Source organism: Coccinella septempunctata, chromosome 3 (genome assembly GCF_907165205.1).
Source record: "Coccinella septempunctata chromosome 3, icCocSept1.1, whole genome shotgun sequence".
Classification (NCBI taxonomy): domain Eukaryota; kingdom Metazoa; phylum Arthropoda; class Insecta; order Coleoptera; family Coccinellidae; genus Coccinella; species Coccinella septempunctata.
In genome coordinates this window covers 40485837-40708500 of record NC_058191.1, presented here as the reverse complement: position 1 = coordinate 40708500, position 222664 = coordinate 40485837, and the positions used below count along the sequence as shown (strand labels likewise).

Sequence of the window (222664 nt, the reverse complement as noted above, 5' to 3'; positions counted from 1 at the left end):
CTTGTGAGAGGGCTGTAATGCCTTCAATTATTTTGAGTTTAAAATAATTTGACAAACACTACGAATATATTAGTTTTCTTGAACCCCTGCACTAATTGGAAGCACTAGTAGACGTATCATAAAAAATCTGGGTACAAAAAATGGGTCCAGAATAGTGTAGGACTTTTCAAAACAACCCTTAGTTAATCTGAAGAATCTGAGAATATAGGGAAACAACGAGTCAACAGTTGAATACATTATAATACCCATTTCAGGAGTTATGTGGAAAAAAAATATAGTTAAGCCCTTTTAAGGGTTGTGACACCCTTAATAAGTGCATTATACCAAAGAAAACTCATTTTTTGGTGTTCTGTCATCTCTAGAAAGATTGCTCGATATTTTCGATTCCCCTTGTATAAAGATATAGGTAGATTGATGATGATAGAGTGCGTCGAGAATTTTAAAATGCTGCAATTGAACTTGATCAAATTCTATCGTCAATTTTTAGGCCAGCTCTCTTTTTGCAAAATGGCGAAGGGACTGGTTACCTTGTGAATCCCCTCGGTTGACTAGTAATTCGAAAATTGCTCATCCTAATGATCATTTTCAGTCAAATTTCATTGATTCTTGATCCTCGAAAGGACCATGGACCCAGGATCCCATTCAGTCAAAAGGAATTATCGAAACGGTTGATTCATTGAGAAGTTCGAAATATTTTATTTGCCCAGAAGAGCGGGGCTAAAAATAGCTGACCTATATACTCCTGAAACCATGACTGGAGTATGACGTCACCGCCGTTGCCAGGACGACTATTTAATGGCAAAGTTAAAGCGCCGGATTGACACCTTTTGCTCCTGCCTGATGGGATAATGTAATGTTTAATGAGAATTATTTGGAAATTCCGACGGGGTCCAATATTCTACGCTCGATATGATACAAATGGAATGGCTATATTAAGAGACGGCCCTTTAAATCTAATAAGCAGCTTCTGAATATGAAGAACTTTTTAGGTTGGGTAGAATTCATATCGATCAATTTCCGAAATGCTGGTATAGTTGAACATTGACGCTTAGATGAGGTTAATGGATATAACTGAACTCAATGTCGTCAGTCATGAATGTATGTGCGACTCAAGGTTCAGTATTAGGACTCTAGGATTAAAAGTTTCTTACCTAGAGGGTTTCACGCAACTTTGATTGCCCGATCAAAGATTTGACAATCAGTCAATTTCCAATACAAAATCACTGAAAGCTTTTCACTTCTGAATATATTGAAGAAGGAGCAATCGAGAATCATTGAATGGACGTATACAGGATGATCTTCGAGTCGTATAGATATTTCAACTGTAGATTAACTTGAGGTGAAAAGAAATACTTTTTCCTTTGCCATTTCTTTCGAATCGATTCATTTTAAAAGATACAGGCTGTTGAAAAACCATAAAAAAATTTTATTTTTAGTTCAATCTCACAACGTGTTTCATTGAATGAAATGAATTTTGGAATATAGTGTTTCATTTATTCGACGAATCTTCCACAAACACAGGATATCACCCACGTCTTCCAGTTTTCTCATTTTGACCATTACGTACCATAAAAATACCAACAATTCAAGGAACCCGACTCTTGAAACTAAGTTGGATGCTATTCAACGAATATTTGAACGTTTTGTAAAATAACAGTCTTCTTTCTGAGAATTCTTTCATCATTTTCAGCATCAGTTGCATTCGATTGATAGTAGGTGCAAGAATCGTCCATCTAAATGAGATGGCTCAGCTTCCTCACAACTCTACGGCTGCTCTTGATGTCAAATCCGAGCTTGAATCTACACTGCGCAAAAAAATTAACGCACATTCTGAAAATCTCAATTTTAATGAAAGTTAACTCTACATTGACTTTATAACTTATTTTTTATGTTCTCTCGGGAAGGTTTTGAACGGAACAAGACACATTAAATGGAAGAAAAATTCAGGATTTACCGAATCTTATGTGGAAGAAGAGAAATGAACAATTGTCAAAATACTGAAATGCTGATAAGTGATTTAATACTTGGTATTTCCACCCCTTGCGTTAATTACAGCTCGGCAACGGCGGTTCGTACTCAAAATGAGTGATCTTAAAATGTTCTGATCTAATCCTTCCCAGATTTCTCCGAGTTGGATTCCTAAGTCATTAAGAGTAGCTGGATGATTTTCTGAACTTCTCAGCCTTCTATTGAGGTTGTCTCAAACCTGCTCAATCGGATTGAGATCTGGACTTCTTGCTGGCCATTCCATTCGAGAGACTTCAACCTCTTCAAGGTACTCCTGAACGATGCGCGCACGATGGGGTCTGGCATTATCGACCATAAAAATGAAATTTTCACCAATGTATGGGGCAAATGGCACTACATGCTCTTCAAGAATGTTCGTTATATACTTATCAGCATTCATATCTCCATTATCAACGACCACTAGGTCTGTGCGAGCAGTCAAAGATATTCCACCCCATACCATAATCGATCCTCCCCCGAAACCAGTAGCATTCAGGAAATTGCGCTGAGCATATCTTTCATTTGGACGTCTGTATACAAGGGAACGTCGATCACAATGGTAGAGGCAGATTCTAGACTCATCTGTGAAGAGAACTCTTTCCCAATCGGCCTCTTCCCAATGGATATGCTCTCTCGCAAAATCCAAACCCGCCCTTCGATGGGCTGAGGTAAGAGCTGGGCCTCTTGCAGCGACACGAGGTCCTAAATCATATTCTCTGAGGCAATTTTTTATTGTCTGAGTGCTAATTTGCACCTCATGAGTTTGCTCAAGCTGAATTTGAAGGAGGCGAGCGGTTGCAAACCGTTGTCTCAACGAAGAAACTCTCAAGTAACGTTCTTGAATGGCAGTTGTTACCCGTGGTCTACCCTGTCCTGGTCTTCGGACATTCATAGCTTTCTCCCTGAATCGCTGCAACATTCTGGACACACTTATATGGGAAACTCCAAACCTTTCTGCAATTCTTGTGTATGTCCACCCTTCTTCTCGCAAAACTACCGCTTGGGCACATTCCTCTTGGGTAAAATTGCGTGTTTCGCGTTGCATAGCGATCGAGTGTAGAAAATCAAACGAAAGAAAAACTATTGATCACAAGAATTGATCGAGAACAACTGATTTTAGAATGGAGCCAATACATTCAAAATCTGATAATATCATCTTTTTTTATTCCTGCTGGGAAAAAACATCTGTATTGAAGAAAACCGTTGAAAGTGGATAACATATGCATGCATAATTCTGATAAAAATAATCATCATTGAGAACACCTCCAGTTGTAGAATAAATTTGAGATTTCCATAATGTGCGTTAATTTTTTTGCGCAGTGTATTATTAGTTGTTCTCTGCATCTGTGGCTCAATAATAATCTTTATCATGCGATAATGACAAAACTTTCGATTAGCTTTCATTTTCCTACAATAAACTCCTCGCAAATGTCTTAACTTCAATGTTTTCATGAACATTTTGTAGTGCTTCAGGTTGCAAGAACTGTCTTCACAACCAAATTCTTTAAGAGGTCTCAATCTCATCAGATATTGACAAGTACGGAAGTAAATGAGGAACAATTTCATCGTCAGTATAATCTTGTCAGGAGCAGCCTATGTTCAAAGAACCACCATACAATGATGCTGACAAGATCGATCACCCAACGCCCAAAATAGCCCGATTCATAAAAACAAGGTTGAGTCGTCCCGAACAAAAATAGACCGAAACTCAGCAGGAACGGGGGGTTGGAAATACAAGGAAGCTATACGCGGAATTAGGACCAGATTTCCGTTCTAAACCTAGAATGAATTCTGTGCAACGTCCTCGAACCCATTATCCGGGGCATCGCACCCTGTTTGGCCCAGTTTTCCACCTCCCCTGGCCGAACAGTGACGTCCGACTGACGTCATTCAGTATTTGGGACAATTTCATTCTGAATATCGGCACGGAGAGGCCGCTTAGCCAGCAATTAATCCGCATTGTTACATTTACATTTCAGGCATGAATTGGTGTCTATTATTGGACTGTTTTGCATTTTCTGAGCTGCAGGAAAACGCTGCAGTCCGGACTTTCAATTTCCGGCTATTGGTTCCGTGGGTACAGGAAACGGCGGGTTGTTACAGGAAGGTTCGTGAATGGGCAATGTTGCCCCAAAGAGGAAAGTGTATTTTTGGATCAAATAGATATATAAGGTGTGTCGGTAAGGTACCACCCTTAAATCAGAAAAAAATGCAGAAAAAGGTAAACTTTGGTTCATAGGGGAACATTTTATAAGGTTGATTTCGATCAATTTATCGAAGGTTTGATTGTTGATCCTTCAAAAAAAGTTCCTGGATTTGATCTCCCTAGATAATATATCGGTTCCATGCAAAATCAGAAAAAATGCAGAGATAGGTAAACTTTGATTCATAGGGGAACATTTTATAAGGTTGATTTCGATCAATTCATCGAAGGTTTGGTTGTTGATCCTTCAAAAAAAGTTCTTGGATTTGATCTCCCTAGATAATATCTCGGTTCCATGCAAAATCAGAAAGAATGCAGAGATAGGTAAACTTTGATTGATAGAGGAACATTTTATAAGGTTGGTTTCGATCAATTTATCGAAGGTTTGATTATTGATCCTTCAAAAAAAGTTCCTGGATTTGATCTCCCTAGATAATATCTCGGTTCCATGCAAAATCAGAAAGAATGCAGAGATAGGTAAACTTTGATTCATAGGGGAATATTTTATAAGGTTGGTTTCGATCAAAATATCGAAGGTTTGATTGTTGATCCTTCAAAAAAAGTTCTTGGATTTGATCTCCCTAGATAATATCTCGGTTCCATGCAAAATCAGAAAAAATGCAGAGATAGGTAAACTTTGATTCATAGGGGAACATTTTATACGGTTGGATTTGATCTATTACCTAGAAAATTTTGATGTAAGCTGAATCGACTCAGGACTGGCCATGATCGGTGTAATAGCATGCTCTTCAGGTGGAATGCTGTTGAAAGTCCTAGACGTGAGTGTGACTAAGAAGGATAAATAATAGACCACGTCTTGATAAACGGTTGCTTAAGATATAAATTTCAGGGTGGTTTCGGAGAAAGTCATTTGGAGACCGATTATTTCTTGAGATGGTTTACAAATGTCAAAATTATTCAATGAGAAATATAAGATTCAATAGATTTTTTTCTTTTTTTTTTTTTGTTTTCATTTCATTTCATTATCATTACACTTATACGGACAGATAAAGAGTTTTTTCTGAGATTTTTACCTCTGTTTTCATGTACCATACGCAGATATGTATGGTAATCCGTTGACATTTTTTCTCTGCTCACCCTTAGATCTGGAACGAGTAACAGGTTTTAGGATCTGTCTCTTGTCGACATTTATTTACACTCGCTTCATTGTTTTAAGATTGTAAAAGTTTGTATTAGGTACTTTCTCTTCAGTATATTCAGTACTTCTCTCACTTTTTTTCTATAGCATTTTTTCCCACTCGGCCTTGATAAAAAGATAAATAACCATTTTAAATTTTCATAATGAGATGTGCCATCCCTGGAATTTCCCTCAGAATAACTAGCTAAATCTGTGACATTGCACATCTGTGTATCTTTTAAAAAGAGTTGTTTTCAGCCAAAGCTCCCAATTTTTCAAAATTCACAGATACTTTTTAATTTTTGAACAATTACTCAAAAACGGCGCATTATACGAGAAAATATGAAGATTACTTTTATTTTACAAAACGATCAAATATTCATTAGATAGAGTCCAACTTAGTTTCAAAAGTTGGTTTCTTTGAATTTTTGGTATTTTTATGGTACACAGTGGTCATATTGAGAAAACTGGAAGACGTGAGCGATATCTTGTGTTCGAAAAAGATTCATCAAATGAATCAAAAACTGTATTCCGAAAATAACATTTTTATGGTTTTTCAACAGCTTGTATCTTTTGAATCTAACCGATTGGGAAAAAAGAAAAAAGTGATTCTTTTCACCTCAAGAATCTACTGTTGAAATATTTGTACGAGTCAAAGACTCATCCTGTATATATACATCAACCCTGTGAGCGTGATGACGGCAACCCCTAAAATCTTAAATGGCAGAGGGGGTTAAGTGACGAACGTTCAAACATTTGACTTTTTGTTAGCACCTCCTTCGGAAAAATAAAAATGAAGTAGGACTGTTACGATAGATTTACATTGAAACATGAAAATAATAAAAAAAATTTGACTTTCCACTTTGGAAGATTTTCAAAATGCTATCCATTATGTTGTACACACAAATTTATAACAAATTCGGACCACGTTTCGGCATACTTTGACTTTAATTTCTTGGCATGTCGTGCTTATTCTTATTTTCAATCCCCCTCAACTCTGGGCTGTGTTTCATACACACCAAATGAAAGAACCTACTTGACTTCATTGTACTGATTTTGGAACTCTTCATCCCTTGTTTTCAGGAAAATCTGCACAAGAAATTAATTCTATTTCCCTGTATCATCTCAGAGCTTTCGCCAATTTGCAACTATTTTCATTCAACTTCATAGGTATCAAAGTTTTCCACATTTATGTGAGAAAAATCTTATTTTCATCGAAAACCTTCCTTGTGTGGATGTAAAACATCCCCCAGTCTTGAATCCATCCGGGTTAAACCACTTCTTTATTTCAAGCAGGACGACTGCAGCAGAATAGCAAATTCCAACGAAACTGCATATCCTCTATGACTCCATTAAGAATAGCCGTTCCCGTTCAACCCTCTGACGTCATTCCGCGGATATGGGTGGGGGTATGTACGTCAATACTTGTTGCAAAGTATGTCAAAGTGTGGGTAACTAGGGCAGCGAAGGAGTCCTCAGCTAGGTCTATGACCCGCGGTTCAATACACTTCTGGGTACACGTCAATCTGGCACTTCGGACCTCCTATTTGATATTTCGATATTAATAACGCGCCACAGGACAAATTATCGGAGGGTACTGGGGGATTTTTTCTGTTAGAACTTTGGAATATGTTGATCTGTGTTTTTTTTGTGGATTCGATGGTTCATATATATGAACCATCGAAGTATACTGCACTGATAGAATTCCTCATGAATCACTTCTTTTTCATGCTGTTTTTGATATAATATGGAGAGTGATTTTGAACCGACCGTTTACCCACTGTCAGAAAAGGACTAAAGTTGACAAGGAGTTGAAAACTTACTAACAAAATATGTCTAAATTGTTAAGTTTTCACCACTGCCTTCTCTTTGCAGGAAAAAGATGTTTCTTTTGACCTCAAGAAACTTCTCTTAAGATATATGTGCAGAGTGTCCCAAATTAGATGTCCAGTGAGGAGTTCTCGGAAACAAGAATAGCTAGAGCAAAACTGATAACACATTTCCGAGCTCTTTTTCAGAGAAACATAGAATGTTGAAAATTGATTCTTTGTTTGTCTTTGAAGATCTGAAACTTCTATGGGCCCATTTTTACGTAGAATCTACTGACGAGCTCCAAAAAGTTGTTTCTGGGTTTCGAATTATGAAGCATACTACTATTGAATTTGTTATTTTTGAATTGGATAAAAAAATCGTTTCTCAGTAGATTCTACGTATAAAAGTTCAAGTTTCAGATCTGTAACTTTAAGGACAAAAAGTTATGAGAACTTTTCGAAATCATCAATATAAATATTCGAATATTTACTCAATTTTGATGCAATCATTGTATCTTATGCTACTTATAAACCTAAATACTCTTTCGTCCATTTACCAGGTGGAACAAACTGTCATTGTAGTTAACAGAGAAAAAGATGTTTTCCATGAAAATTTTAGTTTCAGTATCTCAAATATATCTGGAAGTTGATGGAAATATCATGGAACTGGTGTCTTAGGGAACTATAATCCAATCTAGTCGTTATGTTCTGAGTCAAATCTTTTGATATTCTCAGGATATGATTTTTCACATCAACATTCACCCATTAGACTAATTCAGACGAAATCTGGACTCAACCGATCTTGATCGACGGTTGTAGCTCTTGCTCTTCTTGTCCCATGAGTATATCCAGTACTTTCTCAAGTACGATAGCGTTTTAGCGCTTTACTAAGTACAATTTGTGAAAACCGTAGAAGGTTGGTAACATTTTGTTGAGTTAAACCTTCCTTTAACCAGCACACTGATTGTTCAAGTTGGAGAGCTTTTAAACGCATATTAAACCCTTGACAATTGATCCACAATTGATACCGCACCATACCAGATGAGTTGAAACAGCACAAGCGGATCAAAAAAATGAGTGTCATGAGGACCATATTTTGTGTGTGTGTAATATCTCTGAGTATTCAATAATTTGTCATTAAATTAGCCGAAATCTCATGAGATCTCGGGAATGAAGACCCATCAGTTGTTCCATGAATTTCAGCATCCCAATGTATCATTCCTTTTGAGTCCCTCGTCACACATCAGCACGAAGATATCACCCCTGTCCCCTATTCATAAAAATATCCCGTTCATGAGACGTTATCAAGCAGGAACGAAAGGTGGGATAGCTATACCAGCCCGTCCTGTTCCTGCAAATATGCATTATCCTGCGGACCCACCGACACGTGAGTTTTGACAATCAATGTAGTGACGTCAGCGGTTTCCCGACCAATGGGAGGCCGGATCCATTCACTGCTACCCATCGAGCCCGTAACAGATTCATCTGTTTCAGTAACTCGTCTAGAGCGAGGGAGGCTGGATGCAAGCCTTCCTCAATAACAGCCAGACTTTCGCGCGATAACATCGTCCTTCAGCTTGTGCACTTTGGGAAACTGCAGTTGCATCCAGAGTCTCCCACACGCAACTTACATCCGAAGAAGTATGTAAGTCCTGATAGAAATAGTTTAAATACTACATAAAATCATCTTCTATGGACGAAAAAGTTATTTATCTCCTGAATTTTTCGTATTAAAAGTCATTGAATAAGACTTTATCTAAGTATCCTGTATGAAGAACCAAAATACAAATGTAAATCGCGAATAGATTGATCGTTTTTAAATTTTTTTTTGGTTACAAACTGCCGGATGCGCCAGTTGTCTTAATTTTGACACTTAATCTTAGCCACATTGAGAACATTCCTGCCATTATTTTTGTCTGATCAGTTTGATTACACTCTATTTCTTTATTTAAACCAATAGGTGAAGGGTATTCATGTCATTTATCAATTAATTTATCCCTAAAACTTATGTGCACATTATCATTCCAATTGAAAATCAATTCGTTGGATCAAAATTCGAATTTATCGGTCTATTTCAAACGGTGATAAGGTCATAGCCTTAGAAGACTATAAGTATACATACCTGACCTATACCAACCAGTTCTTCCCTGACCTAATTCAACATAACCTACGTCAATGTGGATGCACCAATAGGAGTGCATGTGATACAATTGAAAGCATTCATATATCCACTTCAAAAGGAACATTTATCACATATTTATACAGATTTTAATTATTTTTAGTAATTTTTTATAGTAGTTCGGTTTTTTGTGCATGCACTTTGTCATGGTTGAACGGTATCTATTTTATGGATTCAATTTCCAAGATACAACATCTCATCTTCGATCTTCATCATTTCGTAAAGTTCACATTCAATAGTTGGATGAAACCTTTTCCGTAAACAGAGTATTCTCAATTCAACATAATATATGATATCTGAAATATCATTAAGGGTAAAGTGAATGATAGTTTTTTCTTTTATATTGAGAAAGAACATTCCAAAACAGGTATCATGTCTTAGATAGGATACACATTCTAAGTTGAATAATCTCCAATGATTATTGGTCAGAAGTAGTGTGGGTCTTTCGTATTTTTTGAGCTCCCTAAATATGGCTGAAATATGACACTGAAAAGCGAATTTTTTTCCCTAGAAGCCAGACAACTGGCAGAAATAAAGTTGAGCAGAGATTCTATAGAAGCGACGTTCCCCTACAAATGCAAGGTGTAGAAAAAGCTACCCCTAAAATTCGTGACTTTCTTCTTTATACAATCAGTTTTCTGATTTCTCAAGAAAAGAATTGCTCTTCAAGTATTATATACAGGGAGCTGTATCTAAGCATTATAATGATGAAAGACCCTAACTAATTTTTGACTAGGAATCACCCCTTGAACCTTTGCACCCTGTATATACGTGATCGATGGGCATCATTATCGTCAGATCAAGTCGGCGGACAAACCCTTCACCTACAAATGTCAAAGCTGTTTGAGTAAAGGTGCTACATCGGCAATTTCTGATGGCACAACACTGTGTGTCGAGATGTATAATATCTGGGACAGCAATGACGTCATGGTGTTGTGCGCAGGTCTTCGGCCCCCGCAAAAACGGTGATGCTAAAAATAGACTGGATCTAGTCTAATAATAGCACCATCGAGACTACGTGATCGAGGAAGATGGAGAGTGGGGGCATTACCCTGCTTCATCAGGATCTGGGATGGCTGACAGAAGCAGTGATCTACATACAGGTCTGTTCTGGATTCATATTTCTTTCCGAAAGGTCCAATATTCGATTTTGGGGGTCTTAAATTGGCACAGGATGTTCCTCAGTAGTACATACAGGGTCTCTATAAATGCTTGAAATATATTTCTCGTACAAATATTTCAAAAGTAGATCCTTCATATCAAAAGAAACACTTTTTTCCTATATCATTTTTTCCGATTCGGCCCTGATAAAAAGATTTAGCCATTTGGTTTTCATAATGAGCTGTGCCATCCCTGGCTAGAATAACTAGCTAAATATGTGACACTACACATCTGGGATCTTTTAAAAAGAATTGCATTCAGTCAAAGTACCCAATTTTTACATTTCACAGATATAGAATACACCATCAAACCAATCAAACCTAAATTCTAAATTTGGCCCAACAGTCCAACATAAGACCCTCCGTTCCTAAGTACCTTCTACAAAGAATACTACGAAACCGATGGTTCACTTCTCAATTTTTCTCACGTAAAACCCTACACGGCAATTTACGGAATTCTTAGGTTGCAAAATGGCGAAAGAACTTGTAATACGAGTGCATTTTATTTTGGGTCAGATGTTCCCACTGCATAATTTTTCCCTAATTTATTTTCTGGAACTGAGGTCGTCTAGCATAGAAATATATCAAAATTCATTCCAATCATTGTCAAATTTCGGGGAATCATAGAGAATTTCGATCTTTACTCTCTACTAAAACACAGCTACCTACAAACTATTATTTGTTTACTTTCTATGCCTTTGTTTGGTAGTTTTTCTTCAGCACATTTGGATTATTCTAAAAAAATACTACCAAACTGGTTCTTTTTGATTTTGCTCAAGTGAACCACAGTGGTACATGGTAATTTACGGAATTGTTCAGTTGCAAAATGGCGAAGGAGCTAGTGTTTCGAGTACATCTATGTATTTGTACTTTCAAGAGTGAGATATTCCAACTGAGAAATATTTCGCAAATATATTTTTTTGTACAGATATTGTCCTGTTTCTATGCTTCGAAATCCCCTGTAAAATTTCGGAAAACGTAAAGAATTTCAATCTTCTTGAAAATTTCCTTTTTGTTCATGTTTTCTGTGATCGTAAAGTGAATAAATCAGTATGAAATAGGTATTTTCTTAATTTATGAGTGTTTATATGGTTAATAAGCTTTGAATAATTTTATAATCATTATGAAATCAACGGAAAAGAGTCATTTGTGGAATTATTTTCATGCAAATGTAAAATTTCTTTCAGTTATCGTGGTTAGGTATTATTTTGCACCCTGAATTGAACGTTTATAAATCATTATTTAATGAATTGTGACAGTTTCTTTCGTTTTTGGAAGCTCGAGAAATAATAACATACGTTCCTTTCTATTTGGGGAAAGCAGGAATGGGGTGAATCTTGCCAAACCTACAGCTTTGTTTATACAGCACGAAAGTGATGGCAAGTAGGTCAAATCATCCCCTAGCAGCCTTGGAACTGAATGGGTCATTCAATAACTTGCCATACCGCCAGCGACGTTCATCCACATATAACGCTGAAGCTCAATGGCGTAGTATCAGGGGTTTTTTCGGGACTAGTTTATCATTGTAAAAAAAAAGCTTTCTGGAGACAAGATATCTTTGTCGATCAGCTTTTTGATACATAAAATGTATATCAGGCATTTCTTGATTAGAATATGGCACAATTTTCGTCAATTTTGATTATTTTCGAGAGCCAGGAATGTACAAAATGCCCACGCTGTAAGTGGTGCAGTTAGAATGCATCACAAAATAACTTTTTCTCTCCCATTTCAAGCTTTTCAATCTGACTTGGGATGATCTTCAGGAGAAACACAATAAATAAGATTGGAAAACCATGCTCATTCATTTTAATTGGCAATTAATTTTACTCCCACTTTTACAATACATCTCCCACATCTTCCATCAGAAGAAGCTGAAAGAAGTATGCCAATCATGAATAGAAGAACGGCTGTGGGTATTTCCAATGCCTGAAATTATGGAATTTTTCTTCCGAAACGCAATGATGTGAACTATAGTCCCACTCGTATTGAGAGCCCTTTCAGAATAAAATACACATGGTTTCTTTTATAGATGAGGCTTTTTCAACAGAAGTTAGAACTGGTCAAAATAAAGCGTTTTATCAAAATTACCTTCACGGGACTTTCATGTGACAAAGTTGAAAAAAAATTGAAATTGTCACATAAATAAATCCTAATACGATCCTAAAATGTTCATGGGACCGATGAGATATTATAAGGGTGGTGCACCTTTTAAAATTAACACACTACAGGGTAGTTAAACAAACTTTTTTGAAAGGAAAGAACTTAGTGACTAGTTATTAAACGGATGGAGGTCCTTCATTAGGACACCCTGTGCCTTTCGCAATTCGCAGTGTGGTACATTGTAATTAACTCCACAAAACATAGAAATATCACGATGAACGTAGGGGTGGAAATAATGAATGAAAGGTCCGTTCAACCGACACAAAAAAAACAACTACGATCCGATTCAATGATCCCTTTCATTTCCGCAAAATAATGAGCCAAAATAAATTGGAAGCCCCTTCAATATTTCCAGATATCGCTGAATGAATGAAACGAAACCGGTTATTTTCCGCCGCCTATAGTCTGAGAATGAAAACACCCACGCAATATTCTAGGAAGCTTCGTCGACTCCATCGACAAAAAGAAATCGATTAATTGTGTAGGTGGTACTTTGATAAGGTGATATTGTTGATGAGAAGTATCAGATGCACATCGGGAAAAAATTGTAAAAGTCCCTGTTCAGTTTTCATCCCTCACTCCCTCGGATTGGGAGGACTCCTTCCCTTTCGCATACACAGATGGCGTAGCCTGATAACAGGGTGAAAATTCAATCCAGTGTAAGATATTTTCGTTTGTGAAAAAGAACGACGATATACAGGGGGAATCTTTGACTCGTACAAATATTTCAACAGTAGATTCTTGAGATCAAAAGAAACACTTTTTGCCCATACCATTTTTTCCTAGTCGGCCCTGATAAAAAGATGCAGCCATTTCAAGTTTTCATAATAAGCTTTGCCACCCTTAGAAAAACAAGATTACCTTCAGAATAACTAGCTAAATCTGTGACAAAATCTTTCGAAAAGTGTTGCATTTGGTCAAAGTTAACAATTTTTCGAATTTCACAGATACTTTTTAATTTTTGAACATCAAATTACTCGAAAATGGTGCATTACATTAGAAAATGTGTGTTGGAAAAAGATTCATCAAATAAATGAAAAACTATATTTCGAAATTCATTTCATTCGATAAAACCGATTGTGTTAATCTGTTAAACATTGTTTGGGGTTTTTCAACAGCCTGTATCTTTTAAACCGAGCCGATTCCGAAAAAAAGGTAGAAGAAAAAAGTGTTTATTTTGACCTCAAGAATCTACTGTTAAAATATTTGTACAAGCCAAACACTCACTCTGTATATTACTGCCATACGATAATACGATGCCACTGGGATAAAAAAGAAAATGAGAAATGTAGTACCTATACGTAGATTGTCTTAAAATGCAAAAAAATATGATTATTTTGTCCCTCAATTGCACCCCTATTTCTGGACTACTTGTACTTTCAGACCTACTTTTCAAATGTTATCTTAAGAGAGCTGTATCTAAGCAGTTGCAGGTAAAAAAAAACCCTAAATAATTTTCGAAAAAATTTGGTTGCAACAGTTCATTTACATTTAATAGATTGAAAGATGTAAATTTAAGGTAAGTATTTGGGAAGTGAAATATTTATTTCTCTTTATATCACATTTTGTGCAGTGTGTAACGTTGAGTAGTATGATACATTAGGGTAGAACCCCTAGCAGTGCACTGCCAAGGTACTTTTCTTACACATTATATTAATTAACCTTCGCAATTATCTCATTAGACATCGGACCTGCTGATTCCAGTGGCGTACGACGATTTGGCCTTAGGGTGAGCTCAGCCACAGGTAGGAATTGTGTTTTCTAACTAATTTCTGCCTGTGACGGGTTCGCATTCTTTGGTCAAAAATCATCATGAAATGGACGGTGATTTTGTCTATGTATTGCCTGTTTTGATGGATCTTCTATATTATATTTTTGTCTCGATGTTTGCGAGTATCAAATGAAGATTTTTATTTTTGTTGTCTGCTGGAAACTGAAAATATCCCTTGCAATGAAAATATCTTTGAAACAATTCGAAAAGTCACGAACTGAAATATACAGGGCGAAATTCAGAGGGCTGTTACTCCGAAAGAGGTTTAGACACACTGTATAATGCTGTTATATGATAAATGAATAAACGGAAAATGAATGAACAATAAAGCGAGTTATGACTAAATAAATGTATAAAGAATGATAGAGAAGAGAATAATTTAAAGATTAAATATTGAATAAAGTAATAATTCCTTTCTACTAATTTTGTGAATGAAATTGTAAGAACCTGGAGGTTTTGATAAATGATCAAAAAAATTAAGCAACCTTAAATACAGGGTGAGTTTTTGACTCGTACAAATATTTGAACGGTAGATTCTTGAGGTCAAAAGAAACACTTTTTTCCTATACTATTTTTTCCGTATTAAGCCCTGATAAAAAGATATAGCTATTTTAAGTTTTCATAATGAGCTGTGCTACTCTGGAAAAACAAAATTATCTTCAGAATAACCAGCTAAATCTGTGATACTCCACATCTGTGGATCTCTTCAAAAGAGTTGCATTCGGACAGAGTATCCAATTTTTCGAATTTCACAGATATTTTTTTATTTTCGAACTTATTACTCGAAAACAGTGCATTAAACGAGAAAATATGAAGAATACTTTCATCTTACAAAACGTTAAAATATCGTTAAATAGCATCCACCTTAGTTTCCAGAGTTGGGTTCGTTGAATTTTTGGTACTTTTATGGTACGTAATGGTCATAATGAGAAAACTGGAAGACATGGGTGATATCTTGTGTTGAAAAAAAGAGTAATCAAATAAATGAAGAACTATATTACTGAATTCATTTCATTCTATAAAACCGTTTGTAAGATACAGCCTGTATATTTTAAACCGAGCCAATTCGGAAAAAATGGTGAAGGAAGAAGTGCTTCTTTTGACCTCAAGAACCTACTGTTAGAATACCAAAGACTCACCCTGTATAGGAAAATAATTTTTTGTATATTAGTCTGAATATACTGTGAGAAATTGGAAATAAAATCATTCGCTGATACTAATAGAGTCATAACACTGACACAGTTGATATCACTTTATAAGGAAAAAATTGTACTATAGGTGAAGAACTGCTATAGGTATTGCAGGTTATTTTCTTAGGAAAAATCTTTGGAAATTGATATCATACTGAAGAAATCATTATTTTCCAGTGAATGATACATGATTGTTGGAAATTCTATGTACAAAATTTGTATGGAACTCTGATCTGTTTCGATGAAATCTTCAATGAGCAGAGATCTCTTTATAATATTGTCACAATTGTTTCTTCGCTAATATTTTAATATATTGAATTGAAAATAGTGGCTGAATTACTACAAATAATAATTCAGAAAAATCCACTCAAGAATTCCCCTGAAAACATTCTTCTCACTCGAAAACCGTTGAATTAATTCTAAAGAAACAGCTTTACTTGAAGCATAAACAAGAAATAACTGTTATCCTTGTTCCAACCCACGCACAAATGAAAAAATTCTCAATCGTCACAAGTAATTCATTCGATTTTTACCTACAACAGGTATATGGTTATTACTGACTGGATGCATGCCTGATAAGGCGAAAACCAGCTAAAAAAAATGGAACAGCATATCATTCAGCACAAATTGGAATTGAAAAAAAGAAAAAATTGCTCGACGAGCAATCCTCAACATTTCACATAAATGGTCTATTTTTTCGAACACCCTGTATAGGGCTAGACGCATTTCGTGTCTTTCCGCATTCCGACAATCCTCTGCTGCCGTCAGTATGCGTAATCAGGAATAGTGTCTATGACGTTTTGAAGGGTTTCCCTAAAAGCTCCTAACACTATAAGAATCTAGTTTCACGTCAATATGTGGGGTTTCGAAGAACGGAAGGAAATGAAACCTATGGATTTCCGTAAATTTTATGTTCGAGCTCGCCCGGATTCTACAACCGGAAGAATCTTGATTTATCCAATTGGTTTTTCGAATGGGGATGGATGTCATACTCGGGAAGGTGTCAATACAGGTGTATTTAATTGAATAGGGGTTGTTTCTCAAGTGATGCGGAAGAATTCGAATTTGATTCATAGGCCCTTTACTTTCACCTTCGAATAAATTTTATTCACTGTCAATAAGTATCCGTCAAATAATTTCCTATCTGAAGGATACCTTATTTCGGTGCTTTCAGATGAAATTATTTGACGAATAACAATTCTATGAAAACACGGTATACTACTTTTCAATGATTAATGTAAAATAAGAGACCGCATTGTAGAAATTGTCATAATTCCAACTAAAGAGCAAATATTTCGTGAAAACCACACAAAGAATAACCATACATCAAAAATCTAAAAAATTCAACCAATAATGACGTACCGACATTCGATCTATGACAAATAAAATCTTACTAACGAATTTCAATGACAGATTTATTCGATGAATAACGCTATCTGAAACTGAAAAGACTGCATTTTTACTTATCCTGAGAATGAGACTTATCTATCGATTTATTTAAGGATAAAGAATATCTCTTGATATGAAGTAAAAGAACACTAAATTTTGGCAATTATATGATGTATGTGAAGGAGCAAGAAGCTTTATGGGCCTTTTTCTATTTAAATTATTTGATAAGATGGTGAAAAGAACACCTTACACTTTTGCACCATTTTTCTTTTTCCTGTTAATTCAACTAAATGACTTTAAAAGAGGAATTCATTATGGGATTTTAACTTTTTCATGAAATTGTTCACATTGATCACAAAAAATTTAATAACCCTCAAACCCTTATCACATAAATTCGTAGAAGGGTTATTATTCTTTAAAAATATCATAATTATATCGACTACTTCTGTTTTTGCTCGGAATTTTTCTTTGAAATTATAATATTCAAAGGTATTAATGCTTACTTTAACTGGTATAGAAATTATCGAAATGACTTTATTTGAAGCCAGTCATCTGATTATTTTTCTGTGATCTTACAAGTAATTTTATGATAAAATGAAAAAAGTTCTTGAGGTCAAAAGAAACACTTTTTTCTTTACAATTTTTTCCGAATCGGCTCGGTTTGAAAGATACAGGCTGTTGAATAACCATACAAAAAATTTTTTTTTGTTCTATTTCACAAACAGTTTTATCGAATGAAATGAATTTCGGATTATAGTTTTTCATTTATTTGATTAATCTTTTACTCGTTATGGCCATTCCATACCATAAAAATAACAAAAATTCAAACTCTTGAAACTAAGTTCGGCGTTGTCTAATGAATATTGGAACGTTTCGTAAAATAAAAGTATTCTTCTATTTTCTCGTATAATGCGCTGTTTTCGAGTAATTTGATGTTCAAAAATAATATATATCTTTGAAATTTTAAAAATTGAGTACTTCGGCTGAATACTCTGTTTGAAAGATCCACAGATGTGTAGTGTCACAGATTTAGCTAGTTATTCTGAAGGTAATTTTGAGTTTCCAAGGGTGGCACAGCTCATTATGAGAACTTGAAATTGCTGTATCTTTTTATCAGGTCCTAATCGAAAAAAATGGTATATAAAAAAGTGTTTCTTTTGACCTCAAGGATCTACTGTTAAAATATGTGTACGAGTCAAAGACTGACTCTGTATAATAATTATGAATATTCAACAGAAACATTGCTAAGAAGGCTATTGACTTTTGAATATTATCCATAGTTCTTTGAATTGTGGTATTTTTCCTAAATACAATTTCATGAAGAAGTCTCTTTTTCTCCGTCATCAAGCAATCAGCAGAATCCGCCCTTTTTGACGTTTATAGGGACTTGACCTGTGACATTTCTAGCGATGCATTGGCGCCCACAGTTTTACCAAAAATATCCATGGGTAGGTGTATATTTGATCATTTTCCTGATCAATCATCTAGAAATCGTTGCTTCATCACATTAATCAACACAGAATCTTCGAAACATCAGAAGTTTCCGATTATTTTCGTATAGTGGTAACTGGAAACTACAGGGTTCGTCCATTTTGAAGAACGAAGTGAACAAGAAGTGAAAAAACATCGTTACTAAAACCCCAGTTAAAAAATAGGATCTATTTTGACTTTTGAAGAAGTAACATAAATTATTAGAAGTGATATAACAATCTGAATATCACTAATAAGAGGAAAAAGGTGAGTTCAAAATGTCAGCGTAATTTGAATTCTCATTCACTATAACGAACTTCAACAACAATCCTATAATTTGAAAAGCTTTTTGACCTTTTTTGATGTGACAACATTTTTTGTTCGACTGCTCTACTCGATTATTTCTTTGAATAACAAATGGACTTCAATTTTTTACTGAGAACTAGTGCATCCTAGAACAAAGACGCTTTTTCGTTCTGAATCGAAAAAAAAATGGTAGAAATGAATTTAATTTTGGAAAAAAGTACTGGCGTTCTATTTTTTCCAAAAAATATTTGGGTTTATGCCATTACGCTCCTCAGGGTGATTGCTGAAGACGAGAAATTTCATGTAAAATAATGAAGTTAATGGGGTATCCATTCTTACCAAATATCGTTGGAATATTTTAAGCCATTTCGAAAATATCGAGCAATTCGTCATTTATTTGGAATACATTCAACACCCTGCCCTGTAGATACCTTGCAAACGAAGCATTTCCAAATAACTCAGGAAACAATACCTACAAAATTGAGGACAACACTATCCCCTTCGAATTTGCTTACTGAAATGACATAAGTTGGTATCTAGCAGAATTTTTTCTCAAATGATCTTGAATATGTGACCTCTGTTTTATTCCTGCCACCCTATATTCAATTTTGAGCATAATTCCATTGCAAAATGGATTGTCAACCTAGGAGTATGCAAGAAGTTTTTTTCTGTTGACGATTCTAAAAAATTTCCATTTTATCAAAGACTCGTATCTCGTTTTTTTTTTTGAGTTGACAATATTATTTTGGCTAGTGTGAATATAAGGTTATTCAATATTTTGTAGATCACTCCTGTGAAACTTCCATTTAAAAATCCTTTTCTCAAAAGATTATGAGATTACTTATAAAATCCTAAAATTGTTTTTCAAACAAAATTTCATCGACCTTTGGTGCAACCGTTTGGTCTTGACTAATTTTTAAGAATCTCCATATTTAACTTTCAACACACGCATCTCCCAGAAAAATCTTATAAGAAAGTATAAAAGTGATACATATTCTAAATGTGATCAAATGAAAATAAAAAATGCATGGTACAATCCCAAAATAGTTGAAGGCTATTTTAATATCCCCAAGTTTTCTGTTCAAATTAATCGTGTCTCTTTTTAAAAAGTTTCAGGCTAAACTACCATTCATGCAATCTAGATATGTCTCACTACTCGACCATCTAGTTCGTGAAAAATCAAAAAAGCGGAAACCTTCCACTAAGCTTACGACAATTCTATTAACTAATACCTATTTCTTGCGTGCATTACAGAATTATACCTTTTTACGGATTCAAGAATTCAAGTGGGGGTGAATGGTATAAAGGGATGAAACCCTAGCAAGTGATTCAGTTTACCGATAGTTGATAGTGATGTTTGTCGTTGGTGGCAGCCAGTTGAAAAAATGTCGTTTTCAGATAAAGCAGGTGAATACACCGCACATTTTTTTTCAATCGTTAACAGTTTTGTCAATGTTCTTCACAAATTCGACCTATTTCAATGGAAATGAATAATGAAGTCTCAATAAAACTTCATACCTAATCAATTATTAATAAAGGTGAAATAGGACTAGATGATCGTCATCGAAATCCGAATAATACCGAAGAAACTTTCATTTATCGATGAAAATAACGATAGGTAGCTATTTATTTGACTTATTACTGGATGTATAGTTTTATTGACCAAATAATAGTAGTATAGCACTATTTTATTCACACTATAGGCTGTAAACTATGAAGCGACGTAAGAAATTTCGTGAGAAAACTGTCCAGAATTTTGTCTTTACAATATTTAGCAACTAAATTCCTAAAACCTCGAAACTTTTGCCGCATGTTTACCAAACATCCTGTTTACGCATAATTTTACAAGTTGAAGCTGTATGATTATAAAAATATTCTTCAGCAATAAATTCTGGTCTGATAATCAACAACCAAATTATTTGAAGAATGAGTTTTTTGCAGACATGCATGTTCAAAATTTGTCACCCCAATTTTTTTACCACCCTTGTATAGACTCCCACATTTCTGATGCCGATGCTGACAACATCATTCTGAAGGCAACTGTTGTGGGGTGCTGTTCGGTCATGTTTAAAAATTGAATATTTCGTATTTTTTCCCTACACTTCGAATATATGCAATTGAGGAAATGTTAGGGAAGCAGCTTCTTCATTTTATTCTCGAAGTTTAACGTGAGTATTCCACCAATCTAACCTCAATGTCACTCAAAAATGTTATCCTACATACAGAAATCAACACTGATATAAAAAAATATCAAGTCTCCAATAGTTATCGTTTTGTAGAGTTTACAAGAATTTACTCTTCTTTCGTTTAATTTTCATAGCTCTGCAATAATTCGCATCCAATATAGTAAGCGACGCTAAAGTGCTAGGCTAAAAATAAGAAGGCTACCAAAAAGGATTAAAAGATAGTCTGTTAATCATGTACTCACTTTCTTTAATCGAAAAATATCGAACCTACTGACAGCACTAGCAAATCTTCAGAAAATTCCCAAATAAAAATTCAAGGCTCATAATTCCTCAATGTTGTCTTTGAAAACAGAAAATTGAAATGGAATCGAGAAGGACATCAAAAAAAAAATGGTGGTGTACCCCTACAAGGAGATACATGATATCCTACTAGTAGGTAAATTTAAGTTGGAAGATAATTCCACTCTATATACGAATCACGCTAACTTTACTGTTGATAAATTATTTTCATTCTCAACAAGAATTTACAGATGGCCTTATTTGTTCAAAATGAAAAAAAGATATCAGAAACTATTTTTTTTATATGAATAAAGAAAAATGTTCTTGCGAACCAAATTTTATAGGTGTAGCTTTTCAGGTGCTGTATCAAGCTGCCTAAAAAAACATATGAAAGACGCACACTAGTTTTTTACTAGGAATCACCCCTTAAATTTTTTCTTTCATACCCTGCATAGGCTGAGATCGAAGAATCCCTGATGTGATTTGTGGGACAATTCGCTTGGCAAGCATATCTAAATGGCAAAAATGTATGAAAATGATATATCTTCTTGACTTCTACCGATTCCCTTTAATTTCAAACTTTTTTAGCTCTTCTTAATTGAAAAACTATGAGAAGCTTCATAATCAAAGACACTGCTCAATTAATAATGATCTGGTCTTAAATATTCTTCGAAGTACTCATGAGGTTTTTACATCCCCCTCCTTTTTCTCTTGGTTAAATCAGTATACTAAAAACACATTTCGACTAGCATGAAAAAACACGGTATTTGTACCTGTTTTTGCATTTCTTGCAATTCATCTATTTTCAACTTACCAGAAAGTTATTTTCATTGTTCCATATCTCAAAAAAATTTAAGGTTTAACTTCTCTAATTCATCGTTTATACAAAAAATCCAACAGTATCAGAAGAGTTGCTTTTTCATAATATGTATGTATCACATTTAAGTCTATACGATAATTTCCCTGAAAGATACTCTCGAAATTTGACCTTCGAAAAATTCCCAAAAAGTTGGGTTCAGTTAAAACTTTCTCAAGACCGAACGGTTGTTCCGGGATGAATGAAATCCTCAGATTTATTACTAGAAGAGTTGCTTTTTCAGAATATATGTCACATTTAGATCTATGAAAATTTTCCTGAAAGAAAAACTACTCGAAAGCTGACCTTCGAAAAATTCCCAAAAAGTTGGGTTCAGTTAAAACTTTCTCAAGACCGAATGGTTGCGCTGAGATGGGTGAACTTCTCAGATTTATCACTAGAAGAATTGCTCTATCAGAATATGTATCACATTTAGATCTACGATACTTATCCTGGAAAAAAAACTACTCGAAAGCTGACCTTCGAAAAATTCCCAAAAAGTTGGGTTCAGTTGAAACTTTCTCAAGACCGAATGGTTGCGCCGAGATGGCTGAACTTCTCAGATTAATTACTAGAAGAATTGCTCTATCAGAATATGTATCACATTTAGATCTACGATACTTATCCTGGAAAAAAACTACTCGAAAGCTGACCTTCGAAAAATTCCCAAAAAGTTGGGTTCAGTTAAAACTTTCTCAAGACCGAATGGTTGCGCTGAGATGGGTGAACTTCTCAGATTAATTACTAGAAGAATTGCTCTATCAGAATATGTATCACATTTAGATCTACGATACTTATCCTGGAAAAAAAAACTACTCGAAAGCTGACCTTCGAAAAATTACCAAAAAGTTGGGTTCAGTTAAAACTTTCTCAAGACCGAATGGTTGCGCTGAGATGGGTGAACTTCTCAGATTAATTACTAGAAGAATTGCTCTATCAGAATATGTATCACATTTAGATATACGATACTTATCCTGGAAAAAAAAACTACTCGAATGCTGACCTTCGAAAAATTACCAAAAAGTTGGGTTCAGTGACAACTCCTATTCCTGAAGACCGAACGGTTGTGCCAAGATGAATGAAATTCTCATATTTATCACTAGAAGCAGTACCTACTTTCCCTCACATTGTCAAATTTATGTAGTTTATGTAATTCGATGATTGATATTATTTGGTATCGAGTGTTATTTCAAACAATAACATACATTCCCATCTGAACCAATTATGTGACCGACCAATACAGAATAAATTTTTTTGCTATTGATGTAAATAAATGAGGATCACTAATAATGGATGAAATAACTCTTCAAAATAACTTTCGTTGCCGTCCTAGATAGGGAAAGATTCAGTATGAACCTTCAGGAATTAATAATTCAGGAACATCTGTTATTCCCCACAACACGTATTAATTTTATCCACGAAAATGATGGTACAGTTTGAACTGGCCCTCACTGTTAGTTATCCAACTGAATATTGTCGTTGGAAAGAAATGAATGATGAAAATAGACCGACGCTTATTTAAGCTGGAGATGTACAGGGTGTTTCCAAAGTGAGAACACTAAGTAACAATAAATATCCATTTAACCCCGATAATAATAATCTTTCATCTTGGTGACAATTTTCAGGTTTACCTTGAGGACCAAGCATCAAAACCTCTTCGAATCTGTCGGAAAAGCGAAACTTCTTCGAGAATTCCACTGCAGCTGCTGGACGCTGCACAAGATTTGATATATTAGAACTCTTGTGCGTGTGACAGCGGCTTTTGTGGTTATTCTAATTCCACACACTGGAAGATATTCAACAAACAGAGGATGATGAAATTCCATATGTATTTCTCTGCAATTTTTTGGTTAGAATGTTATAATGAAATATTATATGAATGTTTTGGTGTGGCAAGAATTTCAGAATCTTTTTTATTTTCATGTTTGACATTGGCATCGGAGATTTTTATAGAATTGGAAAAGGCTCTACCTGTACAGTTTCTTTTATATCACCTAACACCTTACATAATTTCAAATACAATGCGCAAAAAAATTAACGCACATTCTGAAAATCTCAATTTTGATGAAAGTTAACTCTACATTGACTTTATAACTTATTTTTTATGTTCTCTCGGGAAGGTTTTGAACGAAACAAGACACATTAAATGGAAGAAAAATTCAGGATTTCACCGAATCTTATGTGAAAGAAGAGAAATTAACAATTTTCAAAATACTGAAATGCTGATAAGTGATTTAATACTTGGTATTTCCACCCCTTGCGTTGATTACAGCTCGGCAACGACGGTTCATACTCAAAATGAGTGATCTTGAAATGTTCTGATCTAATCCTTCCCAGATTTCTCCGAGTTGGATTCTTAAGTCATTAAGAGTAGCTGGATGATTTTCTGAACTTCTCAGCCTTCTATTGAGGTTGTCCCAAACCTGCTCAATCGGATTGAGATCTGGACTTCTTGCTGGCCATTCCATTCGAGCCATTCCCCATCAAAATAAGAATAAGTTTCAAAGCAGTTATCTTAAAAACATATTTTTAGCTTATATTGAAATTATAAAGATATACCTATTTTATATCAATAAACGCCTCACAAAATTTCAAATATAAAATTATGCCCTTCCAAAATTTCCCTAGAACCGCCACTGCCTACGTATAAGGTACACTGCATCTTAACTGGCGCCAGTTTCTTTACTTTTAGGCAACCAAAAATACACAGGTCGGCTAGTATTATGTATGCTGTGTTGCCTGCAGGTTCACTCTCTATGTTTTTCTGAAAATATACATCTACTGACACGGTAATATGATACGAATGCTAGGAAATAATTTTGAAGAGCAGATTATAGATTTGTCTGTCCAAAACTCATGCAGAAAGTCCACCAAATTTAAAAATTCAACTTCATTTGTTTTCGTACACTTTTCAGAAAAGAAAAATTAACTGAAATGAACCTCAAAAAAAGTTGCAAGCTTTTAAATACAAATGACACAATGGAAATATAGCTGGGCAACGGTGAATACATGAACTCGTATTATGTGTTGCCTGATACAAACAACGGATCCGATGTGGACAACCAAGAATACACAAACTTGTATCAAGTGTTGCCTCTCTACGTACTTTTGTCGGTCAAATGAGAATTATTTCTGGATAGGAAAACTTGTAATATAATTATTATTGATCATCTTACTATTTTATCGGAAATAAAATCGATTGAAATATCGATCCGGATAACTACATAATGTTTGAACCATTATTGACTCTGGAGATCCCAAAATTTTGAAATTTTAGTTTGTGGTGAATTATTTTGGAAATAATGATTTTATGTACTTACTAACTGAATAACGTTAATAAGAGCACTTTTTATATTTATTGTTCGAATTTTGAAACAACAATTATTAAACTGTTTGAAATATTATTATAAATACTTCTTCTGAAATACAAGCACATCTATTTCACTAGAAGTATATGAATGTTATTGATAATTAATGATATTTGAATAATTTTTCACTTCGATTTCACAAAATTTTCATTGCAATTAGAATAGATACATATTGAAGAATATTGATTAATAGCTACATAATAGCTGCATCTGCTTGAGTTATACTTTCAAGTTATATATATTTATTTTTATTCGTAGAGAAATATATCTAAATAATACGTTACGCTCTAGTCTATACCTACATACATTTACAAATGACATGAATTGTGTGTAAATTGCAAATGAATTGTCAAAGTCAGCGATTGCACTGCTGTTATGATCACTCGATGGATTCAAATGAAATTATGCATCTTTTTGAAAATACTATAGTACTATAGTGCCTGATCAAAGTATTCTTTCATTTTCAAAAATTTCTATTGGATTTTTACAAACAATTAAATGAATTGTTGCATTTTTCTTTGAGAATCTGAAACCAAATTATCAGAGGACATCTTTTGTCTTTTTTCAGAACGAAATTCAGTATGGTCCGGAAAATTGTTTCATTAATTCAACAGAAATAAGTATATTCCTAGGGTTGCCTAATTTCAAGATTATATAAAAACTTCATTGCTTCTGAATATTTTTCATCCATTAGAATATCTCCTGTACTTATCCTAATTGTTTTTGAGCATGAAATAACTCTGTCTCAGCTTTTCAAATAGTGCTAATTTTAGTTCCAGTTCTAGTACCACAAAAAAAAAACTAAATGTTTAACGAATCATACTATGAGATCAAATTGAAATAAGAACTGCGATTTTTCACGAATAAGTTATACACATAAACCAATCGTTCATCCTAACATGACTATATTAAAATGTAACTACCTACTGTCTGTCTTACATGATTAAAATATTCCAACCTTAACTGGGTGTTCTTATTTTATCATTTCATTTTCACTTGATAACAAACAGTTCATCAGTATCTACATGTGAGAGAAGGAGATATATTTTCTAAGGGGTGTAACGGAGCCACGTGACTCTTTTTCAGATTTTTATTGTTGAAGACATTCATTAAAAAACTGAAATATGGGAGGGAGCAGCATTGAACTCTAAAAGAACTTTATCTTTTAGAGTTCACTGTGGAGCAGGAAGGCTTCGTAGAAAAAAAAATAAGCATTCCTGACTCGTCTTTATCTATGTACTTTATTCACACTTGAGAAAGAGTGAATATCCCTGTATAGAACATAGGCGGAAATAGGGGAGGGCCAGGGGGGGCCGTGCCCCCCCAATATGCCCAAGGTGCCCCCCCCAGAAAAGAAGAGAAATAGGAAAACAACAGTAAGAAGCAGTTATTCTAGAGCTTTTTCGTTTTTTTTAGCCATTTTTAGAATTTTTGCACATCTTCTCCACCCAACATCTTTACCTCGGGGGCGGTCACCTCAGACCTCCCTAAGGAGTGCCCCCCCCACAAAAAATGTTTATTTCCGCCTATGGTATAGAATATTTCCAAGCTGAATAATGTTTGAAAATACATATATTAATTTCAAAATTATCAACTAAGGTATTGAAGTTGATAAGTAGGACATTTTATGAACACTCGAAATCTCCGATAAATTTGAAATTATAGTTTGGCACATCGTTAGTCCCATCCCTTATTTTCAACCTTCATAGATATTCATAGGGGCGGATCATACCAGACCGGTCTTCCTTCCGCGCAAGGCGTTTTTGGAAGAACAACCCTCTCGGCCATTTTAAGGATTATCCAAAATGGTGGATCGGTTTTAGAAAAAAATTTGGTCCACCATTCGAAGAACCCCATGAGTTTCAGATGAAAAAACTGGTGTGCCATTTTTCAGAAAATAATTTCTGGTTATCAAAGAAAAAGTTGGAAGAAGTTGAAGCCATATTTGTTAAATTTATTGGCATTTTATTTTTATCATACGCAGTCCCATTGGAATATGAAATTATGAACTTTACCAAAGTTATATCTTACCTAGTTCTCGTGAGGGAAAAAACCTGATGAGAGCTTCGAAACTCTTGGAATCTGCTAGAGCTGATATTACAAAATTTGAAAGAAATTGGAGATATCTTCATTGATTCTTGTGATCTAGCTCGTAGTTGGCGATATATGGCAATTTAAGTAATCCGAGCGATTGAGCGTTCCAGATGTGATATTATGATATTACAATTGAAACATCACAATGGATACAACAGTGGAAAGCTTCCAAGGAATTTCTCGATCGACTCTATAAAATTGCTGATGTATTATTAAGCTAGTTGGTCTGGGTCCTTGACTTTTAATTATATCTTTGTTTAATGTTTTTTCTCTATGATTAAAACCTAGAATTTCTAATGGTTTTCATGACAAATTATCAGGAAACTTTATTTTTCTCTGGAAAAAATGTACATATACCTACTGATATCAGTCAATTATCCCTCTATGAATTATTGAGCGGAGTATTATTCTTCTCACCTTGCAGACACTCTCTTCCAAGGAGTACATTTTTTTTGGCACACATTAATCGATCTAATTGATCCATAGATTTCCGTCTATGACTTGGCAATGATATGCGATGAAATCATTCAAAGCTCATTCAAAAAAATTGGCTAGCTCGGGTCATACTCAGTTATGAAATTGATTAGAAGTATTTGAAGAATAAGACATTTGAATGTTTGGCAATTTTGTCCATTGGAAATACAGCAGCAGAAACTGGCAGAAACGAAATTGAACGGACCTTCTATGGTTGAGAGGAGGCAAACAGAAGACGTTGTGTTGTTGCTCCCACCAAGGGGTAGAAAAATAAGCCAATCTTAAAATTCGTCTTGCAAGAAACTTTTTTCTTTCCTTATTCATATTAAGTATTCCATTAAAAATTTAATTTTGTTAGTTTGATTCATTCAAAAAATAAGTCTCTTGGTATTTCTTTCAAAAGGTAGCTGTTTTCAGAAAAAAAAATTATCGATGTGCGTGATTCGTATAGGCTGGAAATATTTTCGAATTTAAATTTACCGGATATCATGCTGACATTATAGGGTGTTAGGAGAACACTCCATCTCCTTGCTCAATTTAATTTCATACAAGGAGTATGATATATTGATGTGTTGCCTGAATTTGCATATTCAAGGCGTTCTTTTGTTACCACATGATTTTTTCAAGGACTAATAAAGGATCATTTTTATGAATTTTATCCTGATGTATAGTCTTGGTTCATTTAAGATCATATGAAAAATCCAAAGTCTTGATATTGAAGTGCCGAACAAGTTTCCTGAATATTTCTAGGTCGTTTATTTCAAATCCGGGGTTTTTTATCGAGAAATTATTTTTACTGATAAAACTTACTTTCATTTCATTAAGTTTATCGCCACCTAGTGGGCGAAGTCTACACATATTGACGCGGAATACAGTATTCTTTATCAAATATGTTTGGTAGAAATCTTATGCATAGAAATCTACCTACGGTTACTCTCATGAAAGCATAGTTTCGAAAACTGACCGATAGATGGATTCTAATACGAAAATATGAAACTTTTTCAGTTCTTCAAAGATATTTTCAGAAATATTGATCATTTATCATTTATATGAATAATTGCTTTCAATCTACTTATTGAGAAACAAAATTGTTCCATACTTCCCTTATTTACTGAGTTCATTGTGTTAAAATACGAAATATAAGTCCGTGATCTTGTAGATTAAAATTGGACCAAAATAAATATTCACAGATACTGAGCACAAGCCACAATATGGAATTAATGACGTCTGGTAACAAATTCATATCTTGCTATGTAAGAATTTGGGAGGATATCTATATCTAAGTACAAAATATCAAAAAAAAGTTTTCTTTTAACCCCATAAATGACTGAACCATTCATGCAAATTTTGAAATTTGGTGGATGCGACATGATTCCTTCTCAATTACTGTTGGCACTTCCACCAGTTTGACGCGATCACCGATAAAATAAAAAAAAATTCGGGCAGCCTCGTAGAAAAATGATTTATTTTTAATGTGAATAAAAATGAGCAATGAGAATTATTCCCATTCTTACCGAGAAGAAATATCGGTCGCATAAATAAATATATCCGGATCCGAGAAGACCCGGATAAAGATCGAACTGATCCGGTTATATAATCGTATGTGGATCGAAAAGATCCGATTACATAACCATAGATATCCGTCAAAATAAATAAAAAAACTTCAATAAGGACAGAGCAGAGCATAGATAAACTAATTATTTGTCTGTGGAATCTAAACTTTCCAGGATAATTACCAAAGATTATTCTACCACTTGATTACCCTTTTTTTGAACCTCTGTTGGGTTGCGTGCAAGGAATAAAAAACGCTTAGCAAATGAAGATAAATTTTTACTGTTAATCTCATTCAGTATATATATATATATTAGCTCAGAAACACTTCAGAATAGTCAAAACTGCATTCAAAACTACATATTGAGGATTCTTGCGGCTTTGCATGCCGCTGGTACGCTGGAACATGGCAATATGGCCAATTCTGTGAAAACTGCCGTTACTAAATCTGAAGGTGTGACATCAAACAAGAGATTGAAGGCAATTGGTTTGTTTTTCTCCTCTTTTTCCAAAGGGCTTATCGCGTTCGTATTTTCAAAGAGTAAATTTGGGTTACCTATAACAAATCCATTATTAATCAAACAATAGAGAGATATGGAAGAAGCGTATAACCCGAACGTACGTTAATAACGTCATGCGGTAATGGAATAACGTCTTGCGCTATCTGGCTCAGATTTTAGTCGTATGGAAGATACGAATTTACGTTATTAGCGTAAGCAACAGATGATCGGTAAATGTCAAAGTTTGTTGTCGATAGGTTATTAGGTTATGCATTTTGGGTTGATTTTATGCTGTTTTTGTGAATAACGTGCATTTATATGGATGTATATCTACAGGAATTTTTGTTTGTGGGGGTGGATTAAACTGTATTGAAAAATACCTGTTCACAGTGATGCTTTCATGATTTTAAAATATGATGAACCTTTAAGTGGCCACTATAGTTACTAAGAAAAAATTGGAATATCATCTGGAGGATATGTAGAGATAACGTAGAATTATTTGTGTACTGCTTTGCTGCCATTAACCTATAAGCCATATATCCAATCTAGATGTTTCTACTTTTATGAGTCTTAATAAAAAAATCTCGAATTGAACCCTTTTATTTCCTATTGAAAACAAGTTACATAGTTCATAATCAACAATATGGGATTGAAATAGGTACTCAGAATTAAACACTAGGATGAAAATTTCTATTTTCATTCGACTCTTCCTTTCATGTGACCCATTAATTGAAGATATACACTTTTACCTTTGGTTATTAGATTATTCTTGAGGAACTCAGTCTCTTCTGTTCTTATAAAAAATTCGATTCAATGTCGATTAAGAGGCCCCTTTTTCATAACATAACCTACTTCTGTCAAAACAAACGGAAAAATAGTAATGCGCAAGGCAAGAAAACAACGTAAATTACGATAACGTTCAACGTTATCCACCCGTAAATTACGGCATGCGGTAACGTTAATACCGCCCGCTATTCTGAAAATGGAAATACGCATGCGTCGTAACGTTATTAGCGCTTGACGTTATTACCGCATGACGTTAAGGATGCTTCCATATCTCTCTAATTACATCGACAGCTGTCAAAAAATATTTAACCTCAATTCTTCAAGGTCACAACTCAACTTACCAAGCTCATTGCATACCATACCATCAGTTTGTTCTTTTTCTGTGAACTTATATGTTTCGCAACATACAAGGACAGGTTTACTGTAGAATTGTGCCATCCTTGCAATTTGAGCCGTACCAGCTTTTGACACAAGATATCCATTAGTCATCAGAGCATCAGCTTCTAGTAATACTGTGGTTACAGAGGGCATTACATGACTCAAGGCATGAATCATGACATATTGATGTTTGATACCAACAGCAGCAATTTTTTTGAGCATCTCTTCCCCTCCAAAGGATGGTCTGCTATCAACTATTATAACAGAAAAGTCCTTTTTCTGCTCTTTAAATGTGTCGACCAAAATATTGAATATTGTATGTGACCTATAATTTGAAACTTAGTTTATTCACACTACAATCTTCATTAGAAATAAAAAAGTAAGACAAAGAAATTTACCAATACAACTCATCCCAACAAGTTAAAAGAAAACAAATTTCAACTTACCAACCAAAAACCAGTATTTCATCATTGTTGAAAATTTTTTCTTTTATTTTCAAGCTTATAGCCATTCCCGCCTTTATTATTTGATCTTGAATGAAGGTATCAATGAAATCAGTAAGCTTCTCTTTTTTCTCTTCATCAGGTAGATTCTTATCTAATTGCATCAAGAACGTTTTGAATGCTTTGAAAGCATTCATCATAAAAAATGTAACATGCTTTCGCTGCTGCAAAAAATCTACAGACCTGTCTAAAGCCGTTTCTATATACCTACAAAATTCTTGACCAGGTGGAACTTTCACAGTTAGAACTAAACTCTCAATAGCTGATAAAAACTTGACTGTTTTCTCATTAGAACCTGGCAAACTACCAGTACAATATAGTATTCCAAATTTTATGAAAGCTGGATGAACATCAGGTACAACTGGAGGGTACACTTCTTCAATTGGTTTAAAACTATTAGATGCTAGAAGATGGTTGAAAAAATTTACATTTTTACATTCTTCAACTTTAGGTGCTGAACAAGGTTTTGAAATTGCCTTTTCTTCTATTTTTGTATCAGATATTTTGGTATCTGTTGTTTTAACATTATTCTTATTCTTCTCCGTTTCCTGTTTCATTTTTGCCAATCTTTGAGCCTCTTGAATTTCTCTCCTTCTAGCCTTAAGTTCAGCTTTACTTAAAACTTCCTTTGAATCAGTCTTATCCGTCAGTTTAGCTTGCTCTGCTTGTTTCTTCTCCCATTCTAACTTTCTTTTCTGTTTTTCACTCATATTATCTTTTTTTTCTGAACAATTCGACAGTACTTCTCCTGCTGGCTGAATATTTTCTTCAACTTTGACTTCTGCAGCGGTCTCTTTATTTTTCTGATTAATCTTCAATTCGGCTTTATTATCATCTGTTTGTTTAGCTTGTACTTTCAAAGCTCTTCGTTCTTTTTTTGTTAGACCATCTGAACCTATTTTTTCTTCTGAAATAATGAAATGTGTTAAATAAGCAATGGTTTATCAAATATCAAAAAAATGCTATCCTCTAAGAACAGATGGATATATTTTGCATAACAGCAGTTACCTTTGTTAGGTTTCTTTTTATCCATTTTGACAGAAGTTCAGTTATCAATATTAATTAATCCTGTCTCTGGGGATATGATGAATATTATTAATAGGAATATAAAAATCGAAAAAATGTTGAGTTCATAAATCACATCACATTTATATTTTTGAATAGAGGTTGAGTAGTCAATGACGTTTCGACATTTCTATGGTTTGTGAGTTTTTTTTGTAATTTTTTGTAATCATACTACTACTACTATTTTGCAAATCAAATATATACTGTTCATTTCTATTCGATCATTTATTACAAAATCATCCTTAAAGAATTCACAATACATCCATAGATGCAAATTACGGACTGTACGATTCGGTTCTTTTCTATCCGGATATACAATATCCGATTCGAATAATAATTTTCTTTGCTGATTACCGATTCCGATTTCATGCTTCAATCAATCTAAAATCTAAACGAAAAACGAAAATCTTAAAAGTATGGCTTCGATATTAAGGTCTTCAAAATTTGCCAGATATGTTGTAGGGTTCGCTAGAAATGTTGTTGTGAACACACCAAGAGAATTTGATGGAAATTTCGTTAATGCTTCCCAATGTTTGTGTGGAGCCGTAACTACGTAAGTCACGTTTCAGAACCTTCAATAACCGGCAAGACCATTACGCAATTTCATAACTATTACGTTTTTTCAGACCATTTTCATCTCAAGCAACATTGCATCATGAACAGAATTTGGAAAAAAGCTTAAAAAGAATAGATCAAGATGTTAGAAAATCAGGTAGAATATCTAAACGAGACATTGAGGATGTCTTGGAAGAAATCAGATCAAATCGTTCAGCAACAACTTCACAGTCCCTGCTTGTTATCAGATGTTGCGGTAACTTAGTGCCCGAAGAATTACCAGAAGTCCGAACAAAACTAGTCAAAGAAATATGGAATACTTTACACAAACTAAATGTACCAATGGATGTATCTCATTACAATGCTCTGTTACGAGTGTATATAGAGAATGAATATGAGTTTTCTCCTGTAGATTTTCTGTCTGAAATGAAAGAAAAGAATATCGAACCTAACCGAGTGACGTACCAGCGTTTGATCATGCAATATTGCTTAAAAGGTGATATAGAAGGAGCAACAAATATATTAGAACATATGAAGCAACAACAATTACCAGTGAATGAAAATGTATTCAATGCACTTATTGTTGGACACTCAAACCTAAAGTAAGAATTGAAGATTTCTAATGATTTTATTGAAGCATTTGAAGTTTCGGTAAAAGTTTTACTTTTATGTTGTTGTGTTTGTTTTACGGTTTTCTGAATTCTGAGGGATTTTATCGCATTTTTGGGATCTTGTTCTTAAAAGTCTTATATTAGATCAGGTAATATTACTTGCATGCACTTGAACTTGAAATTTGTTTCAGTGATATGGAATCGGCACAGGATGTGTTGAATTTGATGGTGCAGGCTGGACTGGAGCCGAGTGCGGACACTTACACATCGTTACTCTGCGGATATGCCAAGCAGGGTGATATAGAAACAATGAAAAAGATCCTTGAAGAATGTGAAGCTAAAGATATATTTTTACTCGATAAAGATTTCTTAGAAATTGCATCTGCTCTTGCCATAAACGGTCACGACGAACATTTGCCAGTAATTTTAGGAAAAATGCGCAAGGCTGTGGGTTATAATCAGGATGCAGTTAATACAGTTTTGAATTTGGTGAATAAAGCGAGAGAGAAACCTGCCTATGAAATTCTCAAAACGATGAACAGGAATTATAACAAAGATGGCTCACCTGTGAACAGTGGTGTCTTTTTCATAAAACAACTGATAAAAATGAGAAGACCCGTTAAAAGCATCATAGAATTGTGTGACAAAATGGATCTTGACGGATTAATGAGCAAACCCCTCCTTTTTGCCCTTGAAACGGCAATAGAAAAGGGTAACGAACAAATCGCGTATCCGCTTATGGAAGAATTGAGAAAACGTGGACAAGAGATAAGGCCGCACTTTTTTTGGCCTCTGATTCGAATCAGATCCAAAGATGACGGAAATGAGGGGGTTCTTCAGGTGTTGAGTAAAATGAAGAGTATGGGGGTGCCACTCAGTAACGAAACTATAAAAGACTTTGTCATTCCCAGTTTAAAAGGTAGCTTTAGTGATATAATAAAAATTTTAACCCAGTCTGATATATCGGTTGGAAGCAGCGCTTTGAACATAGCAATTTCGCTTCTGAGACAAGACAGAATACAGGAGGTTTCCTGGCTAATGACTCGAGTCCCAGCTTATTACAATCCCGAAGCGATGGCTCGTTGCCTGTCTCAGGCTTTCTACAAAACGAAGGATCTAGACTCCTACATGACGATCATAAGGGAAATTTACGAGAATTTAGATAGACGTGTCAACTTTGTGAGGGGAGAACACGAGAAGTTTCTGAGTAAAGCCGAAGTCGTCGGTAATTTGGTAGCGGATTTGATGTTCAGCAAGACCAACTTTCCCCTGGTGATCGAAGACGTGCTGACCAGGCTGAAAGAGCAAGGTTTGAGTATATCGACCAGCGCTGCCGAAAAAATTCAAGAATCGTTAGGGGACAAGGTGAACGATCAAATTTCAGCCCTATTGGGAACGTTGACGTCTGGGGAACTGACACCCACTTCTCTCTCTCGTAAACCCCCGGTATACATCCCTTCGCATCAGATGAACATGGCTCAGTTGGAAAAACTGATCGAAAATTGTTCGACCAAAAATATGGATGTGAGAGGGCTGAAACGACAACTATTCTCCCTTTACTATCGAGCTAGGGAGTTGGAAAAGACTGAAACTCTCATGGAAGATCTGAAAAAAACCCCGGACTTCTTCTACTCCCCTGGCATCTACGCCCAACTGATGGATCTTTACGCCTATCATGACAAGTTCGAAAAGGCCACCGAGTACTTGGAGAAACTGAAAGAAATGGAGAAAGACGTCTGCCTGAGCGACACCAAAATTCTGCGTTACGCTTTCCTCCTGTACAAAAATGACAGGTTCGAAGAGGCCCTGAAATTCATGGAGGAAACGAACAGGGACCGAACCTCGGGCGAGGAAGAGAAAAATTTCGTTTACATATCGTTAGCCTGGCGATTCATGAATTCTGTGGCGGAGAAGGGTCGCGTGGAAGATTTAGAAAAACTGTTCAATCTGTTGGTGTCGAAGGAGTACGTTGCTGTGAATAACGTTTTACTCGGACCCTTGATAAAGGTGCACCTTGTTAACAATGATCTAGATAAGGCGCTGGCGAAATTCGAGGAGATGGTCAATCTGTACAAGGCGACTCCGTGGAAGAACGAACTGGCTTGTAGATTGATCCAAGCTGAAGATGCTGAAAAGCTCCAAAAATTGACGGATTTGAGCACAATGGTCCACGGTGAAATCAACAGTTTGTACGATTTGGTGTTCTCGTTCATAGAGTGCGGAAGGATCAGACAGGCCAGGAGGATATTGGAAACTCCAGGACTTCAAAACAGACCGCATAGGTTGAACACAGCGTGCGAACGTTACAGGCAAGAAGGCATGGTTAAACCGTTGGAACACCTGAAGGATGCCACGAAAGATCTGAATCACATCGATAGATCCGAAATTTACTACCAGTTATTGCTGAGTTACATCAAAGAAGACGACACTGATAAAGCTATGGGTTTATGGACGCAGATGCAAGAAGAGAACTTACCACCTTCCGATCAGTTCCTAATCACCCTATCCAAGCATCTACAAGAAAAAGGTATGGAAGTGCCGTTCATCGTTCCGGAAGAAAAAAAAGTGATGATAGTAAAACCCGAAGAACCCCCCAAAAAAACCCCCATACACATTTTCAGGAGCTTCTTGAAATCCGACAAGTACCTGGAGGCTTTCGAGTACAGGAGAAACGTGAATAACCAGTGGAACAACATGGAATCGGCGGAACTCTTGGAGAAGCTGGTCCAGAATAACGAACTGGATAAAGCTTTCACCCTCACCATGGAACTGATCAATAAGAACAATCCACCGATAAGCAGGGTTTTCAAGTTTGCCATGAACAGGCTGGCGTTGGCGGGTAAAGTTGATGAAATTCGGGCTATCGGAGCTAAGATCGATATGGATATGAAGAAGGTTTTGTCTTACGATAATAGGTTATGTCATGCGACTGTCGTTGCTGGCAAGGCGATCGAATATCTGGAGCATCTCGATAGGGAAATAGACTCTGCAAATACGGATGAGGAATTGAAGTATGTGAGTGAGAAATTTCCACGAGGAGGGGCATATGGCATTTTAGAACATCATCCTGAGCTATTGGAACAATGTGAGTAATATTACATTACCTTAGTGCAATCATGGCAAATATAAAAAACAACGAAGAAAAGTTGAAACTTAAATCCTTAGAACATAAATACATGGAATGGACATTGACGTGCTATGAATGTATTTGTTGTGGTAAAACATTTTATGCTTCGCTGTCTAGCGCGACACTAAGGCAGTGGCGTAAAATAAATAAATTTATATATCTCCTACCTTTTTTACGGAAAATTGACGTGACAATGATGTCATATTCAACTATCTCAATTGTGATTGGCGACACTAAGCAACTATCTCACTCCAGTCTTTGGACATTGGACAACAACAAATGTTTATTTTCCATTCCAAGTATCTATGTTCCAAGCTTAAATCACGGAGTAACATCAGAGCAAAGAGTACTCTCTTCGCAGTAGGTCAGAAGATGAGTAGATTCAATACACTGGTATCGATCATTGAACTCTATGGGTTCCCATAGAGTTCAATGATATCGATCCAGAGAATTAACCGTTGACGTGAAGTTAATTCTATGGTTTCTTGTGGAGTTTCGAATATTGGTCATTTTCGGAAATTTTTCAAAAATAATTTTATTCATTATCACACGGCCAAGATATATGCTAAAAGTGAAACTACTTTATGCCGACGAAAATTCCCTACAACTTATATTACCCGTTTTGTAGATCAGGAATAGGATGAATATCACCACTAAAACGAGATCACTTTCTGTTACTTTTCTAAGATAATTTCTCTTTCCAGATGAAAGCGTAACGAAAAAATATGCTGCTAAAGGAATTTTGGCTCCTGTTAACATCCTGTGGACTCATTACTTCACCAAAGGCAACTACGAGAAAGCTAAAGAGTTGTGGGATAATTACCTGACAGGCGCATCAAGAATAATGTTCCAAAGGGTCGTTCAAGTCGCGAGAAACACACACAATGAGGAGGTAGTCAGGAATTTGATTGTTCATCTGAAGACTAGTAACATCACAGAGGGGGCGTTGGGCAATGTGTACAGTTGTTTATTAGACATTAAATATGCAAAAGGCCCAGCCAATGAAGTAGTAGAAACCTTTGAGGAAGCACTCAAAGACGTCAGTGTGGATAGCATGAACAGAACGGCGATTCTTAGGGTTAAAAGTTGCTACGATGAAATAGGGAAACCTTTCAACCATAAAGTCCCCCCAAAGAATAAGAACCAAAACACGAGCAGTAGTAGTTCTAGTAGTGAAGTCGAAACTAAATAGGTTTAAGATTCGTTATAATGTAATTAATTGTTTTATAATAAAACTTCCCAACACAAGTGGTTCGTTTCAATCTCGAATTTCTGAATACGAGTACCATACTCGTATATATATATAATAAGTCACGTAGTGCTGAAACATCCTGTATTGATTGGTTCAGTATACAGGGTCGGCAGAATGTCTTTTGCGGTACTTACGGGTACTACCAAAAGATTATTGGCGTCTCTCGGCTCGGTTGGCATGGTTAAACCTATTCTAACGAACTGAAACCATCGATTCTTGAGGTCAAAAGAAACACTTTTTTTCGATTCGGCCTGATAAAAAGATATAGCCATTTTAAGTTTTCCTAATGAGCTATGCCAGCCCTGGAGAAACAAAGTTACCTTCAGAACTTTGAGTATAGAATAATAACAATTTTATATTCTATGCTTCAGAATAACTAGCTGGATCTATGACACTACACATCTGCATTGAACTTCTTTAGTTCAATGCACATCTGTGGATCTTTTAAAAAGGGTTTTTCGAATTTCTCAGATATTTTTTTATTTTTGAACATCAAATTATTCGAAAACTGAGTATTATATGAGAAAATATGAAAAATACTTTTATTTTACAAAACGTTCAAATATTCATTGGATACCGTCCGACTTAGATTCAAGAGTTGTTTTTTTGAATTTTTAGTATTTTTATGGTACGTATTGGTCATAATGAGAAAAAGTCGGAGATTCATTAAAAGAATAAAGAACTATATTCCGAAATTTATTTCATTCGTTAAAACCGTTTGAGAACTAAAATTGATATTTTTTTATGGTTTTTCAACAGACTGTATCTTTTAAACCATACCGATTCGGAAAAAAATGGTAAAGGAGAAAAGTGTTTCTTTTGACCTCAAGAATGTACTGCAAAAATAGTTGTGCGAGTCAGCCTCACCCTGTGATGCTACATTTTCAGAGAAGATTTTTGGAGAATTTTCTTCTGATTATCTAGTCCAGGCGTTTTGTAAATATTCTGATAATATTTATTTATGAGAAATTGTGAAATTATGTTGGAAATGTATGTACAAATTGTTTCTGAACTTCTAGACTAAGATTAGGTAGGTGAAAACGTTGAAAGGAGTCCTGGGTTCGACTTTCGTGAAAATTCAACTATTCGAAACCATTTCAACTGTCCTGGAGCAAGATTGGAAATAAAACGCAAAAGGAAACAAATCGGAAGGCTTTTAAAGGTGGTGGAACTACGGAAAAAGTCGACCTTCTGTCATTTTGAAAGTTTTTTATAGGTTATTCTTGGTGAAAGGCTTTATTTTGACCTGTTCTATCTTCTGTTAAGAAAAGCCGCACTTTTAACTACATTCTGTATGCTACCTTCTTCAGTGTGAGAATTAGGGAAGTGAATTCGAGTCAGTCTTCAATTCCTACCAGATGTTACTAGATTGTACCCCTTCATCCTACCCGCTACTGACTTCGAAGAATGGGACCGTCAATTCACTCCATTTTCGTCGAGGTATGAGTTGGGTTTCTCTAACGAGATGGCAATATAATCAGCATCTACGCTTCCTTCAAGGGGTGGTATTTCTTTTAATACTTCGAGTGATGGGGGATTGTTAGTTCAATTAATGGCGAGTTTATGCCGAGTAACTAAGAACTATGTAATGCCTAAAAAACGGACTAATCTCATGGCCAACTGCAAATTAGATTGGTCCCTTTCATTTTTATCAGTAACTCTGCATAAACTCACCATTAGATCGTGAGATTTTAGACTGGAAATGCTTTTACTTTGAGGATCATTACCTTCTTCGGAAGGATTGTGCTTGTTTTAACTTATTTTAATACTCTGACCAATTTGTAACATGTTGGAGGAATATAAAAGAAAAAATCGATTATAATAAAGAATAATTTTTATTCATCAAATATTAATTACTCCAGTAGAGATTGACTATTGAATATCAACATCATGAATTGAATTTCATTAATTTAAAATATACAATCAATAAATTTAGCTTCGCTGATCTGAACTGAATCCGGTACTGCTTTTACATGGTCAAAACGAAATTGAAAAAAAATAAGGAAAACAAAATAAAACCCTTATTAATAAAAATAAAAATTTTATGTATAATCGCAGAGAGAAGGTAATATATTTGTTGAATTATGTTTATTTCTCTTTTTTATATAATACTTAACACTAGTTAATCTACACGAATTATGATCAATAATAAATTAGGAGGGAGTGTAGTGTAAGTATTGCACTGGCAGGGTCAAGATTGTCAGGGTGCCAGCACCACTCCACACTGGCGTGGAATGTAAAACACACGAAAACAAGACGATATATAAATTATAAATATATATATATTATATATAAAAACAAACGGGAACCAACCGGCCCCATCACAATAGCTACCGACACGACACCAACAGTCTCTCGGTAAAAATAGCTATACACTAACCGTGGTCACCTCGCGGTACCATTGATGTGTAAAAAAAAAAAAACAATTCAAAGTCAACAGCAGCACGCTCATAGCTCAACCCCTAGTCGTCCGCCTCCCTTGAGTAGGTAACAATCCATTAAGTTAAGAGCACAGCCTCAAAAAGCCAATACTTTTGGGTATTTTTCATCATAACCTAAATTAGGTAAACATATCGCTAATTTTATATTTTCATAATTATGTATAAGGTATTTATAATGTATGTATATAATATACAAATGTGCTATTATTAAACATATTTACACTTTGATAATAAAAATTTCTCCAGTCTTTTGTATTCTACATAATCTATGTACAATTACACTTTGTTTTTTACTTTTGTCATTAAAAGGTTCTTCAACTTAGGCGAAGCTATACAGCGGGCTGCTCCATCCATGTCCAATTCAGTCATCATCATCATCATCATTCGTCCAAAGTCAAATTCGGTGGTACCATTTAATGCAACAAAAATCTCACTAACGTCTCATCTCAGGATCTTCTCACCCGAGCCATAACTCACCACTAAAGCTGTTCCACAAACTTGCTTAGCTGATCCTGAGGAGTCATCGTCGAGGAATCTCCGACCTCTTGACTAGAACCGACCGGCGAGGGGTGCGGATGCAGACCACTACCTGCGTGGTTCTGGCCCAGAAGCATTTCGGATGCGGCTAAATCGTGGGGCGACTGTTGGGGTCCACGCGGGCTTGGTATCGCCTGATTCCTGGGACTGGGCATCGGTCTGGACGACGGGCTGGGCGTCGGGCTCCGGATGGGCGGCGGACTCCTCACGCTCTGCATCAACTGCTGCTGCTGCTGTTGTAGGGAGGATATAGGCGGTGGACCCATCACGCCCTGGGGGCTTTGTACAGGGGGCGGGGTGGGTTTCAGGCCTTGCATCGAGGAATACGACTGGTCCGCGAAGGAATTGTTGTATCCCATGTGCGGCTGTCGTATGGCTGGAAGTCTCTGTTGATACGATGGTGGCGCGGACGGTTGTTGGAACGTCTGCTGCAGCTGTTGACCCTGATGCTGCTGCTGCTGCTGCTGTTGCGTCCTCTGTTGCATCGCGAGCATCTGCTTGTGTTGTAGCCAGTGTTGTTGGCTTGGCAGTGATTGGCCCTGCGGACCCTGGTTCAGATTCGGGTTTGGTCCTTGGTTCAGCATGCCGCCCTGGAGCTGCAGCCTGTTCTGGTGCTGCTGGGCGGCCGGGTTCTGCTGGCTGAGTATGTGTTGTAGTTGCTGGGGCGCCGCGCCGCCCACAGCGCCTCCCGCCTGTTGCTGCAACTGCGCCTGCTACGAAAAAAAAAATTCGTTAATACTTTCTCGATTCAATACCGACAATGTTTACTTACTTGCTGTCTTTGTTTTATGAAGGCCGCCATCAGGGGAGGGTTCGACTTGAGTATTTGAAGTATCTGCGCTTGTTGCTCGTTCGACTGCGGCGATCTGAGGGTCAGCATGAGCTGTTGCAAGGCCTGCTTCTGCATCATGGCGTTCGGATTTTGGGGTCCGGCGCCGGTGGGCCTCACTCCGCCCTGTTGACCTTGCATCGCCTGCTGACCTATCGCGTTCTGCGACTGCATTATCTGCGGCCCTTGTTGTCTGATGCCCTGGCCTACGCTGCCCGGGTAGCGTTGCCATTGATCCATAGATAGCAAGTGGTTGCCGCCTGAAATGGATCAAGGTGGTGAGAAACTTTCATATTCTGCTACTCGGGTTTTTGTTGTCGAAGAAAATCAATGGAATTCACAAAAACAACCAATTTCAAACTGAAACGACTAATTGCAGACATAATAAAGATGAAAAGGCGTCTTGACAACTTTTTTGTAGAGTCAATTGACCTATCAGAAGGATATGCGAGGCAAGCTTGAGCTGAATTGTCAGAACTAGATGAGATAGTCACTTGCGTTAATAACTAATCCTGTCATATAGTCGTTGTTTGATCGTTGCTATGAAATCTAAGAGCCAATTTCACCAAATGCTGCTTTGATAGTTTTGACATTATTTGGTATTTTCTGGTTTTGTCCTTACATTTATGGTTTCACCACAGAACACCTCAACTACTCGACTGTGATAGTTTCAAAACTTTACCAACGAAGTTTTGATGTTTTTGACACTTTGGTAGTTGTTGACGAAACCTTAAAAAATATGATCCAAACACACAAAAAATTCCGACTCGACTTGTGTCAAAAAACCTACTTTGAAATATAAATTTTTTATCGTATCACTTTGAATTGATAACCAAAGGTTATAAGAAAATTGAGGCAACCGGAAAGAACAAATAGAATTAAAAAAAAAAAAATAGTTTTCAATGCGAATTTAATCTCGAGAATTTACAAATTAGGCAGGCGTTTCAAGTAAGCCCACAGATTCACCTTTCCGGGTATATCCGACATTAAAGTTATAAAAATAAAATCGTATTTACCGAGGCTAAAATGCTCTCTCGTAAAAACCACAATCGGCGTTTTCGCCTAGTCATACTAATTTTTTAAAACGACTATCAAATCCAAGAAATGATAATGAAAATTCATATTGTATTTTCCAGTTTTAGCATTATCTAGTAGCAGTTTTCTGTGATTTTGTTCTTACAGTTATGGTCTCGCGAGTATCTAAAACGTTGACAAGCGTTTCTGAACCAGTTCATTTCAATAAATGTCAGAAGTGACGTCTATAATGTCATGTCAATTTGACACCGATCACAGAACGTGGTGAGTTACATCGATTCGAATCATAGAGTGAAGAATATTGTTTTTGGCCTCGGTATCCATGTTTTTTTTTCTTTCTACGCCGCTGTGACGAAAATGCGGGTCAATAAACGAGTAGCCGAGTATGCTTTCATTATCCTGAATCTCTTTCTATACAGGGTCATCGAAAATAATTTTTGTAACATCGTAGTGGGCGTCTATTTCGAAGATCTATGATATTCCTTAAAAAAATCATCTCGGCACTTACCTTGGGCGGGTCCGACGTGTCCGAGCGACCTGATCTGCGGCGGCGGCATGTTCTGGCCCTGAAGGCCGCCGCCCGGGTTCACCTTGCCGAAGCCGACGTGCGGCGCCTGCTGTCTGGCCGCCTCCTCCTGCACCTGCTTAACCACCTGCATCACGTTGGCGGGCGGCGTCTGCGTGCCCGGCTTCAGGCCGACGCCCGGCTGATGGGGCGGCGCCTGCAGACCGAGGCCGGTCGCGTTCCCCAGGCCCATCACGTTTATCGAGTTGGCCGGGCTGACGGCGCCCGGCACCACCGACTGCACGCCCCCGCCCACCGGGCTCATGCCGACGCTGTTCGCGGCGCCCGGCAGCGAGGCCGCCGTCACGCCCTGCGGCATCGTCCGCGTGTTCATGACGGCCATGCGCCGCCTGAGCAGCTGCGCCTGTTGCAGCCGCTGCTGCAGCTGCTGCTGCTTGAGCTTGTGCTTTATGTTCGAGCAGAACGGCACCGGACATTTCGTTTCCGTGCAATGTTTGGCGTGATAGCAGCACAGCGCGATGAGCTGCTTGCATATGGGACATCCGCCGTTCGTTTTCCGCTTGCACATCTGGAAAAAAGAAACATATACATTAAATAAACGTTTATGGAACTTTCGTGGAGGAAATGTTGGTTTGGTTCTTCGAACAAGATGGCTTTTTTTCAACAGAAGGTAGAATAAGTCGAAATAAACCGCCAACAAAAAAACATCAATGAAAAGATGCTAATCCGCCCTTGATCTCGTGTGATCTTATCGAGCGATGAACTAGTAGTAGTTCAGAATATCCACCTTCACAGGCCGATTTGCTTTGAAAAACGATAATGATATAAATTTCATGAACACTGCTCTTCGCTCTGTGAACCGAATCGATATTACCCACCCCTATCTGTGATCGGTGCTAACCACACTTGCGTCTCTATGTCTATGCTTGCGTCGAACTGACATAAACCTACTCTGTGGTCTATCGGTCGAATCAGTACTACCCACCCCTGTGAAGAAACGTCAGGCGAGAGTTGATTCTGTGATCCCGTTTCGCAAACGTCACAAATCTCGAATTTCTTAATTCTTTTCCTCAAGATGCACCGATTTTTTGCGATTAGTACAGGCATGTTTTAACAAATTCACCAAAGTCCACTTTCGAGAAGTGTTTTTACTATCCGACGCATTGAACTACTAACGAAACAGCAATAACAAACTGCCTGCGACTTTCGGAAACCACAGGAAGAACCTAAATTTCGGTGTTTCGACTAATAATTAAGACATTTCATGAAATGTCAAAAATATTCATCGAAAGACAATCAAGCAGTTCGAAATTCCTGTTTTCCCTTATTCAAAGTTATTTTTTCACGTTGAGCCGACTGAAATATGAAAAATGTTGGAGAAATTTTAAAATCTCGACTTTCGATGAATTAGATTTCTCCGAATCGATGATTTTTCCAAAAGCATCCTGTTCATTTTCCGTCCAAATAGCAAAGAGTTTTATAACACGAAAATAATCGCAGAACTGAAAATTGTGAAGATTTTTTCGCAAAAAAAAGGTCCCCAGCGAAAATATTTGAAAAAGTATTACTACCCTTTTTCATCATTTTTTTTTTCCATAAGAAAATCAAAAACTCATAAGCCTTCACTTTTTACCCCAGGAATCGAATATTTAACCATTTAATGAGCTATCTAACGAAGCAAAGATATACAGGGTGTGCCATAAAAAGCAAAATGCATCTCCGTTAATTCTCTATAAACGTCTAGTAGGCCAACCACCTAGAGACACCCTATATACAAAACAACAGCCGTATATATCTCACCTTTGTATGAGTAACGACCCGTTTCATCTTCAAGCAACTTGTCAACCGGCAATTGGCGTCCCTGCACTGACAGGCGTGCACCAGAGAATGGATACACCTCTGTATCGACAATTTCCTCGCCTCGTTGGGATTGGCAAGTTTCGAATCGCTCGGAGAAGAACCGTCGTCCAGATCGAAGCCGAGCTTCTCCATCTTGTGGGGATGGCCATCCTTCTCGTAGCACTGGAGACATAGATCGAAGTCGTCGCAAACCTTGCAGTGGTATCTGGTCTCCACGTGGGCCTAGAAAGAAACACATATACGTAGTAAAAGTTATAAAAAACATCGTTCGAATGATAGAAAAGACGCTCACCTTGCAATTATTACAGGTATAAACAAATTTATCTTGACTTTGGTTGTGTAATTCGTAAAGCATGGACATAGTGCTGTATTTAGCTCTCCTCAGCGAAGAAAATTCGTAATGTTTCTCCCTCGCCAAAGTTAGGAAGGCATCTCTGCCATCCATGAGATCACATTGAATGAAAGGATCCGGATCTTGGATTTTCTGCAAGAAAAAAATCGTTAATCACTGAATATTTCAATGAAAAACGCGAAACTTACTGATAGACTAGCGGCGGACTGTACAGAATGAAGCCTTATCACAAAGAACACCTCTTTGTGCTTCTCCATTGTTGCGAATATCTTCGCAGATAGATCGTTTCCCGTCTGTGGAGTATTTGATTTCTTACTATTTTTTCTTTGATTCGCTTTGGATTTATTGCTCTTTTTGGCCTTCTTTTGACCCTTCTTTTTACCGTCGGGTCCGGTTTCACTGTCTTCCGACAGCGAGAATATCTGAAAGTGATCAAACGGATATTTAGACATACGAGTCAGGGTAAAACGAACAGCATTATGGGTATGAGGTGTGAGGTTTGAACTTACTGCATTTGCGGCAGCCTCAGCGGCTTCTGCCTGTTTCCTCTTCTCTTCCTCTTCTTGGTTCAATTCTTTTATGCTTTCTTCAAGGACATTAGGCCAGAAATCGCCCTCGAAGTAAGGGAGATCGGCAGCTGACCTCAGGTTTTCCTCCATTGCTTGTTTGAGTATATCCTGAAAAACGATTAATTTAATCGAGGTTATAGGGGAAAAACGAAGGTTCACAATGCTAATCTACAACGTCGAAATATTTATCGGAAAATACACTGCGCAAAAAAATTAACGCACATTATGGAAATCTTGAATTTATTCTACAACTGAAGGTGTTCTCAATGATAATTATTTTTATCAGAATTACTTTCAACGGTTTTCTTCAATACTGATGTTTTTTCCCAGCAGGAATAAAAAAATATGATATTATCAGATTTTGAATGTATTGGCTCCATTCTAAAATCAGTTGTTCTCGATCAATTCTAGTGATCAATAGTTTTTCTTTCGTTTGATTTTCTAAACTCGATCGCTATGCCACGCGAAACACGCAATTTGACCCAAGGGGAATGTGCCCAAGCGGTAGTTTTGCGAGAAGAAGGGTGGACATACACAAGAATTGCAGAAAGGTTTGGAGTTTCCCATACAAGTGTGTCCAGAATGTTGCAGCGATTCAGGGACAGGGTAGACCACGGGTAACAACTGCCATTCAAGAACGTTACTTGAGAGTTTCTTCGTTGAGACAACGGTTTGTAACCGCTCGCCTCCTTCAAATTCAGCAAACTCATGAGGTGCAAATTAGCACTCAGACACAATAAGAAATAGCCTCAGAGAATATGATTTAAGGCCTCGTGCCGCGGCAAGAGGCCCAGCTCTTACCCAAGCCCATCGAAGGGCGCGTTTGGATTTTGCGAGAGAGCATATCCATTGGGAAGAGGCCGATTGGGAAAGAGTTCTCTTCACAGATGAGTCTAGATTCTGCCTCTACCATTGTGATCGACGTTCCCTTGTATACAGACGTCCACATGAAAGATATGCTCAGTGCAATTTCCTGAATACTACTGGTTTCGGGGGAGGATCGATTATGGTATGGGGTGGAATATCTTTGATTGCTCGCACAGACTTAGTGGTCGTTGATAATGGAGCTATGAATGCTGATAAGTATATAAGGAACATGTAGTGCCATTTGCCCCCATACATTAGTGAAAATTTAATTTTTATGGATGATAATGCTAGACCCCATCGTGCACGCATCGTTCAGGAGTACCTTGAAGAGGTTGAAGTCTCTCGAATGGAATGGCCAGCAAGAAGTCCAGATCTCAATCCGATTGAGCAGATTTGGGACAACCTCAATAGAAGGCTGAGAAGTTCAGAAAATCATCCAGCTACTCTTAATGACTTAGGAATCCAACTCGGAGAAATCTGGGAAGGATTAGATCAGAACATTTTAAGATCACTCATTTTGAGTATGAATCGTCGTTGCCGAGCTGTAATTAACGCAAGGGGTGGAAATACCAAGTATTAAATCACTTATCAACATTTCAGTATTTTGAAAATTGTTCATTTCTCTTCTTTCCCATAAGATTAGGTGAAATCCTGAATTTTTCTTCCATTTAATGTGTCTTGTTTCGTTCAAAACCTTCCCGAGAGAACGGAAAAAAATAAGTTATAAAGTCAATGTAGAGTTAACTTTCATTAAAACTGAGATTTCCAGAATGTGCGTTAATTTTTTTGCGCAGTGTTTTCGATGTCCTTTTTCCAGAAACTTCCTGTAACTCGAGAACGAATCAATGAATCTATGATCTGCTTTCTGATATCTAATTATTTCGAAAAAATAGATCGGGGGATTTTTTGTCCAAGTCTCCCACTTCTCGAGATGTGTTTGAAATACGTCAAAGGAAGTATTCCCAATTCTGCCAACTTAGCAACACGAAGGAACATCGAAAAATCTCTAGGGCATTATAAACCTGAAACATCGACTCACCTTGTAATCGAAAACAATTCGTTCGATGATGCCCTTGTCGAGCATCTTCTTGTACCAGTCTTGCAGTCTCTTCGGCTTCGGTATCTTCTGGTCGGGCGGATGACAGTGGAATATGTAATCGTCGCCCTCGGAGGGCGGACACGCCCATATGTGCGCCATCGTGTAACCCAGCTGCTTGACGTAGTCCATGTAACCGAGCAGTATCTCGTGATAGACGGCCGTCCTGAACTGTCGCGGCTTGAAGAAATGGACCGAATCGAGGTAGGCGATGTAGACGCGGCGCGTGTTCGGATGCGGACACTCAGAGCCGTACTCCTGCACGTGCATGCCGAAGAAGCAGACGTCGACGCCGTCCACCTCCTCGAACGCGAAGAGCGCCTTGGCGCGGTACGGGAACTCGCCGCTCAGCTCGCCGCTCTCGACGAACTTGCCGCGCATGCCCGGCTTCACCTCGACCACCTTGTCCGAGCTCGACACGACCCGTATGTGAACCTCGCCCGCGCCCGCCTCCTTCTTCTTCAGGTAGTTGTTGACGCGCGTCTCGATGTACACGCCCAGCTTGGTCGTCTGCAGCTTCTTCGCGTTGAACTTGTTCTCCTTGCGCTTCTGGCCCTTCTTCTTCAGGCACTCGTCGCAGGTGAAGCCCTGCGGCCAGATGTTCTCGTTGTGCAGCACGCATATCTGGTGCAGCTTGCGGCCGCAGTCGGTGCAGTGGACGAAAGCCTCCATCTCGAGGTGGTCGTTCTTCATCTCCTTGAATTGGTCTTTCTTTATGGCACTGTTAAGGGAACAAGAACGTTATTATTTGGGATATCGTGACAATGTTCAGGAGTTCAATATAGTTGGGGAGCCCAAGAGGATAATTGGGGATTTACTCGAGCGTGTCAGATTTATATAAAGATACCTTGGACCCTACTAAAAATTAGACCTGTATATAGGGGGAATTGTCTAGGACAGCCTCTCAAAATAGTTAAAAAAAACGATCATTCTACATACTCTAGCGTGTAATGTTGAAAAGTATATATTCTCTTCATCTGACAATTTAAGCGTGACGAAAATGTGTGGGAGGGCGCCAAACGTCACGTGTACAGGGTGGGCAAAATTCGTTGTCTACTGAGGGGATCTCGAGAACTATAAGAGCTAGAAGAAAAAGGATAAGACATTCTCGAGCTCTTTTTTCGTGACTAATCCAAATCTGAAAATAGAATCGGCCTATCATTTTTAGATTTCGAGTTATAAACAAAAATTGAGATTTTGACGAAAAGTTCTCATAACTTTAAAGTAACAGATTTGAAACTTGAACCTTCTTAGGCACTCTCATACGTAGAATCTACTGACAAAAGATTTTTTTTATAATTCAAAAATATCAAATTCAATAAAAGTTTGCATTTGAAAAAATTAACGTTCACCTAATGATTCGAAATGAAAAAATATTTTGAGCTCATCCAGTGGATTCTACGCAAAAATGTGCCTGTGGAAGGTTCAAGTTTCAGATTTGTAACCTCAAGGACAAAAAGTTATGAGAACTTTACGAAATTGTCAAACTCAAAACCGAAATATCGTAGGAGGCTGCGGTTTTCACCATTCTCTGTTTCTCCGAAAATGGGCTCGGAAATGTGTCTTCCGTTTTCTTCTGGCTGCTTTAGTTCTCGAGATCTTCTCAGTAGACAACCAATTTTGCCCACCCTGTACATTCTCGAGTTCGATGGCTTTTTTTTCCCCATTGTGAAGCTAATGATTCAAGAATAACAGAAAAAATATATTCCGACACTTTCAGCAAGCCGAAACAATAAAAATTGGCCATAAAGGTCGCAAAAATCGCATTTTTTGAATTATCTCAACTCCTGGGCTTCAAATTGTTTTCCCATACAATATAAAAGTTGTATAGCATAACATTTTCTATAAATTTTGTCCGAAGCAATTTTTCCTACGTTCGAACGTTTTCGAGATATATAGCGATGAATGTACATTCGACTGGACTTTTACATTGACCTTGGCCTTTCGCATGTGTGGCTAAGCTCCTTGTCCTTATCGCCGTCTAACTCTCAAACGGTTAAGAGTATGTAAAATTGCTTCAGACAAAAGTTGTGTAAAATTTTATTATCCACAACTTTCATTATGAGTACAGAAACGATTGGAAGTACAGGAAGGGAGATATTTCAAAAAAATTCCTTTTTATCATCTTCAAACTGTCAGATTGAGAAAACCCCTCCTGATTAGTGTCAAATTAATGGGTCAACACGTCTGCAACACCGAGATTAACCATCTGTATGACACGCTCGAGTATGTTCCAGTAACGTTTTTGTTTCGGATTTTCAAAGGACCGCTGTGAGCTTGCGTTACGTCCGAATTGTCAGTCCCTCGAAAATTAGCTTCCTTTGGGTCCAATTAACATATCCTCCAAAAATCTGCCACGCTCCAAGACTTTTTTACCATTTTCAACTCTTCCGCCAGCCCCACCACGCAAACTGTCAGATTAACATGAATTTAATATCAGAGACACGTAGGGCATATACAGTATCTTAATCTGACACGCTCGAGTATGTACACCTGACGATTTTTTTTAAATCTTTGAAAACCTACAGACGCTTTCCCCACCGCTGAAAGTGCATACATCATAGACCCTTTTTTTTTTTCTACAATCTAATTTTCAGAATCCACTAGGTCTCCCACGACGCTAGAGTAAATCCCGATTCAGCATCGTCGGCTCCCCAACTAATATAGGGACAAGGGAAAATATTCACATCATCCTGACAATGACAGATCGTAAAACTGAAAATTCACCTTTTAAAACAATATTTTTCTATTGCCGTCAACCGAACACCATAACGAAACGAAAATTCTTCAATTGGGTTACGAAGTTTAACACTTGACCTTTCATATTAGAATTTAAAACGTCAACTGTCAAAGTTCTATTACAGCACTTTTACTCAAGGTTTTTTTTTTGTTCAAGTTGTGTAAACAAGAAACTTTCTTTCGTAATTAAGAATAAAATAGGCGTTTGACTACTTACGTTTGAGCTTGGCTAGGGTCATCACCAATAGTAACAGTATCTCCCTGTATGTCGTTGAAACATTTTTGGCAATACGTATACTTATCCGATCCTAATCCTAAAGCGTTCAAGCTGTGAAAAAAAAGATAAAGCATGAGTAATACGATAAAAGGGAGGTTAAAACCGAAACACCTACCCATTTTGATAACAATAATATTTAGCATCTTTGGGAATTGTACAGAGTTGTTTGCCGAAGCAACACAACACTTGTGGATTGAAGGTGTACTTTCGGCCGCAGCAATACCCCATCGACTGCATTACTGGATCGATTTCTTGTTCAAACACCTCCGATAACTGTGAAAAACAAAAATCATCAGCATCCGCGAATACTGATATCGAAATGATAATTTACCTTGGTGCAATATCTGTACACCCTACTCGTCTTCCTGTTATACAACCAAGCGTTATCGAACATCAACCATACATCGTCTACATATTCCCAAGGGTCCGTGTACTGATTCATGTCGAGCTTCTTCTTGATCGTGGACAAATCCATGGGTTTCTTGATGATCTCTAAATAGTCGGGTATGCCCAGGGTTTGAGGGTCAACGGGCACACGGAAGGGCATGCTCTCCGGGTCTAACCTGTAGAGCTTCTCCAAGGTCGGCATCAATTTCTGCCTGAGCTCGTCTGGTTGGAAAACTGAAGGGGGGTACGTGGACATTTGTAGTTATATTCGTACGAAACTTCGCTCGTTTTCGATACGCGATAGTTCCAACGAGGAAAAAAAGTGTTTTCTCAAAGTTAGAATGAGTCTTCGGACTTGGATAAATATTTTAACAGTAGATTCTTGAATCGAGAGAATTAATTAGCCTGGAAAAAAACCATTTTGATGGCGATAATAAAGAATTCAGCTTGTAACTACCCATATTAGCTCCGATATTCATCTCTAATATGTAATCATCCACTATCGTTGTTCATTTCATTTCGTACAAAAGTATATTTTCTCTGAACGTTTCAACGTTGCCAAGCTGACGAACACAGAACTCTATAATGACAACAAAATTCCCGGCAGCAGAATAACTAGCTAAATCTAGGTTACTACTCATCTGTAACGTGTTATGTTTAGAGGTTATTCTGCGTTTTTTTTTTAATAGAGTTGCATTCAGCCAAAGTACCTAATTCTTCGAATTCACAAATATTTTTCATCATTTTCTAACATCAAATTATACGAAAAAGGAGCAGACATCGAGAAAACATTGAGAAATACTTTAATTTTTTCAAAATTGTCAAATATTTATGAGTGAGCGTTAAACTTATGTTCAAAAGTTGGTTTCTTTGAATTGCTGATGGTTGTAATGAAGAAAATGTATATCAATGATGTACTATATTCCGAAAATCACTGCATTTGACAAAATGTTTTGCGATAAATAACTGAAATTTACATTTTTTTATTATGGATTTTCAACATTCTGTCAACCGAGAAGACTTGGAAATACTAGTGAACGGAATTTTTTTTTCTCCTGTTGAAATATTTGTACAAGCCAAAGAGCCGCCCTGTATAGCCCATAAGTTAGGAGCATCTATTGTTAATATCCAATGTAACCTACTCATGAAGATAGTTAATATTGCCAGGAGGTGGCTTGAAGATTAACTTAAACTTAATTTTTTTTTGCACAGCTTACAAGCTCCGCGGCCGCTAACCAATCTAACCTAATCATTGCGTTTGTGAATATCGCCTCTAGGTGACTTGAGGATGAACTCAAATCGCATAAAATACTCTACAACTTCATGATTCACAGAAACCTATTGGAAGTTTCAAGATTTGTCACTGTCAGTGTAACACCTCGATGACACGTAACCACAGAACTGAATCTAAGTCCTCTGAACATGATTTCCCGATAATTTTTTTTTTTTCGAAAAACATATAGCCTTAGAGCATCGCAGCAGCTTACGCTTGTTAAAAACCAATCTAACCTCATCATTGCGTTTGTAAATAACACCACCAGGTGGCATGAAGATGAGCTTGAATGGCCTGAAATACTCTCAAATGAATACAACTTCATGATTCACAGAAACCTATTGGAAGTCTCAAGATTTGTCACTGTCAGTGTAACACCTCGATGACACGTAACCACAGAACTGAATCTAAGTCCTCTGAACATGATTTCCCGATAATTTTTTTTTTTTTCGAAAAACATTTAGCCTTTGAGCTCCGCAACAACTGACGCTTGTTAAAAACCAATCTAACCTTATCATTGCGTTTGTAAAAAACACCACCAGGTGGCATGGAGATGAACTTGAATGGCCTGAAATACTCTCAAATGAATACAACTTCATGATTCACAGAAACCTATTGGAAGTTTCAAGATTTGTCACTGTCAGTGTAACACCTCGATGACACGTAACCACAGAACTGAATCTAAGTCCTCTGAACATGATTTCCCGATAATTTTTTTTTTTTTCGAAAAACATAGCCTTAGAGCTCCGTAGCAGCTTACGCTTGTTAAAAACCAATCTAACCTCATCATTGCGTTTGTAAATAACACCACCAGGTGGCATGAAGATGAACTTGAATGGCCTGAAATACTCTCAAATGAATACAACTTCATGACAGGTTCACAGAAACCCATGGGAAGTTTCATCAACTGTCAACGTCAGTGTGACATATCAATGACACAAAACCACAGAACTTACACAAATTAGATGCATCTGTCAACAAGTATTGGACGCGATTTTAAGTTTCAATAACGAAACGACTCTTGTGAACACTTTTTTCTTCCCCATTCGAACCTCGCAAAACCTACTATGAATAAAAAATCACCACTTACTGCATTTCCTCGGCTTCCCGTCGGCCGCGTTCGCTATCGGCACCAGCGGTATATCGTTGACGTTCGGTTTGACGTCTCCCGAACCCTCGCCCTGCTCCTCCTTGACCGCGATCTCCATCTTGACGTCGCCCGCCTCGCCCTGGCCGTTCGCGTCCGCGCCCATCTCGGTCTTGAACTCCGTCTTGAAGTCGGACGCGCCCGAGTAGTCGTTGTTCTTCATGTTCTTGCCGCCGCCCGAGCAGCCGGCGCCGTCCTGGCTGGCGTCCGCGTCGTCCGCCGGCTCCTGCTTCACCTCGACCATCGAGTCCTCGTGCTTCACCTGGTCGAGCTTGCCGCCGCGGCCGTTCGAGGGGGAGGGCGAGTCCTCGTCGCGGTCGTGCGCCGCCATTATGGCCGCCAGCTGGGAGGAGGCGGAGGATTGACGGGGGGCGTTCATGGCCGCCCGTTCCGCGCTGCTCATGCCTTTGCCTGCAACGGAAGAAAAACGACGTTAAGCATAAAGGTAACGACAAAAAGTGCATTTCTACAAGATATTTACGCTACACACAAAATATTTAGCAACGTCAAGTGATATTGTGACCTTTATTCGATGATCCAAAAGACTGTTTTAAAACTGAACAAGAAAATATACAGATAAAAATCGATTTCAAGTGAATAACCCGTAATAACCCCGGTTATTGCTGGTTATGCCTTTGGTTATGGCCCTTCACAACTTCTAACCTCACTTCAATAACCAGAAGTTTAACCCCCAGTTCTCGAGTATGGTTATCTCCGGTCCAAAATGATGACGTTGAGGGGCCAATTCATGACGTCACGATATTATAACCAATAATGACCAAAAGGGCTCGAATGCAGTTGGTTATTGTTGGTAATTACCAATGATGACCAGGTTATTCACTTGAAATCGATTGAAGGTTAAATTGAGGTAGGTTAGACAGGTTTGGTTTAGTTAGGTTAGGTGTGCTCAAGTTGAGCGAGGTTTGGCAGAGTTAGGTTAGGATAGGTGAGGCATGGTTAGGTTGGATGGTGATGAGGTTAGGTAGGGTTTGGTTCGGAGTAGCCATAAGCTTTCCCCTTCTTCAAGGAAAAAAAAGTTTGGTTGAGTTGGGTTAGGTGTGCTTAAGTTGAGCGAATTTAGCCAGTCAGGTTAGATGAGGCAGGGTTAGGTTGGATGGTGATGAGGTTAGGTAGGGTTTGGTGCGGAGAAGGCATAAGCTTCCCCCTTCTAGAAAAAAAAGTTTGGTTGAGTTCGAATCGGTTATGGAGGGTTCATGTAGAGTTCTCAAGAAGTAACAATCTAATTGGCAGATAGGGTCCATTTGTCAACGTCTGCCAATTAAATTGGTTCATTTCTTAGGAACTCTTCATGAACTCACCGTTAGATTATGTATGATAAGTTTGGGTTAGGTTTGGTGGGATTTGGTTGAATTAGGTATGCTTAAGTTAGGCAGGGTGAAGTTATGTAGGGTAAAAATACGTGTGGTGGGGTTAGGTAGGTCTAGATCTGTGATTCTTAACCTGTGAGGCAACACTTGACTAAATTTCTGCCGTGACCACAAACTGTTTGGTTAAGTGAATGTAATTTAATGAAGGATTTTTCAAACTATCAATTTTGATCATACCAATGTTCAAAGCAAACAGTACAAGTTCAACTAACTATACAAAAAAAAGTATTATAAGTTATAGCATAGTTGTCACTCATCAGGTGTGATCCTCTATCTGTTCTGTAAGGTTTTTTCGAAAGCGAGTAATTTTTTTTTCAACAGAAGGTAGAACTATTAAGAAATCACCTACATATACAAAAAACCTTCAAGATGACTATGCTGAAAGGATCATAGATAAACAAATCCAAATAAGACCCTTGATCGTGTACGATTTGCATTGTCGGTGTTTGACTCGAAATGAAACATGAGGCAAAATCGGAAAAATACTAGGGACAACAGCGTAAAATGAGCTGGAAATGGGTTCAAAAACTATATATACAGTGTGTATTCAAAGGTGAAGCTTTTTTTAATAGAAGATAAAACTGGTCGAAATAAAGCGTTTCACCAAAAAATCACCTATACAAAAACATTCGAAATGACAAAGTTGAAAAAAATTGAAAACGATTACTGAAATAGATACTACGACCCTTGATCATTTGTAATCTGAATTATCGCAAAGCAATGGGAAATACTTATCTTATGATGACTGACTCAACCCTATGATTTCGTTTAAGATATAGGCCCGTTCGATTTTTACATGGAAATGAAAACTTAGGATTGCCGAACTTTTCTCATTATTCAGTAACTTACACGATTTCATGAAATGGCTCATTTCGATACCAACTGAGAGAAAAATACTGAGGACCAAGTGTAAAAAAAAAATAGAATATTAGTTCAAAATCTCACCAATAAAATTCGTCTAAATTATTCACAATGGGCATCACAATCTTCTTCTTGTTCGAACCCTATAACAATCGTCGTAAAAATGGGAAGAAAAAGGGAAAGAATAACAGCACTTTGTCAACATGAGCACTCTCAATGAATTGTCTCAATATTCTCCAGCCTAAATCGCACGATACAACAAATTTTTCAAGTAATCTGAAGCAACTTATCAGATAGATCTGGATGTACTGAACCATTCATTGATCAGCCATATGTTTATGTTCATCTTTCCACAGTCCCGTACTTAATGAAATTTTGTCGAACTTATTTTGACGACTTCTACTTTCTGACAAAATATCTTTGACTGCTCGCACACACCTAGTGGTCGTTGATAATGGAGCTATGAATGCTGATAAGTATATAAGGAACATTCTTGAAGAGCATGTAGTGCCATTTGCCCCATACATTGGTGAAAATTCAATTTTTATGGATGATAATGCCAGACCCAATCGTGCGCGCATCGTTCAGGAGTACCTTGAAGAGGTTGAAATCTCTCGAATGGAATGGCCAGCAAGAAGTCCAAATCTCAATCCGATTGAGCAGGTTTGGGACAACCCCAATAGAAGGCTGAGAAGTTCAGAAAATCATCCAGCTACTCTTAATGACTTAGGAATCCAACTCGGAGAAATCTGGGAAGGATTAGATCAGAACATTTTAAGATCACTCATTTTGAGTATGAACCGTCGTTGCCGAGCTGTAATTAACGCAAGGGGTGGAAATACCAAGTATTAAATCACTTATCAGCATTTCAGTATTTTGAAAAATGTTCATTTCTCTTCTTTCACATAAGATTCGGTGAAATCCTGAATTTTCTTCCATTTAACGTGTATTGTTTCGTTCAAAACCTTCCCGAGAGAACATAAAAAATAAGTTATAAAGTCAATGTACAGTTAACATTCATTAAAATTGAGATTTTCAGAATGTGCGTTAATTTTTTGAGCTAAAATGACTTCCGACTCACCCATACTAGACGCCGTCGCCGGTGACGACTGTATCGGCGTCGCGGGCGCCGGCGAAGGTCCCCTGGACGAATTGACAGATTTCGGACCCGTACTCGGAGGATGAGGCGTCGGTACTGGCGTGGTCTCCATCCTCGGCGGCATCGCCTGACCGTTGTTACTGTTGGCGTTGCCCACTTGGTTCTGAGGTTGCTGATTCGACGAAGACATGTTCTGTTGTTGTTGCTGCTGCTGTTGTTGCATAGACATCGGGGAAGGCGACGGGGCCAGTCTGTTCTTCAGCGAATCGCCGAACTGGTTCTGTTGCGCGTTGCCGTTGGAACCAACGGGCGACGCGAGCGGCAGGCTGGCAGGACCGTTGCTGACCGTCTGTTGGAACTGGTTGTTGTTGGGCGTGGGCACGCTGCCCGGCGCCTGGGACATGGAGGAGGGCATGGCGTACGGCGACAGTCCCGCCATCCCCGAGGCGTTGGAAGAGGTAGGACTGGGCCCCGGCAGGCTGACCACGTTCTGCTGTTGCTGGTTGGCCTGCTGGGCCTGTTGCTGCTGCGCCTGGTTCGCCTGTTGCTGTTGAAGGGGATAGAGCAGCCGGTTGCCCTGCTGCTGGTTGGGAAGCTGACCCAGGCGGTTGGTACCGCTGGGCGAGCAACTTCTCAGGTTTGATTGTTGGGCCATACCGGCCGGTATTCCCGATACGCCTGTGAAAATACGATTATTGAAGTCAGATCACCAAAATGGAATTACCTATGTACAGGGTTTGCAAAATTAGTTGTCTACTGAAAGGATCTCGATAACTTTGAGAGCTAGAAGAAAACCGAAGACACATTTCCTAGCTCTTCTTCAGAGAAACAAAGAATGGTGAAAACCGCAGCCTCCTACGATCCTTCGTTTTTGAGTTATTATCAAAAAGTGAGATTTAGGCCCGTTTGCACCTATCCCCCTTAAAATGAGTACTTAACTAAGCGTAGCTTAAAATTAATGGACGCTTAATTTTATTGTCAGTTGCAAGACTGCGGCTTAACAGAATCTTAAGTAAGGGGCCCTTAAATTTTGATATCTAGTGATATTTCAGTTTTTTATTATGGTGCAACTTAATTCTAGTCCAATAAAGCCTTTTCATTGGTTGGCCGGTTGAAGATGATCGTTGTCATTTCATTAACCTAACTTTATTGTCCTGTCAGTCAGTGTCAATTAAACTATTATATTATTATCAAAGGGTGACAACTTTTTGTTGCTGAATTAGCATTATTATTGATAATGAAATGGATTGTCAAATAAAAGGTACTTGACGTTATTAGAAAAACCGCAGCAGTTCTGCAGCCAGTTTATGAGTTCTACAAATTATTTTAGGTTAGAATCCCGCCCTTAAATACCTAAGTGGTCATTACCAGAGCGTTTAAATGTAAGGCTAGCTTTAGCCATTTAAATGTCACTCTACAGTTGGTGCAACGTAATTTGAGTTAAGGGTTCATTTTAAGGGACACCTAACATTAAGTGCGTTGGTGCAAAAGGGTCTTAGACGATTTCGAAAAGTTCTCATAACTTTTTTGTCTTTGAAGTTACAGATCTGAAACTTAAACCTTCTTAGACACTTTCATACGTAGAATCTACTGACAAACGATCTGTTTCCAATTCATGAATAACAAAAGTGCCTGTAGAAAGTTCATATTCAGATCTGTAACTTCCAATACAAAAAAGTTATGAGATCTCTTCGGAATCGTCAAAATCTCACTTTTTGCTAATAACTCAAAAAGGAAAAATCGTAGGAGGCTAGAGTTTTCACCATTCTTTGTTTCTCTGAAAAAGAGCTCGGAAATGGGTCATCCGTTTTCTGCTAGCTCTCATAGTTCTCGAGATCCCCTCAGTAGACAACGAATTTTGCCCACCCTGTACACTGTTCAGAGATTATCTCTGAGAACTAAAGCACCTAGAAGAAAACGAATGACACATTTCCGAGGTCTTTTTCGGTGAAACAAAGAATGGTGAAAACCGCAGCCTCCTACGTTACTTCGTCTTTGGGTTGACAATTTCGTAAAGTTCTCATAACTTTTTTGTCTTTGAAGTTATAAATCTGAAACTTGAACCCACTTTTATACGTAGAATCCACTGACGAGCTCGAAACATTTTTTGATTTCGAATCATTCGGTGAACTTTAATTTTTTTTAATGCAAAGTTTTATTGAATCTGTTATTTTGGAATTGGAAAACAAATCTTTTGTCAGTAGATTCTACGAATGAAAATACCTAAGAAGGTTCGAGTTTCAGATCTGTAACTTCAAAGACAAAAAAGTTATGAGAACTTTTCGAAATAATCAAAATCTCAATTTTTTTTATAATTCGAAATCTAAAAATGACGGGCAGATTCTGTTTTCCGATTTGGATTAGTCATGAAAAAAAAAAAAAAAACTAGAGAATGTGCCATCCATTTTCTTCTAGCTGCTACCCCTGTACAATATCTTGATCTCTGACACGTTCCGAGTATGTATAGCTGACGATTTTTTTTAATCTTTGAAAACCTGCAGACGCTTTCCCCACAATGAAAGTGCATACCACACTGAAAGTGTATACATCATAGAACCTTTTTTTTTTTCCTACGATCTTATCTTCAAAATCCAGTGTCCAGGACGCTCGAGTAAATGCCACATCGTGGACTCCCCAACTATTTAAGAATATCAAGTTGTTACTTAGCAAATTAGTCAGAAATCTGGTTAAAAAATTTGTTGTTTCTTGTGAAACTCCGGTTTATTTGTTAATTGATGCGATGAAAAGTTTTTAACACACGAGGATAGGCTATTTTTGAGAAACCTTCCAAGATCTTGTCCGAAAATGAGTGATCTGGTGCAGAAATATTGAAAATATCAAAAAATGAATCTGTAGATCAATTATTAAGACCGTAAACACGCAAAAAAACTGTAACAACATATCTCTTCTCGTTTTCGTTAGTCAACCTAAAACAGACAACTCACCCACAGACATCGGTACAACGCCAACGTTCACAACACCAGACAATCCAGCCCTGATCGTCTGCTGCTGCTGCTGTTGCTGAGCCTGCTGTTGAGCCTGCTGCTGCACCTGCTGCTGATTGGGCACCTGCTGCTGCTGCATCTGCTGCTCCTTCCTCTTGATCCTCTTCTCCTCCAACTCCTTCTGTATCTTGTAGATCTTCTCGGCGAGCAGATGGTAGTACTCGGACCGCGAATTGGCCATCTCGTACATGTCCCCTTCGACCTTCCTGGCGTACGCGACAAGGTTGTGCATCCTCTTGTCGAGCATCGCCTGCGGATCCGGAGTGGGGAATATGGCCTGCACCAATTTGTGGACCAGGTGGTTGCGTAGGTCGGGCGTGACCGACTGATGCCATTCCTTCGTTCCTTGCACCGGGTTGGCCGTCACCTGACGATAGAAAATCGCATCATTTTCCGAGGGAAAAATATCCGAAATATGGTCTCGAAAGACGCAAAAACAAAACTTGGTTGCGAAAGACCTCTTATAAATTATGTAGGTTCCAATCGTAGGAAAAATATGGATAATTTGAATACATGTAATGATAATAGCATGTTTGGGTCCCAAGCAAAACCAGAGAAAAATGCAAAGATTGGTAAACTTTGGTTCGTAGGGGTACATTTTATGCTCTTGGTCTCTAACAATTTGTATCGGACCTGTGAGCGTGATGACCAGCAACCCCTAAAATCTCAAATGGGAAGGGGGCGTTGACTGACTCTGACAAATAATGAAATTTTCTTACTATAGAAGATTATCAAAATGTGTTCACGATTTTGTAGGCAAAACTATATCTTTTTTCGAATTCGGCTCTTACATTTTTTTAAAATCTAACCTGAATGTTTCGGCATTCTATGCATATTCTCACTTTCAATTCTTCTTCGTTTCGGGACTGTGTTTCTTACAAAAAAAAAAAAAGAAAAAATCTAAAGGTGACAAGTCTGGTGAGCCTGGTGGCCATTCAATCGGCCCTCTTCTACAAATCCATTTCTATTGGAAATGATCAGTGAGCCATTGCCTCACTGATGACAGCAATGAGGTGGGGCTCCATATAGTTGGAAGGTCTTCTTGAAGAAGCTTAATGGAAATATGATTTCAAAGTAACTCAGGCAGTGGCTCACAGATCATTTCCGAAAGGAATGGATTGGTAGAAGAGGTTTTTATATAATTTCGAAAATAAAGAAGATATGGCACATTTTCGAAATCGACAGATTATTAAAATTTGGTTACATCCTCAAGACAAATGAAGACTTCATGAAAGTGTTACCACTAATCGACTTTTCACCAAAATCGAACCCAGAATTTTTTTCCCTATCTAGTCTATGTAAAAGTACCAAAAACAGTCAAAATACAGCAATTTGGGATACCCTGTACAGGGTGGGCAAAATTCGTTCTCTACTGAAGGGTTCTCGAGAATCATAAGAGCTAGAAGAAAACGGATGAAACATTTCCCAGCTCTTTTTCAGAGAAACAAAGAATGGTGAAAACCGTAGCCTCCTACGATTCCTCGTATTTGAGTTATTAGCAGAAAAATGAGATTTTGACGATTTCGAAAATTTCTCATAACTTTTTTGTCTTTGAAGTTACAGATCTGAACTTGAACCTTCTAAGGCACTTTTATACGTAGAACCGACTGACGAGCTCAAAATATTTTTTCATTTCGAATACATTAGACGAACTTTCGTTTTTTTCAATGTACACTTTTATTGAATTTGTTGTTTTTGAATTGCAGAAAAATCTTTTGTGAGTAAATTCTATGTATATAAGTACCAAAAAAGGTTCAAGTTCAGATCTGTAACTTCAAAGACAAAAAAATTATGAGAACTTTTCGAAATCCTCAAAATCCCATTTTTCTGCTTATAACTCAAGAACGAAGAATCATAGGGGGCTACGGTTTTCACCATTCTTTGTTTCCCTGAAAAGGAGCTCGTAAATGTGTCATCAGTTTTCTTTTACTTCTTATGGTTTTCAAGATCCCCTCAGTAGACAACGAATTTTGCCCACCCTGTAGATACATTTCCAAAAAATTATAATTCTCATAGATAAATCTAAACAGATTATTCTAGAACGACTGGACTAGATAATCCTATGAAAATTCTCCGATTCAAACTCGCGAAAATGTAGCATCACATATACAGGGTGAGTCTTTGACTCGTACAAATATTTCAACAGTAGATTCTTGAGGTCAAAAGAAACACTTCTTTTCATTGTCATTTTTTTCAGAACCGTCTCGGTTTGAAAGGTACAGGCTATTGAAAAACTATTTTTATTTTTAGTTCCATTTCACAAACGATTTTATCGAATGAAATGAATTTCGGAATATAGTTTTTCATTTATGTATTCCATGAATCCTTTTCGAACACAAGATATCACCCACGTCTTCCAGTTTTCTCATTATGACCATAACGTACCTTAAAAATACCTAAAATTCAAAGAACCCAACTCTTGAAACCAAGATGGAGGCTGTCCAATGAATTTTTGAACGTTTTATAAAATACAAGTAGGTATTCTTTATATTCTCTCGTATAATGCGTCGTTTTCCAGTAATTTGATGTTCAAAAATTAAAAAGTATCTGTGAAATTCGAAAAATTGGGTACTTTGGCCAAATGCAACTCTGTTTAAAAGTTCCACAGATGTGTATTGTCACAGATTTAGCTAGTTATTCTGAAGGTAATTTTTCTCTTTCCAGGGGTGGCACAGCTCATCTTGAAAACTGAAAATGACTATATCTTTTCATCAGGGCCGAATAGGGAAAAATGGTAAGAATCTACTGTAGAAATATTTGTACTAGACAAAGACCCACCCTGTATGGCGACCGTGGCGCTATACTGCAATGTGTGCTGCAAATTATCGGAGGCTATTTGGCAATATAGTACAATGTACGTACTTTCATAGTTCTCATAAGCTTGTCGACTGACTGGGAACATCCGAGCTTTCAACAGGGCAAGGGAGGCTGAGCTCCATTACCTAATTCCGCGTATTTAGATTCTCTACGATTATTTTTCCCAACAGAAACGAAAATATCACGAATGGAACAGAGGAAATCAAACATTGCGACACTATCGCACCTAGGACACCTGTAAAACAAACAATTCAACGCATTCAAGAAAAATTTTCTACACACCTGTCCTGCTTGTATGCCGGGTGGCAGCTGACCGACCAGATTCTGCGACAGCGACTCCCCGCTACACGTCAGACCGAACATGACGTTACTGACGCCCTGTTGCATGCTGGTCGATTGCGACGACGACGTCTGCGACGCGTTCGACGACGGATCGCTGCTCAGGGGCTGGCTGACGTTCACGCTCGGTATCACCTGCACCTGCGGGTTCATCACCCGCACGGCGCCCACGTTGCCCATGTTCTGGCCGCCCAGCGATATGGGGCCCTGCAACCTGATGTTCGGCCGCTGCGTCGTGTTCGTCATCAGGCCGGGGGTGGCGGTGGACAGAGACATCGCCGTAGAGTATTGGATGCCCAGCGTGTCGTACACCCTCCTCAGGTCCGGGTTCTGGTTGGCCGCAGCCGTGGTGGCGGCCGCGGCGGCGTTGTTCTGCGTGATGTTGGCCTGGGCGGCGGCTGCAAGTCGGAGAAAGAGAAAATTATGAAAGGTTCGACGGGACTTTTCGGTCAACCTCAACCAAAGACATAGAAACTCTAGAGACTCTACGTCTATGACCTCGACTAAGATATCTAAAACTTAACCTCATCTGACAGTGAAAGACAGTTGTCAGAATCGTGCGATAAAGCCTTAGACATAGGGACATGGACTGAGCAATGCCAGCATGACATTGGCTATTTTATAGAAAGAGAGAAATGATCGTCGGGTCATTACCTTTCTCTTTTCTGCTCACATAGAGGTGAGTGCGGACCAATCAAAATTCTAGAAAAAGACAACTAGTATGTTCAGTCTCTCCCTATCATTTTTTTTGACAGTATTTCGAGCATAGATAGAAAGGGAAGGCACAGTCCATGTCTCTACGTCTATGGATAAAGGGATAAACTTTTCACAGAATAGGTTCTTTCGTTTGTTTCTTGGTATAGAATAATCTATACTGCACTTTGAATAAGCTGATTTTCAGTGTATTTGCCCGAACAAAAAAAAAAAAAACAACGAAGTTGTTCTCAAAATATTTGTTACTCCTTTATCATCCTGTAAAGTGATTATCTTATCGCAAATTTTAAATATAATCATGTCAATTTTGAAATAGATTACCGTGAAATTAACCACACATTTCGCACCTCCCTCTGACTAAGTGTAGATAAACTACACCTCCTCTACACAGCTGTAGATCCAATGAGCAAACAAACACTAAAATCGAGTGTAAATTACACTGAACGTAGAAAAGTGCTACACTTCCTATGAAAACGAAACCTAAATCTTCAAGAAGATATTACACTGAATATTTCGTGAAATTATAATGTTCTTGAATAACATCAATGTTACACAGGAACTGCAAGAGCAATATTTTGTTTATAATAGGTCTTTGGTTTGTTCTTCCAGTTACGTCTGGTAGTTTAAAAGAGAAAGCTTGGAAGAGAATTTTACTAAACATACAGCAAAAATTTCAGTCATTATAAGAAAACCTATTTCATCAAGAAATCTAGACGAATTTCATCATCACATAGTCTGAATTTTTGTTGAGGAAGCTTATAAATCACAATTTATCAACAAAAACAATGCTTTTGAGCTTTAAAGAGAATGAGTCTTAGCTGCCAATCAATAATTGATAAATGTAGAAGATTTTAAATTACTAGTAATGGTCAAATATCGCAAATTATCATCTGACAGAAATAGACGAATGGAAACATGAAAATAATGAAGTGTTTTCACTAAAATTTATAGGTTTTATATTTCTGTCAAGATATTGAGTCCCTATTGTAAATAAATAATTAATAACTGTAGAAGATTTTGAACTACCAGTGAATTAAATATCCTAAAGTTTCACCTGACCACAATAGACAGATCAGAACATAAAAGTGATGAAGTGCTTTCACGAAATTTCATCATTTTTAAATTGCTTTAGAGATGTGAAGATATTGAGTCCTTATTAAATAACTGATAACTATAAACATTTTTAAATTGGCAGTAAATTCGATATCCTAAATTTGCACCTGACTGCAATAGACAGATCTAAACATAAAAATGATGAAGTGCTTTCACGAAATTTCATCATTTTCTCAATAATGCTATTTAGCCGTGGAGAGATAGAGTCCTTACTTAGATTTTGAACTACCACTGAATCAAATAACGCAAATCTGACAGAATTAGTCGAATCAAAACATAAAAATAACGATGTGCTTTCACGAAAAATAGCTTTTGAGCATTATCATCGAAAAATCTCTGCGAATAACGAAATCCACATAGTATTTTTCGTCTATGGGATGCTACAATCCCAAATTTTCAGAAAACAAAAGTTACTACGTTTCCATCAACCTCAGCATGCTTTTTATTTCAGAAAATATTCACTAAACGATCAAAAAAATTCGATAGGCTTGAGGTTTGATCGTTTAGTGAAGCTTTTCATTCGTACATCAATTTTATTTTCCACCGCTGGCAATCAAGCAGATGGGGGGCCTTCGTGAGAGTCACTAATCCAATTTATTCGTAATAATATATTTATCAATCAAATTACATCCACACATCGAAATTCACACACAAAAAAATAATACAATTAAAATCTTTAACTCCGTCATGCACAAGGGGCAACGATACCCCGTCGTCAGACCATAAACTTAATTGCCAGCACCATCGAGATTAACATGCTCAATTGCCAAACCAGAGACCGGATATCTACAAAAGAAACGGAGAGTTCAAAAAAAGTGGCAACACTCTACAACCCTTCAAGAAAACAAAATGGCGTCGCAGAAAGACTCCTCCCAGTTAAACACAGCTACTGTACAATCTTAAGGGGAAAATTCGTAGAAAAAAAAACCAACAAATATTCGAGTTCACTCTCACGTAAGACAACAATTCACACTCACCATTATTCCTGCTTTTGTCGGCCTGCTTGAGGGGCAGACAAACCGGGCAATCGTTCCTTATGCAGTGCTTCCAATGGCTGATTATCTGTCGCGAGGAACTGCAATGCGCAACCGAACAACTCTTTCCCGCCTGACAGGTCGTCATGTGATTCAGTACGTTCTTCATGGTCTTGCAATGGGGCAACGTGCAGGGGTTATTCTGCGCCTCGCCGTTCGCCTGCGCCTCGCGACGCTGACACTTATGCGCGTGCAGTAGTAGAACCAGTTGTTGCTGTATCAGCTTCCGCTTTTCCGGGTCTGAAAATTAAGAAGGGATTTTCAACGAGCGTTCATTTCAATCTCTGAAAACTTCTTTTGAAAAATAAGTCGAAGACTCATCCTGTATACACAGGGTGTCCCTGAGTTAGTGGTCAATAATATAGAGAGTCTCCTTACCGCTAGATGGTGGTGGCGCCCCTTGGGGATTTTGGGTGGCCGCCTGAGGACCGGGTTGAGATCCACTAGGAGCGCCCGACTGTGGTTGGGCGGGCGAAGGGGCGGGCGGTTGCGTCTGCGCTATGCCGCCTTCCCCCACCGTCTGATTTCCAACGGCCGCTGGACCCCCGAACCTTTGGGGCAAACCCATTCTGCTTAGATGTTGGGGGGCGTTGATGTTGCCGCCTGAAAAATAATCGAACGATTTTTAATTGTCACCCAACACAAGGTCACAAGGTGTGACTACGAATCGAATTTTTTGTCGATTTACGAATTAACGTGCTGATTCACTAAAAAAAAATATGAAAATCGAGGCCAAAAACAGTGTTCTACAAGTCCGATCGATGTTAAATATCCCACTCTGTGATCGCTGTCAACCTTACTTTCTCCTAACTGACATTTAACTAAATCTGACAGCGATTGTCAAAACCCCGACCATCGACGACTGTCAAAAAAAAAATTAATTCACAGAAACGTCAAACTTTTCAATTTCCTGATCATTTTTCAGGTACTTCTAGTCGTTTTAGGGGGATGAGGTAGTGTAAAGTGCATAATTCGTTTTTTCGTGATTCACATCGATTGTCTGACACCGGCTCGATGCGGAGATGCCAACCTTACTTCCTCCTAACTGACATGAACTAAATCTGACAGCGATTGTCAAAACCCCGACCATCGACGAATGTCAGAAAAGAAATTTGTGAAAACGTCAAATTTTTCAACATTTTGTGACCATTTTTCGGGTATTTCTGGTCTTTTAGGGGGATGAGAAAGTGTAGAGGGCACAATTCGTTTTTTTCTTCATTCCACATAGGCGATCTGCCACCGGCTAGATGCAGCGCTTCCGCCAAAACTTCGTTGACGTCTTCCGTCAAAAAAATCCCCTCACTTTTGTCAGTATTGTCAACCTGACGTGGATTGGTGATCGTTCGAGTGTGTAAACGTCAAAAATCTTAATTTTTTCCGGCTTTTCCAAGGTATTTCCCGACCTCTCGCAGGATTGAGAGTGTTACCTTGGCACAATCAGATTATTGCTTATATTTTCTTATTTTTACTGAACAATCCCATGAAATTGTGAAATCCTCCAATGTTATTGTCAATTTGAACTTTTCTTCTTCTCATGGCAGCCAAATTGAATTTTTCCATTGAAGAATGAATAATAATATATAAATGGTCTACATATCCATCAAAAACAAAACAAAAGAAGCACAATATCTCTCAACGATTTTTCATTAGACAGTGACAAATAATTATATCTTTGAAATGAAAGTGAGATAACCTGCAGTATAATTGATCTTGAAATCTAGAAGGCCGATTTCAATAAAAATTGTAACATTGAAGGATTTCGAAATTTCATTGAAATAATCCGTAAAATAAAGAAGATATAAGCAATTTTTTCGAATATCATGATTTTCATTACAAATCTAGAACAAAAGAAGATATTCAGATTTGAGGGACGTCATGATTGAGAATTCTCAAAGGAAGAACTTTTTTGTCAATAAACGGAATTTCTATCCGGTATAGTTTGGAAGATGGTAGTGGCAAGCATCGAATTTGTCACCACCCTGTATTTGACTATGATAAATGATGATTTGATAAATCATCTAAGTGAATAATAGCAATAATACGCGAGTAGAATACTGAACTTTATCCAAGATTCTGCAATTTATAAATGTCATCTCTCATTACTAAGTTTGTCAATTCCCAGAGTGACACACACCCAAAATAGACATTTTCCGACCAAAAATTGAGAAACAAAAGTGTAGAAATTCGAATACTGGACAAAAAATTAACTCACCAGCTTGAACACCTTGTGGTCCTTGAGTGGGGTTAGGATAAGAATATGGAGTATTTACAGGTAAACTCTGGGACATCGGTCCCATCTGTATGAGATTAGGGGGCTGCATGCGCGGCGCCCCCAAGTTCGGGACGCCGTGCGGCCTCTGCGCCCTTGTATTCAGGTGTTGCTCGATCGCTACTCTGTTCATTATTGGACCGTTTTGCATGTTCTGAAACACGATTGAAAAAATATATATCCTCGTTTAAACAAAAACTATCCGACTTACCTGTACCGAATTTCCCGGATGATGCTGTTGGCTTGGTGCCTGCATGTTGGTAGCATTCGTAAGTTGGCCTTGCTTAATGCTACTACTGCTCACCACCAGGCCCCCACCAGCCATACCGGTCAAGGAACCCATGTTACTATTCGTCATAATCATGTTTCCTCCAGCATTATTATTCATTCCTTGAAATAAGGAAACAGGCGTAAAATATCTTTTACTAGCATACCTTCGAAATTTGCAGTGCTCACCTTGTATGGAACTCATAACTTGCGATGAACTGCCGTTGTTTGCCATCGATTGCAAACCGGCGCTGTTCGCTATGCTAGAAGGCAAACTGCCGAGGTTCATTTGATCTACTACGTTGCCCTTGGCAACCGACACATTGGGAGGTGATTGCAAATTTGGGCTCTTACTGCCCAATTGAGCACCGGCCATTGCCAGGGCGTTGCCAACAAGGCTCTGTTTGTTCTGAAAAGGAAAAAACACATTCAGAAAACCATTACTTGGTATTTAGTTACCAAAAAAGAATTTATGTTGCTTATACCTGATTGAAATTCAATAGCAACTGAATTAGATGATTTTCACTACGATGAGTTCACTGACATGAGGATGCTCTGATGATAATGAGACATGTGCAGTGGCTAAGTAACTTATCATAGTGAAAATCATGCAATTTAATTTCTACTTTAAAAATTCCATGAAAAACCAAATTTACAACCTATGAAGTAAAAAGTATGTTGTTTGAATACCTCAAATAGATCTATAATATATAAAATCCCAAAACCTACTGTTAAAAAAGTTTAGAGCTTCAGATGAATTGAATTTCAACTTACCTGTTGTAAAATATGGTTTAGCTGCATTTGTCTAAGATTCGAGTTTGCTGTATTATCACTTGTGTCCATTCCGTTTTGCATATTACCAGGGCCTGGTCCTTGAGCGGGGGGTTTGCTGGTGCCCATGTTATCAGTGATACCCCAGCTTGATGAGGACATAAGTTCGTCGGGCAAATTGTTCTCAAGATCGAACATGTCCATGTTAGATAAAACATCTGATACACGAAAAACAAGTTAGTTAAATGTGATATTCAACGCAAACATATCGAACTCATATTTCTTCTATCTAAGACACAAAAACTTTCAACGAAAGCCACTACGATTTCAAGAAAATCAAGCAGTTTGTTGCTATATCAATAAGACAAATTAAAAATAGAGTAACAAACTTTGAAGCATATTTTTTTAATACTAAAAGATGTAAGCACACAAGATCGAGCTCACAAGAATTCTGAAGGAATAATGTTCATCAAAATAAAATTTCATAACACACTTCAACGAAAAATCGAAAAATTCACAAATAATACTTAATTTTGGCAAGGTATGAAAAGAATCATTACTTCAAAATGTAACAGAACAAATTTTAATTGAAATGTATTATTCTAACTCATATTGTCAGTAATCTAGCTATATTGTTTGTGTTAAAATTTATTGTATGCTGAATACATGGCAATGTGTTAAATTTTTCGAGCAGTCTGATAGAGTAGAACACCTACCATTTAATGTTTGAACAGTTTACACAACATTGAAGTTAAAATGAAACAAAACTTTAGGTATTGAAAGAAAAACCAAGAGTGCAGAACAAGTGACTAACAACAAAAACCCTTCAAAGTCAATTGAAGGCCACAGCAGAATAGCTGGAACAGGTGTCTCTATTTTGTATACTAAAGAGGCACTGGAGTTTCTGCTTTAACAAGAAAAATAATATACCAACATTATTCGACTGTCAAAAAATGAAACACAATTGAAAAATTGGTTAGTAAATTAGTTGTTTTTCAGAAAAAAGAAACAGGGAATAATTTATTTACTTTGTGGATGGTAATTGTTCCAATGCTGCAGCGAGTTGGAAAGGCTACCACCAAGTGGGGGTGTCATACCTTGTCTGGAGCTCAGGCCATAGTTGTTGTAAGCTGATAATGTTAGGTATAAATAATAAAAATTAAAGTTCCAATAACCAATCTTAAGTCATACTTGAAAGTGGCAGATAGCGGTACTTGTTTAATTTGTGTAGCAGAATTGTTCCAAAAAATATTAGTTGATTTAAGTTTGTTATTAGCCATTTGGGACACCAAGCAGTTCTAAATATTGAAAATTCAAGTGTGACAATGATAGGCGAAAGAAAGGAGAAAAATCACAAAACTGTTTTCATCGATATGTACATGTTTCAGGGAAAACATCAATTTTGCTATCAAAAAATATAGCAAATTCATTAGTATTCGATTAGAATCAATAGCCGTAAGCACGTCAATTCCTTAAACATTTTGCGAAAAATTAAATTTCCGAAAATATAAAATCAAATAAACATGCAGAAAGTAAAAGGCTTCTAATAGTCCTTTCATGCAGAGTTCAAGTGCAGTAGTGTTTACTATCATACGACAGATGACAGAATAACTCATATATAACACAAAATAATCATAAACCCCCAAAAACATGAAAATATCAAGTTATTTCTTCAATTATTTACAAACAGCTGATTTTTTTTTATTTATTTGCTTTACGGAAGGAACAGGAACTACATACACGTTACGCCTATACCGCGAAAGATACCTAGACATGCTATACACAAAATAAACAAATCCGCGTAAAAATTTATTCACTCACCAGAAGTGTCTGTGGAGCCCTGAAAGGCATCCAATTTGGGCCGCTTTGCATTTGGCGGTCCATCTACAAGATGATCAGCCATAGCAAAATTGTTATGATCTCCTGTTTACCAAGCCAGAGCCGAGCGCTGGCCCAATGCTACGGCTTACCGAATTAGTAAACTAATAATCACTATTTATCGTACTTTCAACATAAAACATTTACTTTATTTGCAAAAATATAAAAGAAAGAGCGCCAAAGAGTCAATATACTGAGTGTTCGATAGTCGATGCATCCCACAAGGCACATATTTATTAAACAATAGTCAACCATCAGCCATAATGAACTATCAGTAATGAGACTGGTCGACTATACTTCACGGTTGCCTCTCACCATCTTCTGTCGGGACCGCACAATGATCTCGAAGAGAATTACTCCGGTTTGGCACTTTTACACACTTTCATAACAAACATCGGTCAAAATTATCAACTCTTCAACAATCTCACCCTACAATTTACGCAAAATAGGTCCTTTATTAACATCAGACGCCACAATTTCAAGAATTGATACGAAATTGAACGCTATCTCCAACACTCAATATGGCGGCTCTTGTTGAACTTTTTCTACGCTTGTCAGATGTACTGTCTACTTACAGAACCATACGACAAATCAACATCGCTACATAACACCACGTGACCGGGACCCAGTGTGTGATTGGTGTTTTCTCCCCTCTCCTCAAGATGCTCTGTGACGACATTTCCGTCAATCGTCATGAAACGAAAATCGCCGATTGCAGAAGAAACCTTGAAATTTTGGATATAGGAAATAATGGATATAAAATACAGGTCTTTATCAAATTTATAATTTGCAAATTAAATTATTGATAATATTCAATTGTTAAAGACAATTTCTTGTTATATTTTCAACTATAGTCTAATGCAGTAGCCTAGATTTCTTCAATCTTGATAGCTCACGTAGATTTTGAAGCTGAGATCCATTATCCATTCGTGATACATGTTCAATCAAACAAAGAACTGTCAAAGTGTCAGTTCATGTGGCTACAACTTATTGAAGAAGTATTTAGTATTGAATTTTTCTATCAATTTTCTATTCATTCCAAAATTCATCGAGACCATCGTCTCGAATTTTCCGCGAGATGAAAATTTGCGAAGAAAATTATTTTATCATTTCCAAAAATCGCGTTTCTCTTTCATTAGAAAGAGGTACCATAATAAGAAAAGCCGTGGAAATTGGAAATTGTTGAAAATTTCATTCTGTGATTGAAGAGTTTCGGAACATAGAGAAAAACGCAGCTAGATTTACAAATCTCTAGGAGAAAAATATTGGATTGATAATTTTCCTTCTGTTTTCTCTACACTCCGATGACTTGCCCTAATAAAAGGAACACAGTTAATTAACGCATAATTTCCAGCCCTAAATCATTCCATTTTATCGCTATGCTCCAGATTAAATATGAAAATTCTTGACCTGAACGAGTTTCGAACCAGCCGCATATAATTTTACAGGGTGTCCCAACCGCTAAGACATACCATACATATCAAATAATATATCCTTCTAATCGCATAATTTGCAATTTATTGCAGTAGGCCAGTAAATCATGTTTTTTTCAACCATATGGTTGGATGTGTAGCTCTTTTGTTCTCTTATGATGAATGTAGCCAATAAATACTCATATAATTAAGATATATGTTGCCATTCTGGATGTTCCCACTAAAATACTACTTCTACTTAATAGTTATAAATTTTTTGTCTTTTGGATACCCTCTTTAAGTAAAACTAATATTTTTGTGTATGCCAAATCAATCAAGACCCTCTTGATATACAGAATATGTCCCGAAATTGAGTTAAAAATATTGGTATATATACCGTTATACGCCGAAAACTACGTATGAACCCAAACCCCAAATGCTCTGTTTTCAAAATGCGCGTAGACTCTTGAAGTTAAGGCAGATGGGGGAAAATAAGTAAAAATTTGTTCACTCTTCCGATTTTCAAACCTCTTTGGAGGGAACGATATAACTCTGGTCAAGTCCTTAAATTTTTAACACAGGGGCAGTAAAAATGAATTGCGCCAAAATTATTTTTTCTTGAAACCATTTGCCGTGATTTGAATCTTGTGCAAGGTACATTTTAACACAAAAAGGGCTTATACCTATTTCTGTAGGGTGCATCGTTCTAGAGGAAAACATTCTACGAATTAATTTGGTTTTTGGATGTAAAAAAGAAAATTTTTTTTCACGGTGATGATGGAAGCTATAAAAATTCAGAATGAATTTTTTTAAATCGAAACAAGTCATTCCGGATACAGGTTCATGTTAAGTTTTGATTCAATTTTTCGTCAAAAAATATGGTATTAAATTTTTTCGATTTTTTTGTCAATTCTTTAAGCAAGTAATCTTTTGCATGAAGCTCACAAATTATAAACGTTTTAGAAGTGGTGCTGCCATCTCTGCACTGGAACGAATATTAAGCAAACAATTGAAGAGTTTTCTTTCGTCTATGACGAGAAGGCAAGGGACTAATAATTTGATATTACTCTATGTATGAGATACATAGAATTCCATACAATACAAATTTTGAATACTTTCCACAACACATTTTCACTTTAGATCCTTTCCATTATAGGTTTTTCATTTGAGCAAAAAACTAGTTAATTTGAAGTCATTTGACTATGATCTATTCCTCTTCGTCCCAAAACTCTGATTCTTTACTATTTTCACCTGCAAAATCTGAAAGGTAAGTGATTTCATTTTCCAAGGAATCTATAAAGAGATCCCCAGCCCAGATATAGAATTTATAACTTGATTTATTCGTGATAGCATTTAGGAGCCAGAAAAAATATAAGAAAAAGGGTCTCTAAATAAGAATGTAGATATATGAAGATTCCATCAGTGTATTCTAAATTTAATACACCTAGCCTCCAACATTATAGAATAATGACAAATTTACTTTTCCAATAGTTTTATTGAGAAAAACACAGCCCATCGTTGAAGTCAAAATTCCCTTTAATGGATCTATATGTAAACATTATGGAGTATCAAAAATTATACTTGCAACAACACAAAAATTCGAATAAAACTCGATGAATTTAAACAAGTTTACTGAATGAATCGAGGTGATCGAAATTCATATAGAAGAAACAAATTATATAATTTAATAAAAGCTCACATATACATAAAAATATATATTCATATTTATCAATTCTAAAAAGTAGAGATTAACTGCAAATGGAAATTAAGTTTTGTAATGAAAAAACGTGACCCCTACTTCAGCCTTTCTCCTCCCTTCTTCATTTTTCTTCACCTTATCAGTCCTCCTTTGGTCTGTCTCCTGCCCCACTGGCAGCAGTTCCAGCTGACGATTCATCTTCTTCATCTGAATAGTTTGTGGGCTCTTCACCGGGTCTCAAAAGTTTTCCAACAAGTTCATATTTGTCTGGATAAGAAAAATCTCAGATTAAGATAGGTCTCATAATGCTCAACAAAAAATTACTACAGAAAAATACATAAGTAGCAAATTATTCTTAAAAAGACTCAAGTGCACAATTTATAATAGATTAAAAGTTGATCTACCCAGGGGATTTACAAGCGGCAGAAGCACTCTTAAAATCACCTAAAAAATTTTGAAAAGGGGCTGAAATTCTGTTGAATTATAGATTAGACATACACAAGAATTTTTTTTTATTTCCATTCTACATGCTCTGAAAAGCATAAATGAAAAGCCTTCTTAGGGTTTCTTAAAACTTCACATATTAAAAGAAGCACATTGCAATTTCCCATAAAACAGAATTAATAAAAACATTCAGTGAAATCTGGGACACTCTATATGTCAGTGAAATGGCAATTATTTTCAAATTAATACCATCTTATCTGATCAGGCATCACATGCAAATCATGTGATGTGATAATTATTATTATGAAACTTGATAACTTATACAATTCAATTTCTTATCACTGATACTACAATTATTATTTTAAATTCATACAACAAGACCTCGACAATTTGAGCATATAAAATGAAATGAGTACAAATCCCTAATAATTTCAATTCATTAATTTGGTTTGTGGGAATTCTTAATGAACACATTGCTCAAAATATGAAGGTCCAAAGTTCATATTAACCTTGTCTCTCAGCTTAATTGCAATTTAATTATACATAAAGTGTGTAGTAATTTGAGTGTATTTTCAAATATATGTCATATCCTTGTTCAGGTAATACAGATAACATCGAAACGAGTTCTAAAAATGGAAAAGTTTTGGTCAATGCAAAAATAGTGCTTACTTAAAAATTAGACTGTCTGAATAAATAAATGTCAAACATTTGTTTGATTGACCTGAAATTTATCTGATAACATTTATCAAAATAATTGCTTTGCGACACTATCGATATTATGTTTATGTTACATAGATAGTTTTATCAGAACAGGTGCATATTTTCCTGTATTTGAATCTTCCTTCCTGAAGTGAATGAAATTTTCCAACCCCCTTTATAGATATATATGGTTTTTTTGATAATGGTATTCAAAAGATTAAGTACCTAATCTAATAATCTCAAATTTTCCAACCAACAAATAAAAATCGAAAAACTCCGCAATAACATTCCAATGATATCCCTAGGTATACATTAGAATAAATAAAGTCCAAATGGAGCTAGCACAAATAAAAATTAAAGCTTCATGAAGGTTGATTTGAATTAACTAACGTAAATAAATCAGCATATAATCAACAACTTATTACCTTTGAACTGTTCTTCCCATTCCCTGACAGATTCCATTTCCATTGAATTGAGATCACTCAAATCATCATATTCCTCGGTTTTAACTGAAACTGAAAATGTAGCAAGACCCCTAGATGCATCTTTTCCTCCGAATGCGGCATACGGGCCACCTATTGGATCATATTTTGAAAAAAAAATGACATCAACAAATTCACTTCAATTCACCTGGACCATAAAATCTTTTTCCCTTAGTAACATCATATACATTTCCATTAACTGCAATCAGAACCCTTCCGTCTTCTTGTGTACCATCGTATTTACTTAATTCTTGAACTGTGAAATCCCTCTTCTTGAGTTTCGGTAATGTTGGTTCAGGTGTTGAGGCAGAAGGCACATGTGTACGACTTTTAACTATTTTGTAGATTAAGAACGCTATCAAACAAACTAATGCTATGTTCAAAGGACTTTCAATTATTTCTGATAAAATACTCGTGAGAATATTTCCCGACTCGGAAGCATTTTCAGCCATTTTGAGGTACGTTTTGACAGCAAGAAACACACACGCAAAAGAATGCTCAGTAAAGTACCGGATAACCAATCGCAAAACGTATACAGAGGTGGTAAAACGTAGTGCGCCAAGTAATTGGCGCATTAATGGATTAATAAATTCAACTTATCTATGATCTTTGAAGTATTTGAGTATTGTTTCAAGCGAAAATTCTTAGTAAAATTCAGCAATCAAATGATTGAATTTTTCTGATTACTACTTTTCTAATTTTCTATTCCACATTGATGTAGAGTTCTGAAAAAATTATTATTTCTATATTGACTTTTCGAAATGAAAAATAATTGAAAATTTTTTTTGCTTCTATGATTGGTTCATTGACTTCGCGTTCACCGCAGAAGTTAACCTCAACAATTGATCTGCATCAGAGACAAGAGAAAAGAGAGACTGCCGAATAGATAGGCAACACGGGGGACACGTTTTTAGAATTAGGTTAAGAATTTTTGGAATCCCGTCGGAAATGGCGCTAGTGTTTGGTGGCCAGTTCAAGAACTAGTGGATGTGGATGAAAGAAATCTGTAATCTATGACAGAACTCAAGTCAGCTGATTCCCGTCATTCCGTCTGAGTTTGTTTTGTTTAATGCAAAAAGTTAGAGTATTTCGAGATTTTTGTTTATTCCCCGAAAAAGAAATTGTTTGCTTTTGAACACATGGTGAGTTTTTGTATATATTTCTATTTCTATAATCAATTAAAATTATGTATTGCTTGATTTTACAAAATTGCGAAATGTTATTCATTTTTTGGATACCAAAATATAGAATATTTTTTCAGATCCCATGCCCAGAAGAAACAAGAAAGACTCAAATGGCTTTCAAGTCTGGATGGCTTTAAACGATAAATGCCACACAAAAGTTGTAGGGACCAGGAATTCAAGTTTTTGAGAACTAGAAGTCTCAATCTAGGGGATCCTCCGGGAAATATGTTGGCTGCTTTTCGAACTGTTATTATTACATCATATAAAACTGCAATAATTTGATATTTGACCATTTCTAAATCTAACAAGAGTTATGAAAATGATGAGAATGGCATATTGTACCGCCATTTGGACATATTGCATCGATAACCCCTAAGTTGAAATTATTTTTAAAGTCGCATGTAACATTTTTCTGGTTTACATTTGAAGAACATGTGGACTCGGTTGTTCATGATTAATTGGAGTATGGTATGTATTTCTCTAATAATTGTAAAAAAGTATTACGATAATATACAATATGATATGACCACATAGAAATAAAGCCTGAATCCATCAAATTCAGTTATTCATGTATATCAAAGTTCAGTTTTTGTGTTTAGTTTGGCCCATATTATTTATCCATTCAACCCTTTACAAGATCAGTTCCTTTATATAATGTATCCTGTACAATATTGTAATTATAGTTGTTATTGTCAAATATTTCTATTATATATTCATTTCGGTTAATTTTCTGTATATTCTTTCTATACAAATGTAATTTTCTAATATTTTCATGAATATATATTTATTTCAGTTGATTTTCTATTTTATTATACTATTTCATGATTCGTCTAAAAATCTATAATTACCAAGTTCGAAAAATACACTCCATCGACTCTCTCTACTCCTATCGTTCTTTTAATGGAATCTTTCCCACTAAACTCGATAAAAAGAACAATAGGAGTAGAGAGAGGCGACGGAGTGTATTTTTCGAACTTGGTAAATATTATTTCAAAAACGAGGCCGTTATTTGAATTTCCCGCGCAAATTTTTTCCGATTAGTTTCTCCAGTAGCCAAGGGGGGCGCCACAAAACGTGTCGCCCATGAATAACACTGAATTGACTACTCTCCTCTTTCCCTTTCTCTATGATCTGCATGTAATATTTTCTAATCGAGCTGCAACATTTATTCGAACATGAGACGAATTGATGGAAATTTCGGGCCCAGGGATGTTGAAGAGGATAAAAAGCGAAGCCGTGATGCTGTTCTTGGTAGTTTCCTCATATTTGGAATAATGATAGCTGCTATCAGGATAGGTAAAACATCGTTTCATTCTCCTTTAATTTTACTAATTTCCGTTTTACAGTACCTTTCATCCTGAAGAACGATTAGAAAGTTTCATTCAATGATGAATAATCTTATCAACCTTAAAAGATTGGATAATGTACTGAAGAGTGGCCCTACCAACTCATTGTGATAAAAATTTTATATGAATTTCATTACTTGCTAGGAAATATTTATCATGATGTTCTATAAGTTTTGCGGAATGCAATAAATTTTACTTATATTGCTGCAATGTTTTCCTCTTTAGGAGCTGAGTGTTGAATGTATAGGAATGTCTGATAATAAAATATCAAAAGGTAGATCTTGATTTTATCTGCTCTCTACATTTCTTCTACAAGGAAGTAAAATCATCTATCATAGAAAAGTATATAATACATAATTTCACAGGAATCCTCATTATCAAAGTAGCATTTGGTAGACAATATGAATAAAACCACTATATTCATTGCACTTTTTATTTATAACAAATAAATATAGAACAATAAGTTAAATTTATTACTCACAAACATTGCAAAAATGTGTTGCTCTATCACAAAATATGGACGGAATTATTTGCCTAAAAAATTAAGAGTAATATTAAAAAGAGATCAGTTTTATTCAAGGTTCAGGTATGAACGAGGATCCTCAATTTTCACTATTTTCTTAGGATCTACTTTTCCAGAACACATAGGACAAGTACTGTCTTCTTTGTCAAGAATGCTGAAATTAAAAGGTTGAGAATTCATATAATCCACACCAAATTACAACTCACTCTAGAAATTCCACCCTTATTGCTGGAAAATCACACTCAGGACAAGCACTCAGATCGTTCTTAACAATATGACGACCCTGAAAAAACAGAACAGTTCACAAAATCACCTCAAATGATTATAAAAACTATTCGACTCACTGTCACAATGCAGAAGGGTATATTCAGTTTACAGCTACTACAAAATATGTCGGTTTCAGGTAACATGTTATCACAATATGGACAGGGTGTCAGAGCTTCCAAGGGATCGCCTAGAGGCTCCCCATTCTTTCCATTTTTAGGCGGTTTTCTGACAACACCCTCAATTTTTTTCGCATACTTAGCATCTATACTTTTCCGGTATTCCGGATTCATCAGCATTGTGGCGTATTTGAAAGCTGCATGCCTCAAACCTGCCCTGTGGCATTCTATTACAGTCGAAGTCAAAATAGGGACAATATCTGGGTAAAGAGGAATGATTAGTTGCAATTTCTTGGAAAGAGAAAGGGACAAAACAGTTTTTCATGAGAAATCGATTGGCGCCAGTCTAAACTTCAACGAACTCGATAGTTTATGCAATATTTATTTTGGAAAATTGAATTTTCTCAGGATTTGAAATCTGCGATAATTTTCCTAGGTTATGCAGGTCAAAACCACAGAATTATCTTTTATTCTATGGTTCTGGCTACTTTAACCTAAAAAATAATCCAATGCAGTTGTCAAAATACATGGGGAAAATTCAATTTTCAAAAATTATTATCTCCCGAACTACGAGCTTGTCGGGGGGTTGAGATTTCTTATGAAAAACTGTATGTAGAAAAAAAAATAGCGAACAAAATCGATTTCTGTCCATTTACTGAAGTTCTTCTATTAATTTTACTCACGAGATGGAAATTTGGATATGTGGTTTGCTACCCTTATCAACATTCTGGCGCCCTTAAGGTGGTCGCCCCTTTTCACATGTAACCTCACCAATATGTAACTATGCAACAGGAGTAGGTTGAAGAACATATCTTGAGGTATCCTTATATTGTTGTTCTTCAATTCTTGACACATTCCGAATAGAACGTCATGGGCATTTCGGTAGTTTCCATTTATTTGCTCTTCGTTCGCTATGATAATAGCGGATTTGGCGGCTTCCTTGTATTGTTTTTTAGCCATGTATAGTCTGAATAGGTACTTCGGGTCCTTAGGTAAACCGTCTGTTTCGCCCAATAGGTAATCAATTAGTGTGTTGCATAACTGGTCGTTTTTAGATGTTGCAACAACATCTATGGCGGTGCTGATAGCTGCGTTTTCTTTAGAGTTAGATTTTGCTGCGTCGAGGAGAAGTTTGAGAGCCTGAAAAAAATGCTTGGTATTTTTGACACAAAATTCTAGGAAAAAATTTGTTTTTCTCATCAGAAGAAATCTAGGAAACCACCAAATATTCACCTTATTGTATTCCTTTGCATGATACCAATAAGTACCAGAAAGTAAAAGATTCTTTTCATTCTCAAAATACAAAGCGATACTGGCGAAATCCTGAGGCTTCAACTCGTCGGGTGAGAATGTATTCAACAATATTTCCCCGTACAATTCCATTTTACCGTGTTTCCTGGCTAGATCGAAAGCTTCGTCGTTACATTTCGAAATAACCAAGAATTTAATTGCCGAATTGTAATCGTTGAGCCTCTGAAAGAATCTGAAAATTATATTGTAAAAGTTTGAATTTTAAATTTTCACTTTATCCCTCTCACCTAGCCACAAGCTTCGCACCTTCTACGCTCTTTGTTTCTTGCACTAATTCAACAGCATCTTCCGGACTGTTCAAATGTTCCAATTTCAACCTAATCACGGAGTCTATATCTTTAGCGCTGTGGTAAGCCTTAACAGCCTCCTCGTAATGTCCTTCTTTCTCCTTAGCCTTTGCATATTCTAGATGTATCTTTCCGGAGCTGACTTTTGGTAGTAATTCCCCTACTTTGGTCCAGTTTTTTAATTTTATGTAGTTGGTAGCAGCCTTATCGTAATTATCGCATTTCTCATAAAGTAGGGCTGCCTCAGACAACTGCTTTTTCTTGTCCATTATTTCAGCGCATTCTTTCTGCAAGGTTTTCACATCCAGCTCGATGGCTATACTCAGACCGTGCCTCAAGTTGTTACAGTGTAAAGAACAACGCGCTATGCCTGCCTTGCAGAGATAGGTATGCTCCTCGCTCAAATTTTCTTGAAGGGCTTTCTCAAAATGAATGAGAGCTTCGGAATAATTTCCTCTGGAAAATGTAGCTGAAGAAATGTTTCTACATATTTTAGGTCGTGACTTACATGAATTCCAACTGTTGAGCGTACTCCCTGGAGATTAGTGCGATTTGTTCGGGTGCCATTTTCTTGGCCAAATCTAACGCCTGTTCCCATTGCAAAAGGTCCCTTCTCATTTCGAGGGCCGCATGCGGATTAGACGAGCTCAAAAACCAAGACTGGGCTCTATCGAATTCGCCAAGTAGAAGTGAAACAAAGCCACACAGGAGTTTGATTTCCTCAGTTTCGGAAAGGCTTCTCAAGGATCGTACCATCGATACGTCCTCCAACTTTTTGTAAACTCTTATAGCTGCAAACAGCGTCATGTCAGGCTATTAAGCTCATCCAAATATTTCAGTAGATATTTTTTTAATGGTCGATAAACCTGTTCGGTTGATCCATTTTTCGGCGAATGCAATTTATCGAATTGGAGAAGCAAAACAAAAATCCCCTTCAAAATATTCCCGTAGAAACATCTATCGAGCATTATTTGTTTCGTTCCCTCGAAAATGCGACAAAATCTGTTGAACTCGGAAAAAAAACTTGAAAGATGCGAAAACAGCACATCACTGGTCATTTGCAATCGTGAACGCCCCTTCGAATGTTACGCTCATGTCTGTTGTCGTTCTGGAGCTATCTTCACGTCGTTTCAAAATTATGATCCGTTGTCATCGGCGCATATCGTGAAGTTAGCCGATTCCCATAGATTCTATGGTTTCTTCTGTTCCGTTGACTTATGAAATTTCGAATATTGCCAATAATTTTCAATTTTTTTTTGGAATAATTCCTTTCATAGTAAAACTTTAGTCGGCAAACAAATTCGTCGACTTGCGACATATGCTAAAAGTAAAAACCGGCGAAAATTCCACTTTCCGATTTTAGGCCATTTCACGTATTTATTACATCGAGAAGTGACGCTAGTGATGTAATTCCCCTACCGATCGAAAGTTCAATTATTTGGCTTTCTTTCTAAGTCCACAACGGAAAAAAGAATTTCCGACAAATATTTGGACTCAGCCACCGATGGTTTGTCACATGACCCGTTTTGTAAGGTAAGTATCAGGGAAATTCAAATGTTATCGAACTACTGGCAATTATAAATTAATAAACGCACCTAACTCTATCTCTAGATGTTTCAAACATTCTTCACCCAGTCTCTTCCACGATTCCTTAGATTTGATCAGCTCGCAGGTGCTAAAAGCTTCGTCAAACCTGAAATTTCATAATCTTAATAAAAGAGATCAAGTTATGAGTTATTATTACCTATTCAGCTCCAGTTGTTTCTGTAAACGTATTTCCAAAGCTTTCGGATTCTTATCTATGTTTCCGTTGTCGTGGGTAGTGAGTTGCAACTGGGTCAACTGACCTCCAGCTGTAGCTGCAATCACCTCTCCTGACGTCATCAACAATGGTATCTGCTTACTTAGTAGCGGTGTTTGACCTACCTTTTTCACCGAAGCATCTAAAAATTTAGGTTAAAAACAATAAATGAATATAGTGTTAGATCAGAGCTGATATTTTGTAAGTAAAGCCTTAACGAACACAACTCAAACTTACCATATATAGAATTCTTCACATAAATATATGTGAGGATATCACTTTCATTGAAAACAATAAATACATCCCTATCTGGTAAATTGCTGTCCCAAGTAACTCCACTTATTTTACTCGGTAAATCAGGTATAGGTATAACTTTATTGAATACCTTAAATGTGAAAACGTGCTTTTAACATGTTTTTATGAATAAAAACTTTACGTTTCAATACTCACTGCGTTATAGAGATAACCCTGCGATTTAACGTCTAAAACCAGAGCTCTTGTCCCAGATATATCTAAAAATATATCGGTAAGACTAACGGAATGTTTATACTGATGCGAGTGACTCCATTCTTCCAGGCAAAAATATGCAATATCTCCGGAATCTGTACCATAAACCAAGAAATCTGTAGTTATGGAAAAACAGGTTATGTTTTCCTCTGAATTATCAGGGAATATTATCGATTCTTTCTCCTCTTGGCTTGAATCTGGTTGTTCGATCTTGAAAATTATAACATTTCAACAAACTGCGTGTTGTTTACCAAAAAAATTTTTTCTTTCATATTAACAAACTCTCACCAGGTGTAACTGTATTTTTCCTTCGTAAAACACAGCTGCATACTCAGAATTCATTTTTACTGCAGTAACGCCCCCCAGATATTGTCTATCCTTCAACAACATTGGGGCGTCCTCAATTCCAGGTTGGGGTTTCGTTAAATCATAAAACCATATTCGGTTGTTCATTCCGACTGCCAAGTGGTATGTCCCCACCCCTATAAAGCTAGGTTCTATGTCCAATGTGATAGGTATAGGTATAAGCTTAACCTTGAATAATATTTCAGAAAAACAACAACAGAATTGTCATGATATACTAAATGGGGGAGAACATCAGTGGCAAAAACAGATTTTGGATAAAAAACCATCTCCTGATCCTTTACCAGCACTTAATGGAAATAGATATCATAATATGTAATAATTATATGTTCATTTTGACAGATGACATTGACAGGACACATTTTTGACATTTAATTTTCGGTGCAATACATGAATATTAAAAACTGGTTTAATACTAAAAGGTTTGGATGTGACAATGGTTCATTTTGAGATAGAACCACATGATACTCTCCCTCTACTTAATTTTGACAATTACCTTGGTGGGATCATAATTGTAGAGGCTAACTTCTGTCAAACTTGACAATATCGCTATCCTTGGTATGCACACTGATGTCAATAATCGCATGTGTGAAACATACACATTGAGAGAGCCTGCTTTTGTGCACACCGCTAACAATTGGCCGTCTTTACTCCAGGAAATTCTTTCTAAACCCGACTCTTGAGTCAGATTCAACACACTCGAAGTTTCATGGAGGTTTGTTAAATCATGGATTTTCACACTGCAATCAGTGATACAATTCGGATTAAAAACTTTGAGATGGAAATGGAAACTTACCAGTTATCGCCACAAGATGCAGCTTTACCAACTGCCTCACATACAGCTATATCGGTCAAGGCATTCTTATGATTTTTGATCTGAAATAATTCTTGTCCGACTTCTTTTATGTGTGTTGAAATGGAAATGAAATAACCTGCACTGAATCCAATGAGGATGTAACCATCCCCGTACCATTGATACGCAATAATATTGCCGTAGTGTTGTTGAAATGCCAATTCTATCGGATTTTCCGGATCCAGAAGATTGAAGAGATAGAGTGTTTTTCTTCCAACAAGAATGCTCACCTGAAAATATTGCATTAATCACTGATTAATTTAAATCAAAATATTTTAACTTACTGTGTTTTCACCTGTTGCAGTTCTGTCATCAACTTTCATTTCAGAAAATTGTACAGTAGACGGTTCAGCTCTTAAAGAAATTACTCTCAATGTATCTCCTTCTATATTACTGATGGATATGGTTTTATCTTCCGATCCAAGAGCTAACAAATTTTCACTGTTCCATGCCCCACAAGTTATTTTTTTTGTATGTTTTCCAATAACAGGAATTCGTCTAAAAAAATTCAATCTTATGAATTTGCTCTTAAATGACAAATTATACGTACTTCGATGAGTTATGATCATAAATAGAAACATTTCCTTTAGCTGTACCTATAGCTAAAATTGGTATATTTTTTGCCCAAAGTAAACATGTTAAAGTATCTTTAAATCCTACATCTATGGTCAGTTTCTTATGGGTATTAGAATCCCATATTATAACTTGAGGGGTTTGTGAAATTATGGCAAGCAAGTCTCCGTCAGTGTCCCATTCGAAGCCGGAACATAATCTAAAACCAGATCGTTCCAAATTCAATAAGGTGTTTTTTCTCAGGAGGGATACCTACCCCGGTAAACGAATTCTATCTTTTATTTGGCCATAACGATCGAATAGGTTCACCATATAATCCATGCCAGTAGTGGCCATATAATTTCCAGATCCTTTTTGCCATGCTACATATATATCACCAGTTCCATGGGGTTGCTCCAAACGAAACAGGAGCTATAATAGATTTTAAATGAGAACAAACTCCAGTGGAATTCGCAATTGGACGTTTTATGTCAGGAAACGATATAGAATATATAAACTCATGACAAAGTAATTTACCTTTTCCATATTTCTAAAAAAAAATTATTTCTATCATCAATACAAACATTGCAACTTGAACATGAAAAACATTTAAACCATAAATGTAAACAAACAAGAAATGTCAAGCAGTTGTCAAACCTTCCAGATGATTTCATTGATAATTTATGAATGAAATAATACTAAAATTTGAAATTTTAAAATACTGTTTGCAGAAATAATATCATCGCACTTTTTCGTTGCAGAAGATTTAGGTGGTGACTGTAATTTCAAGATTGAATATCTAACTGAATGATTTACGAGGAAAATTTGACGTACACGTCACTCAACAATAAAAAAACTAAATGTAAATAAACAGTTTTTTGAGTTTTTCTCTGAAATAAACTATAAATTATTAATTAATTAGAAGATGGGGAGCAGTTACTATTTTGTTATTGTCGGTCACAAAGATACGCCTTTATTCGAAATGGAATTCACAAGTAGCAAGGATTCAAAGGTAAAACATACTAGCAACCTTATCCGTTTTCAATTAAATTTTTCAGAAGGAAGACCACAGGCATCTAAATCAGTTCATAGCACATTCAGCTCTCGATTTGATCGACGAACACAAATGGAAAACACATAATATGAACTTGAAATCCGTAGACAAATTCAATCAGTGGTTTGTTTCTGCATTCGTAACTGCCAGTCTTATAAGATTCGTGATTGTTCATGATGTACGTAACGATGATGGAATTAAAAATTTTTTCTCGGAAATTTACGAGACCTATATCAAATATTCAATGAATCCATTTTATGAAGAAGATACTCCCATCAAATCTCTCGCTTTCGAGAAAAAAGCTCAACTCTATGGAAAAAAATTTCTCATAAGCTGAATTCATTCAATAACGCGGAACTATGCTTTTGTAAATTTAAGAAGTCAACTGATTGTTAATTAAATATTATATAGGTACCATGACCGCATTTCAGAACTTGTTCCTAGACAGATTTTACCCAGCAAAATATATAATTATTTTTTAGGGGGGTCAATATAGATCGTCTAGAAAATGAAAATTTATTGAAAAATTGGTGTATAACAGAAAAATAAACCATCTTAAAATTACTTTAATAAGAACAACTAATATAAATTATTGAAATTTGTTTGTCATAAGGTCCTGCCCTAATAAATTTAGTTGCTTCAAAAACTGATTGGCATTGTTTAATGTCGAAGCACCATATGTTATCCTTTTGGTATTTCCAGCTGTAGTTTTTTGCTGAGAAAAATAATTCAGAATTTAATTAGCAGATATTTTCAAATCAAGACTCAAATTACCTTAGCATAATCAACAAGATTTTGATATTCTATGTAATTTCCTCCACCTATTATGAAAACAAAAGCATCCTGAAAGGATGCCCGATTTTTAGGAGTTTTAGCCGATTTCAACTGCTTCGGATCTAAATAAAGATACTCGTCCAATTCTTGGCTATTTTTGAATTCCATCAAATTATCCACAATTCTTGTAACAGGTAAGTTCTAAAAAAAGTATCATTTTTATTAATTAATTATTTCCCATTTGTAGAAGTACATACGTGTCTCTTGACAACTAAATTTTTTACTCCTTCCATCACAAAGTTGGACCCTTGCGATACCAATTTGGAAAACATGTTGACCGTTTTCGTTCCAGCTCCTTCATATTGATTAGGACCAGCTGATAACTTGGTAAAACTCCTGAAAGTTATCGATTGATAGAAATGGGGAGCGAAATTCAAAAACTCCAATTATGTAGATCCTTCAGTTAGTATCACAGGTTAGGCTTATCTAACCTAATTCAGAACTGTCAATTTCCAACGATTTTGTCCGATTTAGGTTAGATCAACTTTACCTTCATTTCAAAAATAATGGAAAACCATAAATCTTACCAATCTGAATCAATAAATACAGATACTAATACTCACTTCATCACTTTAATGTATTTTAGAGCGGATAAATCACAACCAGCTTCAACTAACGCATTCTCAAATCGGTTCATTTCCGACTCCGATATATGTGTTGAACAAATGTAATAAATAATGAACAATCTCAATTTATCATCAGGAGTTCCAGCTTCAGGGTCAGAAATCAAATCTAGCACTTGCTTATCAACCCCCTGGGTCTTTGACATAATTTTTTCCTCCAATTCGAAGAAGGTATCCAATTTCCTCTGTTTTATCGAGTTCAAAATAGCTAAAACCTGAATTTCAGTGGTTTGTGCTTGCCGGCTGGTTTTTATTACCTGTGGCTAGAGATGTGTGCATATCTATCAATCTCTTTTTTTCTAGAAGTTGCGGCAAGGAATTGACGGCCGATGTGATTTTTGCTGTGTTATCGGTTACTAGAGACAATGCAATATCGTTTTCAGAATCTATGCCCATGGACGATTTGAGTTTTTTAACTTCTTCTTCTGAGGACTTGTACTGTTCCAATTCCTCTTGGATTGCTTCAGCAACAGTGGGAAAAGGCGATCCTTTGTGTGTCATCCAAAATTTATCATTAGAATCCAGTTCACATGATTTGTTTTTGGCTCTAACTCCTAGGAAAAAGAAATATTGAACTCTTCTTAAAAAAGAGAGTTTTCAAATTTTTCACTCAGCCCAAGCTTTTTACATTCACAGCGCCCAATTTTCCTGATCATATGTTTACCTCCTGATGGTGTGCTCTCCTCTAAAATAACTCTATTCAGAGACATCGACAGTAGATCGTGTGCTAAAGCTTGATAAGTCCAAGTATGATGTAAGGGAGTTGCCATATCAATGTTTCTATCTAAAATGATCAAGAGTGGTCTCTGAAAATTGAAATTTCCTGCCTGAGTATCCGTATGAAAAAGATCATTTCTGACTCCAAAAAGATTTTCCCTCAATTTCTGGTTCAACTTTTGGGAAACTTGTTCAGCAGCATTACCCTTTGGACTTCTTATAATGGGAACACTACCTACAAAGATAAAAAATTTCAGCTTATATTCTCCATTCCATCAGGTACTTACCTGATGTAACAAATACTGAAAAAAGGCTCTCTACTATACTATCTATTATATTGTCCATTTCAGTATCCTTTATATCTCCCTTATTGATAGCTGCAAATTATAGAATGAATCACTCCTAGGATATATATGATTAATGTCAGAGAAACATACCATAATAAGATAGATGATCACTTTTTTGATGCCTTAATATACACATATCATCTTCTAGAGATATAAAATTCAAATATTGGTCGTATACCTACAAATCCTTAATTTTTATTAATTCAATAATGAGCAATTTCAAACTCAACCTTTTGAATATTTGCTACACTGTTTGAAGCTATGGCAGCTGACGCTAAATCTTCCAATTTTTGTCTCGAAATGGGTGAAATAAAATTTAGGTGGTATATGTCGTAAACGCCCCTCTGAAAGTCCTGACTAATTCTTGTCAGATTTTCATCTGTGGGGGCACAAAAGTATATAGCGGGGACTTCTGGGATAGGATCTCGATCAGAGTGTAATTGCCTAGAAATAGACTTTTTCAGAATATGCGTTCTTATGTGATTTCATTGCTTACACAAATAGTGTAACTCCAAGTTCTCTCAACTCTTTTACTGAAATCAAGGGGGATATTATGTCTTGACCAGTCTTGTCATAAATTAAAACCTTCCAGACAGGCTCAGAAGGTGTTAATTTCATTTGGGGTTGATTGAAATTCAACATTTGCTTAATAGCAGCTGCAAATTAAGAAAAGAATAATGGATCGAACATTATATTCATATAACAGCATACTTATTTGTTTTTGGCGAATCGAACTCATTATTTTAATTTTAATATATTATTTTTTGTAGAAATTTAAATGTACAATTATTATTTTATAATTTAAGCTACGTGTATGTTTTGAATCATTACATTGACATTTATCAATCAGGCAACTTTGAGAAAAAAAAGTCCAAAATCGAATATTGCTTTCGCAAACTTTGGAATGCCTTTTTTAACGGTTTCTTCAGACAAAATTAAATGAAGAATGAAGCGTTCAACGTTTTTTAGAAATTGAAAAAAGTAGCAAAGAGTTTGTTCAAAAATATTGATAGGTTGGTTCGATTGATTTTTGACAACCAACCTTAAGTTTTTCAATCTTGAGTAATATCCACAGGTAACACAGTAGATATTGTTCAGAGACAACCATTTTTTACTATTTGTAAGCTTTCATGAGGGCATATCTTGAATAATTGTTTTTTCTGCAAATTTTTATTTCTCAGTCTTTCCTAAGTCCATCGATATAAGAAGTAAATGAAATTTCTGTAGTTACTCAGGTCTTATCTATGGCCTAACCTCTTTAGTAATGGCGGATTTGACAAGAGCCTCCTTTCATGCTGATGCTTATGGTGGTGTGAGCGTGGCCAATATATTCGTAAGTATTTTAATATTAAGTTAATATTAATATAGCTAGCAGGTACATAATATCGAGAGGAAATTATTTTCTATCATTTATAATGAACATTGCGTCAATATTCCCCTTATCTGGTTTCTAACAAAGATTATAGTTAGGTTAGGGACACGTGTTTGCATGCTACCGAAACGGTACTAAATTCAAACTGCTATGATGAGATACATTACTTTCTGACACCTCTTGGCAGAATAAAACATTGGTGAAAACACTGTCTGATGATTCTCCATGTTGAACATTGTTCTTTAGTAATTATGTATTTTACTCTACATAGTTTTTGTTGCAGGGGTTAAAATGGTTGATGAATTTGATGATGTTCAAGATAACGTAGGAGGTCTGCAAATTGCGGAACTACCTGAGATCAAGTTATTTGGAAAATGGGTGTGCGAAGATGTCCAAGTCAATGATATCTCATTGCAGGTTAGTTTTACCAATGAATGGAAATGTCTCACATCTTTTACCATGATGAGTATTAAATTTTCTGACACCTCTTCAGACAATGTTTTTGGTGATAATTAAATATAAAATCTGATAAAATATTAAAAATTTCACCGAGTAATCTGTGTTATTCTATTTCTGATTACTTACTTTGTTATTCAGGATTACATTGCAGTCAAGGAGAAGAATGCTAAGTATCTCCCTCACTCAGCTGGAAGATATGCCGCTAAACGTTTTAGGAAAGCACAATGTCCTATTGTTGAAAGGTTGACGAATTCCCTCATGATGCATGGTAGAAATAATGGAAAGAAATTGATGGCAGTTAGGATAGTGAAACACACATTTGAGATTATTCATCTCTTGACTGGTGAAAATCCTTTGCAGGTAAAATATCATCTGACTTGTAATTTAAGAGTTTTATATGCACATGATGAATTATAAAATTTCTGACACCTCTTGACAGAACTCAAACTTGTTGATTTTTTGTAATCTGAAATACTAATTAAAATGTAGGGTGATATTTGTTTTGTTTGGATTTTCAAAATGTTCAGTTTTACAGGTTCTGGTTTCGGCCATCATCAATTCTGGACCAAGGGAAGACTCAACCCGTATTGGTAGAGCTGGTACAGTAAGGAGACAGGCTGTGGATGTGTCTCCTTTAAGGAGAGTGAACCAGGCTCTGTGGTTACTCTGCACCGGTGCCAGAGAGGCTGCATTCAGAAATATCAAATCAATTGCTGAATGTCTGGCTGATGAGCTCATCAACGCTGCAAAGGTAATCTTCATTGGATCTTTTGATTTATTGTGAAGTTGTCCTTTCTAATTCTGTCTTGTATGAAAATTTACTTGGCAGCTTCGCTTTAGGACTATATAATTTTGTATACTGTGCTTTCTTTGTGGTATCTTGGATATTATTCTTTGTACCATAATGTGTGGTATACTACATGTATGTTTATATTTGAATATGGTATTTCGTTTGTTGACCTAGAATTTGAATTTAATTGTGTATTTTTTCAGGGATCGTCAAATTCTTACGCCATCAAGAAGAAGGATGAATTAGAGAGAGTAGCCAAATCTAACCGTTAATTTTTTTATCTGTATGATAATGTAAGGAATAAAGTTTTCTTATTCCATCAATCAAGTTTTATTGATCAATCATTCCTGTGCTTGAAATCTTGTCGTTAATATTGAATTTTTTAAATTAGTGTAGAGATTTGAAGCACATAAATGAATAATTTTTGTTGTATGTGTTCAAAATACATAGATTTTTTCTGGAAGGTACGCGAAAAATATGGGTTCACTTAAAAATTAATCATGACCGAATAGTTGCACTGAGGACGATGAAATTTCTAAATTTATTACTAGAAAAGTCGCACTTTCAGAATATTTATCACATCCCTGATGATTTTTCTGGAAGGTACGCGTGTTGAAAGCTTATCTTCAAAAAATGGAATCTTCAATTTTAAGTGCAGTGAACTCAAAAATTCGGAACAAATTTTCAACATGAGTTCCAGACAAGAAATTATGGATATTGAGATGGAAATAGCGAAAACTAGTTTGAAATCTGCTAAATACGGGAATTCTGACCAGGGACAACCACTTTCATAAAGAAAACTGGTGCGATGGTCTCTGGTGCAGAGACCATCGATGATGGTCTGACGTGTACGTCAGTCACGTCAGTGTCAGTATTGTAATTTGTAATAATTTTGTTAAGTATATTGGACGATTTTTTGTTAATGAGATTTACTACAAACGTTGACATTGATTTCTTGTTATTTATATTATCGTTCATGAAGAAGTAATCAATTAAATTAATCAGTAAAGGAAACTGGGTGCTTGGACATATGGTGTGAAATTCCAGCTATAAGTAGAGGAATATAGGTGAAAGGTCTTATAATGCAATGCTACCTAGAAGGAGGCGTGTTGGCTCTGAAAATGAGCCCCTCATTCTAGGAGGTCCAACTCCTTGGAGTCAACAAAGCAGTTTCACTTCGGGTGGATACCCCAATAATGTGACCGACGATTTTTCCTTAGAAGATACCGTTGAACCAGAACCAGTTATGGCTGCAAGAGATAGAACCGGAGAATTTGTGAATACTGTCCAAACGTTGCAGGGAAGGAACATAGTTAGGGCAGTATCGGCACAAGATCCAAAAAAATCAAAAGCAATACAAAGCCATTCTGAGTTTATGTTGGTTGCTAAAAATGTCGGAAGGAATATAACAAGCACATACGCAAAATTAGAAAAATTAACATTATGTGAGTTTCGTTTCATATCACCAGTCTATTGTTAACTTATATTTACTTATAGTGGCTAAAAGGAAATCTTTATTTGATGATAAATCTTCAGAAATTCAGGAATTGACATATATGATTAAGGGAGATTTGAATAGCTTGAATCAGCAGATTGCTCAGCTGCAAGAAGTCTCGAAAAGACAAAGACACCAATCTAACGGGAAACATCTACAATCCCATTCCAGTAATGTAGTATTAGCTTTACAGTCTAAATTAGCTAGCATGTCGACACATTTCAAACAGGTTCTTGAGGTCAGAACTGAAAATCTAAAACACCAAAAAAGTAGGAGAGAGCAGTTTTCCCAAGGGGGTCTTCCACCTCCTAGTGGACCCACTCAAGGTAATTAGATCTTTTTTTTTCAATGTGAGTCATTCTAGTTTGAATAATTTTATTTTAAAGGTAGCTTATTACTACAAGAGGAGAATCAAGTCAGTATCAACTTGGAAAACACAGCTCTGGTACCTCAACAACGAACTCAGTTACAAGCAGCCTTGATGTACGATGAAACAGATAATTATTTGCAGAACAGAGCTGAAACCATGCAATATATTGAATCAACGATAGTAGAAATAGGTGGAATTTTTCAACAGTTAGCGCACATGGTTAAAGAGCAAGAGGAAACGGTCGAAAGAATCGACTCCAATGTGGCTGATGCGGAACTGAATATTGAAGCGGCCCATGCGCAGATTGTTCGGTATTTCCACTCTGTAAGTTCTAATAGGTGGTTGATGATTAAAATATTCGGAGTACTGATTATGTTCTTCATTTTCTTTGTTGTATTTTTAGCATAAACGGCGATGTATAGTTTTTAATGTACTATTCAATTGTAAATAATTTTATACAAATATTCACTTTGAAAAGTAAAATGAAATTATTTATAGAAGTTATCAATTGGTCAGCAGATTTTATTCAGAGAATAAAGGTGATTTTCTGACATGAGTGTTCTTGAATTTGCTACAAATTTTTATTTCAGTTCTAACGAATTTTTTTTCAGGGAAATCTATCGGATTCTTCGAAATAATGCAACTCTTTCTTTTGAGAATTTATTAGTTTTCAGTCACAATTAGTTATCATCGTCGATAAACATATATCATTAGATTTATATCAATCGTCTCAAAAATTCTATTTAGTATTAACGTAAATAGCTTAAAAATTTCAATCTTCATCTTCAGACGATTCCTCATCTGCTTCTTCTAACCATTTCAAGAACGGGTGTATTTTAATATATAATTTCTCCTCTGGATGTAGAGCTTTACCCCAGTTCAGAATTGCATCTTCCGATAATATATCATTTTGATAAAACCATTTCAGAATGAACAAAACCCAGTCCTTATCTTCCTCTCCGCTACTAACTGCTTGATCCTGAAATTAATGATAAATTATTAGAGATAATGCACAAGTTAAACTAAGAAACGCCTTAAATATGCATCCTAATCCTCACCTCTACTGCCGCTAAACAATCCTTCATTGATGCTTCATTACGAATATAATTTTTAAGGATCATCTTGAACTTTGACAAAATTTTTGCTAAAAATTTGATCTCGGACGTCTTTTGTGAAAATATTTTCAGAATACCTTTTATTACGAAGAAGTTCACCTGGAATTATAGATGAGTAACAGAACATTCCAATTGAGATGCTATTTTTCACATAAACTACACCTACCTCTTCGAGTGGTATGTGATAAGCATATCTAGAGCCATTTATTTCAAAAATTAAGTTTTCACAGTTAACATCGTCTTCAAGACCTCTCGTCAAACTTTCAACAACTTCATTTAGAAAAACTGAAAAAAATAAATTTTTTGGTTAGCTTTTTCTGCATTGTAGTTCACCAATTTTTTTATTGAATTATTAGGAAATCAATTTAGTACATACGATCTGTATCCTCTTCTGGAGATTGCCCAGAGGACTCATCGTCTTCAGAGTCCGTTTCAACATACTCTGAGAGTTCTTGTAGTGTTTGCTGCACTTTTTCAGTAGTCTTCATTTCTGGAATATCACTTCTTTCGATAGATGCTATGTATGCATGATCTCCTAAAATATCCTTTTCATCACCTGAAACAGATGCAAAATAAATATTTACTAACACTTTACGAAATTTGAAAATATTTATACTCACAGAATTCCGGCGGAGTAGCTTGAATCAAACACTTATCCACTATTGTTTTTTCACTAATTTGTACATTATTACCTAACACACAATTATTCAAAATTTCACAATTGTTCATTATAGTACAATTTGATCCGATGACACTTAACCTAACTTTCACATTATCACCAAGTTTAGAGTTTGAAAAAACTATAGCATCCTCTAAACACACATTCTTTCCAATAGTTACATTTTCCCCAATAATACACCTTGAAACCTTAGCAGAACTGGGAATTCTAGTATTTGGACCAACGATAGATCTAAGTTTGGAATCTTTTGAATTTACTTCTTTATATCTGAAAATAGAAAGAACAGCTTTAGTAAAATGAAGATTAGGTACTTATTAATTGGAAAAATTAACATAACATCACAAGTACAAAGTTCCCTACAGCTGAATTGTACCATTTTTGAGATTTTCTGAAATGAACTGTTGCATGAAAGCAAAATTTATATCTATGAAACTCTATGGTTATGTATAAAGTTTACTCACCCACTAGAAGATTTTTTTATGCTCATGTCAAATAATTCGAAACTGAAAATGAAGAAAGTGCAATGAAAAAATGCCATATGAATCTGGAAAATTATCTACCTTATGGACTGATAGTTTTGCCAGTTTATTATAGCGCCTCCGTAAGATACTCCACTTATTTCATGTACATACATGGAACAATCCATCACATCTTCGTTCATCAATAAGTTTTTAATAAACTCTTCCTTTGTTTCGAAATCGAAATTGTCTGAGAAAAGAGGTAGAAATTTCTCTGAACATATGGATATATGAATATCTCTCTGGCCACGATGCCAACTGAGTCGGTCATATTTTAAGATAATGTCCTAAAAAAAATATGAATGATTCATCTCCTAGTGTTGAAGTTGGAGAAACTGCAATAATAATTGAATTTTCATTAAACCCACCATTGGAACACTCGTCTTCCTATCTGCTGCATTAAAATAAGTTTTATAATACACTAATTTACCCTCTGGACTTGTAACATACATGCAATCATCTGCTTCACATTCCATATTTTGTTCTATTCCTGTCTTCATACAAATCATTGTTAAACATGCTCCTTTGTCATTTCTTGTTATTTCTCTAAAAAAGTTTAGTCAAAACTTATGCAAATATTTATTGATGAATAATAATTCCTTACTTATGCTTCCTGAAAATTGGAAGGAGGTCAATATTTGCTATAGCTCCTGGTTCAACAAGAACAAAGTCACCTCTAATTAAACCTCTTCCATCTAAATCTCTGAGACAATCTCCAAGGGTTCGACAGCTCTCAGATCTAATGAGCTCTATCTTGAGGAAAGACCATAATACTTTCTCTTCTTGAGCTTTCCTGAACGATTTTCAATAGTCAGTATAACAAGTTTTATAGTACAATAAAAAATAATACCTTATGAATTCTTGAATTGCACTGATACCAGACTTGCAGAAAAGAAATACTTCTTGCACCCCACCTGCTTGTAGAGCTTCCAATGTGTGACTTAGAATGGGCTTATCCATAAGTGGTATGAGAGTCTGAAAAATGTATGGGTCAGCAATCATTAATTTTGCCCAGAATGTTAAAAAGGAACTTACGGAGGGTAAATCTTGGGTTAATGGATAAAACTCATCGTTAAAAGTATCTGTAAATACGACAGCTTGTAATATACATGGGTTTTTTTTACTCATTTTGCCTTGTACAGAATTACTTAGAAAACAATTAATACGATATTTCTAAATTTTAGTTTCAACTTTCACATATGTGAAGACATAACCATAAAAACATAACTTCAACTCACAGAGCATCGAATTCTTTAACCAAAAACCAAAGAGTTGAATTAGGTAGGTAGATTGTTCTCGAAAGAGAATTAAATATATTTAAGAGTGAAATTAATTATTTAAATTGACTACAGAAGTATAATTCAAACGTCTTCAAATCTCATGAGGATTTTATTTTCTTTTTGTATGGCCCTACTGACAATGATATGAAAAAAATGGTTTAATACAATGACAAAATAGTTAAACATACGTTACTTATTCAAGAATTCTGTTCATTGCATTTTTTCATTTGAAGATTTTTTCAAAAATTTAAAATACATTTCCTTTCAGTTCAAATTTCCCGCTTTCCTTATACTACATCCGGTTTTTCAATGCGCCAATCGTAGTGCGAAAATACTCGTTTCCGGAAATTTCGTACAAGTCTGTCGGTCGTCTTTTTCAATGGAGAGATCTTTTGTGTCGTCAACAGAGCTTTGAGTTTTGGTGAACTCATTTTTGGAGAGTTCAACGTGCATCTGATTTTTGATAGGTTAATAGGGAAGTAGTATTAATTAAAACAATATAAAAAATCCAGAATAATGCCTTCAGCGGCAAACGTCAAAACTGACAAGCATTCTAGCCCCGATGGTAGTGGTGCTCCGGAAAATTCGGGTTCCCTTACACCTTTGAGGCAAGCTATTACCATTATAGAACACAAAATTAGAAATTTGGAAAAGAGAAAGGTAAGTCCCCCGACGGAATCTGCACATTTACATCGACAAGCTTGTATATCTCATTGTTAATTGTTCACAAAAAAGAGAAAATGCCGATAACATGCCGACCATTCATGAGTAATGATGCATAGCCTCGAGAAATAATTTCATCGGTTTTGTTATTGGCCTAAGCCGGTTTGAATTAAAGTAAGATTGTTGTTTTTCTTTCTCATGTTATGAGAATTGATTCATGTATGAATAATGACGAGAAGAATCATATTACACGATATTTAGGACGGTTACATGTCTTATTTGATAACAACGCATTGCCATTTGTTTTCAAGCAATCGGATATTAAAAATAATAACGTAAATATTTATACCGGTATTCAAAGAAATAACGAAACGAATTTTTATCTCAAAAATGATAAGTAATTATCAATGGTGTAGTCATGTTTCTTTCACGACTACCATTTCCGTTCCTAATGGAAGAAAAATTTCAGTCCAAATTAGAATCTTACCGAGATTTGCAAAATGCTGGAAAGGAATTGAATTCTGATCAAAAGATTGCTGTTGCCAAATATGACGAAGTGGTGCAGACCTTGGAATTCGCCAGGGATCTATGCAAACAGTTCCTCGGAATTGCGAGTAATTCAGAAAAAGAAGCCAAGAAACAGGCGAAAAAGGAGGCTCAACAAAAAAGTCAGGCCGAACTTGCGAGGTTGAGGGAAATCCTTCTGGTGCAAGACGCTCTAAATCAAATGGGAAATGAGGCTGTACGGGACGATTTCCTACATGGGAGGAATGGAGCTGCCCAATTGAATGAGAGTGATCTTCAGTAAGAATTTTTTTTGATAAATTATTGAGATATCTCTTCATTCATTCCATATCGATTTTTCGATTACTGTTGTTCATTTTTATCCCTTGCTCTTCAACATAATGTTACGATTATTTGACGAAAACTTATCCGATCAGGTTATTGGATGACATATACCCTGCTGTTACCCCAAAACATGAAAGTGGGAACCCCACAGCATTCACCAACGAAGTTCAGGCAGCCGCTGAGCATCTTTTAGCAGTTGTTGATGGCAAACCAAAAGAAGTGTTCGGAGGTACCTACAGCCAAGTTAAGGAAATTCTTGGAAAAATTCACGAAAGTGGCTATTTCGATCAAGCTCCAGTAAGAACAAATCAATTTCTATCTATTCTAAAAGGAATAACTGATGCTTGATTTGTCTCAAATTCCATTTGTGTTTACAGGATTATGTGGAACCAGCTGTGATCGAGGGGGATGAGGGAGTTTACGTACAGGAAGAACAGGAACAATTCATTGAAACTGAACAGCAACACAATTTACAAGAAACCGTTCCTGATAACCTGATGCCAATACCGTCCCAACCACCGCATGAACCCCTCAACATGGATCAGCCTATTCCGCCGGAACAGATGTTCTACCAACAGCAGCCGCCTAACCAGCCCCCGATTCCTCTGCAGAGGCCTATCGCTGAGATGTTGAATACTGGAACATTCTTCTTCCTTCAGGTAAGAATGGTGTATTTAAAATTGTTTTTATCCATTGATGTTCTGTGCTCTTGAGATCATAGAGTCCAGAGTTGTACAAATGAACTATTTTGAAATTCATAAAAAAACATTGAAACCTTCCACAGAAAATTTGTTGTTTCTCTGTGGTTATGTGATAATTTCATATTTGTTACATCAACTGACAGTTGATTTTTCTTCTTGTTTTTTATTTTTCACGAAATCGTAGGTATGGAACATATTATGTCTATGATGGAATTAATTTTTCAAGCCATAAACTGAGAATATTTCCTCTCGCATTCAATTTATCTGCTTTTGAGAATTTCTTTCTCCCTTTTAGGATTCGGAAATCGACAATACCCCCCTAGAACAGATTCCTAGTCAGACGTACACGAATCAGAACTACGTAAATCCTCCACCCCCACCAATTCCGTTACCCACGCAATACCACCCGCTAGGCAACAATCTGCCGCCTCAGCTGCAACAGCAACAGCCTACCGCGATCTCCAACAACGGCTTAGAAGACCCCAACATGAACAGCCCGCAGGCCGATTCGTTGAAACAGCTACCGAACATGACGGGGAACAGGCCGCCAAGGAATAACTACTACCAACAGCAGAACAGCAACAACGGCAACTACAACAACAGGCCGAGGCAAAACCGTAACAACGGCATGCCCAGGCAGGGAAACAATAGGAATAATTGAGATGATGAACCGTGGGATATCTTTGATGGAAATCGACATAATTCAGTGACAGATAGTCATTATTGAATCCTACTTTATGTTCGGTTAAAAATTTTTTTTTCTTTAATATTTTTTAGTAATTCTGTGATTCAGATTGAAATTGAACAGTGCCTCGGTTTCACAATTAAATTTAGACGCGATTGAGGGAGGCTCGTACAATTCAATATTGAAATTCCGGAGTGATCTTCGACAATCAGTTGTATTAAATTTTTTTTCCATTCGGCTACCCATCAAGCAAAATTTCTCACGAAACGGCCTCGTGTAATGATTCATATGTACAAATAAAATTTAACTTTTCAATTAAAGGAATATTTATACATGAAAAATATTTAACGATGACTAGTGCCTATATATGCATGCGTTTTTTAATTTTATTCGTACATTTCCTGTCGTTGGTCATCCACTTTGTTCTTTCATTGTTATCCTGCAATGAATAATTGTGAAAGCAAATTCGATTTGACTTTTTCCGTTGTGTTCCTTTCGTTCATTATGTTCGGACATAATTGAAGTAAGATTTGCAGTTTTAACTTTCATTTTCGATATGAAATTCGACGGGTTCCTCAGCATTTGGTGGCACAATTATTATAATTAGGATAATAAACAGGTTTTTTCATTTGAATAAAACATTAAGTTGTAAAATAGTATTAATATCATTGAATATCTATGACGAATGATATCCTTATATGTATTATTTCCTTTGTTTCTTCATTTTTTTATAATTGTGAGTCTTATTGGGATAATAAAATTTTTACCATACGAGAAGGAATTTTTCAGATCTTTTCCATTGTCAGGGTATTATAACGCCAGTTCTGCCGAGTTTTTTATAATTTTTTATTCATTAATGAGATCTTTGTTGTTGAAGGGTGTCAATGAATCAAGTAACTGTAAAATAAATTTAATGCAAATGAGCAGGTGTTTAATTCTCTAATTGAGGTGGTTCTTTCAACAGAAATTTTTCTGGAGATGTTCAAATGCATGTGAGTGTTTTCTGTTTTGACCATAACATTGATGGTTTCACCACAGAATAAAGTGTCAATTTAACATAGAGTTGATATAGATCACAGAATATTTTTGTATTTGAGGTGTTCTATGACGTAACCGTAAAAATCATAGGTAATCTATGGTAAAAACCATAAAACGGAAAAAATTATCAAATGCTTTTTTGCAATACAAGATTGTAATAAATGAAGCAACTAAATTCGATATATTTATTACTCAATTTCAAACAATTCTAATGGTACTCAAATAACAAAAGTACTTGTAATTATTAAAAATATTTAATAATTTGTTACCAATTAATCTCATAACAGAAACTGTTCAACAGACATTCATCGAAATCAAGGAAGCGATTCAAATCAACAAAAAATCAATATGTATATAATGCAGGTTGAGAAAAAGACAACCGAAATATCGATTTATTTTAATGAGTGTCTCGTGCTCTTAAATTAACCAATGCTGAATTAGGAATAAACAATATCACTTTTTGATTGTTCATATATATAAAAAAAATATACAGAGCACATTCTTATAAACAAAAAAAAAATGCACAGCATAATCAAAATTTAACTGTACTATTAAAAAAATCTAAAAGTATTCCTAAACCTAGGCATCTTTATAATCATTAATCAATATATATATATATATATTTATAATTTTATATATAAACTCTTTTTTAATATACACAATTTTTTGATATTCAACTTTAAATTATTGTTTCGATTTCAAAAATATTTCGCTTTTCGAACTATCACTGCACAGAATTATTTTTCACTTTATAACTGTGTTCTATACAGTCCACTTCCGACCAACAAGTTCTCACTTCCAAAAACAACTGGAAAAAAAAAATTAAATATAAATCTTGTCTTTGACGATACTCTGAAACTCAGTAAATTAATTATTATTAGAAAGAAAACCTACCTGATTTAGCCAATTTTCATCCGCTAACAATTCGTTCAAAATACATGTGGTGTCTTTATTAGGGTCCAAAGCTCTTTTTTCACTAACTCGTTTAGCACATTCTATAAACATTAAATACTTTTGATGAATGACCTTATTCATCAGTTCAACCCTACTAGCACATATCCTACACATGAGGAAGTCCTGAAAAAAAAATTAAATCATTCCAGTGTCAAATCTAAGAAAAAAAATGTACAACTTACTTTTTCACTTATGGCATTGGGATCAGGCTGGCAGCCTTCCAACGTAGTTGAATTGTAAGGCTGGCCGTACATGAGCACCCTCACGGCTATTCCGATCTTATTGCAAGCTGCACAATTCCTAGATTGACCATCGCTTAGGTTCACATCTCTTATAACATTAAAACAAGGCCATGTGCAAACTGCTGCTTGAACACTCACAGGCCAATTCAGTAAGGCTAAGAGACTGTTCTTTTTACTCTCCGTAATGTCATCTATTGTCTTCACATTAGATAAAAAATAATCGTCTGGAAAAAAAGATAAGCTTGGGGTTATTTAAGCAATTACTACACAACTCCTGATGTGAAATATCCATCAATAACGAAGAATATACTATAAAAACGCAAACTTAACATCGATAAAACGAAATAAATTCAAAATGGACAGCTTACCTTGCTCTTGAAAAATTTCCGTCAAAAAATTATTATCCAAGGCTTGCGATATTAACGTCTGTATATAAACTTCGAAATTGTCCTGATACACCTCACTCAATTTCATGCACTTCTCCTGGTACTCGTGGTCGATTATGGTTATTTCGTTCTTGAGAAACTCAACAATAATTTCAAGTTGACTTTGCGACTTAAACTTAACTGGCACTGACATGTATTGCTTCTTACTATCTGGGGACCAAGATGTATACTGGAAAAAAAATCAATTTTTAGTATTTATTCAATTGAAAACCTACCGATCAAGAAGTTGACAATAAAAACATACCGTGGATATATTCCTATATAGTGTACTTCCATCTTGCTCAAAAGGCTCATATTTCTGTAATAAAGTTTTACCATCCACTCTCCATATGGGGGGCCATTCTTGTTTCAGATCGGCTTTGATGACGACAAATTCACCTGGCTGGAAAAATGTCACAAGTAAGAACCGACAACCTCATTTGTATCCATAGTACAACACCAAACAGAAATTTACCTGGGTTTGTTTGTCCCTCAGTCTGTTAGACTGTTTGGGTGCAAAAAAACAATTAATCCACCAGAGTTACTCAGTGAAGAGAATACTCATTTTGACATGAAAAGAAAATTTCCCAAAGCAAGGGTGGCCAACCTGTTGAGACCCCAAGATCCATTATATACCAACAAAATTCTGAGTGTTCCACCAATTCCATATGCAATTATTGAAATTCTAAATGAAATAGCGTCAAGTATATGATTATGTGGGATTTTAAATTAAATAGGAAAAATATAACAACCACGAGTCTGAAACTCGATGGTTTACGACGTACCGACGTTGATCGGTCGATCGCAAAAGATTCGTTGGCCACCCCTGTCACAGAGAATGCATTTTTTTGACATATGTTAGTGACAATTATTCACCTGGGCAAAAAAAAAAAACTATCAATGATCATGAAAATTTCCTACCTTAAATGGATTATCATCGTTCAATGATATACTCCTATTTTGAAGAGAAGCGGCTATGTTATCTTCTAAAGTTGGAGGGCCAGCTTGTTTGTTCTTAGAACCTGAAATGTAAAAGGATTATTGACTAGATGACGAGATAAAATTGTCATCCAATAGACGAGTTATCCATGGTGCCAGCTATCAAATCGAAGTGATATAGAAAATTTACATTGGGTTTTCAAAGCAAGTTTATCGATATAATTTGGGATTTTTTCTGTGTTTTGAGCATAATTGATGGTTTTGTCACAGAGCAACTACCAAAGTGTCCAAAAATATTGCAACTCTACATAGAGCTGACAAAGCTTTGTGACTACCATAGAATACTTCAGTGGTTGAGGTGTTCTGTGATGAAACCATAAATGTAAGAACAAAACCAGAGAAAACTATCAAATAATGTCAAAACTTTCCTTGAAAATAAGAAATATGAATTTTTATCATCAATTGAATTTGATCGCCCACACAATTCAAAATTCAAACAATTTCCACTTATTTCTTATATATTTTGATATAATAATAATATTGTTATATACAAAACAAAAATCCGACAGAAAATCAACAAATCTTTAAAAAAAGTCACCAAAGATTAAAAATTACCTAGTTTGATTTTTTTAGAATTTGGTGATATGCCATCACTGGAGTAGCCATCATATTCTTTGATGCCAGCCCCTTCAGCAGCAGCAGTGATCAAATTTTTCGTCTTACCCCTTTTAACGGATCCTGAAAGATAAATTTTTGACCACAATGAGTTTTTTTTCAAAACGAACTCTGTGAGAGGTTGTTGTCAACAAGAAATCAAGAGAGGCGAAAAAACTGACCTTTCTTTTTAGATTTTGCCAGCACATCGTCGTCGGCATCATCTTTCACTTTCGGCGTCCAAGCTGGGTCTGAATCTGAATCTTGGAATTCTGGCGGTTCCTCCATTTCGTCTTCTTTACTAGCCGATTCACTCTTCTTTCTTTCTTTAGCTGCCCTTTTAGTGGACTCTCTACGGGGAACGTTAGCACTGGCATTCAATTCTGAAAATTGGTCATTTTGTCATTGCACAACCAGTTAGACCTATACACTGATTGAACAGGCAAAGATCGTAAATGAAAGAATATAATATATGTTACTCTGGAGCATACCCCACACAAAAAATCTAGTTCTGTGATCATATGTCATCGATTGACAATGACAGTTGACTATGTTTCTATGGACGCTTTATATGCGTGACGAAACAGATATAACTGAGCACGGGCTTATAAAAGAACCACTCACTTTTTTGCATAGCCTTCAACTTCTTCTCCTTCTGTTTCTCCTCTTTCAACTTCAACTTCTCCTGCTTTCTCATTAAGGCCTCTTGTTGCTTCTGCAGTTTCCGCGACTCCTTCGCCTCGGCAGACATCTTCGGTTTCTTCTCCTTCGGCTCCTTGATCACTTTCGGCTTCTCCTTGATAACAGTCTTCTTCTCCTGCGTCTGCGGCTTGACCTTGGGGAAAAAATCGTCCTCCGAACTGAAACCGTCGTCGGAACTGTCGAAACTGTCGCGTTTCCGCTCCTTCGGCAGGGGGAAGTAGCGAGGATCGTCCTGAGGATCGCCCTGAGTAGATAAACGCGTGACGACGGGCGTTGGGGGCGGGGCTATGACGAGGGGTTGAGAAGGAACGCCGTTGCTATCCGGTTTCGCCTCTTCTTGACTTATAGGCTTGGAGGTGGGACTGGGGCGGGACCACGTTTGTTTACGCCCCGTCCTCGAGGCGGGAGGCGGGGAGGAATCCCTTTCCCCCTGCAGGAATTTTAAGTAGCTACTCATGAAACCCGCGCCCGGGCCCGAAGGCTTATCCAGGGGCTTCGTTGCGGGCGGCACCGGTTTGTAAGGCGCGTTCGACGCCTGCTTAACTGGCGGACCTAAAAATTAGAATAGTCAGTTTGAAAACGTGAGCTAAAATCATGCTGAAGTGGAGAGTATCGCTGCATCGAAACCATAGAATTAACAAGCGTCTGATTTTGAAGGCTGACGTTCAGGGTTAAAACTGAACCTCATTAGTTGGAGCCTACTCCAAGATCCATACAATTTGGTGCGATCATAAAAATGTTAAAACCTGAAGCTTATTATTCGTTAAAAAACAAAACTTCTCCAATCATGTGACACTGACATTTACCAATGGAGACTCCAGCGAGTCAAAGTTTGTTCTGTGGTTGACTAATGGCTGTTTCTTTGTGTGCTGTAACACGCCACTTGAGGTCAACTACATTTATGATCACAAAACTTAGCCAATATTGTCAATAAGTCAGTTTTATATCAAACCGCACTTTCATATTAACAACTTTCTTACAAAATCTGAAAGTCCAACTTCAATTTGCATTATATCTGAAAGATAACCAGAAAATAGGGCATTTCGGATCAGTTAACTTTGACAGAACCGACACTTTGTCAGAGGAGTACACAAGGGTTGGTTAAGTTCATGTTTTTATTATTTCATGTGGTTTTTATGAATCCTTTTCAATTTTTTGAGAAAATTTCCGTTCAGTGAATAGTATTTATTCTTCAGTGGTGATATGAAAGTGATAAGCACCTGACTATTATTAATATTGAGTTGTAAAATTTGAAGGTTTATGATCATAGATGGTTTGTTTGCCCCTCACCATTATTCCTACATATCATACTTCAAATAACGCGTATTTAAAAAAAATTAAAGATGTGACTGACGACAAAGTACGTAATTAGAGCCAAAAACAAGATGAGATACTAATGTCCGTTTGTGACACCTTGTTCCAGGCAACTTTAACTCTGTGACTGTGGATTAACCGTGGCAGCGTCTGTGGAGTATGTCATAGAGCTAATTTCGCTCATAGAATTAATTTCGCCCATAGAGCTAATTCTACCCATAGAACAAATTTCGCCCAAAGAGCTAATTTCACCCATAGAGCTTATTTCGCCAATTTGCATTGGAACATAGATATTTATTTTCCAAGAATTCAAGGCTATCCCTGTCAAACTGACAATTATATATTGAATTCACAGTCTGTCACTCGGCTCCAAGGTTCCTGGCTTTTAACCATAAATATTACTCACCTTCCGACAGGAAATTAAGTTCTTCTTCGATGTTAGGAACGACCACCTTCGGCTGGTCCTCTTGCTGTACAAATTGGGAGGTCGATGGTTGGGGAGATTGCTCCCCGTAAGAGCCGGCGGGGGCTATCTCAACAGCCGTCTGAAACTCTTGAGGTGGCGGAGCAAGGTGAAAGGGGGCGAAGTAGGGCAATGGAGGGGGGTGATGGCCATGCGGATGGGGCACCATGAGACCTTGATGTTGCTGGTGGATCGCCTGGGCGCCGAAGAGTTTCGCCGTGGGCGGCGCCAAATTCCATCGGTCGAAATCGAAGTAGGCGCCGTTTTGCTGTTGCTGGTTGCCCCCCGAACTGTGCGCAGGGGGCGGTATTCTGCCTGAAATTTTTCATTTTATTTGACTTCTTATTGAAAAAATTGTGAAATCTATTTGATTAGTCTGTGACTTCCGGAAACCACAGAAGAAAACTAAAATTCTATGTTCACATGAATAATTGTGACATTTCATGAAAATTTTTTAATTTTTTATGAATCTGTGGTCTAATTCCTAATTATAAACCACAGAAATCATAATATATTCATAGAATGAATAGATAATCCTGAAAATTAAGTTTTTCACCAAACAAAAAAGACCTACCTGGAGCCTCGTTAACCACCACTGGAGCTGGAACAGCAGCCTTCTCGTTACTTTTTCTTCTTTTAGCCGGTTGCTTAACAATTTCCTGTTTTATCTCCGTCTGCGGCACCTGACAACTCTGCTGCTGCAAATTCTTAACCAAACTCATCGGATCTCCACGACAACTCGACAAATCTTGAAGGGTGACCGTGTGACCGCTGGCAGTATCAAAGTAAGCTTGCTGCCTTTCGCTTATATTCAAACCGACTGTCCTTTGCTGAGGTTGTTCGGTCCTAACGGAGATGTCTACATTATTGGTGGAGTTTGCGTATTGGTTGTTGGGAAATTTACGGTTCTGTCTTTCGTCCCAACAGTTCTGATTCTGATTGGCCTGCTGGGGTTGGTTGGTCCGATCGAATCTCTCCGGGTACGTTTTATCCGTGTTTAAAGCTCTGGTGATGACAGATGGGTAGGCAACGTTGTTATTTTGCGAGTTTGGACGTGGCACTGAAACGTCTAAGGGTGACGGTGGGGCAACTTGGTTACTCGAATTCTGCTGAGGTGAGGATATGGAACTCATGGGGCTATTATACATAGGATATGCAGGGCTCTGAGCATGACCTAGGGGGGACGCTTGGGAGTGAGCCTGATGGGGACTGGGCCTCCTTGGTACGACAACATTGCAATCCGGACCGTTTGAATTGTTGTAATCTGACCCACTTTTGGGTCTTTGAAACTCCTGCTCCGAGTTGGTGTTCTGCTGCTGGTAATGTCTGTAGTTAGCGTGTTGGGGAAACTGCGGTGGCCTCTTAGCTGAAGCATTGTTTCCCGAATAATTAACTCGGTTTTGACCAGAATCTATGATTGAAAAACTGATCGGGGAGGATTGGCTCTGTTCTTCATTGTTTCTCTGTCTTTCGTTCTGAGCCTGACTTTTAGCCTGCACCGGTGTCGAATTCTGCTTATTAGGGAAAGTTTTTTCAATTTGTCTCGACGGGGGATTAGGTGAACTCAGATAAGCCCTAGTTGGAGCCTGCGGTACCCGATATTCCTTCGATACTGTCGCAGTCGGGGTGGAGGAAACTATGCAAGACTGTTGCAGATTCGAATTGGTTGTGAATGATTTGTTATTGGGTGCACTCTCAGAACCACCTGAATATGTAACAGGCACTTGGTAGAAAGTGGAAGAGTTTGATTGGGAAACATTAGCTTTAGAAGTTGCGGTAGAAACTTGAGGACTTTGAGCTCTCGATGTAGTCTTGTTATTACCACCGGGTATTTGAGAATTCAAGTGGTTCAGACTTTGAGCGGCAAAATGTGGGTTGAAATTCTCGTAAGGCGCCGTTTTGCTCGTCGTTGTGGCAACGACACTCTCATGTGGTAGGATTCCGAAAGGACTGTTTTGTTGCCATGCTGCAGAACCACCTTGTTCGAAGAAGGCTTGAGTTTGATGGTACTCTCCATCGGTGTTCGGTTTTGATGTGACAGCAGTTTGCGCCTGCACCAAAGCCTGTGCTCGATGCTGTGTAACTGGAGTCACATAGTGGGACGGTTTTGCACCAGAGGCATGATGAAAGAGGGGGCTGAACACTGTTTCATATCCAACCGGAGGAGGTGATAAAAATCCACCAGCGGTAAGAAGTTGGGCTGTTGTTGTAGGGGGGGCACCACTAGAATGATGATGGAGTTCTCCTGAGGTTGAAGTAGCCTGCACTCCTGCTAGTCTATTGTAAGAAGCATAAGCAGACCATGGCCCCACTGGATCCATGCTTGTACAAAGATATTTTTAGTCGTTTGGCCATCCCATCTGAAATAATTACAAGTTAACGACATAGCTCAGTAGTCTTCAATGAAAAATCAATGAAGAAAATAACACATGGAGGTGAATTCATCCTCGAAGAATTCGTAATCAAATATAATAGAAGTAGAAGTTATTCATCAAATACATATAAGAGGTGGTGACCATTCATCCCTTGAGAAATTGTAATTTATTTCAAAATTTATAGTTTCCAAAACTATGAACAACAGTTTCCAAAGCAAATGCATTATCATGAAATCACAATAGTACCCATCAACCCTGGACTTTCATACAAAAAGTAATTGCAATGTTTCAAACAGGTGAAAAGTTTATATTGAGAACATTATTAAGGATTCTCCAGAAAAAGATCTTAGTTTGGTAGTAGACTATTAAAAATTTATAATTTGTTGACAACTATTATACTTATAAGCAGAAATATGCGAAAACAAAATTAAATGCCAAAGTTTTCGATCTAAAAACAAACCAAATCTGCCTGGGAAGAAGTGATAATTATCTTTAACCTTGAATTTCTACAATTTGGTGTGGACAACTGTTTATATACATGATATAGTGTAAAGCACATGAAATCCTTTATTATTCGAATCGAATTGCTTAATAAAGAGGAAAGCGATTCTAAAGATCAAACCTACACACACAAAATAAAGACAGCTTTTGTATTTTGTGCATTGTTTAGATCTGAAAACAAGATGCCTGGGGATTTCATGAACTTCAAATAGCAGAATGAGTTGTGAAACTGTAACAACATCGTAATTCCCCAATAGGTGAAATCCAGTTACTGATACAAATATTGGGAATAAAAAGTACGAAAATAGTAGAATCACTCACTTCTCATTGATGAAAATGGATTATTTTTGACAGTTCTTTATGCATTCCATAAATATGGCTCCGTAAGCTACGCGAATCTCTTGTAACAAACACTAAACGAATATTCAATTAAATTTTGGTGTTTTAAACAGTATACACAACCGATGTCACTCTCTTGGAACTATAATTTTCGATTTTCACAAAAGCCATACTGAATTTGCCTTAGAAATTGTAGATTAACTCAAAAATTTTCAGGTGTATAAATCTCGTCGGCCATGCGAAATTGAAACTAACAATAGAGAGAGCGCCATCTTTTGTTTAGTATAAACTTTGGCGGGAAATATTTGAAATCAATTGAAACGAAAACTCGAAAAAAGGTAATATTTTCAGTAAGCTCGAGAAAAACTCATCGTTTACATGGATATTTGTTCATATTGAATCATCAATTTAAATCCAATCATCTGATGCGTTACTTTTCATTAGGATGACCGGGTGAATCTAATGATGATGTGTGATTGTGGGTAGAAAACTTTTGCTAGAGCATGGGGAATTCGAAAAACCTCGGGAAAATTCAATTTCTTCATTGAAGAAGTCGAAATTATACCAAAATTATCCGTATTTTCCCGATTTTCTTTCCACCAATGGTCTTAGCCATAATTATGAAGTCAATATTTCTATGACCAGATGCGCAAGGTTTGAATGGCGCCTTATTCAAATATCGAAACCTTCTTATCATCCTTCTATTTATCCTCTATATAATTAAAACACTGTATACTACAATCAATTATAGGAAATGAGCGTCCACCCATTTGTCCTTAAGTAGGCAGTAATGTAGAGTGCAATTTGATCTCTCACGAAAGTCTCAGTAGGTCTTTTTTAATTGTTTCCCTTCTACTCAATGTCTTATATTTTTTCAACCGGTTATTTTTTTTGAGAGCCTGAATTTTTTTGCCGTATTTTTTTTTCATTATTTAGGCGTAGATATAGCAAGTTTTATCACTAATATAATGAAGATTAAGCCGCCAAAAGAACAGGTTTTTTCTCCTATTAAATGGCAACGGGAGCAGAAACTTTTGAAATCTATGAGATTGGTTAATGATAGGAACGCTTTACAGGTGTTAAATAGAGAGGATATAATAGCGTGAGTATAAAAAAAAATGATCGAGAACAGTGAAATAGTTTCGGTTTAAATCTTAGATACCGGTTACCATTACACGAGGCAATTTTGAGAAAACTCAACAGGAATGGATTCTACAGTTCTGCCGAATATCTACGGCAACTGATAGATTTTCAGGATGCTTATCGGATGGCAGCGGGTGAAGAGAGCATTATATGGCAAAGGCCGAGACTAATGTATCAGCAAAACTTACTCGAGCATCTTGCAGAAAAGTTGCAGCAGGCCGAACAGGCCAACACTGCAAGTCAGTCTTTAATTAGCCAGAGATCTGAAAAATTCCATTATTCCTGATTTTCAGAACATACTGACGTTGAGATTGATATACTCCTAAATATCGCCATTGAATTTTGTTTCGGATCAGAAAATTGGTGGTGGCTTGGCCACCAAATTCTTTTCATTACTTTGAAAACTTGCGAAGAGTACGAGGAAGATAGGGGCAAAAGGAAAGCTTTGTTAAGGTATATTTTTGGGAAGTTTCTCTTTGAGAATGGTAAGTATTTAATATGATCTACCTTCACAATAAAATCTCCCGTATTATTGTCAGCAAAGGAGCCACGAATGGCTCTTGAGCACCTGAAAATAGCAAGGAAAATCTCAGCAGAAATGAGCTGGAATGTCAATATCTTGTTTCCTGAGAACAGCAGCACAATATTTTCACAGGCCTGCACACTTATCCATAAAATAATAATGATTCAAGCCAGGAGTATTTCTCAAAAAGATCCTACAAACACCATAAAACTATGTGACAAAGCAAGAATAAGAGCTTTGGAAGGTAGAAACTACAATTTATTGGAAAGTCAAAATCTTTTGAACATTAGATCTTGATAGTGATATATTTAATTGAATTTTCAAGGATGCTACTATGACGGAGTTATAGACTCTTACATTCTCAAAGGAAACTGTGAAATTATGCTTTTCGATACAGAAAACGCTATAAAAAGTTTCAAGAGAGGCCTCAATGTATTAGAAAAACACGACAATGTTGATTTGAGATGTGAAACTTGGAAAAATTTAGCCATAGCTTACCTAAAGTAATTAGGAATTGAGTCTTCCTATCGGTTGTTTAAACTTCTTCTGTTTTAGGCATGGCACCCTCAATAGTGCTTTAGTGACTTTACACAAGTTAAACGACTTTGCTAATCAAAACAATAAAGTGCATTACATTGCCCAAGCTCACAAATATTTAGGGGAGTTTTACCTGAGGGAAGGAACAGCTCGTAACGCTACACCATTGCTGATGGCTGCAGTCAAGATCTTCACTCAAGCCGGAGATACTGCAGAAACGGCAAAAACCAGAAATATGGCTGCCATTTCAGTCGGTGAGTGAATTGAAATACTTTTCACTGGAAACAGTTAAACGAAGCTTCGAAAAGATACTTCAAGTTTAAGGATTTAAGTTTCAAAATGTTAACAGCTTTTGAGACATGATTTTTTCAAATTATTCTCGAATTAGGTCGTTTTAGCTTCATTTACTCCTTGTAGGTATAGAACTAATGCCCATATTCACCGGTATCATAAAAAGCAGCGAACCCAAATTTTCTTCCGAACATAGGGAAGCACTAGCCAAGTTGATCCGCTGGAAAGATTCAAGGGAAAGTTTTTGGAAGCACTCTGAAGCATCCCAATTCTCGGCTGTTTCAACGCACACCATGGAAAATTTCACTGTGCTCTCGGGGTCAGAAATTGAAATGCCACTAACAGATGATTTAGATTTCGAAGTACTTCTGGGTATCACTGGATTGGACACTGGATACTCAATGCAGTGTAGTATATCGAACATGACAGATGTAGTGTCTGTAAGTGGTGTTGAAAAAAGTGGCAATACATTGATGGCTCCTGTAAACATGCATGAAGATGCAGGGACGAATACAATGAGTGTCAGAGAGAAAGGTACAGCATCGCTCAGCGAATATGTAAGTATTTTTTTCTTCAGTTTTTCATTAACTTCGTTTCATTCTGAATATTTTACAGGTGACGAATATCAAAGAGAACAAGAGTAATCTGACTAACAATAGTCTTGAAGGTCAACTAGAATGAAATTTCAAATATATATTCATCAAAAACTCTTGTGGAATTTTTAATTAATAATGTTGGATAACACTGTGAAATCAATTATTATTTTTTAGTATGTTGGAATAATACACTAACACTTGTAGTCAATATAATATCATTACCAAAATTGATAAAAAACAAATATTTGCTGTTTATCCAATGGAACTCACAAAACACCGATTCACATCGATCTGCTTTTTGGTTCACTCACATCTGGTGGATTATCGAGTTCCCCCACAAACTTGATATTATTTATTAAAACCATAGTTTGTGGTATTCTGTAAACTGAAGGATATTATTGAAAGGATGAAAAGCAGCATAATATTATTCACTCACAATTAATTCTCATGTATTGCTTCCTCCTTTTTTTCCTGAAGTGAATTTTTGTGTGAGACAGTGTTTTTTCAATAACCGTAGCTTCAATTTTTACTAAGTCCCTTTGAATGAGAGGCTTTCCAATTAGTGAAAATTCCTTCCCACCAACCAGCATTATCTGTAATTTTTAATAGTCAGAGTTAATCTTTAGTGTAGTTCGAGGGATGTTACCTTGTCTAAGGTCAACTTATCACCAGCATCAGGCGGCCAATAACCTTCTACAACAATTATATCTCCACTAGTGATTTTAAATTGTTTACCAGCGACATGAACAACGGCGAATATAGGTTCCCTCACATTTGATACTTTTTCGGTTATTTTTTTAACAATTTCTACAAATATTGAAAGTAAATAGGAAAAACTAAAATCACTTGATACAACTGATACCTGACTTGACGATTTTATCTTCAGCTTCTTTTACTTTGTCATCTTTGATGACTTCATAAGGTGTGAGAGGATCTTCTTGAGGTAAATTCGAAAAATAATTCAGTTTTGTAATATTAGGCAGAATAGTTTTAGAAAAGGCTAAATTGGGGTGTTTAGATATAAAATTCAGCTTTGGTAAAATGTTTTTCAGGAAGCTTGTCATTTTTTCAGGATTTCTCTAATATTTACGTTTCCATAAAAGGTTTGCCTCATATAAATTTTATTGAAGAAAATTCAGTTGAAAATAATCTTCATTTTGGAAATGCCACAGAATTTTTTTCGAGGTTAAATAAAACTCACTTTTTGGTTAAGTCAAAGAGTTTTGCGCTTGTTTTTCCCTGCTCAGTCATAGTAAGTCTTTTTTTTTTCTTGCGATTTGCGCCAATACTTTGATTTACAGTTGAATGGCACCCGTAGAATATGAATATGCAATAAATTTCTCGATATCTCAATACATTCAGAACCTGCAGTCAATATTAACACTCCAGTACTCGCGCGGGGTACTACAATACCCCAGGCTCCACGTATTGCTTATGTATCTATCGGACGCGCGAGTACTGGAGTGTTAGCTGCTAGCTACATCCTTACTTATGAAGGTTCTAATAAAAAAAAACATAATTTTCAACTTTCATCATAATATTCAACAAAAACAATCTCAATTTTTCACTACATATTCATTATATAAATCTAAGAACATTTTTCGACAACTCAGCGGCACTTTGAGTTTAGAACACAATAAAAATACTCCTGACAATTTCCTATGCAATGAATAAATTTCCTCTGGAGGGGGACACAATCTGTGAGTTAACATTGTGGGGACTAAATGCTGTATTCTTTCCGTCATATTCTGATTTGCAAAATCGTAAGGCTCATCACTTTGAAATATTTCACCCAAAATCATCACAGCATCAACATGAGCTTCAACCATAACCTGGATAAAAATAAAAATAATGCAATTATCTGAATCAAATATCCTGGTACTGCTCATACTTTACTCTCGTATCCGGTGAAAAATCCGATTTCCCCAGAAATGTTCCTTATAGTTTCTCTATCAGAATCATAAGCTGCTTTCAGTATTCTAACATATTTATCCATAAAGTCCTTCGAATATTCCCTACTGGCCCCGAAATCTAGTAACATAATTTGCTTCTTTTGGGGATTATATAAGAAATTGGCCCAATTTGGATCTGTTTGCATGTATCTAAACTGAAGTATTTCCAGCAAACATAACCGTATTATATTATAACCAATGAAGTATTTGTCCTCAACGTCTAGATCGAAGCATTGATCAACAGGAATTCCACTGAGGAGTTCCGAAGTGAAAACCTGTCCAGTAGATAATTCATCTAAAAATTAAGGGTTGTACAAAATGGATTAGATTAGTTCTTGAAGAACGCACCAACAACTGATGGAACATAATACTCTGGATATGGCGCCAATAACTCTTTGAATTTTTTAGTACATTCTGCTTCTCTCTTATAATCAACCTCCCACGCCAATTCACGTTTAGCAACGGTCATCAAGTTCTCCAAGAACATTCCTTTGGGGAATATATTCCATAAATTCATTATTCCAGTCAAGTTGTCAATGTCACTGTTAATACTTTGAGCGACCCCAGGATACTGGATTTTGATGGCTACTTGCTGACCATCCTTCGTCCTCCCTAAATGTACCTGACCAATAGAAGCAGCCGCAAAAGGTTTCCTTTGGAATTCTTCCACTTTTGCTTGCCATTCTGGACCTAATTCTCGAGACAGAACACTATCAACTTGCCAGTCTGGCATGAAATCTGCTGATTTTCTGACCCTCTCCAATGCTTTCGCCAAACCCGGTTGTATGATAGAATCATCCTGAATACTCAAAATTTGGCCTAGTTTCAGAGCAGCGCCTGAAATTTATCCTTCAAAAATAATAGTTATAAAGATATATTCCGATCAATATTAACCTCTCACTTTACACAATGTATCAACGATTCTATTCAGATTGGCTTCTGTCATAAATGCCATTTGGTTCTCTGATGAACCAAAACCTAGAGTCCTTCTGGCATACTCCGCCATCGTCCCAACACCTAGTCCAGCGGCCAGAGTGCCAAATGAAACCATTCGGCCAATTCTTGATGAAGGCACAGTCCTTTGTTTTGATTCAGAACCTAACTGTTTATATAATAAAGGTACCTTATAGTTTGTGCACTAATGTATAGGGTGACTGATAGTTTTTCCCAAAAATTTGTAATAAAATTTTAAATCAAATTCAATATTTACTTACAGATAATGATTTTGGGTTCGGAATTGTCTTTATTTCGATAGGAATTTCATCATTGTGTTCTTTCGATTCAATTTTTTTTGCTTTCTCTCTCTTCACTTCCCTAACGGAGTCTTGAAGTTTTTCCTTCATCTTCTTATGTTCCATGTCTAGTTTCTTTAATAACTCTCGATCAGCAGAGGTCAGCTTGATTTCATAAAAATCTTCAGATATTTTTGGATTAACTGAATATTTAAAATGTTTTTCATCAAGCTTAGTTGCTTTGAAATCCTCTTTCTCTCTGACATCTGAAACAGATGAATGGATAGAATAATAACTCTATTTCATGACTAAGGCTTGGTTTAAGTATGTGTAGGCGTTTGTACAACCTTAAATGGTAAAGATATTATTTGACTCACCTTTGAAAATGGGTTCCACAAATGTTTTATAATTATATATATGCAGACTTTGAAGAACAGTTGAGGCTCTTTCAACTATTTCTCCCACATTCTTGCCGATATTTTCCTCCTTGATTTTTCTTTTGGATAATTCTTCCTCAAATTTCAATAAATCCTTGGCTAAGATTTTCAAACTAGAATTATCCCATATAATTTTCAAATTAGCTTTTTGCAATTCGATTCCTGACTCTGCTATCATTCGTAAACTACGAATTATTGCTAATCCATCCTGTATTCTCGACATTTGGAAAATATGGAATCGAAAACACACATAAAAATAATTTAAATGATCATTTCACAATAGGCGATTTCGAATGATATTGGTTCTTGGCTGGTTCATAGGTTGGTTCGTCATATTTGGACCAACCACATTCGAATGACAAATTGATGACGTCATTAATCGTCTGGTTCGTAGTTGGTTAACCAAAACTTGAACCGTGCTCTCGAGCACGGTCCGCTGTCTGGTTATTAGTTCTGTCTCCTTCTATCCTCCGATTCTGCATTACTATACATAGACATAGAGACATGGACTGTGCCTTCCCTTTATATCTATGCATGAAATACGGTCAAAAAAAGTGACAGAGAGAAAAACATGTCGGGAATGCAGTTGTCTTTTTCTAGAATTTTCATTGGTCTACACTCACCTCTATGTGAACAAAAAAGAGAAAGGTATGTCCCGACGAGCTTTTCTCTCTTTCTAATAAATAGCCAATTTCATGCTGGCATTGCTCAGTCCATGTCTCTATGTCTATGATACTATATTATATATATTTTGTTTGGGTTTTGTTCACATTTTTAGGCGGTTTTAGTTTTTAAGTTAATATTTTTGAAAATGGCCGAATCTCTCAGTGCAGTGGGCTTTGAAATGAAAGGAAAAATCATTTATTTTATTGGCACTGGCACTCATTAAAAATATTTTTTCAATATTCGATGAATCAGAATCACCCAATTCATCCACTAATATGATGGCTGCAACTGCTTTGCGTTTAAGTATTTTATGAATAGCTATTTGATACAAAAACAAATACTTGTAAACAAGTGTAATAACATTTCAGCTGACCGTTTAACCAACCGTTTCGTTCACTAAGAATTCGAATGGGACGGAACCAACCGAGGGAACGACGTCATCGTCTATGAACCGACCGGTTAACCATTAACCAACCAAAAAAGCCATTCGAAATCGCCTAATATTGCAAGTTTGGAGCGCACCTCATAACATTTAATTAACCTAATTAAAAGAAAATTATGATGCTGGTTGAAATCATTGCAGCAAAATCTATTTCATTAAAAAAGAACATATACTTTACAATCTGTGTTTTGAAGAATTTTTGGTTATAATTTAGTAACCTATAAATTTTGAAAAGAGAAGTGCGAAGTGCCAGATAGTGATAACATTTAAAAATCGAATTCAAAAATGGAAGATGAAAGAGTTAATCGTTTCAAAACCGAAGCAAAATTTCGTAATGTACCTAAGAAATCCAGAAAGGTAAAAATTGATAAGAGGTTTCAGTCTATGTTCAAAGATGAACAATTCAAAGAGAGTTATTCAATTGATAAGAGAGGAAGGCCTATTAAACACAGTAGTGATAAAGATTTGAGACGATATTACCATTTAAGTTCATCGGATGAGAGCTCTTCTGAGGATGAAAAAGAAAGTCAAGCAGAAGATTTGGGAAAAAATCAAACCGGAGACAAGAATGTTTCGGATGAAATAAAAAAGAAATTGAAAAATTTGAAGGTGGATTATGCCAGAGGGGAACAGACTTTGTTAGAGAGCTCATCAGATGATGAGGAGTCTGAAGAAGAATATGAAGAGGAAGATACTATAGAACATAAATGGGGGGAATTGGACGCTGATGCAGAAAAAACCGATACGGTAACAAATCGCTTAGCAATTTGTAATATGGATTGGGATAGGATAACAGCAGTGGATATAATGGTCTTATTGAACTCCTTTCTGCCTCCTGGAGGTGTAATAGAAAGTGTAAAAATTTATGTTTCTGAGTTTGGAAAGAAAAGATTAGTGGAAGAAGACATTTCAGGTCCACCTGAATTAAGAGAAACTAAACTTGATGATGAAGATGAGGAAACTGAAGAGGGCTCAAAATATCACATGGAGAAGCTTCGTCAGTACCAGTTAAATCGTTTGAAATATTATTATGCTGTTGTAACATTCAATAATGAAAGTGCAGCAAACAAAGTTTATACAGAATGTGATGGAATGGAATATGAATCTAGTGCTGTTAGACTGGATCTCAGAATTATACCTAATGATATGGAATTTGAAGATGAACCAAAAGATTCTTGCGAAGAAATGCCTACGAAATACCAGCCCAAATATTTTACAACTTCAGCCTTGCAACAGGCTAAAGTTCATCTAACTTGGGATGAGACTAACCCAGATAGAATTGATCTTGCTCAGAAAATAAATAGTGGTAAACTTGACGACTTGGACGATGATTTGTTAAGAAATTTCGTAGCTTCAAGTGAAGATGAAAGTGAGGATGAAAATCGTGAAAAATATAGTACACTTTTAAAAGAAATTGAAAATGAAGGGAAACAAGAAGAGGATGATGATGTGGAATTAGAAGCTACCTGGGACATTGGTCTTGAAGAAAAATCCAAGGAACCAGTGGAAAAAGAGGATAAAACTCCCTTCCAACAATATTTAGATAAAAGAAAGGAAAAACGAAAACAGAAGAAGAAACTTAAAAAACAAGAAAATGATGACAAGCTAGAAGATTCAGATATACCCTCTGATATCGACATGAATGATCCATATTTTGCTGAAGAATTCAATAAACCAGAATTTACCAAAAAGAAAGATAAGAAACACCAACGTGAAAAAATTGAAAGTGACGAAGAAAAGGATAATAATGAAGCTGAACTTCAACTTCTCTTGGCAAATGAGGAAACAGACGGCAAAAATCATTTCAGTTTGAAGAAAATTCAAGAAAAAGAAGACAAAAGTAAAAAGTCTAAAAAGAACAAAAAAAAGAAGAAAAATGGGCAACAGGAAATAATGGAGAATGATGGATTCAAGCTTAATGTTGAGGATCCTAGATTTTCAGCTGTATTTTCTAGTCATTTGTACAGTATCGACCCTTCAAATCCACACTACAAAAAAACAGAAGCCATGGAAACAATTATTAAAGAAAAATTGAAAAGGAGCTCTGAGGTAGATGACGAAGTTGTCAGTAAAAAGAGTAAAATGGACGAAAGTAAAAGAATGAATACAGAGTTGGGAGTTTTAGTTAAAAACTTGAAGAGAAAAACTAAAGAAATGTTGAAAAATAAATGATCATATTCTATTATAGTGTTTTTTTCCACCTTCAAATATTGAAAATTCCTAACAGAGTTGCTGTAAATAATATTTATAAATTGACACCATACAGGGTGTCCTGCTGTCAACAGAAAAATATTTCAAAATTCACCTGTCTTTGTACAAAATTTCAAACATATCCAATGTATATATTTCTGCGTAATTGGACTTCCAAAGACACTCTGTATATACACCATGAGAAAGAAGGATTTCTAATGGTAACTATATAATAAACACTGCACAACTTATATTTTATCAAGTATTATACAAGTTTACATTTCAAGTACAATAAATCTAGTTTATTTACACATATCATTCCAAAATAAAACAGTTCTGTGATACAAACAACTTTGGATAAGTACCAGTTTCTTATCTATTTAAAATTGATGAAATGAGTGAATGAGGCATCTTGGAAGACATTAAAGAAATACACAAAACAGAATAGTTCATTTTGAAAGAATTCCAATAATAATATTTACACTGTGGAAGCATTTTGCAAAGGTTCTCTTGTCACTTGAAAATGTGAAAAAAATTGAAGCAAGACAAATACATTAAAGGAGTTTCTATTTGTACCTTGTTTGAATTGTTCTTTGGTAATACTATTTCAAGAAGGATGATTATATTACATATACGGAGTAGAAAATTCATTTCAACATTGCAAAGTTCATGAGGAACCGATAACGATCATAAAACTTTCAAACACACAAATTTATGTACAGGGTTTGAACATTTTTATGTTGTTGTGTAATGTTGAATATCAACATTTAGATGAATAAAAAAAAGGCTTGCAAAGAACATTTGGTAAAGGTTGTAGAATAGACTGTTCCACCAAGTTGATAACGTAAATATAAATTAATAATGATTCGAATAAAGCTGAAATCACGATCTCTTCACAACAATTGAGAAAAAATTTTATCTTGAAACTACAAGATGGAACTCGACATTTTAGAAGAAACCTTCTGTAATTCTATATTTTTGAAACTGATATGTGACAATAGTATGTAAAAACGAAATTAATCGAAAGGAAATTGTGCGTAAATTTTTCTGTGCAAAATTTCCATGATGTATATGAAAGTAAAATACATTAATTTATTGCAATATCAAATTCCAAAAGCTGAGACACAAAGTAACCCACTGAAGTAGTAATAGGCACCCATTGTACAGAGAGCCACATTTTCATCTGAGCCACAACTTCAATCTCAAAGCATCTACTCCATTTAAATAGTATCTGAATAATCTCTTATCCCTCACAAATCCTAGAGCTTCGTAAAGTTGTAGAGCAGGCTGGTTTGTTACTTCAGTCTCCAATACAACTTCATCGGCATCTCCAATGATCATTTCTTGAATTGCCTTTTTTACCAGGGTTGAACCTATGCCTTTTTTCCGATAGTCTTTATCAACAGCCAACATGGCAATGTAACCACGTTTCATGACTTTCCGATGTATGTCTAGTTTACAAACAATTGCACCAACACATTTCTCATTGTCCATTGCCTGAAAATACGAACTCTAATATACCTACACAGAGAAAGATGACGTCATGAACGAATTTAATGTAACATGCCTTCTTTAATTAGGGTATGGAATCCTGAAGGTTATATTATTATTTAATGTCTAAACGTTTCTGATTCTCGTGAAATCTGAAAGTCTTGCTTGATAATTTCATGAAATTTAAAGATAACCACAGAATATTATGGTAACAGCATAGAATATCAATGTTCGAATTTCCATATTGGAACATACACATATTCAAAAAATAAACTATTTTATTCATCATGAAAAAAATGTTGAAACTTACCAGAAAACACAGTTTCGGCCAATTATGTATGAAATATCTATATGTATAAATAGAGTACGGCTCTGATAAATCTTTTTGAATAATTTTCATAACTAAGGGCATCTGAAGTTCATTTTCATACTGGACATATTTTATGGGCGACTCTTCAGACTCTACATTTTCTTTACAACTAGACTCATCAGATGCTATGTTCAAATTTTCCAACTTCATCATCACCTCATCGGCAGATTCAACAGAATCAGTTTTATAGTCTTCACTCATATTATTCACTTCTAAACATTCACTATTAGGCACAGATATATCTTCTGGGCAGTTCACACAAGACACATTCTCTTCAACACCAAGATCTATACTATTTTTACAACTAGTGCTTGATTGTGAACTGCTTAGTTGCGTTATATTTTCATTCGAATCATAACAGGATTTAACTTGGTTGTTTGTATCACAAACAAAGTCTTTTTTCGTTTTACCCGAGTTTTTGGGTCGATTTTCATTGTCATTCATTGATATTTGAACTTTACTCTTACTCTCAGCATTCTCTACAGTACCTTGTGATCTTTTCTTGGCATCAATTTTGGAGGTTTTTAGAGATGCTAGATCTTTGCCTGAACCATTGAGTAAACCATTTACTTTAAGGTCCTTTTTGTGGTTATTTTCTCTTATAATATCCACTTTCAAGTCATTCTTATCATCCCTAAGTTTAATGTTAGGTTCATTTGTGGTTATATTCATTATATAAGTGTTAACGAATTATGCAGAAAATTTTAAGTAAGAATTGAATTAAACAGCATTACCAAAAATATCAAATGGGATATTTCTATTAAGCCTCTGCCAAAAGAGTACTTCTACAATAAAAAATGTCCAAGAGCAGACATTTTGAAGTATGCACGACAGGGAATTTATCATCAGTTCTCGATTTGAGGTTAGACATCCAGTGAAATGTCAAAACCTAAATCTTTCATGAATATTCAAATAAATGATAATAGTATCGATAAGTTTCTCGGTGAAAAAAAATCCAGGACTATTGATTGATTAGACAGCAAATAAGTTTTGAGAAATAATTTCTCGTAATCAAATAAAAAAATTCCTTTACAATTTAGAGCACAGAAGATTTGACATTTTGTGACGAATAAATCAAAGCAAAGAAATTTAACTGCTTATCTTATGGAAAATCAATTAATATAACAAATAACACATATTAATAAAGAGGTAAATATATTGTTAGTTGTTCGATTAATGAGAAAACCTATATTTTGGAAAATCCTCAGGAATTGTGAAATATTTTCATCTAAATTTGATTTAAAAAATATTCATTCTTAAATCATTTCTATTCCTGTATAGAATTCTAAAATTAATACCGAGTTGAAATACCTGAACATTATTTTCGTTAATACTTTCAGCCATGTCATTCCCAAATAAAGAGGATCGGCAAAGATGTTGGGGTGCAAGGGATAAATATTGGGAATGCCTAGATAAAGTTGGTGAAGGCGATCAATCTCCTTGTGCAGAGTTTAGAAAATTATATGAATCCTCTTGCAGCTCACAATGGATCAAACATTTTGATAGAAAAAGAAACTACCTGGTATTCAAGAATAAGATAGAAAATGAAGGGTATGAGCCATTAACAGAAAATAACAGAACAACTTGATGTACATTTGTAATGAATTAGCAGATAACTAATACATAAAATATTTCATTTCAGTATTTTAAATACCCTTCACTACAGTTGTAAATTCCAAAAAAGGAGAATATATCATGAAATTGTTCATCCTTGAAAACTTATCATCTTCGTAAAAATATATAAACGCTGTAAAATTCATATGAATTTGTGTTCTGGAATTTACCGACTGATATAAACTTCAAAGATCGTCTATGAATTTATGTTGGACCTTCATATTACATCTTGAACTTCAACAGATGGACCGTTGTTATAGCTAGGTGCAGGGTCATTTGTATCTTTAGATACTGTAACAATGTGTTTCCCAGGTACCATAACCAAGCCTAACATTCTAGGTTCTTCTTTAGCTTTATTTAATCGGAATTCTTGAGGCAAGTATTCAGAACATGAACCTAAGATGACATTAGCATCTGCATCAGTACAAAGGAAAATTCCAATCAATACCCTTCCATCAGACATTTCAATTCGCAATGTTTTATTTAATAATTGCCTAAGTTTCTGAACACCCGTCATATTCTAAAAAAAGAAATAATGAATGAATGGAAATGGAAATGGAAATGCCATTTATTTATATACCTCAGGTGGTTTTAAAGTAGGCACAACTAAATCCATTTTATTTTTCAGCAATGATGCTGGTTTTGATGTGCATACAAAGCTAAATAATCCAAAATTCAGTACAATATTAAATCAAAGATGTCTAAAAACATGATATTTTTTAGAGAATTTGGCATCACTGACAACTATCCATAGAATCGACTACAACGCTGAATCCACAGAAAACATTAAATTTTAGTTCGATCATCGAACTATCATCCTCACATTGAACCAGTGTTCTTCCTCTTCGTTAGTACAAACCATTCAGATTTAGTTGTAAATGTGTGTAGATCAAAAGTACCATTTATATCATAGAAGGCATGGAACACATGGAAATAATGCACTGAATCTGTGAATTATGGAAGTAATTTCGATTTTAGCTTTTCCCTTGTAGTGATGTTTGGAATATTACTATTTGGTATAGTGTTGATGTAGCATGTATTATTTTTCACCTATATTCTTCTATAAAATTTAAAAATTCCTGGGAATCAAAATTTTCATCGGCATATAGAAATTGAGGTTACAATATTAACTTTGAAGAAATATTTTTTGTCTGGTAGAAAATCTACTGATATAATTATGTACCGATTCAGCAAATCGTTGCTGTATGTGAACAAAGCGAATAACAAATTATTGGTGAGTGAATTGTTCATCAGAATATATGTATTATGATTTGAGATGTCGCACCCATTGTAGCTCCGCACCTATTCAAAAGATAAAAAAAAACATGGATTCCTTGGAAGATTTTACGACAATTTTCGTGAAGAGCTAGCGAAAAATAAGGAGATGAAAGAATCCTTGAAGAAGTTTAGAGAAGAAGCTGAGAAATTGGAGCAGAGCGAAGCCCTGAAAGCAGCTCGTCAAAAATTTGACACGGTTGAAAAAGAAGCTAGTAAAGGTGGGGAAATTTTCAAAGGACGAATGAATTTTCTGAAAACAAAAGTGAAGGATATAATGGATGAAGCAACTAAAACAGAGTTGGCCAAGAAAGCAGGCAAAATTTCTGAAGAAATTGGTAAAACTACTAGTTCATTATCAGAAAGGGCACAAGAATTAGGTAAAACAGAAACCTTCAAAAGTATCTCAGAAGCAACTAAAGCTGTAAAACAAGAAATTGATTCTACAGAAATTCAAGGTAAAAAATTTTATTGGGGTAGTCAGCTGTGTACAACTTGTCCCACCAGGAGTACCCATAAGAAGTTTACAGAAAAATGTATATTGAAATGAAGTTTTATACAAAAATCTAAGGCAGATGAACCTTTCATTTCAAGTCATAGTTCCTTGCTAAAAAATTTAAGAAGGATCCTCTGGAAACTTCTAATGTTTATTTGTGGTGGGATACCCTGTATAATTTCAATTGTTTCATTTTCTGATTTGCTAGGTAGAGTGTATGTTAGTCCTACTATGTTAAGAAAAAGAACGGAAACATCAGCAGTAGCAAATCAAAAGTATTATGAACCAAACACTGAAGTAACAGGAATGGAATTACATAAAGACTCTAGAATCTATGAATCCTGGCAGAATTTCAAAAACAATAATCCTTATGTGGGTAAATTCATCGATTTGAAGCTGAAATATGAAGAGAGTGACAATCCAATAGTTAAGGCATCAAGAGCTTTAACAAACATAGCTTCTGACATGGTTGGTGGCCTATTTGCTAAAACTGAACTTTCAGAGACCTTGACGGAAATATGCAAGATAGATAACAGTTTTGAAACTAAGAGATTTCTGAAACAGTGTGAAACTGATATAATTCCAAATATCTTGGAAGCAATGACGAGGGGAGAACTAGAAATTTTGAAAGATTGGTGTCACGAAGGACCATTCAACCTGTTTGCTGTACCTTTCAAAGAAGCATCAAAGAAAGGTTATAGAATAGAATCAAAAATCCTCGATATTGATAATGTGGATTTGATGATGGGCAAAATAATGGAGCAAGGTCCTGTTTTAATTATATCGTTCACATCTCAACAAGTTATGTGTGTTAAGGACAGAGATGGGACAGTGGTAGAAGGTGACCCTAACAAAGTGATGAGGGTTAATTATGTATGGGTTTTATGTAGAGATATTACAGAAACAGATCCAAGGGCAGCTTGGAGGCTGCTTGATCTATCTGCAAGCAGTAGCGAGCAATTTGTTTAGTTGAAATAAGGAAAGCAAAACCAAGGAAAAATTTTTAACGGTTTGATTTTCTGAAATAATATCTATTCTATAGATAAATCTCATCAATTTAGGAAAGTAAATAAGGGTAAATGTCATTTTCATACATTATTTACTTCACTAAACTGCCCAGTGTAAATTTAAGGTTAGAATCAAATTTTCCTACTTATGATTCTGAACTGAATGTGATTTGTATAGTTTTTATAAAAATGTATAATTTATATAATTTGATAGAGTATAAATTGTTGAATTTTTGATTACTGGATTTATTAAAAAGCCCTCTAATGATACAACTGATGAGTAAATTAGTTGTAATCTGCTGATACCAAGTTGTTCTTATCTGCAGTCACAGGCTCTGTGATATCCAAATAAAAAAAATCACGAAGCTGGCCATATAAAAGAATTTTTATTGGAATTTTCCTTGACCTTCCAACGTTAGTGCCTAGTTGTTAATTAATTCCCAGATAATCTTCTAACACCAATAAATAAAGACCATTGACGAGGTAAAACTGGATGAACCAATAACAGAGTCTCATTGGTTTGACGCCTCCGATTTAAAGATCATTATGGGGTTATCTTAAATTCTACTGCAGTTCAAACTCGTATAAAGTGATCAATGCATTGTTAAAATAACGGAAGTGTGAAGTAAAAATCTCTTTTATTGACATAAAGCTTAAATAAAGATCTTTGGCTTAAATCAGTTTAGCGTTTTTCAGAAGCATGTGTTGAGTGTTGAAGAAAAAGACGTGAAAATTGAGGAAACGTCAAATTGCAAGTGTCAAGTCATGCGTAAGTTTTCTTTGATGTTGGGTTGAAAAGTGAAATTCTCGATATAGTGTTCGTATAAATCAATTTACTTCTTATAATTGTGTTTACCAACCATGCTATTGAAGATGCGGTAAGATTTTACTCTACGAATCCTTTGTGTTCATTGATTCGATTGCTTTGTTTAGCCCTATACGAGGTTGTCTATGCCTTTACGAACTTTCATGCTTTCTTATCGGTTTATTTGGAACAGCTGGATAGACTTGTAAATATTTATTTTAGAGTGCAACAGTGATTTATCCAAAATGATAAATGAAAAACTAATTTTCATTGTTATTTACTGAATCCTCATACACTTCAACAGCGAGTGTCTTCTAAAGATAACTTTTAAGCAGTAACCCATCACATTGCGCATTATTCAAATTGGAAGTATCTTGCATTCTAATCGTGCTCCTCTCAAATAAAACCAAGTGTTTTCCCAGTCTTTCTTTGACGTGTTATTTACAATTTATTAGTAGATTGCGTTTCATATTAGAAAGTGTTGTTGTTATTGACATGTCATTCAGTGGGACCGGGTGTTTTTCAGGTATGAATTGCGATGTTCCAGAATTTATTTATTTGAATCCAAACAAAGGGAACATCTAATTCCAAGGCCGTAGTCTAAAATTCTCTTATATGGATTTCTTGTAAAAGATACTGCTAATTTAATTAAAAACGTACGAAATTTGGCACCAAGACATTTCATTCTTATGAGTACCTATGATGAAATAGTAGCAGTTTTGTCTGCTGAGTGTTTTTTCTAGTAATGTTGTTGAGGCATAAAGTTTTATTTGGTCTATCTCATAGGTAGAGCCTTGTTGGAACTTATGATATATTAGTTAGCCTAGCCTTCGATATGTAGTCATTGATTGTTTGAGGACAATGAATGCTGGAAGTACCTTCTTTTCCTTCCCAGCCTGTTTGAATTTTCGAACCAACGAATCAATTTGTAGATTAATAATAAGAATTTATATTTTCAGTTGCACATCTGAATCTCACCACCCCAAATTCAAATAAAATGGATAGATCCTTAGCTCACAAGGCCCGAAAGTATGACTATAACAAATCTCCTTGCATACTAAATTCATTGGATCCAACAGATCTAAACATTTCAGTAAGGATGACTAACGATAAGCAATTCACAGGAGATCTAGAATCCCTGAATTTACTCCAAGAAATAAATGACACCCCTCAGAGTGACTGTAATAGTGTTCACCTGCTCAATGACAACGAAGAACTTCTCATATCAACAGAGGAACGTTTCTTGAACGATTTGGAAATAGAAAAAGGCAAAAAAATCAAAGTTGTCTCCATATTCGGTAATACAGGTGAAGGAAAGTCGCATACCTTGAACCATACATTCTTTAATGGGCAAAATATTTTCCAAACATCACCGTCTCAGACCTCCTGTACAATTGGAGTTTGGGGGAAGTTCAATCCAGAACTGAATGTCTTATTTTTGGACACAGAAGGGTTGCTGGGTATTTCGAAGAAGGAACAGCAAAGGTTGAGGTTACTATTGAAAGTTTTGGCAGTGTCTGATATTGTTATTTACCGAACAAGAACTGAGAGATTGCAAAGAGATATGTATTCGTTCTTAGGAAGCGCATCAAAGGCTTATAAGAATCATTTTAACCGTGCTTTCCAAAAGTTCCGGGAAAAGAATGACATCGACATGTCTGTTTCCTTGGGGCCAAGTCTGATCATATTTCACGAAACCAGGTTTACCGAAACCCTGGATTATAGCGCAAGCGTGACTGAATCTGCAGAAGATATCATAAGAACGAATTTCACAGATCTAAGGCTTGAATATGATTCTTTCAGTTCTATCAAATATATAGGGGTTAGGAATAAAGAAGGACCTACACCATATAAAAGACTTCGTGTTTCTGTTCTCAAAGAATTGGAGAGTACAGAAATAAGATCACCAAGAGAAGCAAAATATATTTATCTGACTATAAAGGTGAGGATGTGTAACAAGAAGGTTTCTTAGTGATGTTTACCTAGCATCTGTCAAGAATGACAGTATAGGTTAACTTGAATTACTCCTTGGCAAGTGTATTTCGTATTTTTCAGTGTTTAAATCAGAAGTTCCAAAATAAGATAACAGAGTCACAGCCGGACCTATATCTTCCTGCATTCTTTACTTGCCAAGATAAATGTATATCGTGTCATAACAATTGCACCTTATCTACCGGTCATAAGGAAGATGGAGAACCTCATGCAACATCTAAAAAGTGTGAATTCCAGCATCAGTTCCAGAATTGCATTTATCTTTGTAAGGTTAGTATTAAATTTTGGTATAATCGTAACACCCTTCTAAGTTGGATGATATAGTTTCCACAAGAAAATTTGACCAAACCATCTAAATTATTCATGATTGGCGGCATTGGTGATTTCAGCTATTAAGTAATTGTTCCTCTGTCTAATTTGAGTAATTGAATCCAATCTAAGTGTAATTATAGAAATGCTATATGAAAGGCGAAAGGACCATAGTTACACCTAGCTATACTTCTGAAACGGAAAGTTCATGGTCCAGTCTGTTCAATTATGTTTGGTCTGGTTATGTGATAACTTGCAAGAAATGTGGTGAGATATACAGAAGCCGCCAACATTGGTATGGCAATAAGGATCCTGAGGAAAGTGCGGTTATACCAGAGGTTGTACATATCTGGCCAGGGGTGAGCGTTAATGTTCAGTTCTCATGAAGGCTTGCCGGTATTTGTCCCTTTGAAAGAAATGTAAAATTAAACAAATACCTGCAAGCCTTCTTATTGATTTGCTTAGTTCTCTGAGCACTCAAAATGCGTTTTTTGAATAGGATAAATATTATTCACAGGATGGTACCCTTCTTGGTTCCCAAAATGCAGCTCAGAAATTCGTTGATAGCGTCACAAGCATCTCAGACACAGTTGCTAGCATTGGATCTCAACCTACCAAAATGGTTTCACAGTGGGTAGCTAATCAAATAAATCCAAGCTATTGGCGGCCAGATGAGGAAATAAAAGTGAGTAACAAGTAACCTAAGGGATTCCTAGATTTGTCTTGAACATCTTAACATGTCTTTTTTGTCCTTTTTATATGTTGTATTTTATATTTCAGGAATGCTTCAGTTGCAAAATTCCCTTTGATAATCTGTCCCAGAAGCATCATTGCCGTTTGTGCGGTGAGGGCTTTTGCGATCCTTGTTCATTGAAGAGAACACCGGTTCCATCGCAGGGTTGGAGTGGTCCAGTAAGAGTTTGCGACGAATGTTACGCGAAATTGAATTCCCCTGAATCGTCGCAAGAAGGCATGTCATCATCGTCATCTAACGACATTATAGCCAGGCAGCTCGGTGAAACATTCATAAGCTCCATACAAACCGTCAAGTCCATTCTTGACGTGCCCAAGGGGCTGATGAAAAGCATGGCTCGTCCTCTGTATTGGACGCCGGATGATCAGTGCATAAATTGCAGCAACTGCAATCGAGAATTCGGGCCTCAACTGTTACTACATCATTGTAGGGAATGCGGTAAGGGAGTATGCGATAATTGCTCTCTAAAGAGAAAACCTGTTCCGTTACGGGGCTGGGATTTTCCTGTCCGGGTTTGTGATCATTGCGACTGTAACTGATTCGCAGTTTTGGATAATTCTTTTTTGTAGATAAAGAAACGATATTTTATTTCGGTTCGGAAATTCAAAGGAATCATCTATTGTATAGGTATCATTTTATTTATGCATTTCGAAGAACTACCTTATTTATGTATAATTGTATTTTTACTTTTGTTGCAAGATGAATTGTTTTGTCAAGGATTTCGAGTGTCATTGTGAGTGTGAGGAAAAATATATGATTCATTTGACATGAAATTTTCTCATATTTTTGGTTTTCGCCAACATCTCAAAATCATGATATCTGATATTTTTTATAATTTGTTTTTTGATATGTAGATAATCTTAAAGTGAAAATAAAAGATATGACTGATTTTTTCAATGTTTTCTTTTCATTATTACATGAAACCACAAACTACGCACAGAGAATTTAGTTTATTTTCTATGCGCTTTTGCTGCTTCGGTCATAAACACAGAATATTTCAACATTCTTTTCTAATACTATTCTTTGCTCCGCTTTATGTCATTCGTGCTCTGTGATCGCAGTGTCGTTTCATTGAAAGATGGATGGTGTAAACGAGGAAATTTGGAAAAATTGGGAAAAAGGTGGCAAGAACGAATTGTAAGGACAAAATAATTTCTTGATCTATACTGGTTGAATAATAAATACATCAAAATAAAATAGAAATCAAAAATGACTTCCTACTTCCACTTCTGATCATCAAATTCTTAAGGCTCTGAAAGCGAATGTTTTTTTCTAAGTTTTGGATTCTCTACTCGGAATTTATGTTTTTTTCAGTACCAAACTTTGTGTGCAATTAGTCAAAGATGATACACGAAGTCCTCTATTTGATAAAAATGGGAAGCTCACTGAAATTACTTCCTACATAAATATTTTGATTGAGAAAGGTCTCCAAGGGACCATTAGAAAAGAATCTGTTGTTGGTGTTTTACAAGAATTAGTGGTAAGTGTCCATTTCATTTCAATGCGAATTTATTCATTGATAAGGGTGGAATGCTTCAAACAAAGTCTTCATTTTCTAGGTTCTTCACAGTGACATTCCTTCTATTATATTAGATGTTTTAAATATTGCTGATGCATCGTCAGCTCAAATAGATAATGCATCTGAGGAATCCAAGGAAAGAAACATTTTTTGTTTCATTATTAAAGAATGTGAAAAGGTGAGGAAGGGTGGAAAATTATTGTAGATAGTAAGTACTAAATTTACTCACTTTATCTTTCAGTTTGTGTCAGATAAATTATTGAAAGAACGATTGGAAATTGATACACTTCAAGAAGTTGGTATTTTAAAAAATAGGGCATTCTATTCAAAGTTCATAAAAGTTAAAACGAAGTTATAGTAAGTATACTTGAATAATTATCTTTTTTATAATTTGGCACTCAAACGAATATCCAAAACTTTCTGTTATTAGGAATTAAAAGTCAATTTTCTAGTGTACAGTGGGATTATTTATATATAATCAATCATCCTGTACATATGATTTCTTGTATCTAATATTTTCATTGAAATATAAATTTTTATAATATAATCATATCTGAACCAGTCAAGTTTATAATTTTTGAATGAATATTATGTAGCTTTACACCCTTTTGATAAGCACTACATGATATTATTAAATGGGTGCTTTTGAGTGGAAGCTGAAAGAATATGTGTTAATGAGACTTCTTTCATCAGAATTTTTTTCATGAAAGCTTTGACTTTAACGAACAAATAGAATTACCTAGGTATATAAGCCAGAAAAATAAAACAAATTGATGTAATTTTTAGCTACAAGCAGAAAAAATTCAATCTTTTTCGTGAGGAATGTGAGGGTTTTTCTAAGCTTATCACAGAGTTGAATCAAGAATTCAATGAAAATACAAATAATGAAAGAATTTTGGGAATTGTTCAATCTCTCATCGGTAAGTTGTGAATTCTATAAAAAAGGCATATAAATATCAAGAAATTTTCTCTAGGTTGTTTCAATTTGGATCCTAACAGGGTGTTAGACATCATTTTGGAAAGCTTCGAAAATAAACCAGACGATGCGCATTTATTCATTCCTCTTGTAAAATCTTATATGAGTGATCCAAAAATCATTAGTGAAGTTCTAGGATCCAAATATAGCTTTTTAAGAAATACTGAAAATGGCGCACCGAAAAGTCTGCATATCCTTACAGCCCAGTTATTACAAAACTCTATCATATCTTTGGATGACATTTACCCCTGGGTGAGTAAAAATTCTGCCCTTTCTGTTGTTTTCCAAAAGTTTTATTATATGGTTACCCAATATCGGAAAGATATGGTGCCTTCATATTTTTTATATGGAATTTTCGCCAGTAGATTTACAACTTTTAGTATATGTAGCAAGTCTACAAGTTTCTTTGTGCCGACTAAAGTTTTCCTTACTATGAACAAAATTATTTTGAAGAAATTGAAATTTCACAAGTCATCAGAAGAAACCATAGAATTTACGGAGTTCGGCTAACTTCATATTATACAACACGCCGAAAGGACGGCACAGTCATGGGCGTAACATTCGACTGGGCATTCACGATTGAAAATGACCAATGACGTCGTTTTCGCATCTTTCAAGGTTTTTTTCTCAGTTTGAAGGAATTTTTTTGCAAGTTCTTTCGAGGAGGGAATTTTTGACAGGTTTCCATATTTAATCGGCTATACTAAATTTATGTCTTTTCCAATTCGATGAGTTGAATTTACTGAAAAAGAGTATATACCGAACGTGTGTTTTTACCAATAAAATATATCTACAGTTATGATAGACCTGTCAAATGTTCTGAAAGGGTTCTTTCGATTTTTAAGAACACTGCTTATTCCGATTGTAGTTAACTCCAGACGATAAAATCATGCAGAAGGAATGTGAAAAGAACATGAAGGAAGCCAAAGAATATTTCAGAAAATTACAGGTGATATCAGTTAATAAGACAGATAAAGAAGAAACGCCAGAAGAACCAGAAAATCCTATCGAAAAATATAAATGGAACCAAAAACTTGGTTTGTGTGAAGCGTTACTATTGATAGGGGACTGGGAGAACGCCAAAATTTTGATAAATCATCTACCCGAACATTATGCCGTTGGTTTCGAACCTATCGCTCTGGCTTTGTGTAACTTGCTGCATTATGTCATTGAACCCGTCTACAGAGAGTAAGTAAGAAGCCTCGTCTGAAGAAGTTTCATTTTGATTAGTGCTTCAGATATGTGGTTTGTCATTTTTGACATTTGACCTACCACTAGCAGCTATTTCGACATTTGACTTTTGATATATTGGTAAACAGTAGGCGAGCAAGCCTGTCCATGATCTTCAATCTCATCTGAATGAAATTTTCAGAAAAGAATACCTATCGGGAAGATATTCTCCTGATTTATCAGAATGAAATTTCTTCCAGTAATACTTCTCTTTGTTAGAAGTTGAAACATTTTCATTGTAGGAACTTCAAGTTAGGTACGAAATTCAAAGGAAAACCGATTCCCCCGCATAAAAATCCCAAAGCTCCGAAAGCAGCTCAAACTTTCGAAGATCTTCGTCAGAATGCTTTTCCGATGCTGTTGACTTTGGCACCTTCTTTGCGTTATGACACCGTTCTCATGTGCAAGGTGATCCGTTTAGCCAAATTGATATTGGGTTCTTACGGCGTCGAAAACGCCAAGAGTGAAGTTCCGGAAGATAAAATGCTCTACTTCGACATTCTAACCTTGTTAGACATAACGATCCTGCCTTCGTTATCGTATCTGGACTGCAACTGTTGTATTGCTGAAGAAATATGGACCCTGCTGAAACTATACCCCTACCAGATAAGGTACTGCCTATACAACAGATGGAAAAACGACACTTACATGATCTACCCAGATTTGTTGAGAAAACGTGGAGATTCCGAGAAACAAATCAAGAATATAATGAAAAGGGTGAGCAAAGAAAATGTTAAGCCGGTCGGAAGATCCATTGGGAAACTCACCCATTGTTCACCGGGGTTCCTGTTCGATTACGTACTCTTACAAATCCAAGTGTACAACAATCTCATCCATCCGGTGGTGGATTCTTTGAAATATCTAACGAGTCTGTCTTACGATGTATTGGGCTATTGCTTAATCGAATGCCTGGCCAACGCCGATAAGAAGAGAGTTAAACACGACAGCACCTCGATATCGACTTGGCTCCAGAGTTTGTCCAGCTTTTGTGGCGCCATTTACAAAAAGTACAATATTGAGCTATCTGGGTTGTTGCAGTACGTGGCCAATCAGCTCAAGGCTCAGAAAAGGTGAGGTTTCTTTCGATTATTTTTTTCTATGAGTTTCAGTGTTTTAATATGGCGATTGTGTTGAAAATATGTATGTTTGAAGACAATACTTTCTCTTCTACCTGTCTCGAATGGAATAATGTTAATTTCAGCTTGGATTTACTCATACTGAAAGAAGTTGTACAAAAGATGGCGGGCATAGAGTCTGCCGAAGATCTTACTATCGATCAATTGAGCGCGATGGCTGGTGGGGAGTTACTAAGGGCTGAGGTATGGGAGATTTCACTCTCTATTATTCATTTTATTATTTATTGGTTTTCTTCAAATTTTGCACCTTTTTATTGTTGTTTATTTCAGGCTGGTTACTTTGGCCAAGTGAGGAACACAAAAAAATCATCCTTACGTCTCAAGGAGGCCATGGCCGATCAAAACTTGGCCGTTTCCCTCTGCCTACTGATGGCCCAACAGAAATACTGCGTAGTTTACAAGGAAACGCAGCAGAGTCATTTGAAGTTGGTCGGGAAGCTTTCCGATCAGTGCCAGGACACGCTGGTGCAGTTTGGCAACTTCCTAGGCTCGACGATGTCTGTCGACGAATACGTCAATAAATTGCCCAGCATCCAGAGTATGCTGCTCAATTACCATATCCCGAATGAGGTGGCCTTCTTCCTGGCCAGACCTATGTTCAATCATGAAATCAATGTGAGTATCTACGTCTTTTCATTTAAGAAGTTCCAGGGTAGATGGCCGTTCCTGACTGTTTTTATGTCAACAATTCATGAAATAATGTGATTTTTCTGCTGAAAAAAGACGTCGTTTTCAGTATCGGTGTATCAAACTCACTATTTGACTTGTGCACAAATTTTCTTGGTATGAAGCGCCAGTTGCTGCAGAGCTTAGAGGCGCTTGTTATACGCTTCCTTAGATTTCGAAAAAAAATCCGTCTCGAAGGACCAACATTCAGAATCCGTAAAAAGAAGATTCTGTGTGTGTGGGACAAGATATAAGTCGCACCTGGTGTCAATTTTTGTAACTACATACGCTCTCGAAGCGCAATGCATGACGTATTCGAAATAACCCAAGAATCGTGTGCACATATCATGTTTATATTACAGATAAAATACGATCAACTCCGAAAGGCCGACACGAATTACAAGAAGCTCTCCACGAGCGTGAAACATCAGAAATATTTCGAAGCCGTGACGGAAGTGATGCAGCCCGTTCACAAATCCCTGATTCCTCTTCACCCCATGAAAATATGGGAAGACATCTCCCCGCAGTTCCTGGCCACCTTCTGGTCGTTAACGATGTACGATCTGTGCATCCCGGAGGATACTTACACGGAGGTGATAAACAAGCTGAAACAGCAGAGCCTGTCCGTTCTCGATTCTAACAGCAACAAGGGTAAGAAGGAACAAGAGAGACACGCCACCCTGATCGAGAAGCTTCAGGACGAGAAGAAGAAGCAGTCGGAACATGTGGATAAAGTTATGTACAGGCTGAAGCAGGAGAAAGACCACTGGTTCGTCTCGAAAACTGCCAAAACTGCGAAGAACGAGACCATCACCAGGTTTCTTCAGTTGTGTCTGTTCCCCAGGTGTACGTTCACAGCCATAGACGCGCTTTATTGCGCGAAGTTCGTCCACGTCATTCATATGCTGAAAACTCCGAATTTCTCCACCCTTCTTTGCTACGACAGAGTGAGTTTTTCAATGTTCCAGTTGGTTCAAGTGAGACATAAATTTTTTTCCAGCTTTTCTGTGATATAACCTACTCCGTCACTTCGTGCACTGAGAATGAAGCGATGAGGTACGGTAGATTTTTATATGCGATGCTGGAAACTGTGATGCGTTGGCACAGGTCGAAAGACGTATTCGAGAAGGAGTGCGCTAATTATCCAGGCTTCGTGACTAAATTCAGGGTCAGTAATCAACATGCGGACAACATGGATAATGTGGGTTACGAGAACTACAGGCACGTCTGCCACAAGTGGCATTATAAGCTGGCGAAGGCGATGGTGACCTGTCTGGAATCCAAGGATTACATACAAATCAGGAACGCCCTGATCATCCTGATCAAGATAATAAACTATTTTCCCGTTTTGATTAAATTGAGTCAGTTCGTCGAGAAGAGGATCGAGAAGGTTAGGGACGAGGAGAAAAACAATAGGCAGGACTTGTTCACACTGTCGAGCAGTTATTTGGCGCTGTTGAAACAGAGGATAGCCAGTGGGAACATGGTTAAAGAGGGAGATTTTCATATCATCATTGAAAAGGTGAGACAATATTTAGGAGTTACCGTGTTCTGAATGGATGATCCATAAGGCCAATTTACAGGTTTCCAAAACACAGCACGATCAAAAAACGTCAAATTCAAGTACAAAACACAATGGAGACTCCAAAGGTAAAATTTTCTACTTTTACAACATTTTTCCCCACGTTGTTTCATTGCAGATGAGAAGGAAAAGGTTGAGAAGAAGTCCAGTAAACAGGTCGATGAAGTCAAAACGGTGGTGAAAACCCAGAGTCCCGAACAGAATGGGTAAGTGTTAAAAAATCTGAAAATTTTATGGAGCTCGATGAGGCCGACGATTACTTCATTGATTCCATCTTTTTGGAAATTTTTCGAAGGTCACCTTTCGAGTCGTTTATATGTCAATGAATGTAACCGTAGGTGGAAATGTGATACATATTCTGAAAGAGCAACTCTTCTAGTGATAAATCTGAGAATTTCATCCATCTCGGGGCAACTGTTCGGTCTTGACGATTATTTCATCCATCTTTTTTTTGGAAATTTTTCGATAGTCAACGTTAGAGTCGTCTATCTCTTAATGAAAAGATGGAAATATGATACATATTCTGAAGCGAATTTTCATTCGTTTCTCGCTATAATTCGGCCCTTAAATTTGCAGTTCGAAAGAAAAAGTGGAAAAAACATACAAAGAAGAAACGAGAGAAAAACATAGGAAAGAAGATAAACCGAGAGACGATGCGGACAAAGAAAGGGAGAGGGAAAAACGAAGAGAAAGGAAAGAAGAGAAACTTCTGAAGCAAGAAGAATGGCAATATAGAGTGAGTATCTTTCATTTGCGATATTACCGAATCGATACATCGTGAAATATTTGAAGGAGGAAAGAGAAAGATATCAAGACGCAGGTCCCAAAGATGAAACAAGATATTCCAATGAAAGATCGGTAGAACGCTATTACGACGACAGAGGAGCCCCCCATTATTATAGAGATGTCAGGGATGATAGAGATTTGGCTGTTGGAAGTAACGGATCAGCAAGCATGGGACGACATTCTCAGGAAACTGATCCTGACAGAGGTAGGGTAACGCTTTATCAGCTTATCGCGCAATATTAATTTTTTTCTTTGCAGAAGCTAAAAGGAGAAAATTGGATGGATCTTCCAAGGTTAGTATCGAGGTCACTTAGCATCGGTGCAGATTTCAGGGACTCATCCACACATTGGGTTATCTCCAGTGATGTCTAAAGTTAATCCTCTGGAAGGTTGGGCTGTGTTTTGTTATCGAATCAGTGTTTTAATTTAATAAGTGTGGACGCTTCGAGGAATGAACAGTTTTATTTTTAAATTCGTATGGAGGAGTTCGTTTATGTTGGTACCGGAAAGAAGTTTTTCGGAAGTATATTGTGGAGAATGCATCCAGAAGTCGTTTTATTTGAAATATTTTCATGGAGAGTTCCTTGCTCAGGGAGTGTTATCATGGAATTTATTCTTCCCTTTGATTTGTTGCCGAAGTACCGTTGTCGATGATGCAGTTGATTTAATTACGTTTCTGTTGAACCTCGTACTTGAAGAGTGCCGTCACAGAAATTCTGGAGGGTGGAAGAACACGGTCAGTTTAATGTTCAACTGAGAATATGCAGATAATGCTTACACGAGATTTTATTGAGATGGACCTATGATGAAACCAAAACCTCGATAGATACAATGATTATTCCTTAATTTTGATCAAACCAACCATAACTTATGAGATGAGAGATGTTTAAAGCAGAAACGTTAATTTGGCTCATGCACGAAAACCATCCAAAGTCGATGAAGATCGATTCTAATCCAACTCTGAAGAACGCTAAACCTTATGATGCAACTTTAACTTGAAATATCAGTGGAATGAATGAAAAACCGAGAAGATGTAACAAAAATGGATATGAAGTAGCTTGAAAGATAATCCCGATAAGTTAAAACTTGAAAATTGGAATGAATGGCAGCGATGAAGAAAGCAGGCAGCAGCAGCAGCAATGTTTGGAGATATTTCTCGTGTTCGTCTGATACCTGTACATAGAATCTGCCCGATCTTCAGTGGTGGCCTGTGCTTTCCCCCGCTAGAGCAGATAATAATAGGTTCTAGAAACTTTTGTGTTTGGACTTCCAAAGTGTTTGTTTGCCCTAAGCCCAATCTTCCATTGCGAATTTTTATTCTGGCTTATCAGGTGAGTACTGAAGAAATACGTCGAGTTCATCCCCTTGCTCGAATTGAATGCAACTAATATCAATGTAACGTTCAAGGAGGAGGATGAAAATGAGATTTTTTTTTTCGATTACATTGCTATTGGAGATTGACTTGCTGCGATTCCATTTCCCGGGAGACAAATTGAGTTTTAACATTAAATTTTCAAAATTTTCTTAAAATATTTAGACATTGCTATTGTTTCTTTCAAGTACATCTATTTCTGGTTTCATATCAATTTTTTTCAAGTATAAACATTTTTAAGTAATTCAATTGCTAGTACATACAATTAATCTTTTATTTATAGCAATACTTATACAATATAAAATTAAAATTAGGCATAAATTAGATGCTATACTCTTTGACGTACTAAATGGTCGAACAGAACAACATGTTTGTATAAGTTGGACTTTATCCTTACTCTAGTAGTATTTTCACCGGGATGCATAAGTGGATTCACGTTTATGAATTTTCTGTCGAATCTGTTTTGAAACCTCAGGCCGTTATAGGGGTCTAGAAATATTTTATAATTGACCGAATCGTTGCTGCACGATTTTCCAAATTTCCAGTGATAGTAACCCAGGTCCTTGGAATTGGGGAAAATCTGCTTCTTTCCTGAAAGAGGCTCGATATTATTCTTATATTTCGACAGAATTTTTATTTTATTGCAATATTTCTTGCAACGAAGAGACAATAATTCCACAAGAGGATTTTTCGTATTTTGTCTAGATTGTTCCACCAATGTTTATTTAATATTCACTTAGGGAGAATTATTATATTATGAGGATAATCCAGCCATTCAAATTGAACCAATTCTCATGAGTTGCCATACATAGTGCTCATTCAACATGTACTCTGTAAGAATTTGTTAAATCACAGGCAGTTATCTGAACATTTACGTTGAATTTTGTTCATTGTGATAGATAACCTTGTAACCATTGAATCTTCAGTTTAGATTTAGAAAATTGGGCGAAAATAATGAAACCATGATCTTCTTGATAAACCTGTGATACCTATGTCAAAACCTCATTGCACTATGTCGCTTGAACGAAAATGCAGCACCCAAAAATATAATTTCTTCATACAGTATGACTATTCAACGCGTGCTACGGTGACAACACCAACGTTTTGTCTTTGATTTTTATTTTTTACAAAAATGAAAATTCAACCACCTCAGTTTTTTGTGAGAGCTTGTGAGAGTGACCAGAAGAGACATTTTTGGCTATTGCAACTACCGACCACCTCAGATTAACACAAAAATATAGATAAGCCACTCTACAGTGACTAACAAGTAACAACTTGTATACAGCGCCATCTGTTAGGGTGGTACACTAAACACGAAAAATTATTCTAAAACTGATGGTTAGGTGTCGCTGTGTCTGAGGAGAGCCGATCGTAATAGCTCGTAAACGATCGTGATCTACTGAATTTCAGTGGTATCGCCTAATTTTAATTCGTTTGCACCAACATCAATTGCGATTTTTTATTTATCTGGATATCGAATACTTTAGTCCATTCATGAATTATTGGCATCTCGGGTGGCTGTAGAAAATCGAATTTGAGTTGGTAACAGCCTATAAGTTTAGATTTCTTGCTGCGGAATTCAGGTTCGTATTGGGAATAACCATTAACATAGAGACCTATTATATGTAAATCTATGCACTGACTGAAGATAATTTGAATTTTGTATGGCTGTTTATGTTCTCGATTTAATCGAACAAATTCGGAACATAATTGTATCAATTTTGAATTCAGATTAATTTGCTAGTCATTTGAATAGTTTTTAAATACTTTTCTAGGTTAGATTTGGTTAGGTTAACTTTCAGTTTTGCGATTGAAGTTACAGAAATTATTGGAGATCTTTTGTGACCAGCTATTATGCTGCGCTCACTTTTATCATCGCTAAAAGACGTTTACCTGAGGTTATGAACATGTCGTCTTGTGGTATTTCGAGATCATTTTCTAACTTCAAACTTCAATATCATCGAAAATTGAATTGATGGACGAGTTTCGAAGGGTCAGTATTGCTTGGGCTGTGGGCGGAAGGGCTCCTTGTGTTCCTTAGGGTCCATTATTTGGATCGAAATGCATCGTAGCTTTTCTGATGGTACGTTTTTCGAAAATAATCCTTCTGTGTACCTGAATTGTTAAAACTTGCTGAATAACAGATCTTGAGATACCTCGAATTTTATTAGCTGTTTTGACATAGCTGCTACCGAGGCTACTCTCTGAAAGAGGACCTGAGTGGCCACCGCGCTTAGCTAATTTGAGCATCTTTAACTATATTCTTTGGGGTTTCCTCAAAGATAAGGTCTTTAAACATCGTCCACACAGTCTGTCACAACTCAAGCAGGGAATAACCGAAGAAAAGCAGTCAGAAACTTCCGAAATCGACTACATCAGTGTATCGCTGCTGATGACCTCAATCTTAGCGATATCGTTTTCGAAACTTGAGTACAAAAACTATAGTTCCTGCTGATTCGACTGAGTAAAACCGTTTTTCTCCAACTTCACCATTTCTTTATAGCCTTTTGAAACTCTTCAATCGCTCTGTCGCACCCTCTATCAATTTATCACAGATATGTAGCGGTACAGCTTTTATAAACTCTTCAATCGCTCTGTCGCACCCTCTATCAATTTATCACAGATATGTAGCGGTACAGCTTTTATATAAGACACCTCTGTATATTCTGAAATCATCTACCGTTTTGGTAGATCTTCCCTTTATAAGAAGCTATGGACCATCTTCAACTCTATACGGCGATTAGATGTGGTAGCAAGACTACACCAACCATCCTTTCCGTCAAAAATACGTTGGCTAGAATATGGCGTAGACATGGAAGCATACGGGATTATGATAGGAATACCCAAGAATTTGACGGGTATATGGTATGGTATGGGCATGGAAGGTATAAGTAGTGAGAGTCAACCTTCATACGGAAAACAAGAGGAACTCCTCACGAACAGTTCATGAAGAAAACAAGCGTCAAGGAGTTGAGTATCTGGATAAATTTCAACAAGAGCCCTGGAGGTATAACTCCAGCCGTTGCTGTCTTACGTTAGCGGCGTTTTTCCACCCCAATCGCACAACTCACCCTGGAAAAAACTCCGCCAATTCTCGTTCTCTATCCTCTCGCTATAATCTATGTACCCGGAAACCTCGTGTCCCGTTTCCGTCTCGTGCCTGATGTATATCACGGTGGACATGATCCCCAACCTGTTCGGACGTTCTCTGGTCGCCAGCTCCTTATGTATGGCGTCAGGACAAGCTATCTTCTCGCTGACCAGCACGTAAGGTATGAACTCCGGATGCACGTAGTTCAGCACGGCCTCGTACCTTCTCTCGAACGTGTCCTGGGATAGGGTTTCGCCCCAGTTCCTGTAGCCCAGCTCGGAGAACTTCCTGCATACGTGTAGGTTCTGGAGGTAACAGAGGTCCTGTTTCGTGATGAAGCTGTCCAGATAGGCCTCGTAATCTGCGTACTGTAGCAGTCTCTTGTCCGCTTCCAATTGAGGGTTTTTCCTCCTCATTCTGTCACGTACCTGTCACTTTTTCGAATTATTGACGCTTCCGGTCTGCCACTGTTGTCATAGAAATATAAAACAGGGTGTCACGACATATATAAGAGCATTCTGCACCAAAATCTTAACGTTTTATGGTACAAAATAAGCACAACGTTCAAGCCGACATCAACAATTAAGATGATCAGCATTTCATTATTTTCGATCAATCAAGACGCTCCCAAAATAATTTCAAGCCCAATACTAACACACTTTTCGTTAACCCTCGCAATGATATGTTGTTAGTTGTGAATTCACTGTGGAGCGAATTGTACCTACAAGCGTCGTGGTGTTTTCGTCGTATATTACCAAGTGTACCTTCCTATCATCGTGAAATCTTTGAAGTCATCAATTTCAAGATTTTAACCTGATTATTGTTGTGATACAATTAGTTGCAAGAGCGGCAGCAGATCGAAGTAGAGGCTGCCGCCATCCTCAAGCCACGCCCAACGGCATCTAATGTCAAACTACCGATTGTGTGTCTACAGAGCTCGAAGCACGAAGACAGGTCCAAGGTCCAGCATCAGCAACAGTTCGATTATGTCGGCGAAAAGGTCGAGAAGAAGGAAAGGACGGTGAAGGTAAAAGAGAAAAGGGATAAATTAACTGAGGAAGAACGGGAATTGAGAAAAGAGAGGAAACTGGGCAGGAAGAGGGTGAGCTATTATGTTATTCCGCAAGTTTTGCGTCTGTAAGTCCATGTTGTATGAAATTTGTTTTGCACCCCTTTCCGTAAAAGTGTGGGAAGAAGACTTCAAACGTTTCGATAAAGTTATATATCAGAGAAATCACATATCAGGAGGGATCGTCCAGTTTTGTCTAGTTCACTTCTTTCAGCCTGAGGAATGTGCTGGTTATCAAAAAGTGTTAAAATATTCCAGATTTGTTGGAATGATGATGTTCTTATTTGAATACATCACTTTCCATGATGCAGTTTGTTCTTGGTATAAGCTAGTAATCAGTGTTACTGGACTACTGGAGGAACTGTTTTTCAAACATATATCAAGGACTATTTGCTGGCAGCCGAGCATTCCAATTGTTGTTTGCCGTTGTTTATTTCTGATGCCTTCAACTACACTGCTCAAAAATTGAAGAGGATATTCGAAAGAAAGTTACTTTTAATACTTTTTGCCCTTGAATCAAATTTTCATTATTGCTGTACATAGCATGTGGGCAGACGCATTACACGCACACAAAATATGGTCCTCATGTTAGATAGTGACTTAATTGAAAAAAATTACAAGAAACCGAGTTTAAACATGTTTGGTCTGCAATATCAGAGCAATTACATCCTCTTTGCTTTGACGGCAAAGCATTTCTCAAACTTCAATTGAAACCTCATTGACACAAGTGACTTAGAGTAAGAGCAGTACGAAGAGCCACGGCAGGTCCTACCTCAGGTATTGAACCTGGATTTCAAGGCGTTTGTGAGAGAAGGAATCTCCTTCAAGGCTGAAGACAACACCCGGTATAATCTTCATTTTGTTCATTTATTTTCTGTATGTAGTCGCTCTACTGTTTCAAGCAGGTTCACCATATGTAGACACCTAACTCAATGCATTAGAAAATATGTGGATATTTCCTTTTATATGAAGTATTACTACATGTACGTAAATTATCCACTTCAATTTTTGAGCAGTGTACTACTGGATGTCCTTATTCGAATATGTCACTTGCTATGGTGGTTTTAATCGACTATTTGTTGATATCCGATCATTCCTTGTTCGATTTGTTGTTTGACGTCGTTTCTTTTTGTTGCCTTCTTCTGGATCTGTGTCAACTCCTGAACAATTGCAGCTATTACTTTCATTTTTGAGTATAACGTCATTTCTCTCAATTGTTAGGATCGTGGGGACGAAGCCCAACAGCAAGCCGAAATCAAACGAAGAAGAGACGAAGAAAGAGGTAGGTTGATGTGAATCGATTATATGTTTTTTTTTTACGCATACGATGGATTAAAACTGTCGATTTGGTTAGATAATGGAGCAAATTCACTACCACATGAATATTTTTGCTGTCATGACAGATTTATGCAAACAAAACAATCGAAAATTCATGATTGCTCATGCAAGAGCTTTTTTTACAGTTGGAATTGATTCGTAGCATTAGTTTGATTCAAAACAAACCATCTTTCTGGGAAAAACGCTGAGAATTGATTCCAACTAACAGAAGAATCGAAGAATTGAAACGAATTGACGAAATTCATTCTTGTTTGCAGCCAAAATTCTACCTCATCCAAATGGAGAACTGATGGAACCTTCACAACATTCGAGAGAAAAACACCATAGATCAACAAGAGTAAATGAGTTTAGTGATACCTTTATTGATTCAAATTTAATGCCTTTCATTTCAGGAGCTGTCCCCATATTCGAGAGAAAGATCTCATGATAGAGTTGAAGTTAGGGACAAACAATATCCTTTTAAATCTGAAAGACGTATTAGATAATAAATATTCGAAGTGTTTCCAACTTTTTGTGTTTCATAGGTTAATTTTTATTTATGTCGGGAACTTTTTTTAGTTGTAAATGGGTGGGACGCTTATGTGATAAACTTTTATAAGATTGTAGATTTTTTAACAAAACTTTTTCCTTAATGAAATTTACCAGAAGAAGTGCTGAAAACAAGAGGAGGTAACTGAGAGCGGTTCTGAACCAGGATAAATTTTTTTTTTACAAAATAATTGATAAGTGAATGAATGTATTCTCCTTCTGTTCATTAAAATGTAAGATCAATATTATTTGTTTTTTAATTGTTAAGTATGAAGATGAAATTAAAAACTTCTCTAAAGACTATCGAATTTCATTTTACGCAAATCCTATTTCATATCATATTTTTAAGGTAAAACACTTATATAAGGATCCTAAACGACATTTCACCAGGAACTAGAGCACAAAAAGAATTTGTTGCTTTACGCAAAAGTTTCACGAAACTTCGATTTTTTCTGTCACCAATTTGACGGTTTTCATTTGGTTTCTAACATCTCATTTTTGAGTATTATTGAGCAAGTAGCAATTAAAATTCATTGGGTAGACTATATATCGTCGCCAATATGATATTCTAAATGCTTGATTCAGCATATAAATGAAAAGATTTCTTTTCTGTTGAGAAATCAAGAAAAAACAACAAATGGCGATCAAAATTAATCCGGAAATACTAACAATTTAAAAAAATTAGTTCTTCGTGTGCAGTTTAAAATGAAAATATGATATAAGCAAACGTTAACTCTTTGTTAAAAGCTTTTGAGTAATTTAAATGTATGGGGAAATAAATTTGACAAAAATGATAAAAGAAATATTCTATTAGGCACTTTCTTTACAAATTACAATCAATATTCATTGAAAATACTTTTTTTGGCAGTATGACTAGTATACAGGCACTATAAAAAATGACATCACAAATGTTTTTTTGAAGTATAGGGTGGAAGACAAATGACATTTGGACAATAAAAAGAGATTTTGAGAGCACCAGGAAGACAGTAAATTATAAATCTATATTCAAAGGAATTATATAGTAGTTTTAGTATAAACTCATCTCACAAGCATCACTTCATTGCTGAACCTTTCATGTAATGAATGGCATAATTTTAGTCTAAAAATATACCAAATTTGTATATAAACCTTATATGTGTTGCGTTCTAATTGTTCTTCTAATAATGAGATCCCATTAGTGTACACACAACACAAACGTGACAATGAAATGATGCTTTTCTTAGACACCTGTTTAAGCGATTAATTCCAGCAACTGAACCTATGTACAAATATAGCATTCATGTCAAAAAATATCCTCATCTTATTAATAATATACTCTAATAAAGTACTTTTGCCTTCTTATTCATTAAGCTCTACTACCTCCACATAAATATGTGAAAATTGGAATAGTGTATCTTATTATCAATTCCTGTCATGAAATATTCTTTTTATGAAGTTTAATTGAAAATCCTGTATCAATAGGTTTTAAGTCGGGAATTCTAGTTTTTTTGTGGTATTTATTGATGTGCTTGTGTAAAATGAATTTTCGTGCATAGCTCAGGTTACATGATATGCATTTAAAAGGTTTTTCTCCCGTATGTGATAAAAGATGTCTTTTCAGATCTGTTGACCACCCAAAACATTTTTTGCAATACAGACATTTGTATTTCTTAGTTTTCCTAGCTGACTCAATTTTGTCCAAATGATTTGCTTTACCTTCATCTAAAGTAACCTCACAAAATGTTAATGGATTCACATTTTCCTCTGAATATTTATCATGAACTTTTTTTGTAATTGGACGAAGGTCTGGTAACATCTTTCTAGTTAACTGATGTTTCTGTTCACCCCTTTCAACATCTGGATTTATGATGAATTCCTCTGTTACATGTGTCGCAAAATGCTTCAATAATTCCGAGGCAGTTATGAAATCACGCTTACACTGGGGACAAGTTAATTCTGGAAATTAATTCATCAAATCTAAAAATAATTTCATTGCATTTTATTACAAACCATCTAGGAATTGCATTTTTATTCTTTGACAGTAAACAAACAATGATCAACTCATTTTTGTTTGATAACATTTGAATTCTGTGGTCTCGATATAGCGCCATGTTAATTTTCATTTCTGCATTATCAAAAGTTGCATGCAGAAAGCTAATGATCAGTCAATTACAAATTCAATTCACTAAACAGAAACTGATTTTTTCATGTGAGTACAAGTGCATTATAATTGTTTAATCAAATCCGATAACTATTAGAAGATCATTTCCGGTGATTAATGGTGGAGAGGGAAATTTTTATTGTTGATATTGGCTATCATGATTTCGAATATGCTAAGCGTCCATATTGTTTACGAAAAGTGTGTGTAATCTGAAGAGAAGAGAAATATGGTAAGAATTCAGAATAATCCCTTGAATAAAATGTGGTTCTTATGCAATAAGTACAGTATGTTCATGAGTTTATTTCAAGGATTGAAGACCACTTTTAACATGGCGGAAGGAATGACCCAAATACCACCTAAAAGAACTGTCGCCATTTTGTTTCTTCCAAAATAGGTTTAACGCAAATTTCCCTGAATGAGTGGAATGGAGTATAATCCTTACAGAATATTTCTGTATAACGGTCAGTTCTTTCTATCGAATGGAAAATGGCGACAATTTTTTTAACCTCCAAATTCGCAACGTGGTTTTTGAAACGCTGATGATGTTTCTTCTTCACGATTTATGAAAGAAAAAGCATTTTCTCCCAGGGTCGAGACTTGTTTTGAAAACGAAAAATGTAGAAGTTACAGTTGATGCCATTTTGCTTCCGGAATATTCCTTTTCATGGAAATTCAAAATGGTGTCCAAGATTCTTTTAAACTTCATGTGACTTGAAAATTCCCGTTGAAAATCGACTTTTTGTCTTCAGTTGTTGCTCTAAACACTATTTTCATGGGCGCCCGCAGAAATTTTTCTCAGGGGGGGCAAAATATCATCTACGATTAGTTTTACTGAAAGAAAAATTTCTCTAACGGTGTCTATCAGAATCTCAGAGGTGGCCGTGGCCCCCCCTGCGGGCGCCCATGACTATTTTTTAGTTTTTATATGTACAAAACATAGACATAGAGACATGGACTGAGCAATGTCAGCATGAAATTGGCTTTTTTTTATAGAAAGAGAGAAATGATCGTCGGGCATTACTTTCTCTTTTTGGTTCACATAGAGGTGAATGTGGACCAATCAATATTCTAGAAAAAGACAACTGCATGCCCAACGTGCGTTTCTCTCTGTCACTTTTTTTGACCGTATTTCATGCATAGATGGAAAGGGAAGGCATAGTCCATGTCTATGGTACTAAATATCCCGTTTTCGATATAGCCAACTTTTCTTTTTCTTGTTATAAGACATGCTGTTTTTAGGTTATCTCTATATGAGTTTCTATGTGTTAAATTTTGTTATTCACAAAACGCAAAATACATTTGGGTTCTATTCCTTTTATAAATTTTTGTTCAGAGTTCGTTTTGGTGGTGTCTAGTGTGGATATATGATATAAATAAAGTGGAAAAAAATTATTTCTGAGTGTATGGTGAAAAATCTTTGGAATTTATTGGGTAAATAGTTATTGAGATTTTTCGGACTAAGTAACAGTTCAGTTAGCAGTAGACATTTTTTTTTTCGTTTTTGTTGATTTTTGATATTTCCGATTTGTGTTGGATGAAGATATCAGTACTTAGTTCTTTTCATACTGGTATTTTCGAATAAAATGATCCATTTCCCAATATTATTAATGAAATACACTACTGGACTTTTGTCTCACTCACCACAGCAGTCTTATTGTACAAACCTGAAACATAAGCATCTGGTTAAATCTTAAATGTATAGGTCAATCGATATCTTTTGGTTCAAGTAGTAGAAGTATTTTTTCTCAAGTACTTGTCAAAGGTAACCTTAAAACTTCAGAATGTGTGGTCGATCATAATGAAAGTTCATTCTTGAAAAGACCAAACATTAGGGTTTTATTTTTATCAGGAATTCATACCTCTTTTGTCAAAAACAAAAACCAATATGAAGAAATTTCGTAATTCTTCTGAAAGATCTGTAATATACGCAAAGTTTCGCAATCTAGTTGTTGAGGTTCTTCGTTTTGGTAGGTACCCACGAAATTAAGACTTGTATACGTATACATATTCTACCAAATATAGATACGTGTCTCAAAATGTCAAGACAAAATTTTGGTACATAAATATATCGAAATGAAATGAGATGAAGAATCTTTTTTCGTGAATTTATTTTGTTTGAAGTATTCTGCCTCTTCATATATTCGTAAGGTAGGTATCAATTGATAAATTATTTATTGATGACTGTATTTCGGATGATACCTATTACCGTAAATAACAGCCTCATGGCTTACACTTAAAATTAAATTGGCGGATGCGTTTTTAAAATAAGATGGTTTTCTAGTAATTCGAAGGACTACTGAGAATTGCAATACCTGATTAACTTGAAAAATCATTGTTCTTTCATGGGCATTAATGTTGGGAGAATTCGAAAGATGGCGTTTTTCACTCTGGACGAAAATAAGAGTCTCTATGTCTATGATTATTTCATTACGTGAACATAGACGAAGAATGAAGAACCGTTCTACCCAACGAAGTTCGAGTGAAGGAGATGAAGCCATCGGAAAAAGAAAAGAGGAAGAAATTTTTGAAAACCCCTATGAATAGACTATGTGTTAACTCCTAAAAAACAACCAAATGCATACGATATACGTATAGGTACTGGAATAGAATTTAAATTGCAAATAATTAAAAATGTGGTATTGTAAAAGTATTTCTGTCCTGATATTGGAAATATAATGACAAATGGTAGCAAAAACAGCCTGAACTATTTTAAATAACTTGCCGGATAGTCTAAGCGTTCCTTGATCTTAATGATATTCATAAAAATAAGTTTGATTTATGATCCATATTATCCACTGAATGTCTTCTCGTTATCACATGTGATTTATGAGATATTCAGTGGTCAGAATCACAGACAGGAGGCTCTGAACATAGAGATATTTCTATACAGAAATATTGCAATCCATGCATATTGAAAAGAATACAGATATTATCGAAAATTATATGAGATATTATTGAATTTTATAAATAAGCAGTATTCGGGTTCGACTTTCAGACAGTCTGAGAATGGTTCTAGAACTGCGCAGAGGATTCGATACTAACTGCGCAACAGTTTTGCGCAGTTCTAGAACAATTCTCGGACCGTCCGAAATTCGAACCCGAATACGGTAATGGTGAATAAAATAAAGCTTGCTAGACGCATATTATGGGTATTGTTCATTTGGTTGATTTACCAAACTTTGCTAAACATCGCCGATTGAAAAAAAACCATATTAATAATAATATGCTCGTTAAATAATACACGGAGATTAATCTTTGGTTTAGTCATTATTCAGAAGTTTCCTTGCATATGTTTAGAACACCTACATAAACAAATAGAAAGCAAGAAGGTGATACCTAGTTCCATAAATTATTGTCCCCCTCTGTGTTATGTGGATATTTGCATTATAAGCTGAATTTTGAATCAAGGATTTTTCTATTAACTTCCATCTAATTCTAATAAAACTGATAATCCAGTCGATTCCAAGCTGTCTTGATTGGTTGTTTCCCTTTAATGAATCGTGTGGCCGATTCTGTGTCATTTATAAATATATAATTCAGAGCATTTTCCTCTCCAAACTACCCTTTCCATTGATATGATTCTATCATGCATTCTACCCTATTCATGTCTACTCTTTCTGCTGGTTGCTATTCTGGGAAACTCGGCATATATAATAAGTGCTATCACGAAAGATGAGAATAAAATAATGAAAACTGAAGAAAATATTCAAAAGCTATATTCAAGATTGTAAAATGCTACTCTGGAATGTTGTAATTTGAAAGCCTGCCGGAAAGTAAATTATAACTTGTAAGATTCTGCAGGATTTGTTATTCAATCAGATAATTTCGCTTCAGTGCCATCACAAAATACACTCTGTCTCAGTAATCATCCGAATGTGTTTATGGTATCTATTGGATACACTTCTGAATACAAATAATTCGTAGTTGAGTGGAATTCCATTCTTAAATTCCCGCATTCAGGTTAGAATTGTGAAAAATAACTATCGAACATGTGTCCCACGGTGACGCTGTGTTGAAAATATCACGCGACAGATATGCTCCGGTTTTGTTATTAATTTCCGTATGGGTTCGGAATTTTCAGGTTCATTCGAAGCGATATTTCGTTCTTCATTTTCGCCATGCGACTCTATGCGTCCAAAAGGAATGAACGGAACGCTCGTTCTGCGTCTCGATTTACTGTAAACGACGATCCGGAATGACGTCCTCGAGCGCGCCACGATGCAGCAGCGGTTACTGCGACGCCCGGTCCGATAAGCCGACCATTTCGTTTCGCCCGCCATTACCGTGAACGAGAAAGAAGATTGAAATGCGAAGTGGAATAAAACGACGATTCCATGAAATTTTTCCGTCGATATCTGCAAGTGCTCGATAATTTATGCGGTAAACGGAGCGTTCTCTCCGTGAACGTTTTATCCGTTCCTGATGAAGTAACGGGTTCTCCGTACTTCGCGTTTTCTCCTGCTCGCCATATATGAACTCTACGCTGGTCTTCTGGAAAGGTAGGATGATTCAATCTTTTTGGATTTAGTTTGTCTCGCCAGATTGGAAATGTCTCTTGGGGTTAAGTCAATTTCAATTGTGGGTTCGTTGTTTTGTAAGTTAACAATCGCAGAATGTATTTTCATCCCTAACCTAAAAATGGCACCAACCTTGACTTTAACATCGGATCCGCCATTTTGTTTTTGGAAGCGAAGGGAGCCATTTTTTCTGCTTGACTTCATTCGTTATTTTATCATTCTATGGTTGTTCAGTATATGGTGGATGATTATTGAAGGAATTGATAAGAATAACTCACCTTATCTATAAAAGATGTATTGCTATGTCGATTTCGGTTATGTTTTAGCTTCTGGTTCATTAGAGTTCTGAAGTCTTTTCAGACAGCAAATATATTATTTTGAAAAATTGTTTGGCAATTCATTTTACAGCTTTTGCAGAGAGGTTTTTTGGAATTTTTTCATTACGGCCAAAACTAAGATGGTTCATAAAATTCTGGAGGAGTTTCTTCAACTGTCACGACCGATTTTAGATCTCGATGGCACGCGATCATAGAATTTCATTATTTTTTCGGCGAAGTTTTATCCAGAAAGGGTTTTCATTTAATTCAATTAATTTTCAACGATAATTTTATGCGGGATATTTTTCACGCACATTACGATTACCAAACGATACGAGGTCAAGTTTCGTCCATTGAATAATAGCCATAATGCGAGAGAATACTATACTTTGTCCACAAATGTGAACAAATTTCTTTTTCAAATATTTCATCTCATTTTCAATAATGTCTGTATTCATGTTATTCAATAGTTGGGGACAAAAAAATTTCGACAACTCTCATTTATTTCCGGGTAGAGGTGTAAAATGGTCATCACCCCCCTCCATATGGGGCCATCAGAAATCGAAATTGTGTACTATGCTGCAGGGTGAAAATGCCTCATTAAATATTTAATAATTTCAGAAACAGGTGTGTGTTGTATGTACAGGTGTTTTGTATGTAAATATTTCGGTGACATTAATCTCTGATCTGGCGTTATTCTGATATTGAAACTTTTTGAGAGAAATTTCCAGCAGATTTTCGAAAAAATGTGCTATGTAACCCCCAAGAATGTCATTTGAAATTTAATGCTCCATTAAAATTTAAATCCACCATTATTCACTTCTAAGTGAAATTTTAATGAGGCATTAAATCTTTATTGACGTTCCTGGAATCAAATTTGAAATAGAACCACAAAATGTTATAAAATAAGCTAAAGTTACCTTTAAATATAAAATATCAAACTTGTCTCTTGAAAAAATGTGAATAATTATAAATACCACCCACCCCTTCCAACCCCTCTTTTTGTTACTGTTTGGAAAAAGACGTTTCGTACAAAAGATAAATTATTTATAAATAATTTCTGAAACCATTTATTCTCATATGTACAGGGTGTTTCAGAGAACCTGTGCTTGATCCTAATTCATACTTAATACCTAGATTTGACGTATGAAAATATATTGGCATGAGGAATAGTAAGAAGAATTTTTTATTGGAAAATAAAATGTCTTTCTATTGCAGCCAGAACCATACCCTGATTGTGGATGTTCAATAGTATTACTTCTTTGATCACTAATTCTTCTATTCTTTTCACCTTTTTTTTCAACTCATGACTAGCTTCATTTCATGAATTCTGTGCATTATGAGCTTATTTAATTTTTTTTCCATTCCTCGGCTCTGGATGTGAAATGGTGCATGAATCAAATAAGTAAATAAATGAATAAATATTTTTGCAGTTAACTAATTCACTTTGCTTTGCTTTATTTTGAAAACATCTTTTTGTAAAGTATGCCAGATCGAGAAGATTTAGAGACAATAGTTGATTTTCTCAATTCTTAATTTTTGGAAATATGGGAAAATATTATTTTAAATCTAAGCAGCGCCAGGCGAGTTCAACACCTGGTTGGGTGATCGTCGCAAAGCGATTCTCTAATTTCATGTTTGATGAGCGGGTTTTATTGAAAATTCTTTTTGCTTTGCAGCAATGAATATTGCAGGGGAACCCCAACTAGAATATGGATGCAGCAAATGATCCTATTAAGGCTCTAATAGAATCAACTGGATTGACATGTGACGACCTTCTACAAAAGTTGTTACAATATAAAAACCAACAAAACAGTAAGTTGCGTTGATAGTCAACACTTACCACCACTCATTAATTTAATTTCACAGAAACCACCGATAATTCGACACAGGCAGTTTCTTCAGTAAACTCTACAGAAGGCAAAGCTGACAATCATGATGATACTGCTAACACCACATCCGAAAAAGTCGATGGACATAGTAATTTCGATAATTCAAAAACTACTAATAACATCTGTGATAATATTGATGAACAAGACGGTTCTAGTGTTGACGGTTATAATGGAGATCCTGTTATCCATGAAAATCCTCAGTTATCGAGTGTTGGTGAAAAATCAAATAAAGTATTTGGACCTGTGGAAACTACAACTGAAAACCTCTCTTCTATCGTTGAACATCAAGAAGAGATCTCGAGGACTGGTTTGAATAACGCATCACCTGAATTAAATGAAGATTTGGATACAACCGAACCTCCTACATGTGATGTGAACAAAAAGAGTCTAGAAGATGAATCTCTCTCGAAAAATCAGAAGGAAACTTCAAATGAGGAACATCCCTTGGTGCAAGGTCCCTTACCCTTACGTTCTTCTGAAGAATGTCCCACAAATCTGGCCAGTAAAAGCATCAGTACCTCACCAAAAAGTGCATCTTTTCAATCTGAAATTGATGAATCGAACTCTGATGCGAATATTCCAAAAACAAACGTACTGGAGAAATGGAATGATGTTTTTAGGAGAAAATCAATATCAAACGATTTGGTGGAGAAGTTGTCCAACAGATTGGAAATTGACCATGACAACGCATCCAAAAATCCCGAAAACAGTGACGATACCAAAGAAAACGATATAGAAGTTTGTCAGTTGGAAGATATAGAAGTTGTGCCAGCTAAACCCCTGTTGAAACTGAGAAGTGATCTTTTTGCAAATAATTCCAAGGGAAACTTTCACCCATCCGATAACGAAGATGAAAATGAGGAGAATACCCCAGAGATTAAAGAATTCTTGAGAAATGTTGAAGAAGTAACTGGAGAAGTTCAGAGTATTCCTGTGAAGAGTCCGATTCCTACAACATCTGAGGGTGTCCTCAAAATCGATAATTCGAGAATGAGAAGAGTTAAAATGGGCTTCGTAAAGAAACGAATATTACATAAAGCAATAAAATGTTTGAACGACGTTGAATCCAGAAAGACTGAACAAAGCAAACGCAATGGTGTACTTTCTTCACAACCTGAGAAACCACATAGTGATTTTGCAAAAGTTAATGAGGTTTCAGAAGAAGAAATACGAAAGAATCTAAAGTTGCAATTGTGTACACTTAGAAATAGGAAGAAAACGACTAATTTATTCAAAGATAAATGTAAAATAAATAATTTGAACATAACTTATGACAAAAAGAAAGTTCTGAATGCTGTTAATGTTTCCGCAGATGACAGTTCGATGATAAATGACCATCAGCCTACATCACCACAGTATTCGATGGATGTGGACGTAGAAAACTCCATTTCGGAGCAAACTGCAAGGAACGGCGTAGATTCTTTGTTTTCTCTTTCTACAGGCGCAGATTTCATGATTGTCGATGTACAAGGTGGTGTGGAATTCCCGGAGGTCTCTGAAAATTTGAAAAAACCCGAAAATCCTGAGAGTACCGATCTTATCAAATTGACCAAAACGAAAGACGTAACTAAAATAAAGGGGTGGCAAAACAAGAAATTCCAGTTGTGTCGAGAAGATAGTCCCAAAGATTCGCCCAATACCAAAGAAGTACCTCAATCGGATCTACCTAAATCGACTAGTAGCAGTAAAACCAAAAAAAGTAATCCTAACAAAGAAGAATTATCACCCTTTGTCAGTAATTCTTTGGAGGAATTCCTAACGGAAAATTCAACATTGAATATAAGCTACAATATTCCCAAATTAGGTGCGGAAGAAACTATCAATACAGAAAAATATAATACTGTTATAATACCACAGACTGAGAGTGCAACTAATGAGTCAGAGAAAAAAGAGGATGATGATAAGCCTAAAAGTATCAAACCTAAAACTTTGGCTGAAAAACGAAGAATGTTGGAAGGTAGTAAACCAAAAGTCACAAATATAGAAACAGTTTTCAATAAAACAAGTTACGTAGTTTACAATGGACGTAAATTGTTCGTACCTACTACAGTTACAAAGGAATGCTTGGTAAATATCAAATTCAAGCCAAAATTGTACAAAACTCATGCCGCCACTAACGAACTTGCCAATAAAACCGATAAAAATAGGAAATTGTCATTGTTGGGTTTGTATCATCAACAATCCGACCCTGTATCGTACAAACCAGGCCCTTTACGGGAAAAATTTAGACTACAAAACAAAGAATCACGGTCCTTGTGGCACACAGAGGTGCGGAAACTGCCAACGGTCAAATTGAATATTGTACCGGAGGTTGGCAAACCTGTACCTAGACATTTGGAGCATTTTTTCAAGTTTGATACGAAGATTAAAGAGGATCGTTTGGAGCTAGCTTTGAGCGCACTTGTGGACAAGAAACAAGTGAAACAGGGTTTCAGCCTGACCGTCCCATATGCTAATAATCAAAAATACATTTTGGTGAGAAAAAGGAACCGTGTTCATCACGATACGGTTTATGATATTCCTGCTGAAAAAGACACAGTGGAGAGTGTCTTGGAAGATATTGTATCGTACGTTGAAAATAAGGAAAACGAAGATTTGATCGTCAGAGATGCTGAAGTTTACAAGGAAGATCCTGTCGTGGAGAAAGATAAAGAATTGGTCATCGCAGCTGAGGCTAGTCCTGCTAAAAAACCGAAACGTCGCAGGATGGATACGGAACTGTTAAGACTCAGTTGTAAAGTTTTGAGTGTCTCAGTTGACGAGTCGGAAGAAGAAGAATCCAGTTGTCAGAAGCCTTTTTGCAAATTAGGATGCGTCTGTAAAAGCTTAGCATGCACCCCACGACTGGGGATTCATTGCTCGAAGATCGAATGTATGTTCGAGTGTAATTGTTCCACCGACGAGAATATCTCGCTCGAAGGATCCACCTTGTCGTCGGACGCTGTCACGAGACTCGAAGATCAAGCTAAGAGGAACTTGGCCAAAGTCGAGAAGGAATTCACGCAAACCATCATCCACACCAACGATAAAACAATTTTGATTCCGTCCAGCGATAGGAATAAAACGAAGCGGACAAAAAGGATGCCGAAGCGATATTCGGATTTCTTCGAAGACTTCGATTTGAAGGAGAATACAGATTCGTTGAAAGATGAGAGGGAGAATCACACCAAGGAGATTCCAAACTGTTACGTCGAACTGGAAAAATTAGACGTTAAAGGTATCATACCTCTTTGCTTGTATCATGACTGCTATAGTTGTGGCTGTTTATCTAGTCAGGAGAAGAATAATTCTAATCCACCCTCAGACGTCGAAGGTCAGGAATCCTTGCCTAAAGTAAACAAGAAGAGGAAATTGTCTGTTGAAAAGAAGAAAACAGCGAAAGAACTCGACGAACAAATTGAAGAAAGTCCAACAGAGAATATTTCCGATTCGGAATATATGGAAGCATTGAGGGTGGTTGGTAGTAGGAAATACAGGGAGAAGGGACGTTGTGCTAGAATTTTCGGAGTTCACCCAGAAGTATTGGCGAGAAACGAGATTCCTTTCTATAAAAATAAGATAAGATCGAAAGTATCCCAGACTGAGATGTCGGTAACATTCGATACGGCCACCATACAAAAGTTGAATTATACAGAACCGTTCACTGAATATATAGACGTTACCACGCCCCTACCCATTTTAGCCTCTGATAGATTAAAATATTTCATACTGGGAGTACGTCCCCATAAGAGAAAACAGACTTTCGATGACGTGTTGGTGGATAAAACGCCAACGAAAAAAATGAGGGATTACGTCGATGAGCCGGTCGCTCATCTCCAAAAAATGGAAAATTCAACGTGTAACGCAGTGTTCGATGGTGAAATAATCGTACCGACAAACGAGAACAAAGACTTCGTTAAGAAACTCGGCGTTAAAAGTGCCGCTCCTTACATGAGGCTACTGCCTTGGAACGACCTATTGAGAAATTATTACGGTCGTAAAATAAATATATGGTGTCGGAAAAACAGCAATAAGAACATGCTCTTGAATCTCACCGAGAAAGGCTCCCCTCCTGGTTACGTAGAAATTGGCGAATCTAAAAAAAAGAATGGAATTATGAATTGGATATTGTCGGGAGAACTCCCGAAGAGTACCCCTGCGAAATTGGTACATTTGATTCTTTCTCCTAGAGGCGACTATTTCGAAATATCCGGAATATGCCTGAAGAATATCACCGAAGAGGAAAAGGCCAAACAGTTCATAGAACCGAAAAGAAAAGAAACGCACGAGGAAAAGGCCAAACAGTTCATAGAACCGAAGAGAAAAGAAACGCAAGAGGAACCAACAGCGGAACAAGTCAAAATTACCCGTGATTCCAAATTCTTCACCCACAAGAATCACAATAACGAAATGAACTTATTAGTGATGACGCAGAAGGATTATTTTCCGACGGTGTTGTACGTTTTGCCCAACGGTCAACCGTCTAACGAAGACACAGCTCCTCTTCACGTCGGACTCCCTGTATACGAATCCCTACGATGGAGAATGCTGTTCTTAAACTCGAACTTCACCTTCCTGTCTTTCCTGAAGAACAACTATTCGATCAAATATACAGACCTCATGAGCGTCGTGAAGAAAGCCCAAGATACCCACAAGACCGTCAGTCTGCAGGGCAGAAAATTGAGCGCTGGGTACAGTCAGAAAAATTTTGGGATTTATGCCGTACCTAAGTTTGTCGACATGCTTTTTATTGGACCGTACGAGATGCTGGAAGATCACGATTTACAGACGCTGCGGTATCTGAAACAGGAATTGGTCCCTACGGAATATTTCGAAAGGGTGCAGGGTGGCGCGATTCCCTTGAAAAGGAAGGATAAGTGGCTGGTTTCCAAAGATTTTTACTGTCGCCTGACGAAATCGAATGCTGCGAAAGTGAAGAAAAAAATTATATTGTCGAATCCCAATGTTTCCACGTCGAAACAAACCGATGAAAATTCCGAATATGCCGTCCTCACCCCTCTGCCTAGCACGTCCACGAAGCCGAGTAAAGACGACCAGAATTATTTGAAGAACCACGAGGAGCTGCAGAATTTGAACTCGCAATTCCTGGACGGTAGCGGCAATTTCATAACGTCCATGGATTTGGAGACGAAGGCGTTCGTCAAATTCCCGAATTTTTCGATTTTGAACGGGAAGAAGATGAGGCTGCAAGACTACAATTGTTATCTGATGACGAACATACCGGGATTCGGATATCTGGGCGCTGTTAGGTCTGAGGATAGCGAGGCCGTGGAGGTGGATTGGCCCTTCGGCAATAAGGTTCTGCGATTTGCCAATGTTACTGTCGCCATTCTGTTCATCAAAAGGTATGTTACTGATTTATTACTGAATTACAGTTACTTACTATCTAATAAAACTCTTTTTACCAGTTTAGTATGTTCTATCGGCCATTCTTTGAGTTTGAACTATTTAAAGTGGCACACTTCTGATGCAAGTAAAAGGAGAAATTTAAACTTTGATTTTTCGTGTTCTCTTTTGTGGATATTATTTCTAGTTCGATATTTTGTTGTTTACAGACGTTTCGCCAATCTGTTATTGCCAGTGCCTGCTACTTTCAATTTGAGAATTGCCGTGAAGGAGGATGTTAACACTCTGAAAATTATAAAGCCGGTAGACCCTAAGTTGCTGAATGGAACTCATGTGAGTAATGTCAGATTATAAAAATTCATTGAATGCACAATAAGGGAGAAATTCTTCTGAAATGTGCCGAAAAATTTCAGTAGTTTAATTCACATTTGGCATCATTGGAAAGTCTTGAATCTAAATCTTGTGTTGTTTTGACCGGAATTCTTACAGATATGCGGAGCGTTTGGAATTTTGGATTCTAGAAAACTGACACCCGAGTTAGCTGTTACTCTGGGTACTACCCAAGAAGACGTTCTGCAGAGACTGGCTAAACGAGCTCAATTTTTGGTAAGATCTCGTTTGACAACTTTGGGATTGTTTCTTTTACCAAAAGATGAACAACTTGAAGATGTACTTGATAACGTGGCCCATTTATCAAAATTGGTAATAATTTAACATTAAAAATCAGTTTGATGTTTAACTCATCTGCTAACATAACAAACATAATTTCATCTTTGATTAAGAATTTTTTTGCGTAGTAGAGTTTGGGAAGGTAGAATTATGTTTGGTGTGTTGTTTCCTCATGGAAAACTTTTTGGGAGTTTAGAATTTAGATACTAAAAGTAATTGACATGAGTGGAATGACATATTTACTGGGATGATAAGGTTTATCACACTCTTTAATTAAGTCTTCTCAAATGTTAAAAAAATGGAATATCCATCTTTTATCTGGGATGCTTTCAGTCTTCGACTAGTACTGGTAGTGTAACATTTGAACCTGTTGGAATGAAATTAATTACTTTTCTCTGAGAAAAACTCAAAAACTAAGAAAATCTCTTCTGACAAAAAAATAGTTTAATGTACACGCCATTAAGCAATTCCACAAATTAATGGAAAAAGTTTAATCAATTAAATCACTACGATAACATTTCGTTAGTAGCAAAGTTTTTATTTTTTCGCAAAAAATAGACAACTTCATACCTACTCATTAGAATTCTTCAAACTTCTGGTAAAACTGTTTTTATGTGGAAAAATTCTTCATCAGCTTCGGATTTTGTTGAAAATCTACTGTTAAAATATCTGTACTATCTGAGATTGATCCTAGTGAGTTTTTTACACTCTTACTCTATTCTTGTTTGGTAAGAGAAATTTTCCTCTTTAAATTATTCGTGAACTAACATGCAACAGAAAATTATACATAATTGCCAGTTCAAGTTGACAGTTATTTATGTATAATAATTGTTTTAACCGTCAATTATGTATAATTGTCAGTTTCAACTGACAATTATGTATAATTGACAGTTTAAACTCACAATTAGCTATTATTGACAGTTTAAACTGACAATTAGTTATAATTGACAGTTTAAACTGACAATTAGTTATAATTGACAGTTTAAACTGACAATTAGTTATTATTGACAGTTTAAACTGACAATTAGGTATAATCGACAGTTTGAATTGATAATTATGTTTTTTTCCGCATGTCCGCTCAGCGCTTTTGTATTGCGTTACAATTTTTTAGATTCGATAGTGTTTATTCAAGTGATAGTATAAAAAAAAAGAAGCTACACCTGCTTATGAGATGTAGGGTGAATTATTGAATGCTACTCATCATTTTTCAGAAAATTTTATAAAAGAATTCCCATTAGCGAACTTAAGCTTAACTTGAGATACATGTAGTATAAAAGTCATGATACTATTGTATGATTCTCATGACTATCTAAAACGTTATCTACAGTATTTTGAGAAATTGTATTATTTAATGCAACATATTGGTAACTTCAGTTCATACTTTAATTTCGCGCGCGATTTTAAACATATTATATGTATCTCGAGTGTCCACGAAGTTTTCATTCACTAATATTCGAGTCCGTATAATCACTTAAACCTAATTGCTGGGAATTGTTTTTAGGGAAGTTTGGAAATCGATAAACTGAAAAGCCAAGAAAAAGCTCTCATTGATACAAAGAAAGAGTTAATCGTCAAAAAACAAACATATCTGAAGAGATACATGGAGCTCTTAATGCACCTGCCGGAAGAAAAAAGACTGAAGGAATACGCCAAATTCCGACAAAAGCTAGATGGTGCCCCCAAGCACGAGAAAAAGGTTTCCCCTGATAATGGAGGGGATTGTATAGCTATTGAGGATTCGGACTCTGAACAACAATCAACTGTGGAAACTAAAGAGGTTGGTTGAATTATACAAGTTAAATAAAGTGTTGGGATATTTTTATCTCCTCATACTTTTCAGTCTGCTGTTCAGAATCAAACTCCAAAGAAGCAGCTCACCATGAAATCGATACTTAAGCCAAGAGTGTCCTCACCAATAACACCACCTACTTCATCAGACAGTGAATATTCTAAGCCTGTGGAGAATTTCAAATTGGTGAAAACGCCGTCTGGAAAAATGGTTCTTATCAAGGATAACACCGGAGCATCACTATCTAGGTCTCTATCGGGGATCAAACTGAAAATAAAGAATAACAAAGTGATCACGCCACCTGAATGAATTGACATTTTTCCAGTGTTTATTTGTAGGTAATTTGGTTATTAACCATCGCTACCGATATTTGCCAAAGATTGAACCACCAATAGTGAAAATTATTTCAGTTGTGCATTCTTCGTCTATTCCGACATTTCGAATCTCTTCTTGAGTTTTGTAGTTTATTTGAAGAGTTTATTAAAAACAATAGAAAGGCAAGTTTTGAATTTGAGTCTTATTTTATAACATCTATGGCAATGTTGCAGGAATGTTGATAATCATTTTACACTCGTTAAGTTGCCATCTGTATTAAAAGGACATATTTAATTTTTAAAATGAAAGTTGTATATAGTTTATTGTGTACTGTATATAGTGTAAATTTGATTCATCACATTTCTTATCAGTTTGAATCCATGAAGCATACAAACAAATGTAACACTGACTATTGATAATTGTTGGAATGATCACCTGAATGTTTTCGTTCATTGTATATAATCTACATTACATACAATAAGAATAATATTGTTATGTTATTTTTAAGCAATCGCTCTTGGTGTGTTAAAGTTGATTTTATATTTAAGTTGGAGAAAAATATGTGATATATAACTGTGAATATAATTAATATACTTTTTGCTATAATAGTCTACTGTTTATTCGTCATCATCCTTATATAAGGTAAGTTTTATAATAGTAAGGTCCAATACAGGGGAAAATAATTATTCAGGTTTTCATCATGTGCAGGAACCCTCACTAACCTCATTAAAAACCTGCGCAAAGAGGATCTTTGACCTGCGGCACAAGGTAGGTTATGAAACATTGACAATTGACATTTTGTATTGTGTCATTCGAAGTACTTTTTCATTAATTCATCGAAATCTAGTTTTTGTGCTAGGTTGAGAGTATTGGCAACGATGATTATATAATCGGAAATCCCAATTTGATCAGACGAATTTAACAGGAGATGTCGCAGATTGGAATTTGCAATTTCTGAAAAATGTCATTTCCAAGATGAATAAAATTGCTCGCAATAGATTAAGCGGGTTCGGAAACCTATATTTGCTCACCAAACTTTTTTAATTTAATTATTTAATTAATTGCCATTTTTTAAACTTCGGGTTAGGTAGCAGAAAAGTCATAGTAGTTTCAAACGTGATACATACTCTGAAAGAGCAACCCTTCTAGTATAAAATCTGAGAACTTCATCCATTGCGGCACATCCGTTTGATCTTGAGGAAGTTTTAACTGAACCTGGAGTACAATTCTCTATCGAGGGTGGGCACATAGTACTCGATGGTAAAATGGAGTTTCGATAGAGCATCCACCATATTTTAAGTTTCTTAAAATCGTTGATCGATAGTTCAATCTTCAATCACATTTTTAGATAAACTCGAAACTCTTGCGTTTCGAGAAAAAATTGCAAGAGACAAGTGAGATTTTAGGTTAAATGGTGTATAAAGTGGCTCATCGCCAAAATAAGTTGATATGAGATTTCGGATATCGTGAAACTCCTCTGTACGAAATTCAGCGATTTTCGTACAACCGTATTCTGAGATAAAAAGAAAAGACTATTTTTAGGGGCAGAAATCAAAAAGAGGGATTTCTAATTTTGCCTCGAAAATCTGTTACCAAATTTTGTTGCACTTATATATTTCAGGAAAGTCTGTATATAGCTTTTTTCTCCTAATCTCTGCGATTTACACACTGTCTGTTTTGATCATAGAAATACCAAACATAAATATGTATCTATGTTCTAAGGTTTTGATGGGATTTTTTTGAAAAAAAGTGCGAAACGAAATGTTAGTGCAATATGTGTTGAGAGGGATCGCGTTATGAGGGATACAAACAGACGAAAGGTAATGTAAAGGCTATTTTTCAATATTTTTCAAGGGTATAGACAAAAATTGTATTATTATCCGGAGAACATTGAAAAAATACGAAATTATTGGGCCTACACCCAAAAAAAAAATGGAAAATTAAAACGAAAATCCATACTAGCTACTCATAATTGAATAAGCCTTGTGAAAAACTCCTTCAGATTGAAATTTTTGTCGTAAAAGCTGTATTTTTCGAATACTTTGCTTCAACAATTTGCCTGACAACTTTTGAAGTATCCTTCTTTGTAGTTTGTCAAACGCCCACAGTACCCACGTGAAAGCTAAACTGCCTGACTATCTGTAGCCCTTGTAAATCTAATTTTCTCTAGTTGTACCTACCTACATTCCATACAAAAAGGTATGTACTGATCCCTTTGCCTGTACCAACAAGATATTTTCCATATTTTCTAGAAGCGCAAAATGTTTCAATGAGAATTCTTGGAAGGACAGGCTATTACCTACTCATTCTGCGTAGCATCGATTTTAGGCTCAACTTACCTAACGTACCAAATGCTGCGTGAAGTACTTGTCTTCTAAGTAGCTTTCTAATTCTGAATTTCAAGTATAGGATCTGCTTATATTCCATCTTCAACGTTGGTACGAAAAATATGAACATAAAACTGAAAATTTCATGAATAAAAAAACGTTTTAATATGAATCATCGGTGCATTTCAAAAAATATTTCAAATAATGCATAAAAAATTCCATGAAAATTGGAATGTGTGTTTGCAAAAAAATATTTTTGGAACTGTGGATTTTCGTCTAGAGTTCTGCCCAAGTGCCAAAGAGGTTACTAAGTACATAACTGAGCTTCAACTTTTGTGCCTAATCAGCCAAAAATTTTCGAACTGCAAATTGAAATCTTTCAAATTTTAATATGTTTAATAATTGCTATAATGAAGTTATTCCTCCATTAGTCCATTAATTTGAAACATGTGGTTGGGATATGACAGAAATATTTTTCTGTAGTATTTGAACCAATCAAAATCTTCGATTTGACAATGTCACTAGGCAATCGAAAATTTCGGACGAAGTTCAATTACATTTTTTATTGAGAATAATAGGTATTTAAGATTCTGTGATCTACAAGAAGTATAGACTTTCCTGATTGATTCACCTATGTATTTCAATATTGTAAATTGAAATAATGAAAAATGAAATACTCAAAACTAATGCGTTTTTGAATTGTATAAATCTTATAATAACGTCTATGTCCGCTCTACAACAATATTAATAGCGGTAATAGCAATAAAAACAAAACCGGAAAATAATCAGATGGGGAGGCTGAATATTTCGAATTTTCATGAAATTCTCCAAAATTTGATTTCAAGTATCAAGAATAGTTGGCCAAGCTTTTATTTCCTCAATATTTGAATTCGTATAAAAACTTGCTTCCCCCATCCACATCCTGAATCATCTTACTATACCCAATCTGTGATTCTCCAAATAAAACTAGGATTAATGTTTTTGGGAAAAAGACATCTGCCACCCTTAACTCACAAAAAATAAAAATCTGTAAGTCCCGAAGACAGGTAGAAAGTACTGTTCGAGAAAGAGATAGAAGATGGTAAACAAAAACAAATGTTCCGTCAGCTTGCCAGGTGCCAAAGAGGAGCTTGGTCAGCAATGGGCATGCGTTCAGCTTTCTGCTCTCATATAAAACCGATGCCTGATCCCTCTTCTCGGTTTGTCAAATCCGCTTCGTGCAGAGTGCAGGTGTAGATAGCGCTGTGTTAACAGACTGCCGATCAGTTTGACAGCAAACGATCAACAAGTGCCCTCAGTTTTTGATTCTTGTGAATATTACCGATTCGCGTTCGAGATGGATCTTACATGTGCCGAACAAATCGAAGTGATGATACACGCTGAAAAGGACTTCCGTATTTTAAAAGATCCACGTGTGTTAGCCACTATGTATAATCAAGAGAGAAGATTCACCCCTCAATGTAATTATTTCCTCGAAGTTCAGACCGAAATTCAGCCCTTTATGAGACAGGTTGTAACGACTTGGATGCATGAGGTGAGTGTCAATATTCGTAATAACGTATTTCAATCAAATTAAATTTTTGAGGTTCACCGCGCAACTGTTATATTGTTGTTTTGGACGAAAATTGAAAATTTGAAATCACGTCAACTTTTCTATGGATGTTTATTTCTAATATCTGTGTATCACCTACAGAAATAACATTTCACTCTGTTGAATCCTTAAAATTCATTTCTACAGGTCTGCGAAGAGCAAATGTGCGAGGACCAAGTTTTCCCTCTGGCTGTCAACTGCATGGACAGATTCCTGTGTTTATGTCCTATCAAAAGACAACAACTTCAACTCCTTGGGGCCGTCTGTCTCCTCATAGCCTCAAAATTGAGGAGTACCAATTCATTTCCAATTGAAATTCTGTGTGCCTATACTGACTACAGTGTGTCCCATGCGAACATGGTGGTGAGTAAATTTTATTAATTTGGAATATGGATCTCGCTGTAACAATTTGATATTGAAGTTGAGGATATGCTGCTTTTCGCTCTGGGTTTGTGCAAACAGGGAATTGTACTACCTGGAGGCTGTCATTACATTATCATTAGTAGTAATGTACCTAGGGGTTGAAATGAATGTTGGGCTTAATGAACAGGAAAATGAATGTTCTCATTAGCAATGCTGCTGGTGAACTGTATCATTGTTAGTAATTATGGTTTTTCATTTGTTTGGAGTGAATTACTCAATACGTTCCCATAATTATCAAAAACACTTTTCTAGACTTGTGTATTCGTTATCTAAATTCATATTCAATAGTAGGGATTAGGGATAAGTTTTTCTTCAGGCCAAAAGCTTCAAAACTTTCAATTTTCCATCTAGTTTGAGATTGAAAAGAAAAATAGGGGAAAGCTGATTTAATTTTTTGATAGATGTTAGATTAGAACAAATTCCCATTTTTTGTGACGCGTTCGGTACCATGGATGTAAAATAATATATGTCTATGCTCTATACCTTAAAATCTGAACGTCACATTGACGAATGACAACTCTTATTTTAGTCGGGTAATTAAGTGGCCCTTTATCTCCCGACATATCGGCGCAACCTTATCGATATTCAGCAGGAACCAAACTACTCGAGTATGACAATCCTCCTCGTCAACTCCTGCTTTGCGGAAACTCGCAATCACGTCGTAATAGATGGAGAAGCGTGCCGGCGGCAGGTCAAGACATCGAGATCGTAAGATTATTTTTTTCCTGCCGGATGTGGGGATCGCTTTTGTCCACGAAAACGTCTCGAAGGAATTATCGTGACCGCGTCCAAATAATGGACTCCCCCGATTGGGGAGATGTCCTATCGAACATTTCCTCCGTTTTTCTTCTTCGTCGGGGCGCGCATAATTGGAAGGGTAACAACAATTCTGGAATTTAACAGTGACCGAAAGGAAGGAAATGCCCCTATCAATTTTAATTACAGTTCACGAGGTCGGTCCGGATTTGTGTTGAAACATGCCCGACACACGAGGGCGGTTTGTTTGCTGACGATTCATCTTCTCAAATAGAACTTGATACAAATATAGAGATGATTATTTTCAAGATAATTCGAATATAACATTCTGTGGTGGTAAAATTGTCACAGAATTCATAGAAATGTTTTGGCACGAGCATAGACATAGAGTCTATATGTCTATGGCAGCGAGTAACACAAATTACTCTTTGGTTTTGGGATATTTCTATGACATTTGACGTTATTTTCGGTGCACCGAATTATTTTTACACAGTGGTCAAAAAGAATAATACTGGGGATGAAGTGTCAAGTATTGCAATTGTTAGGAGGAAAGATAAGCTCATAAATCTCTTGAGCCAATTTTCCGATTCAACGGCTCGAAAAATTCGACGTAACTTCGTCGTTCGCTCATTCTTCTCCGGGTTCTTCGTTGGACAATCATAGAAAACACGTCTAGTCAGATAAAAGCGAAGGCATGATATATGTTAATGTCCAGAATGTAATTATTGAAAGGCTTGCGGCATCCCCTTGCAAAAATCCCGCATTAAGAGGGAGGTAGGACAATACAAATTGGAAACACAACTTTTACAATGTTCGAAGCTGTGGGAAATGAGGAGGAGCAAAGGTGGTCCTGACAATTTCCAATCGACCCTCTTGACACCGCTAAAGACTTATTGCCCGTCCTATCTATTCGAGTACCCTTCGGACGAAATAGAATAGCTCTAGACCAGAACTAGACGAGGGTGCTCGGGCAAGCAAACAATATGAATAATGAAGAAACCGCACGTAGTGCAAGAAATACGTTGATATTTGCCTCCAAGGCGGCGTCCTTGTCTTTTTGGGGTTTATCGCACAATGAAGCGTCTCTTCACGTAACGAGAACGAGTTTTTAATTAAATTTGCTTTGCGGACCGCCGTGTTACGATTCATAATAAAGGAATTTTCTATGCGGTGGAACAACCTCCAGCAGATCGTTGGACAAGAGGGCGAAATGAGCAAGTCACTTCAGATAACGTTGAACAAACAAAACATCATCCCATAATGCAAGGGCTGATGCGTTCCTACGAACGCATTATCAAGAATCGTTAATCTGTGGTTCTGACGAAGTTTAAATTGTCTGCATACTTAAATAAACGCGCTTAGTTGGAAAGTGTGATTTTACTTTCAGGGAATAACGAGTAAATTCTTTTTGCGGCTTGTATATTCATATAAATAACAGAAAATGATTATTCATAACATAATTTTTCTATATTCGATTCATAGACATAGAGATATGTATATGATTCGATTAATATAAAACCACAGATTTATTCAACTTGACGTTGTCACCAACATAATTTTCTCATCATTCTATGATTCTAATTTCGATAAAACCACTGAATGAGTTATTGCGCTTCACAGAATTTTATCTGTCGAATCTTTACCGATTTAGCATCGAAGTCGTTTTCCACTTCTACCCCTATCGATGGATAGGGACTTCCGCATCATTCCAAGTGACTGATCCCAGGTTGGTCCGAACCGGACTTCCTGGTACCTGAGTCGAGAAGAATCTTCCCCGATTCCTCACGGATAAATGCAAATTTTTAACGGCGATCCTTTGTCGCGTCGGGCTTAGACAAATGGATCGGAAGAAAGATCCCCGTTCAACGGTTCCCACAGGGCGAAACAAACGGAATCGGAAGGTGCGCACCTACCCGAAACGAATATCCTAGGTTATTAAAAAGTTGCTCCAGATAGACGTGTGAGAAACGCTACCCTCCCATTGTCGTACGAAAATTCCGATACGGGACCCTTCTTGAGGGAAGACAGCGAGTGGGGTAACCGTGTTACGGAGGGTCCCAAAAAGAACCGGAAAGGTTACGGGGCTTCCCATAATTGTACAAATTTTCATTGTGCAATTGTGAACTCCCGTAGGGGGAAAATACAACTTGACAAACCTAGCGTTTAGTCTGAATGCATAAACATCGAATTATAGTCTTTATTAGAGGTTTTTATAATAACGTCTGCGAGTCCAGGATGTAGAATCTAGTTATGGGACTTAGCGTAAGACAGGATTTTGAAAAAGTCTAATAGAACAGGAAGATATAGATCTAAGTTACACGTGTAGAATGAGTTTTTGTCCCTCAACCTTTACTACATTCCCATGATGAACATTCATGTTACTCATCGTCTGAAAATACGATTAGATAAAATTTTGATACTCTCGACCGGCATATGTGAACGCATCCACAAATCGAGCACCTGTACATAGAAATCAGTAACATACACGAATATCTATGGAGCATCACATTCATCATAGAAAACCTAATGTCGTTCGATAGAACGTACCCCCACGCTCCTTTTCAGTGATTGACGCTGTTCATAGAAATTAAATAAGTCATCGAGGCCTGTCAGAATTGAATGTCAGTGGCATCGATGACATAAAATGAGAAATAAGAACCAAACGTAGGGGAATAAATATCGGGCTTTTATTCCATGCAGGTAGCGAGGAAGCGGGTAAGGAAGGTAGGACTTTTCCAGTTCCCACGAATTTCAGGACCTGTCGCTATTTTCGATTGTCGAAATTAACGCAATAACCAGGATAGGTACGTGAGGTTAGAATGGGTTATTGTAAACTTGTTTCGTCACCTTTTGTCGGTGGGATTTTCTATAACCGATCCATTTCGGCCTATTATATTTCTATGAACCTTGTGATTGGGACCAGGTTCTGTAGCATTAAATGATTGATGGAAGTGTCAAACTTCGATGCATTATATGCATATTCTGCAACTAACCCCGATAATATGTTTTGAATTTTGTGTTTTTTTTCAGGCTTGGGAATTGTTGGTCCTGTCGAAATTGAAGTGGAACGTTGCATCGATCACGGGTTTCGATTACATCGACCAAATAATCGAGATGTTCCCATGGGGATCCGAAAGTAATCTTCTGCATCGACATGCTCGTACATTGGTGTCCATCTCGTATACAGGTACGTAACACCTATAATTTTCGTGAAATAATTACATAGCAAAAATCTGTAGGGGTTGGTCAACCCTCTCTTAATCGACGCAACTGCGGCAATTGCACTGACCGATCTATAAATAATGACCGCTTATTGTGTGAAATTGCGTATGTGAAGTGGACAAATACGAGTTGTTGGTTTGACAGCTGTGAAACTATTTGGTCGCCCCAGCGACAGCTGGAGATCATTCCAGTCGATAATCTAACATGAGGAAGTACTATAGGCAAACTATTATTATACGGACTTATCAGTGTCCGATAAGGGGACGTAGGAAATGGCGAGGCTATGATATTTTGGCAATTACACCAAGGGTGCCAGTACTGGAATGTTTTTTCTTGAGACGTCTTGCACCCCTCATTATCGAACCGTTATCGGGACTGCTTGTTACGATGGTATCGGCGTTTTTTTGGAGCTCATGTATTTGCATTTCTTCTCTATGGTTTCGTAAAGATCGGCGCGTTGAAACGTTCAATTATTGGACACCCCTGGTCGATTTTTTCTTCTTCTTATAGTCCCCTCTGGTTACAAGATTATGACAGATTCATTTATTTATTTCTTCAAGAGAATGCTTCAGGCAAACTTTAGTTTCACGTGTCATATTAGGGGATACAAAAAACGGCAAGGCTATGATATACAGCAGGGTTTTTTTTCAAGACATCTTGTGTACTCCCCAATCTTGAACCGTTGTCGAAACCGATCATTAGATTATACGGCTGTTTCATTCAGGTTCAGGTATTAGCATATCATAGCTCAGTTAAAAAAAAAAGCTCTATAAAAACTAGTGTTGGAACATTTAATCAGTCGAACCCCTGGTTGGGTTATTCCTTTCATAGATTTTTGTTGAAACTTTTTTTCGTCGTGAAATGCTTCAACCGAACTAGGCATGAGAATCTGCAATATGATTAGGTTATAACATTATCTATGCCTGGCTGTTCGGATTTGTTCTTTTATTTCCAATAAATATGGGGATATCTCACAAATAATGAACTGTTCAATCAATATTACCTAAAATAATGATGCAATACAAATTGAATGATGTCAAATAAACATCATAGAAGAATAATTTTGTATGATTCGGAGCATAGATGTAACATACATTGACACATCGGGACTTTCAACATTTTCTTCTTCTTGGAATCACAATCCGTGAAACGATAACGAACAAAATTCGCAAAGGTTATCGAGACTTTTCCATATGTCCATTTCCATCACGAGCAACTATTTTTGCCAGATGACGATTTGCGTGGCAGTTCATTATCGGTTTCTTCGAATTTATAAGACGCCCAGTGTCGTGTTACAGAAATCAAAGTTGTGCTCCTCTCTCGAGAGGTTGACGTACCGTCCGATTGATAAAACTCCCTCGTCTTATCTCTCGCAGGAGGATGACGTGATGCAGCACGACAAACGTCTAGATTCATTCAAACATCGTTCGTACGAATTCTATGGAAGCGATCGTGTGATTCAGCATTCCGTTTTGTTCTGAGTCGTTTGTTCATGATAAATTTCGGACGATGAAAGATCGCGTAATTGAAATGGCAATTTCCATACCTTCATAACCTTAATGAGCGAAAATATTTATTTGTTTTGTTGTTTTCTCTATTATCTACTCTTTATCTCTGTCGAAAATTTCGAGTTCATCTATTCATTGGATGAGTTTAGAAACTTCTCTTTCATTCATTGACGTTCATAAATTATTGACACTATCACAAAACCATAGAACGGCTCAGTGCTCAGTGGTTGTTCTGTGATAAAACCATAGAACGCCTCTATGGATGTTCCGTGACAAAACCATAGAACGACTCACTAATTGTTCTGTGACTAAACCATAGAACGACTCACTAATTGTTCTGTGACTAAACCATAGAACGACTCAGTGATTGTTCTGTGACTTAACCATAGAACGACCTAGTTATTATTAAACATGAACCGCACAGAAAGAATTGAAATAAATGCCTTTCCAGTGATGGAATATTTCTAGTATACGTTCAATTCGAACACGTGTGCAGCCTGTTTTTCGCGTTGCACATTGCAGCAGTCGAAAATCCTGCATATCGCGTCCTGCAAACCAGTATCGCGACGACGACGCCTTGTCGTGTCGTCGCCCCACGTAGCAGTAGGTTACACCCCGTCTATTGTGACGACGCGAGGTGAACTGGATTCCCCGCAGAAATTTGCGTACAAAACCGGCCGGGCAGATGCCGGCGCGATGATCATTATTATGACGGTCCAGGTGTTTGCTGCTGCTGCAGCAGGATCCGCCTGACACATGTCGCACGGACCTTTAAATTTCGACCTTTGTTTACACGCGAAATCCTGCGGAGATTGCACGCGCCTTCGGGCGTACTAGATCGACCGAGGACAGATCCACCTGCCCTCTAATGGGCGATTTCATTTTCTCGATCTGTTAATGATAGACTACCACTGAATGTGGTAGAAAAATATTCGGCAATATTCTGTTAACGAAAAAGAAGCGTTGCTCAACTATAAGACTCGCTTCAAGTGTCATTGGCATCGATACAGTTCTTGAACGTCCAAACGCAGCTTGATATGTATCTGGATAGAAAAGAACACTTGAAGGCTGAGAGATCCATCATGATGGAATTAATTTGATGAATACTGAAGTCGAAAACTATATACTCTTTGCTTTATAGGTTGAATCAGTGCTACCCACTTCTGTCTGTGATCGGTTCTAACCTCACAGTGTCAAACTGACGTTTACCTATATTTATCAGAAATGTCAGGCGAGTTTATTCTGTGATTGTGGATTTGTTCACATTTGCATCGGTTTACCTCAATTTTCTCGGATTTTTTTTGGTCTTTTCAGGTCTGGCTCTACTGTTTAAAGTGTTACCTTGGTACGGTCTGATTATTCGACTTTCGTTGGTCCAATAGAGCTATTTCCCGACGCTCTAAATCAGCTGATTTTCCCGCCTCGACCCGAATTCATTGAAAGTTTCGACCTCCAAACCCCCATCAGGAATTTTTTCGACGTTTAGAAAAGTTTCAGATCGAAGTTGTTGTTCACAATTTGAGGCCGCAACCCTTCGATGTTCAGCCGCGCGCGCTACAACACTTCATTTGTTTCAAGCTCCCGTTCGGCCCTTGGCGATAACTCGGCTATTTGGATAGATGGTGACTTATTGGATCACCTGGCTCGCCGGGTATTGTGTGTCGGAATTATCGACTGCCGTCCACTTCGAAATCATTAAATGGGGGAGGTGGACCCCGTTAAACGTGCCACGTGCCAATCTTGGCAACAGATGGTCGATCGTTTGAAAAAATGCTCGAAAATTTTAACCACATAGGAAGGGGTGCGGTCCAGTTTGGAGTTTGGACGATAGGTCGGTGGTTTGCCGATCCGGAAAGTGCGGATACGCTGGACTACGGATATAGAGCACTTGTAGAGAGTATTTTTCTTCGATTAATAGTTGGGCCAGACCAGTGCCCAGTTGTGCGATTTTATCTCTCCTCAATCTTATGCTCAAACTATTTTTTTATTACATAAACGATCCACTTAGGCTAGTTCTGAATACGGAGAGTACCGTGGATCAATGGAGTGCACAATGAGGTTCATTGATAAGGCACTTGAAGGCCTAAGAAGTCAAGGCTATGGTGGAAGAGAATTCCATGGTTTGGGTACACTAGGTAGGGCGTTTTTAATGCAATAAGTACAGATTGAACATTCAATTGGTAGAATAGTAGACATACAGGTTTAGTGTCTTCGACTCGTACTTATATTTCAACAGAAGATTCCAGAAGTTGAAAGGAAAACTTTTGTCCTTTGGTTTCTCGAATGGAATGATTTTCAGAATATACACTGTGAGTCTTTGACTCTTAAAATATTTCAACAGTAGATTTTTGAGGACAAAAGAAATACTTTGGCCTGATGAAAAGATTTAGCCATTTTAAGTTTTCATAATGATCTGTGCCACCCCTGGAAAAACAGAATTAACTTCAAAATAACTAGCTGAATCTGTGAATCTACACATCTGTGGATCTTGTTGTATTCAGCCAACCCAATTTGTACCCAATTCACCAAATTTCACAGATATGTTCTTATTATAAAATTATTCGAAAACGGCAAATTATACTAGAAAATATGAAGAATATGTACTTTTACAAAACGTTCAAATATTCGTTAAATAGCATCCAACTTAGTTTCAAGGGTCGGGTTCCTTGAATTTTTAGTATTTTTATGGTACGTAATGGTCATAATGAGAAATCTGGAAGACGTGGGTGATATCTTGTGTTCGATAAAGATTAATCAAATAAATGGAAAACTATATTCCGAAATTAATTTCATTCGATAAAACCGTTTGCGAGAGAACTAAAAATAATTTTTTTTATGGTTTTTCAATAGCCTGTATCTCAAGAACCGAGCCAATTCGGAAAAAATGCTAAATGAAGAAAGTGTTTCTTTTGACCTCAAGAATCTATTGTTAAAATATTCGTACGACTCAAAAACTCATCCTGTAGTTTGTGATTGATGAACAGAAAATACCACCCACATCTTCCAGTTTATTCATTATGACCATTGCATGCCATAAGAATACCAAAAATTAAAACAACCCAACTCTTGAAAGAAAATAATGAAAATTCGACCATTTTGTAAAATTTCTTTCTTCATATTTTCTCTCATATCGCCCAGTTTTCGAGTAATTTAATATTCAAAAATAAAAAATATCTCTGAATTTCGTAAAATTTGATACTTCGACCTAATGCAACTCTGTTTAAAAGAACCACAGATGTGTTGTGTCACAGATTTAGCTAGTTATTCTGAAGATACTTTTGTTTTTCCAAGGGTGGAACAGCTCATTATGAAAAATTACAAGAGCCATATCTTTTTATCAAGGTCTATTCGAAAAAAATGGCTAGGGAAAAGTGTTTCTCTCCACTTTAAGAATCAACTGTTAAAATATGTGTTGAATCGACAAAAACTGTCGGCATTCCCGAAGAATCGATTTTACGACTACTCATACGGGTTTAGATTGGGACGCCGCGTATACCTCAACAGCCAGAATCTCGCAGGTGTATAAAACGAGCACGCAATATAGCCGCCCTTAACGACATTCGACGCATATACGCGAGGGATGCCTTCAACGGTGACCAGAAGTCTCCGAGGGGGTTGTACCGGTAAAACAGCTTGAACGTCTGCTGCACAAGAAAGCACCCTAGTAGCCCCTAGGGGCGCTGGAGAAGTCTTGGGTCCCCCGAGCACAATGGCTACGGGACAATAAATACACAATCACAATCGAAGGTAGCGAGAAAATAAGGGACCCCGAGATTTTTTTTGCACAATGAAGCTTCGAGACCTCAGCCACCCCGAGATTAGCTCCTGGCACGGCCATGAGACGGGGCATTATAAGAAGCGCGATGGGGCAGCTGTGTAAGTGGCGTTGGCATTGGTGCAATGGCCAAGTAAACTTTCTTTCACGGCTTACCTAATAATATAGGTATAATACCTGCAATCTTGCATACAAAGGTCAACCGGAAAACGCAGTAGGCACAAACAGAAGATTGGGGGCATTCTTTAATTATTTACTTATATTATAAATACTTAGGGGTCGACAAGACAAGAATTCTCGTCTTGATGACAAACTTCTTGTCTTTTCCCGAGAAAAAGTCGAGAAATTTAAGAAAATCTTCGCGCAGTTGCACTTTTTACCAGGTTTAGTTGAGTGAGGTTATTATTACCCAGAAAATACAAAAAGAAGGCTCAATAGGGGATCGAAAATACTTGGCTCCCTTTGGTATCTCCACACGCCACGTCACACAAGCTCATACTGGCGTAATTATCACATAATCAGGCAGAGCAATTTAAATAATAACGTTTTGGCACAAAAGTTGTAGTTATTTTAAATTATCTTCTTTTTAACTTTACCTATTTCTATTGTCTATCGATACGCCACTGCTAACGGGCCAAGTTCTGTCAATTGAACTTGACTTTGCCATCTTCTACGTCATCACCCTTCTAATCGGTTTTGAACTGAATTGCAACTTTTTTCTATACCTACTCTTGATTATCACAAAGTGTCAGTCTTATTTTACCATAAGTGACATTGACTCCTCAGTGAACAGAACGTCTGCTGAGCCATTTGGCTTCGATTCTGTCTCAGAATATTCACTAATAAACAATAGAGAGAAACGTTAGTTTTAGTAAAAATATAAAATGATGAGTGAAACTGAAGCCACTTCGACTAATGCTAGTGAAAATGATAAATCTGAATCTCTGCTGAAGCGGCAGTAAAAGTAAAAAGCTGCAGCATTCACCTATGCTAGATAGTGGTAGGTACTAGTGGCAATAGAGGTAAATTCCATGGGTGTAAATGGTCAATTGAGGGTAGTTGACAGGTTCAGTTCAGCAGTGTCCGATTTTTTCTATTTTGGTTAGCAATGATGAAAGTTGGAACGTTTCAGTGGTTCTTGGTAATAATGGACCCTTGAGTCGAAAAGTGTTATCATTTTGCCTAAATGTCTTGCAATTTTGGGCTTAAAGTTGTCGGGAACGATTAGGTTTGAAAAATTGACAGAAAGCTCCAAGTGTCGGGGAAGAAAAGCTAGGAATTTGAATTCTCAGCTAGCTGTTTGTTCTAAATGTCTCAGTAGAGTTTCTTTCTGTTCTTTCAATCCAACTAAAGTTCAATCCAACATTAGGCAGTAGTGAGGTTCACACATGGAGAGGCTTTTCATGAGAATCGTATCACTAGAAATAAGAAGAATGTCAAGAAAATACTATGTATCTCAGAAATTATTCTCGAAAAGATGCTCAAATTTCGCATTTCAAAGCCAAGAAGTAGTTTAACTTGATTCTTGGAAATACATATCAGGAAAACGATGTTAATGTAGAGGCCAAGCAAAGTTGAATAGTTCAGTATTCTGACGAATGAAGATGCTGTTTACGAAGCTCCCGACTTCACGCAAGCCATGTCCTCATTTTTTTTCTCCTTTAGCAAACTGCATCTTCACAACAGTCGTTTCGGGTCGGTTGAACTGTCTGCGCTTTTCTAAAGACATTCGGGGATTACCTGACGCGCAACCTTCGTCTGGGCACATCAACCCTCCCCGATATGCATACTCTTTTACATAATGCATCCCAGACTCTCCAAAAACCCCGTCTGGCGACGCTCATTGAATCGCGCGAGATGCATACGGACCCCTCCGGGCACCGGGGAACACCTGGAGATCTCGTGTCGCGTCTTGAGGAACGCTCTCGCGGACAATACCGTCTGACAGGGGGATGCGCGTATACCCCCGACCGACCCAGACGTCAACTTAGCGGCCGCGATACCGATCCAGCCCAAGGCGTGCGTGCCCTTGATTCGCAAACCACCCGGTGACGTCCGAGGATCATCTGGGTGAGACAAAGATGCTGTGTTCAGTCTTCTTCCGGAGACCTTGGGAGTCTTCCCGGATACAGCGACGGTTCGATGCTGGGTGAAGGTGAAGGGTTCAAGGGCGGGTTGTTGTTGGCTGAATTACGAATTGGAAACGATTCGAAACGAAGAAGTTATGAAATTAGCGACATGGTTTATAGTTTGTTAAGGGGGTTATATTTCACTGCGCCCTGTACAGCACTCCCCCCAGCTTCAGAGTCTGAAAGGACTTCAAGGAAGCTGAGTCCTCAGTCCTCGTATAATTTCCCCATCCATGACTTTCCTTGCACAGGCTTGCAATGACGAGGCAATCTGTAACCTGGAGAACAAGGGTTGATATGCCCATTCTCATCATATGGCTGCTTAAAGCGACAATGTCCTATGAGGAAGCCAATGAGGAGTCGTAACTTATTATACTCAGATCCAAACAGTTCTTGGATCTCGCAGTTCTGAAAGTCCAGAAGGAATGAGATTTTTCCAAAATGATTCTCTTTTGGTTTCTCTCCTGTCCAGAAACTCTTTCTTATAGGTGCATTTTTCCGTACCACAGAAAGGCTCTGAAACCACTAACCGGCGAGTGAGTTGACCTGATTTCTTTTGATTCCACAGCCACAAGGAAACCAGATAGAGACCTGGTTGTTCTTGCCTATTTCATTAAGTTTCTTTCGGCTTTTTGCAAATGACATAGGAGTTCAGTGCTTTGATAGAGGCTTGACTATCAGATTTCGATTGTTTTCGATTGTATTTCTGCCTTGTAGTGGGGATCAATCATACGCATGATCCCCAGTTCAATGATATTGTAAATTAATGTAAGAGGACAGTAAATAAAGAGATACAAAACACAACATGGCGCTGCGAACAGGATCGCTATAAATTAATCGAAATAATTAAAAAAAAGAGTGAAGTATCAATCAATCCAATAATGTCTGGTAGTGTATTACCAAAATTGAATTTAAATCAAGGCAATCCTGCCGAACAATGGACCGAGTGGTTAAGGAGCTTCGAAATCTACCTAATCGCTACGGAAACGAATAAGAAAGAAGAAAATATCCAAATAGCACAATTGCTTCATTTTGCCGGACCAGAGTTGCAGAAAATTTATAGAAATAGAAAACAGATCATCCAACTCAATGTTTTACAACAATTTTTGTATACGATTTTTATTTCCTTCAGAATCAAGCATCAAAAGTGAAGGTTCAGAATCCACCAATCGTGGATTTAAGGGGTTTCATTGCACTGCGAGCTCTGGGTCTGTTGTGCCCCTATCAGAGTCATTCTCGCTAAAACACTGACTATTTCATACGAACGCGTTCATCATATTTATTATCTATAGTTCACGTCAATTTGGACATGAGAAAAATTGCTGCAAAATGGATCCCCAAATGTTTGAATGTTGACCAAAAGAGTGCAAGGGTAGAAACATCGCGTTCGATCTGTGCACGATTTGAAAACGATGTAGACTTCTTAAACCGAATTGTTACTATGGATGAGACTTGGGTACATTCCTACGATCCAGAAACAAAGCAACAATCGATGGAATGGCGACACTTTGGTTCTCCAAGACCTAAGTAGTTTCGTGTCCAAAAATCTGCTGAAAAAGTTCTTGCTTCAGTTTTTTGGGATTGCCATGGAGTAATCATGATTGATTTTTTGGATAAGGGTAGAACAATAACCAGAGATTACTATTCGACATGACTGACCACACTACTGGAAAAAAATTAAAGAGAAGAGACGCGGAAAGCTATCCAAAGGTGTTTTGTTCTTGCAGGACAACGCTCCTGCACACAAATCTCATGTTGCCATGCAAAAAATTCGTGATTTAAGGTTTGAATTACTAGAACACCCCCCTTATTCGCCAGATTTGGCTCCATCCGACTATAATCTCTTTCCTCAACTGAAAAACAGTTTAAAATGTCGTAAATTTTCTTCCAACGAGGAGGTAATAAAAGCTGCGGAGGTCTGGTTTGCAGAGCAAGAAGAAACATTTTATTTGAAAGGTCTAGAGACGTTGCAGGTTCGCTGTAATGGATGTATCCAATTAAGAGGAGGATACGTTGAGTAATAAAATATTTTTAATCCGACCCAAGAAGATTCTGCTAGTGTGTTTGTTTTTTGGTTTTTTCTTTCTGCTGAAACTCTTCCTTTTTGGTACATTTTTCTTCACCACAGAAAGGATAACTAAATGTTCAATTTCAAGATGAGGACCTTAAATAGGAGCATTCATGAATTGAAGAGAAGGGTTCAATTTTGGCTGATTCTGATGTTGTTTTTCCCTTATAGTAAGTCATATTGGTTTCTTCTTCAATATTTGATGGTAATCTATTAAATTAAATAGCTAACACATCTGTAGCAGGCTCGATAACCCACAGTGGTGGGTAAGATTAGGGTGCGATTAGAATCGTACAGTAAGGAGTAGTGTTTTTGAACTCGTTACTGATTAAATTCATTTCATTGTCGTTTTTCGAGGCAAATCTTAATACAACCCCACTTTCTTCAGATCAAGAAAGCACCCCCCTAGAAATATATGAACAATATTGTCCTGCTTGATAAGGATTATTGTTCGAAGATCCTTCCCGAAATCCAACAAAGCCCTAGTACAGTATCCGATCAAAGATCGCAGCATCTGCCGCATTTCCATTATTCCCGAAACGTCTTGGACACGCAACCCTACGTCCCAAGTCAAATAAATCACCAACGAAATTTCCTCGCAAGAATGACTACATCTTCGGGTGATAATGGTAAGAAAGGGACGGGGAAAAGTCGAGCAGATGTTACTCAATCGAAATCACAGCGGACCATTGGGATCGAAGAGTCCCTTACTCCTAACTTCAACTGTTGAACTTGGCGCGGGGCGCTTTACGCCCTTCTTACGTACGAAGGTTCTGAATTTAGGTAAGAATTCGATTCACGGGAATTATCCGGTGTATTGTTAGAGGAAGGAACCATTGTTGTTTTGGGTACCGGGGGTAGACCAGGGTTTTCGAGAAAAATGGGGAGTTTGCACAACCGTCAGACCGTTTAAAAGTGAGGATCTTGAAAGAAATTATGAAGAATGGGAAAAAAGAATATTTTTCGCCCAAATTTGGAAAGAAATGTCATAGAGCCCTCCTGAAACATGTATGTTCTTTTACTGTTGCTCAATAAGGAGTATAATCAGGATCATAATGAGAATACTACAGGAACAACCCTTTATTATTGTTCAAAGAGTATTGTATATGGAGAAGACATCACAATTGAAATTATAAGAAACCATCGATGTGGTCGAAACAGGAATGGAAGAAAGCCATGGGGGCACGTCACAAACTGTGCACCTGGCGAATAAGTTAAGGACCTCGGATCAAGGATCGACCATGAAGAGACAATAATTTAGAACGACGTATGTGCCGGACGAAGGCCAGGTTTGACCCTCTACCAACGATCGGGCAATTTTAGGAATGGGGTTTTTGACCCAGTTCCAATTTTAACATTGTTCCCTTTTTAATAGGCGAAATCCGCTCGAAAGTTCAGGAGTTATGGGCTGTGAAATTTGTTGTTCGATACTGGACAAAAATATATCTCCGATCAAGTTAAGAATTAGCTATACTCCATTCACTTTTATTTTAGCACTCGGTTGGCCATGGAAATTTGACATATTTCACTCTGTATAGTAGGAAAATGTGGGGTTATGAAGCTTGTCAAAACATTTTTGGGTTTTAAATCAACGCTATGTTGCCCGTTCTACGTAAGAGTTTCTGTTGTTACGTATTTTATCACAATGTCGAATCTCTTCGGAAAATATGTGACGAACATAATTGAAGTTTATACAAACTGATTGAAGGCATACCAAATCCAGTTATTTGCATGGAAAATACAAGAGATCAGTATAATATCATAATATGCACTAGCTTGAGGAGAGTTGATGTTCGTTATCTTCTTTGGCTCAAGTTTGATAACGTTTCATCAGTTGTAGATTTCAAAAATATTAACCCGAAGATGAAATGCATATGATGCAGTGGTTGGGAATGGGTATCTCCCGAAGGAATTAAGGGATAATTTAAGAAAGTTAAATTCTTCAACAAAAATCATCTTGCATCAATATAAGTAAAAGGAATTAAAGGAAGTTTCAAGTCAAGATGAACTTCACCTTTCACATGAATAAACAATAAACAGGACAACTGGCGCGTCTTATTTGTGACTGTTCATCTTAATACATTGATAGATTGATATAATAATAATAATTAGGTATTTATTGGTACATTAAGACATTTACAACGTATAGGACAAGTCAAAGGTAAAATAGAAAAATTAATTTTCGGGAATTTATTCTACGATGAAATTCATCGAAAATCCTGTAGTAAACTTTTCGCATTAATTCACTCAAACATAACAGTCTCAAATGCCACCACTTTTTTGGGTCTCCCAATAGAAGGAAATTCTTTGTCATCCTCTTCATTCACAATCTTTCTGATTGTGAAAATATTCAGCTGAAATATAAGTCGTTTAGATTCAGATGAAACATTATATAAATTCTCTTACATTGAATATGTTCGCTACCGTCTGACGTATTGTGGATTTTAGAATATCAGGGTATAACTATTTGAATGAACGGACCTGAATTCTAAATAGCACTTCCTGAAACCCTGTTTCTTTTTTCAATCACTTTCGGCATTTTCGTAATAAAAATTGGTATTAGTTGTGGCAACGGCGTTATGACATTAACGACATTTCATGAGTGCCAACCTTACTCTGTTCTAGTTACAAAAACTTGAGAAAATTATTTCATGGCCAACCGACTGCTAAAATAAATGTGAATGGAGTATATCTCTGAAGTCACTCGTTGAAAAGGTGCTTTCCTTCTATAGGACAAACAATAATTTTCTTTAGTCTGCTAAAATTAGCCACGAAATTTTTTTTCACTTTCACGCTCGAACTAAAGTCGAAGCGATGAGCCGTAACAACCTCCATCGTCGGCATTTTCGTGAGTCACGACGCCGGTCGAATACCGACGCCCACGCAACCGAATTGACGCCAATTAACCCGCGCCGAGTCATCGGTCACGGTCGGCGATAACGCGACACGGAAATCGGGGTGTTTTATCGTAAATGTCCGGCGCGAACTTGTCCGTAGTCAGGTGTCAGTCCCGAAACACCCCAAAATGCCCGCGGGCGGATCCAGATGCGTCCGTTTCGAACAGGAGGCAGCTGGACGCAGGCCGCCGCGCCGACCCGGTACGCGTTCGATTGAATAATTTTAATTTCTCGTAGTTTCGTACGTATAGGATCGTAATCTGGGCGCGTTACGCGGTGGCTTTGTTTACCATACAGGTGTTTTCGCCTGTTGGTCGTTCCGAGATATGCGTGGAGATTCCGGGTAGAGCAACACGAATTTTATGCGTACGGTAGACCCAGGAGAACGATGAAAAAATCCCTTCGTCATGTTCAGATTGTTGAACAGACCGAATGAAATATCGTAAAACTGATAGATATTCCAGAAAATGTGAATTTGTTGAAGTGATTTAGTTAGAATCCTTCATCCACGATCAATGCATCATAAATCACTCGTGATTAATTAATCATTATTAACTGATCGTCTATGAAACGTTCATTCATCAAATGTGATTTGTGGGTCATCATTCACTGGTCTATCAGACTTCGTGGTAGGAATCCCAGATAGAGGCTCTCAACATAGATATATGTACAGGGTGTCCCAGCTAGAGGGTCTCGGAAACCGGAAGAACTGAAGCAAAACAGATTGCACCCTTCTGAGTTGTTTTTCAGAGAATGGTGGGAACCTTAACCTACCGTGGTCCTTCGTTTTTGAATTATAAGCAAAAATTCAAGGTTTCAAAGATTCTCAAAAATTCTCATAACTTTTTCTCGTCTTTGAAGATATAGAGCTCTGAAAATCTGTCTGCAGTGTGTCTGGGTCTGTAGAAGACTCAGTTTCAGATCTGTTACTTCGAAGACAAAAAGGTTATTAGAACGTCGAATTCTAAATCTTTACTAATACCTCAAAAACGAAGGATTATAGTGGGCTATTATAGTTTGGGACACCCTGCATACAGGGTGAGTCTGTGACTCGTATAAATACTTTAACAGTAGATTCTTGACGTCAAAAAAAAACATTTTTTTCGATTCGGCTCTGATAAAAAGTTATAGCCATTCATAATGAGCTCTGCCACCATTGGAAAAACAAAATTACCTTCTGAATAACTAGCTAAATCTGTGACACTACACATCTGTGGAACTCTAGAACAGAGATGTATTCGGTCAAAGTACCCAATTGTTCGAATTTCACAGATATTTTCTATTTTTGATCTTTAATTAAATTACTCAAAAATACTCGAGAAAAATGAAGAATACTGTTATATTCATTAGATATCGTCCAACTGAGTTTCAAGAGTTGGGTTCTTTGAATTTTTGGTGTTTTTATAATACGTAATGGTCATAATGAGAAAACTGGAAGACGTGGGTGATATCTTGTGTTCCAAAAAGATTAATCTAGTAAATAAAAAACTATATTCCGAAATTCAATTCATTCGATAAAATCGTTTATGAGATCAAACTAAAAATAACATTTTTTTATGGGTTTTCAACAGCCTGTAGCTTTTAAACCGAGACGATTCGGAAAAAATGGTATAAGAAAAAAGTGTTTCTTTTGACCCCAATAATCTATCGTTAAAACATTCGTACTAGTCAAAAACTCACCCTGTAGATTTTTGTACACGATGCATAAAGTGATCATAAATCACTTGTATCTAAGCAGGAACTGCTTGGTGAAATAGGCCTGCCTTTTTCCTGCTGGTTCTACTTGAAAAAAAAATGACATGGCTTTATTGACGAAGTGATTTCTTCATTGTATACCAATGCTTAAACGCTCCAGCATCTCGTATAAAAAATTTCGAAGGAAGTCGTAAGTTAGACGTTCGTCTCAATTTACCAGGAAAACATCGTGTAACAACCCCTCGATCGTTCTCCCGATAACACCATAATGGCCGCGGTAATATATTCCGAAGATTGACCGATCCAAATTAGAAGATACGCGTCCTTCTTTCATCTGCCTTAACTGTGCCACCACCGCCACCGGTCACCAAGGGTGGAGAGGTTGAAGGACTGGGAACATATGCGCCGCGTGTAAGTTGGCCGGGGCAGGTGTGTCGGTGCCTTGACTATTTTTTTTTTGCCTTCCACGTCGATTTCTTACCCATCCAAACCTGTTGCTACACCTCGTCCATTACCCTCGTTCCTTCCCCTGACAATGGTCCGCTATTTTTCTTCTATCCGAGCGTAGTTTGACCCCGAGCGGTGGTTGACTCGGGGGCTGTGGGATACGATGACCCCCGGATACCCACAGGGCTTTCTAGGAACAGCTTGCCCCGGCTAATATGGGAATATGGGAAAGTACGATTGTCCTAGATTTAATCTAGGCGAAGGACCTAGGGAAAACGTTTGGTTCATGAGGGTATGGGGGTTTTTTCTCGTTGGATCTGGATGTTGTTTGATGTGAATGTATGGTGGAGAGAAGGTAGATTATAGGGGAAAGAGGAAAAAGTCCTTAGCTATGGAATAATTTCGATAACAAGAAACTAATGGGAAATAAGAAAATCTTGAACGACCTATGGATATTCAATGAAAACTTTTGATTAGTTTGAGTCTATCAAACTATACTCTCTTTAACATCTTGACGTCTTGGGCGTCGTTTAAAAATCAGGGTGGTATTGAGAGTAAATTTCGACCCAGAGACGTAAAAGTCTCTGCACTTAACGAAGATATTTTGTTGTTTATTTTTTATTTTCTTGGTTTAATCGAGAAAATTGAGAAAATAATTGCATCCATTTCTAATGCTGATCCATTTGCCCTGAATTTTAGTTTTTCTACGTTATATTTAAACAGGTTTGGGCATAAGTCTGGCATAAAATTAATATTTCTTCATCTAGTGACTCAAAATGAAAAAGCTTAAGACCGTCAATTGGTATTTCATTAACCTAGTTTTCTGGCAATGAAATTGAGTATTTTTCTTCAAACCCTCAGCCACAAACCCATCTGGTTCCGGGAAATTTATACCATATGTTGGAAAGATCACAGAAAATGGAATTCCACCATAATCTTTAAGCATCAATTTGAAATAATCGAGAACACGCTCCTTTTCTGGGGCTACATTGCCTTTAGGCTAATTATTTCCAATTATAAACCTTCGAAAAAGAAATTGAAATGGTCTCTGATACTATCCTCGTTCTTGGTAGATTTCAAAAACGAATTTGCAATTTCCCCTTACTCTTACTTCTGGTCATGAATTGATGAAATCTAATAAGAAAATCGAACTCTCTCTGACAGTAGTCCTCCAAACTTTCGCTCTAATCTACTACTTGCAATTTGATCCAGGGAAAGTTTGATAATCTACAAATTGGTGGATGCGCCATTTCAGCATTGGTCGGAAATTATCTTCATTTATGATGATAAACCTCTGGAATCGGTTTTGAAGTGACAAACTGCAACCTCTCCTGGAATTGTCAAGATTTATTATGTTCTGAGACATGTAGATTAAGAATTAACCCACTTAAAATAAGTGAATTAAATTAGGGGCAAAAACAGACAAAATTCCTCTCCTCTCGTGCCTCTAATCCACCTGAAATTGTGAAAATTGGCCTAACAAACACATAGAAACCAATTCTCTGGGAGATGCTTGGAATTGGTTCATAAAATATGCGAAATTTCGAGTATTTGGATCAGTATTAGACAAGGGATGCCTTGTTGGCCCTGAATAATCAATAAATTCATAAAATGGACGTGTATAATCAACTTTTTAACAATATGCTTCAATTTTTGAAAGTAATAATTAGGTTATAACTGATAGGAGTTACGAATAATTCAATCTATATCAAGGTTTCGTTGCTAAATAAGATGATAATGAAGTATAATTTATCTTCATAAAACACCTTGTGCTCTAATTTGGGTCATTTGTTCAGATACATATTTTTTTTCCACGATTAAAAACCCGCAGACATAAGACGTAGTAGCTGCCACCTCCCGCAGTCTGGTCTCGCTCAGACGGCAGATGGTACTTGATCCTCGAGATCGAGATTTCACGTAACATCCGCGAGATCCTCGTGAGAGAGAGAGCGTCCCGTAGCATCGCGGCCGATGATGACGCCGAACGCAAGGTGTTTTCTAGTTGCGGAAGAAAGAGTGAAGGCTACCTGCCTTATGTCGTCCACCTGCCCTTACGGCAATTATTGTTTTAAGTCGACTCTTCCACGATTACCCTCTGACATGAACTCCTATATCGAAGAAAGACTCCTTGCGGTTAACAGCCTTTTTTTTCTTCAAACTCCCCCGTTAGAATTAGTCACGGATCGACGCCGACGTCGTTATACGTACTTACCGATCGGTGATAACGTATGGTTGATGGAAAAATGTACGTTTTGTCCTAATAATTATTCGTTGGAAGAACATACGTGGTTTCCATCCTCTGACATACGAAAATAGGAGAAAAGGCCTGGGAATTAACCTACATTATTTTTGTGGCTCCATGAACAGTGAAGAGAGACATATGGAAACTCTAAGCATTGAGCCACAGCCCTCTTAGGGCTGTGACTGAGCGAAGGTTCGAAAAGATATGCAGGAGCACGTGTTGAGGAGTATAGAGGTGCTTTCAATAGTTTATCTCAGTGCTGAGCCCTTCTTCGTAGAACAATTTTGAATAAATGGGCAAAATTGGTGATACTTGAACTATAACTTTTTAACCCAACGAGATAGAAGAAAATGAATGTGGCATTAATGTCATCTTTTTTCGAGAAACTAATAATGCCATCAACTGCATTCCTCTATCTTCTTTTGTTTTTGAGTTATAGGCCAAAATTTAAATTTGGGCGATTTCAACTTTGGTCATTATCTGCGTTTCTGTTTGCGCTAGGATGTTTTTTGTTATCTAAAAAGTATAGATGGAAGCTATGTTAAATTTACATAGATGACGAGGAATAGTAAGTTTGTGGCTTGAGGACAGGGCAAATGAAATCTATCCTTTTTGAAGTGCCCATTTGCCCTGTCCTCAAGCCACAAACTTACTATTCCAATTTCATGCAAGGACGCGAAGAAGACAATATGGCATAGATGACAAGCCTAAAAATCGTTATTTCGAAATGAATTTGCATCGTCGTTTCACTGTAGAATTTTGGTTACGAAGAGGATAATTGCTACGTGTAAAAAACGTAGAATCGACGTTAGTCGATAACGTTGCTTTGAAACAAGGATGAAACGTTTTTGTAACGTTTTTTCTACGTATTTTTGCTTTCCGGTAGGATTTTGCTGTTCGTCTAGTTGTTTCTAAGTGGTGCCTAATAGAGGACAGCTCCAAAGGACTATTTACATTTTGTTCAGCATCCTCATTGAATTTGTAGTTTGTGTTGTTGAAGTTCTGAGCTCTACAAGTGGAGTCCGACAAGCTTTTTAGGTGTAAAAACATTTTGAGTCATGGATCCAGCCTACTTAGCTACTTAGCGGTTTTGTCATGGCTTGTAAACTATTTCCGTTTCGTTTCATTTCCCTCAGCTACTCGATCCTCATAGATTTCACGAAACCATTTCTTGTGCGTTTCGTTCGGCGGTTGATAACAATGTCACTTCCGTTCCCATCGCGAAGGGGGTGGATCTGCTTGAAGAACCCATCGAAATCGTCGATGATTACCCCCCAACCGATCGAAATAATTAGGTCCTTGTTGAGATCCTTCGGGAAGGAAGCGCCCGTTGATACTTGCCGACGTTACGCCGTTTCAAGTTGAATAATGACCTGTATCGCATACCTAATTTCACTTAAGACCCAACAGTCCCCGCCAACTGTTACTGCAACCTCGTTTTCTTTGAAATGATGCGTGAGGGTGAATTTTTCTTTTTCGGTAAACCGTAAGCCGATCTGTTGTCCCAAGGATGCGCATCCGAGCGAGACGCCACTCGTAGACGTTTGGCGCGTGTCCGATGAGCGCCCTCAAAAAGTGTCAAGATGTTCATTTCCGTTGTCTAATTTATTATACGGAATTCTGATGATAACGGCTCGTGCCCCCATTCGCCAACATATGGGCGAAAGGAAGATGCTATCTTCAAGACGGCCAAACTGCCTTCTAATTGGTTTCCCTCGACTGGAAGGGTTGTTTTGGTTTGCGCGTGGCCTAAATACGCACCCTGTCGGTTGGCGTAAGATATTAACATATTCAAAGTACCCCTGAAGAATAAGTCGTTACGACAAGGAAAAAAGTTACTCCTTTTATTGATTCAACTAGTAGGCCGAAAGATCCATCTGTACTAACTGATTTGCCTTGAACGACAATAATAAAATAAATCATAATCAATAACCATAAATATCTATATAAAAAACAATACTTTTCTCTCTGTGAGTCGAATCTCTGTACTACCAAAGATTCCTCTCTGGTACTACCCACCCCTGTATGGGAGCTAACCTCTCTTCTTGTTTTTGCTTGAAACGTCAGGCGTCAGTATCATGCGGTGATCATAGATTTGTTCACACGTATTCTCTCAACGTCAAAAAAGATTTTTCAACGATTTTTTATACGACCAACGACGATGATAACCGATTATGCTCTCTCAAGGACGGCGCAGACATGGGCGTAACATTCTGCTGGGCACCTACGATTGAATATCTCTAGTGACGTGCCATTTTCGCATCTCTCAAGGTTTTTGTTCGATTAAAACGGATTTTATATCATTTTTGTCAGGGGAAGCAACATAAAGATTGCATGATTATGATAGATGGTTCTACGGACATATTTTAAAGATGATATTTTATTTGGTCTTCATATTTCGTTTTTTATTCATTCGATATGTATAAGACTCAACTAATAGAATTTTTCTTGTTACAGATTCCAAACTCATAAGGACCCCACCGTCCCTGATTGCAGCAGCTTGCCTCACATCGGCCATCCGTGGCTTGAGGCTAAGATCTACGAACCAGGCAGTCAACGATATATGCAGAATTGCCGCAGTAAGTCCGGCCAGCTTAGACACGTACGTGAGAATAGTGGACGAGGCAGTGGAAAGGAGCGTGCCAAGATCGCCCCCGTCCTCGCCAGAGCCCAAAATACAGGGCTACGAGAGCCCACAACACGGACCCAACACGCCGACAGAGGTCGAGAACATATACTTTTAAAAATCCGGAGTCGCCTTTGAATGTTGAATATTCGAAAATTGTTTGTGTTATCTTGTTTATATGTTTATAATCACGGATTTTATTCGCGTTTTTCTGTTATTGGTATGGAATATAGCCTAATTTTATAGCTGCGATCGAAAATTTGGATTGTTTTAACTTTATTGCTTCAATCAGCAATGCATTCTCATAAATGTCCAAAGAAATAATTGTACTTAAGACTGGACAAATCCAATGATCTCTTTTATGCCAGAAAAAGGTTTGTCGTATTTTTATTGTATTTAGCGTGTACCATCGAAAAATGATCTCATTTATTAGGTTATGTAAAATCGAAACAATTGAGAACAGGTTCTGTTGTTTCCCCATCGAATATGTAATAGTTAATAGCTCTAACTACCAGTACAATTGACTAGATTCGGCCAAATTTTTTATACCCTGCGCCAGTATTTTACCATTGCAACCAAAAATTTACCGACTTCATCTTATGGATCTCAAGGAAATGTTGAAATAAAATAAAAGGCGGATCAGTACGATTGGTTCGATTTTTTTTTAATGTTAGTAAGTAATCAGCTGTGATGTAATAGAATTAAACCACAAAAATTCCAAATTTTCTCCAAGTTTTTACGGATTTTAAGATTGTTTCAGAATTCATTTTTGGTGTGAATGTGTTTTGGTTAATGGTTTGTTATCTAGTCTTTAGATAAATATTAAGTTTTAAATTAAGAAACTTGTACATAGAAAGAAGAAGTTGAATCTCTTGTGTCTTGAACTTTTTCTTCATTTTTAAGTATTTATTACCATTTAGTATTTATTTTGTAAAACCAAAGCTGTTCATTTTTAGTACTTTCAAGGATATTTATTTTGTTTTAGACTTAGTCTGTTTGGACTGTATATACTATTTTTAGTAAAGATTTTGATAAAATATTCTCTTTTCTTATGAAATCTTGACTCAAGTGAGTTCTATCCATTCCCAATTCTTTCTAAAGCAACAATTAGTTGGTGTTAATTCATGTTTGAAAAACTGCAAGTATCAATGTGGCCTTCTGAGTTACTGATGTTTTCCAGATTGAAATGGATGAAAATATGTAAGCTTTAAGGGAATTCACATTTGAAAAATCTCTTCATGTCTAAGCTTTGTCAATAAGCTCCAGATTCTACTGAACTTATAGGCCGTGTTAAGAAGTCTATATTGATTTTGGCGAATTTCAGAAAAACGATCAAAAAATTGTGGGCACGATGCAACGCAATTTTTTTAAAAGCGGCAGTTTATCCTCGACGAAAAACTCTACATTTCCTTAGTAGATTTCTTCATTTCTGAAGATCAACGAGGTAGATTTCTTTTAAAATTCAGTTCAGTCTACGATGAGCCACCTGGTGTCAATTTTCGTAACTAGAGTAAATCCTCTGGGGTCAGAGTGTGTATTAGAACTACCAATCTTCTGATCTACTTCGAAGGTAGTTACAAAGATTATGGTAGTTGATCTCATTTTGATGAAAATTTACACAGTTTGAGGAGGACTTTGTTTTAGAAAAAATACTTTTCAACTTTTATAATTTCATCCTTTCCAAACTGGCATTTTCACTAAACATTCAAACGAATAAAATCATAATAAAAATTTAATGATTTTTCTCCCACATAATAGGTATTAAATATAAGTAAAAATAAAAATAATTTCAGTATTAAATAAGGAATACTCTAGATATTTTCAATGTAAACAGGTTTCCCCAATTCTCCTTGATTCTCCAGAGTCAAAGGGTTCATTCAATAGTAGCGAATTAACAATACCTATGTTATTTCAAACCGGAATTCGACTAGTGAGAAAGTGTTGATAATAACTCCTAGTATAGTCCACCATAATATCTGGCTGGACTTCTGGTAGAGTACCAACTTGAACACCTGGGGACCCACCATACCTTGTGAATGGCGGTACTACTGTCTCTGGGGCCAAAACTGTATTATCTTCTATAACACACCCATCTTTGAGTTCACACCTTCTTCCCTGAAAATCTAGTCTTGGTGAGGAGCACAAAAAAAATTATTCTCAACTTACAATGACACAGTTCTTCCCTATGTAAACAAAATTTCCAATCACAGCTGCACAAACGACAGACTTTTCTCCTATGAAAACATGATCCCCCATGCTTAAAGGAAAGAATGCCACACTGAAAAAATAATTATAAGTCTTTGTTATAACACTCATTATGATCCAATAGATATGCCTACCCTTTACTGAATTTCTTATATGGTGGTCTTATAACAGCCTCTCTACTTATGATACAATATCTTCCAGTTTTAACATTAGCAAGGTCTCCTCTTATGATAGCTTCCGATTGAATAATAACTTTGCCTTGTAAAACTATGTTCTGCGATCCACATAAAATGGTTCTTCGACATACTTTATTACCTGAAGCCTAAAAAGATTGTAAAAAGAAGTACAACAATAACAAATTTGAAACAAGGTTACACAGAAATCAAGCCTGTGATAATCTATAGAAACAGTATTCCTACTTACTGTTTCCACATATTCGCTTTTATCATAATAGGTATCTTGAATTTCCATAATTCTGGACGAGATAAGGAAATGGAATCAATTCAATGTACTCGATAAAAATGTTCATACAGTAACAAAATTAAACAATTATTTTTCTTCGAAGCGAAGATAAACAGTCTCTGGAGTAAATTTAAATAAGAGTAAAATTGTTGAGGTTAAACGTCAAATATTTCATGCCTATTTTCTTCTTCTTCAATCATCAATCATAAATATAAATATCTAAAAATTTGGTAGGACTAGGTATAACAACGTAATTAAACAATTGCTTCTTTTCATAAAAAGTTTAAATATCCAATAAAAAATCTTCCAATTATACGAAAAGTTTTCCTACAAAATATACGCTCCCAGGTATTTTGGGTTGCCCGTATATATTCTATTATAATTCAAAACTGTTAATAATTATTTTTACAACTTTTCCATATCACTCAATATGAAATAAGCAATAACTCTTTTTTTGAAGAAACCATTGAATAATATGATATTTTGTTGTATTTCCACTGCTCGATTTCCGATCAATTCTTGCTGTGGAAATAATTCGCACAGAGCAATGAATTTATAGCAGTGATAAGACAAGTAAAGGTTTGATAAAAACCTTAGTGAAGTGTAATTAGGCAGTAAAATATTGAGAATAACTAGAAATATGTAGAGTTTCACCAAGTTTATCGAGAGGTAAGTTGTTTTAATATTTCGAGAAACTTTTAGTTTCGTCCTTCATCTGAAATTTGGTGGAGGAGCCATCTTGTTTTGCATTACGTTTTTGGTTCTAAAAACTTCTGAGGATGCAATTGCAAATTTTGCGGTTTTTGGATACTTTCAATATTGGAATCTACTGTTTTAAACATATTGAATTTGAAAACTATACCCCAATAATATTACAGCGCCGATTCTACCTTTGGTTTGATATCTTTCCGCAAGGTGGCCGAAAAAAAAACTCAATTATAGGTGATGATTCGGAATATATTTTAATGTGAACTGTACGTGAATTACCTAACTTATTCATGAAAATGAAACTAGAGCTGAATCATGGGGAAAATTTTCATATGCTCAGCTTATATAACATATTTGAGTCAGTGAATTCGATATCATGTCACTAACTGGAGTTCCAAGATTACAGTAATCTGTAATGTGAGTCATGAAAAAAAGAAAATCAAAGCTCAAAAAGGGACTATTATTAGAATTAATTCGAGATATATGGAAATGAGTTGTGGGTAACATAATTATCGAGAGAGTCGGATTGGAAAAGAAATTTATTTATGTAACCCTTCAGATAGTTTCCTGTAGTAAATTCCTATTTTTCTTACTTACTTGTGGAGTTTACCGGCAGGTGCCCAAATGCTGCAACACAACGTACACCACTTATATGTTCTTCATAGTGGTGTACCTTTGAGTATTCAACGCAATACCCAATGGTATTACTTCCCCTCAAATAAACCATTAACCATTACCATGGTTTTTATTCCTCATTTTATTTTTTCCCACTGAATGTTGAGTATATTATTATTTTTGTAAGTATTAGATATCGTATGGAAGTAATCAGTTTGTTAGTTATATACGCTGTCATGATCAATAAATCTTTATTCTATATACATTTATAGGTTAATAATAGACGAAATAAAAAAAAATTATACATATAACATTTATGTTGATTACCTTGAAGAGGAACATCTTCTGGTTTCTAAAAATTAATAATGATATAGGTAATCAATCAAATCCAGGAAACAAAGCTCAGATGTTCCAAATATAGTTCTCGAGGATGAAAGCATCTATAGAGTAGGAGCAAAATTAGTTCTCCTACCTTCACACGTATATACTCGTAGAAGTGAAAAATTCCGAAGTATGTGTTGAAAAACTGCAGTTCTAGATAAGGGTGCTGCGACACAATGATTGATGATGATCATTTAAGGCCCCAATCTCTATTTCACAGTATCTAGTTTCCCGGTTTAGATTTATTCTCGTTTCATAGCTGATCTGCATTGAAGACGCCGTAGGAGATAAAATACATCATATATCAACTATTCCGGACGCATCCCTGAAGTACAGACGAATGAAGAAGACTTATTTATATTGAAATGAGCGATAAGTTCCTTTAAACCTCACATATATGTTTAGTCACGGATGGATGTTTTTCTTTCGTTTTTCAAGAATACCATTTGACTTCTTTCCTCTTCTATTGAATCACCGTTCGTGATGTGGAATTTGATAAGGTTTGTTCAATTGATTGTTGGATAAGAGTTGATAAATAAAAAGCTACTACGTAAGGAGTATGACAAATGCTCAAGTGATGTGCATATTGATGCCATAACGAGGGGACAGGTTGAAATATACTGGGTGGCCAGATGAAAATCAATTTTTGAACCTTTATTTGAACCTGGAATATTGGCTATGTCTTTGTTGTTCATTTCATCAGTAGAATGAACTTCAACATTATTATTTTATCTCTATATGGATCAACATCGGGATTAACGCTTAGAAAAAATATTTATCCATACTGGAAAATTTTCTGTTTTTAGTTGGCATCCATGGCGTAGTTCCTTCCGAATATAGCGAAAGTTAGAAGTTTAGAAACGGGGTTCTTCGTGGAAAAAGTCTTTTTGACTGTGGATCTGAGTTTATCTGTTTCGCTCACCCATGCTGTACATGCGGGTGAGATTGGGGAGAAATCAGCAAGTAGGGAATTGGGAAATTGCATATTCTTTTCTGAATTACTGAAAACGCCTGAGATGCTGATCTTCTGGAATGAAATAGGCCAAGAAATCTCATCGTAGTCCGGAAATCTGGAAAATAAAAAAAGTACAATCAGAACTAAGATTTTTAGTTCCTACCACCAAATTGAAAGCTTGACGGAATTGAAATACGTCTACTCAACCTTTTTCCACAGTCTTTTATGGTAGGTCCTGGACAAGCTACTATTCCACAGGTCTCTAAGGCATTCCTATAAACATTATTACCGTATGTCCTCAGTCCATTTCTGATTACCATGAAATATTCGTAAGTTTTTTTATTCATCTTCGTATTGGCACTGACCTTATCCACTTCGATTTTGAAATCGCAGCAAAAATCTTTCTGACACAACTTTTTATTGATCGTTTTCGGTCCTTCAAGATCTAATTTTTCATAGGAGTAGTCTGCAGGATCAAAACCAATATATTAACGAGTTCTTTGTTTTATCGAGCATACTCACTAGTTAAATCTTCAATGTATAGAGTGTATTTATCCATTTCCTTGGCAGTTTTGTCATTTATCTTGGTAGAGCATGCTGGGTTTAAATTATTGGTTTTATCAGGAATCTTTTCATAAAGGTAAAAATTGTCTGTCCTTGGAGTGACTGCTTTGGCTAATGTCAGATTATTACCTGAAATACATCTCCAGTAAAATGACGGTAAATTTATTCAATTCAGAGAAATTTCTTCAAGAGCATCCCTGAAGACGGCTGGAGGGTCCTTGACGAAACGTTGGGAAGATGTCAAAAATGATTGAAAAGAAGAATTTATCTGAAAATCGAATTCTCAACGTTTCAAGAAGAAAATTCATCGAATCATCGATTTCATCAAAATAATTTTTTATCGTTTAGGTAGACGTTTATATCCGTACCAAGATAAATTCCTAGACCTCCTGATCCAAACCTCGGCAGAGCAGCTCCTGATGCCAACAAGTTGACGTCATTTCCTTGTGCCCACATTTGCTGAACCTGATTAGCTGAAAGTTTGACTCGTTATTTTTTGAAATATGGAGAATTTTTCTACTCACTGGTTAGAAATGGTAATTCCGGGATCCACAGCGTTGGAAATATGAAATTTTTCACCCCCTTTCGCACCAATTTAATGGGGGGTGATTCGAAGATGATATCGAAGCAAGTGAAAATGCCAAACGTTTTTCCAAAATCGGTTTCGAAAGTAACAAGTTCAGGTACCTTTGGCCTGTTGGTGTCTGGCTCTAGGTATAGGTTGTTTTTGCGGTATCTGAAAACAAAATCGGGGATATTTTGAGGCAGGTTGATTTGGTAGAAGCATTTTTGGTTTCTATACCTTGCAATTACTTTACCATCCCTGTCGAAAACAACATCAGTGTTATAAAACTTCAATACACCACCTTCGTCGTCTTTTTCCTTCAAGTTTACGACCAAATAGGTACGATATTTTCGTGCGGTACACGACAGTAACTTGAAGAAGTCTGAGTACTTCTTGTTGGAAGCATCGCAAGGAATTATATTGCTTTCAGCTTTTGGTACAAAAGTCATGGCTAATCTTCCTGATGGAGTATCCAAAGGTTCGGCTACCAATGTAGCCTCAGGAAATACTACTAGGTCAAGTTTCTGAAAAATTAGAGAGAGATAAATCGGTGATTCCGTTCAGGAGATAGAGTGACTGAGATTTTCATCAAATTTGAAAAAAATAAATCAGAATCTAGCACTCCAAGATATACATATGGGGTTTTTTCGTGGTCCTCTAGGTGTTCTCTATCTCACATTAAAATGTTTTCCAGGTCAGCTTGTATAATGCTTGTAAATACTTAATTGTAACAACTTTGATTTATGCTTTTGAATCCTATTGTATTTAGCTCGGAGTATAGTTAGTTAATGACTCAAAAATCCAAATTTTTTGCAGATAGAATTTTGGTGTCACGAAGAAAAGGAGTCTTAGAGACCAGTTTGACCTGGTATCTTCCCGATTTCACTTCCAACTTTAACCATCGATGGAAGTAGAGTATGATAGCAGTTTTTGATCGTCAATGTGAGTGAATATTATAAACTTTTCTGTTCTTTCCGGGAGATTTTGAACATTGATTTAATTTCTCTTCCTATTTTGACATTTTTGTATCTACCTGCTGTGTATTTAGGAAAAACAGTGGGAATATTTCGTTCGAGCTCACCTCATGATCGTGCTTGATTGCTCCCACAATCTCGTTGTATTTTTTAGCGTTTCTGTTTGCGGCGTCCAACGGTGAAAGGTTGAGGAAAATTTCCGTGTCATAAAAATACTCAACTAGTGCCACATCGTAAGCAATCACTCCCTGAAAATCCACTGAAAGGTCACACTCTCACAAACAATTATAGAAATTCACCTTTTCAAGCCAAAGCGACGAAATCAGCAGAACAAAGGCACATTTGAACATTATGGCGCGTTTTTCGCATATCACACTGACTGTTAAGACGTCCGATCGACGTTGGTCGCACAAGACGCGAAACCAATTTGATTATATGCATTTTGTGTATTGGAATCACCCATCAGAACCACGAAGGTCATATTGAAATAGGTCTATTTGCCTTGAATGATGCGATGAGTGTCACTTGCTAATGAACCTAGTTTAATTATCATTAAAGGAGGCTTTGACCGTTGTTTTTCTATTGAGATAGGAAGATAAGATATAACGTGCACTTATTTATTTTTTGGGGGAACCCCCGGGGCCTGGAATGATGGAGATCAACTTGAATCCTTTCGAATTGGAGTTAATTTTATATTTACTCGGTATTAATGGATTTTGAGGCCAGGAAGTTAACGCCAACGGGCTAGGAACAATAATGCAAAATGAATCAGATTAGCAACGATCTAAGATAAGAGTTGACCAACTTTTATAGGAGCACATTTAGATCTACTATGATTTTTCTGGGAGATACGCGTGTCGATGGTTGACCTTTGAAAAATCCCCAAAAAGACGATTCAAAAATTCGTCAAGACCAAAAAGTTTCACTGTGGTAGATAGAATGTCCAGATTTGTTACCAGAGGAGTTTATCTTTTAGAATGTGTATCACATTATGCTCTACAATGATTTTTCTTGGAGATACTCATGTCGAAAGTTGAAACTTTCTCAACACTGAACGGTTGTGCCGAAATGAATGAAGTTCTCAGATTTCATACTAGAAGAGTTGCTCTTTTAGAATATGTATCACATTGAGATCTACGATAATTTTCCCGGTAGATAAATTCCTCTAAAGATGACCTTCGAGAAACTCCCAAAAAGTTGGGTTCAGTTGAAACTTCCTCAAGACCGAACGGTTTTGCCGAAATGAATGGATTTCTCAGATTTTGTTACTAGAAGAGGTGCTCTTTCAGAATATGTATCACATTTAGATCTACGATAATTTTCCTGGAAGATAAATTCCTCTGAAGATGACCTCGTAGAAACTCCCAAAAAGTTGGGTTCAGTTGAAACTTTCTCAAGACCGAACGGTTGTGCCGAAATGAATGAAATTCTCAGATTTCATACTAGAAGAGTTGCTCTTTTAGAATATGTATTACGTTTAGATCCACGATAATTTTCCAGGAAGATAAATTCCTCTAAAGATGACCTTCGAGAAACTCCCAAAAAGTTGTGTTCAGTTGAAACTTCCTCAAGACCGAACGGTCATGCCGAAATGAATGAAGTTCTCAGATTTTATACTAGAAGAGTTGCTCTTTCAGAATATGTATTACTTTTAAATCTACGATGAATTTCCTGGAAGATAAGTTCCTCTAAAGATGACCTTCGAAAACCTCCCAAAAAGTTGGGTTCAGTTGAAACTTCCTCAAGACCGAACGGTTGTGCCGAAATGAATGAAGTTCTCAGATTATGTTACAAGAAGAGTTGCTTCTCAGAATATTTATTACATTTAGATCTACGATAATTTTTCTGGAAGATACGCGACTCGAAAGATGACTTCCGAAAAATTCCCAAAAAGAACTGTTGCACAGAGGTATACGAAATTTAGAGATTTATTTCTAGAGGACGTGCTCATTGGCATTTTTGTAATATCACAAATGAATTCATTTTCCTCTTCAAATATAAAGAAAAATCAGTAAATCCTGAATCAAAATTTGACTGGAAGTAACCTAGATATACGAAAAGTGTAAAATAATGATAAGACATAACTACCAAATGACCGATTTTCGGGTAAATCACGTAGCAAAGATAACAGGTTACGTCTTCATCAACAATACAAACAGTCTCATTATATTCTTCGGAAGCTCAAAGGTCGCATCTTGTACCGGAATTGAAATAAGGGATGAACAGAAGACGCCCCGACGTTTTCGCGAGTCAGTGGCACAAATCTAATTCATCGCGAATGAGAGAACAATAAATTTTTCTGCGAAAGTAATTTTCCCTCCGAAATTGCCGCATTAGTCGATTTCTAATATGACGTTCAGACTACGGTACAAAGGCAAGGGTGCATTGTTACGTGAAATGAGCTATGACAAGGATATAACGTAGTTAATCTCCTTTTGGAAATTTTCGAGCGTATTTAAGAAAGGCAACAGACGCTGCCTTACGGGTTCTTGCCTCGCAGGGCGATTCTTTGTGATTCTTCTTGTCGGCGAAATCGCCGAAGTTGAATTTAATCCGTTGTTAGGTTCGGGGATGATTTAAGGGATGAATTTTGGAGAATTGCCTGTAATGAGATTGCGGATTAAGGATGCCGATTGTTCGTCGTCGAAACATGATTTTGAATGATGAACCTTCGGAACTGAGAACGGAAATGATTTACAGGGTGGTCCAACGAAAACTTAACACCTCGATTATCCGACTTCAAAAAAAATTTGGAAAATTGCTCATACTCGTCAATTTATGATTTATGAGGCAATGTGGAATTTATCTCGAGGTTACAAAGATGGATGATCCTTGATGGATGCCGTCAAATTACACTAGAAATCTTGAGTAACGTACAGGGTGGTCAAAATTCGTTGTCTACTGAGGGGATTTCGAGAACTATAAGAGCTAGAAGAAAATGGTTGACACATATTTTAGAAATTCTTCTTTATTCATCAACATACAGGGTCTGCATTCTTGAACACTATAATATAGAGCGGACTTTTAATCTCATTTCATCGCAGATCAACGATCTTGTAACTTTTCTATAGATCTTTTGTGAAGTGATTTGATTGCCCTAAAAATAGACCTCACCTTCTGCGATCAGTTCTTCATTTGTGCCAAATTTCCTTCTCTGGAGCATCTTTCTCATGGTGTACAAAAATCCAGTAGTCATAGGGAGCATTTAAAAGGATTATTCCTCAAATTTAACCAATGTTTTCCCTAACTTGTTACATAGGGCCTTTTCCTGGTGAAACAGTAGTTCTTTATTTCATTTGGGGTTGTTTTCTTAATTTTTGCTGTCAATCAATCTTGCCAGAAGGTTATTGAGTTTTTGGTGTAATTGGATGACTTTCACCGGCTGCTGTTCACTCAGTTACGATCTTTTTGACTCTGGCGTATAGGATTAGATCAATGTTGCATCCATCATCTGAAACCGATGCAAGAAGTTCTTCTTATTTTGCATGAACAGCACCAAACAGTCTTCCGAATCGTTATAGTTTCCGAGCTCTTTGCTGGAAAACCTGACAATGGTGAAAACCATAGCCTCCTACGAATTTCTTCCACAATATTATAGTTGCCATGGTTCTGAACATTTCCTTAACCAAGAAGCGAATAGAGTTATTACTGCTCCTTATAAAAAAGGAGCACCTTTCAGAATACCCCGTATGAATGTTAATGTTCTGCTTGAAAATTCCTGCTCGTGTAAAATTAACAACCTTCCCGGAACAAGCGAAATTCTGAATCAACCGAGTTAATTCCGAGAAGGAACAAGATTGTAATTATCTTTTATAATATATATACCTTGAGCATATTCAAAATATTTCAATACAAACTAACTTCCCCGAGCGAGCTCCTCAACCCTTGCGGAGGCGCACGCATAATAACGAAGTGCATAACATCAGCAACGGCAAATATCCCTCCAGACCCCGGGAACAAACAAAAATTAAACCTGCCGTCGCAGGAACGTTATCTTGAGTTAATTTATGTACAGGAACGAAAACGTACGGAACGCAGCCGTATTTACCTAAGCGCACCAAAAACACAATAAGGCCGTGTTTACACGTGTCCCCGGCGACGAGTCCTAATAAGTGAGCCCATTCAAATAGGACGACCGACGTAGCGCCATATTTGATCGGCAAATGACGGAGGCCGACTCTGACCGTTTTCATTTACTAATTTCCCGACCGCACATTTTCGACGTATTCCGTTAATTGCTTTTCGGTCTGTACGTCTGTAATTTCTTGTGTGTGTGTGTGTGTGTGCAACTCGCAGTTAGTCGTTCAATTAGATTGGACGGGAATTCCGCAAAGTTTAAATTGTTATTTTAGGTTCGGTCGTTGTTCAAAACGGAATTGTGGACTTGGAGGCGAATAACGCCCAGTCGACCAACGAGGCTCATGTCTACTTGAGCTTTTCCTAGTTTCATCGATTTTTTTCTTCATCTCTTTATGAATCAGTCGTTGAGTTCAGAATGATCAATGGATATCGATGAAAAAACAATTTTTTCTTGAATATCTCACTTTATTTTCAATCACATCAGTATTTATTTCAAAATCGCAATACTCGCTGCTGTCAGTAATTTCTGACATTTAAATATCACTAAGGCCCAGTTTCAAAATCATTGGTAACCTGTGGTGGTTTATTAACCACTACCTTTGAGGTAACCCAAGGTTTAAAAAGATGCTTGTTTCACAACAAAAAAAATGAGTGATGGTTTTTTGACCATCGGTTAAAAATTTTTTCTGAGGGTTGGTAATGTTTTTCGTGTACGATAGATCTACTTTTGGGTTATTTATTACTGACATTTCGTATTTCTGTGAAACAAGAACTTAAGAATATAGAAATTGTTATGAGTATGACAGAAAACGAATAAAACGTATGTTTGATGTTTTGTGCCAATATGAGTTTCATAATTGCCTAAAGGTTATTTCTCGTTTGGATTTTGATTTGAGTGAAGCTGAAGCGTTCGTTTTTTCTTGTGCGAAATAAGAAAAAACGGTGCAACTGTGCTGGACCAAAAGAAATTATTACTTTATTGAAAAATTCAAACAAAATTGAGTTTTGCATTCATAACTTAAAGTTCCTTAAATAGTTTATATCTATTTAGGTGTTTTCCTCAACAATTCTTCAAAAGCCTATTTTTATTGATTATTTATTTAAGTTTGAATTGAGATGCTAGATGAGATCTATTTGAAAAATTCAAATTTCACCACTCTAATTCAACATATTTGCATAATAACTATCCATAAGATTCAGTCTAGTTCTTCTAGTTCTAGTATTTGACAATAATTCTTGATCCCCTATACGGGGCACAGCAACATTTTGATATGAATTCATGGCTTCTTCTTCTCCTCATGAAGGAGGTTGTCCTTCATTTTCATTACAAGTTATGTTATGTAAAAAAACTGTGGACTTAATCATCATCACTGCATCTATACTTTTAATATTCTCATTGAAGGAGCTGAGATTCTTCGATTCCAACTGCCTTCCTTTCCACTGTGTTTCTGACTCTACAGAAGGAATCCAGGTCGACATATTACTCGAAATAATTCCTCCTAGCTCCAAATATTCTGGGCCTCACTATTTCCTCATCACTACTATGCGTATTCACATCATAATTGTCCACGATAATCGTAAATAATAACTAATAAACACCCAATACATGTGAAAAGTTTCCTAACCAGTAATTTCGAAGAAATGCTGACTTGCCTCTGACAGAACTCAAAGTATGTTATCTATGCAGAAAAGCATACGCCACGAAACTTCTATGTCCAGGCAACTCATAGTTAACTCATGAAATTTTCGGGGTTAAGTCAACCACAAGTTTACTTTAGGTCAAACGATAAACCACACTTTGTGAAACAGAATTTTTGATTTAACCCCTGGTCACTATATAACTTTGGGTTAACCATATATTGTGAAACTGGGCCTAAGAGTGATTGACTCCAACAAATATTTCGACTGTAGATTCTTGAGGTCCAGAGAAACACTTTTTTTCTAAATCATTTTGTCCGATTCTGCTCTGATAAAAAGATATAGACATTACAAATTTTCATAATGAGCTATGCCACCCCTGGAAAAACAAATTTAGTTTTACAGGGTAACTTCCAGTTTCATAATCAAATTTAAAGTCACTTTAAGCTTAAAGCTTCCTTTAGATCTAGTTGCAGGAATAAAGTCCATCAAGATTTGATGCCCTATCAAAATTTAAAACTGTCATTTTTGAAGGGGAAAATGGAGGATTAAGATTTTAATGAAGTATTAAATTTTAATGCACTTTTCTGCAACTGGACGTGTGTGTCATTTTTAGTAGGGTTAAAGGAAGCTTTAAAATTAAAGCGACTTTAGGTTTAATTATGAAACCAGCCGTAAGTCTTTGATTCGTATAAATCAGTTCAAAAGAAACACTTTTTTCATTTTTTTTTCGATTTAGCCCTGAAAAAAAGTGATTGATATGTTTATGAGCTGTGCTTAATCTCTAATACCACATATCTGTCGATTTTTAAAAAGAGTTGCATTCTGTCAAAGTAACAAATTTTCAAATTTCACAGACACTTTTTAATTTTTGAACATCAAATTACTCGAAAACGGCGCATTATACGAAAAATTATATAATATATACTTTAATTTTACGAAACGTTCAAATATTCATTAGATGGCGTCCAACTTAGTTTCAAGAGTTGGGTTCTTTGTATTTTTGGTATTTTTATGGTACGTAATGGTCCTGATGAGAAAACTGAAAGAAGTGGGTGATATCTTGTGTTCGAAAAAGATCAAATAAATGAAAAATTATATTCCGAAATTCATTTCATTCGATAATACCGTTTGTGTGATAAAACTAAAAATAACTTTTTTTATGATTTTTAACAGCCTGTATCTTTTAAGCCGAGTAGATTCGGAAAAAATGGAAAAATAAAAAAGTGTGTCTTCTGACCTCAAGAATCTACTGTTGAAATATTTGTACGAGTCAAGGACTCACCCTGTATATAACGGGGAAATAAACATTATTTTTTTGATCAAGCCATGAGAACTATATTTTGTGCGTGTGTTTGTATAAACGAACACTTCCCCTCCTTTCAGCAAAACTGAAAATTTGATTCAAAAAGTGAATTTTCTCTCGAATAGGTACCAATCAATTTCTGATCGGTGTAGTTTGATGGGCCTGAAAAATCTTTTTTTCATCGACCTAAACAAATAACGACATTTTACGTATTCATTTTCGTTCAAATGGTCGACTATTTTTGAAGGCAAGTACTTTTCGTCCGTATACACTTTTCGTCCGCAAACGCTTTTCGTCTGGCTGTTATACTAGATAGAGGATCGATTGAATCAATTTTGGTAATACAGAATTTGATGAAAATATCAATGACAGTGACAATAACGGTCATTTGCTGATATCGAATTATCTAGTTTAATTTTTACTAAATCTGCTAGATTTTACGAGTGAATTAGGTACGTTTATATGTTAGTGCTCATTATAATCATGAATGGATAGTGATATCGATATGGATATCAGTAACACTACTCCAGAAATGAGGGAATTTGCAAATACGTAGACCTAGATGATACTATCAAACGGATAATTATTTACTTTCATAAAGGTATGTAAGGTCGACGAAAAAATGCAATATGCACCTCGGCAAAAGACTGTTTACATTGTCTCGCCTGCTTGCTAGCCTCGGCTGCGCCTCGGCTAACAATTTGCAGGCAATAGAGTGTCCTGGTACATAAATACCTATTTTGGGAATGATGATAATGATTTTTCTTCAGTGTGATTTTTCAGAAAATTCTTCTAGCTATATCCATCCATCAATCTCGCCCGAACACATATATGATAGTCGCAGTTCTCGAAGAATCCAATTGATTATTTTTCAGGGTATCATTTCTCGTCGACGACTTACAGGGACGTCCCGACCAACCATTAATCTCGAAAGGTGAAAAAATTGAAAAATTACCGAGAGAATTCATTAGTGAATGTTTGTCGAACTCCTCCGGGAAAGAGAACTGGACCCGATGATTAATGTCGTGTTCGGCAAATACGAAAACACATTAAAATAAACAGGGAATGAGCATGTTCTCGTTGCATTTTATCTACGGTCCAATCTCCGTTTTGGACGCGTCCTGTGTAACGCCGGCCATAATTGATTGATCCTTTTGATGCCGTTGATCGTACGCCGTAAAATCAAGATTCCCGGTGTAGATGTTGCGAGTTGTTCGGATGTGAAAAAAAAAACGGCGATCTCATGAATAATTCTCTGATAACGATGTGTCCGTTCTGGGAGTATTTAACCGGGGGTTTCGCCAGTTTGGGATAATTAATCCTCCATACTTTCATCCGAAAATAAGCTGACAATCTAGGCTCATAGGAATATTGTATGTAGGTGGACGGGGCAAGGTACGAGTTCAGTAAAATACCGTCCATTGATCTATGGAAAGGCGTTGATATTCTTATGGGATGGGGCCAATATCCAGGTCCATTGGGAAACGGAAATACTCAGCAGGCGGATAAGTGGCATAGAGTGATTCTGGAGATACCACATTTATTGGCTCTTACTGTCTTTTTGGGAAGGTCATCTTTAGAGTAATTTTTCTTCCAGGAAAATTACCTTAGATCTGAACCTAATAAATATTCAAAAAGAGCAACTCTTCTAGTTTAATCTAAGAACGTCATCTATTTTGGCACAACCGTTCGGTCTTGAGGAAGTTTTAACTGAACCCAACTTTTTGGGAGCTTTTCGAAAGTCATCTTTAGAGTGATTTATCTTCCAGGAAAATTATCGTAGATCTGAACCTAATACATATTCTCAAAGAGCAACTCTTCTAGTATAAAATCTGAGAATTTCATTCATTTCGGCACAACCGTTCGGTCTTGAGGAAGTTTTAACTGAACCCAACTTTTTGGGAGCTTTTCGAAAGTCATCTTTAGAGTGATTTATCTTCCAGGAAAATTATCGTAGATCTGAACCTAATACATATTCTCAAAGAGCAACTCTTCTAGTATAAAATCTGAGAATTTCATTCATTTCGGCACAACCGTTCGGTCGTGAGGAAGTTTTAACTGAACCCAACTTTTTGGGAGCTTTTCGAAAGTCATCTTTAGAGTGATTTATCTTCCAGGAAAATTATCGTAGATCTGAACCTAATACATATTCTCAAAGAGCAACTCTTCTAGTATAAAATCTGAGAATTTCATTCATTTCGGCACAACCGTTCGGTCGTGAGGAAGTTTTAACTGAACCCAACTTTTTGGGAGCTTTTCGAAGCTCATCTTTAGAGTGATTTATCTTCCAGGAAAATTATCATAGATCTGAACCTAATACATATTCTCAAAGAGCAACTCTTCTAGTATAAAATCTGAGAATTTCATTCATTTCGAAACAACCGTTCGGTCTTGAGGAAGTTTTAACTGAACCCAACTTTTTGGGAGTTTTTCGAAGGTCATTTTTAGAGTGATTTATCTTCCAGGAAAATTATCGTAGATCTGAACGTAATACATATTCTAAAAAAGCAACTCTTCTAGTATAAAATCTGAGAACTTCATCCATTTCGGCACAACCGTTCGGTCTTGAGGAAGTTTTAACTGAACCCAACTTTTTGGGAGTTTTTCGAAGGTCATTTTTAGAGTGATTTATCTTCCAGGAAAATTATTGTAGATCTGAACGTAATACATATTCTAAAAAAGCAACTCTTCTAGTATACAATCTGAGAACTTCATCCATTTCGGCACAACCGTTCGGTCTTGAGGAAGTTTTAACTGAACCCAACTTTTTGGGAGTTTTTCGAAGGTCATTTTTAGAGTGATTTATCTTCCAGGAAAATTATCGTAGATCTGAACCTAATACATATTCTCAAAGAGCAACTCTTCTTATATAAAATCTGAGAATTTCATCCATTTCGGCGCAACCGTTCGGTCTTGAGGAAGTTTTAACTAAATCCAACTTTTTGGCAGTTTTTCGAAGGTCATCTTTAGAGTAATTTATATTCCAGGAAAAGTATCGTAGATCTGAACCTAATACATATTCTCAAAGAGCAACTCTTCTAGTATGAAATCTGAGAATTTCATCCATTTTGGAACAACCGTTCGGTCTTGAGGAAGTTTTAACTAATCCCAACTTTTTGGGAGTTTTTTGAAGGTCATCTTTAGAGTGATTTATCTTGCAGGAAAATTATCGTAGATCTGAACCTAATACATATTCTCAAAGAGCAACTCTTCTAGTATAAAATCTGAGAATTTCATCCATTTTGGAACAACCATTCGGTCTTAAGGAAGTTTTAACTAAACCCAACTTTTTGGGAGTTTTTCAAAGGTCATCTTTAGAGTAATTTACATTCCAGGAAAAGTATCGCAGATCTGAACCTAATACATATTCTCAAAGAGCAACTCTTCTAGTATAAAATCTGAGAATTTCATCAATTTTAGAACAACCGTTCGGCCTTGAGGAAGTTTGAACTAAACCCGACTTTTTGGGAGTTTTTCGAAGGTCATCTTTAGAGTAATTTATATTCCAGGAAAAGTATCGTAGATCTGAACCTAATACATATTCTCAAAGAGCAACTCTTCTAGTATAAAATCTGAGAATTTCATCCATGTTCTTGGGCATGGGCGTCACTAGGAGGGGACGAGGAGGACAGCCTTGCCCTTCACTGTTTCAACTCTTTGAATAATCAGCCTGAAAGCCGAAAATGACAAGGTGGTGTTTAGGAAAAGCTTCGTTATGGCGACAAGCGATATAGAAGCCTATATACAGAGCCACGCGTCTAGATCAAACGATTCTTCAGCCGAAAAAACAATTTTTCTCCTTCTACTCCCATCCCCTGTTGGGTTTTCTTCCACCAGGACCGAAATAGTTCTTGGGGAACTAATTGGAAGCCGCGTTACGTTGTTCGCAGCGAGGCTGCACACACACATTTTGTTTTTAATTAAAGTCCACGACTAACATTCCGCCAACTCCGATAATAATGTTTTCGGCTGTTGTGCCGGAGTTAAACGTGACGTCGGTTAAATTGTTGGAATTGATCCCTCGGGTGCAGTCGCCGTTAAAAGAAACAGCGTCAGGATGTGAGGATGTTGTTACTTTTATTGTCTATCTTGGTTTAATCTGAAAAAATAACGAAAACACCGGCAGGGGAAATTTCCGCAATAAAAGTAAGGTGGGTGAATGTATGGCAGATAAGGTAACCTATGTTTCATTTCCGCCAAAGATAATTTTGCCGGGGGAATTGCCCCAGAAATTGGTTGCGAAATAAGGGGTAGGTCTGTTCAATTTTCTACCCCGTTTGAAGTGGGGCATGCGAAAATAACGAAGGAATTAAGTTTTCAACGAAACAGATGTCGGTTTTTGGTGCTGGTGAGGAAACGTCCTCCCAGAAGTAGAGTCGGTGACAAAGGCAGATTTAGCTCATACATTTGGAGGTTAATCTGCAACTATATACTACGTTTACAGTACGGATGAGGGTAGTTTTCAAATCCAAGGGTTTAGTTTGAATAAGTCAACAAAATCATTGGAATATTTCAGATGTACTCAGAAAAAATTTCGTTTCATTTTGACAGCCCTAAAACCCCAGCTCAAGGATCAAAATGAATCAAAATTCTGCCTACGATGGGGCGCTAGTTCCTCTTAATTTCCAAGGTTACAAATAGCCGACAAAGAAAATTAATGAAAACTGCTCTGAGAAATGTATCATATTCACTCAAAAACGTTTGAAGTGGGGCATGTGGCACGGACGCGAAAATAACTAAGGAATTTACTTTTCAACGAAACAGATGTCGGTTTTTGGTGCTGGTGAGGAAACGTCCTCCCAGAAGTAGAGTCGGTGACAAAGGCAGATTTAGCTCATACATTTGGAGGTTAATCTGCAACTATATACTACGTTTACAGTACGGATGAGGGTAGTTTTCAAATCCAAGGGTTTAGTTTGAATAAGTCAACAAAATCATTGGAATATTTCAGATGTACTCAGAAAAAATTTCGTTTCATTTTGACAGCCCTAAAACCCCAGCTCAAGGATCAAAATGAATCAAAATTCTGCCTACGATGGGGCGCTAGTTCCTCTTAATTTCCAAGGTTACAAATAGCCGACAAAGAAAATTAATGAAAACTGCTCTGAGAAATGTATCATATTCACTCAAAAACGTTTGAAGTGGGGCATGTGGCACGGACGCGAAAATAACTAAGGAATTTACTTTTCAACGAAACAGATGTCGGTTTTTGGTGCTGGTGAGGAAACGTCCTCCCAGAAGTAGAGTCGGTGACAAAGGCAGATTTAGCTCATACATTTGGAGGTTAATCTGCAACTATATACTACGTTTACAGTACGGATGAGGGTAGTTTTCAAATCCAAGGATTTAGTTTGAATAAGTCAACAAAATCATTGGAATATTTCAGATGTACTCAGAAAAAATTTCGTTTCATTTTGACAGCCCTAAAACCCCAGCTCAAGGATCAAAATGAATCAAAATTCTGCCTACGATGGGGCGCTAGTTCCTCTTGATTTCCAAGGTTACAAATAGCCGACAAAGAAAATTAATGAAAACTGCTCTGAGAAATGTATCATATTCACTCAAAAACGTTTGAAGTGGGGCATGTGGCACGGACGCGAAAATAACTAAGGAATTTACTTTTCAACGAAACAGATGTCGGTTTTTGGTGCTGGTGAGGAAACGTCCTCCCAGAACTAGTGTTGGTGACAAAGGCAGCTTAGCTCATATCTTTGGAGGTTAATCTGCAACCACATACTACGTTTATTGTATGAATGAGGGTAGTTTTCAAATCCAAGGATTTAGTTTGAATAAGCCAGCCAACAAATTCATTGGAATATTTCAGAAGTACTCAGGAAAAATTTCATTTCATTTTGACAGCCCTAGAACCCCAGCTCTGGGATCAAAATGAATCAATATTCTGTCTACGATGAAATAAGTTTTTCTGTCTTATAGTTCTCGAGAAGCAATGAGTTTCACTACAATTGGATCGGTTTTTTTAAATATGACAAAAAATTGGAAACTTCTGTTGGTAGCTCGGAAACCATTTGGTGGATGTGAAAAACTCAGGAAACAATTCGGTTCATGAAAGAATTCCGAACATATTTCAGTTCTACTTTTTCATGTTCGTCTGATTTCGGTTCATCGGACTCGTGTATTAAGTTCTAATTTTAATTTCGAACATCTCCAAAGGAAAATTGGTGTTTTTCGGGAATCTTGTAAACGTCTGGCGTCACTTATTGGAATACTTTTCATCTTGTTTACGCTCCGCCGACTGTTTATTCCCCGTTTTGCCCGAATTAACGTGTCGTTTACGTCGTCGCTTATAAATTATGGACGAAATTTTATGAGACAAAAATGTCTAAGTTGGAAATTCGTCGATTCTGAGAATGCGAAAATTGAAAAAATGGTAATTTATGAGGATGTTGTGAAAAATACTGACGTTCAGACGACAATAATCAGAATAAAAAATCTACATATACTTCATTCACTTTTATTTTAGCAGTCGGTTGGCCATGGAAATTTGACACATTTCACTCTGTATAGTACGAAAATGTGGGGTTATGAAGCTTGTCAAAACATTTTTGGGTTTTAAATCAACGCTACGTTGCCCGTTCTACGTAAAAAATTCTGTTATTACGTATTTTATCACAACGTCGAATCTCTTTGGAAAATATGTGACGAACATAATTGAAGTTTATACAAACTGATTGAAGGCATACCAAACCTAGTTATTTGAATGGAAAATACAAGAGATCAGTAAATCATAATATGCACTAGCTTGAGGAGAGTTAATGTTCGTTATCTTCTTTGGCTTCCATCATTTGTAGATTTCAAAAATAATAACTCGAAGATGAAATGCATATTATGCAGTGGTTGGGAATGGGTATCTCCCGAAGGAATTAACAGATAATTACAAGAATGTTAAATTCTTCAACAAAAATCATCTTGCATCAATGAAAGTAAAAGGAATTGAAGGAAGTTTCAAGTTAAGATGAACTTCAACTTTGAACAAAAATTTCACATGAATAAACAAGTGACAGGGCAACTTGCGCGTATTTGTGGCTATTCATCTTAATACATTGATGTAATAATAATAATTATAGGTATTTATTAGTACCTTAAGACATTTACATTGTATAGGACAAGTCAAATGAAAAATAGAAAAATCCATTTTAGGGAACTTATTCTCCGATGACATTTATCGAAAATCAAAAGTAAACTTTTCGCATTAATTCACTCAAAAATAAAATTCTCAAATGCCACCACGTTTTTGGGTCTCCCAATAGAAGGAAATTCTTTGTTATCCTCTTCATTCACAATCTTTCTGATTGTGGAAATATCCAGCTGAAATATATGTCGTTTAGATAAAGATGAAACATTTTATAAATTCTCTTACATTGAATATGTTCGCTACCGTCTGACGTATTGTGGATTTTAGAATATCAGGGTATAACTCTTTGAATGAGCGGACCTGAATTCTAAATAGCACTTCCTGAAACCCTGTCCCTTTTTCAATCACTTTCGGCATTTTCGTAATAAAAATTGATATTAGTTGTGGCAACGGCGTTATGACATTAACGACATTTCATGAGTGCCAACCTAACTTCGTTCTAGTTACAAAAACTTGAGAAAATTATTTCATGGCCAACCGACTGCTAAAATAAATTTGAATGAAGTATACATATATCATAACGTCAATAAAACCCTCAAAACATAATTTTTCTCTGAAACTTCAAGACGTAAATCGATAAAATTTGGTACGAGTCGAGTTCTATCCAACAACGATTCTCCTAGTCCTACCATTTCAAATTTCGCTTTCAATTGGTTTAATATCGGATTTCCTCCAAACATCTATTTCAAGAATTCGAATTATATCGCTTCGTTTAGGCTGTTGCGGTTTCGGATGACAGCACCTCTGAAAAAAAAAACGGGATCTACAACTGTTGACGATAAATAAAACGGGGCGAGCATAATTTCCAGTTTATAGTTTTCATTTTGTCATCAATTTACGACACATTATTCAGGACGGAATCCTTTTTTATTGGCCTGTTGACAAAATAAATGTCTGCACGAAATTTAATTGGTGGAGTGCGTTCGTTTTTATCGCCTCGCTGAATTGAATCAAGTGCCAGGGTGTATTTTGATAATTCTAGAATCTGGATGCATCGGGATTCCTTCCCTAATGTTCAGGTTGTTTTATTGATATTATTTTCTAAGAATCTGAGGAAAACGTTTTCATCTACAGTAAGAATTTGTGGTTTGGCAACATTTCAAAATATTTAGCTCACTTGAGCGGCATGGAACCATCTGGGTGAAAGTGTACAGGCTTAGTTTTTTTTTTTTCATTACATATAAGATTGCAACAAAATTGAAAAATTTCGAAGCCTTACAGGAACTTCTGAGAAGAGTTGGTACTAACCAAGGAAGAATTGTGTTCTTGTGTGTGATTTACATGGAAAATTGTTGTCCATTCTTCTGGAAAGCATTTAACAATACACTCATTTATGCCGTCTTCAAAATTCGGAATGAAGTCTTCAGGTACAATGTTTAGGAAACCCTTGAATGCACCTTTGTACCTACAATAGGCATAACCAGAAACAAGGGTGGTCCATCTAATAACTTAAGCTGTTTGACAAATTATTTTAGAAGCGCCGACTAGTGTGTCGGTTGGTGACAAAAAATGACCATTATTCTCCTAACTAGGATTTCTGTGAAATTGCTAGTTTCTGTTGTCTCGGTGTGGTAGTCCCTTTTTGTGGTTGACAATTCGCTTTATTTCCGAAGATTCGACCTCCCAAGTTTAAATAGTCTTGATTTATTTCGTCTATGATGATGGGGGTAGATAAGAGTGTTTGGTTTTTTCGGTTAGTTTTTGCCCGGACAATGATTAGTTTTGGGTAGCTTCGATAATAGAGGTAGGGTGTTGTTTTGAAATAGAGCTGATTGGGTTTTCTGATATTAAAATTGATTCGTGGGTTGTTCACGAGAGTAATCAATTCCTAGTCACTTAATATGAACACTCTGTAAATCAGGAGACCTACTTCCCTTATAAATAATTGTCTCGCCAAATGGAGAGTTGTTCTAATGTCTGCAGTGGGTCAGGTAACCGGTATGTAATTGCTGTGACATTGCAGATCATATAAGTTCAATACAATTTAAAAAAAGCATTACTGCTTCAATAAATACTAACAATAACCAATTTGCTCGAAACAGCCTCCATTATTTGATATACAGGGTGCTCCTAACGATTCGTTTTCGAGATACAGGGTGTTAAGTTGGATTTTTTTTTCAAGTTTTTCTCTTATTGTATCTACACTTCACAAGATATTCAACTGAAATTTGGAATACATATTATACCTGATAGTTCACACCATGGGACATGCCAATTTCGATAGCAAATCTACAGGGTGATATTCTTTCTGGAACAATGTTCCCTGTTTCCCTTCATAACTTGGTGAGCCACTGTTAATTTGAAAAAATATAAAAATAACCTTTGTGTAAGAAAATACGAAACACCGTTCTCAATATTTGATCATTTTTCTTTATAATATAAATACTCCTTCATCATCGAGAAATATTTGTAGGTAAGGACTGCGAGTTATTAATATTCGATATTTTATTCAATTAAATGTATTTTTTTAGCCATTTATGTCAGTACGAATATGTATGCGATTGTTGAAAAACGTTGAAAACGGTTTTGCATAGGACAGTTATAACTCAATTAACCACATGAAAGCCCGTTGTAAATGGAATAAAAACCCTTTGACACATCCAGCTAAATGAATTCACTACGGTCCAATTCATTTCGTATTCCATCGAACGCACGATTTTTATATTCACTTGCTCCAGCCAGGGGTTAACGAGTTGAAATATCCCCGTCCTCTCATTTATATAGAAACCTCCATTATTCTATCTTATATGAAGACATTTTTCGTGCACCCTTTCCTTATCAGCGTTTCACATCGCATAATCTTACTACCGAAAATTAGATGGGCGGTAACACAATCAAATGACCACCGAACTAGTTTAGGGGGTAGTTAGATTCGAGAGATAGGGTTGATTTAGAAATACTCGGCTCTCAAGGGTCTTTTAGTGCTAGTTTGTTATTAATTCGAGTATTTTTCTACAAAATAGTAAACACCGGAGATAATGAACAGAGAAATTTTTTCACAATTTTGCAAGATTCCTTCAGACTTGGGCCTTTATACAGGGTTTTCCTAAATTGGGGGTACAAACGAAGAATGTAGTTAAAAAAGTCCCATGAACATGGAATCGCAAATAATTCGTTTTCGAGATACAGAGTGTTAAAGTTTGAATTTTTTTCAAGATTTTTCCCATAGTATCTACACTTCACAAGATATTCAACTGAAATTTGGCATAAGTATAATAATTGATAGTTCACACCATGTGACATTCCACTTTCGATATAAAATCTACAGGGTGATATTTTTTCTGGAACACTGACCTCTGTTTTCCACCACAACTTTTTTACAGTGAGCCACTATTAATTTGAAAAAATGTAAAAAAAAGCTTTGTTATTATACTAAAGTTTATGGTCTTTTGTAGTTTTGTTGTATCTGCTACCGATTTCGAGAAAATCTTAGGAAAATTCCAAATTATCATGAAAATAAGCAAGTGAACTGTGGTAAATAAATTCAATGTTAATTTTGACACATCAAATTGACAAAAATAAAGTTTCTCCTATGAATATCCAAGACCGGTAAGTCCGAATGTATTAGTAGACTTGGATGACCAATTGATTTGTCCAACATCATGTCTTCCTCTGCTCAAGTGCTATATGCTATATGCATCGATTCTGTGCTGTATTCCAAATGGAGCATAACATGCCCTGCTCTCAATTCTTGGCAACGATTTCTGCCCACTCACCGATACTGTTTTATCGCATTTATGGTTTTCGACAACTGTAAACAAAACGTTTCGGCCGATAACTTAAACGGAAATTTGCATTGAATTTCTCTCGATTTTTCCTTGTCGGCAGTAAGTGGAATATTCAATCTGCGAATGTCTCCATTCAATGATTTGAATTATGTATGGGAATATGAGAATTGTAGGTTGAAGAATCGTCAAGACCGAACGGTCGCATCGAGCTCGATGAAATATAGAGATTTGTCAGTAGAAGAGTTGCTCTTTTAAAATATGTATCACATTTCATTCATAAAAAAAATATTGCGTTACCATAGCAACGAACAATAACTCATTAGAAGTGTCAGTGTGAAGTTTGAGGTCAAAAAAATAAACCAAAGTTACGCAATAAATTAAAAGAAAGAAGGTGTCCACTGAAATTGTGAAAATCGAAAAATTGCAGTATGTAGCCATCATCAACTACCTGCATTCAAATGGGTTAAGAGATGAGCAGATTTACGAACATATGCTTATTATACCCTTGATGAGCAATGTCCTTCGTAAGCGACAGTGAAAAATTGGACTGCAATCTTCAAAAGAGGTAAATTTTCCATTGAAGATGATGACCGATTGGGAAGGCCAGTTTCTGTGTCAGTCCCCGAAAATATCGATGCAGTTCATGACATGATTTTATCAGACCGTCGAATTGGGCTAAGACGGATATCTGAAGCACTGAATATTTACTACAAACGCGTTCAACATATACTTAGTTAAGGTCAATTTGGACATGAGAAAAATTGCTGCAAAATGGATCCCCAAATGTTCGAATGTTGACCAAAAGCGTGCAAGGGTAGAAGCATCGCGTTCGATCTGTGCTCGATTTGAAAACGATGTAGACTTCTTAAACCGAATTGTTACTATGGATGAGACAAAGCAATAATCGATGGAATGGCGACACTCTGGTTCTCCAAGACCTAAGAAGTTTCGTGTCCAAAAATCTGTTGGAAAAGTTCTTGCTTCAATTTTTTGGGATTGCACTGGAGTAATCATGATTGATATTTGTATAATGGTAGAACAATAACCGAAGATTACTATTCGACATTATTGACCACTCTGCAGGAAAAAATTAAAGAGAAGAGACGGAAAAGCTATCCAAAGGTGTTTTTTTAGCTGGACAACGCCCCTGCACTCAAATCTCATGTTGCTATGCAAAAAATTCGTGATTTAGGGTTTGAATCACTAGAACACCCCCCTTATTCTCCAGATTTGGCTCCATCAGACTATCATCTCTCTCCTCCACTGAAAAAAAGTTTTAAAGGTAGTTGCTTTGATACTGAACTTCATCTTCAAAACCTTGAATCTGCTACAAGCCGTGTTGTTGATTAACTAAACCACGACGAACTGAGACAGAAATGAACTCGGTAACCTGGTCAGTAACAGGCAGGCACTTTGCCTGGAAAAAAAAATCGAACCTCGACCAATATCCCTTTGTCTGGTCACTCGGTTATTGGTATGGGACACCGATAAGGCAGTGCTTTCGCCTGTGTGCCCTCGTTATAATTGTAAAAGCGTTTCGGTTCGATTATTATAGGGGGCGTTCGAAGCTCCAGACAGCCAGTCGAACTAATGACAAGATAAACGATTAAAATGCCGTTCGTCTAATTAGCTTTCGAAGCGATTTAATTATGCCTTAATCAATAAATTCGTGATCATATTCAAACGTGGGCGGGTGATCTCATTTCTCGGGCTATACGTGTAGCGGCGGCCGCGCTAGGTGTCGGCCGTGCATCTTCACAGGGCGTTCGAGCAAATATGAACGGAACGTATAGATGACGCGATACGGGGCGAGGGCATATTTGCTTTTGCGAAAATTATTAGTTCTAGACCGAGCCGGGTCTCAGATGGACGACTGCGATATGTGTAACGAACGATCCCGGGCGAGAACCAGTTTCGTCGGATTTCCCTGTGGGTATCTTCAGAGTTTGGATTCGATTAAAATTAGTTTCGCGCGGGATGGGGAGTTCTCCGGGATGGATGTGAGCGACGGTTGGTTTCAACAGATATGGGGTTACAGAGAAACGTTTCTGATTTTATCAGAGGATTGAGGGAAGTTTTCATCTATTTCGAACCTTCAAACACGAATTGTTTTCATGGCAACCTGCGATTTGTGTGCAGGTCCATAGTCTTTCAAGAGAAAAACACTTCTGCGTCTTCTTGCCATAGTCATTTGGTGTCGTTTTGCGAATAAGTGCACTTCATCTAGGGAACAGGCTGAGTCACTGAAATTGACTCAGTTTTTGCCTACCTAAAACACATAGTTAGATTGTGAAACGTCTGATCTAATTCGCATTTCAGAAATCCAACTTGTATCTCAGAATTTTATCTTGCGAGACATGATTCGGACTTTTATCACAGATTTCTCACTGGCATCTCATAACTGGGACTTGTATCACAGAATTTCTACTTGCAAGTCAGAACTCTCAGATACAAGTCTGAGATACGAGTCGGAATTCTGAGAAGTGAGTGAGAATTCTGAGATAAGAGTCTGAATAGACGTTTTGTGGTTAATAGTTACAAAACAGATTTCACAGCTGTCCAAGCAAAGTGACAAACAGAATCTAATAATTTCTTATACATCTCTCAGAATTGTAAGTCGAATTTTCATTCGCATCTCAGAATTCAGGCGTGTTTCTCAGAAATCTGACTTCAAACCGAGAATTTTCGACTGGTATCTTGAAACTCTCACTGGCATCTCATAATTTCGACTTGTATCACAGAATTTCTACTTGCAAGTCAGAAGGAACTCTGAGATACAAGTCGGAATTCTGAGATGTGAGTTAGAATTCGGAGATACGAGCCTGAATAGACGTTTGCAGTTAGCAGTTACTGAACACATTTCACTGTTGTCCGAGCCAAGTGAAACACAGAATCTACTAAGTTCGTCCAACATTCTTCCAACACACTGGAAAACAAAACAAATGTCATTCGACCAATTCTAGACCGAGTTCATTCAAAAATTCTCATAGAATTCCGAATTGTAAGTGAGGATTTTGACTCGCATGGCTGGTTCCTCATAATTCTGACTCTAAGCAGAGAATTTTCGACTTGCATCTCGAAACTCTTAATTGTAGCTCAGAATTCCGACTTGTGTCTCAGAATTTCGACTTGTATCTCAGAATTCCGACTTGTATCTCAGAATTCCGACTTGTATCTCAAAATTGCCTCAGGCAAGGCAGGATTCGGACTTTTATCACAGATTTTTCGCTGTCATCTCATAATTGCGACTTGTATCACAGAATTTCTATTTACAAGTAAGAATTCTGAGATACAAGTCCGAATTCCGAGATGTGAGTTGGAGTTCTGAGGCACGACTCTGAAAAGACGTTTTGTAGGTAGCAGTTACTGTACACAGTGCAAAACACAATATACAATTATTTCGGCCAACATTCTTCCAAAAACATTTGGAAACAAAACAAATGTTATTCGACCAATTCTTGCCCCACTAGTTCATCCACAAATACATCTCTTAGAATTTCGATTTGAAAGTCAGAATTTTGACTCTACACTCAGAATTATGGTTTGCTTCTCAGAATTCTGACTTAAAACCGAGAATTTTCGACTTTTATCTCGAAACTCTTACTTGTATCTCAAAATTCCGACTTGTATCTCAAAATTTCGACTTGTATCTCAAAATTACGACTTGTATCTCAGAATTACCTCATGCAAGACAGGATTCGTCGAACATTCTTCCATAAACACTCGGAAACAAAACAAATGTTATTCGACCAATTCTTGTCTCACGAGTTCATTCACAAATACATCAGAATTACGAATTGAAAGTCAAAATTTGACTCGAATCTCAGAATTCTGGCTTGTGTCTCAGAAGTCTGACTTGTGTCTCAGAATTTCGACTTGTGTCTCAGAATTCCGACTTGTATCTCAGAATTCCGACTTAGGTATACGAAAAAATATTCTGCTGCGTTCGTATGAAGGTGCTGTTTGATCAGAGAGGTAAAAATACGGTCACCTATAAAAATGAACCTATGGATGCGTTGAAAAATTCGTAGATTATGGTCTATTTTCTTCATTACCAATTCAGAACCGACATAGGGAATTTCTCACATTCCCATTCTCAAAGATCCATTATTACGAAAATAATGAACCGAAATTTTTTTCAAAAGCTCCGAGAGCAAACCGCCCCACCTGGACCGTCGCATCACCCGACGTAAACAGAATCTTATATTATTATTATTAGCAACCTTTGAAGTATCCATCAGCTCGGGAGGCCTTTAGTCCAGTAAACAGAGCTCTGAAATCACTTTTCTCGGAATAAGCTGCATTTTTGATATAATGATTGTAACGGTGAAAGAAATACATGGTCAAAAATGCAGGTGTCAGAATTATCAGGAACTATGAAAAATTCGTGAAAATGTTTGGAAAGTCACGTTTTTCTCGAAATTTTCGAAAATGAGGAGGTTTATCAAAAAAAGGTTCGAACAAAAGTTGTAGAACGGAAAATTCTAGTAAGAATCAAGTCTTTTTTCATCCTCAAAGTGATCATCCCTACTGATTAGCAACGTATATCTGTATTTTTAATTTCGCCCTCGGCTACATGACAAGAAGATACCAGAAAGTGTAGTTTGGGGCGCAGCTTATTTGGCCAGGGTTGTACTCTTGTTTCGATATCCGCTCTAAACGCTCGAATTTCTGGCTTGGACGGAAGCTTAGACGGGGAAACCAGATGTTCACGATTTGACTGAATTTAAATGAATAGACTTCGTATATCGACTGTGACTAGCGCTATACTCCCGAATAATGCGATTGTGAGTAGCATCGAAACGTGTCAAATTGATAAAATTAAATTTTGAAAAAATTAGGCATTATATTTTGTTCATCACTATGGTGAATAAAAAATTGGGGAATGAGGAATATTATATCTCTATGCAAAAAATTTCAGTAATGTGAGGGATATCATCGAAAGCGAATATCTCCAAACTAGGGTATATCAAATTTTCGTAGAATATATTATTTGCCCCCACAACAGGCATCATTTATTTTTCATTTCAAAACATGTTAGAAAAATAATTGTTTTATTGTTCAGGGAATCTGAAATCGCTTGATTTTGGCTGTTTCTGGTTCTTCTAAACGCGTTTTTATTTTCCAAAATATCTTCAAACGATAAAAACTTTCTATAGGCACTTTTTCACTGGGAATACAATAATATATTCAATTTTTTTATCTCCTGTATTAAGGGTGGAAAAACAACAATTCAGTTACAAATACGTGCTTCTTGTGATCGCATATCGATATGTCGATATCTTCAAGGCAAAATCAGCATAAAAGTGAAAAAATGACCAACTGATCTCTGAATCTCACAAACATTATTCTATGAATAAAGTGGACATAGAATACTTCAATACATTGTAATTGTAAGGTCATACAATGCGGTGAATTTTGATAAATTTTCTGCCCTAGATTATTTCCAAAAAGAAGCATTTCCATAGATATAGGCAACCTAGATAGCAAGATCACCAATTGTTTCATTTTTTAATGGGGATGTATTAAAACAGAATTTCAAGACTTCAGTTATAAATAGGGCTGATTAAGAGCAAAGTCAGAAACGCAATCAGAGACGTTTCTGCGTTATGCTGTTGAATTCTGCTAGAAAAAGATTTCGAATTTGTTAGCAGAATGATGGTACTCAATTTGAGAACTTTTTATGAGTTATATTTATATTAACATTGATTATAGAAATTCTGCTTGATATGTATTCAAATTGAGTGTAACATGAATCACATGATTTTATTGAATTTATAGATGTTCCAGCTAACAAATGAAATTCTAGTTTTAATTCGTATTACTTATAGAGATGGAAATTTATTGTGAGTGGAAATTTTTGTGTTCAATGGTTTCATAGAATTCTGTCGAAAATGGGAATTTCCCTGAAATGGTGATTTTGCTTTGAGTATAGAAGTAATATATGGACATATACAGGCTGTATCAAGTTCGAGGGCCTATTAGACGTTTCTGGAGAACTGAACCTATTTGAAATCTGAAAATTTGGATTATGATATTGTTCGACATAATCTACGGACTTTAAATATTCTTGAAGCACAAGCACTTTCAGTAATACAGGGAATGGAAATAAATTTTTCCAAAATTTCTTTTTCTCTATTTTTTCGTTTCTGATGAAACAGTATTCAATTTTGAATATATTTCTGTTCAAATCGTTGAATTCGTCCGAATTGTTTTCATAATATTGAGAAAAAAATTAAAAACTTTCCACAGGGTGTTCCAAATGCTCTGTCAAAAATGGGAATCAAGATTTGCCCATAACTTTCGTTTTTCAAATTAGAACCCTAATTTTTTATGATTGCGTAGGATTCTTCGAAGAAAAATAATGACAGTGTTCTAATATGTCAATGCTCCAAAAATGAATAAATCCTGAGTTATATGGCATTTTCTGAATTTATGTCGTACGAAGAGTAAAATTAATAGTATCTGTTTTATATCAATAATACAAGGTCATAGAAAATCCAGTTCTCCAGAAACGTCTGATATAGGCCCTCGAACTTGGTACACCCTGTATATTTTCGAAAAGCTATTTATTTTTTGCATAACCCTAGATCAAAAAAAGATACTTTCCGTATGCAAAATAAAGAATTTTTTTTTCAGCCTTAGTAGAAGAGATAACAAAAAATTGAATATGGATCCGTATTCCCAGTGAAAAAGTGTCTGTAGAAAGTTTTGATCCTTTTAAGATATTTTCGAAAATAAAGAAGCTATGACACATTTTTTAAATCGACAAAATATCAAAATTTGGTTATATCTTCAAGACAAAGGAAGATATTGTAAAAAGGTTTCCACTAATAGACTTTTCACAAATATGCAACACTGCAACAGGCTCAATTATTTTATTTTTTTGAGATTGCTACAATATAGCACCAATTCTTTCTATACTAGCATCTGTTTGAAAAATTATGGGGGAGTTTGGAGCAAAAATTGCCAAAATAGGAGAACTGGACAAATATTTCTTTCATTTCATTGAAAGATTTTTC

The 222664-nt window shown here is 36.5% G+C and overlaps 28 protein-coding genes and 2 long non-coding RNA genes across 41 annotated transcripts; 15 read left to right on the top strand and 15 right to left on the bottom strand.

The window, feature by feature from the left end:
- Positions 1 to 29858: 29858 nt before the first annotated feature.
- LOC123310603 (translation initiation factor eIF-2B subunit delta) lies at positions 29859 to 32949 on the bottom strand. Of its 2 annotated transcripts, none has more exons than XM_044894165.1 (4): positions 32768 to 32948; positions 31703 to 32666; positions 31220 to 31581; positions 29859 to 30148 (listed from the first exon to the last, which is right to left on the bottom strand). In XM_044894165.1, the coding sequence occupies exons 1-4, from the start codon at positions 32790 to 32792 to the stop codon at positions 29949 to 29951; spliced, it is 1551 nt and encodes a 516-aa protein (XP_044750100.1). In that variant the 5' UTR covers positions 32793 to 32948; the 3' UTR covers positions 29859 to 29948. The 2 variants fall into 2 exon arrangements, with proteins under 2 accessions (XP_044750100.1, XP_044750101.1); XM_044894166.1 differs by having other exon boundaries at positions 30096 to 30178; positions 31159 to 31581; positions 32768 to 32949.
- Positions 32950 to 33184: 235 nt separating this feature from the next.
- On the top strand, positions 33185 to 38365 carry LOC123310602 (leucine-rich PPR motif-containing protein, mitochondrial). The gene is made up of 4 exons (XM_044894164.1): positions 33185 to 33377; positions 33451 to 33981; positions 34182 to 37075; positions 37822 to 38365. Exons 1-4 carry the CDS (start codon positions 33241 to 33243, stop codon positions 38307 to 38309), a joined length of 4050 nt encoding a protein of 1349 aa, XP_044750099.1. The 5' UTR covers positions 33185 to 33240; the 3' UTR covers positions 38310 to 38365.
- A 1820-nt stretch (positions 38366 to 40185) lies between these two features.
- LOC123310457 (CREB-binding protein) lies at positions 40186 to 72436 on the bottom strand. Of its 2 annotated transcripts, XM_044893930.1 has the most exons (23): positions 71803 to 72436; positions 71010 to 71111; positions 69985 to 70199; positions 69400 to 69619; positions 69155 to 69333; positions 68887 to 69097; positions 67053 to 67277; positions 66618 to 66914; positions 63757 to 64211; positions 60598 to 61024; positions 57635 to 58330; positions 54248 to 54715; positions 51829 to 52118; positions 51613 to 51770; positions 51438 to 51548; positions 48425 to 49202; positions 46459 to 46626; positions 46138 to 46371; positions 45890 to 46081; positions 45538 to 45819; positions 43720 to 44305; positions 42120 to 42436; positions 40186 to 42060 (listed from the first exon to the last, which is right to left on the bottom strand). In XM_044893930.1, exons 1-23 carry the CDS (start codon positions 71882 to 71884, stop codon positions 41290 to 41292), a joined length of 7464 nt encoding a protein of 2487 aa, XP_044749865.1. In that variant the 5' UTR covers positions 71885 to 72436; the 3' UTR covers positions 40186 to 41289. The 2 variants fall into 2 exon arrangements, with proteins under 2 accessions (XP_044749865.1, XP_044749866.1); XM_044893931.1 differs by lacking the exon at positions 71010 to 71111.
- Positions 72437 to 74935: 2499 nt separating this feature from the next.
- Positions 74936 to 77112, bottom strand: LOC123309805 (membrane-associated progesterone receptor component 1). Its single transcript, XM_044893077.1, has 3 exons — positions 76744 to 77112; positions 76539 to 76688; positions 74936 to 75237 (listed from the first exon to the last, which is right to left on the bottom strand). Exons 1-3 carry the CDS (start codon positions 77045 to 77047, stop codon positions 75110 to 75112), a joined length of 582 nt encoding a protein of 193 aa, XP_044749012.1. The 5' UTR covers positions 77048 to 77112; the 3' UTR covers positions 74936 to 75109.
- Positions 77113 to 77453: 341 nt separating this feature from the next.
- Positions 77454 to 78576, top strand: LOC123309807. The gene is made up of 2 exons (XR_006537292.1): positions 77454 to 77737; positions 77857 to 78576. It is a non-coding gene; the product is annotated as an uncharacterized LOC123309807 (long non-coding RNA).
- A 336-nt stretch (positions 78577 to 78912) lies between these two features.
- LOC123309806 lies at positions 78913 to 79402 on the top strand. The gene is made up of 2 exons (XR_006537291.1): positions 78913 to 79075; positions 79126 to 79402. It is a non-coding gene; the product is annotated as an uncharacterized LOC123309806 (long non-coding RNA).
- Positions 79403 to 79547: 145 nt separating this feature from the next.
- Positions 79548 to 86381, bottom strand: LOC123310212 (WD repeat-containing protein 19). Its single transcript, XM_044893654.1, has 18 exons — positions 86243 to 86381; positions 85983 to 86137; positions 85704 to 85925; positions 85438 to 85651; positions 85097 to 85383; positions 84797 to 85040; positions 84226 to 84471; positions 83881 to 84147; positions 83668 to 83815; positions 83374 to 83572; positions 83225 to 83322; positions 82138 to 82420; positions 81570 to 82085; positions 81265 to 81514; positions 80715 to 81171; positions 79993 to 80291; positions 79855 to 79931; positions 79548 to 79802 (listed from the first exon to the last, which is right to left on the bottom strand). Exons 1-18 carry the CDS (start codon positions 86249 to 86251, stop codon positions 79697 to 79699), a joined length of 4077 nt encoding a protein of 1358 aa, XP_044749589.1. The 5' UTR covers positions 86252 to 86381; the 3' UTR covers positions 79548 to 79696.
- Positions 86382 to 86387: 6 nt separating this feature from the next.
- On the top strand, positions 86388 to 87174 carry LOC123310217 (probable trafficking protein particle complex subunit 2). Of its 2 annotated transcripts, XM_044893659.1 has the most exons (3): positions 86388 to 86567; positions 86628 to 86717; positions 86764 to 87174. In XM_044893659.1, the coding sequence occupies exons 2-3, from the start codon at positions 86631 to 86633 to the stop codon at positions 87094 to 87096; spliced, it is 420 nt and encodes a 139-aa protein (XP_044749594.1). In that variant the 5' UTR covers positions 86388 to 86567; positions 86628 to 86630; the 3' UTR covers positions 87097 to 87174. The 2 variants fall into 2 exon arrangements, with proteins under 2 accessions (XP_044749594.1, XP_044749596.1); XM_044893661.1 differs by having other exon boundaries at positions 86388 to 86717; positions 86767 to 87174.
- A 90-nt stretch (positions 87175 to 87264) lies between these two features.
- Positions 87265 to 90143, bottom strand: LOC123310213 (protein sly1 homolog). The gene is made up of 11 exons (XM_044893655.1): positions 89992 to 90143; positions 89777 to 89936; positions 89511 to 89724; positions 89371 to 89458; positions 89221 to 89310; positions 88881 to 89168; positions 88474 to 88770; positions 88157 to 88424; positions 87791 to 87929; positions 87534 to 87734; positions 87265 to 87474 (listed from the first exon to the last, which is right to left on the bottom strand). The coding sequence occupies exons 1-11, from the start codon at positions 90017 to 90019 to the stop codon at positions 87349 to 87351; spliced, it is 1899 nt and encodes a 632-aa protein (XP_044749590.1). The 5' UTR covers positions 90020 to 90143; the 3' UTR covers positions 87265 to 87348.
- Positions 90144 to 90477: 334 nt separating this feature from the next.
- On the top strand, positions 90478 to 92224 carry LOC123310216 (40S ribosomal protein S5-like). Its single transcript, XM_044893658.1, has 5 exons — positions 90478 to 90613; positions 90936 to 91069; positions 91250 to 91471; positions 91647 to 91862; positions 92105 to 92224. Exons 2-5 carry the CDS (start codon positions 90944 to 90946, stop codon positions 92171 to 92173), a joined length of 633 nt encoding a protein of 210 aa, XP_044749593.1. The 5' UTR covers positions 90478 to 90613; positions 90936 to 90943; the 3' UTR covers positions 92174 to 92224.
- A 523-nt stretch (positions 92225 to 92747) lies between these two features.
- On the top strand, positions 92748 to 94317 carry LOC123310215 (syntaxin-5). Its single transcript, XM_044893657.1, has 3 exons — positions 92748 to 93346; positions 93399 to 93722; positions 93783 to 94317. Exons 1-3 carry the CDS (start codon positions 92989 to 92991, stop codon positions 94172 to 94174), a joined length of 1074 nt encoding a protein of 357 aa, XP_044749592.1. The 5' UTR covers positions 92748 to 92988; the 3' UTR covers positions 94175 to 94317.
- A 95-nt stretch (positions 94318 to 94412) lies between these two features.
- Positions 94413 to 97309, bottom strand: LOC123310214 (translation initiation factor eIF-2B subunit epsilon). The gene is made up of 11 exons (XM_044893656.1): positions 97114 to 97309; positions 96929 to 97053; positions 96683 to 96871; positions 96447 to 96624; positions 96121 to 96365; positions 96022 to 96063; positions 95502 to 95827; positions 95258 to 95437; positions 95048 to 95166; positions 94825 to 94980; positions 94413 to 94745 (listed from the first exon to the last, which is right to left on the bottom strand). The coding sequence occupies exons 1-11, from the start codon at positions 97204 to 97206 to the stop codon at positions 94539 to 94541; spliced, it is 1860 nt and encodes a 619-aa protein (XP_044749591.1). The 5' UTR covers positions 97207 to 97309; the 3' UTR covers positions 94413 to 94538.
- Positions 97310 to 97690: 381 nt separating this feature from the next.
- Positions 97691 to 101179, top strand: LOC123310548 (caprin homolog). The gene is made up of 5 exons (XM_044894061.1): positions 97691 to 98018; positions 98491 to 98825; positions 98963 to 99167; positions 99248 to 99529; positions 99867 to 101179. The coding sequence occupies exons 1-5, from the start codon at positions 97875 to 97877 to the stop codon at positions 100230 to 100232; spliced, it is 1332 nt and encodes a 443-aa protein (XP_044749996.1). The 5' UTR covers positions 97691 to 97874; the 3' UTR covers positions 100233 to 101179.
- A 286-nt stretch (positions 101180 to 101465) lies between these two features.
- Positions 101466 to 110462, bottom strand: LOC123310547. The gene is made up of 12 exons (XM_044894060.1): positions 110185 to 110462; positions 107562 to 109347; positions 106931 to 107302; positions 105133 to 105762; positions 104691 to 104891; positions 104470 to 104592; positions 103837 to 103937; positions 103181 to 103318; positions 102859 to 103105; positions 102431 to 102714; positions 102189 to 102371; positions 101466 to 102102 (listed from the first exon to the last, which is right to left on the bottom strand). The coding sequence occupies exons 2-12, from the start codon at positions 109306 to 109308 to the stop codon at positions 102019 to 102021; spliced, it is 4110 nt and encodes a 1369-aa protein (XP_044749995.1). The 5' UTR covers positions 109309 to 109347; positions 110185 to 110462; the 3' UTR covers positions 101466 to 102018.
- Positions 110463 to 111045: 583 nt separating this feature from the next.
- On the top strand, positions 111046 to 113406 carry LOC123310153. Its single transcript, XM_044893561.1, has 8 exons — positions 111046 to 111304; positions 111361 to 111584; positions 111639 to 111830; positions 111885 to 112112; positions 112194 to 112371; positions 112424 to 112659; positions 112823 to 113253; positions 113312 to 113406. Exons 1-8 carry the CDS (start codon positions 111171 to 111173, stop codon positions 113375 to 113377), a joined length of 1689 nt encoding a protein of 562 aa, XP_044749496.1. The 5' UTR covers positions 111046 to 111170; the 3' UTR covers positions 113378 to 113406.
- On the bottom strand, positions 113389 to 114482 carry LOC123310154 (39S ribosomal protein L21, mitochondrial). The gene is made up of 4 exons (XM_044893562.1): positions 114155 to 114482; positions 113939 to 114099; positions 113729 to 113885; positions 113389 to 113677 (listed from the first exon to the last, which is right to left on the bottom strand). The coding sequence occupies exons 1-4, from the start codon at positions 114354 to 114356 to the stop codon at positions 113574 to 113576; spliced, it is 624 nt and encodes a 207-aa protein (XP_044749497.1). The 5' UTR covers positions 114357 to 114482; the 3' UTR covers positions 113389 to 113573.
- Positions 114483 to 114811: 329 nt separating this feature from the next.
- LOC123309811 (atypical kinase COQ8B, mitochondrial) lies at positions 114812 to 118206 on the bottom strand. Its single transcript, XM_044893085.1, has 7 exons — positions 118083 to 118206; positions 116854 to 117195; positions 116459 to 116742; positions 116139 to 116346; positions 115593 to 116081; positions 115184 to 115539; positions 114812 to 115124 (listed from the first exon to the last, which is right to left on the bottom strand). The coding sequence occupies exons 2-7, from the start codon at positions 117134 to 117136 to the stop codon at positions 114849 to 114851; spliced, it is 1896 nt and encodes a 631-aa protein (XP_044749020.1). The 5' UTR covers positions 117137 to 117195; positions 118083 to 118206; the 3' UTR covers positions 114812 to 114848.
- A 20-nt stretch (positions 118207 to 118226) lies between these two features.
- On the top strand, positions 118227 to 120203 carry LOC123309812 (ESF1 homolog). Its single transcript, XM_044893086.1, has one exon. The coding sequence runs from the start codon at positions 118307 to 118309 to the stop codon at positions 120191 to 120193; it is 1887 nt and encodes a 628-aa protein (XP_044749021.1). The 5' UTR covers positions 118227 to 118306; the 3' UTR covers positions 120194 to 120203.
- Positions 120204 to 120444: 241 nt separating this feature from the next.
- Positions 120445 to 122916, bottom strand: LOC123309814 (N-alpha-acetyltransferase 30-like). The gene is made up of 2 exons (XM_044893088.1): positions 122013 to 122916; positions 120445 to 121708 (listed from the first exon to the last, which is right to left on the bottom strand). The coding sequence occupies exons 1-2, from the start codon at positions 122742 to 122744 to the stop codon at positions 121391 to 121393; spliced, it is 1050 nt and encodes a 349-aa protein (XP_044749023.1). The 5' UTR covers positions 122745 to 122916; the 3' UTR covers positions 120445 to 121390.
- Positions 122917 to 122960: 44 nt separating this feature from the next.
- LOC123309816 (cytochrome c oxidase assembly factor 6 homolog) lies at positions 122961 to 123708 on the top strand. Its single transcript, XM_044893090.1, has 2 exons — positions 122961 to 123221; positions 123413 to 123708. The coding sequence occupies exon 2, from the start codon at positions 123415 to 123417 to the stop codon at positions 123658 to 123660; it is 246 nt and encodes an 81-aa protein (XP_044749025.1). The 5' UTR covers positions 122961 to 123221; positions 123413 to 123414; the 3' UTR covers positions 123661 to 123708.
- LOC123309815 (N-alpha-acetyltransferase 38, NatC auxiliary subunit) lies at positions 123654 to 124441 on the bottom strand. The gene is made up of 2 exons (XM_044893089.1): positions 124267 to 124441; positions 123654 to 124206 (listed from the first exon to the last, which is right to left on the bottom strand). The coding sequence occupies exons 1-2, from the start codon at positions 124300 to 124302 to the stop codon at positions 123904 to 123906; spliced, it is 339 nt and encodes a 112-aa protein (XP_044749024.1). The 5' UTR covers positions 124303 to 124441; the 3' UTR covers positions 123654 to 123903.
- A 154-nt stretch (positions 124442 to 124595) lies between these two features.
- Positions 124596 to 126701, top strand: LOC123309813 (mitochondrial import inner membrane translocase subunit TIM44). Its single transcript, XM_044893087.1, has 3 exons — positions 124596 to 124920; positions 124981 to 125419; positions 125666 to 126701. Exons 1-3 carry the CDS (start codon positions 124864 to 124866, stop codon positions 126424 to 126426), a joined length of 1257 nt encoding a protein of 418 aa, XP_044749022.1. The 5' UTR covers positions 124596 to 124863; the 3' UTR covers positions 126427 to 126701.
- A 272-nt stretch (positions 126702 to 126973) lies between these two features.
- Positions 126974 to 131215, top strand: LOC123309810 (zinc finger FYVE domain-containing protein 1-like). Of its 4 annotated transcripts, none has more exons than XM_044893082.1 (6): positions 126974 to 127233; positions 128229 to 129211; positions 129325 to 129531; positions 129714 to 129929; positions 130070 to 130255; positions 130351 to 131215. In XM_044893082.1, the coding sequence occupies exons 1-6, from the start codon at positions 127230 to 127232 to the stop codon at positions 130861 to 130863; spliced, it is 2109 nt and encodes a 702-aa protein (XP_044749017.1). In that variant the 5' UTR covers positions 126974 to 127229; the 3' UTR covers positions 130864 to 131215. The 4 variants fall into 4 exon arrangements, with proteins under 4 accessions (XP_044749017.1, XP_044749019.1, XP_044749016.1 ...); XM_044893084.1 differs by having other exon boundaries at positions 126974 to 127342; XM_044893081.1 differs by lacking the exon at positions 126974 to 127233 and adding an exon at positions 127496 to 127795 and having other exon boundaries at positions 130088 to 130255.
- A 127-nt stretch (positions 131216 to 131342) lies between these two features.
- Positions 131343 to 145918, top strand: LOC123309774 (THO complex subunit 2). 3 transcript variants are annotated; one of them, XM_044893033.1, is made up of 22 exons: positions 131343 to 131461; positions 131639 to 131804; positions 131884 to 132021; positions 132085 to 132200; positions 132630 to 132763; positions 132818 to 133071; positions 133688 to 134007; positions 134292 to 135119; positions 135251 to 135368; positions 135456 to 135800; positions 136214 to 136798; positions 136852 to 137373; positions 137435 to 137501; positions 137552 to 137639; positions 138010 to 138169; positions 138226 to 138424; positions 138478 to 138512; positions 143617 to 143784; positions 144973 to 145033; positions 145347 to 145426; positions 145482 to 145540; positions 145732 to 145918. In XM_044893033.1, exons 1-22 carry the CDS (start codon positions 131403 to 131405, stop codon positions 145760 to 145762), a joined length of 4533 nt encoding a protein of 1510 aa, XP_044748968.1. In that variant the 5' UTR covers positions 131343 to 131402; the 3' UTR covers positions 145763 to 145918. The 3 variants fall into 3 exon arrangements, with proteins under 3 accessions (XP_044748968.1, XP_044748967.1, XP_044748969.1); XM_044893032.1 differs by having other exon boundaries at positions 143521 to 143784; XM_044893034.1 differs by lacking the exon at positions 143617 to 143784.
- On the bottom strand, positions 139845 to 143514 carry LOC123309775 (cilia- and flagella-associated protein 299-like). Its single transcript, XM_044893035.1, has 2 exons — positions 142663 to 143514; positions 139845 to 140182 (listed from the first exon to the last, which is right to left on the bottom strand). The coding sequence occupies exons 1-2, from the start codon at positions 143096 to 143098 to the stop codon at positions 139920 to 139922; spliced, it is 699 nt and encodes a 232-aa protein (XP_044748970.1). The 5' UTR covers positions 143099 to 143514; the 3' UTR covers positions 139845 to 139919.
- Positions 145919 to 146408: 490 nt separating the features above from the next.
- Positions 146409 to 147748, bottom strand: LOC123309776 (zinc finger protein Xfin-like). The gene is made up of 2 exons (XM_044893037.1): positions 147607 to 147748; positions 146409 to 147552 (listed from the first exon to the last, which is right to left on the bottom strand). The coding sequence occupies exons 1-2, from the start codon at positions 147620 to 147622 to the stop codon at positions 147029 to 147031; spliced, it is 540 nt and encodes a 179-aa protein (XP_044748972.1). The 5' UTR covers positions 147623 to 147748; the 3' UTR covers positions 146409 to 147028.
- LOC123309772 lies at positions 147677 to 163208 on the top strand. 4 transcript variants are annotated; one of them, XM_044893030.1, is made up of 7 exons: positions 147677 to 147805; positions 154271 to 154406; positions 154461 to 159828; positions 160039 to 160162; positions 160319 to 160531; positions 162000 to 162275; positions 162339 to 163208. In XM_044893030.1, exons 2-7 carry the CDS (start codon positions 154304 to 154306, stop codon positions 162594 to 162596), a joined length of 6342 nt encoding a protein of 2113 aa, XP_044748965.1. In that variant the 5' UTR covers positions 147677 to 147805; positions 154271 to 154303; the 3' UTR covers positions 162597 to 163208. The 4 variants fall into 4 exon arrangements, with proteins under 4 accessions (XP_044748965.1, XP_044748966.1, XP_044748963.1 ...); XM_044893031.1 differs by lacking the exon at positions 147677 to 147805 and adding an exon at positions 147831 to 147986 and having other exon boundaries at positions 160319 to 160435; XM_044893028.1 differs by lacking the exon at positions 147677 to 147805 and adding an exon at positions 147831 to 147986.
- A 1171-nt stretch (positions 163209 to 164379) lies between these two features.
- Positions 164380 to 191345, top strand: LOC123309437 (G1/S-specific cyclin-D2-like). Its single transcript, XM_044892563.1, has 5 exons — positions 164380 to 164422; positions 166037 to 166463; positions 166668 to 166883; positions 170730 to 170886; positions 190140 to 191345. Exons 2-5 carry the CDS (start codon positions 166266 to 166268, stop codon positions 190424 to 190426), a joined length of 858 nt encoding a protein of 285 aa, XP_044748498.1. The 5' UTR covers positions 164380 to 164422; positions 166037 to 166265; the 3' UTR covers positions 190427 to 191345.
- Positions 191346 to 192027: 682 nt separating this feature from the next.
- Positions 192028 to 193107, bottom strand: LOC123309438 (dynactin subunit 5). Its single transcript, XM_044892564.1, has 4 exons — positions 192937 to 193107; positions 192648 to 192835; positions 192475 to 192586; positions 192028 to 192423 (listed from the first exon to the last, which is right to left on the bottom strand). The coding sequence occupies exons 1-4, from the start codon at positions 192982 to 192984 to the stop codon at positions 192220 to 192222; spliced, it is 552 nt and encodes a 183-aa protein (XP_044748499.1). The 5' UTR covers positions 192985 to 193107; the 3' UTR covers positions 192028 to 192219.
- Positions 193108 to 195318: 2211 nt separating this feature from the next.
- Positions 195319 to 198267, bottom strand: LOC123309436 (vanin-like protein 1). The gene is made up of 8 exons (XM_044892562.1): positions 198037 to 198267; positions 197845 to 197985; positions 197001 to 197287; positions 196723 to 196934; positions 196567 to 196671; positions 196157 to 196327; positions 195842 to 196100; positions 195319 to 195749 (listed from the first exon to the last, which is right to left on the bottom strand). The coding sequence occupies exons 1-8, from the start codon at positions 198085 to 198087 to the stop codon at positions 195482 to 195484; spliced, it is 1494 nt and encodes a 497-aa protein (XP_044748497.1). The 5' UTR covers positions 198088 to 198267; the 3' UTR covers positions 195319 to 195481.
- Positions 198268 to 222664: the final 24397 nt, after the last annotated feature.

Excerpts from the sequence above, each read along its gene's own strand:
- LOC123310603 (XM_044894165.1), bottom strand. The coding sequence starts at position 32,792 with ATGGATAAAAAGAAACCTAACAAAG. Across the intron at positions 32,667-32,767 it reads TAAAAAGAAACCTAACAAAG|AAGAAAAAATAGGTTCAGAT; the intron begins GTAACTGCTGTT and ends TCATTATTTCAG. Across the intron at positions 30,149-31,219 it reads TATGGTATGCAATGAGCTTG|GTAACCCAAATTTACTCTTT; the intron begins GTAAGTTGAGTT and ends GATTTGTTATAG.
- LOC123310602 (XM_044894164.1), top strand. The coding sequence starts at position 33,241 with ATGGCTTCGATATTAAGGTCTTCAAAATTTGCCAGATATGTTGTAGGG. Across the intron at positions 33,982-34,181 it reads GTTGGACACTCAAACCTAAA|TGATATGGAATCGGCACAGG; the intron begins GTAAGAATTGAA and ends AATTTGTTTCAG. Across the intron at positions 37,076-37,821 it reads TCCTGAGCTATTGGAACAAT|ATGAAAGCGTAACGAAAAAA; the intron begins GTGAGTAATATT and ends TTCTCTTTCCAG.
- LOC123310457 (XM_044893930.1), bottom strand. The coding sequence starts at position 71,884 with ATGGCTGATCATCTTGTAGATGGACCGCCAAATGCAAAGCGGCCCAAA. Across the intron at positions 69,620-69,984 it reads TAAACCATATTTTACAACAG|AACAAACAGAGCCTTGTTGG; the intron begins GTAAGTTGAAAT and ends TTTCCTTTTCAG. Across the intron at positions 46,082-46,137 it reads AGTCCGCCGCTAGTCTATCA|AAAATCCAAGATCCGGATCC; the intron begins GTAAGTTTCGCG and ends TTTTTCTTGCAG.
- LOC123309805 (XM_044893077.1), bottom strand. The coding sequence starts at position 77,047 with ATGGCTGAAAATGCTTCCGAGTCGGGAAATATTCTCACGAGTATTTTA. Across the intron at positions 76,689-76,743 it reads AAAAAGATTTTATGGTCCAG|GTGGCCCGTATGCCGCATTC; the intron begins GTGAATTGAAGT and ends ATGATCCAATAG. Across the intron at positions 75,238-76,538 it reads ATGGGAAGAACAGTTCAAAG|ACAAATATGAACTTGTTGGA; the intron begins GTAATAAGTTGT and ends TTTCTTATCCAG.
- LOC123310212 (XM_044893654.1), bottom strand. Across the intron at positions 81,515-81,569 it reads GGTGCGAAGCTTGTGGCTAG|ATTCTTTCAGAGGCTCAACG; the intron begins GTGAGAGGGATA and ends TATAATTTTCAG. Across the intron at positions 81,172-81,264 it reads ATGCAAAGGAATACAATAAG|GCTCTCAAACTTCTCCTCGA; the intron begins GTGAATATTTGG and ends CATTTTTTTCAG.
- LOC123310217 (XM_044893659.1), top strand. The coding sequence starts at position 86,631 with ATGGGGAGCAGTTACTATTTTGTTATTGTCGGTCACAAAGATACGCCT. Across the intron at positions 86,718-86,763 it reads CAAGTAGCAAGGATTCAAAG|AAGGAAGACCACAGGCATCT; the intron begins GTAAAACATACT and ends TAAATTTTTCAG.
- LOC123310213 (XM_044893655.1), bottom strand. The coding sequence starts at position 90,019 with ATGAGTTCGATTCGCCAAAAACAAATAA. Across the intron at positions 89,725-89,776 it reads CTTGGAGTTACACTATTTGT|GCAATTACACTCTGATCGAG; the intron begins GTAAGCAATGAA and ends GTCTATTTCTAG. Across the intron at positions 89,311-89,370 it reads TGATCATCTATCTTATTATG|CTATCAATAAGGGAGATATA; the intron begins GTATGTTTCTCT and ends TATAATTTGCAG.
- LOC123310216 (XM_044893658.1), top strand. The coding sequence starts at position 90,944 with ATGGTTGATGAATTTGATGATGTTCAAGATAACGTAGGAGGTCTGCAA. Across the intron at positions 91,070-91,249 it reads TCAATGATATCTCATTGCAG|GATTACATTGCAGTCAAGGA; the intron begins GTTAGTTTTACC and ends TTTGTTATTCAG. Across the intron at positions 91,472-91,646 it reads CTGGTGAAAATCCTTTGCAG|GTTCTGGTTTCGGCCATCAT; the intron begins GTAAAATATCAT and ends TCAGTTTTACAG.
- LOC123310215 (XM_044893657.1), top strand. The coding sequence starts at position 92,989 with ATGCTACCTAGAAGGAGGCGTGTTGGCTCTGAAAATGAGCCCCTCATT. Across the intron at positions 93,347-93,398 it reads ATTAGAAAAATTAACATTAT|TGGCTAAAAGGAAATCTTTA; the intron begins GTGAGTTTCGTT and ends ATTTACTTATAG. Across the intron at positions 93,723-93,782 it reads TCCTAGTGGACCCACTCAAG|GTAGCTTATTACTACAAGAG; the intron begins GTAATTAGATCT and ends TTTATTTTAAAG.
- LOC123310214 (XM_044893656.1), bottom strand. The coding sequence starts at position 97,206 with ATGAGTAAAAAAAACCCATGTATATTACAAGCTGTCGTATTTACAGAT. Across the intron at positions 95,828-96,021 it reads ATAAAAAAATCTTCTAGTGG|ATATAAAGAAGTAAATTCAA; the intron begins GTGAGTAAACTT and ends TTCTATTTTCAG. Across the intron at positions 95,438-95,501 it reads AGCTACTCCGCCGGAATTCT|GTGATGAAAAGGATATTTTA; the intron begins GTGAGTATAAAT and ends CATCTGTTTCAG.
- LOC123310548 (XM_044894061.1), top strand. The coding sequence starts at position 97,875 with ATGCCTTCAGCGGCAAACGTCAAAACTGACAAGCATTCTAGCCCCGAT. Across the intron at positions 99,168-99,247 it reads GCTATTTCGATCAAGCTCCA|GATTATGTGGAACCAGCTGT; the intron begins GTAAGAACAAAT and ends TTGTGTTTACAG. Across the intron at positions 99,530-99,866 it reads GAACATTCTTCTTCCTTCAG|GATTCGGAAATCGACAATAC; the intron begins GTAAGAATGGTG and ends TCTCCCTTTTAG.
- LOC123310547 (XM_044894060.1), bottom strand. The coding sequence starts at position 109,308 with ATGGATCCAGTGGGGCCATGGTCTGCTTATGCTTCTTACAATAGACTA. Across the intron at positions 107,303-107,561 it reads GGTGGTTAACGAGGCTCCAG|GCAGAATACCGCCCCCTGCG; the intron begins GTAGGTCTTTTT and ends GAAAAATTTCAG. Across the intron at positions 104,892-105,132 it reads GTTGAAGGCTATGCAAAAAA|AATTGAATGCCAGTGCTAAC; the intron begins GTGAGTGGTTCT and ends ACCAATTTTCAG.
- LOC123310153 (XM_044893561.1), top strand. The coding sequence starts at position 111,171 with ATGAAGATTAAGCCGCCAAAAGAACAGGTTTTTTCTCCTATTAAATGG. Across the intron at positions 111,305-111,360 it reads AATAGAGAGGATATAATAGC|ATACCGGTTACCATTACACG; the intron begins GTGAGTATAAAA and ends TTTAAATCTTAG. Across the intron at positions 112,372-112,423 it reads TTAGCCATAGCTTACCTAAA|GCATGGCACCCTCAATAGTG; the intron begins GTAATTAGGAAT and ends CTTCTGTTTTAG.
- LOC123310154 (XM_044893562.1), bottom strand. The coding sequence starts at position 114,356 with ATGACAAGCTTCCTGAAAAACATTTTACCAAAGCTGAATTTTATATCT. Across the intron at positions 114,100-114,154 it reads AGATAAAATCGTCAAGTCAG|AAATTGTTAAAAAAATAACC; the intron begins GTATCAGTTGTA and ends CAATATTTGTAG. Across the intron at positions 113,886-113,938 it reads ATAAGTTGACCTTAGACAAG|ATAATGCTGGTTGGTGGGAA; the intron begins GTAACATCCCTC and ends TAAAAATTACAG.
- LOC123309811 (XM_044893085.1), bottom strand. The coding sequence starts at position 117,136 with ATGTCGAGAATACAGGATGGATTAGCAATAATTCGTAGTTTACGAATG. Across the intron at positions 116,743-116,853 it reads TGTGGAACCCATTTTCAAAG|ATGTCAGAGAGAAAGAGGAT; the intron begins GTGAGTCAAATA and ends CATCTGTTTCAG. Across the intron at positions 115,540-115,592 it reads TTATGTTCCATCAGTTGTTG|ATGAATTATCTACTGGACAG; the intron begins GTGCGTTCTTCA and ends CTTAATTTTTAG.
- LOC123309812 (XM_044893086.1), top strand. The coding sequence starts at position 118,307 with ATGGAAGATGAAAGAGTTAATCGTTTCAAAACCGAAGCAAAATTTCGT.
- LOC123309814 (XM_044893088.1), bottom strand. The coding sequence starts at position 122,744 with ATGAATATAACCACAAATGAACCTAACATTAAACTTAGGGATGATAAG. Across the intron at positions 121,709-122,012 it reads GGCCGAAACTGTGTTTTCTG|GCAATGGACAATGAGAAATG; the intron begins GTAAGTTTCAAC and ends TCGTATTTTCAG.
- LOC123309816 (XM_044893090.1), top strand. The coding sequence starts at position 123,415 with ATGTCATTCCCAAATAAAGAGGATCGGCAAAGATGTTGGGGTGCAAGG.
- LOC123309815 (XM_044893089.1), bottom strand. The coding sequence starts at position 124,302 with ATGGATTTAGTTGTGCCTACTTTAAAACCACCTGAG. Across the intron at positions 124,207-124,266 it reads CTACTTTAAAACCACCTGAG|AATATGACGGGTGTTCAGAA; the intron begins GTATATAAATAA and ends TTCTTTTTTTAG.
- LOC123309813 (XM_044893087.1), top strand. The coding sequence starts at position 124,864 with ATGTACCGATTCAGCAAATCGTTGCTGTATGTGAACAAAGCGAATAAC. Across the intron at positions 124,921-124,980 it reads AAGCGAATAACAAATTATTG|CTCCGCACCTATTCAAAAGA; the intron begins GTGAGTGAATTG and ends CACCCATTGTAG. Across the intron at positions 125,420-125,665 it reads TGATTCTACAGAAATTCAAG|GTAGAGTGTATGTTAGTCCT; the intron begins GTAAAAAATTTT and ends CTGATTTGCTAG.
- LOC123309810 (XM_044893080.1), top strand. The coding sequence starts at position 127,765 with ATGTCATTCAGTGGGACCGGGTGTTTTTCAG. Across the intron at positions 127,796-128,228 it reads TGGGACCGGGTGTTTTTCAG|TTGCACATCTGAATCTCACC; the intron begins GTATGAATTGCG and ends TTATATTTTCAG. Across the intron at positions 129,532-129,713 it reads ATTGCATTTATCTTTGTAAG|AAATGCTATATGAAAGGCGA; the intron begins GTTAGTATTAAA and ends GTGTAATTATAG.
- LOC123309774 (XM_044893032.1), top strand. The coding sequence starts at position 131,403 with ATGGATGGTGTAAACGAGGAAATTTGGAAAAATTGGGAAAAAGGTGGC. Across the intron at positions 145,034-145,346 it reads AAGAAGAGACGAAGAAAGAG|CCAAAATTCTACCTCATCCA; the intron begins GTAGGTTGATGT and ends TCTTGTTTGCAG. Across the intron at positions 145,541-145,731 it reads GTTGAAGTTAGGGACAAACA|CAGAAGAAGTGCTGAAAACA; the intron begins ATATCCTTTTAA and ends AATGAAATTTAC.
- LOC123309775 (XM_044893035.1), bottom strand. The coding sequence starts at position 143,098 with ATGAGGAGGAAAAACCCTCAATTGGAAGCGGACAAGAGACTGCTACAG. Across the intron at positions 140,183-142,662 it reads TTGGCGGAGTTTTTTCCAGG|GAAAGAAGCAGATTTTCCCC; the intron begins GTGAGTTGTGCG and ends AGCCTCTTTCAG.
- LOC123309772 (XM_044893030.1), top strand. The coding sequence starts at position 154,304 with ATGGATGCAGCAAATGATCCTATTAAGGCTCTAATAGAATCAACTGGA. Across the intron at positions 159,829-160,038 it reads GCCATTCTGTTCATCAAAAG|ACGTTTCGCCAATCTGTTAT; the intron begins GTATGTTACTGA and ends TGTTGTTTACAG. Across the intron at positions 160,163-160,318 it reads AGTTGCTGAATGGAACTCAT|ATATGCGGAGCGTTTGGAAT; the intron begins GTGAGTAATGTC and ends GAATTCTTACAG.
- LOC123309437 (XM_044892563.1), top strand. The coding sequence starts at position 166,266 with ATGGATCTTACATGTGCCGAACAAATCGAAGTGATGATACACGCTGAA. Across the intron at positions 166,464-166,667 it reads TAACGACTTGGATGCATGAG|GTCTGCGAAGAGCAAATGTG; the intron begins GTGAGTGTCAAT and ends TCATTTCTACAG. Across the intron at positions 166,884-170,729 it reads TGTCCCATGCGAACATGGTG|GCTTGGGAATTGTTGGTCCT; the intron begins GTGAGTAAATTT and ends GTTTTTTTTCAG.
- LOC123309438 (XM_044892564.1), bottom strand. The coding sequence starts at position 192,984 with ATGGAAATTCAAGATACCTATTATGATAAAAGCGAATATGTGGAAACA. Across the intron at positions 192,836-192,936 it reads AAAGCGAATATGTGGAAACA|GCTTCAGGTAATAAAGTATG; the intron begins GTAAGTAGGAAT and ends CAATCTTTTTAG. Across the intron at positions 192,424-192,474 it reads TAGGGAAGAACTGTGTCATT|GGAAGAAGGTGTGAACTCAA; the intron begins GTAAGTTGAGAA and ends CTAGATTTTCAG.
- LOC123309436 (XM_044892562.1), bottom strand. The coding sequence starts at position 198,087 with ATGTTCAAATGTGCCTTTGTTCTGCTGATTTCGTCGCTTTGGCTTGAA. Across the intron at positions 197,288-197,844 it reads CAATCAAGCACGATCATGAG|AAACTTGACCTAGTAGTATT; the intron begins GTGAGCTCGAAC and ends CTAATTTTTCAG. Across the intron at positions 196,935-197,000 it reads GATGGTAAAGTAATTGCAAG|ATACCGCAAAAACAACCTAT; the intron begins GTATAGAAACCA and ends TTTTGTTTTCAG.